Genomic DNA, 288,358 nt, shown 5'->3' with positions numbered 1-288,358 from the left:
TGTGTGTGATGATAAAGGAGTGCGTTATGTTTTCATTTACAAATTAAACTACATGAATGATTAATTCCTCAACAAAACACTAGTATTGATAATTATGGTCTATTAATTAGCCAAAATAAAATGAAATATATATTCAATTTAAACTGCATTACAGTAAAAATTCCAGTCAGCATAAGCTTTATTGGCATGTCCAACATTTACAGTAGGCTATTATTAATAAAAGTTTTCAGAAAATTAAATAAAAATATAAATAAAGAGATCAAAATGAAGGGAAAAATGAATATAAACTAATATAAAAATATAACCAATAATAATAATAATAATAATAATAATATACAAATATTATGGGGAAAATATGATCAGTTAATGCCCTTACAAGATGGGATGGATAAATGTTTTTCTTGTAGGCCTATTTTATATTATGCACTTTATGTCAAAATTTTTCATGATAAACTTCATTTGAATTATCGCACATAATACAGTCCAGTAGCCAAGGCATATGGTTAATATAATCATTTAATAATTTCTATAATAATCAATATAATATATATTTTTTTTAATTAAAAATAAAATATTAATGAATAAATGTCTGATTTTCCTGGGTTGCTATGGTCACACAGGTTTGTTTACGCATTAAACTCGTGGCCCCGAGAAAAATATGTCATTCTCTCAGCATAAGAAGTCGTGGCCCAGAGAAATGGATACCATTCCCCTCAACATAGCAACTTGTGACCACAACATTAGGATGATGTTACCTTGACAAAATGATCTCTTGGCCACGACATAATACCACATTCTCACAAGTTAACATGATGTTCCTGCCACCTCACGGGCACCGTAAAAATGTTCAGTTTAAGCTTTATGTTTACAATTTTTATAATGCTGGTATAAGGTGAATTTGATATTTGGTGCTGTAAATAGTGGAGCTGGGAAGGCCTTATATCTCTGTTCTGACAGACTCATGTCACAGCTATCAGCATGTGTCTGCCGTTAATCATAATGCAGGGATATGGGTCTTGGTTTTGGGATTTCAAGAACAATTTGTCCCACCTATCATGGCCATGTCTAAACCGTGAGCTCACTGAGTGATGAGAGCAAACAGCTCGAGAACATTCCAGCTCTGATGAAATATAGGTCAGGCCAGGTAAAACAAGCAGTCACACCTTGCAGCTTCTGCAACACTAATACAGTATTATGTTTTTAAACTTGCTTGTTATGAATTCAAGGTCATCATGTTGTGAATATCTTGGTATTGTTTACAGAGCACTATAACATTATATATGTTCACTTGACCTGAATAGCTTCTGCAAGGCAATTAGACAGGAATGAGCCAAAGAAAGAGCAGAACCAGATCTAAACAGGTGGTTAAAAAATAAAAGCCATTTTGATGAAATTTGTTGCAATACAGCAATTACTGTCTCACTACCACGTTTTTTCGATTTCTCCCTAGAATATCCTCTTTCTATCAGTGTGAGAGGGGTTTAGAGCATTTTCTCTGATCATGTTAAAGCAGACAGCATGTGACAGCAGGGGATGAAGATTCAATATGATCAGTGAGAAAACCAGTAGGAGAAACCAAGACAGTTGGATTCAACCCATGTGCATTAGAGAATATTTTTCTATAATTGTAAATAATTGGTAGCTTTGCAGAGAAGTGACACCGATGCCAAGTAATACCAGGCTACATGGTTGGATATTCTAACTAATTGGCTCTTTAAAACAGGCTAGGCATTTTTAAGGTCCTTAAATTGGTCCTCTTCCCTTCAGAGAGCAGTTTGAGTGCCAAAACTAATTAGACCATTGCTGATTGTTTAGAAACCCAGAGCACACTAAGGCAAACCAGACGTCAGAGAGAGAAGTGGAGCCAGGAGCTGACTTACCACAGCTCAGCTGGGGAGGGAAGCAAAATGTTGCTTATTAGGTACGAACTTAGAAAAGGATTCGCAGCGAGGCCCGAAGAGCTGTTACAACATGTGCTGGGTACAACTTAAAACCGAACACATAACTCTTTAATGTGTGCGTATGTGCCCTGCGTAGCCTTGATTTCTCTCTCTTGTCGTTCCACTCTCTTGTTTCAGATCCAGGCTGAGTAAATGTGGCCCTAACTCTGTAGAACATTAATGAGACATAGTTGGAGTGGTTACAGTTGCTTACGGTATCCACAATCTTTAGCTGTGTGTCTCTGTATACGTGTTTACCTGGCATTCTCACATTCAGCCTGGGCTTTAACAGTTTCCTGACCTCTGACCTCTGCTCTCATCAGGGATCAACAGTGTCTCTGTTTCCGTTTATTTCTAAAAAAGACCATACTTATTATTCACAACCTGATGTAGTTGGAGCGAGGAAATTTTCCAGTGTTGTTTTAACTAAATGTCTTTCCCCTCACTAATTCCTTGCAGATGCCGTTGTAGGCGGCACTCAGATGACAGAACATTGATTCATTCTGAAGATCATCTCATCTTAACTCTTGAGCCTAAAAACGCTGTCGATGAGCATTTTTGTTCTTACAGTCATAAAACTGTTTCTGCCCTCGTAATTGTAAGTAAATTTGCCATTGTTGGTTAGAATTACACAGTCGTTTTACCATTGCATTGTGAGTGAAAATCATGAGAACTAAAGTTGTAGTGCAATTATGAAATGATATGTGAATTTATTATTTAATTAGCTAAAATTATGTAAAACAAAGTCACAATTGTTAGAAATAAAGTCACCTTTACAAGAAATAAAGTCAAAATTACAACGAGTTAGATATTTAATATTGTTAGATATTAAGTCATATTGCAAAATGCAAAATTGCAGTTGTGAATGACTGTAAATTACAGGAGAAAAAGTCAAACTTAGGAGAAAGTGTCAATTGTCAGAAAAAGTCACTTTTAAATGAAATAGTCATAATTGCAAGATATAAAACTGCAATTATGAGAAATAAAAATGACATTAAAATAAATAGTTATATTGTGAAAGTTGAAGTCTTGATGGATGTTTTATTGTTTCTCATGGGGACAACAGGGGTTAGTCAGTGACTGTCCGAATCCAGAATGTCTGTGCTTTTCTCAATTAAAAATTCACTGTTTAAATCCATTTTGCCCACTGCCAAGCACCACGCAGTAAGTATCGCACTCTTGCTGTACTTTGCATGCATGTGCCAATATATATATATATTTCACCTGACAAAGTTGCTTTTATGAGATACAAATTCCCAATTATGAGATGAAAATTCTGAATTAGGAGTAAACTGGTAATTGTGACTTATAAAGTAACAATTATAATGTCATAATTAGGATACAATACAATTACAATCACAAGAAATAATGGTGAAATTACAATAAAATTTATATCGTGAGATATAAAGTCATATTATGATATATTATATATTTACGAAATTTGACATTATTTATTTGTTTATTTGTTTGTTCATTCATTCATGAATGACATATGGAAACAAGCTTCCATAAATATCAACACTAAACAATCAGTAAGCAGAAAAAACCAAGCATGAATTTCTATTAATCTGAATAGAAATTCATGCTGGCATAATCTGGTCTTTTCAGCAGGACAAGATTTTCCTTCATATATGTAATGCCATTTCTGTCTAGTCCCAAAATTTCCACAACAAAATCCTATTTCCTGGTATACAGTTGGTTCATGAGGGTCCGATTTGGTGCATTGTGGTGCAACCCAGACCACACGTGGCATTGAAAGGATCATTCTCAGGTACGGAGGAAGAGAGAGAGAGTAAGAGAAGGATCAAACAAGAGAACAAGCCAGTGTCCTAGTAGCCTCATTCTCCCTACTAGTAGAGCATGTCCCAACTGTTGTCAATTTATCAATGTAACGTGCACTAGTGGGCACAGTTTGAGCCTCCATTAGGGCAGGTGCCTCCATCCATCTTCGCCTCACTCTCTTACTCTACCCTGTCTAGGGAAACTAAATGGGGCTTTTGAAGAAATGTAAACAACCCTCAGTGGACGATCATTACGTCCAGCCCTCAGCAGATGGGAGAAGTTCCGTCTGGTTGTCTCAGGCTGCTGATGAAAGGATCTTTGTAGCCTACGTACTGTATATCTTTTGTCCTGTCAAACCATTTTTCTTGCTGAAATTTTTGCCATTTGTTTGCAACGTCATATTGCAAAGAAATGATATATGCATTTGAAGTATGTAATGACTTCTTTGAGCCACTTTGAATGCTCAGTGATTATCTAGGTTGCTTTTACCAGTTGGCTCTTCATACATGAAGTTGTAACATGCACATTAGATTACATTTTGTCCTCAGATGTCAAGACTGTTACCAGGAGGGCATAGCAGTTTTCAAGGAAGACTGAATCAACATCTTACATAGGCATGTTGAACAAAATCTAGTCCTTTTATTCCTTATTATTAAGTTTCTTCTGAGGATTTTTACCCTTGGGCTTTTCTCCATTCATTTTGCTACACTCAAAGCTGTGCAGTCAGGGGTAAATATAACAAGCTTTTAATTAAAACAGAAAGAAATTAAACTAGGATGAGGTAGATTAATTTGATTCTCTTGGATGACAATGATTAGACTCGTCACCAGCAGTGGGTCTTGTGAGGAGAACAAACCACATGTTTTGTTTTTATTTTGTTCTCCAAATTGACCCTTGTAGCAATGATGGGGTTTATGGTGAAAGAAATGGATGGCTATTTCACTCGACAATCCAACACGGTCCAGCTCACTAACTGCATGTGCGTCAACAGCCTGGAGAGGAAGTTGAGCTAATGATGATTTGAGGATCACAAAGTAAACCAACTGAAGGCGTCATCCCTCCCATACCACTGAGCATGGTTATTTCTATTTTTATATCATTCAGGCTTAAGTTCATGTTGTATTGATGTTGAACTGGGTTCATAGAGGGTTTAAAGTGTATTAAACTGTAACAGTTTCAGTTTGGTTCTGATTCTTGTTAAGAATTGACATTCCTGTAATTCCGATTCACCTATTTTCATGTTTTATTGAGAACAACCTGCCCATGCATTTTTTTTTTTTAGGTCATATTATTGAATCAAAATTTCATAAGCTCGATCTTCCAGTAAATGTGGAATTTTTCCAATCATTTAGTCAACTTTAACCCCACACATTTCTTAAAATCCGCCTCAATCTTGTATTCAGATATGCCTCCATGTAATAGTACCAAGTCCCCGATCTGCCTTTTTCCCCATTTCACTTGGATGTACATTACAATAAAAAAGCTGTTTATACTAATAATTAATTTAAAACACTTTATTTTAAAAGGTGTGTAAATACACTATATAAAAGGTGTGTAAGTACTCATAAATGCAATCCAGATTAACCCAATTAATTTGGTCCCACTTTATACTAGGTGGCCTTAACTATGTACTTAAATTGAATTTTTAATACGATGCACTTATTTTAACTTATTATGTTTTTACATTGCATTTATATATGTAATTACATGTGTATTTAATTTCTGTAATTACATGTTTAATTTTTCCGTTGATCCATCCCTCACAAAAACACAATCATGTACATACATGCTATTTGTATATTACTGTAGCCCAGTTTGAACTGAATACAGTGTTTTCAGACTTAAGCCAAATGGTTGAATATGTTTATGCAAATTAAAAAAAAAGCATAAAAGTCATGGCATGTCAAAACTTCTCCAGGCCCAAAAAAATCCCCTTAGATCTCAGAGGGTTAACCCAACCTTAAACCTACCCATACCACCAAGCCTGTCCCTATCCTTAACTGTATGCCCCCTCAATATCAGCAAGCGTGTTTTGGGTTACACTTTATTTTTAGGTGTCCTTGTTACAGTGTAATTGTGAATTTAAATACTGAGTAATATTAATTAACTATATGTATTTACTATGGTTAGGATTAGGCTTAGTGTTATTTGTATGTAATCATTATTCATCATGTTATTATAATAGTTTGTATATGTAACGTGTAACAAGGCCACCTTAAAATAAAGTGTTACCGTGTTTGGCAATACAATATAAACACAATAAGTACATTGTATGTATGTTTTGATGTACTGTAAGTAGTCAAGGCCACCTAATATAAATTGAAACCATTCATTTTATATTAAAACAGCTCCATAGAGTCATTCATTAAGGAATGTGTTTTAAGTTTTGGATTCACTGCAAAGAACTGCCTGGGAGTTGGACTCTGCAGTTTACCCAGTGTGTTTGTGAGTCAGTAAAAATAACTGTTTAATTTTCATTCCATATCTGGACTACACTATTTATTTATTTGTTTATTTATTATTATTATTATTATTATTATTATTATTATTATTATTATTATTATTATTATTATTATTATTATTATTATTATTATTATTCACTACAAAATAAATTACTCACAAATCGTTCATTTAGGAATCCGACTACAAGGTTAGGTCTGTAACATCACTAGCTGTGTTGTGGTGCTACTGAAGTAGTGCAGGATTGTTTTTCAGCATTTCTGAATGGCGTTCTGTCCTCATCAGCAGAAGAATGCACATTTTTAACCAAATGATTAGGTTCTCAACTATTAAAGAGGACTAATAAAAAAAGACAGTGAGGGGAAGGATATGAACTTTGTGTGTTTCAGTATTTTAATGTCCTCTTCCTGTCCCCTCGATCTTAAATTGGGAAAGTTTTGACAGTGAAGACTGTTTCAGCTTTATAACCTAAGGACATTCTGTGAGATGGAAATCTAATTATTCAGAACAAGGCCATTGACTAATTACTTTATCATGGTTTCGAAAGAAAGGTTATGTCTGTCTCTCTTAATATTCAAGTACATGTTCTCTGTGGTCATCATCCATTGAATCATGGCCTGGTGGCTCTGTACAGAATGCCTGTGATGTTGGATTGTCATCAATGGAGTTTATTGTTACCTGCTGTTCAAAACTGGTTTATCTTCAAGGAGTTCCATCAAGTTTCTTCATGTAGGAGTTGGATTGATTAAAAGAGATTTTGATAAGCATGCAGGTATCTGCATGAGCAAACAGGAACGACACACTTGCTGCTTCGCTGGGCAATGATGTGCGATGATTGATGCACCCTGCGTGCTGTAATTGGCAACAGGTGCAATTACAATAGTCATTTAAAAGTTTCTGATGTTATTCTCACTGTTTTGCAAACAGGGCACGCAAATAATGACATAATGAATTAATGACATTAACCTCCCCAAACTGCTGTGCCTGTCAAACAGCTAATTTCACAAGTCCTCGCTTGCCTGGTGCCGCTTGTTTATGGAGCCATGTTTATAGCAAAGACCTGGAAGTTTAAACTGACAGTTTGTTGATGAATCTGTGAAGTAAAGCTGTCCATACTGGACATTTGCATAGTTGAACACGTTCTGTGCTATATACTGGGGAAAATGATTCACCTGACATAAGACTTAGAGGTTAAAGGGACAATTTAATGAAGATTCTCTCATACTTTTTAATCATCTTAATGCTCCATGTCTTTATCCAACCTTTTTTTTTCTGAATATTCATTATTTCAATATCATGTTGCTTAATAATTCATGAGACCCAAATGCAAGTCAATTAGGTACTGCTGATTATGAGATTGATAATAGCACTTTTATTGGATAATTTATGGAAATATGAAAGGTAAGGTGGGCCAGGGATTATGACGATCTTTTTCGCTCGACTAATCCGTTTAACCTGAGTTCACTTTACAAAGCTTTTAAAAAGTGAGTCATAACTCCTTCTGTATTAAACTTCTATATAAAACAGGTGAAACGACTCGAGTATTGGTAGGTGAGGTGCTCCCTTTGAGTAAAATGAATGTAGTTGAGGTTTAAAAGTTTGTGGTCACTATTTTTTTTTATAGATATTATTATTATTATTATTATTATTATTATTATTATTATTATTATTATTATTATTATTATTATTATTGAAAATAAAATAAAAACAGTAAATGAAAACAGTAACACTTAAACGTTTTTACAATAAGTGTTTTCTATTTTTAAATATATTTAAAAATGCAATTTGTTCATGTGATGGCAAATCTGAATATGCAGCAGCCATTACTTCAGTGTCATATGTTCCTTAAGAAATATGTCTAATATGCCGATATATATATATATATATATATATATATATATATATATATATATATATATATATATATATATATATATATATATATATATATATATAAAATAAAATAAAAAAATAAAAAACTGACTGACCCCAACCTTTTCAATGGTAGTTTATGTGATCAAATGACCTGTAAAAAGATTACATGTCCAATATTAATCTACGTCAGGGAATCAAAAAGATCACGTCCTCCATTTACGGGAGTTTTTGACGTTAAAACGGCAGCATTCGCCCGACTACGGCAAAAACAAAGCTCTCTCCTAGATACAATAATAAGAGAATGGATGTTGCTTTATCCAGCGTTCCTTTTCAACACAGCGCTTTGAGATAAACTACATAAAGCTGATGCACTCTAATGTGCGCAGTCTGTAAATTAGCCTAATTTGGTCAAGCCCTGAAAAAAGGAAAGACTTGAAAGCACATGACTGTCATACTCATTTTAATCCAGATACATTTTATCTTCTCATTTAAATAATTTGCTCTGAAGTGAACTTGATTCAATATGAAAGTAATTACTATCTATTATATTCAAACAAGATGTTGTAAACCTTTGGTCATGCTAATCAAATATTCTTTTATTCCAAATTAAGATTCTAGTTTTCTCACTGTTCCCTCCTTTTCACATTTGATGCTTATTATCTAATTTTCTTTTTGAGGCCTTGATTACACTTCGTCTGAAAATGGACAGTAATTACTGCCTCGCTGCTTACAAAAGGTCTGAGGCAGAAAGAGGCCAAAATCATTCTTATTCAAGGAACAACAAAGCAGGCAAATGAGTCCCTTTCTGCCGTTTCTCGTTTCTGTGCTCCCAATACACATCTCTCCTCTGGATTAAACCCTTTTACCCTTTCCCTAACGCCGTGAATCATACATGCTCTATTCAGATACATAATACGCACAACAAGCATACAACAGAATTCAGAGGAGGCCTCGTGCTTTGAACAGGTTGGCCTGGAGCTCTGTTGCCGGAGTCACTTTGATGTGGATCTTAGCTCATGAAAGACGGGTCCACTCTGGCCCGCAGGTACTTGCTGATATTTACACATTTTAATCGCACGCTCGCCTGCTCCGCCAGGTGTGTGTCAAGCGCAAACCGCCCCGTTTAGTTTATCATTTCCAGGATGAGGAGTCTCCTAACTCGCTGCGACAGAATGGTGTGAAATGATTTCTTGCTCTAGAAAGGAGATTTCATTATCGCCGCGACACACCCTTCTCCCCCTCCGGTGCGGGTTTGTGCGTGCGCGAAGCGGAGAGATGAGCTGAAGGGGCTTTGTGGGGGAAAATCTGAAGCGGTTTGTTGTTTTAATGGTTTATTAAAGCCAAAGATGGCAGAACCCGATTACCATCAGCTTTAGAGAAGCAAAAGGTTAATGATGCCTCTTTTCTGATATAGTGAGAGTGAGGAGGAAGAAAAAGGAGAGGTAGAGAGTATTTATTTTGCACTGATAAGATTTCTGTTGGCCTCATACCACACCCAAAGCAATGCACAGTGGTTTGTTATGCTCTGCCCTCGGTAACTTCAGGCAGGTGAGACACTGTTTTTTTTCTGATGTATGAAACTGACTCTTGTTCATGTCAGTTAAAGCTGGCCACTTCTCTGAATTGCATAGATAAATCATTTCGAGAAGAGAGGATTGCGAAACAGTCTTGATGCCACAGGAACATGAGCTCTCTGAGCTTTAATGAAGCACTGTTAAAACATTTTCTTGTTTTAGAACAATCCCCCTTAAAATAGAAATTGATCATTCAGAATGACACTAAAGACTGGAGTAACAGCTGCTGAAAATCACCGGTATAAATTCCATGCTAAAATACTGTATACACAAAACTGTTATTTTAATAAAATAGAATCTTGCAGACCACAAACTTTTGAATGGTGCACACAATTCATTGTATATAATTATTATATTTCAGACACAACTTTCACTTAAGCCTTTCCATGGTACATGGATTTCACTTTTGACATCGCATCACATCTTGTGTATTTTAAAGCAGCTATTATTTGACTACTCAACATCATGGAACTAGACAGGATCAGAGAACCCACACTCCACATTCTTCATACAATTTTTAATTATTGTATTAAATTGTCACTTACTGTGAGATTAGACTGGTAACAAAACTTTTATTGAGAGTTGTATTGTGTTCAGATATTCTAAACAATATCACAAAGCTTGTTTCCAATATCAGAAATGATATGTTATGGTATTTGCTGCATTCTTTACAGAAAACAAGTCAAGAATGACCTGAAGACACACAAAATAAAAACCAAATGCTCATGCTGAGCTACGTATGGTTAATCAATAAACAAAAACCCTATTTATTTCAACCTCCTGGATTTCTCTTTACATTATCCGACAGCAAGTTGAAGGTGTGCTGATGCTCCTGAAACATATTGAGCAGCGCTATGCAGTCAGCATGCAGCGAGCACATGCTGCTCCTCTAATCTACCGAGAATTTGTTTTGGTCATATTACATTGTGGAGTCTCTCATTCGTCTGGCTGCATTGTGAAATCTTTCAACAGTTTCGCGCTATTCAAAGCGGTATTTCATTTATGGCCATAGTAGACGACACAGCACAGTGTGGCCTCACCTGACTATCATATTAACTCCGGCCACACTTTCCCAGTTTGAGTCATATTACAGTCAGAAGGAGGGAAGAGACGAATAGGGTATCAAGCTAGAAACACCGAGCATATTACTCTCTTATCCCTCACCCTCTGAATACAAAGGCTTTACCTCATGTGCTATCGCAAAGAAAACAGCTTAGCAGCGGGGCATTTGTTTTCCATTCAGCTAGAGGTACTTTGTCTTTCCAATCGTTACCTGTCTCGGAATCAGTTCCTCCATTAAAGCCGGACTAAAGAGGGGAGGTGCTGTCTGGGGCTAAATTGCAATTAGCGGTCTGGCGAGTGAGTCTGCCACCGGTTAACTTGGGATATTGGAGTGCAAGGGCCCAGTAATCAGCCTTCGGTCATGTAGAACAATGCATAAAATTAAATTGACATTAATGAATAATTGTGTAATGAAAATGGAGGAGGCGAGCTAATTGCATGTTACAGTGAGTGTAATGCCCAGATAACCTTGTGTCTAATGCTATTCTTAGGGGCCGAGAGCCGGAGCTGCTCGCCAGGGCCTCTCTCGGCGGGAAGTCATTAGAGCAGAGGCGAGGAGATAATGCCGTGGAGAGAGGGAGAGAGAGAGAGAGAGAGAGAGAGAGAAAGCGAGAGTGGAGTGGCAACAATCGACTAGGAGTATCTTCGCTTGTGCGTGCATGTTCTGAGTGGGCTTGACTGAAGTCATTAGTATACGGTCTGAGTGGAATTAAAGGTCAGCAAGCGGAGCTAAGAGCTAGTAGGGCCTGTTAGTGCGGGATACTTACCTGAAGAAATTTTAGCACCTCTTGAGGAGAACTGCAGTTAGTAGCACTGCAGCATCAAGTTTAATGTTTAACTGAACTACGAATTAGAACACTACAGGTATGATGTATTTTTGTTGGTCAAAACCCAGAAATTAGTTGCCATTTAGCACATCTGGATGGTTTTTGAAGCAGTTTTTGGTTAAATGCCTGAAATAAGCTCAAGATAATTTCAACTTTCACTTACATAAAAGAAAAAAAAAAGTTATAGATACATTTGGTGACACTTATTTTAAGACCTCTTTGTTTTACACATTATGTACTTATTATTATAATAGCAAATAAATTATGCATAATTATTTTCGAGTAACCCTAAACCAAACCCTAATTCTAATTCTAACCATATAGTAAGTAATTCATTTTACTCAGTACTTAAAAGTATAATTACACTGTAAAAAGGACACTTTAAAAAAAGTGTAACGCACAATTATATTATAGTAATGTTTATGGAACATTCTCATAATTTTTTATAACTAAAATTTGATATGCATTCTCAATCTTGAGAGAACATATTCTGAGATCAATTCTTTGAGTGTCCTTATATGATCATACTCCTGATGTTGAGAGAAAATAGTCTTAGAACAGCATGTTCTAAATGTCCTTATGATGTTATTTATGCTCAAACATTCAAAAAAAAAAAAAGAAAAAAGAAAAAAAAAAAGAAACATTCAAATTTTTATAATCACAAGAACACTGGATATTTTAAAGGTTATATTTTGGGTGAAAATAAATTTATTAGCACGTAAGAAATTTTTTGTAACCTTTAAACAACATTATAATTATTACAAGAACACTGAATGGTTTTTTTTACAATTTAGAAACATTTCAAAACAATGTTTTCATAACATTTTAGATCCTAATCTATTATCTGCCTTGTATAATTTAAACAATCCAAATAAACTGAAATCAGTCAAATGAAAAGTTCTTAGAAAACCAAGATGTTGTTTGTGAGTGGAACTTTTTGTCGAATCATGATTTTGTCCCCTTCCCTTTTTGAAATCTGCTTGCTTGCAGAACCCATACAAAACACAAAAATCATATCAAATTCCTCATTCTTCACAATTTATTTCATACATGTAACACAACATTTTCGGACTTCGGTGGCGAATGGTTGGTCAGTTTAAACAGAGCCGATGACACTCTAATACTCCTGCCACTTGTGTGTAAGAAGAGACACTTCTTTACACACATGAAGTCCTTTAAGTTTATAAGTATATATATATATATATATATATAATGTATGTATATATGCTTTGACACATTCACTCACACAATTAATAATGTGTTTATAAAATGTATGTTTTATTTTTTGTTGTTTATCTAAGCCGTTGTACTGTCAGACAAAGAGTGACTGCATCTAATAAATACTTTCTCTTTGTTTAAATCTGTTATTTACTTTAAAGTCATTTTCTAAGTATTCGGCCTCAGGCACATCCCATACTTCAGACAACATATTGCATATTTAGAAAAAAAAAAAATATATATATTTTTATAAAAAACATAACCATGCATTCAACACTTCATCCAGCTGAGCAACACTGACTTCCATACTTTACTTCAATCCTAATTCATTTATACTAAACAAATTCTGTCACCATGATGTGGCTGCATATTTACAGTAAATATGAAATATAAATCACCTCAGCAGTAAACATTGCCCATCTCAACAGATAATTCAAGTGCACAGCTCTTATATCGTACAGAGCATTCAACTCAAGTGCCATCCACTTAAAGTAACATGGGCTCAAATTACATGTAGAGGTTATCCAGCCCTGTTGATATTTCAAATCAATTACTCGCTCTGTCAGTTAGTCCATTACTCATATTATAAGGCCTGTCTCAGCATGTGTGAGCTTTTGAGTGTGAGTATGAATATACAAACTTTCCCAAACTGTTGAGGGGCAACAGTTGATTTCCCATGTGTCCTTTTTAATTGAAAAAATGAGAATGAGAAATTCAGCTGTAATTGTTCACAGACACATTAGGGATGGAAGATGGCATGAACCAAAGTTAAGTATTTGCAGCACAGATTGTCAGTCATTTCCACAGGAAACGGAAGAGACACTTTTATATTATGTAAACCTACATTAGCGTTGTATGGTAACATGTAATGGAGAAAATATTTTTATATGGCTTATCAGGTTGCTATGAGAGTGATATTGCATTTATACAACAGTTTGATGGCACAATTAAGTACATAAATGAAAAAACAACCGCTGGGTATCTAAAAAAAAAGAACTCTCAGCCAATCAGATTCGAGGACCAGAAAAAACTGTTGTATAATAATATAATATAATATAATATAATATAATATAATATAATATAATATAATAAATGGTCAGTTAATCCATTTGTAAGAACATAAACTTGTTCAAAACAATGGTGGTTTGCTGATTTTTACTCATGTCTAAAAGCCAGTGTAGTTAGTATCTTTCTTGACTTCCTGCTTCCTGCTGGAGGGCTGTCTTTTTGAAAGCGGCATGCACTGTTTCATCTTCCCCCATTAATGTGCTCTTGATCTAGCTAAACAAAGGGCTTCACAGCCAGGATGATGCGGTTTTATGCACTGCGCAGGGTCAGTGTGACCATTACAGAGGGATGGTGACCACCAATTACTGAAAAGAGGGGGCTCATCTGAGAGCCAGAGCAGTGTGGGAGGGGCTGCTTCCCCACACATTAACAAGAATGAATTAGTTTGGTGGAAGGTAACGTTTGCTCATTAGCGTTGGCTGTAGGTGAAACACTAGTCCTGTCCTTGGAGTAATTAGGCAGACAAATGAATTATGCTAAGGCTTTTTTCACACCTGCTCTGACTGTAAAGCAGTGTTTTCCTTTCATTCTGCTACTTTAAGTGCAGCAAAAGCCTGTTACAGGCCTAAATCAACAATGCCCATAGTCTCTTTTCTTTCAGTTTCTTCTTTCCTTTTTTTAAGCTTTCCAACCAATAACCACCATTGATTTTGCAGTGAGAAAATCACCCTCTGATAATGCATTTTAATTTAACATTTCAGGATCTTATGAAATTGCTTGATGGGCAAAGTTTTCTTTCTGTGCTTACTGAATTGAAACAGGAGGCTTGGGTCAACATTTTGAATTTCTTTCTTTCTTTCTTTCTTTCTTTCTTTCTTTCTTAGTTGTGTCACAGCAGCGAACAAGGATTTACTGTGGATGTACTGTCTAATTGTAGAGAGCATTTGATTGAAGAAGAAGAGAAAACAATTTAATGCATTAGTTATGAACCAAAAATAAAAAGCACTTTTAGTTGACCTAGGTTAATGTTATTCACAATGCATGAACTAAAGTTAATTTATACAGCTTTAAATGTTAAGATTTATTTGTGTATGAAAAATATATTTAACAAAGATTAGTATATTAAGTAAAACTGTTATTAATTTTTCATGATATTTCAGTGCAAACTAACAAATGTGAACAAATTAAAGTGAATTTGTTCATGTTCAGGCGCAAATCATGCTTTTAAGAGCGAGCGTTGTACACACTCCTTGTGCGATGCAAACCTATTGGACTCGTAACCTATTGTGTAATTCAGATGGGAACTGAAAGATTTAACTCTGTCCCGCTGGTCTGGTTTAAGTTGTAAGCTTCAGCTGTTATGCGCTCATCATATAAGGCTTGATAAAACTGGTGGGCTGCTCTGAGAGAGAGGATTACAGCAAGTAAAGGAGGGAAGATGGAGGCACTATTTTGATAGGAGTCATGGTGCTGCCGCTTTGGCATTTGGCCTGAATGATTTGGGGAAATGAATTTGGGCAGAAATGATATGGGGATTGAGATAAGGTTAGGATTTCTATTAGAACTTTGAATCAGACTTGATCATATGAGCGAAGTCACTGGCCTGAACACTTTATTAACATTTGAAGAACGGAAAAACACTCTCCTGTGGGTGGCATAAAATGACATCTGACAACAAAAGAGAGGGATGACGACAAGATGCGAACACTCCAAATGCCAAAATTCCACCTCCAAATCTCCTCTGCCTTGCTCCCTCGCCAGTCAAACTTCCATCTGATGTTCCTTCATTGGGTAGTGCTGGGTTATCTGACAGATACATCATAGAGCTGTGCAGAGGTGTGTGGACCGACTGCCTGCTGCTTCCCTTGTTGTTTTTAATGGGGTCTTCACAGCAGGCAGCCACCGAACCATTTGTGTTTCACCAGTCCCCCTTACTTCCCTTTATCCCGCCCCCTCTCTCTCCCTCTAGAATCATCTTTTGGCGCCCCCTTTTTCTGCTGCTGTCTTTACTTGGCACTTCAGTTCAAGCCTGGTTTTTCAAACAGACATCTGCAATGTAATATAAAAATATAAAACACATTAAAAGACTCTACATTTTGTGGATTTTAGTACGTGTGTGTTAGCGTGGAGGGCTAATCCGTATGTTAGCATACTTATAAACGCCAACTAAATTAGCTTTCAGAGTACATATATATATATATATATATATATATATATATATATATATATATATATATATATATATATATGTCATGGGGGTCTTTAAAAGTTAATGAAAAACAAACAAAAAGACTACCTTTCTTATACTGCCATTAACATGTTATTGTTTCAACTTGAGGCCCTCAAAACCCCCAGCACCTGTCTGAACTTTCCTTCTGTCCTTCTCTCTATTCGTCTGTTTTATTTGAACATGCTTCAGTAGAGGCCTGGAATTTTCTGGATGCTGGTGTGTGGAAAAGCTTCTCTGTTTATAGGGTGGAAAATGTTACTCATGAAGATGGTAACCTCACACCTCACTCAAGCATCTAGAGATGTTTCCTCGTTTACTCATTTTGTGGAAGAGCTGTGTGGTCAGTTCAGATCTGGAGAATTCTGCTGCCTTACCAACCAAGAAACAAACTTGCTGTGAAGTTTTCATGAAAATGTGACTGATTCGAACTGAAAGAAATAACATATACAAGAAAGAATGAAAAGCTCACAAATGAACAAACGTTTTATTAAACACATAGCTTTTTTTCAGTTTGATAAGGTGATTTTTAAAGAACATTTATTAGAGTAAGCAAAATGACCACTTTTTAACATATGATGAGAAATTACTTCTGGGTTGACAATAACAGGGTTGAAAATTTTACAGTTTAATTATACGCTACTCAATGCTGATATTTCTACAAAAATCTATACTTTTCAAATTTTATACATTTAATATGCAAAATCATGGTGATAAACCTTAAATTTTAGGAGTGTGACAAACATACACTACTTTTCAAAAGTTTGTGCTTGATATTATTATTAAGAGAGATTCATCAAGGCTGCATTTATTTAAATTTGCTTTTTATATGTTGAAAACAGTTGCACTGCTTAATATTTTTTTTTGTGAAACCAGGATAGAAAGTTTAAAAAAGAACAGCATTTATTAAAAAAAAGATTGTATTGTAATGTTGAAATATTTTAAATGTCTTCACTGTCACATTGATCTGTTTAACATGCCTTTGCTAAGTATCAATTTATTTTAAATCAATTTTACTATCCCCAAACTTTTTGAAAATAGTCAAGGCCACATAAAATAAAGTAAAAAAAAAAAATATATATATATATATATATATATATATATATATATATATATATATATATATATATATATATATGTTATGTTCACTTCTTGAGAGGATGATAAAAATGATAATATATTATTATAAGATAAGATTAAAGCAACATAAGATCATTTAGGAAACGGTTCATATGAATAATGACAGTAACAAGGTTTAAATTGAACAAAATATTTGCTAATATAGCAAGAAAAAGTTTAGAAACACAGAACTGGGGCCTCTTGAAGAAATAAAAAAAATAACAGCATAAGAAAAAAAAATACTGTCTGTATGTAGCTATTCAATGTTAAAATCATTTTACACATAGATGTATGTATTTGAAAGATCCTGAAAATATGTTGATACGCTTAGTTACGATCGTGCTAATAACAGTTATGTATGCTTTAATCATTGCACTTCTGACACCGATTCTTTTTTGACCTAAAAATAAGGTATCTTTGTTTGAAGTAAATTTAAAACTGCAGATGTGCACATGAAAGTGATGAGCAAGGGGGTGGGGGGGTGGGGGGGGGACTATAAAAGCCAAGCCCCAAGGTGTTCATAAGCTTCGCTGAAAACTTTGCAGAGTTCCTGTGCATATTGACGCTTGAGGGTATGCAGGCTTACCTGTCTAAAAAGAGCATTAGTGAATAATTTGAATGCATTTTTCATTTCACACGGTGTGCTGAACAAACAGGAATCTGTGATTAACAGTTTTAATTAGGATTTTAACGTGACGGATTCCGACAGCCTCGCAACATGCCTTAGCAGAATAAATCACGAGCCGGAGTTTGTCAAGCTGCCGCTGCTAATGGCCGAGGAGCACTCTTAAACCATGACAAGCTAAGACCTGTCAGGACACACACCCCCTCTCTCTTTCTCTGCTCTTTTCTCATTCACCCATATTCCACATTTATCTTTTTATTCTCTTCCATTCCTCAAGTCTCTCTAGCTCTCTCTCCCTACCTCCCTCTTCTTTTCTCCTTCATCCATCCTGCTGCTCAGAGTACATATGTTGAGGCATATGGCCCGTTGTATTGGTTCCACCTGCTCTCTCCAGCGCTCACCATTCGCTGTCTTTGAGTGGCCTGTGCTGATAGCGGATGCAAGCATTACGAGTCTCAACATGGACACAAAGTAAGACAGAAAGACACAAAAGAGCCAAACGATCAGCGAAATCAAACAAAAAAAAGATTTATTCGCAAAGTGAGATCTGTTTACTTTTCCGTCAGCTGATTAAAAGTTTGTGTTGATGAAGTGCATGGAGGAGTTTGCTTGTGGGGGACAAAGTGAGTCACAAAATAAATGAATAAATCACATGCTTATTGTGTGTGGTCATGATTTGCGCTGGCATTTTTCTGCTTTCAGCATAACAGTCTGCCCTGACATGGCAGAGCGAGAACTATGAAGTGGTCAGGGTGGTTTTTCCCCAAAGAGAGATGGAGAAATAAAAGGATTTTATCTGGAATGCTTTCTTTCGGACTGTCTTTTTTTTCTCCCGTTCCCGCTCTCTCTCTCCTCAAATAATGCTTTGGTGGCTTGCAGTGTTGACAAATATAAAAAGAAGGCCGCAGTGCCTCTTCAAGTTAGAATAAATAAGTTTGACATTTTGAATGGCTTGGGGAGAGTAAACAAGTTCTACAAAGGCACAGGCTCTGGGACAGCGCTCTATTTGATGTCCCTGCCTTTCACTCGCGTTCCCAGCCCTCCGCCTGCCGTTGATTAATTTTAGCAAAGGCAGATCTAATGAAGTGTTGTTCTGATAGTTGTCATATTCGTTTCTCCTTGTCAGGATATTTCAGCGATGGTAAAACAAGTCAGCCTTTACAAAGCAGTATGTTATCACAGGCTAAAGACTGTGCTTCTCACTTCTCCAAAACAGATGGGCTTGAATGCATGAGAAAGCTTACAGCGAAATCACTTCTGTAGGTACATATATAGCGTCTTCAGTTGTGGAGATATACGTTCCAGTTTGCCTGTGCATAGACAACATCTGGTTTTCTGGTAAATGTGCCACTTGTGTCCATTTCAGCTCAAATCAAATTTAACAGTTATATCACTGATATTGTAATCACAATTGGTCATTAATCGAGGTCCAGTAAGTCTTAGCGGGCACTTTTGAGTGCCAATGGTTGCTGTCTTACTGAAGAAAAGGAGACGAGGTCATTAGCTGGAATTCAGGGATCAGTTTTCTGTTACCCTAGAAGCGAACAAATTACCTTGCTATTTTGTCAAAAGGCACGGTAATGTTATGTTCTAATGAATATGTGGACCTCTGAAAGCGCACCACTTTACTGAGGAGAAGAGAATTCCTCTTTTCAGAATGTTAAAAGACATTTTTCTAGCTCGTTTAATGAAACTCCTCTCATTGCAAGAATAGGCTATTTAAATCCACAAAATCTCAAGGACGTTCCTCATCCACTTGAATGCAGAGATGTTTTCAGTCGGCATCTCCAGATACTGATTAAAACATTTTGTGTGTGTGTGTGTGTGTGTGCGCGTGTGTGTGTGTGTTTGATAACCGAACATGACTGGTTGTTTAAAAAGATGTCATATATTATGATAAGGGCCTTGCTAACTGCATATGTCTTGTTTCCAGAAGTATATATAATTAATAAAACAAACACAAAGCAAAGCCTTGACCATTTTATCTTTTAATATTTACATCTACTTGACAGCAATGAAACGTAATTATCTATCAATTAACTTTAAATTCAAAAATAAATTATAAATGCATTTTATACACACAACAGCTTGAATACTTCGATTCTATGATAGCATGTTTTTAATTTAAATAGGAATCAAAATTTAATCAACTATATATTATATTATATTATATTATATTATATTATATTATATTATATTATATTATATTATATTATACTATTTTTTTTTGTTCTCATACCACAGTGAATATAAAAGCAGACTTTATTAACTAGTTTAATCCTATTTTTATGCATTTGTTTTCATTTCAAATGAATAGTCCATGCTATGTGTAAATAAATTAATAAATAAATAAAATATATGTTCCTTGATATATATATATATATATATATATATATATATATATATATATATATATATATATATATATATATATATTTTTTTTTTTTTTTTTTTTTTTTTAGTATTGATTGAGATGTGTACATTCACATGATTTCAAGGTTTAAGAAAAAAAAATAGATAACTACTTTTTACTTTACTTTTTTTCCTCCATGCAGATGACGTTTGTTATAGTCACTACTCTGAAAAAAAGGGGGAGAAAGAAAACTACTTACAAATAATGCGTTTGTAAGCACAAGTTAGATGTTTTTTTTTTTTTTTTTTTATTATTACAACCATTCTTATTTGTCATTGACCATGGAGCAGCAATGAGGAATTGTAGAAGAGTGGGCAACAGTTTGTAATGAGCCCATTGAGAACAAGTGCTCCTGGATTCCTCTGAACCAGGCTGAAGAACTGCTTTTCTTCTTCTTGATTAGTTGGGTAAATGGGTTTATTAAGCTTGCAATTGTGCTGATATTTTGAGCTGAACAGATATGCTCTCAATGTGAGGGCTTGCTCTCGAGTTTATGGAAATGACACAACATCTCAGGCTACTTTTCACATTGACCTGTTGGCTTGAGAAAGAGGACCACTAGAGGAAATGCCACCCCACCCCCTACTTTTTTTATCCTGTCATTCTTGTGAGTAAATGAAGAAACATGCCATTTGCCTGGGTGAAGAGCAAAAGGCCCTTCACTGTTTGAAGTAAGCACAAGCTGGAATTATTTCATCAAAAAATGTTAATTAATTTGTTGAGTGGTACTTTCAAGAGCATGGGGGACGGATGACTGTTCTGCCCTAAAGCTTGTATGAACGTTCAAGACACACCCAACAAGAGAACCGTTAAAAGGTTCACTCAGAATTTACATTTTTCATGTGGGGGGTTGACAGTTTAACGGGTTCGAAGAAATTCAAAGGCTGAAATTAATTTTTGATTTTTCTTTAAAAAAAATCAATATAGCAAATCAATATTCTGCATTTTATCTTATAATCAATATTGCTGCACAGTGTAGAAAAGTAGCCCACCCAATTTGATTCATTTAACATTTTAGAAAAAAAAAAAAAAAAAAAACTAGGGCTTTAGTTTAAGTTTTCTTTTTGGGAAAGAAAAAAAATAAAAATAAAATAAAACTCCCCATGGCTTCCTTTGACAGAATTAATCAACCTACGTACAGCTTCTGAAGTGAGCAATGATTTTGCTGATTGAAACACCTTCAAGTCAACCGGAAAAGCCACTAATGACCAACAACCTGGGCTAAATTAAACGGGGGAATGTTGGATTAAAACTTTGATGATATGCATCATAAGCATTGTAATTATAGATCTTGGTTCATTCCTCCATTATTAATTGTCCAAAGCGTAATGATTCATTGTGGTGTTAGAAAATGATTATTAATTTTTCTGGATGATTATACTTATGGAAGACTAAAGCATGGCTCTGGTTTGAAGAGAATGTGTTAAGAGAGAGAGAGAGAGAACAGAAGAGGCTGCCTGGTTTGAAAACACATCCCTGAGGACAAAACAGTTCATTTTTACTTTAATCAACACATACTTAAAAGAGTTGATTACGCTCGCTGACAGTCTTTAGGGAAATTTGTGCTAAACATTATTTGCTTTGTTATTTATTAATGTGATCACTGATCTGTGTAGTCTGTGGTGAAGAATACACTGTGTTTAGAGCAATAACTATTATTATTAGCGGTGCTTAAGTATTGCTGAAATTAGGGCCCGAGCACTGCAGTGCAAAGACCCTATTGGAATTGCACGGTTTATTATTATTATTCTTGTATTTTAGTTCCAGGTTGGAAATTTCATTCTGAACTACACAAGTGATTATTATATGATTTATAAAATAAGGTTCCATTTGTTAACATGAACTAACAATGAAAAATGCTTCTGAAGCATTTATGCAAACACTTTAGATTAGGGAACACTATTCATTATTAACTAGTTGTCTATTAGCATGCAGGTTACTAGCATATTGCCTGTTTATTTGTACATCTAAAACACATTAATGCATGGCCATATTCTAGATCCCTTATCACTACCCAATGCCTAAGCTACAACAACTGACTTATATCAATAAGTAGCAAATCAGGAGTTTATAAAGGGAAAACTCATAGTTAATAGTAAATATGCATTCCCTAATCTAAAGTGTTACCATGCCTTTAAGATAAAATATCAAAATGGCCTGTTTAATATTAAAGGTCAGAGAGAGGGGTGGGCAGTAGTGAGGTGAAATATAAATTGCAATTGTTTTGTCAGACAAGAAACCATGACTAACATTATAAGTGTACCTAAAGGGGAAAAATTAAATGATTAAAAAACAGTAATGCAATAATGACTTTTTAGATCATGGCGCCAACCAATTCCTCCTTATTTGTATTAATCATTGAAATTACCATTCCATCATGAGTTATCTGCCTAATCATTTGCAAAATTACTGCCATAAGGTATTTTAAGGCACTCATCCAAAGCCAAACACAAGGGATTGGTTTAATTTTACATAATTGATGTCCCACTTACTTGTGTAAATGTCAGATGTAAGTTCTATTATACAAACGTGAATGAATTAATGTCTGGTAGGCTTCAAATTTTTGAAAAGTTTCTGGGCCCGAAGTGTAGACTATCCTGTCATGATGGGTATAGATGTTTAAATATCGTTCACTGATACTGTACAAAATATATATTCTACAATACTGCAGGGCTATGCTATAGAAATAGCACTACACAAATGCCTTTTGTTCTTTTGCTCTTGATTTATGAGTTAAACCCTTCCAAATTTATATACCCATTTCATTATACAAATTTGTGTCCTCATAAACCACATAAACACTCTTTCTATCTCTCTCTCTCTCTCTCTCTCTCACACACACACACACACACACACACACACACACACACAAACAAGTTTGTTTTTGTGAAAAGTGGGTACATCCCAATACGTAATGGTTTTTATACTGTACAAACTGTATATTCTGTCGCTCTACACCAACCCTACCCCTAAACCTAACCCTCACAGGAAACTTTGTGCAGTTTTACTTTCTCAAAAAAAAAATATATAATAATAATAATAATAATAATAATAATAATAATTACCTCATTCTTTATGATTTATAAGCATTTTGAAAAATGGGGACATGGGTTATGTCCTCATAAGTCACCCTCTCCTTGTAATACCTGTGTCATACCCATGTCATTATACAGAGTTGTGTCCTGATATGTCACAAAAACATGAGCACATACACACACACAAACACACACACACACACACACACACACACACACACATTAGTTTCTGTAAACTTGAATTCAAACCAAATCCTCTAGACCAACCCTAACCCTAAACCTACCCCTTACAGTAAAGCTGTTGGCATTGTTACACTTACAGATAAACATAATTCACTATTTACACTCACATATATATATATACAGAGTACATGTCTCTTTCACTCTGCACCTTTCATTTCACTAACTCTAATGTTTTTACCACAGCTTAAGGTTGTGTAATAGTTCTCATTTCACCACATTTGATAAGCTCAGTCTGTGCCAGACATACCATACTGACGCATATTAATTAATGGATCTCTGATGTGTCTGTCCTGTCCCATTTGTTATGAGGGCATTCATTTTTAATTAAAAAATATCAGCACTTACAATCTGACACAGGTGTCAGACTAACCTTGAGTAAATACTAGTCCTTTTCATCTTTGCGTATTTATGCATATCACTTCATCTGAGGTCAGTTGGCTTTTGAGTATAAAACTATAAAGCTTCCTTTGTATGCAAGCAGTACATTACCATGGATAATTTTTTTTTCATATTAATTAGCTTTTATAAGTCATTTGTGCTACGTTTTTGCCAAAGGGAGGAGCTTTCGGGTCCTTTTGGGTGGCTGCCACTTGGGGCCTATGAGTGCCCCCCTCTCCCTGATGCCACCTGCAAATGCAATTTGTGAAAGAATGTACAAGCAGTATAAAAATAGTGTTTCATAGTGTATTTTAAGGTCCAATTCTCGCTGTTAACAAATTATATACAACCTTTGCCTTTAATATATTTAAAGTCCTAATTGTTAAATTTAAGTATTCTGTAAGATAAGGGATGAAGAATAGGGTCATGCAGAATATGTGCTTTATCAGTACTAATAAACAGCCAATGTTAATAACGCAAGTAGTAAATGTCACCAATGTGTTACTAAAAAATCTTCCTTGCTTTGAAGATAAATTAAAGTGTAATGACTTTGGAATGACAAAAAGGTTAGCGATTAACCCTTTAATACCGCAAATCAATGTCTGTTATTAAATAAATGTTTTTCACATGACTTGGTGAGCCCCTTTGACAGCATTCCCAGTACATTGGTCAACATTTCAAACATCCATTTGTTTCCTCACATTATTATTATTATTGTTATTATTATTATTTTTCCATTTCGCTCCAGTCCATGATTTGGAGACACTCACATGACGAAAAACAGAGCTGAGTCACGGCAATCCAACACTTTCATCCTGTAAATGTGACACAGTCTGTGAATCTGCCTATCGATCATGACTATTGATTCTGTTTCCCAGGCTTAAAATAATAGTTTCTCTTTTGTTGCTGTATTAATGATTAGACAAAAGAAAACCTCTCAAGTGCTGCAGCTGCTCCTCGAACGATCACTGGAGATACCACTGTCCCCAAGACAAAGTTTCCCTCAGCCTTCATTATCTGAATTGAGTAACTTATCCGATTATGGAGGTTCACTTGATTGCGATGCACTATCTGTCATTAATTTAATAGGGAGCACGAGCAGATTGGAAGGGTTGAGATGGGGCTTTAGTAATAGGTCCCGCACTTCCACAAGCCTCCTGTTTCAGCTTCTGCTTGACATTTGGACGATATGCAATGAACAGATTTGTTTGGAGTGGCACTGTTGACCTCTGCAATTTGGTCACCTGGGCACAGACAGGAGAGGGGAGGGCTGGCTTGAATATTAATAGTTAAAAGGCAGAGACGGAAGGTTAGTGGCATTTTTTTTGAGCCATTTTGCCATTTTATCCTGAACGACCAGCCACTAAACCTGTGAGTGCGCTGAACAGACAGACTCATGTAGCCAATGAAGACAGGTGGCAATAATCCTGCTAAGAGACAGATCTGAAAGCGCTCATACAAAACCAATTTCGGCTGCTCTCCATTTGTCAAAAGCTCATCAGAGTGAGGGACGAGAGCACTGAGGCCGCGTGGCTGCAGAATCACTTCGCTCCTGATTGCCTTGTCAGGGCACCTTATCCTCCTGAGAATGACATAACCGCCCCTCTCGAAACACTCATACCAAGGTGCCTCCATCTCCATCTCGGACTGCTATTTCCAGAAATCTGTTGAGCACCTTATAAGATCTAAAAGTCAAGCCTTGTGGTCCAGGAACTCTGTCAACTCCAGTCCTGCTCATGAGAGAACCTGCACAAAGAGGACGATGACATATAGGTGGAGTTCTTTCATGTCAGAATAGATCACATCAGGTGGCAGAAATGACCCTTCGGTGCACGGAACCCTTATAGTGCTCATGCTAAAGTGCTGCCACTTATCTCCTCCAGACCTCTCCATCTGTTTACTTCCCTCTTCCCCCACTGAGACGGACAGAGGTATAGCGAAGCGGATGGAGGGATGGGTGGATGGAAAGAGGGAAAGAGGGAGGGAAACCTTAATGAAAGCGGAGATTCCAGGCAGCCTGCTGGTTCTCATCAATCAGCCGTGTGCTTTGGAAGTGTAATCCGAGGGAGGGGGAGAGGCATCAGGCTTTTAATCTCTATTAGTTAATGGACTCTACTCTCATGCTTCAGGAACGTTAGACTGTCAGTCTGCAAACAACACACAAGCTCATTTCAGAGGTTCTGTCGGAGCCCCTGTTCCTGAGCACAACTGAGGAAAATGCGCTAAAATCTTAAATTAGTAATGTGACTATAAAGCTTCCTTTCTACACAAGCAGTGCATTTTTTGGGGGATATTTTTGCATTCATTAGCTTTTATGGGTAATTTGTGGTAGGTTTTCGCCAAAGGGAGGAGCTTTCGGATGCTTTCGGGTTACTTAGCAAGGCGTTGCCAGTTTTTTAAATTAATTTGACTAAAGGTTTATTTTTATTTTTTTATGACAGCTTGTGAGTGAGCCAAAGAGGCAAAGATGTCATGAAAGTTGTCATTTCTGGTTCCCAGATGTATTTTACAGCACTCGGAAATGTTCCATTAGCGCTGTATGTTTTGCAGAACAACTTACGCTCGGAACAGCGCGGTGTGCTCTGGGGTTTTTCTATAGGCCCCTGGTGTTAATGAAACAGTTTGAATGTGCTCTCATCCTTTGGAGACAGGGAGTTAGACAGAGCCACAACCATCCGATTCAATTATAAATTAAATTGACTAACGAACCGTAAATCATTATGCAAAGCAATTGCTTGGAACAGTTTCTTTTTTATTTTAGTTTTTAAAGTGGAAAATAAAAACAAAGTTGACACTTCAGTGCTTCAATGGAAAGAATCTTTTAAAAATCCTTTTTTTTCCGCTCATTGAGCTCTATCTACATTTTCTGCCTTATTACTGTAGCATCATTTTTATTAAATCTGTCATTTAACGTTATTTGTATTACTACACTGCTGAATCAGATGTCAAGTGTATATTTGTGAAATAACTCTGATATAACGTTTTTAAAGATATAGTTATACAGAAACTGAAAATTCTGACATTATTTACCATCATGTCAATTTTGAAGAACATCCTAGTCATGCTTTTCAGTATAATGAAAGTAAATGAGAACTGGGGCTGTGAATCTAAAAAAAAAAAAAAAAAAAAAAAAAGTATATATATATATATATATATATATATATATATATATATATATATATATATATATATATATATATATATATATTTTTTTTTTTTTTTTTTTTTTTTTTTGACCATAAGATCGTTTCCCAATTCTTCTGAAGCCATACAATGTCTATGTTTGGGGAATAAAGTAAAATTATTATTCACTAAAAACCAGTGCTTGTGCATTTGTGTGAGTTTCATGAATGAATAGTTTATTTGAGATGGATATTTTCAGTGGAATGGTTGATCTACAGTAGCTGGATTTATTCGGTTACAATCTGACTGATCCAGTTCTTAAATTAAAATCACTGAAATCCAGTGGAATATTATCATTGAATAATGACTACAATTTGGATGTTTTTGTTATGCAAAGCTACCATTTGTCTTCAAAAGAATTGATTATATTTTTATGATAGTGTTCTGGTTCTTTCTGTCCACCACCAACTTTGTAAAACAGGTGAAAGCTCTCAGCAAGCTGTCAGTATTCACTTAGCTACAGGAAATGAGCATGAGTCTTTGATGCTGTAGTAAAGTTGTCTCTCTGCATCTCATAGCGGTCACAAAGTGTTCACTTCAGGGCCCATCCTCTTTCCTGTCAGATTCAGACAGACCCTCTGATCAACGTATGCTAATGCTGGTCTAACAGAGTCCTCCACTCCCACGCCAGCACAGCAATGTCTATGCAAAATAGCAGCCGGAGGGAGAGGACAAAATATATTCATGCCTTTTTTCCTCCACCCTTTATTCCCCCTCAACTCTGTCCTTTCTCTCCAGGGTGTTTTTTTTTTTTTTTTTAATCTTTCCTTTCCTTTGACCATTTGTGCGTTTTGTTTCCTTTCTTCGGCCAGTGTCATTTACATCATGTTAAAGATGAACTGTGCCCCTCTTGTAGATTTGATCAGTCATTATGGCTTCCCCTGATAGAAATGTTATTGTGATGGTTTCTGTAGACTCTGTATCCCAGTGTTCCTAGATTGCCAATGGATCTGTGCTGTTTGTACTACATCAGTGGCAAAGCTTGAGCGTAGTTTTATTTGTTTGCATGCCTGATTTTGTACGCACTAGTGCAAAGAGGTCGTCTTGTAAATATAGAAACAAATTTATAATAGATGTAGTTAGGCCCTCAGGTGAAATGCATTTCCAAAAATGATGTCATATATACATAATGCACAAATGTAGAAAATGTATTTGGGTTGCCTTATTAATATGGATTGTAGAAGAATGTGTAGTGTCCTACTTCCGAGATGTTGGCTTTTAAATAATCCCAACAGGCCTTGTGTCACCTAATTGATTGATTGGAATGGCTCCTAAAGGTCATTTTCATAAAACATTAGGAGGTGATGAACACAACGCTGTCTGTGATTGTTAACCAAGAGTTAATTTATTACAACAAGCATACCAACTATGTAGTTATACTGGATTACCTACTAAATATGTTTCAAATTTGCACCATTTGGGATAATATGATGTTTAATTATCCACCACTGTTTTGAATACCTAATTACATATAAAGCATTTCTTTTATCAAGACAGATGCCTGACCCAGTTCATTTGTCCTTTACATCCACTTTATTCCAAATATGCATTCTAAACATGTAAAGAGGTCATGTATCAAAAGCTGGGAGAACAATTTTCACCTTCATTACCCATTAAAGAGCTAATCTATATCAACTTATAGATGGTTTGAAATTGTACTATTTGGATATTAAACACATAGGCAGCTAAGTGCTTTATTAAGGTTAAGCATATATGAGGTCACAGCTGTTGTAACAACAGAAGGGGGATTTTTATTGTTGTGATGACTCTATATGGATGTCCCACTCGCAGTCAAATGTTTTATTTTTTTATTATAATTTTTTTTTTTTTTCATTTAATAAAAGTTAGTAAAATTCCCTTTTTATTATATGTCTAATAAGTGGCAGCAGTAGTTTTCCACAAAAAATAAATAAAATAAAAATAATATCCAATAGTTCTATTCTGGAAGGAACAGAAAAACATGGAAACCCACAAGCCCATTTTTTCCACTGCTTGTCTCAATAATGCTGCTTCTTTTCTTTGGCTCTTCCAGTGTAATCAAATTTTCCTGCTGTACTTTGTGACCCTTTTGTGGTGCTTTTAACCCAAACCACATCTCCTTAGCCTTGATAGAGGTATTGCTTAAATACAAATATGACAGAGTCCCAGGGGCATGTACTGAGAGGATAGAGATACAGTACAACGCTAACTTTTGCAAAGTAATGCTCCATTTCAGTGCTTACCCATTAAAAAACTTTTAACAGGCTCTGCCATCTTGTCTGTGATTATTTAAGACAAAGGGACTGACCAATTTTCTCTACCCTTATCTTTCTCTGTGCGTCCCTTTCCTTTTACTGTCCCTCCATTAAAAGTCTCACATTGTTCAACAACATATTAGCCCTCAAAAGCTTTTACCTTGGAAATTGTGTCCATTATCTTTAGATGATGGAAAACTATGTATCATTTTTAACAAAGTAGCATCTCGGCTCTTGGTATCTATTCAGCTCAAGCACAAAGGCAGAACGTTTCCCTCCGTAAGCTAGAGTTTATAAATAAAAGCAAGACTATTTTGGTCTATAATACTTTAGAATGACAATAACATCACACTAGTGCATTAGCAAAGTGGAACGTTTATCTTTTAATTTCCTTGAGAATTGTCAGAAAGTATGTCTCCATAGCTGAAATGTATTGGATGCTTCATGTTAGGGTTGGGTAATATAATGGTATGGCCTGCAAAATTAGAAAAATTTAAGTCACAATATGTACTTTATTTTATTTATTTATTTTTTTTTGAAGAGAAAAATATACTTATTTTATTCCGCAAAGATGTATTACTTTTATAAAACACAATCGTAAAGAAAATTATAATGACATTTAAAAGGCAACACAACTTTTAAAACATTCATAATAAGAAGAAATGTTTATTGTGCACCAAATAAGCATAATAGAATGATTTCTGAAGATTTGAACGCTTGTGTAAAGGCTCTATTAAAATAGTTCAGCACGGACCTCAAATATGGGACAGAGATGCTCAGACCCTAACCCGACTTTTTTCCATTCTCCCAAAACAGTATACTACTGTTTCAGATATTAAAATAGTTCAGTTTTGTATGTAATGGTAAAGTGATTATATTTAGTTAGTTTTATATTAACAGACAGTAAGTTGATCACCTAAGTTTTGATCAATTTAGCTTTCTCAAATCATCATGACTTGCCTAAAATAAAATCTATAGATATAAAACAGTTCAAGCATATCGCAATGATAGTTTAAATGTTAAACTATATAAATTTGTACTGTTAGACGTATATCCAATCGTTTGTGTGGAGAGGAGCTAAAGCGCATATTTGCTAGACATTGAGGTGCTGCCGTAATCACTTGGATTGAAATCAATTTAAAATCCGCAGTGGTGGAGGTAATGAATTACAACTACTCATGTTACTGTAATTAAGTCTTTTTTTTTCAGGTACTTGGACTTTTTGAGTAAAAAGCTGTACTTTTACTTGTATAAGTAAAATTTGTAAGTAAAAATTAAGCAACATGATCTACTTTGTTACTTTTAAATCATAGTTCGTTACTGAGGAAGGCTACAATTTGAATTGATATTCAAACCATTGATGGCGCTTCAGTAGCCAATAAAGATGTCCGATCGTAAACTGACCAATAACAGCCCTGATATCTGAACCAGGAAAAGCCGCCACTGCAGCGGGTTTGAAGAGCTGACCAGACAGTTAGGGAGCTCAGCGTTGTTTATGGACTATGCGTACGCGATGTAAATAATTTATAATATAATCAATACAACATTTAATACAGTAGCCTAGTATGTTCTGCGTGTATATGGGCACAATAAAATGAGCCAGAGTCCGACCCGAGCCTGATTTGTAAAAATAAATAAATAATAATTGCCCAAGCCCATTCCAAATGGCATGTAGACCTCTAAAAGGCTGCAGAAAATTAAGTTTTGCCATCACATACTAATTTATTCAATTTGAACCTAACCTTAAGGTTTCATGAGAATTTATTATGTTTTGAGGCTAAGAACCTTTTTTTTTTTTTTATATGTAACTGACATCAAACTTTTGAACAGTCCAGTATAATAAATATATTTTAGTTGTTATTTCATGTGAGACTAAACAAGAAATGTGAAATAAAGACTTGAAGGCAATTGTTTGACATTGAAAAAGGTGCTGTGAAAAACTAAAGACAAAAAATCCCTAAATGCTGTAAATACCAAAATAGAAACCACCAAAAAAAAAAAAAAAACATTTGGTTATGTCGTAGAAACCAAATCCAGGTTTGGCCTAGGGAAAGAAGTGAAGTACATGAGGGTGAAGGAAATCGGCTAAATTAAAACGCCAGAGCTTATTAGCAAGCATAACGGTCCACACAGGCCCTGTACTTTTCAATGCCCCCTATTCTTGGGTTATGTAAATACCCCCTTAAATGTACTCAAAACACACAGCCCCCATTAAAAACAGCAGCTTCAAACCATCATCAAGTCAAACCAAAATCCATTTAGCCATCAGTACTCTTGTGGGAATACTAGGCAATCATGCATCCACATATACAAACCCTGCTCTACTAATGCCACATGCCTTCCTTGACTAAACAAACCCTGATATTACACCTGGAGCACAGCAATGCAAAACAGCCAGAGGAGCAAAGGCCGCTCATGATGTACAGATAATCTAGTGTTTACATCCAGGTGAAGGAGGGCTGTTTGGATGGAGATTAGGCTGGCATGGGGGTTGTGTAGGTACACTATGTAGTTCGAACCGCAAGGAGTGAGAAAAGGCCATTCAGGAAGTTTCTGTGTGCTAGTGGGACAGCTTCTCCTCTCATGGCCCATATCTGTTTGCAGTAGGAATCTGGCCTGTTTATATTTTTTCAGACTTCGTTGTTGATTTTTATTTTTTTTTATCCTGAAAAGCTCCACATGTTGGTTTGTATCTGTTGTCGCATGTGCCTCAGATCATGGCAGCTCTCGTACACCTCCACAAGTGGGCACCCACTTTACCTTTGTAAATTAATTAGCTTTGGCTTGAAAATAAAAACAGGTGAAAGTTCAGGGTCTGCCTGGGATGAATCGTATCAGGTCCCTCTGAAGCTCTCTTTTCTTCTCTCCTATCTCTCTCTCTCTCTTTGTTTTTCTCCGTCTGGCTGAAGGGCAGAGTCAAACATAGAGGCTGAGAAATGAAGATGGATGAGTCCCACTATCAGGAAAGCACTTACTGCGGCGTGATGCAACCTTAAACATTGCAGATAGTTCAGTGGCACTTGCCACAAAGAATCTAATTAATGAATAGCTGTTCTAACACAAGTGAGGCGGCGGTATGCATTTGCAGATGAGGCAGGGACACTAATTAAATGCTGTTCCAGATATCACACCAGGAGTGGTTAGCTTGTCAGCCTTTTTCTTTTTTTTTTTTTTTTTTCAAGTTTCTTTTTTTCTAGGCAAATTTTTACTCTTCATCTGCAAAAGCAAAAGCACATGAGGGCTGAGATTTGAAGTTGTAGGGTGCATGAAGTGCTTATTCACAAAAAGAAAAAAAAAATCACTCAGAAATTGCAACTAAGTTAACCTTTTGCCTTCTGTCTGCGGTCCAGCTCACCCCTAAACTATCTGGATTGGGTTCAGGTCCGGTGACTGTGGAGGCCAGGTCATCTGGCGCAGCACCCCATCACTCTCCTTCTTGGTCAAATAGTCCTTGATGCCTTCAGTGTGACTCTACAATTTTCATAGTCATGAAAATAAAGAAAACTCTTTGAATGAGAAGGTGTGTCCAAACTTTTGGTCTGTACAGTATATAAATAAATATATATATATTATTAATATTTATTTATTTATTCATTATTTACTGTGTACTCTGTAGGTTAACATTCTGTGTGGCCTACAAAAATTCCACTGGAAAAATAATAGCTGTTTGGTTTATTTTCTGAGATGAATTGAGGATGTGGCGGTCTATTCATCTAGTTCCTCAGAGTAAATACTTTCCTGTATAATATTTTGTGGTTATTAAATTTCTCACCAACTCGGATATTAATTTGGTAAGTGGCAAGAATATTAATAAAACAGGCTATAAAACAAAATGTCAGCGACAAAGTGCCTGAGGGCGCGGGAGTGTACACACACATACACACACACACACACACAATGTGTGGCCGTGACAGAGTTCTCCATGCCTGAAGCCAAGGAGAGAGAGAGAGAACAGGTGTGAAGCCACAAGCTGTATTCAGGAGGGATGTTTAGCCTCACAAAGGCGGCTTGTTTGTTTTCTGTGAAACCCTAATGATTAGGCCTCAGGAAACAGAATGAACAGAACAGCATGCTTTATACAAGCTTTTCTGATATGCTATCAGAAATATTTTGATTTGCTAAAATGATTAGAATTTTTTGTTGTAACGAAGTTCGTAGTGGGAAGAAGGAAGTGTCCAGGGTTGGCGTTTGGAGACACGGTTAATATTTATTCAACTTCACACAAAAACAAAAATAGCGCATCCAGCACATTCACAAATGATAAAGGCATGCTTTCAATTTCTCCCAGGTTTCTCCAAGCAGACACTGAACACGCGCCTTGACACAGTTGTGTTACAATTACATGTAATTATTGTTTAAATAGCCATTGAATGTTTTGACAATTTTTTTTTTTTTTTTTTTTTGAATCAGGCAAAGGTTTACACTGTAAATGGTAAATATGTTTACTTGTTTACTTATGAGCCCCTTTCACACTGCCATTCTGGAAAATACACCTGTAATGTGTCCCAGAAATTGTTCCCGGGTCGCTAGATTTTGCACTTTCACAATGCCGGTGATTACCCGGAATATGTGTGTGCGTTCACACACAACCCGTAAAGGTCCCGTAATGACACATGACATCAGGATGTGACGTGTAATGTAGGAGTCGAAAACGCTAGGCACGTTAACTTTCACTTAAACTGAGGAACGATCTCAGCTTCAGTGCGGATAGTGAGGAGCTAACTGATCTGTGCTTCATTACAGTTTGCACATATTTTTTTTTATTGTTAACGTTGATCTGCTTTCAAAACACCTGGTAAAAGAGTCGCACAATAAAGTGCGTCATCACTACGACACAGCCTTTACACCATTAGTTCTGGCTTTTGTTCACACAGACCTCGTTCGGACTGAACCCGGAAATGTTTCTAGGTCCCCAATCCGGGATCAGTCCCGGAATCAATCCCGGGACGTGTTTGCATTCTCACAGAAGAATGCAAATTTTCTGGCAAATTTCCGGGCCAACAGGCAGTGTGAAAGGGGCTATGGATAAGGGCCATATCTGGCCCTTAACCAAGGAGATGTTTGACAGCACTACTTAAAACCTTCACTTTTGATTGTCACTTCTGATTGGTAAAAAGCTGCACAGTCAGTAGACAGGAGTAAACCATTGAAGTTTATATTATATGTTTTCATATCTAGCATGGGTAAAATTAAAAATATATATTTTTAAAATAAAATACATACAGCAATAACATTAATATTTTGAGTCGGTGCTGATGGCCTTGTGGGTAGCGCGCCAATATAAAGCTTCTACGGGCATCTTGAGTTTGAATTCTGTTTCGAGGACCTTTCTTGACACCCCTCTTTCTCCTACTTCGTTTCCTGTCTCATCTACACTGTCCTATAACAATAAAAGCAATAAAATAAAATAAAATAAATAAAAAAAAAAAAAAATATATATATATATATATATATATATATATATATATATATATATATATATATATATATATATATATATATATATATATATATATATTTTTTTTTTTTTTTATTTTTTTTTTTTTTTACAATTTAAAATAACTGATTAAAAAATTATTTTATTTCTGTATGGCAAAGCTTAATTGTCAGTGCCCATTACTATAGTCTTCAATGTCACATGATCCTTCAAATCACAATCATTCTAATATGCTGATTTAGTGTTTAGTGTAAATGTTTTTTATTTTATTTTATTTTTTACAGTTGTCATGCTTACTATTTTTGTGGAAACTATCATAGTTTATCTTTTATTTCAGCATCTTTTACTGAATGCAAAAATAAAAAATAAAAATGTTAATAAAAAAGAAATCTATTGTAACATTATATCTGGTATTAAACAGATTTCCTGAACACTTCACTTGTCCTGTTCCTTTTAGGCCAAGATACTCAAACTAGGAGTGAAACAATTCGAAAGTGTCCTAAAGTGTCAATATTTATAATTTCAAGGGGAATCAGCCTACATATATTAAGCTGGCATGGCAAAAATAAAAACATCTATAAATTACACGTTTATGATGAATCCACTCTCTGAACTAGATTAAGCATCCCCTCTTTTGATTGGCCCTTTCCTGTTTATACTTCATTGATGAATTTCCTCTCTGTGTCTCCCTCAGTATCAGCTGCAGAGATGTGCACCCTGGCGGATCCTGGCCTCTCAGTGGCAGACCTGGTCCGTTCTCGCCATCGCTGTTCTCCTGCTGGCTCTTGTGCCATTCGTGGTGTACCGGATGATGACTGCTTTTGACAGTCCCCCTCCACATTCACTCTTCAAATCGGCTGCAATCGGCTTTGGCCTGCTTAGCGAATCCCTGTTGCTCAAGTGAGTACCGCGTGGGATTTGTTGATACCTGTCTTGTGGCTAAACATCTGAGTGATAATGTTCTCAGGTAAAAAAAAAACAAAAAAAAAACACCCTCCCTATTCCAGTTCAATCTGTTTTAGAGATGAATAGGGACACTATAATTAATTTAGGAATTGAGGCTCAAAGTGCACATCTTTGGCTGTTAAATTATAGAAATAACAATAAACCATGTAACACCGTTTGCAAACTCTAACTAACTTGTGACATCAGAGAATGAGAAGGGGCGATTGAGACCACCGCTGTTTTATTTGTTCCAGCTAACACTTCTCAAACAATTCATATCTCTGTGTGTGTGTGTATGTGTTTCATATTTCATCATGACCAGATGGCTTCTCAAACTGTTAAATGTATGTGTGCATGTATACTTGCATGTGTGTGTGTCGTATCTGTTAACAGGCCACTGCAGCCTCAAGTCATTAATAATGCTTGATTAAAGTTGAGATCAATTTGATTAGATTTCAATCAGCCCTTTACTATCTCACTCTTAATTTATTTCTCTATGTTTACCATTATAATCAGTGAAGCAATAAGCCAACTGTAAGGGAAATGAGATCACAAGAGGTCCCTGAGTGTATTTTCGGCTGTTGTCTATTAGCCTTATAGAACCAAATTATTATTGCATGAGCATTGAGCGTACAATCTTTATTTCTTTTAACGGAGATATGCAATCTTGGATATGCATTCTCAGAGGTTATACACAGTCAGCTTGGAAATCTAGTCAGGAAAAAGTGAAGGTGTGTGAGATATTGACATGATCAATGAGGTGTAAAATTAAAAGCTATATTGATCGCATTTCGCCTTCATTCATTTGTTATACATATATATGACATCTCAGTGGCCAAGCTTAACTAATTTAGCATTTGAAGTTAATAGGTAACTCATTTAAATGTTATCAGTAATGACAAGCCATTAGATGAAGTACATGGCACATGCAGCTCACAAGGAATCTGAGCCATGTTCAATGAATGCTTTTTAAAAACTACAAAAAAAAAAAAAAACTAAAAAAAAAAAAAAAAAAAAAAAAAAAAAAATATATATATATATATATATATATATATATATATATATATATATATATATATATATAATTTTTATAACAATGCATTACAGTATTGTTTTCCATTATTTATATATATATATATATATATATATATATATATATATATATATATATATATATATATATATATATATATATATATATATATATATATATATATATATATATACAACAAATAGTTCCTCTTTACATGGGATGTGTCACATCTGGTGTGTTATAAACTGAAGTTATTAAAGGATCGGTCGGAAAATAATGAGGGGAAATGAATTTCTCCTTGCATAAGGTCTTTTGAAATCTTTTAGGAATGATTCACTTTGAACAAGGAGAATTTTTTGTTGCTCTCTGTTGAAAAACCCAGAGCTAGAGAGAAATGAAACCAATGTTTTTTTTTTTTTATTCTTTTGAAGAATAAAATGAGTAAAAAAAAGAACAATCTATACACTCAGTCAAACGTATGAAAGTAGCATCCATTACTATAAAAGCTGCAACGACAATAAAAATGCCTTTGTTATGTTTCAGCCAATTGGGCAGTGTGGCTGCAAGACTGTTCACATGCTTCCCCTCTGATTCCAAAAACATGTGACAAATCCATAATCCAATAATGGTGGATAGTTTTTTAGTCTGATTATCTGACTATCCACTGTTTGTATTTCTGTAATGTCTTTCATTTTTCCTGAAAAAAAAGAAAGAAAAATTGCTGTAATTTATATGTAAGCCCATTTTCAGATCGAACAGTAATAAGATGCTAGGCTCATCCTGTCAACAACTGACAAGAAAACAAATTTAATCTGAAGTGTTATTTTCCTCAGAGAACAGGTTCATAAAGTACATTCATTTCTAACTTATGACAACTGCTCTCTTGCCTGTTTCTGAATCGCTTTATAAAGATCTCAAATGAACAGGTCATAAAGAGAGGCCGGGTGTTTGTAAAAAGAATCAGCTTCATCCTGTTGCTCCTGAGCGTCACTGTTTATTTCACCTTTATTTGAAGACAAGCCTTCATTTATCACATTTTTGAATTCCTTCAGGTTTGTCTGTTTAATACAGCAAAACAATCTTTGAACTGTTTCAATTAACGCAAAAATCAGGATACACATGCTTTCTCTCCCTCTCTCTTTCTCTCTCTCTCTTTATCCTGCTAGGTTTTATAAGAGTGTTTTTCAGTTTTAATACAAGTAATTGGAAAAATGCTCCGGGTGCTTCAAGTCATTAGTAAATGAGCAGTCTGCTTTTATTAGCATCCAACTTGTAAATAATGCATTAAACTCCTGAAATAAACATGATCAACACTGCTCTGTACCCATAATGGAAAAAAATAATGTTGCTTGACTTCCACGATTGTGGAAACAAATGTGTACATTTAAGATGATATTTGTGGCAACAGTGATGCAAATACAAAATCACCTCAGGTCCTTTTTGGAATAATGAAATAAATTACATTTTGTGATATGTAAAATGATTGTTCCAACACACCCCCTCCCTCTTTATTGTAAGAAAAAGAACGTTCAGGGCTGTTTGTAATCAAGGAAATAGGCTCATAGGTTTTCTTATTAAACACTTTTTTCAGCGTGGAATGTGCCTTGTGAACTGGTAATTAATATTGTGGCTGGGCTGGTAATTTGCTCTTGCGCCATTATACTGTTGTTCCAACCGTTATCCACACTAGTAATGAGCTGTAATTTTACAACAGGAAATTGGTTTATGTTTAAACAACACATTAAATTGTTAAAGAGAAGCATCAGGCTGAAGTACGTCTCGGTTACGTATGTAACCCTCGTTCCCTGAAGGAGGGAACAGAGACGTCACGTCGGTGACTGATGAATTGGTATCTTGCTTAGAGAGACCAATGCACTTTGTGTAACTAAAGGAGCTCAGATCCTTCCGACTTCAAAGGAGGAGGTGATGGGCAAGTTGCAACATGCGACAGGAGCGTAGACCGCATTGTCGGTTGATGTATGCAACGGTCACAGTGTTGTCCATTCGGACCAGCACTTGCTTGCATCGTAAGCGCCATTTGAGACAGCAAGGCGCACCACTAACAACTCTAGGCAATTGATATTACAGTGCAGTTGGGGGCCTGTCCACACCCCCGACACTGTGTTCCCCTTGTACGTGGCTTCCCACCCGGTGGTGGAGGCTTCTGTGTTAACCACTGCATGCCTGGAGACCTGTTCTAGGGGCACTCCCACCAGGAGGAATGAAAGGTCTGACCATGGGGTGAAGGTTTGGTGACAGGTCGGTTTAACTTGGACCAGGTGAGTGCCGCACTGCTACGCCCACCTCAGTACTCGGCCATGTAGCCAGTGCTGAAGCAGTCTCTTATGAAGCAGCTCCAGCGGTGTAACTGCCATATGCCCCAGAAGCCTCTGAAATCAGTGGAACTGCCATCCTGCCATTGAATGAATTCAAGCAGTTCAGCACCGACTGTGCACATTCCTCTGTGAGGTGTGTTGTCTGTGTGACAAAATCCAACTCCATACAGAGAAAAGAGATCCTCTGCATTGGGGAGAATTTGCTCTTTTCCCAGTTGACCCAAAGACCCAATTGGCTGTAGTCCCAAAGCACCAGGTTCCTGTGCTCTAACAACTGAACCCATGACTGTCCTAGAACAAGCCAATCATCGAGATGAACACCCTGCTCTCTGAGGGGAACAAGAGCCCCTTCCGTGACTTTCATATAGGCCGTATAAGCATCGCCGGACAGGCCAGACGAATACCTACAGACCTGGGAGGGGAGGGTATTAGGACACAACTGCATCACAAATGGTGGTGAAAAAACTCTTTATTCATTTTTTTTTAAAATCTTTTTCACCAGCACTTGACCAACTAATACTAGCATTACCTTTATAGCTACGTGTTCGGTGCTAGACTAACTGAGACTTGTCATGGAACTTGTATACTGTTGTTGTTCTCTCGTTGGTCTGATTGCTTCTATTTGTTCTTATTTGTAAGTCGCTTTGGCACCCAGAGAAACCAATCATCCAACCTCGAGGGCTTGGGATGCAGTGGAGGTTTCCACTCGAGCACAACCCTCTCAGCAGCCCAGGAAAACATAGCCAACATGTCTGGATCTGATTCAGGCCTTGTCACTGCCCCGGAGGGTGGAAACGCGGCCAAACCTTCCTCTCTAGAGAGCTCTCCTTCAGATGCAGTGATCAATATTTGGTCATCGGGAGGAGCACCAAAGGATACAGTTGGTACACTCTTTGAAGAGGGCCCAGCAAATTCCTTTGGCCACACAATTGAATCAGAAGCGCTAGAGGAGTGGTGGGCCCCCAAAGGTTGATTCACCACTTGGTTTCCACTACTGTAACCCTCAGACACCCGTGCTATTGCTGGAAGTAGACCTCGCTTGGCAGCTGCCAGGACGAGCACTAGATCGCGGCAGAGGCAACGTAGCTCCGCCCACCTGGAGGTAACAAAGCCTGGTCCGCAGTTCCGCAATATGACTGCATCCATGAACGCCACCTCAGCATGTTTAATTCCCAGACACGTGAGACAGCGATCATGCCCATCACCCGGCGCCAGGTAAGTGGATTAGTCTCTCATAGAGAGACCCGATTTCGTCATTCACAGAAGTGATGTAGAGAGTGACTGACTGAAAGAGAACTGCATTGCTTTACACATAACCTTTTGTTTTGGCCCCGGAAAGCTTTTTAAAAATATATAATGATAGTGTTTTAAGTACAGTTTTGCCACAAGGTACAACATGTTGTATTTTTGTGCTATCAAACATTTGTCCTATTTATAAGTACACTTGTCACATATGTAGCTACCACTAGTTCAAGAAAAAGCAAGGCCGGCATAAACCTTTAGCAGAAATTACTGGTCATTTGTTCTACAGCATATATTTGCAAATAACCCATTTACATGATTTTATAGTGCCTCTACGTTCCCATTTTATGCATTAGTCATATAATAATAAAACAGATAGCTAAATCTAAACCTTAGAGATGTAGAATATTTCCCATCTACCAACAGCTTGACTAAAAATTACTAACAGTAGAATCAAACACTGAGAACAAAATAAATAATAAAGACCATGATGTGTGTGATGTGATCCTTTATCAATGAAAACACTTGCTTAATACTTTTTTTTATTATTATTATTATTTTAGATTTTTAAATATTTTCTAATATAAATATATATATTGTCTATTTTATAGTTATAGTTATACTACATGCATTTTCTTTTTACAAAAGCTGTCACTGGGTTGGTACCTTTTCAAAAAGTACACCTTTTTTACATTTACATTGGTTTCTTATATCTTTAATACATAGCCTTTAGGTACACAAGTGTACAGTTTAAAAGGTACCATCCCAATGAGAGCTTTTGTACCTTTTTTTTATTTAATATAGTGTATATATCTATAACTATAAAAGAGACAGTTAACACATTTATATTACAAAATAAAAAAAAGTATCAAGCAAGTGTTTTCATTGATAAATCATCACATCACACTGAAGGCCAGAACTTCAGCTTTGCCATCACAGGAAATAAATCACATTTTAAATATATATTAATACATAAAATATAAGTAAATGCAACCAAACTTTTTAAGTTGTCTAGACCATATCTGCTACAACCTTGAAAATACCTTCCTTCATCAAACATATCTGCCCAAGTTCATTAAGGCATTCCCAAACCGCATTTATCCTTTATGCATATCTCAAAATGTAATGTATAGATCTTCTCTATTGACATATGAATTCCTATTTTTTCAACACTCTCACTGTAGGTCTGTCATTCTTTCAAACTAGAATAATGCATTTTGCTTAATGTGTTTTCTATGTTTCAAAATAAAAAGAGATTTGATTTTAAAAGAAAGATTCAAAAGAAGTTGTATTCAAGAATGTGTCTGGTTTTATTATTTTAAAATGTCTTTTCACATTCCAGATAAAGCAGGATATCTTCTCATTACAGTGATATAGAGTCAAGTCAAATCAAGTCACCTTTATTGATATAGCACTTTAAACAAAATACATTGCATCAAAGCAACTGGACAACATTCTTTAGAAAAACAGTGTGTCACTAATGCAAAATGACAGTTAAAGGCAGTTCATCATTGAATTCAGTGACGTCACCTCTGTTCAGTTTAAATAGTGTCTGTGCATTTATTTGCAATCAAGTCAACGTTATCGCTGTAGATGGAGTGACCCCAACTAAGCAAGCCAGAGGCGACAGCGGCAAGGAACCGAAACTCCATCGTTGACAGAATGGAGAAAAAAAAACTTGTGAGAAACCAGGCTCAGTTGGTTGGCCAGTTCTCCTCTGACCAGACGAAACCAGAAGTTCAATTCCAGGCTGCAGCAAAGTCAGATTGTGCAGAAGAATAATCTGTTTCCTGTGGTCTTGTCCTGGTGGTCCTCTGAGACAGGGTCTTTACAGGGGATCTGTATCTGGGGCTCCAGTTGTCCTGTTCTCCGCTGTCTTTTAGGGATGCAGAGGTCCTTTCTAGGTGCTGATCCACCATCTGGTCTGGATCCGGGTGACTGCAGTGACCCTCTCATCAGGATACAGAGTAGATCTGGTAGCTATGGTGACCTCGGAATAAGAGAGAAACAGACTAATATTAGCGTAGATGCCATTCTTCTAATGATGTAGCAAGTACATTGGGTGTTATGGGAAGTGTTCCCGGTTCCGGTTTACATAATTAATGCAGCCTAAAAATAATTTAACAGATTTGGATATTAAAAGTATATTAGTATGTTATGTGTAAACCAAGTTAAAGAGATTGGTCTTTAATCTAAATTTAAACTGCAAGAGTGTGTCTGCCTCCCGAACAATGTTAGGTAGGTTATTTAGGTTACAGAGGCGCCAAATAGAAAAAGGATCTGCCGCTCTCAGTTGATTTTGATATTCTAGGTATTATCAAATTGCCTGAGTTTGGAGAACGCAGCGGACGTAGAGGATTATAATGTAAAAGGAGCTCATTCAAATACTGAGGTGCTAAACCATTCAGGGCTTTATAAGTAATAAGCAATATTTTAAAATCTATATGATGTTTGATAGGGAGCCAGTGCAGTGTTGACAGGACCGGGCTAATATGGTCATACTTCCTGGTTCTTGAAAGAACTCTTGCTGCTGCATTTTGGACTAGCTGTAGTTTGTTTACTAAGCGTGCAGAACAACCACCCAATAAAGCATTACAATAATATATCCTTGAGGTCATAAATGCATCGATTAACATTCCTGCATTTGACATTGAGAGCATAGGCCATAATTTAGATATATATTTTTTAGAGCACTATATTTATTACATTTAGAATATAAACTTGGAATTTTGTCAAAATATGTATTCTATAAAACCTTTTCCCTCAATTTCCTGTTATGTCAGCTTGGACATATTTCAAAAGGAAACCTGATTTGTGCCTTTGCACTTGTTTGAAAAACAAAACATACTTAAGTGTAGAATGTTTCTCTTGCGATCATATTTATATATGTGTGCACCAATATGCATGGGGCATATATATGTGGTTACCAGCAGGGCAGAAAGAGTGCCATTTTGATGCATTGCACCCCAGGTGCAATCTATGCAAATGAGCAGACAATTGTAGCGTGTTCGTATAACGAATTCCACCTCTTAATAATTGCATGGGAGTTATTTATTACCAAAAAGCTATCTGATATCTTGTGTAAGATCAGCCTTGTGTAACAAGTTGACATCCCATTTCATTAAGTGCAGCTTGCATAAAGAATGTTGTGTGGAGCAAGAGCCCCCTATTTTTGGAACCTGAAATGTCCACAAATATTTCTACTTGCTGAGCATGCAGTGTTTTCTAGATGCATATTATTCTTGCTTTTACTGTTATTGGCACAATAGTAAATTGGAACCAACCCAACACCACATATAAATAGCCTATATTTAATAAAATATGTTTGTTTGTTTGTTTGTTTGTTCATTCATTCCATAGTTTTGTTCATGGTTTTTGGAATGATGAGATCTCAAGCAACTTTTGGCATATTGCCTTACTCATAGATTTTCTCTGGGGTTCAGGTCTGGTGAGTTTGCTGGCCAGTCAAGCACACCAACACCATGGTCATTTAACCAACTTTTGGTGCTTTTGGCATGTGTGAGTAGGTGCCAAATCCTGCTGGAAAATTAAATCAGCATCTTCAAAAAACTGGTCAGCAGAAGGAAGCATGAAGTGCTCCAAAATTACTTGGTAAACGGGTCCAGTCAAAAACACAAAGTACCAACACCAGCGGATTACATTTTACCCCAAATGGAAACTTAACACTGCGCTTCAAGCAACTTGGGCTATGAGCTTCTCCACCCTTCCTCCAGTCTCTAGGACCTTGGTATCCAAATGAAATACAAAACTTGCTCTCATCTGAAAAGAGGACTTTGGACCACTGGGCAATAGTTCAGTTCTTCTACTCCTTAGCCCAGGTAAGATGCCTCTGATGTTGTCTGTGGTTCAGTGGTGGCTTAACAAGAGGAATACGACAACTGTAGCCAAATTTCTCGACACGTCTGTATGTCTTGACCCCAGGCTCAGTTCATTGCTTGTGAAGTTCACTCAAATTCTTGAATCAATTTTGCATTACAATCCTCATAAGGCTGCGGTTCTCTTGGTTGGTTGTGCATCTTTTTCTTCCACACTATTTCCTTGCACACAACTTTCAGTTAACATGCTTGGATACAGCACTCTGTGAACAGCCAGCTTCTTTGGCAATGAATGTTTGTTCCTTGTGAAGGGTCTTCCCCATGATTGTGTAGCCTAGTGAACCAAACTGAGAGACTATTTTGAAGGCTTGGGAAACCTTTGCAGGTGTTTTGAGTTGATTAGCTAATTAGCATGTCACCATATTCTAATTTGTTGAGATGGGATGGTTTTTGTTAAATAAAAAAATCATCACAATTAAATGAACCAAAGACTTAAACTACTTCAGTCTGTGTGCATTGAATTTATTTAATACACAAGTTTCACAATTTGAGTTGAATTACTGAAATAAACTTTTCCACAAGATTCTAATTTATTAAGCTGCACCTTTTTGGGAAGCCAAATGCACTGAAAGTGGGACGAAGCAGTAGTGTTGTTTTTATCGGCCTGGTTTAATTTTAGTTTTAGTCTATTCTTTGTGTGAAGCTGTCATTTTAGATTTTATTAGTTTTAGTCACGTTCATACTCTTTTTATTCTAGTCAAGTTTCGGTAAACTAAAAGTCTGAATATTGTAGTCTTATTTTAGTCAGAATTATCCATAATATCCATGATGTCGTCTTCTAAATAATGCCGCAAGTGGGGCTTGAGGAAGTGACATCGCTTGCCTCTGTGCAGTGCGACCTGATGAAGCCCCTGAAGTGAGACACAGGAAACAGAAATACTGCAAAATAATAGTAATAACGTGACTAAAAGAGACAAAATAACATTATAACATTTTGTTACGTCTCATTTTGGTCAACAAAAATGAAGAGACATTTTAGCATAGTTTTTATTTTCTAAACCACATTTAGTCTCGTTTTTATTCATCAACAATATTGCATTATACATTTAATTATAGTCATTGTCACATGACCAGCATTTATGCATAAAAAAGCATTCTTTTTTTTTTTTTTTTGCACTGCATGTCTTTCAAAGCAATTTGTTCTAAAAAAATACTAATAAAAGTACTTAATAATGCTTATTAATTGTTCGACATTTCTGTTACATTCTTTCGTAATTATAATATCAGGACACTTATATAACCTTAACATTTGAGTTTAATAATAAATATTAATTTAAAAGAAAAAAATGTAAACAAATTAATAGATTACAAACTTCAGCATCACATCATTGACCCAAACTGTAGAAGTGACAGATGCTCTGTAGATTTTTGTCAGACATATGGCCTTCAGTGTCAACAACAAAAGGTACCGGAAGCATTTTCTCATCCTTTTTAAAACCCCATAAGCCTGTCTTAATAATTATGGTTCGTTTTTTTTTTTTTTTTTCTATTATTCGCATTTATCAATGTTTTTTTGTTTTTTTTGCTGTCCTGCTACTAACTTTTGGATCACAGCACACTGATCTAGTGCAGTTCCATTTCTAAGAACCTCCACCAAGACTTTAAGCTCTCTCTTGCAGTATGAAAATGAAACTCCAGTCAGCTAATCATCATCAAACAGTCGAGTTATAGACATCAGAATGGGTGCTGCAAGCAGGAAGGCACTGGAACAGGCCTCATAATGTTCCTGGTGGCTGTGTAATGGCACTCTTTTATTGGGTTATGATACACTGTCACAATCTGTTTCTCTCCTTAACTTTCATTCATTGGGACTCTTCCTGTCTTGGTGATTTTGGATTTTTATGCAATTCCCCTACAATTATCCTCTAATTTTCAGTCTTGTTTTTCTGCGCTATGTCTACAGCTGGGAGATATGTTGTGCATGTGTGTGTGTATGCAAGAGAGTCACAAAGAAAGGGGATTTGCCCCATGGTGCCTTTGCTGCCCCCGGTGTGCTAGTGTCCTGCTGCCTGCTGTCAGGGTGCGTCTCAGTCAGTGAGGACCCTTGGGGTACTGGAGACCCCGCTTAGGGAGCAGCCCGTCCTACCCAACCTCATCAACTCATCTGAGCTTCTCTCATCTTAACCTTTGGAAAAGCACTCGGAGACAACCGTTTAGGAAACCGAAAAAAAAAAAAAAAAACCCTCTTCTCTGCATGTCTGTTGACCTTTCCCTGTTATGTTCATTTTATTTTAGGAAACTGCTTATTTATTTATCACAATAGCGTATAAATGTAGGGGGATGTAGTAGTAGGCTAATATACACATTTTGTCCCAAGGCAGAATTAAAGACATTAAAGACATATAGAAAGACATATTGGGTTATGACATGGATCAGGAATGTTTGTCCCTCATACTTATGTTCAGGTACTTCAGGTTGAAAGTAATGAATGATGTAATCTTGTCAAGGATCAATGGTGTCATGAGCTTTCTGAATAACAAAGGTTGTTTGGTTCTATTGTCCTAACTGATACAGAAACACCCCAGGCTTGAGGCCACTCTGTCTGTTTGATCCTCCAACAAGTAATAAAGACATTTGATAAAAGAAAATATCCAGAGATCTGGGTGATTAAATTCCACCTCATAAAACTGAACAATACAGGCTGCATTACACTTTATCTAAATGTTGTTTGAGTAAGGCCTGTAATTGTAATGCATTTGCTGATGGTCTTTTAGGATCAGGCATCACTGAGAGATAAACAATAAGGTTCTTCTGAGTCCCCAGGCTGTGAACAAGTAGAGTCAGATCTTTATCATGACCAATTACTCAGGGTTATGGTCAGGGTCCGGTTGAAGGGGCTGAGGATTTTCCAACCCTCTCTTCAATCTTTGAACCCACATCTATTTTTTTTTTTTTTTTTTTTTAAAGGCTGGTAACAATCAGTTACTGGCAAAAATAATTGTTTGCTTTTCAAAACCTTAGTTGAAGTGTGTAATCTGGATTTTTGTCACCTAATGGAACTGTTCATGTAGTGATGTTTTATTAAAACATTTCGGGAGAAGCACATGCAGATAATCAAACTGGACAATTTACTGTCTGTAATTACTGTACATAATTTATCCAACCACCACGAGAGAGAACCACTATAAATAAACATAGCAGACTTAATAATCATAAACTTTATTGTCTTGTTAATAATGCATCACTGTATAAAGGTCTGCTTTTATGTGTACTCTCAAAACATTGTGTTTTTGTAAAATAAAGAAAACAAATAGGATGTCGCTTTCTGCTATTTGAGTTTCCTTTCTTGTGAAGTTGACTCAAATTCTTGAATCGATTTTGCTTGACAATCCTCATAAAGCTGCGGTTCTCTCGAGTTGGTTGTACATCTTTTTCTTCCACCCTTTTACCTTCCACTCAACTTCTTTCCTTCCACTTTCTTCTTTAGCAATGGATGTTTGTTCCTTGTGAACGGTGTCAATGATTGTCAACTGTCAGATCAGCAGTCACTCCCATGATTGTGCAGCTTAGTGAACCATACTTTACTTTAATCTTAGTTTTTTTGTAAGCCTGTTACAAAAAAGAACTGAAACTCAGCATATAAAGTATATAAACTATGATACTTGTCGCACTGCCCCCCCAACCCTGTTTATCTGCAAATTAAATCAAATATATTTCAAAAATGTATTCCTTGTATGTCTGTATGTACTGGAGATTTTATATATAAAACATACTGTCATAATATGTAGTATTTTCCAATTTTTTTACTACTTTCTGTTCAGAATAGATAGTAGATTCGTTTTTATTTTTGTTTTGTTTTTTATTATCTGTTTCAAATGCATTTGTACAGAATGTTTGTTGACAGTTGTACATGTATGGGAGTGTTTCTGACATCTGTCAGTCCTCCACAGTGAAAAATATAGATAATTCAGCACAAACTCTTTAGATGAGCTCAAATACTATTAGACCAAGACAGAAATGATGGTGCTTGAGGTGTGGTGATGCAGGTTTTACTTCACATGAGGGAGGCCTCTGTGTCAGCCGTGATGAGTGAGGACAGTGTGCTGCCACAGGTTTCTCATCTTGCATAGACAGCAAGTCTGATGACACTGGCCTTGAGCTCTGCTCATGTGCCCCGCTCTCAGTCCCAATGTCTCACTGTCATGCAGGAAAATTCCCCCGACCGCTCCAAACTGGCGCTGCACATTTTCATACTAAGAGCCCGGAGGTTAAAATCGCTCATTACGCCGCCTGAGATTTATTAAAATAGATTATAGAAATGTTAATTAAGTCATTAATTACATTATTTAATCAGCATTGACAGATAATGCGGTGAGCATTTGTGGTTTGGAGGGGGGAGCTGACAAACTAGGGGGAGGGTTGGTGTCGGATCTGCGTGTGTGCAAGCATGTGTGCTGGGGGGGTGGGAATGGGGGGAATTAATGTGGTTTTACTTGAATAAATTACTCTTAAGGTATTATTTTTGACAGGATGGTGCTGATATACAGAATATACAGACATTTATTTTCAGTTTATTCCAAGTATACCACTATTGATCATGCAAGCCATGTGGACAGAAACATGCTAGGCATAGTTTATGTCTTCCCTAAAGCATGTGAATATTTTATATAATCATTTGACAATGCACAATATCACAGATTTACAGGAAAACATTATGTAAAAGGGATATTTTACCTAAAAATGAAAATTATGTCATTAAATACTCATCCTCATGTTGTTCCAAACCCGTAATACCTTTGTTCATCTTCAAAACACAAATTAAGATAATTTGGATGAAAACCCTGCATAGACAGCAATGGAACTGACACGTTTAAGGCCCAGAAAGGTAGTAAGGTCATTGTTAAAATAGTCCATATGACATGTTTCATTCGTTTTGTTACGAGAATTTTTTATTTTATTTTTTTTATGTGAAAAAACATAAAGAATGACTTTATTTAACATTTTTTTTCTGTTCTGTGTCAGTCTTCGATGCATGTTTAGGACCATGTGTGCATGTCGTGCTGCTGACGAAATAAAATTCATAATATTTAAAATATTCATTTTTGGGTAAACTATACCTTTAATGTTTAAAGTATCTTATTATCATCATACCTTGCAGTCAAATTTAGCAGAACAAAGCTGGGTGATACTATAGTTTACAGATTTTGCTACTGTATATAGTACAATATATATTTTTAAGAGTATACTACGCATATGTATTTGTATGTATTTATGATGAAGTTTGATGTACTATCTATCCAACTTTATAAACAGAGCTTTGTAATAATATTGTGTACATTTTCCAACAGCATAAACAATCACACAGCTGAAATTTGTTATAAAGCATGTTTATATGTGAGCATATGCAGATAAAGTTGCATGTACTATATACAGTATCTAACTTTATATATGCAGCAGTGCAATAATATAGTTTACATCTTGTGACGATATTAACAGTCATGTACTGTAGCTAAGATTTATTATATTGCATATATCTGTGTGTACTGTATGTAGATAAAGATATATATCCAACTTTATATAGAGAGCTGTGCAATAATATGGTTTACATTTTGCAATTCATATAAACAATTTATGCAATCTAAATCTTTCTTGATGTGGGTATACTGTATGCAGATAATGTTATATAGTCCTACAGACTTTATATATGTTGCTGGTTGATAATATAGTTTACATTTACATTCTGTGACTATATAAATAATCAAGCAGTTGGGATTATATATACAGTACGAGCAAGTTTGCTGGGAGCAGTTGAGATATTTTTGGGACAAATGTGACAACATGGGGATGGTAGCCATTAGCATGTAGTTACATTGTGTTCCTGTGCTCCTTCTGTGTGCTCTAGTTTTCATTCCACAATTTTAAATCTTTCATTGTGGGAGCATTTGGAGGAAGCATTTGGAGTGACATTTGGCAAAGGCCTCAAACCATATTTCCAAGCTGTTTAGAAAGAAAATACAAGGGGAGTGATCACGAGATGGATTACCAGGGAGGCGATACTGTGAACTTCCTTATCTGTTGACAGCTTAGTTACCGTTAAGAACAAGAAATGTGTTTTTCAATTCACTGAGAATGGAGCTCTTCTTTGTCCCCATAGACCTGCATTACGGGATTGTGCGATCGGACCTGATAACTCTCAAATAACTGGCCTTGAAAATGAGTTTGGAAGAACGCTTGATTTGGTCTGTGATTCGGATTATTTATTGGCTACAAAGTTTGCTGGGTACTTCTCAACAGAAATGTGCGAAACAATTAAAGTTCCCTTCCTGAGCTTCAATGTCCCTTTTTAAAGGACAAATATCCGCATACACAGATGGGTGTTCAAATGCAGCAACATATTGCTTCGTTTTTTATCTTATTTTGCCAGGGTGAATTAATGTGCTCTAATTATGATCTGACATCTGTAGATTCTATTCAAATGTGGTTTGCCGTTTGTGAATTTCCCTGTGAAATTCATTACTCAAGGGCCGGGTACGGAAAAAGAGACGTTCTAATGCACTGGCAATGTTTTTCAGGGTCGAGAGTGATCGAATAACAAATTGACACTCCATTAATTACCATTTCAGATGAAGTAAACACTTAATCAAAGCTTTTAAAGTGCATTGTAACCTGGGAGTGATCGTGTCTAAATGACTCTTCTCGAATTGTGACACTTTCACTCCTTCTTTGAGGTTGCCTGGCAACATGTGAGTGGCCCGGCTCTTCAGATGGAGAGGCCCTTGATTGTTGAGCTGAATGACTGTTGAAATGAATTTCTGAACGCTTCTCTGAATGTTTTTTACTTGTCACCACCCTTGAGGCCTTAGAGACTTCAAGGTGAGTTGTTTTATGACGATTCGTGACACGGCAATTCTATATGTTTACTGCTTTAGTTGTTATTTCACCAAAAAGTTAGCTTGATCAGATCACATTGAAAAAAAATACGAGAGTTATAACATGAAAGAAACAGCCTCGCACGTACCATTCCCTTATCGTACTTTCAAATATTTGAGTTTGCTGGGTAACTGAGGTCATCCAAGCATTGTAGTAATTGACACTTTGATAGCACTTCATAAATGTTCGTCTCACTTTGAAGGTGTTCGGAGCAGATTCTTTCAGCGTTGCTACCTTTCTCATTATCTCTCCTCAACACGTTCTAAACTGTTTCTGTAATTATACAGCTACTTAAATGTGGCAGAGTGACAGTTTTGGTGATATTTCACTTAAAGGTCTGTGATATGTCTTTTGAAGATGATTGCTTGCCTAAATCCAATATGCTACGTTCTGCCTGAGGTAAGAAAGTAGAGAATAAATTGTTGCAGAAAAGCGTATCTGGTCATTTGTGGATCTTAAGAGGATTTTTCAGGGCTCCCATGGGACCTGTAAGCGAGAGGGAAGGCAAATTGGGTAATAATGTGATTAAGGTTGTTCAAACATTCAAGACCCCACGTCCTTTCTGCATTATCACTAGTTTTTACTTCATGCAATCAGTATGAACATGTATTTCTGCATCTTCTACACGGCCCTAGTCGAGTCAAGTCAGACTTTTAACTAAACAAACAAATGCTCATTGCAACAAATTTGGTTTAGAACCGCTGGAGGAAGAGTGAGACCATCTTACTAACGTGTAAAGTAATCAACTAATTTTATTTTTATTTATTTGTACATGCCATTTTGCATTGCTTTATTATTAATAAATTAATACTTACATAAAGGATTACTTAAATTGAGCAAAATTGACAGTAAAGACATTTATAATGTTAAAAAATATTTATATTTCAAATAAATGCCTTTCTTCTGAACTTATATTATTTTCCACACAAAAATAAATAAATAAATAAATAAATAAATAAATCTGTATAATTGATGATAATAATTGTTTTGTTGTTGATGTTGTTGTCTGGTTTTTGAGAGCCAAGGATTTCTGAAGGATCATGTGACACTGGAGACTGAAATGTAAAAAAAAAAAAAAAAAAAAAAAAAAAATATATATATATATATATATATATATATATATATATATATATATATATATATATATATATATATATATATATATATATATATATATAATGAACAGTAGTGCCTAGAAATGTTCCGTTTGACTTTTGGATATCTAGTTAACTTGTTACCAAGTGATCTTCCACATGCTTCACTCTTGTTTTTCTTGTTTTTCCTAAGGTGCTTGTTCAGTTACTTCAGCCACCGACTCCAGCGAGCAGAGCAAAGCTCCTTTAGCCTCCAGCCTCGCAGATCTGAGGAGCATGAAGTCCAAACTAATCTGAGGCAGTGCGTCATGGCAGGGGTCAAAGGTTAGGACTCACAGACATTGGTGGGAGAGAAGAACCACTTGGTTGTACTGTAAGCTCTGAGAGGACAGGATAAGGGCTTCCACCATTAAATATGACCAGGGGGAATAAGACCTGTGGTGCAAGAAGAAGAATAAAAAAGTAAAAAGGCTGACTTATTTAAACGTCTGGAAAGATCCTGCTGCCGACAGTAAGGCAGAAAAACTGAAATGGATGGTGCCGGCGTTCAGTTTTTTTTGGGGTTGAAAATTAATAGATGCTCTATTGCTTTTGGATGGATTTTGATGTTAAGATCAAAACAGTGTTTAATCAGTACAGTTGAGTTGGTAAAAAAGCTTTATCAATTTACTTTATCAATATCTTAAAGCACCTTTCAATATAATAGTTTTATATAATTCATTGCACATGTCACTTTTTAATGGTCTGACTTTTTCAAAGGATTTTCAGAACTTCTGAGCCCATTTGTCAAGGACTTTCAGAAACAGTGCTGATACAATCTAAATATAAAAAATATTTTTATACTCAGCAAATATTTGTACACTTAAGTAATACAATTTTTTTTTTTTTTTTTTGTATTTCAAAATCTTTTTTACACCTTTCCAGAATCAAACTTAATGATCCCGTCAAAAATTCCTCATAAAAATTAATTTATGCTCATGATAAATTCGATTTTCTATGACATTTTTATGAAATGTATAAAGATTTTTTTTTTTCTTGTCTGTTCTTTTTATCTTTGCATTTTGCAAGGGTAACATTTTTTTTTTTTTTTAACTACGCTTGCAGCACTGAATAATGTAGCAATATTCTAATGACGTGACTAATGAGGATTGAGACCATGGTTACACAGGTGTTGAGCTTGTTCATAAAATGAAAGGTGGAGCACTGTACTTCACTTACTGTAATCCTGCATGTTAATAAAAGTGCTGAAAGCTGAGTGGGAGCTCTGTTCTGTATCTGTAGAGTGTGTACATGTATCACAGAGTGTGTCATTTAAATGGATGCTCTTTATTTGATATCTTTCAGTACGTCCCATATCACACAGGCCTTTTTCCTGTGCTTTGCCCAGAAAGACCAGTGTAATCTGACCTCCCAAAGTTCCAGCATGTGTTTCTGTACTTAGTGCTTTATTAGCATGACTGATATGCTACCGTTCAAAAGGTTGTGGTCAGTATGTTTTATTTTTCGAATCCTCACCATGAATGCATGTGTTTGATAAAAATTACAGTTATACTGTAAAAAATAATAATGATACAAATAATTACAGTTCAGTATATTTCAAAACATACTTTATACCTGTGATGCCAAAGCTGCATTTTCAGCAGACATTACTCCAGTCTACAGTGTCACATGATACTTTAGAAATCATTAATATATGACTCTGGACCCCAAAACCAGTCTTAAGTTGCATGGGTATATTTGCAATGCCAAAAAAAAAAAAATTTGGCATATTAAGTAAAGTTTGTAATCCATGAAGATATTCTGTAAATTTCCTACTCTAAATATAAAAAAATTAATTTTTGATTGGTAATATGCCTTGCTAAGGACTTAATTTTGGACAACTTTAAAGGTGATTTCCCAATTATTATCATTATTTTTCTCTTATAATTTATTTTTGCACCCTCAGATTCCAGATTTTAGTATCTCAGTCAAATATTGTCCTATCCTATACAAACCATACATCAATGGAAAGCTGACAATTTCCATAAAAAAAAAAAGCCCCTTATGTCTGATAATCCCAGGTTATGTGATCACGCAGGTTGTTTACGCATGATTAAACTTGTGGCAACAAGGAAAAAAAAAAAAAAATTGTTCCCTCAACATAAGAAGTCGTGGCAGTCCTTTTTTAATACAGTCTATAGTCCTGTCTGATAAACTCGCTCCCGAAGTAATTGACAGAATAATCGACCCATTATCTGACAGCAAGACTATAATTCCATACCCGAACCGAACCACACACGCATTCTCCTACATGAGGTAGACAAAACTCGCTTATTAAAACTTATGTTGAAATTGTGAAACTGCAGGAAAGTAGGTACTGGATATTTGAAGTCTAACAATTCAGAACAAAAACTCTGCTGTTTGAAAATACATGTCTGTAAAAAACTGCCATAAAAAAAAAATATATTGTGTTAAATTTCAAATGTTAAATATTTAAGTTAAGAATAATCAAGTTCAAAACTGTTTAAATGTCACATAAAATTCCATTTTGTTAAATGGCACTTTACACAATTTACACAATTCAAATTCAAATAGTATTGTCATATTATAAGCTCATGTTCCCTCCTATTTATCAGGTTTATCTAGACTCCTTAATTTCCCATAATAACAAACTTCAATTCTGCTGCAAACTGTAACGTTCTTAAAAATGTTGTGCTTTTAACTTTTAAGTTTGTGGCAACGTTTTCTCCTCGCGTTACTGCAGCTGGTGTGGGACTTGACCTAATGTAGATAAAGCCCAGACCTGAACACCTTTGGGATGAATTGGAATGCTGAATGCAAGCCAGACCCCATCGCCTGACCTCACTGATCTTTATGTCTGGAGCATTTCTCCGCATTAATATTCCAGCATCCAGTGAAAAGCTTTTCTAAAAGCATGGAATCTGCTAGGGAGGGGTCTACACATTTTTGGTCTTATTTTGTATGTAATAATGCACTTATGTATGTATGTGTCTTGTTGTATATGTAGACATGCATCCGAAAGTCATCTTCAGAGGTCAGTAAATGCCACAGGATACCCGCTAATATCATGGTGGTCTCCCGTCCGCCCATGCTTTGTGTGTGTGTACTCCCAGGGCTTAGTGTGCACGTACAGGGCCAGATGGGCACTTTCATGAGTGTGTGAGCGTGGATTACTCTGCCTGCTACATCTGGGTCTCCACATGGCACAGCAGACTACGGTGGGAGAGAGAGGCAGGCGGGCGGGCACTGTCACCCCCTCTTCAAGGATGCCTATGTGACAGCCGTGTTCTCCAGCAGGGCACTGGCACAAATGCCAAGTGAAAAGGTCACATGCCCCCACTACAGCCGCAGGACCGTTGCAAAGCACTCTGCCATTTATATAGAGGTAACCTAACTATTTTTGAGTTAATTTCATGTTTCTTTTTGAAGTGATGTATTCATTTCTGAGATTACGTGCACTTTCCTTTTTTAAATGCCCTAAAACTGTAAATTCTAATCAGGGTTATGTGTACTCCAGAGGATATTTGAAAAGATTTAGATTCTGTTTTGTGTAACAGAACTTAGAAACAGAAACTATGAGCTATCGTGGAAGAAATACATCCAAACATGCACAGTTATTTCTGGTACTTGAATTTGATTGTCTGAATTTGATATATATATATATATATATATATATATATATATATATATATATATATATATATATATATATATATATATATATATATATATATATATATCAAAACAATAAATATATCCCAACACCCTGTCTCTGGTGAAGTGTGTACTACAACAGATGATGTGATTTGTAAAAATCATAATTAAATAGAACATGTGCAGCATACAGCTTGTTTTTCAGGATAGAGCATGCATGATATTTATTGTCTCTTGGCCAATTCTGCGGGATGACCTGCATTGTCATTCCCATCCATTACTGGTGAGATAAACTGGTCATGTGGCTCAAGTGCTTTTCAATTTCCATGGAGTGCAGACTCTCCTCTTGGAAATGTAACAAAAATGCTCTCACCATTAAACTGCAGGTCAAATATGTAATCAGCTTGGATCTTGGATGGGCTTAGACATCATAACTAGCTGTTAACCCGCAGATGACAATCTCTTGTGTGACAAGAAGAGAACCTCTTGTTTTTCTTCCTCTCTTCCTCTCTTTATTTTCTTATCTTTTACGTCTCCCCAACTCAATCAAATTAAAAACGTAGTTATTATAAGAAAAATTCTGATTATAGGAATATTCCACTGACTCTTTCTCAAAAAGAAAATGTCATTATTTGGTCCACCATATTTCATCTAAAAAAATAAATAAATTAGTTTTTTCACAAAACACATAATAAGAATTCTTGATAAAATTACTGGTCACTATATTATATTAGAGCACGGCTATTATGATGGCTGTTGTTGTTGTTTATTATTCAATAAATAATATTTTTGACATTGTAGTATTTAGTATTGAGAAACAGTGTGTGTGTTTCTGATGGTGATTTTTGTGACACTGTTCCACCATTAGATTGTGACAAGACTTTTATATTGAAAGAGACTGAAACATAAGTTATTTTTAGTTTTAATAACAGCTTGTAAGAGTAGTTAAAGGAGTAGCTACTTCCTGAAAAAAAAAATGTACAGATAATGAACTCGCCCCATGTCATCCAAGATGTCCATGTCTTTCTTTCTTCAGTCGTGAAGAAATTAATTCTTTTGAGGAAAACATTTCAGGAATTGTCTCCATATAATGGACCTCTGTGATGCCAGCAAGTTTGAAATTCCAAAATTCCAAAAATCTAACCGATCCCAGCCAAGAAAGAAGGGTCTTATCTAGTGAAACGATTGGTCATTTTTTTATTTTTTTATTTTTTTATTTATTTATTTATTTACTTTTTAACTTCAAACACTCGTCTTGTCTAGCTCTGCATGAACTTTGTGCATATATGACTACCATTTCATTTCCTCCTCCAACTTCAGAATTGTCCTAAATCTTCCTACATTGTTGTTTTACCTTTTTATATATATATATATATATATATTAGGGCAGGGAATTTTAATGGTTAATTGAGATTAATTAATTACACAAAAAAATAACGCGTTAATTAAGATTAATTAATTACAGAAAAAAAAATTCCCGCATTTTTAATAACTTATTTTTGCACCGCGGAACGTTTCTCACTGGATGAGTTTCGGCGGACCGATTATACTGGAGCACCAACTAGTGTTCGCATATCACCGCAGCACATCCGAGTCTCAAGTATCACCTCAACGCAAAACATATAGCAGCTAGCGTGGACTTTACACTTTATGTTGAACTATGTATTATTTTGTTGGTGCAACTGACACTTTATGTTGAACTCTTTATTGTTTTGGCCAAGGTTATTGAGAGTTGGACCTAGTATGTTATGGCCTCTGAAGCAACAGAGAGAGGTTTTCTAATAGTCAGGGTTTCCAATGTTCTGAATGTACTTGACAGTTTTGTGTTTTATTTAAAAAACAGTTTACAGAAGGTTCCAGCACCTATAAGCTACCTGAATTTCTGAAATATACTATTTCTAAATTGTTTCTAAATATGCTATTACTACACTTAATGGCAAATTAAGCACTGGTCTGCTAGACTCGGTTGAACAAAAATAAACAATATTTTGTTGCTTAAGCTTATATATTCAGTCATTATTCAATGGTATAGCCTACTATAAATCCATGTGGAAAAAATTACTTCTCACTGTTCTCAGGTCAAATATTTATATGCGATTAAAATGCGATTAATTTCGATTAATTAATTCCAAAGCCTGTAATTAATTAGATATTTTTTTTTAATCGAGTCCCGGCCCTAATATATATATATATATATATATATATATATATATATATATATATATATATATATATATATATATATATGTATATATATGTATATATATATATATATATATATATATGTATATATATATATATATATATATAGGTTGTTTGACCTTCTTTGCACTCTGTAAACACTGTGTCTGTACTTCTGCAGTGATGTAAGACGATTTTGAAGTTGGATGAGAAAATGAGATTGGAGAATTTTAACATACCTTAACTGTATTGAACCAGAGTGTACACAGTACGCATGTGCATTGCAGACCTACACAAGATGAGCATTTGAAGTTAAAAAGTATATACATTTTTATTATTATCATTATTTTTAGAAAATGATTCGTTAGATAAGAAAATTTTGTTAGATAAGACTCTCGGCTGGAACCCTTTGAAGCTGCATTTAAACTGCATTTTGAAAGTTCAAATTCACTGGCACCATAGAAGCCCATAATATGGAAATAATTCTTGATATGTTTTCCTCAAACAAACATAATTTCTTTATGAATGAAGAAAGACATCAACATCTTGGATGACAAGGTGGTGAGTATATCTGTAAATTGTTGCTCCGGAAGTGAACTGTAACTCCTTTAACAAATGCACTGAGCAGCACTGCCATCAGGAAAAACCCTTAACAGATGAAAGGACAATACGACAAAGATATCGCTTTCCTTAGCGGACATTCAAACTAATGTTTTATTGTGAATATGACACCGAGCTGAAAAATGAATGCTGTATCTGATGCAGGTAATCACACTCACTCATTCCATCTCTCTATCACAATACTCTATTCTACATAATACAGTGAGGGGATTTACAGACACTCCATTGTTGTTTTTCCCGTCGAACCGTTGCATAAACACAATATCACTCGATATTTTTTTTTTTTTTATGAGCTTTTTATTTTATTTTATTTTTTTATTTCATTTCATGAACCATTTATTTATTTATTTATTTATTTATTTATTTATTTATTTTACACTATCCTGTTACACATTATTGAAGTAAAATAGCTTGTATGCACCATTTTAAGCTAACTTTTAGGATTCTGATGAGTCACTTACATCTATTTAATGTCTGGTGATAAAATATGGCAACAAAAAACTGAATCATCAACAATTACTGAAGCCTGATTTGTTATTTAAAAGAAGATCAGTGATATAGAAAAAGCTGAACTACTTAAAGTAACTTAGCTCTTAGCAGTGGACAAACTTTAGTCTTTTAAGACTAATTAGCTGGGTTTATCAGTGATAAACAGATAGGGCCACCTCGGCACAGCCTGTGAGGTCCAGGTGGACAAACACACTGTGTTTAAACCACAGGTGACATCTCAGGTCGCTTTGAAGCTCCAGTGCAGATTTGGCAGAGGGGTCCTTGGTGCCAAATGTCCAGGGCAGTGGGGGAGTTTTGATCTGCACTGTGCTCAGCCACCTGATGAGGCGGATTAAACAAAAGCCAGATAGCATTTGCATTTGATGTGTAAAACCCTGTGGCTATCTCAGTCAAATGACCTGCAGCTTGGCTTGACAGCAAAAATCTCCTCACAGCACTAAAATAAAGTGAGTGATTTTCTAAAGAGCATCCCATCATTCTGTTTGACATGTTTGAAGATCCTCTCAGACAAGCTCCCCAGATCTCCGGAAAAAAAGTAGGAACGATAAAAAGATCTGCTAAGGTATCCGTGAAACCCACACAATGGTTTATTTTTATTTTTTTAAAGAAAGTCTGTCTATGCCCTCTGTTTACAATGTCATTTGACAAAGGTTTGGATAATTAAGTTTCAAGAGGATGATGAATGATAGGGTTTTATTGACACATGACAAATGAACACACCTTTTCAATACAGTCCTTACGGAGAAGAACCAGGTCTAGTTCTGATTTTTTTTATTGTGATGAATATTTCTCAGCACAGATTTATTTTTGAAAGAAATATAATACTACTAATAACAATGATAATTTATAAACATATAATTTATTATATGTACTGTATTATATATGAACCATATCTTGCCTCAGTCAAAAATACTATAAAATTAGAAATGTTATTTAAAGCTTTAGAAGATGATTACAAAAAAATAAATAAATAAATAGGCCAAATATAATATAATATAATATAATATAATATAATATAATATAATATAATATAATATAATATAATATAATATAATATAATATAATATAATATAATATAATATAATATAATAAAGTTCTCTTTATAAAAAATTCTCCAGCACTACAAAGTTGATCGCTGTTATAACTGGGCTTGCCATCCAAAACTATTTACTGTAATAGAGTTAAATGTGTATCATTATCTCTGTTAATGTGTGCATGTATGAGTGGCCACAAAATCATCATTATTGACCTTTTACTGTGACGTGCATGGCATATTGTTGCGTGATATATGCAAATGGAAGACAACGTGATATTACCAGCATTCTGTTCTCGGCCCTCTGTCCAGTATGAGTAAATTAAACAAATTACCCAGTGTCTGTTTGAGTAGAGGCATATGAGGTTGTGTGGCCATGCTATTACTACAATGATAGCATGTCTGCACGGCCCAGAGTTAAAGGAATTACAGATTTTATCTGAGCACTATGAAATATGTGGTCAGATTAGCTTATTGGATTGACTTGCTGTAATATGAAAGCGAGAATGGCTGAGCACTGGGTTAGATAAGAGTGTAATGATCCACAATGGTGTTTAGCTTTTATATTTAAAAATAAAAAAGAATAAACATTACTTTCTACTATACATACATACATATATATATATATATATATATATATATATATATATATATATATATATATATATATATATATATATATAGATATATATAGATAGATAGATAGATAGATAGATTATGCTCTATTCTTTTTCTATTCTATCTGTTTTCTTTTTATTTATTATATTATTTAAAAGCCCTGGCTATGTGTACTGCGTTAAGCTAACTGAGACTTGTTATAGCACTTTTATATCATTGCTCTTTTGTTGATGTTGATGGCTTCCATTGTCCTCATTTGTAAGTCGCCTTGGATAAAAGCTTCTGCTGAATGACTAAATGTAAATGTAATGTAAATAATGTAGATGCGCCATTGTGATTTAAACGGCTCTAAAATGATGCGAGGCTTGCCCAGATACCATCAGGAGATCCACAGTAACAGGGGCTGAGAATGTCCATAGAGGTCATTTAAAGCAATATGACACTGAGGCCTGACGTTGCAGAAAGTCCTTGCAGCCTGTCCCCTTGGTTTTGTCTCTGAGTTTGATAAAAAAAAAACAAAAAAAAAAACAACAACAACAACAGATGAGGCTCAGAGGCAAGCATGTCATTGAATCATTGCAGGAGCACAAATCCTCCTCAGCTCAGCGCATTTTTATATATTTGTATCTAAATAAATAAAAACTTGATGGATTACAATTCAATACAGTTTTGCACTGCATATTTGTACGTTAAATATTACCAAGTCACCTCTTGGGTGTTGTGGGTTAGGCATGGCTGCATGAGCCAAAGAAGAGAACTTTGTCTTTCACCTGTAATCTGATGCAGAGAGCTGCAGTTGGCTGTGGCCCCTGCTAGTGATTTATGATTGAGGACACGTTAATAAAAGTATCAAAACAATCAGAGCTCTGCTGGGGGAAGATACGGCCATGTTACGTACATCATGCAGGACAGGCCTGGATGGGGAATCGCTATATGCTGGTAATGTGATGCTCTAAGATCGCTCCTTTATCCCATTTTAAAACCATGTGTGTTGTTTCTTTGGTTTACCCTCCATGGAAGGTGATGTCTTTAGCTCATAGCTGAAGCAGACTAACACCCACGGCTGGGCCATAATTATTCAGAACATTATAACCTAAGATTCATCCCTTAATACATAACACACATGCACATACACACAGACTGAAACATGAAATATGTGGAACTTTCTTTTGGGTCAGTTCCTCACACAAAGATATCGCTTCAGTCGACGTACACAAGTTTTTTTTTTTTTTCTAATAACTTTTTTTTTATATTATTGTGTTAATTATGATTTCATAGAGATTTTACATTGTGGCGATAGTTAATGTTACATAATTTCACCATCTGCAATCACCATTCATTCACTTAATAAAAGGAATGACTGCAAAATAAAATAAATTAAAATAAAATAAATGTGTGTGTGTGGGGGGGGGGGGGGGTTATGTGTGTGTGTGTGTGTGTGTGTAGTAGTAGTAGTAAAACCTGAAATTGCTAATGAATCATATATATGTCATATACACTGTAAAAAATGTACCGTAAAATTTACAGTAACTTACTGGCAACAATTAGCCAGTAAGTTACTGTGAATACGTTTTACAGTAAGGGTACTGTAATTCTATTTACAGTATTTTATGTATACACTGTGAAATCAAAAACAATTAAATACTGTGATTTTAGTTGTATTTACAGTAACTTACTGGCTAATTGTTGCCAGTAAGTTACTGTGAATATGTTTTACAGTAAGGGTACTGTACTTCCATTTACAGTATTTTATGTATACACTGTGAAATCAAAAACAATTAAATACTGTGATTTTAGTTGTATTTACAGTAACTTACTGGCTAATTGTTGCCAGTAAGTTACTGTGAATACGTTTTACAGTAAGGGTACTGTACTTCCATTTACAGTAGTTTGTGTATTCACTGTAAAATACAAAAAAAACAATGAAACACTGATTTTAGTTGTATTTACATACAAAAAAACAGTTAAGCACTGTTTTTATGTATTGTATGCAATACAGTACTATAAGCAGTAGATAACAGTTAATCATTGTAAATTCAGTTTCCCACTGTACAATTTAAATACTGTATCACTGTGATTTAATATTAGCCATCATTAAAAGAATCACCCATATTCTAAAACCCTGCAATCAACTGCAGACAATAAGAAAATTGTTAACAGTTGTTTATTTAAAAACATTTGGTGAACAGGAATGACAAAACAGGTACAACATAAAGGGATAATTGACATTGGACAACATGCCATTATGCCATCCAAAGTTAACGAACATTCTGTGTTTGTAATTTTTAATGGCGTGAAGTCTATTATCTGCGTATTCTACTGTTGCTAAATTTAATTACTGACTTAAGAAAATTTTACAAAACGAGGCTATTTCATTACAAGTTTTGTAAAGTTACAGAGCAAACTGTTACTAGTTCATTCACTAGTTCCACATGACTGGTTGCTATGGCAGAACAATAACGCAAATTGATACAACATGGTCAAAAAAATTTAACTACTTTGAAGCTGTGCAAATAACTGATTATTACCACATTCTAAAGAGTAATAAATAACACTATGGCAATACTGAAATAAAATAAAATATTGAACATTAAAAAAAAATTAAATATTTAACATTTGCATCAACATTTAAAACAGAAAGGAAAATAAACTTCCCCTGCCACTATGGCCTCTTGCATGCCCTGACCTTGGAGACCTAGAATCCTAGTTGGAGCCCTGAAATTAAAGAAGAAAACACATTAGATCAGCTGAATGGTTTCGAAAATGGTAAAACTCAACTGTTTAACTCTGGGGGAGTTGTAAAATGAGCCTATTTCCAAAAAAAGTAGAGTGCTCTTTTAACAAATACAACTTTTTATTTTAATAATGTAGGCTACTAGTAAATAGTGAAATGAACATTTAGAAAGATTTATAAATGCTGTAGAAGTGCAGTTTATTATTAGTTAATGTTAACTAATGTAGTTAACAAGTTTAATAAATGGAACCATATTGTAAAGTGTTACCAATTTGTTATACACCGATTCAGACGACTCGCGAGTTCAGTGTTGGACAGTTGTTTTAACTATTCATTAAATGTAATCGGTTCAAAAGAGTCATTAGTTCGAGAATCAGACGTGTCAGTAGCTGACTATGGCACGCGTTTTATCCCGGGAGTTTAGGACATTGCACAAGATTTTTGTCAACATTTCATCACTGGATAGTTTTTTGTTTGTTTATTGAAAGTGTTTTTATTTCAGCTGATGCGGAACAATTTTCAGAGTACATAAGGCAACGTTTTATTTAGCACAATTCACACCCAGCGGTAATTCAGGGGAAACAAAATCTCTGAATGCTCGACATGAACTTCGGTCTTCCGATCTTTTACCATCATGTCAATTCTCAATTGATTTTGATTAATATTTAGATTTACATTTATGCATTTAGCAGACGCTTTTATCCAAAGCGACTTGCAGTGCATTCAGGCTAACATTTATTTCCTAACATGTGTTCCCCTGGGAATTGAACCCATAACCTTTTGCACTGCTAATGCAATGCTCTACAACACTGAGCCACAGGAACATGCCTGAGGGAGCGAGAGAGAGCAAGACAGTTTGACGACTGTGAGAGTGCGTGCGCGGCCAGGGCTCTCTGCTCGTTCTATCAGTAACATGCGCCCTGTCACAAGTGCAGCAGTCATCTACATCACACCATTCAAATGGCTTTGGCGGGACAAAAATTCGTTTTGGCGGCTGAGAGAAATGGAGGGTGAGTTAATCATTTTCTTTCAACACTATTTTTTATTTTTTTTTAAATGAATAATGAAACGCAATGTGGCAGGCAGCCGTTGTTGATTCTGTGGCACACCACCACGAATTAGTCTATATGTGGGAAACACTGATTTTCAAGTTTTATGGCTTTATGTTAATAGGGCTGGGCAAAAAAATTTGATTATCGATTAATCGTTTTTTAAAATGTGGTCGATTCAAAATCGATTATTAGGGACCACGAATCGATTTTTTTCCATATTCAGGGCTCTAATTTCGGCGTGGTATTATGCGCATCATTTTAATCATTCCCGTTGGTCTCCCACTTATAATGCGGTAAATTCCTGCAAACACTGCTTCACTTTAGCCTGTAGGTTGAGTATATTAATCCACACAGATTCTAAAAAAAAAATATCACAGAAATTCAGGCCCTGATATTTATCTATCACCCAAAAGCCGGTATTAGTTTTCCTACACTGTTCATAGGCTTGCAGCCTCCATGTTACAGCTAATGCTGTGAGATTTTATGTATGTAAATGATGTTAGATCAAGGCAAGTGACTGTTCTGACTTGCATAAAAATCCTCTCTATTCATTTGAAATATAGAGTTGGGTTCTGTTTTAATGTACCCAAGTGTACCTAAAGTAAAAAGAGTTTAATATACAGGTTTGTGGCTCTTAATTTCTTATTATTAATTTAAAATCAAGAATCGAAAGCTTGCGAATCGAAATCGAATTGGAACATCTGAATCATTAAGGTTTTAATGGTATTACTACTCTTACCGATACGGCTTCGATCGATCGATCCGATACTTTAACGGTATTCTTGTCGGTACTCTTTGATATATATATATATATATATATATATATATATATATATATACACATATATATAACAAAAGATAAACAATTAACAAAGATACACATTATATAGGCCTACACAGTGCTTTAATTTCAGGAAGGTCTACTACTGTTCAGGTATGGTCTAAACAGAATTCTAGTAAAGCAATCAAATGTAAAATAACGCTGCATAGTTTATCATAGATAGATTAATGCTTATTAAAGCTGAAGTTATTCATTTAAGCCTTTTTTTTTGTTTAATTCACAGTAATGGTGCAATCGTCAGCATGTTTATTAGACACTGACCCTTTAAGACCGAGTGCAGATCTAATAGGTGACTGATGCGCTATATTTTCTGACAACTATTTCCATACCTATGTCCATTTTAGACATATTTTTGTGTACATTTGCTAGTTTAGACGTGCACATGAAACTGAAAGTATAATTTGCTCATCTCGTTGCGTGCGCCGCCTTGGGAACAGCATCTCATGAGCATATTTTTGTGCTATTAATAGCTCTTTTTATTATTAAAAGCGTCCCGCAATTTAGCAACAGTAGCTAGACTGCATTTTACAACAATCACTGAATGCTGAATCTGATTCTGTCGTTACGTTTAAGTTGTAGGGAAAAATGAGAGCGTAGCCTACTGCTGCAAAGGGAATTAAGTTGCGCTATACAGAATGCAGCTATAGTTTTTAATCGTTTTACCTCAAATATATTATTATTATTATAATCTTTGGAAGCCAAAATCTAAAATAAAATCAGAGTAATCAAAAATCTGAAGTGTAACCAGGCTATGTTTAAATGTTTAGTTCTGTCCTCCAACGTCACTCATTAGGGCTGTCATGTGCGCACTGTGGAGATCTCTCTCTCTCGGACTGCGAATAGCAAAAATGCATCACAGACAAACGGTTTAATATTATGGTATATAGAAAAGGTTGGCGAAATAAAACGTCTTTATAGCAATAATAACATTACGTGTATTTTTCCAAGTACCGACAGCAGAACCGATAACGTCCGAGCTTATCGATACAGCGGTCTTTCAAAATTCAGCCCCGGGGCCCGTTTAATACCAGCTTTCGGTACCCACCCCTACCCAGCCCTATATGTTAATGGAATATTTTATGAATGAAGGCGTGTATCACTGATATTAGTAATATAGCTACTGATGTCTCGATGAAAATGTTTAAGAATCAGTATCAGTTTTGCAAAAATGAGAATCAATTAAAATAAAATAAAAATCCATATTTTTTTACCCAGCCCTAATAAATAAGGTAACAGTTTATGTTTTACTTACATATATGATTTAGTCAATCAAGAGCAATCAACAAGTCTCTCTCTCTCATCAGTTAACGTTGATAAGCTACATTGTCTTGTTTGACTTTCTTTGCCATTTACATCTGACTGAACTACAAACTTTCCAATGACGTTTGGATAAATGGATGCGCTCGACTAGCTCACGCGTCTGTCCCGCTGCACGCTCAAGCCACAGCACGTTTTTCTCTTATCAGCTGGCGCACCAAAGCAATGTGTGTTACTATATTTCTTTTAATATTTCACTAGTAAGATAGATTTACTTCATATACTGCCTTTTTTATCCCCATTATACCCTCTGTTGTCAGTGTTTCTTTTTCTAAACACAAACACTATTTACACGCCTGGTATCGGTTGTTGGTATCGGAGTAAAAAAAAATAATTTTTACGAGTACGAGAACATTGAGCTTAGTATCGGCCCGATATCGATACCAGTATTGGTGCATTCCTAATAATTATTATTATTATTATCAAATTATGATTAATTATATTAAACCCACAGATACCTATATTATTAATTGTATTATAATTATTATTAAAGCTATTATCAGAACCTCACCTGTATCTAGTCAGTTAGCAAATAGAACTCCGTGAAGTCCCTGATGAAGGAGATGACATGGGGGTTCATGTATGAAGTCTTCCGCTTCACCACTCTCCCAGTCGTCTTGCTCATCTGCTCCTTGGCAGTGCACTTGTTGGAGTCAGGATTAATCCTGACTAAAAACCTATGAACATGAGTATAGGAATTAGGCGATGGGACAATATGCGCACATTAATGAATAACTGTAAGTGCAGTGAGCAATGTAGAATCATACATAAAGGCCAGCTGACAGAGGCATTTCACATCTCAACAGGAGTTAGTCAAGGCTGTCTACATTCTTGATTACCATTCCTCTTCGAAGTTTGACTACATCATGCGGTCGACTAGGTCATGCGGCAAGCCACTGACAACAGGCGCAATGGGATCCAATGGACCCCATTTACACAACTGGATGACCTAGACTTTGCAGATTATATCACATCACTGTCCCAAAAACACCAACAAATGTAAGAGAAACTGAGAGGGGTAGAACAGAAGTCAGCTGAAACAGGTCTCCATATTAGCACAACGACCAAAGTGCAAACAGAAAGACACTGGCCAGCTTGATGGTTAACCACAAGAATGGGCAAGGCAAGAGCTGCATTTGACACTCAAGACCAAACTACGGCTATTCGACTCAAGCATTAACACCATACTCCTTTAAAGATCTGAGACGTGGAAAACAACAAAGAACCTACTGAACAAGCTACAATTCTTCAACCAGAAGATATATTCTCAACATCAGATGGCCTGAAAAAAAATGAAGAATTAGGAGCTTAATTATTCCCAAAAGGTTTTATGTAAAAAATATAGTGTGTACATGCCCAACAGTCCTCCTAAAGCATTCAAGTTGTTAGGAGGCTTCAACCTACACTATTTAGATACTCAGATACTTTACATAATAGGGCTGGGCCATAAAACATTAACAATATGTATCGCGATAGACATGTAATCAATATCAATAAAAAATGCGTTCGATAAAACGTTCGATTTTGTTTTTTTCTTTGCATGAACAAAGGCACTCACTCTCTGGTAACCTAGCAACATAGGGAGTAACACACTACCAGCCAATCATGTAACAGTTTAGTTGCACCATATTGTTGTCTCGTGTTGGATTCTTCAATAACAGAACCGGCGTGGAGTGATAAGTGGAAAGCCTTGTTTGATCGGTGAGTGATGTAGATAAGATGACTGACTGCTGCGCCAATTCTGACAGGCAAGCGCATGTTACTGAGAGAACGAGCAGAGAGAGAAAGAGAGCCCCTCCTCCGGCATCGCGCGCACACTCTCACAGTCTTCAAACTGTCTTGCTATTTCTCCCTTCTTCGTGCATATTAATTAAAATTGATATTACCATCAAAATCAATTGAGAACTGACACAATGATAGGTCGGAAGACCGAAGTTTCACGTGAAGCATTCGGAGATTTTTTTCCCTGAATTATCGCTGGGTGTGAATTGTACTAAAATAACGTTGCCTCATCTTCTCTGAAAAGCGTTCAGCACATTCAGCTGACATAAACCACACTTTAAATAAACGACAAACACTATCCAGTGATGAAATGTGTTCTGTGTTAACACAAATCTTGTGCGATGTCCTAACTACTGGAATAATCACACGTGCTGTCACTGCGTCATGATAGGTGTGCATTATATTTTCCTGCTTTTTTGTCCTTTGCCAATCACACCTATGAATCAGGGGAAGGTTAAAGGATTAGTTCAACCCAAAATGAAAATTTCCTAATCATTTACTCACCCCAATGCCATCCAAGATATCCACGTCTTTCTTTCTTCAATAGAAAATAAGTTTTTTGAGGAAAACATTTCAGGATTTTTTTTTTCATATAATGGACTTCAATGGCAAATAACTCAGTTGGTTGCTATTGTTTCCTCAAAAAACTTAATTTCTTTTCCACTGAAGAAAGAAAGAAATTTTCATTTTGAGGTGAACTATTCCTTTAACTTTAAAATAATTTTTTTTAAATGTAATATATTTTTCTCCTGTTCCTTATTTTAAATAGGTCATAAAAATATCAATAATTATCGATATCGACCAATATGAAACACTTATATTGTGATACAATTTTCAGCCATATCGCCCAGCCCAATTCCATAACATTTTAAATAGGGGTGTCAAAATTTATCGTTTCTACGATGCAGATGAGGACGATACGGTATCGGCTCAGTAATAGACCATAATCGATTATAATGTACTGACACTTTTCTGACGTCATTTGTCGCGGTAGCATACAATGGCAGAAGGAGGCCAGACGCGAGTGCGAGTAATTAAAGATGCTCCAACTACTTTTAAAGCCTACATCTGGGCACATTTCAGCTTTTATGAACAACCTGGTAAGCACATCCTGCAGAAGATGCACTGTGTGCGCTCATGCCACGCACAAATAGAATATGCAGGAGGTAATACCACTAACTTGATAAACCACGTTAGGTGTTTTCACCCCGAGCTGTTAACGCCTGACAGAGTCTGACCCGATGTTCAAATTACTATTATTCTGTGTTGTTATGCGTGATTATAAATGGATGATCGTAACCTTCAACAGCGGACTCAGCGACGGTTGATGCGTGCATCTTTAATGGTAACATAATACACCGATTAATAAACGCTGCTTTTAAATGAATATTTCTTTAAAACAATTTATATGACAGATTTTTCTTTTCTTAATGGCATAAACAAGCTTTACTCCCAACTGGAATGTCACTGTTTGAACAGGCCAGCACACACACGTGCGCACACATCACTTTTGAAGAAAAATGTCAAATTGAGTATGCGGTGCATCGCGATGCATTGTGATATCGAATTGAACTGAATCGATGACATGATAATCGTAATCGAACCGAACCGTGAGACCAGTGTCAGTTCACAGCCCTAATTTTAAAGGGAGAAAATGATTTTGAACAGCTTTTCAATTGTCAATTTGCTTTTACACTGCAATCAAACTATTTAAGATAAAAAATACCTCTGAACAAACTCCAGTGTTGTGCTGGCTTCCACCTGATACTCTAGGTTGAATACATAGTAACAGGCGAAGAGAGCGGCCAAGGCAGTGGTGAAGTCTGCCATGTGAGCACCAGGTGGGATTACGACCTTCCCCTCGATCGACAGCATCCATTTTTTTGCAGTCAGTATTGTCTCTCCTTAGTAAAGACAAGAGTCATCACAAAAATTATATTTCATAGCAATACATTCTATAAAAGATTTTCTCCACATAAATTATTGTAAAAACAGGGCAGGGAGCATACATATCTTCGAAGCAGTGCATTAAAGGGTTAGTTCAGCCAAAAATGAAAATTATGTCATTAATGACTCACCCTCATGTCGTTCCAAACCCATAAGACCTCCTTTTATCTTCGGAACACAGTTTAAGATATTTTAGATTTAGTCCGAGAGCTCTCAGTCCCTCCATTGAAGCTGTGTGTACGGTCTACTGTCCATGTCCAGAAAGGTAATAAAAACATCATCAAAGTAGTCCATGTGACATCAGAGGGTCCGTTAGAATTTATTGAAACATCGAAAATACATTCTGCTCCAAAAATAAAAAAAATTACGACTTTATTCAGGATTGTCTTCTCTTCCGTGTCTGTTGTGAACGCGACGGTTGACGTACGACGCTGCTGACGTGTTTTCTGGTGCAACCAATAACAAAGAAAACACGTCAGCAGCATTGTATGTCAGGGGCGTCACTGCAGTGTTGTGAATGCGCTCACAACAGACCCGGAAGAGAAGAAAATGCTGAATAAAGTCGTAATTTTTGGAGCAAAATGTATATTCGATGCTTCAACAAATTCTAACTGACCCTCTGATGTCACATGGACTACTTTGATGTGTTTTTATTACCTTTCTGGACATGGACAGTATACCGTACACACAGCTTCAATGGAGGGTCAGAAAGCTCTCGGACTAAACCTAAAATATCTTTAATAGATAGATAAACGAAGATAAACGGAGGTCTCACGGGTTTGGAACAACATGAGGGTGAGTCATTAATGACATAATTTTTATTTCTGGCTGAACTAACCCTTTAAAGGATTAGTTCACCTCAAAATGAAAATTTCCTAATAATTTACTCACCCCAATGCCATCCAAGATATCCATGTCTTTCTTTCCTCAGTGGAAGAGAAATTAAGTCTGAGGAAAACATTTCTGGATTTTTCTTCAAATAATGGACTTCAATTGTAACCAACGTTTTGAAGTCTAAATCAATGCAGTTTCAAAGATCTTTGAAGTGCTTCAACGGGCTGTGCAGGATCCCAGCTGAGGATTAGGGTCTTATCTAGCAAAATGATTGGTCATTTTCTAAAAAAATATAATAATAATTTATATACTTTTTAACTACAATTGTTAGGATTGAGCTGGGAACTACATCAAGTCGAAAGGTTGCGCTCGATATCGCCGGTGGAAATACGCAAAGATGGCCGGTGAAATGGAGCGCGACCTTTCGATGTGAAGATTTAGTTCCCAACTCAATCCTAACAATTGAACTGCATTGATTTGGACTTCAAAACGTTGGTTACAATTGAAGTCCATTATTCAAAGAAAAATCCAGAAATGTTTTCCTCAGACTTAATTTCTCTTCCACTGAGGAAAGAAAGACATGGATATCTTGGATGGCATTGGGGTGAGAGTAAATTATTAGGAAATTTTCATTTTGAGGTGAACTAATCCTTTAAGCAGCAATAACTGGTTTGGTGATAGAAAAACAATGAGTGATACAGGCATAGCAAGCAATCTGAAATAGCAATCACGACATTATAGGTGGCTACTAAAGATAAGAGATTACTCCACATAACTTAAGTTTTGGAGTGACTGTGCTGTTACTGACTGGTGCAGAAGCAGAGAATGACACAACACACATTCACTAGTGTTTTCCAGAAACTTTGCTTTGCTTGTGCCCTATACATTCAAAGGATTCATTAACATTGAATGTGAAACTTACCGAGCATGATGATCCTTGGAGTGACTGGGAGAGACAGCTGGGCCTCTGCGTCTGCGGGAGTGGTAGTCTCCTATGCCAGCAAAGATAAGTGTTACTTGAAACAAGGTAGGCTGTATATTATCTCTAGGATAGAAAAAGCTTTTTGAAATTTGTTGATAAGGAAGCAATGAGCAATGGTCCTTTTTTTTGCTCTGAAGGTTTGTGAAAGGTTTACACAAAAAATTAACTAAGTACCACAATATCTTTATCAATTACAACACTACATCAATTTTCTCTTAATTAAAATATTAATTAAAATATCGTGCTCACAGTGGACAACAGTGACTTTACCCAGCATTTACCCAGGAATTGAGATAGAAGCTTGCACCAAGTGGGTTATATTGTGAGGTGAGGTCTATCAAGGAAAAAGTGCTCAACCACCAATAACATAAACCTGACACAAACCTGTATTTACTTGAAAAACTGGAGGTTCGTCAACCTGCATTAACAATTCTCACTCTAATCAGGGAAATGAGATACAATTGTGTACAGGTAAATGTGACAGTTAATTGTTGAAAACTCCAAATAAAAGATTTAAATAATTAAGGAACTTACATCAGCAATGAGAAAAATTGACTCCTCTTGCTCTTTGAAGTGTGCCAACATCACAAGCATCGCTGCTAGGCCATCAGATCCTTCTCGGTCCTTCTTTATGGCTTCCTTCAGAACAGCTCTTACTTCTTTCCTCCACTTTGTAATCTGACTACCGAAGAAATCCGGGAGTCTTTTACCCTTTTTGTCCATATCTTCATTCAGTCTTGTGTATAGTTCAACATTGGTGAGAGTGGTGAAGTGTGACAATAAAAACTTCTGTGAAAAGAGAAATGGCCACTCTTTACCCAGATCCAGAATGCTTGGGGAAGGCTTTGCGTTGATGTATTCCCGCTGTTTGGCATAAGTGATTGCCATTAGGTCTTCTACCCTTCCTCTCTCAGCGCCCTTTAGTCCCTCTCGGCTGAATATATCAATCATCTCAAGCTTCTTTTCCTCTAATGATGCTGATGTTTCCCCATCTGGATAGTCCGCTGGCTGCCAACGAACACACCCATAACTGTCGATTCTTGCACATGTAGCTACTGCTGGCTGGTCATCATCACCATCCTCATCATCTCTCTGGGTGCGTTTGTGCTTCCTCAGACGGGAAAGAGAGTTGCCTCGATTCAAATATTCTACTCTGGTTTTGAGCTGATTTATAATGCTGAAATACCCACATCCAATTAGCTCCCCCTCTTCATTTTTGTCTAAAAAGCTATTTGGATATTTTTGAGTTATAGCTTTAGCCACTACCACACACTCTCTGCGAGTAGGGTTCAAGGAACGCTCTCTCATCGCATCAACAGTGACTTTTATCAAGTGTCTGCGGTCATCCGGAGCTGGCCTCTCACCAGCATCTACTGCTCTTCTAAGAGTCAGCCTCACTTTGTTCCATGGCACCTCAAAACTGTTCACCCATGCAGAGATGGGACTTATAGATGATATGGGGCATGTGCTGGAATAGGCAACTGACAGTGGCTCAGACGATGAAGGGCTCAGCTGGGGATTTGAAGGACCTGCATTACACACTGTGAAAGCACAGAATAGTCAGGTGAAAATAAGGTTTGACCCTAAAAAAAAAAATCTAACAAAAGGTTTCTTAGTGGTTTACAATAGTATCAGATGTACTTAAACTAAAACTTAAAAAATAAAATAAAATCAAAATGGTGGCCGTCAAGTCCTTATAGGTAGGTCAATCAGGGTATATACAGCAATCCTTAAGTTAAATTTACTACTTTTTAATACCTTTTTCACTACCTTCAGAATATTTTTTAATACCATCACGACACTGAATTGCAAGTGTTAATCAGCGACCTTTCTATTATTTACACAGATTTTGACATATATAACATACAAAAAAATAATAGATTTAGAGACTGATGTTGACAGCATATTGCACATTTATTTCACTTAGTAAATAAAAATAAAACAAATACCATAAAATGTGCAATGGAGAAAATGGATAGACCGAACAATAAGCCTGCCTGTTAGTGTTGTCACGGTACCAATATTTCAGTATTCGGTACCGATACCAGTGAAAATCCACGGTTCTCGGTACCAATTTCGGTACCAAAGCAAAACACAAAAATTTGCTAATAAAAAAAAAATAACTTTTTAGCACTAAAAATAAAACCAATGCCATTCTTTATACTTTACTTCTTATACTATACTTCTTTATATTTTCTACAAGTTATATAATTATGAAAAACAGTAAACAAGTTTCACCCAAATTTAATTTGTCTTTTAATTTATCAAATTTAAACACATTTAATGTTTGGTAAATAAAGGGGATTTGCTATTAAAATTAAAACATGGGAGAAATATTGAGATTTATTTTTTTTTTAAATAAAGTTTTTTATTTTTTTGCAACAGTGGTAGCAGTATCACATACGTTTTACTAAATAATAGTAATATTTCTAGCACAATGCCCTTATGTAAAAATGTTCTTTTAGGCCTAATGAATGCATATTTGTCATTTTGAAATTTCTATTTGCGCATTAGCTCCGCCCACTACCGGAGAAACCGGTATGTCTTCTGCTTTTTCGAAAATGAATATGAATAATTCTAAATGAACTCCATTATTTTGACAGGAGAAGACAACAGATGCTGAAATTAATGCAAGCGTCATGCGCTTCAGTCTATGCAGTAAATAAACCAGCACGTCTCTGCCATTCATTAATTCACACAGAGACGCGCAGAACACGGATTCATATTTCAAACAACTTTTGCGGCTTAACATTTACAGATACTGGTCCATATGGAGATTTGATTTGATTAATTTATGCTTTCACAAATTCCATGACTGTCCATATTAAAATGTAAGTTTCATTTTCATGACTGGATTTTGAGATTCCGTACTCGTTTTCTGCTTCGCGGAAATCATAGCGCTGTATGCGTCAAGAACCGGGTTTGAACGGGACCTCGGTACTAGTACCGGTCGTTAACCCAGCTATTAGAAAACTTGCATTTGTCCATGAAGACGACGATGGTTGTCCAGTCGTTGAAGATATGCCTTGAAGCAAGTCTAAAATAAAACGTAAGCCAGCCACTTCTGTTGAGCGCGCAGTGTTCTGAGATGATGCCGAACGACCACTGAATATGACGTCAGCATCAAACATACAGTGAGACGGAGACGGAAGATCTTTGATTATGTGCCCAGATATGCTAAAGCCCATATAAACGAACTAACACGAACGCAGATAGAATTTCAATCAGAATAAGACACCTGATAGTCTGGAAAAAATAATACCTAATTTGGAAAAAAATAATACCTCTGAGACCACATTTAACACTTTTAATGGCCTTAAATTTGACCATTTTGATTTATCACTTTTTAATACTTTTTAAAACCCCGCGGACACCCTGTCAATATAGGGTTAAACCAACAAAATTTATATAAAATGTTTTTTTGTTTTGTTTTTTTGGATTCTGGTACAGTTCAAATAAACAAACTATAAAAAATACTAAATAACAGACTAAAATGTATTTAAATCTGATCTTGGGAAAAGGGTCATTTCAAAAATGGTTGTCATGGCTTCATCTCAATTACTAATCAGCCTAGATGGGTGATTTGAGGTCAACTGATGGCAAACAAGAAAATTATTTTACATGTTAACATTGAAATATTTTTGATGATGTGCTTTTTTTCAGCCGCATTGCAGGTGTATATTAAAATCAATGTGTTTAAAAAAAGAGCAAATGCAATGCATGACTATGTGATCTGCATGGATGGGGGAATATGGGCAATATCTTAAATGCTGTTTTCAATTGCAATGCGACCACTATCCTTCTGTACTGTATTGCACTATTCTTACATACTTGGGTCTATAATCAAGTGATTAGGCTCTTTGGAAAGCTGTGGGTCTGTAGTTTTGCATGGAATAACTGTATCTAGTGCAGAGACAGCATTGCAGAGGCAAGAATATAGTTTTTATTTTTCCCGTATATACCATCTTTCATTTTTTTTTATTTTTTTTTTTAAAGCAAATTTGGCTTTATATACTGCCATTAGCAAACAGCAAACTGCACATCCAGAAGGGCATTTATTGCCGTGGGGGATTTCAATAATTCTAACCTCAATCTGTACTCCTCAAGTTCTATCAACATGTCACCTGCCTGACCAAAGGGGACAGAATCTTGGACCAGGTATACACTAACATCCACATATAACCACTTTTTTTTTTTTTTTTTTTTTTTTTTTTACAAAATTATGATTGAATGATTGCGGATTTATTTAGTTATTAATTGTAGCGGATCAACTAATATATGTTAATTAAAAGAACTAATCTCACCTTTCAAGGAATGAATAATTTTTCTGCACTGAATGGGTGTGAGCAGATGTTTGATGTCATCTTCTTGAATAAACTGCAGATCATCTGGTCCTTCAACACCTACTTTCACCAACTCATTGACTAAAGTTTCAAGCTTTGCTTCATCTAACGTTAGCTGTGGTAGCACGGCCTGTATTGCTTTCTCAATGGAGTCCATTACTCATTCTTCTGAAACACAGAATGATGCAGAGCAACACGATTAAGACCAAATTGATTATATACAGAAAGAGGGTAATAATCTGCAAGGTTCTCTACAGGCTGTTGGCTTTCCACAGCCTGACAAGGGTGTGGCACTGAACTTTCTTTTTTTATTTCTTTTTTTTGCTCGAAGTAGTGATGGTAAAGTTACTTACTGATTTTCTGGAAGTCCCGATAAGCAGTCTGTGAAGGATCCGCGATTCCAAGATGGAAACTCCGGCAGAGGCCACGGGTGGGAAAAATACATTAACGTTAACGACTGCGAAGACTTCTCCGTCGGAGCTCTCACGGAAACGTTTTCGCTGAATTCCTCTCAGGCAAAAAGTGAAAGATATCAACACAAAGACGAAAACAAAATAAATAACTTTACAACCACAAGACAAATCCGTGTATAAAGAAACGTAAATTTGAGTAATAGTCTGTTATTAACGGAGCTTAACGTTAACGGCTGCGAAGACGTCTCCGTCGGAGCTCTGACGGAAACGTTGTCGCTGAATTCCTCTCAGGCAAAAAGTTAAAGAAATCAACACAAAGACGAAAACAAAATAAATACAAGACAAAGCCGTGTGTAAAGAAACTTAGATTTGAGAATTAACGGAACTTGTCTGTCACTGACGACGAGTCAGAAATTCAAGTGCTGCTGCCTCTTTCGCGCTTTTTTCCCCCACAGATACTAGATCGTTCTAGACTGGGTAAACTCCGCCCACTATGGCGCTTTGATTTCGCCAAACAGCTCTGGAAACTTGCACCTTTATCTCGCCTGCTTCCGAAGAAAAAAATATATATAACACTGATGTTTGTAAAATAAAAATCCCATGGTACATATTTATGAGTTAACCAGACAGCCCCAATTTTGGCAAGTAATGCACATGACATAGCCTACCCAAAATAAAAAGGCTGCTGCTCATAAGTCATTCTGAATAGACACATAACCAACATATATTTACAAAGCTTGAGAGTTTTGGCTCAAGTTCAAAACTCAAAATTAATCAGATGTTATTAATATTGAGAGATATATAAGCTCAAAAATAAAAACAACAAATATTAAGATTATATTTATTAAATGTATACAATATTTAAATATTAATATACATAATTATGTTAATATACTATTGCAACTTATAACCAATGGTCATGCTTCAGTTCAAATCTGAGGATGATATCTCAAAAAATTATGCGTTTATGAAGCCTATATTGTTAGACAATGTCAGCGGAGACTTTGGAGAAGTTTAAGATAAGGCTTATCAAATATTTTATTGCCCTGTTAACACCCATTTACACCCAAACACCCATTTACAGTCACAAAACAAACAAACAAACAAACAAACAAACAAAAAATATTCTTGGAATCTTATGTGAATTCTTTAAAAAATATATATTGTATGGAATAGAAACCTGCAGCAGGTGCATCAGAGTACAAGTTACATGACACATTTTAATTGATTAATATTACACTTTTACTTAAAGCTCACCATCGAGTATTTACATCATATTCCGGTGATGAATTATGAACAACAATAATCTGGAGCCGTCCATGTGAAATGGGGTACAAAGAAAGATATGATAAAAAAAAAAGGAAAATTACAGTAGTTTACTTTACTATTTACAGTACTATAGTGGCTAAATTGTGATTTTTTTACAGTAATGCATTGACTACTGTGATTTCAACTGTAATGCTTGGACTACTGTGATTTTTACAGTCTTACTGTAAACTTTACAATATTTTACTGTAAAAATCTTATACAGTAATGTTACTGTGAAATCGACAGTAAATAACTGTAGATTTCACAGCCATTTTTTACAGTGTATCATACATATGTTTAGATGTAAGGGATAGAGTATATCTCCTACAATATAAAAATCATTGTATATTTTACAATATTAAATATTTTACAACATTTTTGACAACATAAAAATCATTGTAGGTGTGTGGATGTGTGAAAAATAGTGTTAAAAAATTTAATGAATTAAGATAAAAATTGATATTATTGATTTTTAATGTGTCTTACAAAAGCTCTTCACATTTACAGTGGTCTTATGTATTCTTTTGTGCAATCATTTTTATACTTGTAGGGGGTCCTTTTTCATTTATAGGCATTTTTATTTAAATTTCCGGGGTTTCATTTAATTTCAGAGGGCTGGATTCGGAAGCACCTTAAAAGCATCCAGCCTGTTTTATTTGGATTTTTGTACCTTTAGCAGCATGGTCTAGTTTTTTAGGAGCTTCGCTGGGTGTGCCATCTGACAAAAACATGTGTCTCAGGGACTGAAACTAAATGTCACTCTCATTCCAGCATGGAGCTCAACTGCCCTTTCAAAACACATTAGAGGGAAAGAGGATCAGCCTATTGGTCCTACGGCTTCTACCCCTATATAGTCACTAACGCAGACACATGATGGGCTTAAACCCTGAAAAATGCTTTTACGCTGACTTTGAGTGGCGATATTTCTCATCTGCTATAATATCACATCTGAAACAACAATGAGTCGGACCACTGCAGGGTGCTGCACCTTCTGGATGAATCCTTTAAAAAGTGGAGGTGATTGTAAAATTGTGATTTCTTTGATTTTTTTTTTTTTTTTTTTATATATATATTTTTTATGTCTTCACAAACCCAGTGTCATTTTGCAGGCAGCTTTGATGGATTTAACAGAGCGGGTGGATGGATGAAGAGCAATTTATATGTTAAAAGTATCTCAAAGTGCTGGGATGTAGTCTCCAACACCCCTCACTTAATTCTGCTTCCATCATTATTATTCCCGAAATCTCAAAGATTTTCTGTCAAGTTGTCTCACCCGAACACAGAAATCATCTCCAAGTAACACGGTGTTCTTGCGAGACAAATTTCACCCGACATGAACGATTGCACGCCGACACCGGCAAATTTAGAGTTGTGTGAATGTCAAGAGAGATGTGTAGAGCTTTTGTTCATTGCTTGGGGGGAAAAAAAGGAAGAAAAGAGAAAAGAAAAATAGCTAGCAGCTCAATTCCTTTAGGAATGCTTTAACAAAGCAGTTAAAAAAAATCTAAAATTAATTTAAAAAACCAAATCACAATCCAGCAAGCTTCAAATTAATCTTAAGAGATTTTTCACCTCTTTTGTCAACTGAAGCAGAATGTTTCTCGGTTTTTTTTCTTCTTTCGAAATTCTTCCTCATTTAATCTCTTCAGTATTGGTCCAGCAATGGCTTTGGACTGTGTGTTTGTGGACATTCTGGACTGACAGAGATGCAGCTGGTCTCATTATGTCACCAATGTAATTCATAGTGCTGCAAATTAGACAGACTGTGTGTGCAAGATCTTAAGCTCAGTTAGTCAGCGCGTTTAGAAAAATAACAACCCTACCATGAGCTAAATAGTTGGACAGACAGAGGAACATTTGTTTGGCCATGCTTCAGGGTGTGAACAGAGTTGTATTATTTACTTTCAGGAAGTAATTGTTGCTAAGGGGGAAGGTGCTATGAGAAAGTGTGTCTTTGGTGTGATTTTAATTGGCTCTGGTGTAGACCAAATGCTGAGAGGTGAGGGAGGTCAAAGCAAATCTGCTCCTCTCCCTTAAAACAGTGATTCTCATTAGAGATTGAGAAGAATAAGATCCTTGAATTTGTTGTGTATTTGACCGAAATCTTCTTTTAATTATGTAGTCTTCTTGTGAAGATGGTTTTGTTTTTTTATGTGCATTTGATTATGGCAGAGCACTTCATTGTCTAGTCTGTAGCAATAATGCAACAGTACCTTTAAACATGTTTTCACTCATTGTTTTTAAAGGGATATTCCAGGGTTAAATACAAATTAAGCTTAATCAACGGGACTTATGGCATAATATTGTTTGCTACAAAATAATAATAATAATGATAATAATAATAATAATAATAATAATAATAATAATTATTATTATTATTATTATTATTATTATTATTTTTATTATTATTATTATTATGACTGTTCTCTCTTTTTCTTAAAAAAGCAAAGTCTAAAAGACAGTGAAGCAGTTATGGAAGCGGCCAGTCTATTAACATTCTTACTGTATCAAAAAGCCACAAGGTGCAAACAATGCATGTCAACAAAAAATTGCTAGCTAGCCTTTTCTGTATAAAGTTCTATCCAAATTTACTTAAAGGTACAGGTTGTAGGACCTGCCACTAGAAGGCGAACTATCAAAACAATAAAAATCACGTGGTTTGATTATGCTAAGAAGGAGTGTGGAATGATGGGATTTGTTGTCTTCTACCCAACCGCTGACGGCCATCAATGAGACGTAAAGATTAATCATGAATTTAACTCGAGTTCAACGATTTCCGCGAGTAGATTGCATACAAAGTCAATGCAAAGACGCGATCAGACTATGGATCAGATGCGTCCTTGCGTGGGTCTAGAGAAGCGATGCCCCGCATTTGGCGTGTATGCCCCATAATACTAAACTTCTTGATCGTTATAATAGCACAGATTTTCTGTAAAAGATACGAATCAAAACAACTCACTGTCGAGTAAAACACAAGCGAGATCGGCTATCTCTTTCTAGTTTAAGTTTTCGTGAAGCTACTTCCGCATTTGTCCATGACACTGTTGTCATGTGGTTTCTACGTCAGTAAAGGCGGTAACAAAGTGTAACTAACATCATTGACAGGCGACTGCACTGCCCCTTGTCACTGTCAGACAAAATTAAATCAAAATGCACATTTTGGCAAATATCCTAGTAAGCACAGTCAGTTAAACATATCTTACCGTTAACAGTTTAGAAAGAAAAGGCATGTGTATCAGTATATTAATACATTTGGTTTCATTTGTGAGTAAAAAAAATGAAGATGGTTGTTTAAAATAGATATATAATATCAAAATATCGATATATTGATTGATATACTCCTGTATCGGATCGAATCAAAATTGTATCACATAATTTTTTGAGGTATCAAGAAAAAAAATCCTGTATCGCTGGGTATAAGCATCAATATCATATTGTATCATGACGAACCATCTGATTTACACCCCTGGCTATTTCATGTATATTATATTTGCAGCAGCAATAATTCTTACATGCTCACAGTAGCATGTTGTGGATGTATTGGCATTAGGTACTTGACGGTACTCCGTCAAGACAAAATACAGTACATTAAAACTATCATACATTACCATGCCAATCCATCTGAGAGTTGACAGAAATATATTGCATATATGCAAGTTTCACTTTTCTGCATTTTCTGTCTTTTTATTCATTATTTTTTTTATAAGATAATGATATATATATATATATAATGATATATATATATATATATATATATATATATATATATATATATATATATATATATATATATATATATATATGTTTATTTTTAATAATCAATATTATTCCACAAATGCTTTTGACTGAGACGTTCAGTCTGGATAATTATTTTGGCTAAGGGGTTATCAGGGGTGTAACCTACCACAATGTGCACTACAATTCTCATTACCCCACAAAACATGGCACAGGCTGAACACTTTCTGAAGACTCTTAATGTTCAGTCACAGGACCCACACTATAAATACTCTAACTGGCCGGTTCTGTCTGTGGCGCACAGTTATTTGGCGGGTGATAAGGCGCTAATTAGTAGCTCTTAGCAGGAATACCACTTGCAAGGAACGCAACTCTCATTGGCGTTGTGTCCAAAAGTTCGAAGGACCAACGTACCCCGCCTCCTCCTAACCATTACCCTCATGAACCATCTCCAAGACTTAAAAGATTTCCCTATTAACACTGGCAACCAGTAACCTGTTTTTCTCTCCTCCTCAGCAAGTCCAGTCTGATGAATTATGCTAGTGGAGTCGGTAGATTACGATAAGAACTTATCTTCTGCTTTGAGAAAGACTTTTTTATATGGCATATATTTTCTCACACCACATTCTCGACCCATTTGTGCAGTCACTCCTTTAGTAATTATAGGGTGCGAAGTTGGAGTAGGAAGAGAGGCTTTTTAACCCTGTCATGTACTGACCTTTGCTGCCTGAGGGTGGGAAGGTTTCACCGAAAGACTAATGCTAATATTCATTTAGCCTACGCCCCGAAGAGCTGCATCAGGAACTTCTCTCCGATCAGGTATGTGCGATGACGGTTCTGGAGAATGATCGCTTTGTGCTATCCAAACTTATTAAAGCAAAAGGATGGTTTCACGGGGCTAGTGAGCAAGCGCTGATGTAGCTCTTCCATTTCCAAAAGCATCACTTAGAAATATTCAACAAGGCTTCACCACAGGAGAGCCCCAAGCCATTTTTAATGCCCTTTTAAAGTTCAACGCAAGCACATGCTCTATTGAACTGTCTTAAAAGGAATCGCTGGAGAAATGCACTGCCGTGATCCATTCCACCTGATCTTAGTCATACTTAAAAGTGTTAGGGCAGAGAACATCACAAAGGAACGGCACGATCAACCCTCAGATCTAAACATCAACACAGAAGACAGCCACACAAACAGTGCGTATGAATCAGGATTTTAATTTGGACTCCATAATTTCACGAGTTGTTTCTCGCCTTCCACCCCCTTTAACTTGAGCCAAGCTAAATATTTGATTGAACGAGCTGGACTGTGATGCCTCTAATCTATTTTTCTTTCTCTAACATTGCATTAATGTGCAAGTAGCCTCCGTTCACTCGCAGCAGGAATCCGCGTATACTGGCATTGGTTCTGATTAATCCTTTGTGCCTTTGTGGAGTTGACACAGATCTGCAGAGGCCTAAACATACCCTGAGTGATGACCAAAGATCACTGGAAATGTCACACTGTAAACAGAAACATAATCAAAAGCCTTTTTGCTTTTTCAAGGCTTTTGTCTGGAAGTCTGAAAAAACACCTTGTTGACATTCAGACCCCATTTGGCCCCGATAATTATGCTGGATACTCTTGTTCTATCAAGTAAAGTGAAGCTCTTGTTTACTGAGTTCTGAGACCAGCAAACCATCCCTCTCTGGTTTTAGTGTGCGAGTCTTTTAAATAATGAAAACTGAACAGAGAGGGCATCTAAACGATATTTTCCATTTTAATGGTTTTTAAGCAGGGAAAACTACATGAGAGTGAGCAGAGGAGATGTGAGAGGGACTGGCTCCCTGGGACCTAAATGGCTTTTGGGCATGCGATATGTCTTTGATGTGGGGCCTAACAAGCTTCAAACTCGCTTCCAATGGCACTTCACATGCAGCCTGATTGATGAAAGTATTCTATTTGTGTAGGGCACATGGCAAGTTGCGCCAGCTGTACCTTTAATTTGAAATTCACTAATGTCTCGAACTAGATAACATTAAGGGTGATCTTATTAGCTTGTTGTAAGTCTCATCCGATTTTTTTTTTTTTTTTTGCTCTCAAAGCATGTTCTTGGCTTCACAGTGCTCAGCGTGAACACAAGTTCTCAGATTGTCGCTACGCTTGTCAACACGCAGCAGAATGGTATTTGAAATTATTTGCGCAGCGGATCAAATTTTCCTACAGAATGCATTAAAAATTAAAAATCACCAAATCAAACAGCGGTCGCTCTTCAAAAATGTTTGATGTTTGTGTTGACTGAGCAGTGGTGGAAGATCCTGTAAACACAATTATTTCAATTTTGTAAATGTCTTGGGGTCAATGACGACTCATCCATAATAAAGAAAAGTAAACATCAAATTTGTTAAAAATCTAGTTAAAACATATGTGCCATGTACTCTTCATAATCATGTTGGTTTCGTACAGTTTTGAAAACTTCGACACTAAAATGTTCCAATGTAATGAATCTAAAAATGTGATGTGGTGTATTTTTCAAGTCAAAAGTGTTTATTTCCCACACCTTGAATATAATGTGTGTACACTTCTTATTCATTTTTTATGTTCCTTTTACAGTAATTAATTCATTAATATCAAAGTTTTTGAGGCGTCACACCTCATAAAAATGTCAAATGATTTGATATTTTAAGAGACTTATTGACACAAGTCATACGGATCTGCGGGGTTAATGTTGGTTCCAATATTAATAAGCCATTATACGGTTTACAGTTCATATTAATGTTCAAATGTTTTGCTGCTCTCATCACAGATATACATTTCACATTTTGTCAAATCAAAAAATATAAACAAAAAAAATAATCAAATAAATTAATAGATAGGATAAGAACATCTGTATCACGTCATTAACCCCTTAAAGGTCCATGAGCAAGAGATGGGGAAAATATTGTACCTTTCTGATATATATATATATTTTTAACACAAATACCAAATCATGTTTCTAAGTCATACAGTTCCTGTGGTCAGTAGGACTACAAAACAAGGTCTCCCAGTAGGTTGTCCCTAGATAACATTTCAAAGGATGGATAAGCAGGTCTCCATTATTTCGTGGCTGATTGCTTTGACAAAGCACATTAAGGGGGTCATGCTCTTTGTGTTGGGCACTGCAATTGTGTGTCTGCCACAGTGATGGATAACACCTAGATGAGCTGGCTCACAATTGGCCAAGAATGCAGACAATTATTAGACATAAGCTTAGGTGTAAAACACAAAGGCCTTTCATAAATCATACACAATCTCGGGTAAATATTGTCTTGTCATCTAGCTATTTGCTTAGCAGCTGGGTGTGTGCATTGTGTGGCTAAATTGATTCACGGTTCAACTGATGGCAAATGTAATAAAACAACACTCAAAAAAAGGGTGATAAATTCAAAGGAATCCTTGAGAGACATCCACTTTGTCCTCTCAGAGTCTCGGCGCAGAGATAAGCAATGCCAGATACAGTGACGGCTTTCCGGAATGAGTCTAAATTGTAATTTGAATCTGGAGATTGTATCTATGCAAATCTGTGGTCTGAAGCTGTGAAAGAGGCAAGAAACAGAGCAGCTGATGCCTTGCGCTGGAACATTGCGCCATCAAATAGTTTATTCATGCCCGCGCTTGTAAAAGTCACCCCTTCGCAAACAGGAGCATTTGCATTTGATGATGCCCTTCCAAAGGAGACGTCTCGAGCTTGATGGCTTATTCGCATGCTGCTTTTTTCTTTTCTTTTTTTAAGATATGAAGAGCCCAGAGTATAATGCATTGAGTTTAATTAGCTCCTTTATTGGTGAGCTAATGAAGTTTGTTTTACAGATATGCCCGAGTATATAAATTTAGCGCACGGAAACGACAGACAGATAAAGGAGATTTTATGAAACACCTTTTTATTGCCTTGTCGTGTGTGTTTCTTAGCATTCCGACGGGCCTCTCGTCTACACAGACGTGACACTGTAGCAAACTCATTGGTCCATCTGGTGCAAATGCACATTCACGACTCGAGAGGAAAGAGAAAAAGCTTTTTAAAAAAGCTATTTTAACGAACTGCTACCACCGCTCTGGCACAACACAAGGATGCCCTTGGCATAAATAGATCTACATGTTCATTTGGTATATTAAGAGAGGCACACAGTTAAAGAGTGTTCATTACAATTGTAAATTTCCGCCCTGGGGCCCGTAGCCCAGTACTTGATTACATGGGGTCTGCGCTCATGGACACAGCCTGAGTCGGATTGAAAGTCCAGTGCACCTAATTAATTTCATTAGAAAGTGAAGTCATCTTCTAGCAGGAATTAATATTTGGAGCGTCATGTTGCTAATTCATTTCCAGATTTAATTAGCTCAGAGAAGAAATGTTGCTTGGGCAAGAGGACTTTTTAATTATCAGCTTGGATAAATTTGAAAATGTTGATGCCTAAGGGTTGAGTTAATTAAAACCTGCATTATTTTAACTTTAATTAGCTCCCATCTTTGTTTTGCTCCACCATATGGCCATGTCCTGTAGTCAAATTTAGTTAATTAAGCTAATTAAGCTAATCATTTTAATTACTCAAGACAATGTGATTGGATAGAGGATGACTACAAGTTTATGGCCTAGTACTTGTTATTCATTAAGTTGAAGGGACAGAGTTATTTCTGATTGCAGTTGGCAAGCATTGCCGGGCGGTGACAAGCGCTGAGATATTAAGGCTGAAGTATAATTGCATTCCTTGATAAAAACAACATGTCACAAGCACAACTCTTTTAAAGAGGAAAATAATTTAGAGCTATGTCTATTAGCATTCAGTGGCCCTCTCGCCGATATCTGATTAAATGCTGCAGAATCGCTCAAGTGAGGGCAGCCCCTTTCTCTCCCCCCGACCCGCTGACCACACTCTCAAACCAGCGATCGGTCGCTCGGGTAATGACACACACGCAGTTTTGAGATTAAACGTTATTAAATTCAGTCATGTATGTCTGGGCGGCGCTCTCCGAAAGGTATGTTTACCCTCCTCCGTGCTTTCTCTCTTGGTCGTGCCGTATCACATGTCTCCTTAGCAGAAGAATCTCACGTTCTAATGTAGTAGACTGGCATTTTTCATCAATTTGTGTAATACGTCAACAGAGGAAAAGTTCAAGACTCGACCGCCCTGCTGGTTTCGAGCACTTTGGCATTTTTGGTGTCAGAGAACCAAGTGCCAGCAAATTCCTCAACAGAAGCTGCCAACAAACAGACGTCTGGAGTCCCTCAGGGGGGTCCGAATGTCCACCCTCACTCCCACCCCCCATCAGGACCCGGATCTGACTGGCTAATTGAGGATCTTCACAGGCCTGTTTGCTTCTGGGAAGAGCCATTTGTCCCTCTGGGCCAACAGCTGCATGTTGAGCTACACATCATGTCCGCTTGGTAACCGCCCAACAGATGCAGAGGCCAAGTGCGGTAATGAAATAATGCAGCCAGACATCATGTCCATGGTTTCCATTATTGTTAAAGATTTCGGTTGCCCAATAGCACCACTTAGGTAATTTGTTTCTGTGTATAATCCTGTTGGCTGCTATTAAATTAAACCAACTGGTCATTTGGGTTTGGGGGACTATAAATAAATCCTGTTGCCACGAGGCACGGGCAGTATGTGTTGTGTATCATTTGATTATGGGGAAAGCACTTTATAATTTCATCTAAAAAAAAAAAAGTGACCTCACTGGGTCGGCCACCATCAGATGATCCCAACTAATGGCTAAAGTAGTTAATTACTGTCACTAATGTAGTCACAGTCTCACTCGTATCCATAACCAGTGATTTTTTTTTTTTTTTTTCTCAACTGTAATACTAGAAAATCTAAATCACAATCAGGCACATTTTCAGATTTAATCACAAGTTTGGGACTATTATACCTGTGTGAGATATTTGGTAATCATTGTAATTGCCTCTCATCTGTGTGAGTGTTGGCTGTGTAGTTTGGTGTGAGTTGGGCAGGACGAGATTGAGTTGTGCTCTGGCATGAAGCCTGAGGGAAGAAGAAGGTCCAGCAGCGCTCAGAACTCTTTGTGATGGACGTATTAGGCAGTTAATGTTGAATTTACACCTGGGGGACTATGTACTGTATGTGTGCACACCATAGTATACATTACAGTATGCTTGAGAACTTATCCGTTGTTTTTTCAAGGTCACATTTTTGGGAGTTGCACGATCAAGGTGCAACTGAACACTGCATTATTAAAAAGTATTATTTTGCATATAAATATCTATGTAGGTGTTTCTGTAATATAGCACATATGTGTTTCCTCAAATCCAGGCACTTTAAGTCCCTTGGGTTAATTTTAATTAAAACGACCCAAAAAATAAAATTTATATATATTGGTTACATTAAGGTTATATTTACGCTCTGTTCGAAACTTTTTATTTCTATTAATTTTTCAATGCCTTCAGTGTATAGATTTTACTGATTTGCCCTTTTTGCAGCCAGATGTTCAACATCAAACCCATCAAAATTCCTTATATTACATTTAAAAGCTTTTATAATCTGAACTGATAAGAGTAAAATAATTGCTTTCAAATTAATTGTGAATATACACAAATCACATAACTGATAAGTGTGTGCATTTATATGTTACATAAAATGTTAGCTTTTAAATTGCCTTCATTTAACCTTATCCTTAAAGGGATAGTTCACCCAAAAATAAAAATCCTGTCATTAATTACACACCCTCATGTCATTCCAAACTTCGTTCATCTTTGGAACACAAATGCAGATATTTTTAATGAAATCCGAGAGCTCTCTGACCCTGCATTGACAGCAACACAACTTGCAGAAAGGCCAGGAAAGGTATTAAGGAAATCGCTAAAATATTCCAGGTGACATCAGCAGTGCAACCGTAATGTTATGAAGCTATGGGAATACTTTCTGTGTCCTTACTATGTTTCTGGGCCTTAAATCTGTCTGTTGTGTTGCTATCTATGCAGTGTCAGAAAGCTCTCGGATTTCATAAAAAAAATCTTAACTTGTTTTCCTAAGATGAACGAAGGTCTTACTGAGAAATTAGGGTGAGAAATTAATGACATAATTAATGACTAACCTAAGTTTTGCTGCCTCATTAATCATTTTTTTTTTTATTCAGTCAGCAAAAAATGGTGCATTGTTTTTTTCCATTGCTTTTTGATTGTTTATTGTCAAGAATGCAGTGATGTCTGAAGTACATTTTACAAATTTCACTTTTAAAGGTAAACAATTTTGATTTAGCAAATTCAATTTTGCGTGACCAAATTGAATTTACTAGATTTTGCCCATAAAAATTTGGAGAACAACAAAAAAAATATTTTTTTTTTTATTCCAAATATGTCATACCTATCATTACCTACTAATATTCTGCCAGAGAATGTTATCAAACAAATACATCAATAAAAGTAGTTAAGCAGTAGTAGATGACACTGTGGTAGAAATTATGTTAATAAGTTAGTGGACAATTTAATTAATATAAATAAATGAGAATGTGAAAATTGTACAGGGTTAAAAGCACAAAATATTTTCAAAAAACCCACACAATCCATTGTACTATGATTTAACTGTATAACAAAACAGCTCCCTTTTGACCCCAAAGATTTACCAGGGCTCAAAATAAGTTATATAAGTAATAAATGAATGCATTAATGTTCGTGTTAAATACAGTTCAAAAACAGATGGCTAATAATATCATGTCTCTGTGAAGTTTCCTAATTATTATTTTTTAGGACGATCCCATGCCCAGCAGTCCCCAGCAAGACAGGGCTTAATAGATTAACTAACAGAAGGCTGCCGATCAGGGCCCAGCCAGTTGACACCAGGAGTAGCATCTGCTCAAAGGCCATCTACCTCCACCCAGGGCCAGCGCTGCCTCACAAACCCCGGCATGGAAGCTCCATCCTGGGCCTCTTGCTAATTCTGCCTCCCCCTCCTCTCCTCCCACCACCGGCGGCATCGCCAGCCCCTCTATGACATAGTGGCTAATTAGAGGCATGCATATATTTATGACTGCGTTCATTACAAGAGAGAGGCTGCAGTCTGCCTTTGTGCACCTAAACAAACCTGCTTCCAGCTCACACTCTGCCGTTCTGACTCGTCTGCAAAATATACTGCGGCTTGCAAACTCTCACAGAAGAAAATAAATATATAAGCGTGAGCTCTAAGGGGATAAGCCACAGGCAAAAGAGAAACCTCTTTGGGGCCCATTTGAGGCTGCTTGAACTACATGTTTAATTATATGTAAAGGTCAGGAGGAGTGAAAGGGAAGAAATGCCAGACAGAGGGCTGTGGTTAAGGCTCTGTTTTCCGCCTAATGATGGTCTCTTCTTTTAGTGCACACTCAGCTAACATCCATCACCCACAGCTGCATCCCACAGAATTAAAAGCACTTGGTAACTCAGACAGACAATCAACTCGAGAAAGCACCTTGTGCATTTAGAGCCTGAAAGTCCTTAAAAGTACTGTGTTATTTTTTTTTTTTTCTTTTAAAATACTTTCCCTTATCCATCTTTAATATGCAGAGATGCCTATAAGCCATTTTCCCTTACAATTGTGAACAATGTGGCTCCGTGTCCCAGGGCACTGCAGTGATGATGTATTTTTGTAGGCCAACCCGGAAGTAAGCATAAGCTTGGTTCCCTCAACAAAACATAAAGTAAAAAGACATACATAGGCATAACAAGCTATGAACCACATAGTCTATTACACCGTGCTCAGGTGATTTCAAAGTCACCATCCCTAAAGTTTCAACAACTCAGTATTTATTAAAAAATAAGTTAAGTTTAAGTTAAGCGAATAGTTTTCAAGAGTGTGATTAGAAACAATGTGGCTATAAAAGTGGACTAGTGAGTCCCATTTTTGTAAAAACATATAAAAGCTCAGTCTCAAGACAGTATTACTAATGTACAGTAATAAAGCATAAGCATATATTGGGCTTATGATAACCACTGACTTTTTGGCGGGCATTTCAACAAAAACCTATTGACTTATAAAAGATATAGCTGGAATGCTAACTCGTTTTCAGGTTTTGGCCTGAAGAAAAAAAAATCATCCCTGCAGCACTCTATTGTATTACTATCTTGACCAGTGCAACATAGCAACATTGGTCTGTCTGGTGATGCTAGTAGTGCTGAAATGACACTCAACTCAACTGATAAGAAACATTCAGACACGGACAGCTGTGCTTATGAATATGACAAATATTTTATAAGATCACCCTTCATTTAAGGTTTCTCCTCAGTAAGAGACTCTTGGGTAGACTAGATCCACTCTTTCCTTAGGCTCTGTTGAAGGAAATTATGAATATTTGCTGCACAGATGCACCTTAAAATTAGGTCATGTCTTAACCTGTGACTTGTACTGACGTACAATAACTCCACATTTTAAACTCCTAAAACACATAAACATACATCAGAAACAAAGGTCTGGAAATACTTCACTTTATTCATGTTTCTAACGATCACAACCTTTTGATATAAAGACTTCTGCCTAAAAGTTAGTAATTTGTTATGCAGAAATGTTGATGATGACAATCATTACAATTTTGTTAATTTTTTTTTTTTTTTTTTTGCAAACCGACAAAGGACAAGCAGTCTGAGTAATGGATTTTGTTTGGTTTGGTTTAGTTTAGTTTAGTTTATTTTTGCTTTGTTTTGTTTTGTTTTGTTCTGTTCTGTTCTGTTCTGTTCTGTTCTGTTCTGTTCTGTTCTGTTCTGTTCTGTTCTGTTTGGTTTGTTTGGTTTTGTTTTGTGTTTTGAAAAACCTGTAGGTGTGTCGAGACATTTGACAGGCACCATAAATATCTCAGGAAACAATAACTTATGTTTATATAGTCTCTTAGACCAAACAGAAAAATATGGCAGTTTCCAGGGCATTATATGCTCCACTATGTTATCACTAATCACTAGGTAAAACCATTATGGGTTAAGGAATTCAGGCAGGGTCAAGTTCTGGCATCCAAAGAGAAATGAATATAAGTTACAGGTCGGTAGGTGTGTGTGGGATGAGATGGGAATGGACAGATAGATCCTAAGCAGATCCCACTCCCCTTCATGTAATTGCAGAGATAAGGAAACTCATGCAGCCTCTTGGGCAGACAGTTTGGTGATTTACAGCTCTTTAATGGTCTCAACTTCAAAGCCTTCTAGAAAAAAATCATTAATAGATATATTTAACAATGTGAAGCATTAGTCATTGCTAACACATTCTCTCAGCTGCAGTGTTTCAGAAAGAAACCCAAAAGAACTGATTTCAAATGCTTTATTAATAGATAAAGAGATAATTATTCTTTTTTTCTCTCCTTTTATCTCTCCTTTCCTCCACTCTTTCTTTTTATACAAGCTTGAAAAAGCTGGCTAAAATAATACCTTGTGAGGCGCAGCATTAATTTGCCTGTTGAAGCAGAGAATTAATTTACTATATGATCTCCCATTCTCTTTCCCATTTTTCACTCACTTTAGCTCTTCCTTACACTTTCTGCGTACTTAAAGCCAGCCCATCCGGAAGCTGTACTGTAGCATCTATTTCCTATGCTGTGGTGATCATATGAGTAATGCATGTTCAGAGTCCATTTCCCCTTTCTTACTCCCCAAAAACAACCTGTTTCCACACACTCAGTTTGTAACTAGTTTATGTTTTGGTGAATTAGTGGCTAATTTGTATAAATTCACATTTTTACATTTATACTCTCTGCTTGTAGCCCAGATAGATTAAAGGGTGGACCTTCTTATTTATTCATTGGCTTATTTATCTGAATTACCTTGTCTACATGTACAACACCTACATGTAAATACCTCTGATTCAACACTTTTTGGCATATTGATATGGATATTTACATTCATGGAACACTGCCCTTTCACAAAAGGTTCTTTAAAATGTTCTTCACAGGTTTTTTGGGGAACCAAAAATAATTATCCTACGGCATTACTGCAAAAATCCTTTCGGAACATTTTATAAAGAGTGTACCGTACATTCAGATCAAATAAAACAGTCACGAGACATTCAGAAAGAACTGTACATTTATAGCCCATTTGCTCTTAATGTGGACCCTATAGCATTAGCCCTGAACTGGGAGTGGAATCACTGTAAGAAACTTCTCTGGTGCCCTCAGAGAGTCAAGAAGACTTACAGAATTTCTAATGATGGGTGTTTTCGACATCTAGGCTGACTCTGGGTGATTAATGAAAGCATTTGGTGACCTTTTGCTGTTCTTATGGAAGGTTCAGCCCTCTGTTCAGGGGTTCTGGCCCCGTCCCTCCTCTCTTAGCTCAGAAGAGAGACCTCCATCTTGGTCAGCCACAATAAGACTCAGAGTAATTTTATTTTCACTTTACTTCCTCTAAACATTGTTTATTGAATGTTCTTCACAATATATGTTCCCTGTTCCATAACGAGTTTAAAACTATTAAAAAACAAGAAACATTCTGTTGCACTGTGCTTAAATGAGTTCCTCTAATGCTAATACAACTGCTATGTGATCCTGCAGATGCTTGATATTTTAATTTTCTGGGTGGTGTTTGCTAATTGGTGGAATTAGCAGCAGATGAAAATATCCTGGGTGAATGTGTTGCCTGTCAGCCCTGCCGCTAAGGTTTTCAGATTGGGCCTCTCAGCCTGGGCCTTTCTTGCACTTCATCAGGGAGACATACACATGCAGTTACCCACCGAAGCGCAGTGAAAAATCTATCAGAAACACCAGTGTATTTATTTCCCTCAGTGGGGATCTGATTGATGAACACACCCACATACACACACAAATACACACACACACACACAAAAAAAAAAAAAAAAACACCCAGAGGAAGTTTAAACTTCAAATGTTCCCACTTTACACTGGCATTTTCGGTTTAGTCCCCGCATAGCGATGGTGGTTATGAAACCTTTTCATTGTGAACGTATTGTGAGTGTGTCTTTGGTCTCGCTGTAGGAGTCTGTCTGCAGTCGGCCATGCTTTCAGGGGCTGACCGACCAGCCCAGCACTTAAGAGATGGCGCACTGAGTGTTGTCGCGAGCCACGACTGGCTTAATGCATTATTATTGTTACCACATTCCCTCACTGAATGCTCCAAAGGGAGTGAAGGCTCAAAAAGGCTTTTCAGAAGCCCAGTCTGAGAAAACACACTGCCATAAATAGCTGAATTGGGCCTGGGTATGGATTGGTCATGGTTTTCTTTTTTTTTTTTTTTTTGGAGCTAATTCCCCCCTGAAGTGGGAAAGAGGTGGAGATCTATATATATATATATATATATATATATATATATATATATATATATATATATACAGATACAGAATTAAGACAGTAATATACAACAAAATAATTGTTTTCTATTTAATATATAAAATATAATTTGTGATGGCATGTCTCAATTTTAGCCACGATTACTCCAGTCTTTAGTGTCAAATGATGATTTGATGCTCAAAAAACACTTTTTATTATTATCAGTGTTGCCTTTTGAGCTTCAACAAGGATGCAAATTGACATAAGAAGTATCATAATTCATAATTTCAGGAAACAGTTCAAAACTTAAGGCAAAATAAATAATGACCATTCCCTCCAGTGAACTATTAACCACTGTGACCAGATCATTGAATCAGTGAGTTGATCTAAAAAAAAAAAGGTCAATTTCAATCAGACACTTTAAACAAATTTCGGTTACACTTTATTTTAAGGTATCCTTACACATGTGACATACTTTTATGTACTATTATAACAACAATAAATTATTCATAATTAAATGCAAGTAATCCTAAACCAAACCCTAATCCTAACCCAAACCATACATAGTAAGTACATGTAGTTAATTAATATTACTCAGTACTTAAATGTATAATTACTCTACAACAAGGACACCTTAAAATAAAGTGCAACCCAAATTTCACATAATTGCTTAATTATTTTCTTAATTTCTTCAGTAAGCATCAATTCATTTGTAGTTACATGTAAATAAGCGATGAGTACATTATTCAAATGTTCCCCTTGGAAGCACAATTGAGTAAACATTGAGAGTATTTCAGAGTGAACTTCTAAAAGAACGAGAAACCGCACAAAGCTGAAGCAGATGGGAAATTCAAAAATATATGGTTGAATCATTTTCAGATGACACCATTAACCTTTTGGTTAAATGCTTTTGCACTTTGGAAGATAAAACCTAATAGCGTGTATATGTGTGTGCTTGTTTGTGCGCAGCTCCGCGTGTTCAGTGCAGCCCTCGCCAAGGTGAGTAGAGAGTAAAAGGGAGCAGAGTTACTAATGGAGGCAAGTCTCATCTTTTTGTGTAGCGGAAAAATGAAGTATCCTTTAAATGTGCTTCTCCAGGAGTCCATTGTCTGCCCCTGGGGGATAGGCGGACAGAGCGAAAGGGTGGTGCTTTCAATCTCATCGCATTACATGAGCATTTACATGACGGACAGGAAGGCCGTTTACGAAAAGTGAGCCCTCTCGTCATCAGGAGCTAACCCTTTTAGCTGAGAGAAGCCATGCCCTTCTGGAGCCGTTCACAAGTGCGTTAGCAGCACACCCATAATGGCTGGGATTGGGTTACCCCTTTACTTTAGGGCAAACAAGACTAGCCTTAATTGCCTTACCAATATTTGCATGTCCCTCTTCATGTTATCGAACACCCCGCTAAGTAACTGAGCACCTCCGCCCCTGCTCTATTTTAAGTTGTTTGCAGATGCCACGGAAAGGCCGTTGAAACAGTACAATTACTAACCAGATTTCACACGTCCTGCAGATGTCTCGGTTTCACACGCAGGTCCCGCATGTCTACCTGATACAATATTTCACAAGGTGGCATCCTTGATTAGTGTTGACCTTTTGACAGGCCGGACATCGATACCTTGCGGAGGGTTACGTGTTTAAACACGGTCGAAAGAGAAGACAATGTTCACGCGTGTTTAATTATTGAACCTACGGGTTAATTATTCATGTCCATAATATAAGTATGTGGCTGGAGTGGAAGAGATAATATTTTCCAGAGAATGTCTTTAAAAGGACATAGCGGAGTATTGCAGCCAGCTGGCTGGAGCTGTATTAATGACTGAGAGAGCTCGGTTGTATGAGGATGGGCATAATGGTAAATGCATGTACGATTCACAAAGAGCTCCGGCCCAGAGAGTGACTGGGGGAAAAAAAAAGAGAGGCCTTTTAGAGCAATATGGGCTGTTTTAACACAGCTCCACTCAAGTACCATGATGCTCTTCTACGCCTAATGAGAAACTTGGATCCCAGCCGTCTGAACTATTGCATACTTTAGCTATTTGAGGACTTTTTTTTTTTTTTTTTCGCTGGCTCTCTTATTACTGGAAAGTTTTCAATTATTGTGTTACCATTTTAGATTGGTTTTGCTCTTATGTGTATTTTGTCAAACCGAGGAGGCGCAGTCTTGTCAGTTCAAGACACCGCAGGAAAAGACCCTCTGCGTGATCGTAAAGACGTTGAGTGCATCATTGAAATGGGCTAGAAATGTGCCACATTCCTTCCTGATGAGTGCACTGATAGCGCTGAAATGTTGACTTACATAATGACAGAGCTAAGTGCACATAGTTTACACCCATCCTGACACATTTACACATCAGCCTCGGCACCTGACCAAACATCCCATATGGCAAAAGGCTGTATTTTTTTCCACTTTGGTAATCTTTACAAGTGTCTTTAATTACCAACTATTATACAAATCAATCCTTTCTGTATAGACGCTCATGTTGTGAGTCTCTTTTTTTATTTATATATATATATATATATATATATATATATATATATATATATATATATATATATATATATATATATATATATATATATATATATATACAGTACATACATACATACATACATACATACATACACACACACACACACACACACACACACACACACACACACACACACATATATATATATATATATAATTTTAAAGGGTATTTGCATGATCGGTGAAATAAAATATGTGTATAGGTGTAAACGCTCTGTCTGCTGTTTATGTAAACTGTAAGCTTACTGATTAAAAAATATTTTCTGAACAGTTTTCTATAAAAGTCTTTTATATGACCATGCAGCGGGTACAAAAAGGACGCACAACACAGACGTTCCGTTTCCAAACCACTACACACCTCTATTCACAGAACAATATATCACACTCCCAGCACCTATCAGAGGAAAGGCCTGCTGTGATTTTTTTTAACTTCCTGCACTTAATCCTTTCTCTTTTATTCTGTATGCACCCTGTCTTCAGCTAGCAAGCTGTGACCTGTTCAAATATCACAGCATTACAGGCCCAAACATGCCAAAGCCTATTCATTCGCTGCTAAGAGATTCTCTTCCTATCACTTTCTCTCATTCATACATCTTTTCAACAAGAAAATAATGTATTTTATTGTCTCCAACTATACCGTTCTTCAAACATCTACATATATGAAACAATCTTTTCCTGTCCAAAAACGTGACTTTATATGCTTATTAAGTTCTTTAGCTCTTTACTAACCTTCAGTTTTTTCAGAACACACATTTTGAATCAAAGAGAAGCTTTCAATGACCTGTTTCTCCCTGAGCAGCATGCCATTTGTGTGGCTCCATTGTGGTGGCTTAGCTCCATTAACTCGCCGCCTTCTGCCCCACATCAAAGCCACTTCTGACATATGGATTATGAGTGTAAAAATGACATTTTTGAAATATGTCACTCACTATCTATCATTCACTGAGTTTTGCTCTGGGAGTGGACAATGTCAATGTTTCATGTTAACATTCTACATTCATACCACATTGTAAGTATAGCAATTGATGCAGAGCTAAAAATCTAATAAACCATACTGCATAAAACAAAAAAGCCCTTTTATATGAGAATATTTTTATTAGAAAAACATGAATGCTGAAGAAATCTTGAATTCATTTCCGTTTATTAGGATCAATTTACTCCGGTAATTGCTTTAACATTAGCAGATAATTGTCACATACATGGCCCTGGTGTTTGCAGTTAAAACCCTAAATTGCTTCAACAGATGTGAGCCTGACCTTTGTTCCACTGAAACAAGCTAGCTGCTTTTAAGTATCTAAGCAATGTAATGCACACTGCACTGACATGTCTAAATTTAACTTAAAAATAATGGCAAAATGTTATAATCATTATAACTGTTCCTATAACTGCTGATATTGGGAGAGCTGTTGTCCAACACCAGCTGTTGTTGGACTACAATCACCTGTTGCTCATAAAAGTATTTTGGAGATCCTGTATCCGTTACACATTATACCGGCAGCACGTGGTAAAAATAACTAAGAGGACACTTTTAAGCTTTGTACCGATCAGCAACTGTTACTCTTTCACAACAGGACCGCATGGCTTTTAACTCGCACAGAAAAAGACCATTGGAGCTCTATGATATTTCTCTGGAATCACTTTGTTGAGAGTTATTTAAATGTACTTTAGCTCAATTCTCTCTACAAAAGAGACCAAAAGACATTCCTTGAGTTTTACAACTGAGGCAAACTCTGCTAAAGCACTTAGGAGATGGCTGTGTATTTAGACTGGCTAATTTGAATTCCTGATGCACTGAGGGAAAAAAAAGCAAACCCTTGCACCTGTTATGACTACACTTTCCATGTTGCTTTAATAAAGGCATTCAAAGTGTATTTCCAGATAAAAACTGTACATGATGCATTGGGATGTGCTCTCACACTGTAGCTCTGGTGTTCTTAAACATCTCCCTCAACATGTTCTGAGCAACAGATGGCAGAAAATTGGCAGAAATATATATAAAAGTGCCTCTCAGCATGAACATACTATATATGAACACCCAGCTGAATATTTAACCTAAATATGCAAAAAATATATATATAAAAAAAAAAAATCTCTCTCTCTCTCTCTCTCTCTCTCTATATATATATATATATAGGTCAGTAAGTAAAAAAAAAAAAAAGTGCATTGTTAACATATTATCTGTTTATTAGTACTTAATCTGCATGACCATATTCATAATCCTACCCAATACCTCAACTTAACAACTACCTTGCTATTAATAAGCAGCAAAATAATGAGTTTATTGAGGCAAAAGTAATACTTAATGAGAATTGGACCTTAAAATAAAGTGTAAGTGAATTTTTCTTTTGCATGAATGGCTATTTAGATTATAGAATAATCTCCACATTGCCAATAAATAAAAAAGTATTTATTAAGGCTGAAGTGGTAGAGCATTGGGTTAGCAGCACAAGGTTGTGGGTTCGATTCCCTGTTAAATGCATAAATGTTAAATGCATAAATTTATATATATATATATATATATATATATATATATATATATATATATATATACATATATATATATATGAGAATAGCGCTTATAGCGTATAGCGCTATAGTAGCGTATATCGCTTTTTACAATACAAATTTCTAGTTTCTACAATATTTAGTAGTAGCTTCTAAGTGGTGACTGTCAGTTTGTGCGCGTATGACAGGATTTTTCAGAAAAAAATTAATACAAGACGTAGTCAGCTAGACGATGAACACTATTAACAGCAATTATTATATGATGCAATCACACTTGTACACAATATATATGTATATATATATATATATATATATATATATATATATATATATACAAAAATGGCATTACTACCAAATATATATATATATATATATATATATATATATATATATATATATATATATATATATATATATATATATATATATATATATATATATATTAGGAGTGTGTGAGCTAAATACAATTGAACAGAGATGTAGTTTAGAGCTTACCACAGGCTTTAATAAAATGCTATAAAAAATGATGGATATGATGAAAGATTGTCTCCATGCTCCCTGTCCACCTGTCTGACATCTGAGTGAGGATTATAGCAGAGCATTCTGGGAATGCAAATCAGGCCCACTTCATACCCATTAAGTCGAGCAACAGCTTCAAACGCCGATTTGTTCTGCAAATAGCCCATTCAGTGCGGGCCCAAAAAGCTGCAACACCTTTCTCTCCCCCTGCGGTAATTGAATCTTCAAAGGGGCATTTCCACCCCATCTTTGTCCGCTACAAGGACCCTGGAATGAATAGCACGTTCATATGAAAAGAGAAGAAAGTATACATGTTTATCCATGTTCAATTAGCCACCATCCGCATTCATAATTACGGCATAAGACAGAGATGGCATCGCATTTAGGAAGGTTCATAAAAAAAAAGCTGAGTTTTGCTAATGAGCTCCGTTCTCAAGAGAAACTCAACGAGATGAATTACTGAGATCATACAAATCCTTTGGTCTCCTGATGGAAAATCAGTTCTTTCAGATACTGTACATAATTCATATTGAGTGATTTCAGAGGAGAACACCTGCGAGAGATTTAGGACTAACCCAAGGTAAATTCATGGCGCTTGAAACACAGTCCACATACTTCATTGAGCATAAAAACATACTTTCAATTCAGCTGCCAGCCAAATTTCATATTGACACAAAAATGCATTGAAAGACTTCGGTTGGATTAAAAAAAGGGATGTTTTTAATCTCATTTTTTATTAATTAAATACACCATATTGGAGCAAACGTCTCTGAAAATATCACAAATAGAATTCTCTCTCATTCTGCATTTATAGGTCGACAGCTATGAGCTTCATTTTTTGTTTGTTGCGTGATTTCAGGTTGGAGGGAAAAGGGAACAGGGTTAGCTGCGGTGTGTAGTATGTACGGTAGCCACAATGGGACAAAAACATTTACATGCATACATACTGTACATGGTAGTTTTACAAATACACCAAGAGTGTTCATGATTCGATTTCCACAAAAAAGCCACGGATACTTCTTTGAACCCAGTCTTGGGGATCTTTATATCATCCGAAATGAAACACATTCCCTTTACAACATCTAAAATATAGAAAGAGAAGATACCATGTTGTGAAGAAAAGGAGAATAGACAAGGTAGGACAAAAATATAAAGGAAAAAAGAAAGTCAGTATTCCCCCACTACATTTTCAAACAAGTGTTATGAAAAGCAGATTCAAAAATCGCTGCAGTTGATCAGCTTCATTTGTCATTTTAATTTCACCCTTTCTGTCTGTTTTGTTGTTTTTCTACCGCAAAACAACGTCCTCCAGCTGGTCTCTCTCTGTGTCAGTCTTTGAGTCCCTCTGGATCAGAGGTCTCACCTGGGTCAGACCATAGAGTCCTCAGTATTCCCCCTCCAGGGCCTCATGGGTATTTTCCATCCATGATTCAGGAGTTTGGAGTGAAGGGCGGGAAAGGGGGGGCTCTGGCTATTGCAGGTCAAGGTGGAGCTCAAGCCTGAGATTGGCGCTCTGGTTCGGGGAGAGTGGAACTTCGAGAAAAGGAGTGGGATGGGGTCCGATCTGAAAAGGTTTTCGGTGACAATGAGCGAGGGGCTGAAATGAAGGCACACATCCTGTTTTGAGCAACACCGGCATCCTAACACACCTGGAGGGCAAAGAGAGAAAACCGGTTAGACACACTTAAACAGAAAAAGAGAAATACATCCAAAATTGACAAAGCTGGAAATTTTTAAAATATTTTACAAATATACTTTAAAACATAAAAAAGTTGATTATATTATATAGGAGTATGAAATGGCTTTTAAAACATTGATACACTATTTAAAGAAAAAACATTTATTGACTACAATTATTGAAAAAGTCATCTGGTATAACTATCAAACCTAAACTAAAAAAAATATTTACGAATATAAATATAATACAATGTATATTCTTACTTGCCCTGTCTTGAAAATGTCTAATTATCTGATATTTTCAGAGACGTATTGACCTTTTTGGTTCCGTCTATGGTTTCATATCAGTTTTTTTTTTTTTTTTTTTTTGTACAAATATAAATATAATTCAATATATATTCTCACTTGCCCTGTCTTGAAAAGGTCTAATTATCTGATATTCTAAGAGACTTATTGACCTTTTTTGTTCCGTCTATGGTTTCATATCCAATTTTTTTTCATTGGGATTTAGTTTTTTTGCACTCTGGTCACACGACGAGTATTAATACATAGATAAATGAATCTAATTAGACCTTAATCATGTTCAGCTTCTACAGAGGTGTGTTCAAATAACTGGAAGTATGAATGTCATTGACCCAAATTAACTAAATGTCCATTTTGCTATAAACTACAGTCGGCTAGTTTTGAAAATGTAATTTTTAAAAATAAAAGCGATTAAAATAAACTGTAGTAGTAGTAACTCTAACAACTTGTCATTTAATATAGTAACGTCTTCCAATGGGAGTCATAAAAATTGCATGTTCTCTTAAATAAAATACTCTGTTTCTATTGTCAAATGAAGACCGCCAGCTCTGCTAAAGCCCCCTGCTTAACTTATTGATCAGTAAAGCTTTCGAATCCATCTGCCGCCCTATTTCCTCTGCATTTTAAGTGCATGTTGTAAAGTTAGTCTCTTTTTGTCTCATTTTTAACAATGATGTGCCACAGTCCCCAGGGAGCTAAGTTCTTGCGCAGCCGAGACAATTATCCCAATATCCAAGCGCGGCATTCCGCTTTCACAGACAGTCACGGCAAACTTTTTACCCCCTAACATTCTCCTTCCTTTTGTTTTTTAAACATTCTAGGGGGCAATTTGCTTTTCCCGTCTTAGCACAAGTTACTAAGGGGTTTCAGGCTACTGTAATAGTAATTGCGAGCCCCCCACGCCACCCCACATTGGAGGGCTAATTAAAGAGATGGAGGCTGTGAAGGTTTGGATCCCCTGGGTTCAGGCTCAGCATGAGAAAGGTAATTTGTCTGTCCTGAACAAAGAGATTAGGGAGAAGCCGGGGAGCTACTTAATAAATGAGCATCAAATGTCCTCAGCCGTGGACACGGACAGCACCAATTATGTCACCATGAAATTGCACATAATAAAAACAATGGCTGCTGGACGAGGCCTCCTATCTGTCTAGGGAAGCGCTCAGTCTGTTCTCTCTCTCTCTAGCTCATTTCTCCTTTCTGTACTAGCTTGTTTCAGCTCCCAGCTTGTTTCTAACGGTTCAGAATAACAGCAAACTTCCAAATTTGAGCGAAGAAAATGCACCGCAATCTCGTAAATTACGGAGTTTCTTTAATAATCTGATTTGATCTGAATCTCTCTGTACCAAGCGAAAACATGACTGTTTAAGTATCTCCTGAGGGCACGTGGACCTTCTCTGTTCCTGCTGGTGGAGAGGGGTCTCTGGGTGTATTTAAGAACTCTCTCCGCTATAATTAAAGCAGCGAGGCCAATATTCAGATTGCATTTTAGCATTAATAATTCAGCTGTTTTCACTACAATTGATGTCGGCATATAAATAAACAATGAGGCCTCATATTTACACAGCGGCAGCCGCCGAGCGAGAGCAGGGGAGAGGAAGGAGGAGGAATGGAAGGACGGGGGCTTAAACAGACATTTAAAATTAAGCTTGATAATGCAAAGGCTTTCAATTTGAAACGCAACATGCTCTTGGAGCTAATTTGTAAAAGTGACGATGCCTTAAAAGGCCTCTAACGGAGCACCGAGCTTAATGGAGCTGTTTCCCCGCTCACTACGTCTCTCCTCCAACTATTTTTTCCCATTGAAGGCGAAATAAATGTTCAACTAGGAAACTCAACAACTGTCCGATCTCTCTCGTATACGCTCTCACGTCCCCCTTGTCTCCATATCAATACTGATTATGTGTCACTGAGCTGTTATTTCCAGTGCTGCCGAGTGATACAATCGGCTGGAGGCTGACTACACAATGAAGTCTTATTGCAGACGGTCCCAAAGGCGAGAAGGGGAATTAGGTAAATAATTTGCCTGCTTGGCGTCTGGTTTTGTTTATTTAAAGCTCGCTGCGCAGCGTCGGAGGAGCAAACAGTCAGACAGAACTGTGGCAGTGAAAACAGAGATGAAAATGGGACAGAATGCTTGACGCATTTTATAAAAAACTAAAAATAAAACATTAAACCAAACCAGACTAAGAAATGAAAACATGCCGTTTGTTGTTGAGCAAAGTGGGTGCCAGGGTTTCCTGTTTTGTAATCTTATGGATGGCGAATGAACTATACATAATCAGTATTGAATGTGAATGTGTCAGGGTTTGGAAGAAGGAAATCATTTTCACGTTCCTTACCCATCCTGTAACTTAAAAAGCTTGCGATAGTTGTGATCTCATTTCAGCAAGTTAAGATTAATTCTGATATATTAGCTTCCAGCCAGGAAGAATTACACTTGTCCTCTACACCATGTTATGGGTTAGGAACAATGAATGGTGTTTTTTGCTTAAATAAATAATTAAGTTGGAAATAAGAAGATACATAAGTGATCCTGAACCTATAGTAGAGTATTTTAAGTGTGATGTTTTGATAGCAGACAGACAGCGGCTCTCACTTTCTGGTCAGGCAGTAGAGGGTTGGTCTGCAGTGAACTCAAATGGCCGTTGATGAGTGCTGTGGGTCTGTCGTGTTCGCAGAACAAGCTGCCGTTGATGTAGTGAAACCTGTCACCAGGGACCAGCCGGTTCCGGCAGGTAGAACATGTGAAACACTGCAGGAGACAATGAAAAGGACTCAATTACCCACAGTTCTCAGCACATTACATCTCATGTCGGATCAATCTCTGGACAAGTTCAATCATTAATATCTTTATTTCCTACAGAGAATCTACATGGGCATTTAACACAGATGAAAAGACTAAATGAAATAGAAATGAAACGCAATATTTCTGGTACTGAATTTGGTATCAATAATAGACTATTTTTATAGAGAACCCCATCAAACAATCATTGAAAAGCAGACTCTTTGGAGTGTGAAAGGATTCTGTAGTGCAACGAAGCATTTAATTCTAGAGCAGCCGTGGTCACTTAAAGATTAAAGGTTACCTTGAGATGGTACACGTTTCCCTGTGCCCTCATAACCAGTTCACTGGCTGGGATGGACTGACCACATGCGCTGCACGCCCCACTGTTCCCAAATAACCTGTGGAAAGAAACAGAGGCATGTTAGGATTGTCAAAATAAGAGATAAAATGTGAGAGCTGAATCTAAGACAGAGCCTAAATCAAAACTTTGTGAATGCCACAGCATGACAGAAATTACCAGCAGTGAAAAGCGGCCGAAAATATCATGAACATTTTTTTTTACTTTTTAGCACTTTCTGGAGCTTGACAGTCATGGTCACCATCCATCCACTCTCATTGTATGAAAGAGAGCAGCCTTAACATTTTTTTTTTAAACTTCTAACTCAATTTGTGTTTCAAGTTTGAAAGTAAAGGTTTAGAACTAGGGGCGAGTAAATGCCAGTAAATGAGTTTGAGACATTTATAACACCAGGTCCGTATTAACACTGACACTAACGAATACTTCTGTGTGCATTAAAAAGGTTTGTTAACCTGTTTGGCCTTGTTTTACTGTAACAATGAAATCCTTGCAAGGACAGGTTAAATCATTTCAATCCCATGCCCGGGACTCCTTTTCTCCCTCTCGCAGTCTCTCTCTCTCTCTCTCTCTCTCTCTCTCTCTCTCTCTCTTTCTCTCAAGTGCACACATGCAGAACAAATTACATCTTCAATATTCTGATGTAGGAAAAATAAATCACAGTAATATCGGCAAACCAAAATGAAAAAATCCCGCATCCTGTCCTCCAAAAGCCTCTACCACTGGGACTAAGTATTACCTTTGGTGTTCATTTTTTGCAACCTAATAATAACCTAGAACATAAGCAATCAGAGCCTAAGAATATTTGATTGTACATCTAGGCGGAGACACAGCGCTTTTGCCATTAGGACTCAAGCGAGTGCTCAGTCACTGCCGCCTTTCCATTAGAAACCCCTGGCTACCCGGGTTGATATATAATGTGCATGGGTTAACCTTTTCAATCATGGTGTCAACATTTTAGATTTGCTTCTGCTCATCTCTTTCGTCTCTAACCTTCCCTCTCTCTCCCTCGCTCTCTCAGTCTCTTGATAATGAAATGCTTGCTCCTGCTTCCTTTCTATCTGCCTTCTGAGTCCACAATTTAGATTACTTCATCTTGCCGAGCAACAAACTGAATGAAATTTCGATTTGAGCAGAAAGTAATTTACTGGGATCTGGACCCATTTGTCATCATATCTCACTGGCTGTTTGCTCTATCACTGCACTTTTCCTATGCAATCAAATAAGACCACAGCATCTGACAAGCTCCAGAGAGAGAGAGGGAAGGAGAGAGAGAGGGAAGGAGAGAGAGAGAGAGAGAAATATTAGAAAGGGAGCAAGAAAGAAAGAGACCGTCAGAAGGATAGAGGGAGGGAAATGGGGAATGACCACAAAAGGATATAGAGGAAAGTGATGAAGGAAGCGTTGGGTGTTCCTCGTGTACACAGTAACGGATTAACTCCAGAGTTCACGGATGATTTCGTCCACCAAGATACTTCCAACTCGTAAAACGCTAAACGCGCATTGTGCGGATTCTGGGATAACATCATGGGATGCATGTGAAGGTGTGCGTTCTGACATCGAAACAGCTGTCACCTGCGACATTTTGCATACACGTGGGGTGTTTATAGAGGGAGCTACACGACGAGCGAGCGAAGCTTTAGAGTTTCTCTTCAGCGGCGGCTGCAGGGGGAGGTGGGGGGAGGAGGGGAAAACAAATTTGGCTGTGGCATCGATTGGAGCAGCTCAATCAAAACTCAATTTCAAACGTAATTAGCTGTAGGCTTGTGACAACAGTGCAGCTTCAATGGCGTCGATGGGCCAGTCATGCTAGGCAAATGTCAGGGGGGAAGGTCTTTAAACGCTGCGGTTTGATTCACCTGTAAAATGACATCTTGCCCCGGCCTTGAGAAAGCAATCTGCCTCGCCACGACATGCGCTTGATTCGACAATCCCTGAGCACTCACACCTAAATTCGCTTACAAATGCACATTATTTTGGATCCGGGCTCAGAGTGCGCTCCCCTTTTAATTGTCCCGTTGTCTTTCAGAGGAAAAGCGTGAAGAATCTCCAGGCAAAATCTTTTTATTTTCTTGCCTCTCTATACGAAGCATAGCAGGTTAATTATTTGAGCAGGGCATGGCTGCTGATAGAATTTGATTTAAAGGCCTGAAGACTTTAGGTGCTCAATTAAGTTGCTATCAGTCTTCTCCCTTACCTTTAATGGTCTCTCTCGCCATTGAACTTCTGTTCTGACGAGGGGAGCGTAGAGGAGCGATATCACGGGTCACCATAATTAAGGCCAAGGGACTCTTAAATTGAAATGACACCACCAGTTTTGGCTTCCTTCTGCTCAAATCAGCCCTCTCTATTGTTGTTTTCTCACTTTCTAGGTATTCAGCCCTTTGATCAATCAGAGGAGGAGGATTTTGTCAGCGGAAACTTCGCGGAATGCTGATTTATTGACTTGCTCCATTTTGGAATGGGCGGAATAAAGAGGGGCTACAATCTACGGCTGTCTTTCATTACGAAAGTAAGACAAGAAATCTGTCTGCACTCCATAGGCGATGTCTAGAGGATTTAATTTGGATACCGGCTGTGAGGTAAAATACAACCTAGCAGGGCTGTTTTAGGCCATCTGGCAGAAGCTCGGCCTCTTAAGCGGAACCTTTTGAGTGGAGTGATGTAAGTTGGTACAACAATGAATTCTGCAACACAGTCCATTATAAAAATGCCTCTCAACATTAGCAGCCAAAGCACCTTAAAAGCACCGAGCCATATTGATACTTAAGCAGGGCTTTGCATAATGGCAATGTTACATTAGGGAGAGAGAGAGAGGGAGAGAGAGAAGGTGGGTGGGGTGGGGTGGAAGGCAAGAGTAGGGGGAGATTTCACGGGAAAGAGAGCGGCGGGAGAGCGGGCGGAGGGGGCTGAGAGCAGCCAAATGACACTCGGTTAATTCAGAGTAACAGATCTAGTCCCAAGTGGATTGAAGGCCTTGAATTAATTCTGTTATGACAAATCAAGATAAACGTTTCCCCTAAATTGCATGCGATTTAATTAATTTCTGAGATCTAAGTATTTCCTGGCTTAATAGTTCACATGCTCCCGCGCTGTCATAGTGCTTGAGTGGGCAGACTTCAAAGTGATATTAAATAACCAACTATTAGATTTACCTAGCACATTCTATTGGAAAAGTGCCATTTAATTACCTGGCTCTATTCAATTAAAATGACAGTGTTTTTTCCCCCGACCTAATGGTCACATGATTGCTCTCTCCCCAAATTAATTCCCCGTCTCTCTCTCTCGGTCTCGGTTCTCTCCGGCTCACACAAATATCAGCAATTGCTTAGGGACACCATTATTTCCAATGAGTCCCTCCATCTACAACTCGGGGCGGTCGCCCTCGGCGCTGGTGGCCTCGAGCAGAGTGGTATCAGAAGCCTATCATCCCATGTCATTTCCCCCATCTGCCATTAGGGAAAATGGGATGCGTTTTCGCTCGCGCCATCCCAATCAATCGCTAAGCCTTTTTGCATCAGTGGTATTAATATAATTCTGGATATGTAACTTCATTATTTACACAGCAAGGGCAATTTAATAATCCATTACAAAAATAAGGGAGGCCCCTTTAAAATCCCCTAAGGGGACTGGCCTTCGCAATAATCCCCTCTTCTCTCTCTCTCTCTCTCCCTTGCTCTCCCGCTCTCTCAAAAGCCAATTTGGTTAATTAAATGTTTTGTTTGCAATGTGGCTCTCATTCATTTCGGACACGTCATTGGAAGCGGATAGGAGCCAGCCACTAGATCTCATTAGATAAAACCCATCAGGACTAAAGGAAAATGGAGGGGGACTCTAATTAAAGCTTTTAATTGTGTGGACTCACTGTCAGATGTTATTTTTCCCCTCTCTCTTATCTCTCCTCAGATCACAGGCTCGCGCGAGCTGTGTTTTAGCTCCGTTCTCCAGCACGACGTGCTCTCATTACATGGAGAAAGGTGTAGCTACTTTTCCCTCCCCGCTCGTTTTAATTAGGCTTGCGGGCCCGATTCTAGAGGCCAGTCTTGTAGACTTGATCCCTTCAGATCAGGTGGAGTGGAAAGAGTGAAGGCACTCTTCACATTTGGACTGGTCGTCTCAGGTTTGCTCTGGTTGACACCTGTTGATCCAGCCTGCCAGCAGCAGTGTCAGTGCGAGGCTTTGCTGAATTATCCAGGGCGAAGCACATGCCAAGGTAAATGCTCACTAACGACTGCACTTCTGCCAAAAAAACATCGTCAGGAAGAGCTGAATATATCATGGATACTTCATTTTATGAATTAATATTTAAATTGCTCTGCCTGTTTTAATAAGACAAATACAGGTGTTCCGTTATCGATGGCACTCACACAGTGTTTTTCCATTCCTCGAAACCAAAGAAATAACGCAAGAAAACTGCAAACTTCTCAATGCAAGAAGTTCTGGAGGTCTTTCTGTTTGCCCTCGCAGAGGTCAAGGCATTGAAAGATCAGCCTGTCAAATCAGGCCATCCACATCAGCTGAGTGAGACTGCCGTGCCGTCACCCCGCCACCGCTTTGGGTGTCAGACTTACTTGCATAAATATTTAAAAAGGGTCTTTTTGCTAATTAAATGGTCTCTTTGTGATAAACAAAACATGTTGGAGAGGATGTGAAAACTCTTTTAAATTCCTGCCGAGTCGAAGGTCAGCTCTGCCTCACCAATCGAGTTTTCTAGCATCTCGTAAAGAAAACACACACACAGTCCTCGCAGCGCGGCTTCTTTTGCTTAAGGATGAAATATGGCGAGAGCCACAGACTTGCAGATGTTCTGAAGAAAGAATCTCCTTCCTCTTCTGCTCTGTCAACATGTCAGTGGCTTGACCTCTTTTTTAAGAGTGTCCCGTTGAGGGTTTAACCAGCGCGCTTTAACGAGGGCCCGCTGACGGTACAATCTGAGACACATGTTCTCAATGGAAAATACGCTCCGCTCCGTGAGAAGCTTGATGGCTTGTAACTTTTTCCTTAATATCTTTTTATTTTTTCTTGACAACCATCACTTCATCTAATCATTACATGCCTAATGTCATTTCATGTGGTCTTCGGACTGTCATAATATCCAGATGTATGAACCATCTGAAGTTTGGCTTCAAAGACCGTGAAAAAGGAGCTGAGCAAAACTTCACTGTCCTCAAAACACATTACTGAAGACCCCTTTTAAAATGAATTTAACAAGCGCAACAGAAATCAAACAGAAACGTCAAAGAATGTCTTTATAATCACAAAAAGACATCCCTTAAACATGTCAATGTGGTTCTGATTGTGACTTTCAAATTCATAAATGCAGCTAACCTGATGTAGTCGTTTCTACATAGGATCATGCCACTCTTGGTGTAGCAGGATGTGCCGATCTCTCCGAGCTGGGCCTGGCAGCAGGAACATTTCAGACAGCGGCTGTGCCAATAGCTGTCCATGGCATACAGGAGAAAACGGTCGGCGATCTTTCCCCCACATCCCGCGCAGCGCTTCCACGACAGAGATCCCGCTCCAACAGGTGGGGGCTGGGCACTTCCTCCAGGGTTCACCATTGTGTCTGCAGAAACATAAAGAGACAGCCAGGATACACGGTTAGAGCTGGTGGTCAATCGGGAGTTAAGGAGTTTTTTCTTTTTTTTTTTTTGCTTAACACATTCTTTGGAAAAACCTCTTCATAAATAAATGATATAACTATAAACTGCATATACAAAATGAAAACAAATAAGAACAGTGTTCCTAAAAGTATTCAGATACTATCAGCATTACATTACAATTTCTCTGACAGGAGTTTTGCCCTTGCAATATCTAAAACACCTGGAGCTTGCACAGTGACCCAAAACATTGAATGTTTTCAGAGGCACGCTTCCTAAAAGCTCTTTTGAAATAATTGAAATGCATATAATGCCTCCAAGCAAGTCTGAGAATTGTTTTAAGTGGCAGGCTGTCCTTGATCTTAATCTAAGTGCTGCAGTCAGCTCCTTTGGTCCATTTGTGATAAATGGCTGTTCGCTGATAACATTAGAGTCTCTGGAACAATTAAAGAGGTGCTGGCTTTTGTTAGGTTGTCTACATTGCTTTTAAACTATATTTACCTCAACCTTCATGATGGCTAACATGAGAAGCCCAAGCGCTACTGTGGCCAGAACTGGGGCAGTTAATTGGGGAACCTTGAAGTTGTGAGAACCATTCAAAGGTCGACATATTCCACTCGCTTTCACTAAGGTTATCAGATGACGGATTTCCAGCCAACATCATGGAGAACATTCAGCAGCGTTTTCTTTGGAGACTGGTCACTGCCGCGTGAAATTACCCCGGGTACGCTGGATCATTCAGCATATGCGAGAATCAGTTAATGCCGCCCAACAGAAATATCTGCTTCCGACAGAAATCACATTAACCACGAACCCTCATTTACGGCTGTAGTTCTGTACTTTGGTCTGTTGATCCATCAGTACCGCATGCGTGCACTTCTGCTCCATCCTTCTACTAATACATCTTAAATTGTAATCTTTCCCAGGTTTCATAAGGAGGATTGCTGGACCGAAGTGGGAAAGATTAAAATTTAAGATATATTCGTGGAAGGCTGTAAGCCAAATCTTTGTTGAAAGGTAATTAGAGGAGAAGATGGAGGCGGGGGGGGGGGGGGGGGGGGGGCAGAAAACATTGCATTGAGAGAGAGAGAGAGGCATTCAGTAACCCCATTAGTGGAGGCTCTTAGGGACAAGCAATACCTTAGTGCTGATTAAATCTAAAGGGAGATGAATCAGAGACTGAAAGTGACTCCCCCAGATAAATAAGATCGGACCATCGTCAAGTTTCATTCCCAGTAAGAGGGAAGAGGGGAGATTTGAAGAGAGGGAGGGGGTGGCTTTTAAGTCAAATGGGCAAAGTCAAGTAATTACACGGACAAGCAATTTAAGCGAGGGGATGTGCAGAAATATAAAACAGATCAGCAGCCCATGGCCAGTAATACAGTTTGCAGTCCTGGAGCCTAAATACAGCTGCTCCCACTACAATAAACAAGGCACAGAAAAAAGATACAGAATAGCACTTATATTATGGTGTGTTGATCATCTGTACAGCACGCGAGCACTTCTGCTACACGATTTTGATACTATAAACTCAAAACGCCTGCTATTTCAATCGAGCCTCTATTTTTTTGGTCTTGATGCGAGTAAACACACAAGCAAATACACGACATTACGATCTCTGGTTATTATGTTATTTATTACGCTCGTGACATGCAACACAAATCACATTTAGAATAAAAACTTCTGCAAAATAATAACTGACATATTTATGCATGCATCTCACTAATCTGGAACATAGTGTCGATCCGTCACAAATGCGTCTCCTTCTCGCGACATGAAACTACTATTACTCATAAAGTAAAAAGTGTTGTTGAGAAATGTACTCACCTATTTGAAATGCAATGGTTGAAAGGTTAATGAAAAATTTATAGCAGTCTGTTTTGTCAGTAGACAATAAAAAAAAATCGCGCACAGTCCAACAAACTCACAGACGGAGCGCGTGCGTTACTTCTCACTGCTGCGAAAGAGTGGAGCAAATGGAGTTTTCAGATTGTATTTCCACGTTTGCCGTCACCTTTTCAGATGCTCTGGTTTTCACTGGAAAGATGGGCAGCGGTTTTGTTACACGAGCGTTCGGGAATGTCTTCCGTAATTTCCATAGATGAAGAGAGCGCCTCTGTTCGTAACCGTCCTCCGCGCTGATGTCTCGCCGTCGCTCGTCGCTTGTGCTCTACATGTGTCGGTGACAGAAAAAGCCCAGAGTAAACCTCCTCTCACAGGATGACGTCAATCAGGCTGCGGCCAATCACGAAGCAGCCCATTCAAGCGGAATGACAACTCCAGCCAATCAGAAAAAGGTGAGATTGACTTAGACACACACTGTTCAAAGGAAGAAAGATTGAGGTTGAGTGGGCTTTTTTTTTTTTTTTTTTTTTTTTTTTGGTTAGACAGGACCGTGGTTCTCAACCCGGAGGGTCGGGACCAACTAGGGGGCCTCAGTAAACTTTCAAAAGATCACTATATGCCTTTATTACTACAAAGAAAAATAACGCAATTAAACACAAAATCTGCTAGAAATATATGTTCGTCATATTTCTCACTTTGGATACAAAGCAACTTTAAACTGTAAGCTATTTGAGCAGATAATGAAGAATTTCTGCAGAAACTAATTCTGCATCTGGAGATTTTCTGTAGTATCTAAAAAACAGATTTGTTACTTACATTGTTGTCTCATATTACAGGGAAATCTTGAGAGTAAATACGATTTGTATGTCCCACTTTATATTGTCCCTAGTACCTGTGTACTTACATATTAACTTGATGTGTACATAGTATGCAACCACAGTGTAAGTACACATTGTTACATAGTATCAACAGCATTATAATGTCTGTGTAACTACACATATGTTACAACCCACTGAATGGTATGTGTAAGTACAAATGTGTAACAGGACATTGGTGACAACACTTTTTGGTTATGAAATACAAATGTGTAACAGGACTAACACTTTTTTTGGTATAGAAAGTGTTACACTTTATATTAGATTTATCATGTAATTACTCTGATGTTATACAGCAGCGGCCAGTAAGTTAGGCTTTACATATAAATTGTGGTTGGTGTCCAGAATAACACTTTATATTAAGTGGACAGGTCCCGAGGGGTTATCTTTTTGTTTTATTTATTTATTTATTTTTATGTACTGATAGTCCTTGGCTCTGTTAATACAAGTATGAAAACAAGCTTTTGGTTTTTATTATCATAACAGCAGATGTACAGGAGGGAAAAAAACAACACTGTGTATGTGTAAAGGTCGGGGGCCACAGAATTATTGAAATATGGAAATGGCACAAACTGTTTACGTATTACAAGTAAGCAGCATTCTGTAAATTTGTCTGAAAATGGCAAATATTTTCTATATGAAAATACTACTAATAATAATAATAATAATAATTATAACCCTCTATATTTACTATGGTGCAAAAACTATACTACTGACTACAGTGCACTAACTGTACTGGTTTCATAGACAAGGTAACATTTCCGTATACCAAGTCAAGCTTATGTTCCTTATTACAGTGGCGCCATCCACTGGTAGAAAGATGAATTACAATAGTAGATTTTGTTGGTACAACTAATAGATTTTTCTCCTGCACTGAGATTTGATGCACATAACCGGAATAAATTCTGAAAATAATCTACAAGAATGTCATTAATTTAACTGATTGCTAAGACATCGCAATATGTCACAATATTTTTAAACACAAAAGAGATATTCTGTTTGGGCTACTACAGTTTTCCTGAATTCACCAACATCCACAGATTTACCATAAAATAAATAAATATTTTCAACTAGGGCATATAACAGAAATGACTGTTTGTATATTTCGGTGGGGACAGATACCCAGAGATTAATTGATTTCTAAGGCAATTTCTCATCTATGGCTGAATATTGCTCTTGTTCCTGCATAGAAGTGATTAAATATTTATCCTTTCACCATTAAAGAACCTGAAACCACCTAACAGCCTTTTATTATTATTATTATTATTATTATTATTTTTTATTTTTGCAAAATGGCCTGTTCATCTCAGCGAGACTAAATTTATTTAATATTTACTTACTTAAGTTCACAGTAACTCTCAGTGTCTAAAGGCAATGTGTCATTGTTTTCTGTCATGAAATGAACACATTTAACAATTTAAGAAAATAACTGCTCTGCCATTCTTTTTTTTTTTTATGATATCTTCATAATAGCTTCCAATTGGTTTTCGTTTGTCACTCTTAAAATTCATTCAACGTCCCAGCCAGAAGGAGCAAGAAGTGAAACGTTATTTGATGTTCTACTGAGTTTCAGTGGGCAGCTAATCTTTACGAGACAAAACTGTGTAATTATGAGTTGCCTCTGGATTCATTAGTAAGATGTACATTGTGTAAAGAGTCTCCTATACCGGATACTAATGGTTTAATTGTCGTTGGTCCTGGCTGATTGCAGCGAGCAGTTTGATTTCCCTGCAGGAAAGGCAACTCTATTTCTCCCAGGATTGGGCTCAATTCTCTCCAACAAGAACAATGAGCCAAAGATGGCAAAGAATGTATTTTCCACGAAGGAATAATTAATTTATCTCAACTATTAAAACTAGTGGGAAATTATGGGATGACTCTGAATGGGGGCCTCGGAGGAAAAGCTTTGTTTGTTCTTGGGTGGTTTTAATGAGCTTTTCACAAATGGCCAAGAAAAAATACTTCTTTCTCGTCTCCTTTTGCAATATGATAGTCACGCACAATAATGAGGAGGGGGTGATTAGGGGATCCCATGGAAAAGAAGCAACACCAAGCCCCTTTTTTCTGAACTCCTGATGTCCTGTCGCGAATCCTCCGCATCTATGTTGTGATTACAAACAGCACAAATAGAATAGAGGAACAGCACTGTTTAAACAGCGGCAAGAGAGAGGAAGCGATGGTATAAAGTACTGATACCCCCATAGAGGAAGAGAAAAGAGCTCATAATGAAGTTTGTGTCCTCTGGGGGAAACCAATTGAAGCCGGTAAGAGATATAGAGTATTCACCATGATGCTTCATTTCAAATAAGAAATTTACTCCTCGAGATATTACATTATTATGCTGTTAAACCGAGTGGCTCTCTATCATGCAGCAATGGGAAAAGGCTAAAAAAGGCCTTTAAGAAATTTTAGATCCATAAAACACAACATGACATGATTCAGATATGAAACAGGAACTGGAATAGGACAAAACACTGTGTAATCCCCGTTCTAAGACAACATTCCCACACATGCGGCTGTTACAATATAGCCGTGTTCGTGTCAAGGCCTTGCATTAATACAGAGATAATGGATTATTGATTGGTTAATACAAATGTCTTTTATAAAATGTTGGAAGGTAGCGGCTGAACACTGATACTTTTCAGTGAATTCAGCCTTGCAGCACTGAGTTCCTGAGGGCTGATCTACGGCCAAATGAAATGAAAAGTCAACTGGTTTTTTAAAATGTGAATTCGGTGGTGCCTGAGGTCTTTGCTCTCATATCTTCTATGTGAGGATATGTTGCTAACCCTTCTCCGTTTTCCATTATGTGTACTTTACCCAGGTGAGTGTAGCATGCCTGCAGCACCTAAATGGGTGGCGTGACACTGAGAAATATTGAATTGCATATTTCCAAGACAGATTGTTTGCTCTATACGCTCATAAAGACGGAGAAAAAAAAACCTCAAAGTCATTTCTTTAATATGCTGTTATTGACTGCTTTGATCAATCTTGTGTCAGCAGCGAGCAAGTAAGTGAGCTTAATTAAATACAAATCGATAATTCCTTAACAAATGGCATGGACTTGAGAAACAGACCCAGCTGAATTAATTGGGGAGCATTTGTGTAGCTAAACGTTTGGGAAACTTCATCAAGAATTCAGCTCTCCATCTTTGGCGAACATTTATACATTATGCATGTCATTTAAATGCAATTAGAGGTCCTAATATGTTAATCTCTTTAATTTATTTGGCAAAGCTTTTTTTGTAATTACATTGTTGTAAACAATGATAAAACTGTGTCCTCATGCATGCAATTGGATAATTGGCTACTCACAACACATTTAGTAGATTAGACTAAAACTATTATACAATCATATCTGGGAAACTGGCTGTAAGATGCCCACTGTGTCTTAATTTCCAGTCATTGGTAGCTGATGTAATGGAGAAACACATACTTATGGGTGATTTATAATGTAGTGTGTGTGTGGGTTTTAATTGTATTCTTTTTTATTTATACAGACAGGAAATTCTGGGGCGCCAGACTCAAACTCCCGTATAAGCACAACAGCTTTACTAGTGTCGCTAACTGCTAGGCCACAGCAGGGTTGCCAGGTTTTCATAACATAACCCACCCAATTGCTACTCAAAACTATCCCAATCATGTTTCAAGGGAGGTCCTCCTGTAAAATGGAGGGTGGGATGATTAAAATACAATTTTTTTTTTTGTTTTTTTTTTGGGGGGGGGGTTCCACTGGTAAAATTAGCATTTCAGGGGTTAAATATCACATTATTGGGGTTGCTTCAACCCATGGACATGAAAAACAACCCACGGTACCAGTAGGCATGTTTCCATTACCCTTTACCTACCTAAATTGAAATTGCTAACAGAAAATATGCCTAATGGAAACGGGTCAATTTCGCAGAAATGCCCATATATTGCATGAGGTGGTTTTTCAGGCAATGCGAAAAATAAATAATTTTCAGAGACTTTTTTTTTCGCATTTACAGGTCACATAGCATATGTAAAAAAACATATGATCATTCTTCAATGTACTATATCTCCAAGAAACACTTCATACATGGCTGCTCTCCAGTATAAGGGGCTTTCCCTGCCATAAATGCTTAGACAATTTGCACTGCAAACGTCTGCGGTGCAGTGTGGCTCTGATACGGCCACTGAGGCTGATTGCGGCCACTCTAGTCAATGTTTGTGTTTATTCCAGAATCTAGGCGCACCACGCAAGTTTCTGAAGTGGCTTTCTGTGCTGCTTCTGTGAAGATACACGCAATACGCCTCCTTTCAATAAATACAGCCAAAATCCGTTGCCATGACTTATCGCGAGAGGCAAAAGGTTACGTTTTAGTCACATAACATTGGTTAATGGAAACGCCATAATTTCGCAATTGTTTTTTTTATCTACATTTATAAGATTTTGCCAAAGTTTTGTGAAAATCTGTAATGGAAATGTGCTCATTATTAGCCCAATTTTCAGCAGAAAAACCACAGATTTCGCAACACTGGGACACAGATCTACCATATTTTCATTGTTTTAAATGGTATAAATAGGTGTGTAATTTGCTATGACATAGTATGTCTATACAAAAGGTTGATTGATAAGAGTACCATTGCCATTGTAAATCTAAAGTAACATTTTCCCACATATCTATAACACATTTCTATTAACCAAAATATATATTAAAGGGGGGGTGAAATGCTCGTTTTCACTCAATATCCTGTTAATCTTGAGTACCTATAGAGTAGTACTGCATCCTTCATAACTCCAAAAAGTCTTTATTTTTATTATATTTATAAGAGAAAGATAGTCTGTACCGATTTTTCCCGGAAAAACACGAGCGCCTAGAGGCGTGACGTGTGGGCGGAGCTAAAGAATCACGAGCGCCAGTAGGCTTTTGAGTTGAGAGCATGTGGAAGCTGTGACACAGATCCAGAGGCTGAAATTTAACAAGAGCAGCATCAGCAAAGGCGGTATGCTATGTGGTATGTACTGAAACTGTATATATTTGCTTAGCGGTTTTGGAAAATGACTAAGTTCCACTTTATGTCGTCTTTTTTTTTTTTTTTTTTTTTTTAAGCTGTACATGTGGAAAGTGCAGTTTGATGACAACATCGCATGTTGTTTACTTGATGTGCTTACGCACTGATAGCTAAGTTAACAACACAGAGATATTTGAAGCAGTTTTACTCACCGCATGTGGTTCCAACACACAATCGTGACCCTTTTCCGTTGGGACTGCATTATCCTTAAGAAAAAACGATGTGCAATCCGAAATGCAGGGAACAAACTAAAACACTTGCACAACTCCGTTGATGCTCTGTAAAAATAAACTGCATCCACTCGTCCCTTAATGCTGTTTCTCTTTTGGTAATCTGTGCAGGGTTGTCTTGCCCTGGCAACCAAAAACACACTTCTTTTGTGACTTTTCGCGACGCTCTCGCTCTGATCAGGCTGTGCTCAGCCTCTCAGTGCTGTGCTATATGGGAGCGCGCGCTCTTCCGGCAGAAGAGCGCGCACTTAGGACCCATATAAGGAAATTCCGCTCCATCTAACGTCACACAGGGCCATACTCGAAAAAAACTTTCCGAAACTTGTGACAAACCGGAAGAGCTTTTTTTGGAACAAAAATACTCCTTCAAACGTACAACTTAATTTTTGAAACTTTGTCCATGTTTAGCATGGGAATCCAACTCTTTAACAGTGTAAAAAACTCAGTATGCATGAAATAGCATTTCACCCCCCCCCCCCCCCCCCCCCCCCTTTAAATATATATTGAGGTAAATTACAGTAAAAAAAAATTTTTTCTATATTACAGATTTCTGTATTTGTACTGTACCAATCATATGTTTCATGCGTTGTTTTCATGAAGCAGAAGTGAGCACATGCATCGCGATACTCTTTCCGACGGGATGAGGAATAAGGTCGTTATTCCTGTTTTTTTTTTTGTTTGTTTGTTTGTTTGTTTTTTTGCACACAAAAAAAGTATTCTCATAGCTTTGTAAAATTACAGTTGAACCCCTGATGTGACATGGACAGTTTTACCAATGTCCTTATTGTGTTATGTTTCTGGACCTGCGAACATTGCAGTTGTGTTCTTGTCAATGGAGGGTCTGGGAGCTCTCGGATTTCATCAAAAATATCTTAATTTGTGTTCTGAAGATGAACAAAGGCCTTAAGGTTTGGAACAATAAAGGTAAGTAACTAATGGCTGATTTTTCATTTTTGGGTGAACTATCCCTTTAAGACATAACAGATCATCTTTGCTTGAATACTTAAAACTGTAATTCTGTGTACAGTATATGTACAGTATATATTTACCAGGATCATGTAATGCAAAATGCTTTATGAGTGTGCTTTGGATGACAGACATCATGAAGAGTGAGCAGAGAAAAGGTACTCCTCTCACAAAATTTTTTTTAGGATGTTTAATTACTATTTGGAACATATTTTATTATGAGCCATACAGTGTAGTATAGGTGCAGCTTTTTTCACGTCCTCTTGACCACACACACAAAAACACATTGCCTGGCCCTCCCTCTGTAGGACCCATAATTATGCTGATCAGAACAGCCACGGCCCTCAAACAACATCACTCTAATGAAAGCTCGCTAATCCTTAATGAGTCGCTATGTCTTGTGATAAATTTCATAATTATTCAACCCAGCACGACGGGAGACGAAAATTCATCAGTCAAAGCAAATTAGCCCGGCTCCATTATAGTGCAGCGTCTTGTAGAGACGTTCACTTTATTAGGCCTCTACAGCCATCGCAGTAATTGGGAGCATATTTCACTTGGCTGTAGCCCCACTTCATTCAAGGACTGCTTTTATCCTTTTATTTACGCGGACTCCCTTTCTAAAATGTTTTGCAGCTCATACCTGCAAGAATCTGAGTATTTCACAGTTTTTGAGAAGAGAAAGGCAGTCAAAGCTTGTATATCAGCAGGGGTACCTGGGTTTGAAGCCTTACTTGGTTATCACATTTTGGTCATGTTCCCATCGTACTTATAGGCTGGCATAGAAAGACCCAAATCAAGCGTTCAAAATGTATATATTAAAAAACAATAAAATTCAGGTCAGTATAATGTTTTCTGATTTGTACTGTACAGTTTTTTTTTTTTTTTTTTCATGGGTTTCAAATGCAAGGTAAATAAAATGATTTAAAATCAACAATACAATTCTAATAAGAAATTAATTATAAAGTAAATAAAATAAAATTATTATATAATTTTCCTTTGTTTGGGGTTGAGTGGCCCAAAGATAAATAAATAAATAAATAGTACTCATTTATAAACAAAAATGGTGTGTCATTAAAGTATAAGGTTGCATTATGAATTATGAATAAAATCATTAAAATGATACAATTGAACAAATATTAATATTTATGTTGTTTTTACATTAATCTGAAGATTGAATTTGAAATTATTGCAATATAAAAGTATATTTAAAAACATGACTGTATGGTGGGATTAATTGCAATTAATCATAATTAATTTCATTAATTAAATTTTTTAATCGATTGAAAACACTAATATTGTTTTTGGAGGCATGCTTTACAAATTATAACACTATTAATTTTAATATTTTAATTGAAAAGATCAAACAAAAAAAGTGGATTAAAGTAAATTCATTCTCAAAAGTCACGGTCAATCACAACAGAACATTAGGGTGATTAAAAAATAATAATCATCTAAAACAAGCTCATAGTATCAAGTAACATTCATGACTATTCTCTTCCTTTTCATGTAAGACATCTTCAACAGGCTTCACCTCTCATCCACTCTAATTACCATTCTTTCTGTCATTAGGAGCTTCTACCTCAGGAAAAGATGAGAAAATGTGATTTCCCCAGTTCTCTAATGCTGATTAAAATGAGGACAGTATGAAAGAGGGTATTGTCTCATTGTGTGCGTGTGGGGTGGGGGGGGGGGGGGTTAGCTGCAAGCGCATGTGTCTGTAGATCAGTGGCTGCAACAGGAGGGATAATTTTGCCAGGATGATGGACATTAGGGCGCCCCTCACACACACCAGCCTTGTTTGTTCTTTGACTGCCTAAGGGCGCGTGCTCGGCGGGATTCCTCTCCCACTCATGCACACAACCTGCAGACATGTCAAATGAACAGAACCCGACTTACTGAGTCACTCACACATTAGTCCATAAACCACTAGAGCTCATATAAAAAAAAAAAAAAAAAGGGCCTTTCAGAATCAGCACTACCATGTTGTTTATTCAGGTATGAAAAAATACTTTTGGTAAATATGATTAACATGATGTGCACTCGAATGAGATGAAGACTCTAGAGGTCTTGAAAATGCTGTTTTAGTGTACACTAAGCGTCTATGGTGATATCACATGAAATTGTGACGCAACTGACACACCTACTTATTGTAATAATGAAAACAAGTTTACATATTTTTAAATGCTTAAGGTGCTTAACAACTTTTTTTTTTTTTTTTTTTGAAAGGAATCTCTTATGCTCACCAAGACTGCATTTATTTGAAGAAAAAAAAAAACAGTAAAAATATTATTATAATTTAAAAATAAACCATTTATATATGTTACAAATACATATATTATGCTTATATACAGCTTCTCAATAAATTAGAATGTTGTGGAAATTTATTACATTTATTACATTTATTTCAGTAATTCAACTCAAATTGTGAAAATAGTGTATTAAATAAATTTAATGCACACAGACTGAAGTAGTTTAAGTCTTTGGTATTTTTAAATGTGATGTTTTGTGGCTCTAACGTCTATCGTCATGAAGTCGTTTGAAAAACTGGCTTATCTGAAGGACATCACTGGACCCTAATGGACCCCCTGCAGGTTGCTTACCGAGCAAATAGGTCCATGGAGGATGCAATCAATATGGGATTGCACTTCATCCTGCAACATCTGGACAAAACAGGGACTTATGTGAGGACCCTATTTGTGGACTTTAGTTCGGCTTTCAACACCATCATCCCAACAGCCCTGCAGACCAAACTGACCCAGCTCTCTGTTCCTAGCTCTATCTGTCAGTGGATCACCAGCTTTCTGACAGATAGGCAACAGTTAGTGAGACTGGGGAAATTCATGTCAAACAGCTACTCCACCAACACTGGTGCCCCTCAGGGATGTGTTCTCTCCCCACTGCTCTTCTCCCTGTACACCAACGACTGCACCTCTAAAGACCCTTCTGTCAAGCTCCTGAAGTTTGCAGACGACACTACAGTCATCGGCCTCATCCAGGATGGTGACAAGTCTGCTTACAGACAGGAGGTTGAGCAGCTGGCTGTCTGGTGCAGTCTTAAAAACCTGGAGCTGAACACGCTCAAAACAGTGGAAATGATCGTGGACTTTAGAAGAAACCCCCCAGCACTCCCCCCACTCACCATCATGAACAGCACTGTGACTGCAGTGGAGTCATTCAGATTCCTGGGAACTAACATCTCTCAGGACCTGAAGTTTGACAATCACATTGACTCCATTGTGAAAAAGGCCCAACAAAGGTTGTACTTCCTTTGCCAGCTGAGGAAGTTTAACCTGCCACAGGAGCTGCTAAAACAGTTCTACTCAGCCGTCCTTGAGTCTGTACTGTGCACTTCAATGACTGTCTGGTTTGGTTCAGCTACAAAATCAGACATCACAAGACTACAGAGAAAAGTTCAGACTGCTGAAATGATTATTGGTGCTCCCCTGCCCACCCTTCAAGAACTGTATACATCCAGAGTGAGGAAAAGGGCTCAGAAAATTACTCTGGATCCCTCACATCCAAGTTACCCCATCTTTGAACTATTGCCATCTGGCCGGCGCTTCAGAGCTGCAAATACCAGAACAGCAAGGCACAAGAACAGTTTCTTCCCACAGGCAATCTACTTCTTGAACAGTTAAATGTTCCCCACCTATGCAATAAAAATGTGCAATATCCTTATATCCCTGCATCTTACTTAATCCTATTCCATTATCATTTATAGCACAATTGTTTATACACTTATTTATTTGCAAGTGCTTTTGTGTGTGTGTGTGTGTGTGTGTGTGTGTGTATGTGTGTGTGCGTGTGTGTGTGTGTGTGTGTGTGTGTGCGTGTGTGTGTGTGTGTGTCTGTCTGTGTTGTTGTCTCTCTGTACTGGAAGCTTATGTCACTAAAACAAATTCCTTGTATGCGCAAGCATACTTGGCAATAAAGCTCTTTCTGATTCTCATTCTGATTCTGATTTAGGCTCACATTTAACAAAAATCCACCAATTCACTAACTCAACAAATTAGAATACTTCATAAGAGCAATAAAAAAATAAAAAAAATAAAAAAAAATTAGTGAATTGCTGGCCTTCTCAAAAGTATGTTTATTTACTGTACATGTACTCAATGAAGTCAGCATTTTTAAAAAGCTGGCCAGCAGAAGAAAGCATGAAGTGCTCCATAATTTCTTGGTAAATGGGTGCAGTGACTTTGGTTTTCAAAAAACACAAAGAACCAACACCAGCATATGACATTGCACCCCAAATCATCACAGACTGTGGAAACGTAATACTGGACTTCAAGAAACTAGGACAATGAGCTTCTCCACCCTTCCTCCAGACTCTAGAACCTTGGTTTCCAAATGAAATACAAAACTTGCTTTCATCTGAAAAGAGGACTTTGGACCAACGGGCAACAGTCCAGTTCTTCTTCTCCTTAACCCAGGTAAGACACCTCTGACGTTGTCTGTGGTTCAACAAATTCCTTGACACGTCTGTGTGTGGTGGCTATTGATGCCTTGACCCCAGCCTCAGTCCATTCCTTGTGAAGTTCACTCAAATTCTTGAATCAATTTTGCTTGACAATCCTCATTAGGCTGTGGTTCTATCGGTTGGTTGTGCATCTTTTTCTTCCACACTTTTCCCTTCCACTCATCTTTCTGTTAACATGCTTGATACAGCACTCTGTGAACAGCCAGTTTCTTTGGCAATAAATGTTTGTGGCTTACCCTCCTTGTGAAGGGTGACAATAATCGTCTTGTGGACAACTGTCAGATCAGCAGTCTTCCCCATGATTGACCAAACTAAAAAAGACCATTTTGAAGGATCGGAAAAATTTGCAGGTGTCTTGAGTTGACTAGATGATTGGCATGTCACCATATTCTAATTTGTTGAGATTGAATTGGTGGGTTTTTGTTAAATGTGAGCCAAAATCCTCTCAATTTAAAGAATCAAAGACTTAAACTACTTCAGTCTATGTGCATTAAATTTATTTAATACAAAAGTTTCACAATTTGAGTTGAATTACTGAAATAAATTAACTTTTCCAAAACATTCTAATTTATTGAGATGCAACTGTACATTACAAAAACGAACAGATTGTGTCATGTGGCAGCATGAACTAACTTAATATATCCACACCAGTAGGTGTCAGCATAAAGTCCAAATGATTGGCATAAGGAACGACAGGGAAACATAAATAAAAACTTGTTGACTGTACTTTTAAAAAGTAAAAAGTATAATGTGTATATTACATTTTGTGCATGAACAACAGAGAAAAAGAGAAATGAAATGAATGCTTTGAAAAAATGTATTCATGAGAAACAATGCAGTCAGAGCTCAAAGGACTCCAGTTACAAGGTCGCTCTGTCAAGGCCGGGCTAGGGATGAGTCCACGAAACTGATACTGCTGTTTGCCTACAGTAAAGGCAATGATTAGTAACTACACAAATGATGAGCAAAACTACAAATTTTAACGGTTTAAATTCAGTTTCATTTTTACTTTTGTCTTATTTTTTTTTTCTTCTCAATACTCATTTGCCATCCCCAACAACACTATTCAGTGAAGCAAACATTTGAAAGGTTATATTTTCATATATCCCAAAGTTTTCCTGTGTACCAGTATGAAATGTGCAGTTAATGTGGTAAAGGTCTAGTAGAAGAGTTGGATTTCAGAGGATGTGGTGCGTTTGGTGTGTTTTTGAGTGAAATCCCTTCAGTCAGACCGTATCATTTGACCAGGCTAATCTCCTCTTCTTACAGCTCATTACAACTATGTTTGTTCAAAACAATGGCCCAAAGTAATGAAAAAAGCCACTGCGAGGCTGAGCTGATTGGAAGGTAATAAAAGTGAAAAAGGACAAAGTGAAAAGGCAATGCACACACTCGCTCTCACAAACACAGACTGAAAATAGCATCCTTATCATCCCTGTTTCATTTAGATTTGATTACTGTCGGATTATAATGCAATCACAACACTGTTTGAGAGGTAGCTATGGGAACCGTGTATCTCGCCGCAGATCTTAATTTAGGTTTGAACACTCCAGATCACTTAGATACAAGAAACGAGGGGGATGGACAGAAAGGAACAAGGGCACGAGAGGAGGTGAGAGGTATACTGGGAATGAGGCATGGGGGGACGGGGGGACAGGACGTGGAGACAGGCACTTTCTTGTTCTTTCTGTTGAATTTCATATACGATTCAATTTGTCTTTCAGGACGAAAATCAATTTCTGATGACAATCCTGTGTGCTGCACTGAAAGGCAGAGAGTTCCTGAGTCCTGGGAAAGTTGCTGTTGGAGACAGAGGCTAATCTCGGCAGAATGAATCATTCACGCTCTTATTTGGACATCTGTGTTAACATTTCCCCCCCGATTCCTCCCCTCCCTCATAAACTCTGCCAGACTGGCGATGGTTTCATTAGAAGTTTTTGCAGGTGGTTGAAAGTTTGGTGGGACAGGAATATGATGACGCCAACTGGCCTGAATTTCCTCATTCGTGGTCAACAGATTTGATTAAAGATGCATACAACTTTATTCTTACAACAATAAAAATGATTTCATTTAAAACATTTTATATATGTATACTACCTTATATGTTATACATCAATTGCATGATTCAAATGTCAGTTGTGAATTGGTGAATGCATTCATGTCCATATAGTGCTGTAACCATAGTGATGCTGAACTTGACCGTGGCAAAGGAAAGACACTGCAAACAGTGTGCGTAAAAACAATGACTTGAAAGCACAGAATGCCAGATCAATGGAAAGTTAATTAATGAAGTGAGCAGAACTACCAGATGCTCTTGATTCCTATGGAGCACATGTTGTTCATACTGCTGCAAGACACAACGAGAGGCTTCTTTTCACAATTCTCTATAGCTTGCACCTCTTTTAATATCATGTTTTTATTCATTTAAAAAATAACAGCGGAAAAAAAAATAAGTCTCTCGACCAGTAGATAAAAGGTGTTGCAGCTACAGTATAATAAAATGAAATGTGTAGCCTTAAAGGGATAGTTCACCCAAAAATGAAAATTACCCCATGATTTACTCACCCTCAAGCCATCCTAGGTGTATGTGACTTTCTTTTTTCAGGTGAATACAATTGGAGTTATATATAAAAAATGTCCTGGCTCTTCCAATCTTTATAATGGCAGTGAATGGGGGCAGAGATTTTGAAGCCCTCAAGTGAATTGTTTCAGCTATAAACTAAGTTTTATTAGCCTTAAAACTGTGGATTCATGTGTATATCCGGGATGCTTCAACATGCCTAAAGGGACGTTTGTCACTTCTCACCTGAGCTTACGCTGTGCCTACATCGGACGTTGGAACGTGACTCTCAGCTCAAATTTTGTCATCAATTTCTCACCCCCATGTTGTTCCAAACCCATATGACTTTTGCCTTTACAACACAGATAAAGATATTTGTAATGAAACCTAAGAGATGTCCAACCCAGGCTAATTGAGAAACTTGCAGGGGGCAAGGAAGTCGACCGGAAGTTGAAGTCGGGTGGGGGCTGCCATCTTTTAGCAGAACTTCACTTGCGTTAGCATCCCATTGACTCCCATTCATTTTGGCGTCACTTTGACAGCGAATAACTTTACATCTGAGGCGTTTAAAGACTCCGTTTGTCCATTATTTATTTCTAAAGATACACGACAATGTATAAAGGGCTCCATTACCTTCCATGTTATATTATGGCCCCGTATAAACAGTTTTTGTAAAAAATAGGCTAACGATTGTGTCATAACCACTCGTCTCTCTGTCGCATTACCGTACAGACAGGAGGAGAAGCTCGCAGGCAATTAACTTAATATGGCGTACTGGCGTTACATTTTAAAATACTATACAAAATAATTAATCAGAATACTTACTCCTGCTCACTCACGCCAAAGAACTCCCCGCTCAAGATCACCGTCTCTGCAAGATTAACGATGGCAGTTTGCACGCACAGCTACTAGAAGATCTACATCTGTCAGACAGGTTGCTGACGTTGTCAAGCTTCGTTTGAGTCTGCGCGTCAGAAACGGAAGTGCTAAAAAACGCTAAAAATGGGCTTCACTTGTCTCAATTGAGTTCCAATGGGGTCGCTGTGTCCATTTCTTTTACTGTCTATGGAAACTTGCCTGTAGTGACATTTCTGTCGATTCAATTCTATAACATTGCTTCTTGCATGTTTCGTGACAATGAAATGTCCAGTGAGAACATGTTCAATTTCATCCAAAAAAAGACGAATGCCAATCTGGTAATGTTTTATATGTTGCTCAATGTACATGTTTTGGCAGGTAAATAAAATGAAATTGCGTTAAAATATTAAAGCTATCATGTTTGAAAAAAAATGCATCACCTAAATCCTATACTTTAAACCTAACCGATGGTAATAATAAAAACTAATATGAGATCATTTTTTTATTATTTATATTGACTGCCCATGTGATAATGAATAAATGTTATTACAAAATGTAGGTAAAGACCCATTTTTTTAATGAGTTTTGTTTCTATGTATTTATTTATAATTTGTTATTTTATTTATAATTTATTAGAATTTAAAAAAACTTCAATAATTATGGTGGAATGAACTACAATGGAGGCACATAATTCACTTGTTTCATCTTTTTTAAGATGTCCAAATGAGTAGGAAGAGGAGAAATGGGACTGCTCATAACATTTGTGATCATTTGTGAACATTTGTGAAATTAGAAGAGGGTTTTAAATCAAGCATACACCAAATAAAAGGACACTTTTTCAATTTTCAGATAGTTCTTTTACTAAGCATTAGCTACATTAAAGTCAATTAAGGGGTATTATATTCCATGTATAAAAGAGCCAGAGCTTGTTCAATCATTTTTACTGGCTCAGCCAAGACCAAAAATAATTTATACATTTATACATAAAACAGTTTTTGATAAAAACCACCCACATCCGACCAATGAACACTGCTGAATAACGACTCGTCACTCAAATGTCAGACACAAAAGGCGCAGGATTTGGACAATCTCTTGTATTTGCCATGGCTGCCTGATTTTAAAAGGACTGAACTGGCTTGATTAGACATTGAGGTAATAGATCTGAAGTATCAGCTGGACTCATGATTAATAAAAGCGTATTGTACAAGGCTGTGACCCTCATGGCTAAATTCCTTTCTATGTTCTTCCAGGCAGAAAGGGTTTAGACCTCATATTAGTTCTTTAAAGGGCACATAATTAACAAGGGTCTAATGCCATTGTCATACTGTTAAGGCTCAAAAGTTTGCACAGCAAGGAAGTTGGGTTTTAAAATAGACCGCTCAGTGAACATGGGCTCTGATTACAATTATGCGCTACACTTTGCTGATTTGAAATCAATGAGGCCAAATTTCATAGGGGCCCTGTCAAATGGTAGCAACGAGCATCCCAGATCCATTCCCCAATCAAAAGTTTTTGCTCTGTATAATTTCACGCAATCAGATTTCTCCACAGTCATCCAGTGCAATCAGGTAATCAGTGGGGCCCATTAACAAGACAAATGGGGTTTAAAAAGTGGGTGCACTCTGTTTGCAGGAACTTCCTGTGGAGAAGGCCCCCCTGCCTCTGCCATCTTTGATACGCTGCTGAACGGCTCCAGAGACGCTGTAATTTGGGTTTAGGAAAGGAACTCGCGATTTCATGAGATTTCGATCATTTAACATGGTATCAGCTAATGAAGTGATATAGTTAACTGGTAAAGGAATGTTTAAATTGGCTGGATATCAGCTGGATAAAGGTGTTTTCTTTATTAAATTCAAATGGTTTCATTAATGCAGTGCACTGTGGGCTTGCAAAACAGTGTTTGGCATCGTCCACATTAGGAAAAGGCTTTCTATAGAATTTTTCCTTTAATTGCTTTCAGCATGAATTAAAAAAATGAAGAAAAGGTGTCTTTCATTTGCCCTTTTTAAACTGAGAGGATGATATGTTGGCCTAAACTATCGTTTCCCTCAGTGGACACAAACTGTCATTACCACAAATTTAAATGCCTGTGGAAATAATGAACAGAGACAATGTGAACATAACAAAGACAACAACAAAAAAGAAAAAAGAAAAAAAGAAAAAAGAAAAGGAATAGGCTCTAATTTTGTCCCTTAGGGAAACATGGAGCGATTCTAATTAAGCTCATCCTGAAATGAAACACCCAGGTCACGCCGGTTTCTCATCTCGGTCCCTTAACTGGCGGCTTTTGTTTGAGGCATACAGTTAATAACAATGTCCAACCTCAGAGAGAGGAAGTCATGCTTCGTAAAGACCCCCTGGCCATTAGGAACCTCACATGCTGTATAGATATTAGATTAGATGCAGCTTTAACTGCCAGACGGCAGTCAAACATGGCTGAATTGCAGAAGCCGTCCCTCAAGTAGTCCTGATTAAACAGGCAAGGAGCAGTGCTGATTCTACCCAAGGTGATTTGAAGTGCTTAATTAAACATAGACTATACCGAGATAGCTCAATCTAAGAGCTGTCAAGCCTTAAACCAGGACGAATATCGTACCTCATGCATCATATTTGCAGACAGATCTATCTCGACTGGTAATATCTGATCTGCTCACGCTTATCTACACTTTGGCAGACCTCAGATTGTTGAGCTATCTTTCATTTTGTTCATTGTCTATGGGGCGGTAATTGGCCACAGATAAGTGTTCTCCCTCCCTCCTAGGCTGTGTCTGAGCATTCTGAAAGCAATCTTCTTGGACACGGGCACTATCCTGGGTCAATTGGCTGACCAGGGATGTCTAAAGACTTTGTATGCCTGGATTCAGATGAGTCCGATCAGCTCTGGCCGGCCACTCCCAGCCAGATGCACCCATCTTCAGACAACCTGAGAGTATGCCCTGCATCGCTCACTGACAGCAATGGTGCGACTATCAACTGCTGCTGAAGATATCCTCCGCATTGGAACTAATAACTCACGTTGCTCTGGAAGAGTGAAAGGAGCGCGTCAGGGTCAAGCATGTTGATGCAAACATTCGGTTAAAAAGCATTGTGGTTTTGTCAGGAAGGCTGAATCTGATCCATCAAACACTCAACTGAAAATGAAACAGTGTTGCATTTTTATTCTGGACATTGATGTATCAACATTAACCAATCAGAATAAGGGAATCAAGGTTTCCATGGCAACACCAGATAGGAATAAAAACAGGGAATAATTGTCAATCATTTGTCACCGCCAGTCTAAATTGTTTTGATATTAGGCTGATATCTAATTTGCATTTTTAATTTTTCCGCAGATGATACTCTCCCTGCATGGTTAATGAGCAATTAATTGGTGACAAATTCAAATTAATATAAAATATGGAAAATGCCATGGCTTGACAGAGAACAAACAAAACATTTGCTGGTTCTTTCCTTCGCAGAATATAAAAGATTAAACTCAGTTTCAGAGGTTGGCAGAGTAGTTCTCCAAAACAAAGGCACTAAGTGCAAACGTTATTGTGCTGCATCATTGGGCTTCTTGACATTGAGTCACTCAAAGGTGAAAAACCTGTTGAAGCATTTTTGAGACTTACACATAACAAATGAGCAGTTTCTGTGGCTTATTGCGCCTAATTCCAGGTGCACAATCGCACGGCACAATGAACAGCATAAAATTGTAACAATTACATTTCAATCATGTGCCATGATTTCAAACTTTTTAAAAGCTTCTCAGACATACAGTTCTTTCCTTTTGTCCCCTTTTAAAATGTCTCCTTATTTCCATGAGTTCCTTTTCCTGGGTCCAATTGGATAATGGATGTAAATAGGCCTTATACATCTAATATGACTAGGGACTGAAAATAGAGAGTAAGTGCCTTTTTATAAAGGCTTATATTGAGGGAGAGCTTTTGATTGCGGGAAATGGAGATCTTATCTCTTGTGTTTGCCTGGCAAACGCCTGCACACAGTAATCTGGATTATTTAACTAAAAAGCCTATATGTTCCCTTTTAGACAAAATGGATTAATCTTTGCATGCATGTGAAGTATTTCCATTATACGCATTCAGACTCTCACAGACATGTTTTAGCTTGATGTTGCTAGAGTCTGTTCACTGTCTGCCATTGTAAAGAAACAACATCACTCAGAACATTTCGGTAACACTTTAGAATAAGGTTCCATTAGTTAATGTTAGTTAATGTATTAATTAACATGAACAAACAATGAATAATACATTTATTACTGTATTTATTCATCTTTGTTAATGTTAGTTAATGAAAATACAGTTATTCATTGTTAGTTCATGGTAATTCACAGTGCATTAACTAATGTTAACAAGCACAACTTTTGATTTAAATAATGCATTAGTAAATGTTGAAATTAACATGAACTAAGACTTATAAATGCTGTAGAAGGATTGTTCTTGCTTAGTTCATGTTAACGAAAGTAGTTAACTAACATTAACTAATGGAACCTTATTCTAAAGTGTTACCAACATTTCTTTTAAAATCACCTATTTCTTTCTACATCTACCCATCCACCTACGTATCTATCCATTGATCTATCATAAAATCTCTGTCCATATTTTTTTTTTTTGTAAACAATGATTGAACTAACTTTCATTTCAAATGTTTTATTAGAAACAGTCCTCTTGCAACATTATTAAACATTACTATCTGCACATACAGAGTTATTGCCGTGCTAGAACGATAATGAACTCTTTTGCGCTATTAAAAACACATTGGCAAAACCCAGACCTGTGAAGTCACCATGTAACGCTGCATGAACACGGTCCTCCTACATTCTCCCTCTTACTTGACCTCTCAGGTTAATGGCTACATGGAATACACCCGTGTGACGTGCTGTTTAGAATTCCTGGTGCATTACAATTGTTGGAACGGTACCCTAAACACTTTATTTCACCTCCATTCATGTGCAGTTTTCTCTTTTGCATCCAACTGTTGCAAAAAGGGAGGCCTTAGAGCAAGTAAACCATTGATTGGGATGGTTACACATGTTAAAAAATATGTTTTACGTCATGTTTTTTTTTGCGATGTAAAGCTCAAAGAAAGAATTTAGGCCTTTCTACTATCTCTTGCTTCTGCTTCAGGGCATGTTCCCCCCTCGCAGAGTCCTCCTCTGATCAATCCTCTTGTGTCGACTTTTGGCTGTTTAGGAGACAAAGAAGTCTTGTGCTGCTCTTCGTGCTGACAACCTCACTTGCTTCATTCTGAATCGCCTTAGAATTCGGTGACCTTTTCATTTTGGGCCGTTTTTGTGAGCATCCATCTCTTGGGATTATCTCTATACAGATTGTTTGTGCGCGAGTGTTTGTACGTACGTGCCGGGAGGGAGGTGGGACAGGAGAATTATTTTAGGCTGTTATCATTCTAATGGTATCGGAGGGGAAGTGCCTAAGTTCACAACAAGATCGATGTGAATTAACGTCCCCTTGGAGATCTGAGGACAACAACAGCACCGAAATCATTTTGTCCTTTTCACATGTTTTCACTCAGAGGGAATGAAAAATGTTCTCCTTTCGTACATCGCAATGAAACACGAGACAGTAGATAATCTCATAAATATGTGTTGCATTTCATGCCCAATTCTCAGGCTTATAGAGAGCGAGCGAGAGAGGAGGAGCGGAAACGGAGTTAGAGAGAGAAGGTCTTTGTTTCAGGCTTGGCTGACAGGAAGTGGTGGCAGAGGGACAGTCAGGGACACTCATCCCCACGAATAAGGAATGCTGGGAGACACGTATCCCTTTTTGATCAGACCTCGCTGATGGATCGGTCGGAGAAAGGCAAATAGGGATAAGACAGACCCTTGATGACAGCAGAGCAATTTTGATGTCCTTTTAACTCTCATTGCGGTGTGTTTCATTTGAGCTGACGTTTTTGAGCAGCATGGGAAAATGGCCTTTAACCTGAGTGCAGAATCAGTGAAGGCACAAAACAGACAGGCTGCGAAAAAGACAGGGTGGGCCGACGTAGAATATTCATGCAAGTTCTACAAGACATTACAGCTATCAGGGGCCAAAGAGGAGCCGATCGACTCGGAGGCTTGTTTTGCCGGTGCTTTAACAAGATAAAGCTTTCATTAAGACTGCTGCACAGGGCAAAGGCGACTGTCTTGTTGCCGTGGTCGAAGAGTGAGTTTCCTTGTTTGTCTGCAGTCGTGGCTATGATTAATGCTCCTGCTGTCCACTTTAAGCAGGGCCTTCGAGAAAAACACTGAGAGAAACAGATTGGGGGAAAAGACGAAGAAAGGGAAGAATTTATGTTCCTGTCAAATTTCCTTTCTCCTCCTGTTTCCGAAAAACAGTGAGGTTCTGAAACGAGTTGACAGCTTTCTCTCTGCTCAGCGCAAAAATAAAGAACAAGGACAGTGGGTTTTCAATGTAAAATGATTAATTCCAAAACGCCAAACCATGTGCAAAGTGTTGCATTAGCGCAGCGTCCGGTTCCATATTGAATGTAACCCTAAACTCAAAGGCCCCGAGCCCTCCTCTGTGTTTATAATGCATTAGTGGAACAAACTCTTCACTGTACTCTATTTACAAATCCCAGCAGGTCACGGATTAGTTGCAGATGTGGCTATGAAACAGCTCCAACCAAATTCATACCATAGAAATAAATGTTATGTTGGTCTGAGGCCTTTTTTGCATATTTTTGTTTGAACTCGTTTTGATGGGGTGCAGGAAATAAAAAGAATCCAGCTCACCGTTTGGAACAAGAGGTGTGGTACAACATTTATATTCTACAGATTAGCTCTGCACTCATCTACATGTAAAACAAAGGTTATTAACTTGTTAGGCTAAAAGCTCTAACAAACATTTATTTATCTTGTGAGAGCAGATTCAGTAATTTGTCTTTGAATGCGACAATTATTGCTTTTTACTTTGGCACACACCAAGACACCCTCACAGTCTCTCTTCATTTAACTGATTTGGATGAGCACTCAAGAACTCTTAGACAGAGCAACCTGAATTGATTTTCTCAACTAACACCTTGTAGTGAGGGAGATGTTTTAACAAACAAATGTACTGCTCTTGTCAGAGTCACATCCTAGCAAACGCATCTTCATTTGCTGTGATGTAAGAAAAAAAAAGCCCTGCTTTCAAATGTAAGCACAACGGAAGTGGAATAGCTAAACAAGAGATCAAATCTGACAGTCTACATACACGACTGGACTCTGGTGTTTTATTGTCACTCTCCAACCTCTTACACATGATCAGAGAGACAAGGGGCCTGCCGCTGGCAGGTTAATGGACAAAGGAGACTGTGTCTGGGGTGTAGGAAGACCTTCTGCCGGAGCTATCAGCCGGCCCATTGTTGGGCTCTCAGGTGCATTAGGATCATCGTAGCCCTCACTTTGTGTGAGAGGAGAGAACAGTAAATGCATTTAACTTCCAACAGAACACTGGACATGTCAGTCAAGCACCCCCGGAACGCCACTTACTTCCTGCATCCTTTTCCAGACAAATAAATAAACTATGGCAATGCCCGAAACCTACAAAAATGCTTCTTAGGTGTTATACGAAGGATTGGAAGGCACTAAAACACACTCTGATTCCTAAATCCATGTTAAAGGGGTCATGACATAAGAAACCAAATTTCCCTTGTTCTTTTGCCATAGAAGAGCAAGACATCTACGAATAGTCTTCTTTTTACCATAGGCTCCTCCCACTGGTGCTCAGTCACTTAACGGTGGACACTTAATTATAATTATGCTGAATGCGAGTGTCGCATCGTGTCAAAAGCAAATAGGATCTGACAACCCGCATGAGCGGAAGAAACAAGATTTAGAATTTAGTTCAACCACTACCCAGTTCAACACTAGCTTTCATTATTACATACTGCACCTTAAAAGTTACCCCACCTTGATTTCTGTGTTTCCAGTGATTTCTGGTAGCCAATGTTGACATTTGAAATCACCAAAATAAACACGCCCCTACCCCAAAAGGTCTTTAGCTGTTGCGGTGCAGACATGGTGTTACTCACCTATCAAGAAGAAACAAGTACCCTCGGCGTCCGATCGCAGGCCTTCCGCTCCCTGAGTTCTCTCCAGCGCTGGAAAGCTGATCCGATATTTTTACGGGTCCTACTGTACTTCTTTCCTCATTGCCTTAAGCCTGCTTTTGTTTCGCAGACGTTTTCCTCTTTTGTTTTTTATCCGCCATCTCTATCTTTCGGTCGCTCGGCTAGGCTAATGTCCGTCCTGTGCACTGAATGCTCTCTCCTCCACATCATGAGTAAAAACGCCTTTACTACTGACTGGCTTCAAGATTGTTTTGCTACTCGGCCCGAATCAGTTTTCGAAAGCATTTTTTTTTTTTATCACTTACCCCACCTTTAATAAACTGCCATTTATACAATGATGGAGTCACATGCATTTTTGATTGTACCTCTGAATGTGTTTTACACCTCAACTGACCTCGGATCACCTGAGTTGGATCTTAATAGCAGATATAAATGAGGTCTATCCATGATATTTAGTAACTTTTTATCAACTGCTGGAGTATTAAATCAACAAAGCTACATTGTTTTCTCAAGATAAAACTTTTCTGGTATTTATGCAACAGACTGACTGAGTATTTCAACACTGCCACAGTAGAAGGCCAAGACTCAAGTAAACCTGAGAGGGAAGTTTGGCTGGAAGCGCGCTGAGCCCTAATCCCACACTGACCCAACCTCTACCTCCTCATCCCCTTCCTCCAGGGACCCAAACTCAGACCTGCATTCCTCTCTCTAAAGCTATACTTAATCAGTTGTGTGCAAAATATGAAATGGAGGCCTACAGTATACTGGATTTGGCCCAACGCTGATGAGAACATAAGTCATGTTCTGCTGGACCCAAGCAAAAGGCAGAGGTTTACACTAATGCGTGATTTACAATGACTTCACTGTCCAGTTTCAGATGGTAGACAAGCATGATCCTCAGAAAGAGCTCAGGGGAAATGTCAGCCCACGCTGATAAAAACAAAGTCGCATTTGAGTTTGGCCGGTCGGCAGCTCCTTGTGGTTTGTATCCACATCCTGAAGCGGAGACAGTGATTTACACAGTGTGTCTATCAGTCGTTTGGGACCGGCGGTTAGTCGGCGGTGTACTGATGACAGGCATGCTGTGTGCGACATTACGTTATAAATAGATCTTTAAAGCAAAGTGGCCAAGCTGGAGCTCATATGTATCTGTCTCTTGTTAAACGGCCACAAAATGACCTGCCACCAAAATGGAAATACGCTCCACTTCACCAAACCGTAAGGTCAAGTTATAGCCTTGTTTTCCAAAATCTGAAAGTGATTTTGAGGTGTGCTACAGATACTCTCTCCCAGCCATAATGCATTATGTTTCTGAGCACCTCAGATTTGCAGAAGATTTATCGTTACGGATTTGGCCATTTGCCTCTGCATCAGATTCCTGCTGTCAAATAGAGCAGGACAATGCTTGGAAATCAAATGCTGTGGCATAAATAAGGCTCCAAATTTATATCCTCTGCTTCTAAAAAGCAGGCTGGTCTCATAGTGAGATCAGTACACTATAGTGAAAAAGTCTCCATCGAATCTCATCTTCGCAAACTTTTCTTTATTCTGTTTGGAAGACAAATCACCCAACTGGCCGGTCAGATTAAACAGTGCTTTTCAAAGGGCTCGGAAGCTGCTCCTCAGAAAGAAAGCAGCTTTGATTCGAGACACCTGTCTGCGCTCCAAGCTGTTCTGATTTGGTTGCTTTTCAGGTTTTAGTGAATGACACACAGGTTTTGATGTCTCCACCCTACCCTTATTGTTCCTGCTGCTGACATCAGTTATGTTATCTTATCAGTCAAGGCAGTTTGCAGTTACAGAATACAGGGGGTGGCCCACAGAATGAACCTGACACCCAAAAGCATTGTCTCTCAGGGTAAGACACACCTCTTTATTGTACGGGAAAGATGGGAAGATGTTGACGGCATCTCTTCTTTCTCCAGCTGGAGGATCACCTCAGGCTCTTGAGACACAAGCTCAGTGACTCATGGACTCTTAATGCAGTCGTCCAGGCTGAGTGTGAGTGAGTGATCACCTTGAGTGTTTACATCTGTCTGAGAGCAAAAGTTCAAGGGTCATACAGATATATCATGGTTGAACACATCTAAAAGCATCAGAGCCATTAACTTGCGGGTAAATTTTCAGTGGAAGTTCGAAAAATAAATTAGATTTTCATCATTGATCATTAAGTAACACAAATAGTGTGAGTAAAAATTTAAGTTGGTCTAAAAATCATTTACATAAATATGGCAATTTGCACCTTCCTACAGAATATATAGTTTTGCTCAGTTGCATTTTTTTTTCTTGGTTCATTATATTTTATTATAATGAATTTTGTATTCTGTAACTGGTTTATTCTACACCTATTCAGTGCATTTATACCTATAATTATTATATTATATATTTCTTTCAGATAAAAAAAAAGAAAGAAATCTAAGTACTGTTTTTTATGTATTGCTTTCAAATATGTACTGAAAAGCATTTGCAAACATAAAAAGCACCATCAAAATGGTATGTAAAATTTACTATAAACATTATTATTCATCTAAAGTCCCATTTATCATGTTTCAATTTTTTTATTATTATAAAAAAAAAAAAAATCATATTTTCGTGAAACCTTGGCATTAACAAACCCTTGACCTACACCACACGAGCCAGGACTGTCAAAAAAATAAATAAATGACCTAGACGCTCCTGTTTTTTTTTTTTTTTTTGCCTTGGAAAGTTGCTCTCAGTTCCATTTCATATTTTTGAGTATTTTTAATGAACAACTAATATGGAAAACATGGCAAGCACGTGGATATTCCAAGCTAAACTTTCATGGCGAGGCTCTTTTATGCCCAGCCGTCCTGTTCTACATATTTGACTTTTCTGACACAGGTCAAGACTTTGAAAAGAGAGAAACTAAAGCGGGTTAATTAAACTTGGCAACAGGTTAAATCAAGCTATTCAATAACAGCCAACTTCACGTTGGTGAGCAGGCCAGCCAGCAGTGTCATGGAATGTTTTTAAGTGGCCAGCTTTGATGTCTGGTGTGCGGGAGAGACTGCGCCCTCTATGTGCCCTAACATTTGTGCTTCGAACTCCCTCGCTCTGAGGCCTCTGTGATAGTCATCGTATGAAAGGGAGAGCGATAAATACAAAGAGAAAGGAATAGAGAGTGAGTGAGAAGGAAAGAGAAAGGACTGTAGAGCATTGTAATTAGTTGCACCTGTTTCCTTTAACGCAGCTCCGGTTTCTCTGTACAAACGCATGTAGATTAGGCATCAAAGTGCCTCTCTTCAATGCCCCCTTTGTTGGCAGTTGTCAGGGAAGCAGCCTCCAGAAATGTGTGACCCGAGCAAAGCTCTGGAACTCAAGCACGGAGAACCCGCAGCCATGTGTCCTCTCCACAGCAGGAGAGCGAGCTTCTGCTGGGTCAGCGTTAGACTTCGCTCACTTCTCTAATGACATGTGGAAACAGTCCTGCTTTGTTGGAGATCCGAGTGAGTGAAATTTTAATAAGTTGTCCTGAGGGCCCGAACTTACTAGTAGTTACTTTCTGGTTAAAAAAAGGGTAAAAAATAAGGGTTTCATGGGACAGTATAGTAAAATTGCAGTATTTGCACAATTTGTACATTAATATATGTACATGTTCATCTATTTTTCTTTTTAATTGCTCTATTTACGAGTGAGTTCTAATTTCTTTGGAGCTTGCAGAAAGAATATGCCATTGCCAGCAATTACTGCGGCATACTGTATTGTTTTGCATTTGATAAATAAACTTTGGATGCGTCCCAGTTCATATACTATCCATCTTCTATCATGGAAGATTATAATTAGTGGGTCTCCAATTATAGCATGTTGAAAATAGTACTCTAAAGCTGTCCAAATGGTATACTATTTTCATTGCATTTTTCAACTAGAAGTGCAGATTGTGACGCTTCCATTTATCCATTTCCATATATTTCCATATATTATATATAAAATAAATAAAATAAAAGTAAGTAACAGTAGGCTATATTTTAGTAGCACCCAGCCACCAACGGAAGGGATCTGTTTATTCGCTCATTTTAATTTTCAAATTATAAATAATAAAGCAATGTGTAAAGAATTAGAAAAATACTATCCACTCAACAAACACGTGAGATGTTTCGAGTTACAAATCTTGCAGATTCAAGAAGGAAGCAGTGACACCTAGCGGCTGACGAACGCAAGTACTTCAGAAGCTCATTATTCAGCTTCCAAGGAGATCATGCCATACTTTCAACTTTAAAAAGTAAGATTGTGAGGGAGGATTTAGAGATTCAGATTTTGTCTTAATGAATATACAGTCTATCGTGGTAAAAAAAAAAAAAAAAAAAAAAAAAAAAAAACCTCCTTGGCTTAACATGCAAGTTTAATCAGCATGATTAGGTCTAATTTCTCCCCCTAGTTGTCATTGATTAAGAGAAGCCATAATTTGTATGGGTCATAGATTAGTTGATGGCTGATTGTGTTCTTAACACACATGCAGTGTGAACAAATCCACCTTTAATTCTTAAGAAACAAGTATGTGGTCAATATAAAGTAGGCTACACATTTTTCATTTGGTAATTTCACAGGAGACCATTTGCAAATATTCAACTACCAAAAAGCATGGGAGATCATGTGACTTTCGACAGGGATTTGAAATAGTCATCATTCCTTATGTTGTAGTGTGAAGTTGCAAAAGCATGAAAATATTTTGTGGCAGCAGAAGAACTGTTTCTTGGTCAGCATGAGGGTTTGTGGAACTGAATAGTAGAAAAGGGGAATAATAGTGACTCAAAGCAGATAAATGAAATGATGTAGAAGAGGGGCTAAGGGCTAATGAATCCAATTTGCATGAAGGTTATTTACCTCTAACCGAGGCAGACTGGGAAAAAGTACTGTGTGTCCAGCAGAGACTGTAATGGCCAACAGTGACCAAAATAGTGACTGTCTTGTGATCTACATTTCTGTTTTTTTCACTCATCTGAAAATAGCTACACAGGTCACTCACTTCTCATTTTGAAACCCTTTGTAAATGCAATGAAATATTACATTTGGAAGTACAAATGGTCTCTCAGTACTTGTGCGGAAGGCCTGTTCCATCTGACACAAAAGGGTTAATCTCTGAAACCTATAAGCGCTTTACCACAACCCAGCCTGAATGTTTTTTCGTGCCCAGCTATGCTCCTGGAACGCACGTGCGGTGATTGTTTTAAAGTGTAATATTTCTCTACACTAGCTACTTTTCATCAGCATTAAGCTAACTAGCTCATTAAAACTCATATAATATAGGCCTATCAATATTAGTTATGTATTACGAATAGTCATATATCACGTTTATATCAGAAGCCAGCTATCTGGACACTTTTACCAAATTGTATAATATATTTATTTATACCTTTTGATAGCTAACATTCATCATAATCTTCCATCATGGTATGCTTGTTCCAATGTTTAGCCAAAATATCATGCTGTGGCCAGCTGCGTCCCCGAGGTGATGTAGGTATACGTTCCAAAATCCTGATTTTGTAGCATCACAGTGGAAAAAGAAACAGTAGGAGCCGTTTGCAAAGAACACGTTTTTCCACTGAGCTACTTGTTTTTCACACATGAGCTATGTGGACTATGTTTGACTTATCATTCACCCTTCGAGTTTTAGTTAGTGCCTCGCGCATGACACTGTGTTCGGAAAACAGGATGCTTAGTTAATTAAAAACAAATAGAATAAAAGTGCCGTTTGAAATTTTCTTCTAAAATTAGCTTTTTTTTTTTTTCTCAGGCTCATATGTTTATGTTCAGTTAATTCACTTTAATGGCAATGAAAAGAACATCATTGCCATTAGAGTGAAATTACATAACCTATACACGGGAGCTTGATAAAAATGCTCATTTTACTTAAACTATCCCGTGTGTAGATGCTAAAGCCTTCAAGTGCCGTTGGAAATCTTCTTCTAAATAAAATTTTAAATGGCACTTGGAGGCCTTTGCATCTGAACTCTTAAATTCAATTTTACAAATAAATGTCTCTCCCAGAGTCTCTTCCATGCCCAAAAACATGTTTTTTGTGAATGACACCTGAACGGGGTGGACAAAAGTCTACGACACCCTGAATGAAAACCCCTCTATGAAATAGGTACTTTCTTTTAAAAATGTGATTTTAAGCTCCATTTTTTAAAGGGGGGGTGAAATGCTATTTCATGCATACTGAGTTTTTTACACTGTTAAAGAGTTGGATTCCCATGCTAAATATGGACAAAGTTTCTCAAAATACTCCTTCCGGTTTGTCACAAGTTTCGGAAAGTTTTTTCCGAGTATGGCTCTGTGTGACGTTAGATGGAGCGGAATTTCCTTATATGGGTCCTGACGCACTTCTGCCGGAAGAGTGCGCGCTCACGTATAGCGAGGCTGAGCAGCACAGACTTTTCACCGATCAGAGCGAGAGCGTCGCGAAAAGTCACAAAAGGAGTGTGTTTTTGGTTGCCAGGGCAAGACAACCCTGCACAGATTACCAAAAAAAAAAACAGCATTAAGGGACCAGTGGATGGAGTTTATTTTTACAGAGCATCAACGGAGTTGTGCAAGTGTTTTTGTTTGTTCCTTGCATTTCGAAGATGCTTGTTCACAAGGCCCAGTTTGACGACGGATTTGCATGTCGTTTATTTCTTAAGGATGATGCAATCCCAAGGAAAAAGGGTCACGATCGTGTGTTGGAACCGCAGGCGGTGAGTAAAACTGCTTCAAATATCTCTGCCTCCTTGTTAGTGCGTCCCCTCCCATGCCAGAGACCCGGGTTCGAGCCCCGCTCGGAGCGAGTCGTTGCTGCTGCTGCTCTCATTCAGTTTCAGCCTCTGGATCTGATTCTGGATCATAAATAAACGGCTGAATCTGACTGTAAGCCATGGTTTGTTTTGGATGATGGTTTTTCCCTCATGGTAATGTCACAGCTTCCACATGCTCTCAACGCAAAAGCCTATTCGCGCTCGTGATTCTTTAGCTCCGCCCACACGTCACGCCTCCAGTCGGTCGTGTTTTTCCGGAAAAAATCGGTACAGACTATCTTTCTCTTATGAATATAATAAAACTAAAGACTTTTTGGATTTATGAAGGATGCAGTACTACTCTATAGGTACTCAAGATTAACAGGATATTGAGTGAAAACAAGCATTTCACCCCCCCTTTAAGGACTTTTTAGTATGAGCAGACCAGTAATAATTGATGGAAACAAGCTTGACATAATCTGGATACAATTCTTGGAGTGTGTATATATAAATCAAAATGTGCAGCTCGTACAGTAGATTTTTTATGTCTATTAAACAAGTAATAAACAAGTGTCAAGTAAGCAGCTATTTATTGTTAAACACATGTATGCCCATGCAGCGGGATCCAAATGGCATCTGTTTTAGAAAGACCCTTAAGAACAGAAAAGGAGATAAGAAGACAAAAGAAAAAGCCAAAAACCATTTGAAACATGCTGACAGTTGAGCAGGATCTGATACAGGCCTTCAACCTGTGACCATACAGCTCTGCGGAGGTATACTGCCAGCACCGACTACAATAAGGAGTCACGAAAGAAGAGAGAGCAGAGAGGTAAATAATTTACTCCATTATCTGCGCTGCAAAGCTCATCAGTAGCCTGAACAATAGGCACGATTGAATTGCTGATTGCATCTCTCTCTCTTTGCCTGCTAGGTCCTTTACCTTCCCGAATTCTGCATTAAAGAGAAAGAGGGGCACAGAGAAACAATCTTTTCCTATGTCATACAGCCATAATGTACAGGTACCAATCTAATTAGGAGTCAAAGGTCACATCCAGCATCAGACTTCAGGCTTTTTCTGCAGATGGATACTGGAGATGGTTATGGACAATTTTTCTGAAGGACTTTATTTCCATGTATTAGTAGAAGTGACCAAATACCAGAAAGCAATTGGATGAAAACAAATTGGTAAGACCAAAGCCTTAATCACAGACATCGAACAAAATACACATCATGAAGTTTATATTGAAATGTCTCTATGCGGCATACTTCAATTTCTTTCCAATCAGATTTCTCCAGCACCTGTGTCACTAGAATCAAATAGTAAATTCAAACCACATCCTGCATGTTTAGCTTTTCCGAATGATCTTTCCACATCATGCGAACAGCTCCCTCAAATACTATTTTTAGCTTGCATATAGTATAGTCAAGGAAGCCTAAATGGCCCAAGATCGGAAATAATGTGCTAGTTTCCTTGGTTCTCCATTGACTTGAACTTTTTTGAACGTTTTATCCCCCCACCTTCCAATTTAGATCCCCGTGTTTCCATCAGATGAAGGCGTTTTTGTAGCAAGCATAATAAATCCCTTTATCCAAGTGCTCAGAGGTCCTGCCTTCTGTCCTGGAGAGCAGGGGGTCAGCATCTCTCCTCCTCTCTGCTCTGTTTGTTTTATGGAGCACCATTTTCAAACACTGCGGCCAGTTTTACTCCAAACGAACTCCTCTGATCTAACCAGAACAAAAAAAAACAAAGCAAAAAACCCCAGCCATTTTGTCAGATGTCCAGAGGGTTATGGTTGTCAAACCCAGCCAGCCTTCATTAGTTGAATGAGGTCATTATTTTGACTCTGATTTAGAGGTTATTTCGGCACAGAGACTCACAGTACTCGTCTAATGGTAGTGCGCTTTACTTTTTGACCTTAAGCAGGCCTGAATCATATCCTTCAAATATAAAGAGAGCAGACACGTTCTTCCCATTATTAAAAATACAGCCAATCATGTCACACTCATCTCCCTGTCATTTCACAAATAGGGAAGTTAAATACAGCAGTTAGTGTATTTAGACCTGTAAATCGCTCATTTTGCTAAAAGCTTCTTGAAGACATCATGACAAAAAGTCTTCCCAGAAACGCTAAACTTCTTCTCTGGAAAGGTTTGCATCACTAGCGCACCATTTGCACACAGTGACTTAAACCTTAGTGTGTCATTTATGCAAGAGAACAGAGAGAGGGACACAAATTGCTGGGTCTAAAGTAAAGAGCTTTATTTATAGCTACCACCTAAGCTGAAAGGCAGTGTAGCTCTAATAGAGCAATCTGTATTCTTAATGGTAATGCCCCATTCGTTTGGTCCATTTGGCTCAGTACAGGTGTACTAATGGAGCTTGTTGAACAGATCCAGCTGAGCTGATTCGAGGAAAAGGACGGATCGGTGAACGCAATACTCCCTCTGGTGGAAGATCAAAGAATTAAGCAGATTCTGCATTTAATACAAGACGGTATATATTAGATCAAAAGTGACGGCAAGCAAGAAAGAAAAAAAAAAATCCTTTATAATTCATTTAGATATGACAGTATATTTTCATGGCTTAAAGTAAATGCAAGTATCACACATATCTGGATCATTATTTAGAATGGATGTCTTTTCCAGTTTCATATCAGTAAATATTACAATTGTGGTAAGCTTTTAAACATTCTTTAATACAACAGAATTGTTAAACTGAAGTGTTAATAAATTATACTGGGTCAAGTTAAATTGATAAATGTATTATTATTTTTATTTTATTTTTTTGGCTGTAATTATACCTTATTAAAGGTTGAGATAAGTGCTTAATTATTTTCCCTTGAAGAATTAGCTTTCTGAAATATCATGATAAAATTGTTTATTGCAAAGAATGCTGGCTGGGACAGGACATGCTCTGATCACTTAGTTTTGTTCTGGCCACAGCATAGAAACCTGTGGGTCATATTTTGTAGCTACATCAATGACTTACACACGCACAGTCTTTGTCTTTCTTAATTCAAAATAAATTAAGCAGAATGGGAACAGGGTTGATCCGTAATCTGAACACACAAGGACAAAGTGTTTGTCAAAACCTAGAACAATATAAAAACAAGGACAAAATTAAAATATATTATAATATAATATAATAATGTAATGTAATATGTCACACTTTATTTTGAGTCCAATTTAGACATTTTACTGATCATAAGTAAGTTTGCAGAAATAGTTAGTAGAATGTCTAAAGTGGGTTATCAACACACACACACACACACACACACACATATGTGGAAATAAATCTAATATTTTATCTTTCTTTATATATTTTTAAGTTGCATTTGCTAACACAGCAAAGGCAAGTTAGATAAAACTGATTGGGTACAGGCCGAAGAAAGCATCTTCATGTAAAAGGAATACAATTTACTGTAAATAGTAGCTACTATTAAAGTTATTGATTTTACATTAATAACATTATTTATTTATTTTGATGTAAAAGGCACACAAAGGCCATTTAAATACTTAGAAAGAGCCAGCTGGTCATGTTCAAAAAGATGCAATAATTTTAAGCTCCCAGACTATTACATCTCCAGTGCATGATTATTTACCCCTCAGTGATCCTTCAAGAGATACTGCCAATAAACGTAAAAAGTATTCTAAACAAACAATCAAAGACTCAGATAAAATCATGTTTCATACTAAGATACTCGCTGACATGGAAACAAACAAATGAAAGCAACGCTACATCAACAGAACAGAGAACTTCAGTGCTCCTAATTAACCTTCTCCCTTGTAAATCAATACATGGAACAGACTCTTTTTAATTGAGGAGTAATTATCAGCTTGTATGCATCTGTCTAATGAAACAATGCTTTGTTATGCCTGCAGCGAAAAAGTTAATTGAGTTCTCTTTTGTGAAGCAGACGTTCTCTTCTGGTCATGTGACATGTCTGGATGTGGTCCGTCTGTCTGTGGAGATGAACTCAGAATTAAATGAGATTTTTCCTTATAGTCACCATGACAGCTTTCCCCTGTTTTATGTTGAAACTAAAAATGAGACCGAACAACTGATAAGAAATGAATGACCCTTACCAAAACTATATGACCAAAAACACTGTTGTCGAGAAGTTTTTAGCTATCATAAAGCTTAGCTCATTTAGTTGTGTTTGATTCGGATTGGAGCTCAAATCTGCAGCATAGTGACCTTTTAAAGTTGTACACCCTTGCTGTACGCCATTTACCATAATGTGACATTTTTGAGTGAAATAAATGAACTGTCAAGAAAATGTTGGAAGATGAATAAGATGGAAGGAATAAGAACTGCATAATAACAGTTTGGGATCAGTAAAATCAGTATTTTTTTTTTTTTTAAAGAAATCTTTTGTTCAAGAGGGACGCGTTAAGCTGATCGATCACAAGTAACAGTACAGACACGTCATACTATTATTGCTCTGTGTATTTATGAACAAATGCAGCCTTGATGGGCATAGTACTATGCTTTTGTACTATATATATGATCAATTAATAAGATCACTGATAAATTAAGTGAACAATTTACATATTTAATTGACGTCTTCATTTAACAAGTCAACTTTGACAGTCCTAAAAACTCTCCTCTCAAAATGTGCAAATATCCACAAACCCCCGTTTGAAGAAAAACTAAGCATACTGGAAATAATAAATAAATAAATCCTGGTCTCACTGACAGTAAAGTTTATTTGAAATGCTTTGAGACAATTTACACAAACAAAAAAAAAAAAAAAAAAAAAAAAAAAAAGAAGAAAGAAAGAAAGGCTGGCAGTTTAAACACAATTTAATACACAGACATTGTTTAAATGATCTGAACAACTGCTGAAACCAGGGTGGAGTGAATGATTTATGAAGGCACTACTGAGTGAACAACTAATGTTGGTTTAAGCCTCTTTCTTTCTTTTTTCATCCTCTGGTAAAAGGCAATATTACGACTTCCGAGAGGGTAGTAGTCTGTTGAGATCAAGTTACCTTAAACCAGTACAGACTGCTACAAGATGCATGATGATATTTGCAGTTATCGTTCAAGGAACCTTTTCTGGACAGATAAGGCCTCACACAGAAGCAGGTAGAAACAGGAACACGGAGGCCAGATCTAATGATCTTTAACCAGTCAATGAAAGATGAAAGTTCGTCTCAGAGGTCAGTTTCTGTTCCGTTTCATTATTTTAGCGTCTTCAGGAGATGCAATGATAAAAAAAAGAGTGTAAAGAAAAAGCAAGCACCAGTGGGGTCCCCAAAAAAGATGTCTATTTTCTAAATGACTAGTTTTAAATTCTACAACTTTGAATTTCTTACAACCATTTGGTCCAATTACATAAAATATACAATGTAAATACAATTTGTACAGATGTGAAATCTGTTTTTACCACATTCTAAACTCTGGCTACAATACCTTGACTAAAGTCTGTAAACACTGTTCATGGCATTCTATTAAAAATGAATACACACAATGCAAGAAAGTGTTAAGAATTCACAAAACCACAGTTAGTAGTAAAATAAGGAGGTGCTCTAATATACCATACATCTGGTACAAAAAGCAGTACCCTTTTGACCCTGTTCAAATATGTTTTTTTTTTTTTTTTCACAACAATGAGTGATGGCCAAAGAGGTTCTGTCATGAGGCATGATGAATTATGTGAAAATTTGATGGTGGTGTCACAAGTGTTTTCACTGCTGTAAAAGTCCATAAAAAGATACTGGGCTCAAAGTGGCTAGAGAACGAGCGTCAGAGTCAGGACTGAGTGAAGTCTCTCAAAAAACACACTCTTTAAGTCCTTCGACCCCCTCTAGTCTAGGACTTCCGGGTATTCACATGTCCACACTGCAGAAGTCCTTTTCTTCTCTTCCCAGTGAATGTGACAGAACAGTTCATGAACGGGCCAAATGACACTTGGACCATGCTAATGTCAACTCTAGTTTACTTTTGGATAGATTTTCTCGTAAAAGAAGTTCTGAGCCAGCAGGTAAAGCTCTCCGTCTTTTTCCCTGACGCTGTGAGCGCGCACAAACTGAAACTGCTCCAGCGCAAACTCGTAGAACTCGTTCTCCATCTTCCATATGTTGGACTGCTGCAGCTTTGAGATGGACTCTTTAGTGGGAGGTTTCTTCTCGCTCGTTTTCCTCAGGTGAGACTTCTTGCCTGCAGTTCGAGTCAAAGACAGAATAAAATGCAAGTCACTCAGGAGGTTTCACTGGCTTGTGTACTTGAAAAATTATTCAATGCTCAATGCTGAAAACACGTTAGGGTTTTTTTTCAAAGCTTGGCTAAATATGAGTTAAAAAATAATAATTACAATTTGATGTGAAAAAAAAAAAAATGTATATTTCTTTTTCATTTCCAGAATAAAACGTGAATATTTTGTATTAGTTGAATATTAAACATTTATCATGATACAAACTAAATGTTTCAATCATTTCTGAGAGGTCATGTGACACTGAAGACTAAAAATGGCTACAATATACTAGCAACAGCCAGCAGAATACAAATAATGCTGAAAATTCAGCTTTGACATGAAAGGCATAACACTTTAAAATAAAATCCACTGCTTAAATACAATCAATTCTAACATGGAGGAAGCAACACTTACAGTACTGGGCCCTTATGAATATCTTTCTTCCATTGAACACAAAAGGAGAATTATGTTTTTAATAATGTTCTAATCATTCTCTTCCATGCAGTTATAATGAATAGGGAGTCAAGCTTCCAAGCTTCATAAAGGATAAGAACCATAAGTAAAGTATATCAAAAGAAGCCCGTATGACTACTTCTGAACCTTTACAATACCTTTGTGTGACAAACAGACCGAATCCAGGAGCTGCAACTGAACTACTGAATTATATTGGTCTGGTTCATGAACAAAATATTCAAAAGGTTTTCCGAATGATTTCATTTCGACCAATGAATTGAAAAAGAATCTACAAAACACACATTTGTTAAGGTACTTCTTCCACGGGCTGTCAAAAAAGTGCCATGAATTTGACCTTGAGGCTGTTTCTCACACAAAGCTATTGTATTTAGCTTTCGTGTTACATGAACAAAAGCTTGGGTTTGGAACGATGAAGGCAAGTAGAGAACAGAACTCTCTTTTTCTTAAATATCGACAAAGTACCTGTGCGGTAGAGCTCAGTCGCTCCTCTGAAGAAGCGTGGCAGCGCGGCCTCGAGCATCATGATAAAATCCTCCAGCTCCTCAGTCACTCCCACGAGCAGATACTCATTCACCAAATTATACTTGGCCTGTTCGAGAGCCCACCTACTGCCAACATTCCTGCGCAAACGAGACACACAAGATCATTTCCAGCTCCTACACAGTTTCGAGAACAAATCAGTAAAGAGTGAATCAATCAATTTGTCTAATGCGAAAGAGCATTTAGTGAAAAACAAGAGTAACAGGCTGCTCATGTTACCCACCAGCACTCAGAGTAATGACCACAGAAGAAGGGGATCTGTAACCAAAGCTTCTCAGGAGCGCAATCAGAACCTCCTGAAGACATGCACTCATCAAAGGTCTGAAACACAGTCACACATATAGCATCTTAGCTTCCGCATGGGGAGAAAATTAATAGTTACTTCAAATTAATTGTTTAAAAAGAATACCTTTTTGTCCCCCTGCTTTCTCCGTCTGAGACCTGGCCGATAATCATCTCCAAATCGGAGAAAATAGTAGTACGACACCAACCTCTCGATGGGGTCCCGTACAATGTTGATGTATACCGGCTTTCCCTTGACTCCAAACCTATTTAGAGGAATATTATATTGTATTATACTGTTATACCATGTTATATTCAGTGCTGTCAAACAATTGATTATTACTGTTTACTCTGTATATTTATATATAAATAAACACACGCATGTATACTTTTTTCTCAAATATGTTTTTTTTATATTATATATTATATATATTATATAACATCATATATTAAATATATTTATATATAATAAAATATAACAACAAAAATATATAAATGTATAAAAATGTAAATATTTTCAAAATATACAATGTATGTGTATTTATATATACATAATAAACAAAAACAGAACACATATATTATGTAAACAAAAACTTTTATTTTGGATGCGATTGATCATGTGACCGCACTAGTTATATTATTATATGCAGTCGAAAATCAGGAAACACCTGTCAAAAATTGTTTGTTAGTTTTTGTTTTTGCATTTTTTCTACATTCTTCTACTACAATTTTGTAATACACATTTCTTGTTTACAATTATATTATCACCAGAACAATGTGAAGAGTTAAACATTTAATACAATTTCAGAATTTCAATGGTATGTATTCCTTTTGCTTTAATAACAGCAGCATACAAACCACAGATCTATATATGACTATTATAAATCAGTGGTACAAACCACACACACACACACACACACACACACACACAAAACTAAACCACTGATAAAAAAAAACAAACAAACAAAAAAATAAAAACATGTTCCACTTTCAACCACTAGAGTGCAGCATTTAAATGTATCTTCTCACATCAGTGAATTAAATAGCTGGCTGATGGATGTCCCATTTTTCAGGAACAGACATCTACTAAATCTACTAGATACGGTCTTGGATGCTTTAAGAAAACATACCCATTTTAACTACAGTGAACTGTAGAGCAATTGCTTCCAGTGATTGTTATTATGGTTTAATATTAATACAGCAAAACTCACTTTGTGAAGTCCAGATAGGCGACATGGCCATGGTAGAAACCTGGTTTCATTTCTCGCCAGGATGTCACATTCCTTACAAACCTCATCTGTAAGCACAAGATAACACATTCGATTTGTCCCTGTGCACAGTTTATAAACCTCTAATATGTTTTTACTGCATGTGTGATATGCCCCCATCATTCAAGCATCAGTAATATCCAAATCTCAAATAACAATCTCGCACTGACGCACTGCATCTGTCACGGGCTGCTAAACAAACCAGCCAAGTGACTACTTAATGCAACACATTTCAGCAATGTTTTCTCCAAACATCCTCCCCGTAGTCCCACAGCTGTACTCCGCTGGGAGGGAAAGGTTGTACAATCTGTACCGTCGAAAGGCTTTGTTGAAAGCTAGACTGGATATTACCTTGGCAAAAATCACCCACAAATAACACCTTCCCTCCCCCCTGCTCCAAGGCATATTATTTTGCGGATGACAATGATGTGAATACAAATGTAAACATACGCTCATGATCGCAGACCGACAGAGCCACATGCTGTGTTGAATAACGCTGACACATGTGAGGTCAAAATGATTTTTTACCCCCTTCAACTCCGCAAATAAAACTCGTCAAAGATAGATTTCTGTGAGCTGACATGTAACAATACATAAAATGAATAGAGAATTGTCTGTCTTCGCAGCTGTCAACATAATCTGCACTTTATTCTTTTTCCCCCTTGTTCTTTTTATCTATCGGTTCGGCTTGTTCAGTGCTGCTTGTCACACAAAGGCACAGCAGCAGTGTGGATATTGACAGTAGGAATATTATGTATAATATTATAAGGCTGCTTGTTAGAGGCAGCGTGCGGCAGAAACACAGGGCCTCTGGGCTAACATCACCTGGACTGTCAGAGTGACAATTGAGCAAAAGACCAATCACAATGTCATCAGTATAAGCACACTACACCTCTGCACTTGGACCGAACTGCATAAGTTGAGAGTGTCTGTAAAATGTGCCCAATATCAGGCATACTTATATACAATGTCTAGCTACTAATTATTATTTTGTGTAAGAATTTTTGGTAGCACTTTATTTTACAGTCCTGTTCCATATTTACATACTGTGTAATTATTATAGTAATTACAATAACTATGTAATAACTATGTACTAACCCTGAACCTACTCCTAAACCTACCCCTACCCCATGTAGTTACCTTGTATTACCAGAACTTTCTTAGATAAATACACTGTAAGTACACTAAGTACACGTACTGTAAAATAAAGTGCAACCTAATTTTTTATAAGCATGTTTTAAAACTCTGGGCCTGTATTTTATTTTACCACTAAGAGTTCTCCTGAATAGCAATGAAAGTTTTTAGCTAAGAGTTTTCTCTTAAAACCTATTCATTAAGCTGCTGAGTCAAACTTTTAGTAAGGATTAGACAGAAATCTTAAACTAAGAGTAACCCCTCTTTCACACCGCAAGCGTGAACGGCGTGCAAGCAGCGCATATTTTTTTCGGCGTCCATGTTAATAAGTGAGTGCATTCACACCGGGACCAGGAGCAGCACGTGAGCGTCAAGCAGGAGCGTCGCGTTAACAGCAGTGTAGCGGGGGTTTCGGCATCCGTTCTATTTTTGCTGTACTGCTCACGCTCAATTAAAGTGAAAGCACACTTTTGATGGACAAAATAAATGTGATTTAACACAAAACGTGCTCAAAATGCACAGAATAAGCATGTCAAGAGTTTTAACAACAATGCCAATGTCTAGTGTTTTAACAATTATGCCAGAGAAGAAAATTAAGTATAACAAATATGTATTTACCCATTTAAACTTTTTAAGTAATCGGTTTGGGTGAAAGTGTGGTGTATTATTATAAAAACAAATGTTGAAAGAATTATACACATTGTTTGAAATGGTTATATTGTCTGCCGAACACGCTTTGCAGCCGCTGCTGTACTACTGTACTTACACGCTTCCAGTGTGAATACTGCTACAGTGACGATGTCGTTGCGCGGACGCGCTGCTCGCACACCGATCACGCTTGCGGTGTAAAAGAGGGGTAAGTGCGGGGTTGACCTCGTTGCTATGATTTGACATTCATAGCAACGAGGTCAACCCCGCACTTACCCCTCTTTTACACCGCAAGCGTGATCGGTGTGCGAGCAGCGCGTCCGCGCAACAACATCATTCTTACCAAATACGCACCCAGGGATTGGCTGATGTTCTCTGTCAGAGATTTATTCATAGAAATATTGTAGAGCGCAGTATTATGTTGCCATTTTCAAATTAAGGTTTTAAAATAAAATGTTAATTGAAACATTCGAATAAAGATTCAAATGCAGGCTAAGTGTTACTTTATTGAATAAGTAGGCTATATATTCAGCTAATTGTCAGCCTCTTATGCTTCTCGAAAAAAGACTGTCATTATGCATTAGGGCTGCCCTTGACTAAGGATTTTTCTGGTCGACAAGTAGTCGTTCATTTTAAGCATCATTCGACTATTAGTCACACTTTTATTAATAAACCATAAACTCATAATTATGAGCCTTTAATTGCCTACATAGCCTAACAAGCTCTCAAGCGCACGCAAAAAAGGCTTGCCACAGTGCATCGGCAAATATAATAATTATGAATGTGTTGGGAAAAAACAGCAGCTACATTGTATGTATCAACATTTTAATAATTTATTGTTACACTAGTGCTTTTTGTTTTAAATGATAAAGTCGGCAACATTGACACATCTCCGCAATATGCATCTGTAGGCATATATTACATAATCTGAGAATATTTGAATTGGTTCATTTAAAGTTTCACTCTCTATAAGACAAACACAGACATGCTCAAGTTAACAGTCCGAGATTGCAGAAAGTGCATCCTGTTTGCTTTCATTATTTTACAAAAGCGCAATATTTCATTGTTATTCTGGGTGTACACAAATAAACGTAGTGTCTTTACAGATAGAAAAGATTCATTACTCTTATCTGTATGACCAAAAATTATGAATTCTTTTAAGAGCAAATGATCGCAGCGGTGCCTCAATCTGTCATGCAGTAGTGTGCTACGGTTCAGTTTCCACGCTCCACACAAACAAAAGAACTGCAAATTTCTTTCTAGGCCAACATTAGATTGAGCAGCCATGTAAAGTTGCTCCTACATACATATTTTAGATGATAAGCCATATTTGAGGATGATGAATGTTAGGTGAGCATATAATGTCCCGATGTAGGAAAGGCTGTCTTCAAAGTATTTCATGACTGCGTGCCCAAACAGCAGGCATCGACCTCTAAAAACAATGACCGCATTATTGTGTTACACCTGCTCTCTCTGAATCGCAAGTAATTTATTACATATGAAAATTATTATGCAGTGGCTTCTCCTAGTTTTCTTAGAGATATATATAGTGCCATTTTATCAGAAAGTGACATTTTTGTTCTCTTTGACTCATTGGATGAAAACTGTGCTTTATTCACAAACATTTTATGCGATATTCAAGTTTTGCGCGTAAGTAATGGAAACATAGCTATAGAGAAATTTTAACTGAAGTAGGTTACAGACTTTTCAGTAAGACCCTAAAGAAACATATAAACGTGGAAAATTGGCATCCGATGACCCCTTTAAATTAACAAAAAAACTTATGGTTAATGATTCAAAAAGGAACTCAGCTGAACCACAAAAGGACACTGGTTCCTTTTAGAGTGGTCTGAGTTCATCTGAGGTGTTCACATACAGTTACAGTATATTTGGAGTGCTCAAAGGAACTAGAGAGAAAATGACCTTAATCTCTGGACTTGCAAAGCTTAAAGGGATAGTTCACCCATTGTTCATCCCATCATGTTGTTCCAAACCCTTAATACCTTCATTCATCTTCAGAACACATATTAAGATTCGAGAGCTTTCTGACCCTGGATAGACAGCAAGGATCCTACCATGGTCAAGGCCCAGAAAGGTAGTAAGGACATAGTTAAAATGGTCCATGTAACAGTGGTTAAACTGTAATGTTATGAAACTATGAGAATACTTTTGTGTGCGAAGAATACTTTATTTAACAATTCTTCTCCTCCGCATCACCATAGGCGCCATTAATGAGAGTACCACAATCATAGAATGTAAAAAACATGGATGTAGTGTTTATGAAGCTCAATGTCACTGCGCGTCTCCCCTATATAAATAGAAAATGGACAAAGAGGCAGGACGTTTGTGGAGCTGGTTGCTGAAACCACACCCACTTAGCTTGACTGTGGCAACAACAGCGGCAATCCACCATCAACCCATGCCTTTAATTATGCAGAACTTCAAGGCTTAATATACATTTAGGAAATTCACTCCCCTTACAGTTGTCATGAAGGTCAAAATGAGCTATATAGACCAAAACCACTTTTTGTACCTGGCTTTAAACACATATTTTTTTCTACTGTGAAGTTGGGCATTTTGACATGTGGAATCTATGGGACTGACTGACTTTTTCGAACCAGCCTACAGCAGACAGTCGATGTATTTGATCACGGCGTATGTGTGTGTGTTCCTCCGCTCATAAACAAGGCACAGTGCATACATGTTCTACATCAGCAGCACCACAAGCATGCATCATGGTACTCTCAATAATGGCAGAAGACAGTAACTTGGGGGAGAGAAACTGTTATTTTATCATTATTTTTTAATAAAGCCGTTACAATTTTCTTTGTGCACAAAAAGTATTCTTGTAGCTTCAAAAAATTAAGGTTGAACCACTGATGTCACATGGAATAACGATGTCCTTCCATCCTTCCTGTGTCTTGACCGTGGTAGGACCCTTACTGTCTATAGAGGGCTCTCAGATTTCATTACAAATATCTTCATTTTTGTGTTATGAAGATGAACGAAGAATGACAATTTTCATTTTTGGATGATCTATCCCTTTAAGAACTATGTGTACATAATTGTACTAAAATGTTAAATAATCTCATACATGAATGTATTGTAAGTTGAATCTAATGTAATGGACATGTTACCTGGTCCTGCAGAGACATGACCGGATTATTCTTGGTGGTGTTGATGTGGAGGACATGGAAGCGGTTCTTTCCACACAGGTCATATGCAATGTTGGTGAAGGAAGTGCTGGCAGTCTTGGGCACACGGTTATAGATGATAATCAGATCCTCAATCTCAGGCAATGCCGGGGAGTCCCGAACGCCGTCCCGTGTCTGTCTCTGCTCCACGCCTCGCACCTCGTGTCTGGCCATAGTGCGCTCTGCGGGAGAGAGGACATGATCATGTTTACATCTACATCTAAAATGCATTTTATCTTTTATTTACATAAACCCTAAAATTATATAAATACTACTGTATAATTTCTACAGATTTAAAGGGGAAATCCACCCAAAACAAAATAATTATGTCACCTACTCACTCTCATGTCGTTACAAACCTTGTGGTTCTATGTTGCTAAACAAACAGTTTCACTGTTTTGACTTAAAATATGGTTACCAACATTCTAAAATATCGATCTAAAACAAAATGATGGCAATTTTCATTTTTGGGTGGACTATACCTTTAAAACTGTTTAACTTAAGTGATCTATTGTACATTACATGCACACAGATCTTAAATATATGTCATGACAGACAAAACCACAATATTGTTTTATTCATCCGTGCATAAATATAATCAAATAAATAAATAAAAACACACACAACATCTCATTATGCCATGTTACGCCTGACATTTAGAAATAAATTGAGTTCATTTGACCTTAGATTGTAATAAACATGGCATTATAACTGCAGAATGTATTTTATAGTGTAAAATACACATATAATCATGATGATCAATGTTTAATTGCAGGGAGAACTTTCGGCAATTCCAAAGTACAGTACATGAAGAATTTAAGATTATCTAAATCCATACATCCATCTTCAAATTTAATGCAAGTAGCTGGTGGGAAATGTAGTTGTAGAGCAAAGTTTGAGTATTTTCAGAGAGAAAGAGAGAGGGCAATAAATCTAGGGCATCTAAAGATCTGTAAAGCTTCCCAACAGGCCCTTCAGCCACCTGTTGATTTAGGCGACAGAAAACAGAAGCAGGATGAAAAAGCCTGAATAATGGAGCAAGAGGAGAAAACAAAGCAAGCAGTTTCAGCAGCATTGTGTGCTGCTTTATGTACACACACACACACACTTGACACAATAACTTCACTGTCAGTAGTGAGATGTCAAGAGTATTCTGCACCATAAAATCCCCCAGTTTTCAGTTTCAATGTACAAATAATAGTACATTTATATTGCTAAAGAATTTGCAGCTCAGCTGCTTACAAAGAAACTGGTGCAAAGATGTCTAAAGTAACACACACACCAGGGTTTCATTCTTCGTATGTGTCTTCACATCCAAGATGATATAATCGTGCTAATCAGGATTGGCTAATTCGGTAAGCAGTGTGTGTTTTGAGTGAAGAACAGTGGGTCACCAATGAGATTTAATATGTACCGTCATTTAGACCTATCAAAATGTTCCTTTCTGACCAAACTGTTAGCAGATCACACTGGTGGTCACCCTTTGCTGTCTAAGCAAATACTGCTTACAATTTGTCAGTGTCTTCAAGGTGCTTTTAAAAGACTCCAGTGTCTCATGAGCGACCAACACTGAACAAAACAAGATTTCCCTTGGGGTTCATGTGGAATCAAGAGAGTTCAGGATGAAAACACCAAACAGTACAGATAAATCACAACAATAAAAACAGTACTGGTAACTTATTTCTTTACAATTTCCAATTTTAAGAAAAAAAAAAATACCACAATATTAGTATCTTATGCATCACTGTACTGTGTCATATTATACCACAGTAGTTTTTATTAAAGAATACTTAAATTTTACACAATGATAAACAACAGACTTTTATTACACAAAAACACTTTAATTTGGCCAAAATAGTATAATCTCTTCTGAAGTGTAAACAAACTATTACACAGTGTGGAATTTTACGCTCTGTGCACTGAAAAAGGAAATGCACAGTGGTCCTGAAAACAAAAGCCACACTAAAAAATAATGAAATCTCTCTCCAGTCATCATGCTGTATATCATATGCTCATTTTCCACACAGCAATTACACAAAACTCAGCTTGCTAATAGACTCATCAGTCTTCAACAGTGCACGCCTACCCATGCATAAAATAAGCTACTTAAAATGTTGATCAACTCTTATCAAGCTTCCATGCATCAGCTGTACTTCTCTAAAACGTCCTCCACCACAGAGGACCCTAACCACACTCAGCCTGACATCTCATCTACTCAGTCTGACATCCCATTTAACTAGATCACTATCCCAAATCAACATAGCTGTCTACACTGTGATTGACACAAATCACCCCAAAACTAGAACGCTCCCCTAACATTTCCTCACCAGCAATGACACTACATTTTGTCAGTGGCTTGCTAGGTTTGTATTTCTCAGCGTTACACCACAGCTCTGCCCACACTGAAAGCAACGAATAACATTTAAAAATGTAAAAACAATGAAAATAATATACCTTAAATAGATTTACTTCTAAAGTTATATGCAAGTTAAAGGGCTATAGTAACATTCAAAAGTCTGAGGTCATTAAGATGTTTGCTGAAATAAATTAAAGGTGCATTAGGTGATTGTCTTCAGAAGCATTTGTTGTACTGCTGGTTGAATGTCTCTTCACATCCCGATAGCAATCAGTAAGTTAAGTGGTTAAAATGTATTTATCTCGATTTACCGTATTTTTTGGACTATAAGTCACACTTTTTTTCATAGTTTGGCTGGTCCTGCGACTTATAGTCAGGTGCTACTTATTTATAAAAATTAATTTGACATGAACCAAGAGAAAACATTACCGTCTACAGCCGCGAGAGGGCGCTCTATGCTGCTCAGTGCTCCTGTAGTCTACACTGAGCAGCGTAGAGTGCCCTCTCGCGGCTGGAGATGGTAATGTTTTCTCTTAGTTCTTGGTTCTAAATAAATGAGACTTATAGTCCAGTGCGACTTATATATGTTTTTTTCCTCATCATGACGTTTTTTTGGACTGATGCGACTTATACTCAGGTGCGACTTATAGTCCAAAAATATGGTATATATTATATTTATTCCAAGTGTTTTAACTGACTTTCCTACCTGCCTTTCAACATGTGTTTGCATAACTCTTCGCACCCAGTTTGCACAGACAGGATACATCATTAGCGCGTTCACGTACGCTATGCAGACTAATTAAATGGCAGGCAAACCTGATCTTCATTCCTGGTATTGTAGTACTTTTAGTAACTGTACTATAAAGTTTTCTCAGCGGTGAATGACACATTATGTATTGTAGTAATGTTGTCTCAGGTCTTCTGATCTGTTCACGTTCATGCATTCAAGGGGCGTGGCTTTAGACTGCGTTTTGCAGGAACGGTGGGACATTCGCATTCAGTGCTATCAGGTTAAAGTTAACATTTTCCAAGATCTCCTACTGCACCTTTACTTATATATATATATATATATATATATATATATATATATATATATATATATGAAGAGTTCAGATGCAAAAGCCTCTAAATGCCATCTGAAATTTGCATCTTAAATTAGGATTTTTATCAAGCTCCTATGCTTAGGTTGAGTCATTTTACTTTTAATGGCAATGTGCAGGTCCTTTTCCAGGCTATTAAAGTGAAATAACTGAACATAAATATAGGAGCCTGATAAAAATCCTAATTTCAGATGAAAATTTCAGATGGCATTTAGAGGCTTTTGCATCTGAACTCTTCATATATATATATATATATATATATATATATATATATATATATATATATATATATATATATATATATATATATATATATATATATATATTATAAAGAATGCATTGATTTGATTAACAATAACAGTAAAATAAATTTATAATTTTACATAAAATTCTTTTTTCAGTGAAAACTAATAGAGAAACTTTTTTATTTTATTTTTATTTGTCACAGCAGAGCTTTCTCAGAGAGCTTTCTGATCCTGCATAGACAGCAACATAATTAACACGTTAAAGGCCCAGAAAGGTAGTAATGACATTGTTAAAATAGTCCATGTGACAAAGTTTCAAAAATTAAGTTGTACGTTTGTCACAAGTTTCGGAAAGTTTTTTTCAAGTATGGGTCTGTGTGACGTTAGATGGAGCGGAATTTCCTTATATGGGTCCTAAGGGCACTTCTGCCGGAAGAGCGCGCACTCCCGTATAGCAGAGCAGAGACATTCACTGATCAGAGCGAGAGACCGAAATGTCACAAAAGAAGTGTGTTTTTGGTTGCCAGGGCAAGACAACCCAGCACAGATAAAAAAAAAAAAAATAAATACACTGCATTAAGGGACCAGTGGATGGAGTTTATTTTTTTTTGTTTGTTCCCTGCATTTCGAAGATGCTTGTTTTACAAACAAGGCCCAGTTTGACGACAGATTTGCACATCGTTTATTTCTTAAGGATAATGCAGTCCCAACGAAATAGGGTAACGATTGTGTGTTGGAACCGTAAGGGGGGGAGTGAAACTGCTTCAAATATCTCTGTGTTGTTAACTTAGCTATCGGCGCGTAATCACATCAAGTAAACAACATGCGATGTTGTCATCAAACTGCACTTTCCACATGTACACCTTAAAAAAAAAAAAAAAAAAAAAAAAAAAAAAAAAAGATGACATAAAGTGGAACTTCCAAAACCGCTAAGCAAATATATACAGTTTCAGTACATACCACATAGAGACTGATTGCTGATGCTGCTCTTGTTCAATTTCAGCCTCTGGATCTGATTCTGGATCATAAATATACGGCTGAATCTGACTGTTAGCCATGGTTTGTTTTGGATGATGTTTTTTTCCTCACGGTAATGTCACAGTTTCCAGATGGTCTCAACGCAAAAGCTTACTCGCGCTCGTGATTCTTTAGCTCCGCCCACACGTCACGCCTCCAGCCGCTCTTGTTTTTCCGGGAAAAAAAAAACAGTACAGACTATAAATATAATAAAACTAAAGACTTTTTAGGAGTTATGAAGGATGCAGTACTACTCTATAGGTACTCAAGATTAACAGGATATTGAGTGAAAACGAGCATTTCACCCCCCCTTTAATGATGTCCTTACTGCCTTTCTAGGCCTTGAACGTGTCGGTTGCGTTGCTGTCTATGCAGGGTCAGAAAGCTCTTGGATTTCATTAAATATATTCACTTGTGTTTTGAAAATGAACACAAAAGAAAGGTTTTTACTGGTATGGAATGAAATGAGGGAGAGTAATTTATGACAGATTTTTTTTTTTTTTTTTGGGTGAACTATCGTTTTAACAACTTACTTTAGGGGAAGTTACACATTATACATCATTTCCATTATTACTGTATTAAGTACGTGTTATGAGTAACAGGGACGCTAAAATAAAGTGTTACCCCCCCAAAAGACAATAATTCTTATATTTTGTAATATCGGCAGGATGTCCAACAAAAATATTGTCTACTGCACGAAACAACAGCTTACAATAAGAATAAAAGTATAGTTAACAAGATTATAATAGAAACGTTCAGATGTGTTCAGTAATACAGCAGTGAAAAAGGCATCATAGATAAAGGTTGGGAGTGTAATAGGCAAGAAGTGATGATGCCTGAAACCCGAGCTGTGGTGTTTGTCCTCTGCAGGCTGGCACTAACAGAAGGCTGAAACTGCACATAATGGAGAGGGATAGGGATGGCTCAGTTGTGTCATTGCACAGAGCGTCCATTACAGCCTTCAAACTCCCTCCGGCTTCTTTACATGATCACAACAGGAATGCATTTCTCACACTCATGCATCTTTGTTTTTATCTATCTGATGGAGAGGAAATGCTCAACACTTCTTCCAACAATAGAAGAAAGGGAGAGGCCACCAGGAATGATTGCATTGCTCATCTTAATTAGTAAAACAACCTGCTCTTTCCTGACACACAAACGCCTTTCCAGGCGATTAAGCCTTTGATGATGTTAAGAGGAGGATGCATAATTACAAGGAAGGCTGTTTGAGGCGTTTTTATTTTTATAATGAAAGCAAGGTCTGATGGGAGCTCATTAAAGTCTACAAGCATCTCTTATTCTCTCTGGTTTCTGTTCTGCACAGTAGAGGGCAGCATCCTGCTGCCAGGTAGCCAAACTGCCAGGGGTTCTGGGAGGGGTTTCCCTCAAGGGAAGGCTCAGCATGTTTTCCTGAAGGTGTTTCATCCACAAATTAGATGTTACGCAGAACTGATTGACTGTCAGAATTGATCAGCCACTGTCCACATCTCTATATCAGTACATCATCTGATGGGAAGACAGAAACAAACTGGAATTTTGTATGAAATCACGTTTTACTGATCATGTGATGAGTGTAAATTATTAATGTAAACTGTAAACCACAGCTAGTGTAATTAATTTTAAGAGGAAGTGTGGCCTAGTGGTTAAAGATTAAGACAAGAACCCAACCCTGCAAGCTTCAAGATACATAAACAATTATAAAGTGCTTTTGTGCAACACTTAAAATGAAAGGTCACACACAAACACACACACACACACACACACACACACACACACACACACACACACACACACACACACACACAATAGCATGCTGTTCCATTCCTATGTTTTTTTTTTCTTTAGGTGTTTTGAATACAGATACATTTTAATACATTTTAGAATATAAATTTTACATACATTTTAGAACAACGTGACTGTGACTATGCCAGAACTTTTGGACAAACTACTCTTTTAGCATATAACTAGCCTTTATGCTCTTGTAATAACTGTATAAAAATATAAATATCAATATAAATGTATTCTATATATTTGGAAAAAATAAATTCTTAAGAAAAATCGGGAATAAAATATAGAACACAAAATTACACATTTAGAAAAATGTCCAAGCTGCTCTTTATAACTCTTTACAAGTTATAATTAAGTTTTAATATGCTGATATGTACGGAAGTTCTAAGCGGCCATGCATTATAATTTTTTTTTCCTTTTTGTTTTCTCGTTATAACGACTTAATTTTCTCGTTATCTCGACATAACGAAAGTCGTTTTCTCGTTATAACGACTTATTTTTCTCGTTATCTCGACATAACGAAGTTTGTTTTCTCGTTATAGCGACTTATTTTTCTCGTTATCTCGACATAACGAAAGTTTGTTTTCTCGTTATAACGACATGACAGTTTTACTGTTGCTATAGTAATGAACACAACTTTGACAGGCATCTGATGGACAACCATGCAGGCGCTCTTACTGTAGCCTATATTTCAGCAAATTTAGCTTCGCCTAGGTAATAACGTCTACAATACTGTATATAAATAAAGGCTGATCAATCACTGTTGATTTTTCCAGAGACAGTAGAACGAATGTTTTGTTTTTGTAATTAACATGTTTAAATGGCAACACCGCGAAATTAGAGCTGCTTGGATTAAACTCACTTTTCATTTTCCCTTTATTTGAAATAAAATTATATATAATTTGTAATTTGTAGTAGTCATTATATGATGTAGCAGATATCATGTGTGTTACAAGCTTCTGTTTGAAAAGAGCGTCCCTGTGTGTGTGTGTGTGTGTGTGTAGAAAAAAACGATTACATTATAGAACAAAACTGAATTAAATTAGCCTATCGATTTTACATATACATCACATTTCGCATCAATATGGTTAACAACAAAGATTAGTAATAAGGAAAAGAAGCACATCAGCCTACATCGTTAAATCCCGTCCTACTGTAACGTTAAATAAACAGAATACAGTGATGTCAACCTTGGTTTTGATAAGCAGTTATTTTATGACACAGAACGCGTTGGTGAAACTCATGCATCTAGCAGGATCTTAATACACAAAATATTCATATTGATTCAAGCATTTAACATTTATGAATTAATTAAATGTCAGTAATGAAGACTGCACAAATTATAGTGATCACGAGGAAGGTCCGCGTACAGTAAAGTGGATAGTGTACAACACCGCATCAGTTATATTCAGGTTTATAGTGCCACCTGCTGGCACAGTTTTGTAACTTCTTAGAGAAAATGAAGTCGTTATAACGAGAAAACAAACTTCGTTATGTCGAGAAAATGATAAAATGAAGTCGTTATAACGAGAAAACGAACTTTGTTATGTCGAGATAACGATAAAATGAAGTCGTTATAACGAGAAAACAACAAGAAAAAAATATTATAATGCATGGCCGCTTAGAACTTCCGTAGATATGATAAATAGATATGGCAAGCCTAACAGTAAATAATAATAAAAAAGTGTTTTCCATACAAGATGTTATTGATCGAGAAGCGTCAGAATATAATATTATGTAGAAACGTTATTATTGTACTCAAAGAAAAGACTTGAAAGAGTAAGTTAAGACTCTTTAGACTTTAGAGAAAGATTTTCTTTTTCAGTTTTTAAATAAACAGACGAGCATTGATGGGACCAGAGCCATAGAGAGAGAGAGAGAGAGAGAGAGAGAGAGAGAGAGAGAGAGAGAGAGAGAGAGAGAGAGAGAGAGAGAGAGAGAGAGAGATGCAACAACTGCATTCAATCCAATGGAGCAGGTTTTTTTTTTTTTTTTTTTACAGCAATGGCGGATCGTGGAGCCGCTCAATAGTTCCCTGAAGTTAGTGCTAATACTATCAGCACCATAGAGATGCAGCAGAAGAAAACCACGGTGATGAACTTTTTAAAGGTAAGACATTTATGGAACAATATTGTATATTATCAGCACAGCTAATCAAATTATGCATTAAAACAAGATTATTAGTAGATTATTCCTCTCTCAATTAGTAGATTTGCAGGATGTTATTTATTTTCTTTATGCAGTATTATCCATCGCTGTGTACTTAAGGCTATTAAAAGTGATTTGCTGCTGGGGAGTTATTTAATAAACTTGGATTCATTGCAAAGGATGGGGAGTAGTTTTCATTTCAGAATCATGCTAGGCTGAATTTCCAAAAATGTATTATATACCACTACTATATTATAGAATTATATATCACAATCTTAGCTACTAAAGAAGTTTTTCTCATTCGCTATCTTGCTTCCAGAACAAGAAGCACCTGCAGACTCCCTGTAAAGAGACATCACCCTCACAATGAGTCTCTATTCACTGGGCTTTGGAAAGTCTTTCCCTGCTCTTTGTGTCTTCGTGGAAAAAAGTGCCAGTTACCTAGTATGATTACATCGCATTTTGTTGGAGAAATCTATAGATTGCTCCTGCTGACTATATCCAGCCTCTTATGAAGACTTCAGATATCCCAACACCTGTGAAGAGATAATGCCAACCCTTGAGAGGACTTCAGATGAAGCTGACTGATTAAACATACAAAACCTTGCATTGTAATCAACATGATCACATCATGTAACCATTGCTCTAATTTGTTCATTGTTTCGGTATTTCGTACATTACTTTGGCACAGTTACACCTGTTAACAGAACTCTTATTTGTAATGTAGAAACTTTCTGTAAACAATTTTCTGTAAAGCTGTTTTGAAACAATGTGTATATTAAGTGCTATATGTGTATGTGTATATTAAGTTATAAGTGCTATACAAATAAATGTCACCATGGACCACAAAACCAGTCTTAAGTCGCTTGGGTATGTTCTTAGCAATAGGCAAAAAAAAAAAAAAAAAAAAAACTTGAATGGATCAAAATGATAGAGTTTTCTTTTATGCCAAAAATCATTAGGATATTAAGTAAATATCATGTTCCATTTATATTTATTGTACATTTCCTACTGTAAATATATCAAAACCTATTTTTTGATTAGTAATATGCATTGCGTTGATGCAATTCTCTCTTTCTATGGCTCTGTAATGGACTAAAGGAGGCGTTATGGTTACTTTATTTACAAGTTCATGATCTCCAGCAGGTGGCGCTTATCTTAAATGAACCTGCAGTTAGAGATTCAATGTTGTGTGGGTATTTTATGTATGTTCAGATACAGCAGACATATCACTACAGCATCTAATCTTCAAGGAAAGAAGAGATGTTACAAGCTAAGAAAGGGGTCAGAGCGCTCATGCTCTGTAAAGGACAGGAAGAGAGATTTGTCAACTTAATTCGATATCTACCCTTTCTCCAATACCTGTTTGCCCTTTCACTCCAATAGTGGCTGAAGTTATTTTCCATTTGTCTTCCAGCTATGCCTCATTCCGTAGCTTTATTTATTATGCTAATCCAGTGCTTTTCCTCTGAAGAAAAAGCTCCAGAGGAGTCATATAATGGTATGTAGCTAAAAGGTGCAGTTGAAAAAAGTATCAGGAGTTTAGCTGCTGGAATTCAAGCCTTTGTTGTTATTCTCGTGAGGCAGTGCCGAACCGCAGCGCTGAAGTTCATCTCAGTACCACAAGCAGCAGGAAGAGTACTCATGTGTGCTTGGAATAAGAGGTACGTGATCAGCAGAGCACATCTCTCATCTCTGAACGATGACAGCAGTCTTTAAATGTGTATAAGCATGTCTGCACATGTGAGGATAGTCTCTCTATCGGGTTCCCGCTTGCAGCTGGAAAACAAGCGTATATTATTTTACTGTGCTAAATCAGCTCTTCTTCATTTGCTGGCTTCCATGGCTGCAATACACTGTTTTCTCTGCTACAGTAAATAGCAACCCTGACAGTCAAAATATTATTGGGTAAATTGGCATTGAGCAAAATCACACAGACCAAAACTAATAGACATTCCGACACGGAACGAATTTCATTTCATAAAATAGTTGTATGTTTTTTGGGGGGCATCAAGTGTTTCCTAAATAACTCCAAACATGTGGTATTTTTATGCTTTAGTACAGTCAAAAAATTATACAGCAGCACCTTTAAAGATAAAATGATGAAACCAATTAATTCATTAACATTAACATGTCGGGTCCATTTTAACCTGGAAGAGATCCATAAAGTAAATCCTAAAACAAAAAAATGTTTACCATGTAAATCTAAAAACCGTTTTAAGACCCTCAAAACTACTTAATATTTCTTAAATATTTTTTAAGAGATATAACCATTTGAAACGATGTTACATTTTCAGGTTTGAGTCCTTTTGCAACGGCATTTGTTTGGAGTACCATTTAGTGTCAAAAATACTTTTTGTACTTTTTGCAGCGTGAAAAACTGATAACTTTTTTCATCTGAAAGTTAAAGTTTTTAAAAGTAAAAATAAGTATAGTTATAAAATTCATTCAATGATAGTTAAATTCTCATCAATACTGAAAAATAAATGATTTAATTAGTTAAAATAATAGTTGAAAGTAACAAAAATATAACAAAGTTTGCCTGTGTGCAATTTTTTCTTGTTTGGCAAATCAATTGAAAACTAAAAAGCAACTGATAATTGAAAATTATTTAAATACTACATTTAAAATGATTAGTATATGCATGGTTCCATAAAAAAAAAAAAAAAAAAAAAAAAAAAAAAAAGAAACATGTTTTAAATGTCTATATATTTGTCAACTTGAAAAGTAATGCATTTACATTTTATTTTTTATTAAATACTGATTATTGGTTCCTTCATTTTATTTTTTAGGTGCACTCGACCTCCATAAAGAGAAAATATGTGACATGTATGTTTATACAGTGTCAAGCAGATTGTATTCGCCTACTACTGATAAATTAAAGATCAGATTAATTTGACCAATTTATGCAGTATATGTAGGAACTATTTTTGCTTTGTAAAAGGTTCAAACATATATTATCTTACTTTCAGATACTTATATGACCCATAGCTTAATTTTGCAATCAGACCCTGGAAATGAAAGAAATGTAGTTTGTAGTCTGATGCCTATGGCACAGAAAGTAGGAGGTATAAAATTAATTTTGAAGGCGCATTCCTGATCGATTGCAATCAGTTTAGATGAAACCTGCTAAACATGCAGGGAAGGGTTCTTGAAGTTTGCTACACAAACTGTACCAGAGACATCTATTGATTTGGCTTGAGTTGAGCAACACATGATGCAACTACAAACAGGAATCTGGAAACCCTGCAGTGGCGCCCACCGATGTATACCTCCACCAAAAGGTGTCCCAGCTAATCTAACTACCTCAAAACCTGGAGAAGCAGAGCATTTCGCAGGAAGTCATCAGAGTCAAACAGAGCAGAAGTTTTACAGGAAACATATGTCGCAGGTCAAACCTTCACAGGCTCATTTTTTAACCTTTTAACCAACCAAACAACAGGGTGCCAGCTGGTAGTATCTCAGTGGTAATCAAGCTGATGTAATTCAAGGCAGGCAGCGTCCACATTATCGGAACATAAAACAAAGCTGAGATTAATGGCTGATAGGGCGCTAGGACGGGGGCAGATGGGGAGATGAAGGTGAGATGGATTGATCCCAATAACCTCTGCTGATTTAATTAGATACAAGCACATTTATCACCCATCTGTCATAAAGGTGGTGCATGGAGGACAGGAGCCAGGAGGCAGTACATTATCTCAGCGCACCTGGCTCTGTAAACACTCGCCTGTCTCACGGGCCAATATCATTGACAGGAGGCTCACCCTCTCCTGATTAAAGCTCCAAATTTATTGTACAACACTTCACCGTCTCAACATGCAGTCCTCGCACTGTCTTTGTTTTTCCCTACCTCCAACAGCTTTTTAGTGGATGCTGAAAAATAAACGAACATTCCAACTAGTGGGTTTTTATTTAAGCAGGCAGCATTTTACAGCTAGTCTAAAAAAATTTTTTTTTAGCTCTCTTAAGCTTTAAGCAAGAAGACAGTTAAGAAGACAATGCACATTGGGTTAGAACTGTAAAATATTGAGTGCAAAAAAACAATATGGATGCAGGGTGGATTTTTGATACCAAAATTTTGACTTTGGTACAATATCAGTCTCTGGTACACTTCAGGCAACAAATAAAGGATAAAAATAGCCCACAATAAGCTACAGCTTCCCAGTAGTGCAAAACACAACAAAATTTTAAAAACACAACAGAAACGAGCCGCAACGCAACAAAATTAGCACAACACAACGGAAACAAGTATGTGAACTTGGAGAGTTCCCTAAATATCCAACATAGGGTATTTTTATGCTTTAGTACAGTCAAAAAATGACACACAGCACCTTTAAAGACAAAATGAAGAAAACAATGAATTCATTAATATAACCTCTTTATGTATTCAGGTCCATTTTAACCCAGAAGAGATCCATAAAGTAAAACAAAAACTTTATCAATTACACCTAAAAGATGTTTTAAGGCCCTCAAAACAACTTAAGATTTCTTTACAGATTTTTGTATATCTTTAAGAGATATAACCATTTCAAACGATGTTACATGTTTTGGGTTTGGGTCCTTTTGCACCAGTCCATGTATGGAGTACCATTAGGTGTAAAAAAATAGTTTTGTGAAATTATCTATAATTAAGTAATGTTAGTCTTAAAAAAAATAATAATAAAAAAAATAAAAAATAATAAAATAAAATAAAATGCATATTAGAAAACTTTTGTAAAATAAGTGTTAGACCTATATTGTGGGACTGAATTTTGCTGATAAAAATTTTGACGAATCAGTGCAGCATGAACAACTGATCACTTTTTTTCATCTGAAAGTGAAAATTTTTGAAAGTAAAAAATAATTATTGTCTAATTATTTTATAGTGATATATGAGGAAATAAGCCGCAATGCAACAAAATTAGCACAACTGCACAGAAATTCACCGCATCCCTTTGTATGTAAGCCAATGATTAGCATAGAAAACAAATTAACATTTATGGTTATTTATTTCACATATTTCTGATAACAAGATATTTTTTCCTTTCTGCATGCTGAAGAGATCTACACTAAATTTGAAAATTATTATTGGCTCTTCATGGCAGTTAAATTTCCATCATTCCATTAGAGTAATGACCTGAAACCATGGTTTGGCTCAGACAAAAGTCCTTGAACTCTTAAGTTTTGGCCTACAATCTTCAATACGCCACATTCCCTTTCTCTTGTCCAAGGTGAGCTTTAACTTGCGTTTTCATAAACCTATCCGTAACTGTAACTGCAGCAGAGCTTGATGGCATCATTTAATCTTGGGACTGACTAATAATCAAGATGTGATTGAAAACCATGACAAAATTCTTTAAAACGCCCATTAAACAAGGAACGAGCACTCGCCAATGCCTCTCTTTCATTACAGCCCAATTCCTTTACAACTATTCCCTAAGTACAGATGATAAACATTGCAGATGACACCCGTAATGACAGACACTGCCCGCACAGGACACTTTACATCCACGGCAGATGACATAAAGAGAGAAACAAGGCCGTTATCTGAGGGATGAGAGAGTCTGTGAAGGTCAGAGTCAGTTGAGTGGTGTTAAACTGACTGGAGACCAGTTCTGACATCATGACAGCTAAGCTTAGCTGACAAAAAAAAAAAAAAAAAGGTGCCTGTGGACCCTTAACTGTGCAACCTTTGATTCCTTGTGGCACGAGGGCAAAACATGGCATATTTTTAGCACTGACTCAGAGCTTTTAAAAATATAACTTTGACCTTAAACTTCACACAAGTACATGGAGCTGCAGTGATCCCAAGATGTGTATTTTGTAAGGCAATTAGAGTATGTCTCATACATAGAAAATATCTGCCTGTCATGTCACTTTATAGCAGTGAACAAAGCATTTATTTGTAAAAAAAAAAAAAAAAAAGAAATAAAAATCTAAATATAGTAACTGATAAATAGAAATGTAACTTAAATTTACAAAATTTTAATACATTTTGATTTGCCGTGGAAATTTGCAAATTAAAAAACAAAACAAAAAAACAAACACAAATTTGCATATTTTCCTGTTATTACTATGTGGACCAACATAGATAACGTTATAAATTATTCATCTTCCATTCCATTAAAAAAAATATAAATTTCATAAAATATATAAACCAAGCTATTTTTGCATAGTGCATATGAGGACACAGAGTATAACATAGGTGGGAATTCACAAAGAAACAGACATCAAGTTAAGCAATACAATAGGGATCAAAAACAGTCAAGAAGTGCTCCTCAGATACCTAGTTCAAAATACATTGTGGAAAATTCATGACTGAATGGGACGAAGACATTTACACACAATAAAAAAAAAAAAAAAAAGATAAAAAACCCTATAATAATCTGACATTGATTTCAATATTGATTTAAATGGCAAAATATATTATGCGCGTTATGTTGTTACTGACAATCCTAGATAGTTGAAATCAATTTGATTCAAACAATGGAGGCATAGCCATGTTTCTACAGTTTTGAGAAACAGTCACAACTAGCTAGTTAATTTCTCCAGTTACAAATAATATCACAGTAGTTATAAATTAGCTGTTGAAAGGTGTATTGCTTGCCATTATTATGGCATGCTCATGATTTGGGGAAAATATAATTCCTTCTCCCATGTCCCTGTTTTCAGCAGCTCTGAGTGGCAGCAAACAGTGTCACTGTGACCAAAGATCATTAAACATTAAATGTAGAAATGTGCTAGAACAACCTCAGCATTGAGGCAGTGAGTTTTGCATGGACAAGCACACAATCATATATTCTTAAACCTAGTTTAAGATTACTTAGTGTAAGCTTCCCTTTAAAACTCTTTGAAAGGTAAAAATATGCAAAGCTTTGTTTAAGGAGTGGGAGGTATAATAAGGTTGCATCCTCATTTCATCATTCAGTCAAAAGAAGAAGATTTAACAGAGCAAAAAAGATGGCATAGCGAGAAGATCGAAGCCTCAAGACACCATAAAAAGAAAAAAACCTGAAGCTTTCAGCAAGTGAACTGCTGTTGAACCTGTTTAATGTTAATGCAATACCGTTTCTCTGTCTTTATGAAAACTGTTTATTTATTCAAGATGGAACACTGGAAAAGTTTGACCCACAACTAAACTGAAAAGCTTTTTCATTTCTGAGTTTTCCCCTGATGTTTCGCGGACAAACAAATGGCAGACATCACAAAGTAGAACTTATCCTCCGTGAAATTCTGCTACCTTATAATAGGAATTTAAAGCCCATTTCTTTCATTTTGCCTCTGGAAACAGAATGAAGTGAACGGTCATAACACTAAGAGCAGTGAATATTTGCATGATGCATGTGAAAAGTAAGATAAGAAGCTTTATTGTGTTGGCTTATTAAAAACCAGCTACTGTACAAACTCAGGTTCAATGTTTCTTCAAAATCACTAACCACTATTTAACTCTACTGCATGTGTATTGTGTGTACCACTCACTCCTCCAACCAAGCATCTCTAACAATTAAAAAAACAACAACAAAAAAACTTCAGTTAATGCATCAATGCTTGTCATATACATGTCATACATGCAAGCATAAACTAAGATAATAATAATAATAACAATAACTAAGAAAATAACAATTGTACTAATAACTAGGGATGGGCGTATTACGCAAATATCACATTAGAATATTTGGGCTCACAAAAAACGAATATTCGAATATTCGTTTATTTAAATTAAGTTTAATGAGACAGACGTTATTTTTCAGCAACATTTATTGTTTCCGTCATTTTGAACAAGCTAACACACAATAAGTTTGAACATTACACATCGTGTTTTGTAGCTGAAAACCTTTAACAATGCATGCAAAAAAACAAAAGTAGGCTACAGATTAAAAGCAAAAAAAAAAAAAGTGAACAGAAAAAACGTAAAGCAGCCTGCAGCAATTAGGCTATTGTAGAACGTAGCCTACACTTAACTGTGAAACTTTTAAACTGTCAGCAAATCTTTTTTGCTTTTCTTTCTATTGCTTTACATCTTCTTGTTAAAAAATACGAGCATGTAAACATGATCGGGGGAAAGTTGGCTCCTTAGTCTGTTAACAATAAGGCCGGCCGCTGTGAAAACGCGCTCAGATGGCACAGACGTTGTCGGGACTCATAAAAAACGGTGTGCTAAGAGACTAAGTTTGTGAAGCGCTTCGTGCTTTCGTTTCACCGCGTCCACACCGCATCGAGTTAAAAACATCTCAACTTTCAGAATGCCGCAAGCGCACCGCAGGTCATGTGACAAGAACTAACCAATCAGATTCATTCTTTCCCATAACAACGTTGAAAGCTCAGCCAAGATGAAGGAACAGCTGATCATAGCTGTATATGGATTGCCATTTTGGAATAAATTTAATAGCAGAGCTACTGAAAATGATTTTTTTGTGCTGCAAATCCATTTATCCTTTGCTGAAATTTCCCTGTATTCAAGGTGAGAGCGCGTCATTGTTGCTTAGCAATGGCAGACGCCTCAGGTGCGCAACTGCCCGAGCGCTTTGGAAAGGAGAAAGTGGCGCGCATAACGCGATATGTGAACGGCCCCTTATTCATTCATTAATTATTTTTGCTTGCATACATCTTCAAATATTGCCGTGGAGAATCACAGAAAGTGCTTCAGAGACCTACGCAACCCACCTGCTTCAGAGACCTCGCAAAGTCTTTCAGACAGAACAAGCTGAAAGTTTTTTGTGAGTGGTTACAGAAAAAAAAAAAAAAAAACTATTTTGCAAATGCTGCATGAAATTTCCGACATTTGTTTGATGCCGAAAATGAAATTGTTGCTCATCCTGACAGCCAATCAAAATACACAGTTATATTACAGTTCTGAGAAACAGGGTTGTAGACCAATGAGAGTGTACTAAGGGCAGGCATACCTGGTTTCACAGCACAGAAATAGAAACCAAGTGATCTGTGAAATGTCCCACCACAGTCATTTAAGGTTGGAACATTTTCTAAACGGTTTCAAGAAATGAAACCATTTAATTTTCCTGGTTTTACACTGGCATCCATTTCATGTTTTGAGCGGCATTTTTCCCTAATGTGTCAAGAAAATCTGACGAAATGTGCTCATTTGTGATTGGCCTGCAGGCATGCCTTAAAGCTGTTGTAAGCAATCTCTCCCATCATCTGACTCATCATGCTAGAAGCTGGCTTCAGTAAATCCTCTTGTCCCAATTAAGGCACACTCAGTGCTTTGATGCCACTTGATCTCACTGCCCCCTTAACCCCAGGGGTTTTCAGCACTAGGGGGCGAACACTGTCTCTTCCCTTTCAAATCAGCAGACTAGACGAGCTTTGGCTAATGCTTGTTCCCAATTAGCAAGTGTTACACTTCCCAATGTATGGTGAGGGCTCAGAGTTTAATGAAATTACAGCAGTCAGATGAGACTCTGCGGGGAGTGGAGTGAGACAGTGAGGCAGACCAGCCAAATCCTCAGCTCATTGTGCAGTGGCCTAGATTTTACCTCCCTCGAACCATCTTTCAAAACCCCAACCATGAAACCATTGTGATTCCTGCAAATGAATCACACCATGCATTAATGTTATCTGCCACTAACCATACTGCTTTTTGCGTGAAATTAAATTTCTGCAGTACAACAGCAGAGTATTATTCTGGCCAAAAACCACCTACTTATGCAGGAAGTGTCCTGTAAACTGACCAACTGCAGATTTTCATTTTAATGCACATTTTAGTGGCAGGTCTAGCTGAATTACAGTGCCGTTCAAAGATAAAAAAAATAAAAAATAAAATAAAATAAAATAATAATAATAATTTAAAACATTCAACCTGTGATACTTATAAAAAAATAAAAATAAAAAAAATAAATAAAAAAAAAGATTATTAGAGGATTAAAAAATGCATTTAAATTAAAATTCTTTTGTAATAACACTACAGTATATTACACAAGGAAATATATTTATATAAGCTATTGGATATTAGTTGACCAATATATCACAAGATCTGTGTCCATTATGCATCAGTTGTTGAGTGAATGGACTGTAGGTGGTCCATTTGAGGCTGGGACTACCAAAATATCAACTTAACCTTAACTAAGCAGCAGTGTTGAAGCTCCAATACCACCTGTACTTTGAGCACACATCAGGAGTGCTGCAGGGCATTGTACTCGGCCCGGTTTGCTTCACTCTGTCCCCTTCTGCTGTCAGCGCTGGCCGTGGGCGTGTGGCTACCTCAGAAGAGGACAAAAACTCCATCAGCTGCCCATTCAGTGACACTCAGTTGCTGACAGCTACTTCAGCCATGCGGACAGGTGAGCAGGAAGAGCGCTCTTATAAAGGATTTCCATCTGACTGAGCAGAGAGATGGATGAAGCTTCAGAAGAAAAAAAGCAAGAGTTAAGAAAAGGATGGTTGGTAGAGGTGGAAGATAAATGGGCGTCTCTTATAATAATATATCTAAAAAGTAATTTGCGAATGATAATAACAGCTTCTGATATAAACTGCTGCTTGCTGCTTTGATACCACTTTAACAGCCCAAACAAAAGTCACCATTTAACTACTACTATTAAGTAAATATAGACAAAAGCATTTAAATTGTTTCTGTGTTGGTTATTATTTATAAAATATTAAAATTAAAAGATTAATTTATGAAATAAATATTTTTGTTATTTTTGTTTTCTTCGCTTACAAAAACTCCCTTCATATAGCCCAGATTGCACGTCTGATGGAAAAGTATTCTGATGAAATCGTTTCATACCTTTTATGGACCTTGACGCTGTTATTTACTTGGCAGTCTATGTATGGGACAGTCTCAAGCCTCCAGGTTTTCATCCAAATTATCCTAAATTGTCATCCGAAGACGAACTGAGCTTTTACAGGTTTGGAACGACATGGGGGTAAGTGATAAATGACAAAATTTTCATTATGGAGTGGAGTAACCCTTTCAGTTTAAATAATGCACTTCCATGTTTAATGAAAAGAAATCATACCAGACAATTTATTTTGCAAACATATAGTTTTATATAGGACATATTTGAAATAAACACTATTCTTATGCTGATATTTCCTCTGTATGCCTGTGTAACATGCTGCTACATTTATTTTTCTTTTAAACAAATAAACCTCTATTTAACACTTCCTGAACTCTGCAGAGTAAAGACACCTAAGACAACACAAAATAAATATCTAATAAATGTTTTTGCAAATGCTTTCTGCATAGGGGTCGGCTAAGAGTTTTAAGGCTAAGACTGAGCGGCTGCAGTCCTGGCCTGGCTTACGCTGCTGACTCAGGGAATCAGTGAGTCTCTATGGGCCTCCAAACTGCTGACAGCACATTGGCCTAATTCTCTGTCTCACAGTAACGTTGTGTGTGTGAGGACATGAAGTATTACCCTCTTCAGAGATTATTCATTCCTTTCATGAGCATGAGGTGGGTGAAGATAATACTGCAACTTTTATATCAACACAGAGCAACACCTAAATAATTGAAGCAGAGGTTTATTTTATTGGATGCCTTTCTCTTATTTTCAAGAGTTACACATTAATACCAATGTTTTCAATCAAGGGAGGTCTTGAATCAGTGAGTCGACAGCAAGGTTGAAAATTAACAGGGGCTAGTGGCAAAAAGCCCACTAAAATGAACCAAAAATGCATCACAAATTCAAGATAAGGGTGCAAAAACTCACCCTGCACAATTAAATAATTGTTTATAGCTGTTGCGATTAAAAAGAAATGTGAAAATTAAAAGCTTTTATTAAAAGCTTTACATTCAGCTTCACATGGAACATAATATCTATAGCGAGTTCAACGCATCGGCGTGTTCGCATTAGGTAAAATGAAGAGAGACGTGAAAGACAGACACTGTGTTGTTTTCATATGGATTACTTTATCACAGAATATTTGTTTTCGGCAGCACTTGCTTAGTTTAAAGGTAGACATGTCAAGCTTTCTATAGATATCTCTCTCATGTCTTTGTTGAGAATTTGCTGAGTTACAATTCATTTTAATGACACGTTTCCAAATGAAGATCACCGCAGACCGAGGCTGCAGACAGCGAACCCTGTTTTCTTTATTTTGTAAATGCACAAAGTTTTGATGTTATTATGTGTGTATACAAATAAAAGTAGATCCTTTACAATTAGATTGATGTTTTGCTCTTATCCGTATGATCAAAACTGAAAGTGTAATTTAAGTAATTTTTGGGGTGATCAGGAGAAGATACCTCAAAACACGTATACGCATGAATCGACTCCAGAGGCTTAATCTGTACCTCAGATTGAACAATGGAACAGCTTCAGAACACTTGAAATATGTCAGCAAGAAAGTGTTGGTGCTTTATAATGTATTTGTGCCTTTTGTGGGGCTCAACAATAACAGAATAGTACACACACAATATCGAATTTGGATATCAATTAAAGAATTTGAGTGAACTTCACAAGAAATGGACTGAGGCTGTGGTAAAGGCATCAAGATCTACCACACACAGACGTGTCAAGGAATTTGCTGAACCACAGACAATGTCAGGTGTGTCTAACCTGGGCTAAGGAGAAGAAGAACTGGACTGTTGCCCAGTGGTCCAAACCCCTCTTTTCAGATGAGAGCAAGTTTTGTATTTCATTTGGAAACCAAGGTCTGGAGGAAGGGTGGAGACGCACGCAGCCCAAGTTTCTTGAAGTCCAGTGTTAAGTTTCCACAGTCTGTGATGATTTGTCATCATTATCAATGTCATTAGCTGGTGTTGGTTCAATGTTTTTATTTTTTTTTTTTTATTTTTTTTTTTTTTTAAGTCACTGCACCTGTTTACCAAGAAATTTTGGAGAACTTTATGCTTCCTTCTGCTGGCCAGCTTTTTTAAGATGCTGATTTCCTTTTCCAGCAGGATTTGGCACCTGCTCACACTGCCAAAAGCTCCAAAAGTGGGTTAAATGACCATGGTGTTGGTGTTCTTGACTGGCCAGCAAACTCACCAGACCTGAACCCCATAGAGAATCTATGGGGTATTGTCAAGAGAAAAATGAGAAAAAGAGAACAAAAAATGCAGATGAGCTGAAGGCCACTGTCCAAGAAACCTGGGCTTCCACACCACCTCAGCAATGCCACAAACTGGATCACCTCCATGCCACGCCGAATTGAGGCAGTAATTAAAGCAAAAAGAGCTCCTACCAAGTATTGAGTACATGTACAGTAAATGAACATACTTTCCAGAAGGCCAACAAATCACTAAAAAGTGTTTTTTTTTTGTTTTTTTTTTGGTCTTATAAAGTATTCTAATTTGAGATGGTGAATTGGTGGGTTTTTGTTAAATGTGAGTCAAAATCATCACACTTACAAGAATCAAGACAAACTACTTCAGTCTTTGTACAATTTGAGTTGAATTACTGATTTTTTTTCCCCACAACATTCTAAGTTATTGAGATGCACATGTATGTATATATATATTAGAGCTGCAACTAACGATTATTTTTTCTGTCGACTAATCTAACGATAATTTTTTAGGTTAGTCGACTACTCTAACGATAATTTCTATTACAATAAATAATTAATCTAATGTTCTTTTTTTTGATTAGGTAATGAATCCTTTGGATAACTTTACAAAAAAAGTTATAAACTTCTAATATAATATTTCAACCATTACTCATTTTCAACCAATGTGGTTGAAGTTTTTACAGTATACAAAAATAAAGAGGTAAAGACAATTATTTTACTATGGTAAATATAAGTTTATGATAGAGTTTATAATTAAACCACAGTATGCGCGCTCATAATGGAAGCGATGCGGTCGCGATGCGCATGCGCATGCGAAAACAGGCACGTCCGCACCGCATCGAGTTAAAAACATCTAAACTTTTCAGAATGCCGCAAGCGCACTGCGGGTCATGTAACAAGAAATAACCGATCAGCTTCATCCTTTCCCGTAACAACTTTGAAAGCTCAGCTAAGACGAGGGAACAGCTGATCATAGCTGTATATGGATTGACATTTTGAAATAAATGTAGTAGCAGAGCTACTGCAAGCGATTTTTAGAGCTGCAAATCCATTTATCCTTTGCTGAAACTGCAACTGCCCGAACGTTTTGGAAAGGAGAAAGCGGTGCGACTAGCGTTTTAGCCGTGATATGTGAACGTCCCCAATGCGTGTTCGAAACCAGCGCCAACAAAGACTTACTTTATTTTTTATTTTATCCTTACTTCAGCCGCTACGGGTGATCATACCAATAACTTGTAATCTTTACAAGAATATCAGAATCATGCAATGAGCAAGTGTGCGTTTATTAGACTTAATAATATCACATCAGTTTGTGCTTTTAGAATCACAGAGGGCGAACAGTTGCATGTTTAAGCGACTCTAGAAAAGTACCTGTTTTTAAACAGCGATTTATCAAAGAAAGAAGATTTTGAACAACCACATCTATAACTTGCTTAAAGAAGAGAGGGGGGAATTACATCAGTTGGGGAACCAGATGCTTTCAGGTGATCACTATTTTGAAATGAAAAAAAAAATGGGCTGTAAAATAATATAACTAATACATGACTAATTTTAATATTTGTTTTATCTGAAGAATTCGTAACAAAATACATACGCTGCTTATAGTAAAAAAAAAAAAAAAAAAATTGCTGTACTTTGGATCAAATAAATGCAGGTTTGGTGAGGAGAAGAGAATTAAAAAAACATTACACATCTTATGGTTCAAAAACTTTTGACTGGTAGTGTATATATAATATATTTAAATCCCCAGATTTTGTATATTAGAATGATAAAAAAAAAGTTGTTTAAATCACTGATTCAACGACTCACTCATAAACCTACTTCCCTTGTTTTATTACTGGATGAATCAGCGTTTTTGAAAGATTCTCTTGAATGAAAAATTCATTAATTGACAAATACATTTTTAAGACACTTGTCGCCACCTAGTGGCAAAACAATGCAATCGACACAAACGTTATTTGAAGCGCAGTACTTTCAAAAGGGGATACCTTATATTTTGATCGCTGCCATATAGACATCAGTGTTTATATTTGAATTATACACTTTATCCCAGTATTTCTGTGATAATATAAATGACTGTAAGACAGAAATATTACTGTGTAGTTGAAAACAAAGTTTGGGAAGATGTTTCTTAACCAAACAAAAGACTTTGTCAAAGGTTTAATAGACTCGGGGAATTGTTGTCATTTATAAATGAGATCGAGAGGGTGTCTGAATCGAGATTGCGATCTTTTAACGATTAATCGTGCAGCTCTAGTGTATACACACACACACACACACACACACACACACATACATACACACACACACACACACACACACACACACACATATATAATTTTTCCACGACTTGCTTGAAGTCCAATGTGAAGTCTACCAAGTCAGTGTTTATTTGGGGTGCCATGATGTCTGCTGGTGTTGGTACATTGCGTTTTATCAAGTCCAAAGTTAATACTGCCATCTACCAGGAGATTTTGGAGCACTTTATGCTTCCATCTGCTGAAAAGCTTTATGGAAATGCTTAGCACCTGCCTACAGTGCAAAAACCACTTCCAAGTGGTTTACTGACCATGATATTACGGTGCTTGATTGGTCAGGCACCCCATATGGAATCTATGGGATATTTTCAAGATAAAGATGAGAAGCAGTCAATCCAACAATACAGATGAGCTGAAGACTCAATAGTGCCTCAGCAGTGGCACAGGCTGATCGCTTCCATGCCCAACACTCACTCTCACACACACACACACACAGTGATTTGTGTTTAAAATATATATACATTAAAGGAATACCAAAAAAAGTAAATTTACTCTAATGTCAAGTTTCAATAATCCCTTTAACCGTCTGTTCAGAATTAAAGATGTTAATAAAGTTTGTTAATGTATCACAGCTCCGTTTAAGATGAGAATCTAGATGTGGGTCCCTAGATTGGTCTGTCCTAGAGGTTTTTGAAACTCAGAAGAGAAAAATTAGGCTGGGCTCAGTACATCAGCCATCTCAAGAAATCTCCAGAGACGTCCTTTTAATTACCAGACAGAAGCCAAATCAATGACAATTATTCACTTGATCCACTAAAGCAGAAAAGAGGATTTCAATTTATTTCTTTAGCACTTCAATAAGAACATTAGAGAACGCATTTCTCACAATCATAATAATGATTATTATTATTATTATTGTTGTTGATATTGTAATCCTTAAAATAATAGTAAAAATGTTTTATTATTATTATTATTATTATTATTATTATTATTATTATTATTGATAATTTAGGTTGGGGTCATTTTATGCTATTTTAAATATCATTATTTTGTGTATTTGGTGTAATAGGTTGACCTGCAAAATATGTTGACCTGCTTTAATGTTCAAAAAAACACATTTTGCAAATACTGAATATTATTGTAGGTCATCTATGCCCAACCAAGCACAAGCACAAGCACAGTCTGCTCTGATTGCCCAGGTGACCTATAACATAGTGATTGGCCAAACACCGCAAGCGCATGTCAGAAATGCAATGGCCCTTTCCATAATCGCGAGCTTCATCTTTCAAAATAAATATTAAGACTGTTAAAAATGTCCTTAGTTTTACCATCAGTTCAATGCGCAAATGGCAATTTCATTGGCTGGCGCTGAATAGTAGCGTCCCCGTTATGAATACAGCAAGTCAGTTTGACCGAACGCAGACAACGTGATTAATATTCATGAACCTCATCAATTCATAGTGCATTGTATATACATTAGTATGATAGCAAAATTAGTAGTAGTATTATCTTTTAATAATAATTAATTTGATCTATTACTATTTTTGTTACAGAAACCCACAATGACCAAAAATATCTTAAGCATCACCACCAGTCTTAAGTTCAGTTAAAATGTCAAATATGCATTCATTAGGCCTAAAAGTTAATTTTTACATAAAGGCATTGTGCTAGAAATATTACTATTAGTATTTAGTAAAATCTATGTGATACTGCTACTACTGTTGAAATTTTTTTGATAGAAATAAATCACAATATTTCTTCCATGTTTTAATTTTAATAGCAAATCTCCTTTATTTACCAAAAATAAAATGTGTTTAAATTTCATAAATCAAAAGACAAATTAAATTTGAGTGAAACTTGTTTACTGTTTTTCATAATTATATAACTTAGCATTTTTTGTGTTTTGCTTTGGTACCGAAATTGGTACCGAGAACCGTGGATTTTCACTGGTATCGGTACCGAATACTGAAATTTTGGTACCAAGACAACACTAGAATTCACACATGCAATCACTCGTACTGGTACTGTACTAATTTATCATTATCTGATACCAAGCAATAATTTGTAAGAAATGTTACGAACGTAGATAAAATAACTGCTGATAGTTAGCTATGATGTCAGATCGCTCTTTCAATAGGAAAAAAATATCCCACCTTTAATAGTCAATCATATTCACAGTACAAACCTTGTCAGTGAACTATGAGGGCAAACAAAAAAAACAGAAACAAATTATCATTCATTAATCATAATCAAGGTAAAATGTTCAATTAATCAAGGTTTTCATTTTAGGCCGTAATCGTCCAACCCTATTCAGAAGTGCCAGATTGTCATAGCAAAGTCAGAATTAGGGACTCTATTCCAACGTAAGTGCCCTGCAAAGTGCACATCGGATTGGTATCTGTATCGGCCAATACTGAACCCTAGGTATCGGAATCAGTATCAGAGGTAAAAAAAAGGCAGATCGGAGTATCCCTAGTCAGAATGACCTCCTCACCTAGGTTCACAAAACAGTTGTCCATAAAATGTGTTGCTGTTCTGTTGTAACTTCTAAATAAGCTTAAAGTTTCCTAAATGCATCTACTTTCGGAAGGCCAAATAAAGTGCTTTTGCTTTCACCTAGAAACACACAGCATCTCCCTAACATGGCTGCTTCAACACTAACTGCGGTACTGAAACCACACATTCTTTCTTTGGGGAAACATTTGGCTCATTACGCAAATATTTCATGGCAGTCTTAGCTTTGATAAAGAATATCTCTTTGGTTTTGAGACTTTAGTCTTTGCAACTTCAGGGATCTTATATATGCAAAATCAGCTTGGAACACTCCAAAGAGAAAGGAAAACTTAAAATCACATTACATGACCCCCTTTAAGGTGCTTCTGCTAAAAAACAAAAAACAAAAAAACAATTCGACCGAAAGGGAATTTAAAGATATAGCTGACAAAGCCATCCTAGTAGTTCAATGTGGTTCTTGGATGTCCTTGAAACATATTTAACATATTTAACAAAGAGCCTCCTGTGTTTCAATCAGATTTCGAGAACACTCAAGTGTCACTTATTGTTGGCCCATTATAGAGATCACAGAAATGCTCTAAACACTCCATTAGTCTGCTGAGTGAGGATGAGCACTGGCTCATGAAATAAAATGTGTCAGTGTGCTGATATAACAGGGCTAAAGAGGCCCAGCTCACGACTTTCTCAGATGGTTCTCATCCCAGACTGGCCCTGACACACATGATTGAGAGATCAATGAAGGGTGAAGGTGAGAAGAGGCTGTCCATAGTAAAGATGGAGACATGTATCTCTTCAGGCAAACAGGTTGCAGGGACTCCTGGGACTAATTAGGAAGGTGGCTTTTAGGAATTTAGCTCCTATGGCTATGGATGACCTGACATCCACTCCAAGTTTATAGCGTAAAAGCCATCCTCCATTCCTTTTTCAACTCAGTCTCTTGTTTATGTTTTTCAATGGCATTAACACAGAGACAATATGAAGATGTTTCACTTCTTGCATTGGTCACACTGTAACCGTTACATTCTCATGTCAAATGCTGTTCACATGGGTAGCGATTTCCTTGAACATCACATCATCTCGAAGCACTGATAGCTAATAGAGAGGAAAAGCATCTCATTGAATATCTAGTTAAAACCATCCTCTATGATAATGCCTGAAGCTCTTCAATTGCAGCCCTCCACTGAGATAACAAAACTCTTGCCCTGATTAATAAATAGGAACATGAGATCTTCAGCTCTGCCTATTTTCCACCCTTCTTTCTAAAAACTAGAGATTTCTAATACTTCCCAAATAAAGGCTGTATTCACACAAGGAAAGTCCACTAGTTCACTTGCTTGGGTCCGGTCCAAATAAAAATGTTTTTGTTTGTTTGTTTTTTTGTTGGGTGCGGTTCGCTTTCACACTGCCCTTTTTGCAAGTGAACCAAAAATGTTAAACAAAAACACACGTGTGCTAAGGTCATCCTTTCATTGGATAGAAATTCTCAAGCAGGGAAAAATCGGAAGCGCAATAATAAGCTTATCATGGAGATCTTTCGTAGCCAATTTTTGGTGTTAAAGCAATATAAATAAACTTAACATTGATAATGTCAATGTTGTAATTATGACTTTCTGAAAATAAAATCTACAGATATAAAATATTAAAGGATATATCACAATAGATGGGTTTCCATTACCCTGTTTTTAAGCACATTTTGAAATATCGCATCAGAATCGAGTGATGGAAACGCTAAATTTCTAATAAATTAATTTGCAAAAAAGGTTTTACGCTCGCTTGAACAGGTTTTTGACTTGTAAAAGGGTTGATGTGAATAATGGGAGATGGGAATTACTTTTGTGAATAAATTCCTCAAAGCGCATCAAAAAAGTAATGTGACTTTGCGAATGACTATGGAATGGCAAAACCTGACTAACCAGTGGACCGATCTCATTCCACAGCACCTTAAATTAGGGCTGGGCGATATGGAGCAAAAAATATATCTCGATATATTTTGCTATATCTCGATATGCGATATATATCTCGATATCTTTACAGGAAAAATAACCCCCCTAAAACTACTGCAAAAACAAATATGCCAAATATTACATGTTTAGGGCCCTATGAAACATCTTATTTTTTTCTTCACCATATGCTTTATTGTTACCTAATTCTGTGTTTTAGCATGTGTAATTATTTAAATGCATAAAAACAACTTAATTAGTTTTAAAAAAAATTAAAATAGCCTTAAGTAAAATTTTTTCCCTTCAGAAATTCTGTGTATTTACATTTTTCTGGTTGTCAAATGAAGGCATAAAACATTTATTTAATTTATCTTTTAATTATTTAAAATTAAGCAAACTTTATTTTTTGGTAAACAAAGGGGATTTACTATTAAAAATAAAACATGGAAGAAATGTTGTGTGATTATTCCTTAAAAAAATATGTTCATTTCATTTTAATAATAGTAGTAGTGGGCTATGTACATTCTGCTGAACAATAGTAAAATATTTCTGCCAAATACTTTTATTTTGACGGGTTTACCTTTACAGTTCTGTGTATGTGATACTACAGTCTATGATGTGATATGAGCTAGTTTTACTGAAATCAAACGGTCAGATGCTCATGAAGTGACTCTCGGTGCAGTTCTGGAGATGTTCCTCATGTGTTCACATCTTTATCAGTGATAGGAAAGACGCTGAAATCAGCGCGAGCATCACGCGCTTCCGTGTGTTTAATGAATGAAGACGCGCTTCTGCGCCATTTGTTAACACAGACACGCAGAACATGCAGGATTCATATTTAAATAGACTTTTCCGGGTTAATATTTGCAGATATTAGTCTATATCGCGATTTGATTTAAGTGCATGACCTACTTTTGATAATTCATTCAAAATTTAACCAATTCCGTGACATTCCGCGTTAAACTGTAAATACCGTTTTTATGACTGGATTCCGTCCGCGTTTTCTGCATCGCGGAAATCATTGGGCCCTACGTTAGACATCTGCCTTCTGTTCGTCCTACGCCTTAAAACCAAAGTATCTCCATATAATGGAGCCAGTTGTCCTTTTGTTTTTAGACTTTGTTTTTTAGACCAGTTCTATACACGCGAAGGGAGTGGGGACAAAAGCAAGGAGGCGGGGGCGAGCGAGCGGGGGCGAGCACAGCACAGAGAAGGCAAAGAAGCAAAGTGGCGGAATCAGAATTAAATATAAACAACATATCGATATATACGATATGTCAAAATCCATATCGTGTTTAAAAAATATCTCGATATATTTTAAATATAGAGATATCGCCCACCCCTACCTTAAATGTTGATTTGGTCATTTGGAAATGCAGGAACAAAGTTTGTCAAAGTATTTCTGTATAATTGCCTCCCAAAGGTGTCTTAAATGACTGCATCCCCTAACATCAGCATCCACCTCTGAAAGCAATTAACACTTTCATTGTGTTTTGTCTGCTCACTCTGAGGCACAAGTAATTTATTATATCTGAAAATTATATTCTCCTACTTGGTGATTTATAGTGCCAGTTTATCAGGAAGTGAAATTTTGTTCTCTTTAATTTGATGGATGGAAACGATGCTTGTTCACAAATGTTTTATGCGATATTCCAGTTTTGCACATAAGTTCGCAACTTTGTATGGAAACCCGGCTAATGTTAGTTATTAATGTTACTAATGTTAGTAGTTAAATTTTTAACTAAATACATAAGCGCTATTAGGCGCATATCCAATCATTTGTGCACTGAGTGGAAGCTAAAGTGCACTCCAGGACTTCAGGTAAATTGAATGAAAACTGTGCAATGTCCGAACTGATTACACTATATTTTATGCATGATCATTTTCTACTCTTAACGGTTTTAAAGAAAGAAAACTAAGAAAACAAATAGGATGCGCTTCCTACCATCATGGTCTTAAACAGGAACTCAGCAAATATTTTCCTCACAGACATAATGAATATATCTATAGAAAGCTTTAAATGACAACAAAACGAAATATTCAAATCCAAAACAAAAAACCTTTTCATTATGTAACCCATAAATATGCCTTTCTTTCTAAAGTCACATCTAATGAGATGATGGCAGGTCAGTATTGTCAACTTCATTTTTGCGACACTGACTCAGAAAACACTAGTCTGTTAATAAATACTTAAAATATCTCCTTACTATTTCCCCCGACACATTCATTGTGGGGTTTTGCAGCAAGCTTTAGCCTGTTTTTCATGCTCGCGTCATGTTACAGTTTGGCATGGTCACGAAAACAAATTTGCATGCATTTTTAAGCACTTTTTAAAGCACATTTTTAAGCACCACTGATCTGGTATGGTTGTTTGGTCCACAATATAGTGTGCTTGCTGTATTCAGACCTGCCAAAAAGATCTGCACCAAGGGGGGAAACAAAGTTTAGTTTGATTCCATCAAACCAAACAAGACAGGTTCAAATACACCCTAAGATTTCTCCATATTCTGAAGAAATTAATTTTAAATAATAAATATTAACAATTAAAATAATCAGAATGTATTCACTCACACATATTCAAGGTATAAAGGGAAAAATATATTCTATATTTGAGATATGTTGAGCCAAAAATGAATCTAGTGTACAGTAGTAATAACTGAAGTAGTATTGCTACATAAAGGACTGGATGGATAATATGGTCATGTTGAACAATGAAGACCCTTTCAAAGCATGCTGTGGTCTTTCAATATGTGTAAGGGCACAGGAGATGTTCTACAGCATTTAAAGGCCAATGTGCTTTCTAATCTACCAGCACAGGCACTTCCAGATCTCTCAATGAAGTAATTAAAAAGGCCAGTCTGTTATCAGACTCACACAGGACTCACTGGAGGCAGTGGTAAAAAGAGAACTGGAGTCTACTATTAATAATTCTGCACATCTTTCCATAATACCACTGTCTCATACCACTGTCCTAAGAAATGCTACTGATTGGGGATCTATTTTGACTGCCACCATTAAACAGTACAACCACCTCCAATCACATAAACAATACTGCATACTGCAAGTTTATTTATTTATTTATTTTTTGGAGCAGCAATTTACCAACCAGTGCTCTTATGATTTGGGCCAGAAAACTTGATTTGAACTCAAAGGACTATAATTTGAAGTCTTTAGGTGTGTGTGTGTGTGGGGGTGTCCTCATATAGTGACACACAGGAGAGACTACAAAACTGGGAGCTCCCGCGCATCTGCGCCCGTCACCCAGAGAGATGTGGAATTTGCAGGAGTAATATTTAAATAGTATTTTGCAATTTAATATTCACAGACACTAGTATATTCAGCTACTGTCTGGACCCCTGCGCTTTGACTAACACGGAAGCGACTGAACGCAGCTGCGGGTACCGAATATACTCGGGAGTCGGTAACTACCGGTAACATTATTACAGAGACATACTGCTAACCACCTATCTATAATATAGAAGCGGCTTCACTGTCTGTTGGCAGTTTAGAACGCGATGAGCGATCCAGTCATATATAGATCAGTGCTGCTAACGCGTTTTCATTTCTTCTATGCTGCTCTAAACGGGTTGCTTGTGGCAACACAGCACAACTTCCTGTGTTTGCAATGCATTCTGAGCAGCGAAGAAGAACCGTGCAGCGGTTAGGAAATGCTAGCGGTCATAACTAGGTCTTGTTTAAGAAAATGGTATCGGATCGGTTTATGGGTTCATGTACTCGCCGATGCCAGAATTTGTTGTGGTATCAGAGATATTTCCGATACTAGTATCGGAATCAGAACAACTCTAGTAATAGGACCAGCTGGATGGTACAAACAGTGCTAGTAGTACCTCAAAAGTATTTGGAATCAAATAATAATTATTGACCATGCCAAAAGAGTTGAAAAGAAAAGCTGAATGAGCAAAAGGGTTCAATTCTGGCTTTACTGGCAAAGCGATACATTAAGCATCAGGCTACTTCCATTTTCCATTTTTAATTTTTAGTAAACTTTTCATTTTAAGAACAAGGTCAAGGCAAAGTTGTGCACAGCTAAAAAATGCCCTTCATCAATGAGAAGCAAAGAAGAGCAAGAATGAGGTTTAAAAAGAGAGCATAAGGATTGGACCATCTCTGAGGTCTCCAATTTTCAGCTTTACCCAACACCTAGATCGTCTAATGGTTAGATAGTGACCAGGTAAGGCCTACAAGACAGAGTGTCTCGCACCCACTGTGAAATTTGGTGAAAGATTGTTGATGACCTCAGGTTGCTTCAGCAAAGCTGGAATGGGACACATTAATCTTTGTTAAGGGCACATGAATCAAGCCATGTACTGGAAGAAAATTGGCTTCCTTATGTGCTTACAATGTTCTTCAACTCTGAAGAGAGTTCAGAGAGATCACTTTTTTCTTCTTCTTCTTTCAGCAGGACAATTCTATATGCTACACAGCCTAGTCAATCAAGGTGTGCATGGAGGACCACCAGATCAAGACCCTGTCAAGGCAAGCCCAATCTCCATACCTGTACCAAATTGGAAACCTCTAGATGTGATAAGAAAAAGATGCATGGTCACAAGCCATCAAACAAAGCTGAACTGCTTGGATTTTTACATCAGGAGTGGCATAAAGTCACCCAAAAGTGACATGAAAGGCATGTAGAGAGTAGGGGTGTCACGATTCTCCAAATCCTCGATTCGATTGCATTTTCGATTCTAAGGTCACGGTTCGATTCGATTCTCGATTTTTACATTTATTCTCTTTAAAGCACAGATTGTAATTTTTCAAAATAGACTTTTATGTAATATAATATCTGACCTTTGTTTGCAATGTACCACATTACACTGTCAAATTTAAAACTTTTATTAACAACATAATGTAACAATAACGTATATCTTTAGTCAATTGAAAACTTAAAATAAACTGCCATCCAGTTTCTCTTTTGTAAGTGTAGTCTTCTTCACAAAAGATGACATTCAAGTTCATAACAAAACAAACAAAAACAATAAAAAATGACTAAACTAACCTTCAAATATTACGATGTGTCTATTTAAAAGATTAAAGATAAAACACTTGTTAAACACTTCACTGTAATTCATTTAGATTTATTTATATATATATATTATGTATGTATGTACAGTATGTGTGTGTGTGTGTGTGCATCATTACAGTCTGTAAAATATGTGTATCTCTTATTACAAGACTGCAATCACTAGCAATCAGAAGAATTCCAGTTAATCAAGTATCTACAAAAGATCTACTCTATAAACAATGCATTAAATTACATTAAAGACAAAAATAAATTAAACAAGCAAAAGAAATGATTACTCACATGTATCTGGTCCACTGATGGGTCAAGTCAAGTGAATTATTACTCATTTTCTAACAGGCGTCGAATACTGACTTTAGGAAAAGGGGAATAACCAATGACATTTGAGATAACAACTAAAACAGCAAAGAGTAAAACGCGCGAGAGAGAGTTTGAAATGAAGTCGCGGGCTCCCGTTTCTTCGCATCCGATTCAGTTTTCCTCTCGCGGAAGCAATATAGAGCGCCCCCCAGCATCAGTTGTATGCTCGGTTATTTTTGTCATTGATTTGCCGTCATACAACATGGGGGCGTGGCAGCATCGACGATTCCATTTTTTAATTCGAAGTTCGAGACTGTGACTTAATTTCGATCGATTTCGATTTAAAATCGAAATCGTGACAACCCTAGTAGAGAGCATACCAAGATGCATGAAAGGTATGATTGAAAAATTAGGGTTATTCCACCAAATATTGCTTTCCAAGATCCCAAGTTAAAACATTTGTATTGTGGTGTTAAAATGAATACAAGCTGTTTTTCTTTGCATTACTCGAGGTATAAAATCTCAGTAAAATCAGTAGCTTATAGAGTAAAACAAAAATGTTCCTCAAACACATATTCTGCCTAGTAAAACCAGAGAAACTGGTTACATTTTGCAGTAGTCTCTTGTTTTTTTGTTTTGTTTTTTTTTGTTTTCCAGAGCACCTTATGCATATTAACAAGAACACTCTTCACACCATGAGATTTGAAGTTTGAGTGATTCTACTGAAATTTGTTGTTGACGGAAGTGAATGTGTTACACAAACACATATCTAGAGACAGTCATGCTGACAGAATGCTATAAAAACACCACACTGTCAGCCAAAATCCTTTCAAAGACCCTTTAAGCCAGTGACACTTAAAATATTTTAATATTAACAAAAATCTAGATAAAATATTTAATTAAAGATTAGTCCATCAACAACCATCCTGTCCATCCCTACTCCAGATTTGTGTCCCAGTAGGTAACAGCTTCCCACCCCCACCACCTCATCTCGTTTCTGTTTCTGTCTGTCTGCCAATGATAAGGATGCTAGTGGTGCCAAAAGTGTTGGAGGCATGGATTTTATGTTAATAGCATTGCACAGGATAGGTCAAGTTAATCAAGTCAGAGAAATAACTAAATAAAACGCAGCCAACTACATTCTCACCATTTATTTTATATATATTTTTCTTCCTGAAAATGTAAAACAAATTCAGGCAAGATTTGAACTTAGTATGACAGTATGAAGTATGACATCTCATACTTATGGTAGTAAATATTGATACCCAATAAGAAGTAACCAATGCATTATTATTTATTTGTTTATTTATTAAATCAAAGATGCATTAAATTGGTAAAAAAAAAAAAAAAAAAAAAAAAAAAAAAACGGACGTTAAAGATATGTACAATAATTGAATGCTGTTCTTTTGAACTTTCCATTCGTCAGAAAATCCTTATTAAAAATGTATAATGGTTTGCACAAAAACACGGTTTTCAACATTGATAATATTATTCATATTAAGATTAATAATACTAATCATTGTAATTAGATTACAATTATTCCAGAATTATTATCTGACACCGAGGACTATAATAACTGGTTGAGAATTCTGATTCAACCATCACAGTTACTTTTTTTTTTTAATATATTAAAATAGAACCGTTATTTGTAATTGTAATAATATTTCAGAATATTATCGTTTTTACTGTATATTTGATAAAATAAATGGAGTCGTGTTTAGAGCCTCGTTTACCTCATTTTTGGCTTTTTTTCACTTAATTACACTTAATTATATTAAATAGAAGAAAAAGCGCAGCCACTTGTCTATAACACTTTGTACAAAACATAAAACTATGTAAATATTTTCTTAGTAGGGCTGGGACAACGTGTCGAGGTCATCGATGACGTCGACGCAAAAAATAAGCCGACGCAAAATATGCGCATCGATTCGTCAACCTGTTTTTATTTCTCTAAAGAACATTTGCAAAACGTTTACCTTATGTGTGCTGAATATACGCGATGGCCGGATCAACATTCTGTCCAACGTTATATAACCAATCCAGGGGGTTTTCTGCATTGATCTTTTTTTTGGCGGCTGTCAAAGCCTTATTTGATCGGTGAGTAGAATAGAATGACTGCTGCACCTGACAGGGCGCGTACGAGAGAGAGCCCCGGCTGCGCGCGCATTCAGTCTTCAAACAACACGAGCGCTTCTTGCTCGCTCTCTCCCTTCTGCATATTATTCAAAATCATTAAACACGATAGAAAAAGGCCGAAACACCAAAGTTCCACGCGCGCTCGTGCACTCACAGTCTTCAAACTACACGAGCGCTATCTTGCTCTCTCTCACTCTCTCTCTCTCTCTCTCTCTCTCTCTCTCCCTCGTGCATATTAACCAAAATCATTAGACACGATAGAAAAATTGGTTACTGTATTCTTTCAATTGCTCTAAACAAGTATTTTGGGTGACCTTTTTTATTGAATGCTAGACATCAAGTTGTGTTTATTTTCATCTGAAAGAATAACTTTTTTTTCAGTAAGCTAGGCCCTATGGGTTCAATAAGCTTGTTTCAGTAAGCTATGTGTTTTTAAGGCTTCAAGGTTTTATTGAATGCTATCTCTATACAAGTGCAAAGTAATGCATTCTTAGTCGGTCTTTTATTTTGTAATTTTAAGAGCAATAAACATATATTGCAATGTTCAGGAATTCATTCAGATATGTAAATCAACATGTATAAATTCTTAGTAGTCAATTAATGGGGAGATAATCGAAATCGAATAGGTCTGGAAAAATTAATCGTTAGATTAATCGATGCATCGAAAAAATAATCGCTAGATTAATCGTTTAAAAAATAATCATTTATCCCAGCCCTAATTCTTAGTGATCACTGAAGTTCTATCAGCTAGGCTGTGAATATTTAATGCAAACAGCATCTCTGTGTTACACATCCATGCACCTCTTTTTCTAGGCCACCGCAATCAATCCTAAGTCATGTACCATTGTCTGACCAGATACTGTAGCACAATTCAGAATTACCCCAGGACATCAGCTGATTGGAACGGTGTTCCTGTCTAGACAGGAAATCACCAAATCTATTAGACAGTAAACAGCCCAAATTAAACACCATCACCTCAGCATTAACTCCCAGCAAAACACAAACAGTGCTTCAAACCCAGTCAAACTGGCAAAGACCCAGTCTGGATCGGTGGAGCACAGCCCCTCTGTCTGACTAGGGCAGCACTGGCTAATTGGCCTATTGATTTCTTGACAGGCAACGAGTTTCCTGGCACTGCTGCCAGCTCATGCATCATCTGAAGTGGACAGAAAAAGGCATGATGGAACACTACAGCTGGAATCTTCATCCCAACTCATGACAAAACATCAGCCCTATGGGAGCTAATTCACAATTTACTGAAATAGAAGACATTAAAGGAATAGTTCATTCAGAAAATCTGTCATAATTTACTCAACCTGTTGTCCAAACCAGTCACTTTCCAGGTTTGTTTCTTCGATGAAACAGAAAAGAATATATTAGATTTGCATTTCCTTGCAATTACACTGAATAGGGAAAAATGCACAATTAAAGTCTCATAAAAATTATGCATATGACTTGTTCAGGCCTTTATGAAATCCCATTTTATATTTGATTAATTTTCCTGATTTTTCCATCTAACTTGTCCATGATTCCATTTGAATGGTTTAATTACATTTTAATAATCAAAAATGATTTTTAATCAACTGAATTTGTAAACTTTATCAGGATTAATAATTTAATAATAGTGCCTCATGGAAAAAGGTGTTTTTGTTTATTTAAAAAAGTGTATGGTGTAAAGTGCACGGTGCATGTGCACTCAGGACATGTCCGAATCCACTTTTGCTAGTTTAACGACAGGGAAACAGTCAACGCGCCCGGGCGCATGGTCTAAATGAGTTGTCCCTATTATTTTAATGAGTAATGGGGTTTTTTGGGCATAGAGTGCAATAAACCAATCAGAGTCTCATCTCCCAACCCCTTTGAAAGTTTTTAAAAAATGTGTGTGCTGCTGCACGTCCTTGTGTGTGTTATAAGCAAAGTGTACATGCATTTTGCACCCGCCTTTAGGCGCATATTACTAACGCGCTCTTTAAATAAAAAATACAAATATTTAGCCAGACTTTAGACCAGGTTTGATTTGGTCTATGGCGCAGTCTATTTTAAGTTTCTCAAAATAGCAATGCGCCAACAATGTGCCAGAACACACCTCTTTTTTAGACCAGCACACCCATGGGCGCACAAATGGACACAAATGTATTTGCAATTTAAACAACATGGCGCAGGAAAATGAGAACTGCGTCCGACTGAAAGTAGCAAAAAAAACTGTATGGTGTATGATAGGGCCCTGTGTATTTTATGATTTAATGCATTATTTATGTATTTATTTATTTTTATCTAAAAATGGTAATCAAATGAATGGATAAACAATTAAATTAATATTTAAACTTTAAATCAAATAACATTGACAAACAGTGCTGTACAACAGATGCTTACTATTTAAATTATAATATTGAAAAATTGTGATATTGTTTTAACAAACCATGTTATTTTTGTTTTTACTTTGAGAAGTACATTGAGCAATAGTAATATATTTTTGCCATTATTATTTTTTCAGGTAGGTAGGTGGTAGTGAAAAACTTTGATTTTCTGTGTGCATCCTATAACAGTTTTATCATTAGGGCACATGTCTAGAATTTCTGGGAATACCATATTTTGTCAATTTTACAAAGTAAAAAGCTGATGTATAACATGCAGAGTACAAGCCATTTGGATCACTTGTGACAGTTTTTAAATGCTTCTGCCCCCATTCTGGAGCTTGAAAGCTATATTACTGTAATTGCATGGGAAAATGTGAACTCAATGCAAGTCATACAGGTTTGAAGGGATGAGAGAAAGGGATAAAGGGAAAAAAAAATGACCAGAGACGTTTACCCTGTACTGACATAACCAGAAAGATATTCTTAGACTGTGAAGATGTCCAAAATGGAATGCATTGTAGATTTTTTAAGAACTTGAGACTCTGAAGGGTGAGAATTCACACAGGGTGAAATGGATCTCTCAATCTGACAGAATGACTGAATGCCGTGGTCAACCGTAGTGTTGAAAAGACCTTTTTTTTTTTTTTTTTTTTAAATCAGAGGCACATAACACAAACCCCTCTCAACAAAGATTACTACATCAACCTTGCATAATTATGTTCAGCTCCAATAAAACACATTTCAGTGTCTGCAGTCAATTTCACTTTTCCTCATAAATCATGCATGAGGGTCGATTTTAATGTTCTGCACATCATCCAACTCTATTTCTGTGGAAATTGCAGTTCCAAGCATCAAAAGTTTCGGCACTTCATTGTGGGCCCCTGCGTGCAATAAATGATTAATATTGAGGCAAATCCAACTGACACCTAAGATTAATCTCACCATGACAGGACAGAAAATGTATGTGCCTCTGCCATTTCTTTCTGACTGTCCATACACTACTGCCAACATAGTGGGCTGCTCACTTGCTCTCTCTCTCTTTTCCATCTCTTTCCCTTCCCTTAAGGAATATGGGAAACCAATCTCTTTTCCCTCGTCTTTTTCCATTCTTGCTCTCTTTGATTGTGACCAATGTGCAGCTTTGCGAAGGAAATCGAATACTGCAGTTGTTAAAAAGGAAGCTACTTGCTGGATCTTTGCTTTATGATTCAGTATCAGTGGTAATCTGACATAGCCTCACTGTGACTACAACAGGAAAATGGTCACATTTGTCTGAAATATTCTTCATTACGACCTACAAATCTAAAGCTTGAGTGTATTAAGTCAGCTCTGGTGTGAATCTCAGCATTAGATGGATGCTCCTCAGAGACATCTCTGCATCACAGGCTATTTTCAGCTCTCTGTCACTCTTACTTCCTCTCTATTCACCTTTTCACTTTCTGCATTGAGATTTGTCATGTTAGATATGCCACAGGCAGTGCAAAGCAAATATATGTAGATACATATAGATACATTTTCAATGGACGACTTAAAAAGTCATATTATATGACTTAAAGGGATAGTTCACTTTGAAATTAAATTTTGGTATGTTTTAGCTTACCTCAAGGTCATCCAAGATGTAGGTGTCTGTTTCCGCAGTAGTTTCAATTTTGATTATTTTTAAGTCAAGCCATTCCTGTCTCTCACTCATATAATGCAGGTCTATGCCATCAATGTGTACTTATGATGGGGAATTGTTTCATTTGGACTTCTCTGTGCATGCTCTTTGAGATGGTGACCACAGACCTGCATTATATGATTATATGAATTTCAAAGTGAACTATCCCTTTAAGGAGAATTGTAAAATAGTGCATGAATCATGAATAGTACTTTCAAAGCAAAAGCCAGTCATACAGTTTTGGGGGGGGGGGTCAAATAATTTTTCATTTTCAGTTTTCATTTCTGGGTTAACAATTCCAGTTTGACCCTGGATGAACCATCCCAGCTCAGTGTATCAAGTATCATTCTTTGTTGTACACCAGAAAGTACAAAAGTGAATTTGCATGTTGTGTGATCATTAACCAACAACAGAGAAGAGTGAACATACAAATGCATTTATAAATTATTTATATATTAACTTAAAGGTTTAGGAATGATTGAGCAATCATTTTAAATAGGGTGTCTGTGTACAACATGAGTACAGAATAATGTACTAAAACAGGACGAGTAACCCTAGGGTTCACATTAGATGAATCAGCCACCACACACATCATTAGTGTAAAAGGGTCTTTAGGACAGCTCTCATTACACAGAAACACTAACACAATGAAAGCCGACTGTTGTTCTCTCTCTCTCTCTCTCTCTCTCTCTCTCTCTCTCTCTCTCTCTCTCTCTCTCTATTTTTAAAGCTCAGAACATAATTTAGAGCAAAACACAGACAACTCTGTCTGGTTGCATTCCATATCCTATATAATATATACAGAGGACTAAATCAAGCTACATCTGTATAGCGAACAGAGAAAAAGAACTGAGCTGTTGTTTTCACATTCAGAACCTCAATGCCCTATGACAATTCCACCAAATTACTCATCTTGAGTATTACAGAGATCCATTCATGACTAATTCATTAACATCCCCAAAATTCCACATTCCAAGAGCCACTAATGATTAATGAAGGTCTTATTTCAAACCAATGTGGAAAACACAATGTGCACTGATGAACATAAGATGGGATAAATATTCTTAAGCAAGAGAGAAAGCTACAGCTTGTATTTATTTTATTCAAATGTGCTGTGTGTGGGCAACATTAAAAAGGAATGGCATTCAAAAAAAAAAAAAAAAAAAACCTTATTACCTGACAGATCTCACTGAATTAGGTTTCCTGACAGCCCAAGTCTTCATTAAAAAAGGGGGATGGGGGGCACCATGGTCATATTCTTTGTTTAGCCAATCAGAAGACTTGGATGCACTATCCATTGCATGTTTACAGGGCAGCACAGAAAACAAGACTTTTAGAGTGGGTTAGTTGGAGTGGATCATTCAAGTTGGGCATCAAAAGGCCAGCTTTTTGGAAAGAGGAACATCTTTCAGTTTCCAACTCAGTCTGTGCTTCAAAAAAAACATCTAAAATGGCATTCTGTTCAACTGTAAGGACCCTGTTGAAGGGATAGTTCAATCGAAATGGAAATTCTTCCATTATGAAGTTAAAAAACTTCTATTGTAAAAAAAAACAAAAAAATATATATATGTTCACTAAAGAGAAAAAAAAAGTCAAACAGGATTGGAGTGACATGAAGGTGAATAATAATGACAGCTTTTATTTTGGGGTGAACAGAAATAAAGGAAGGAACAAAGGAAACTGGACGGAGGAAGGGAGGAAGAGGGAAAATGTCAATGATTCATAGAGGTTTTGAACAATATGAGGGTAAGTATGGAACAATATGAGTGTCTGAATCAGAGATCAGGGAGACATGTGAACTTGACGAAGAGGTTTACAAACAGTTCAATTCTTGTAGCTAACAGTAGACTATTCAAGAGCTACAATCCTGGAGATGAGTCCAATCAAGCTGTTCACCATTATGGAACAATCATATCCTGGACCACAGCAGTCGAATGAACAGAGACCGTGGAACAGTTGATTTTGCCTTTTCTAAATTATGCTGCAGCAATTCCAGCAAACAGATTCAGTTCTTTTGAAATGTATCATGGTTCCCACAATTATTAGTCAGCACAACATTTTTCAACACTGATAATAACAATAGCACCAAATCAGCATATTATAATTATTTCTGAAGCACAATGTGACACTGAAGACTGAAGTAATGGCTGATTAATGAAATAGAATACATTTTAAAATAACGAGTTATTAATTTAGCATTACTGTTAACATTATTCTTGATCAAACAAATGAGCATAAGTTACTTCCTTCAAAAATCTTAAAAAAGAATAATAAATAGAATACAGCATAGGAGGCAAATGGCCATGTATCTCATTAAAAATAACATCTGTAGACATTTTCCCCCTCACGTGTCACTCAAAGATCTGCTTGGGGGCAATATGTTCTGATGGATGTGATTAACAGCACAAAACTAAAGCTACTGGCAGTTCCTGTGTGGTAGCAGTCCGATGGACCATTGGCTCATAGGAGACTGTGGGAACAAACAACAGCAGGAAAGAAATCAAAATCAAAAGAAAAAAAAGAAAATAAATAGAAATTTACCTCACAAATGTACACTATGGACTCCACGGGACAAAGCATTCCCATGGACATTTCCAATTTCCATAAAACCTATTCACTTAAATTCTCCCCCTGAAACAACACACGCAACACTAATAGCGAGGTAATCATCTAGTAACTGCTGTAAGGGGTTTTACTTCCTACATGCAAAGAGGAAAACAAATGAAGAATGTAAGTGTCAGGTAATTATTTAAGACTAAAGCCTGAAGGAAAAGGTACTCTTGGGACAGGCCCACTGACACCGAAGCTCTTATATAAAATATGCCAACCATGCAGATTTTTCAGCTCATGTCCATTCTTGCTCTGTGAGCAACTTTACAACCCCTAGTTCATGAAGAACTACACCTTCTCTCAAGGAAGCTGGGAATTCAGCGCCACCACAGAACAATACATTTTAATTACTCACATTTATGTTACTGTCATACAATAAAAAAAATAAAAAATAAAAAAAAGAGCTAGATAATTTTTCCGATAATTTCTTTTTTACATTTTTATAAAAAAAAAAATATTTACGTCATGATGTGGGGTTAGTCTGGAGCGCAACTAAATATGCTCAGCTAAATATGTCTGTAGGCGTACATATGTATGTACGTATGTATGTATGTATATATATATATATATTTAACTGATAGTATTAATCGGTCAAAATGTTTACTTTCAGTTAATGAATAAACGGTCAATATAAGAAAACTGGCATATAAACATAATATAACATACAAACATGCAAAAAAAAAAATATTTTAAGCCACACAAAGTCAACATGTTGGTATTTCTGGCTCAGAATCTGCCATAAAATATTTTTTGCATATGGCTTGTTGAGGCTTGGTTATTTGTTTGTTTGTTTACAAAGGTCCTAACTGGCACTGTCTGAGCCTAATGTTTAATATTTTTTGAAAGTGCAATTAAGTTTATATACATTCAATTTATTGTTTTTGGTTGTTTTTGGTATTTGTTCAAGTGATTATTTTTTAACAGAGAGAGTGTCCATTGCTTTTTATTGTTTTTGGTTGTTTTGTTCATTTAGTGTGGATATTTAAAATGTTTTCCGTTTTCAGTGTTAAATATTCTTTAGAAATAAAAGTTTATTGATATTTGAAAAGGTGTACCTGCATTATTATTCCATTATCATTATATTAGTTGAAACTGGTCTAAGAACGACAATATTATCGTTTATCGCAATCATTTCTTGGACAATTTATCGTCCAGCAAAATTTGTTATCGTGACAGACCTATTCATGAACAGTTAATACTTAAATATCTCAACTGAATCTCAAATCTTTCAAAAATAGACAAAATCAATTAAGACAAATAACTGATAAAATCAAACAATTAATATCCATTCTAGAAATACATAGCTTGCTTTTCTGTGCAAATGTCTTAGGCCATTTGTATTAGTATTAGGCCATTTGTTTTAAGACTTACATACTAATAAGAAACAACTTATATTTTATTCTAAACCATACAATTCCCTAAGTTAAGTATTCCCTCAAGTGCTGTGCAAAAGGCTTTCAGTGTGAATACGAAGCTTTCCTGTTTCTTTTATTAAATAAATATAAAACTGTTCCTATTTCAGCAAAGAGATCTACTATTATAAAGAAGATTCTAGGCACTGGCATTGACTTCATTTCAAGTCCAACCCATTACCCTGTATCACATTCATGCCAAAATCAATAACACAACAAATGATTTGTCCTAATTACAAATGATGCTAGTTGAAAAACAAAGGTGCTATAATTCATTTCAGTGCTTCTGAGTAAACATGCCTTAGAAGAAATAGTGAGCGCAGATGCACGTAGAACTGCTTTGACGTTCCTTTCATCACATCTCAATGCGGCCCACCAGCTATAGCTAACTGTCCTCTTACCTTGACGCTGACTGTAAGTGAATACAAGGGAATGTCCACACAGTATTAGCAGACAAGCAGAGCAGGCGGGAAGATACAGAGGTCACACAAACTCTGTCAGAAACCATAAATCACAGAAGAGCCATCACACTTCATAATTCTGGTTTGTTAAAGCCTCCTTTCCCATTTACCAACAAATCTACCTACACAGCACTGCAGTCTCTCAATGAGCTTTCAAAAGGCTCAAATCTGTGGACAAAGCTCAGGTCAAGATTCGGTGGCTGAACCTACATTTCAGAACACTTAAACCAAAGATCGTTGGCATGGAAACCACTTAAAAGTTCATCTTTATTGGCTCAATAACTCTGCTCTTGAGTCGAGGTCTACAAAATAACATTACTTAGCAATTTTAGCTTTCAAAACTATTTGCAAGGAAGATGTTTTGATTTTCCAAATTTTGGTGAAGGATTTTTTTTCTTGGGCTCTTAAAGGCTTAGTTCACCTAACGAAATCACCCAAATTTCCCACCATGTTTGAAAAATAAAAAGATATTTTGGTAACACTTAGAATAAGGTTCCATTAGTTAAGATAGGGATATTTTAACGTTACATCCAGCCGGTTGTTCTAGCAGAATAAACCCCTCTTGTATCACCCTGAAGGGGTTTATTCTGCGAGAACAACCGGCTGGATGTACATTATCCCACATATTACATGGCTACCTGCCACATAAGTACATAATTAGCCGAAAAATATTAATGAGTTGAAATATTTGAACACAAAGCTTCCGTGAAGACAGCAGTTGCAAGCAACTATATATATATATACACACACACACACACACACACACACACACACTAGTATATATACATACACTGTAATAAATGTATTGTTCACTGTTTGTTCATGTTAATTAATACATTAACTAACATTAATTAATGGAACATTATTTTAAAGTGTTACCGATATTTTAAATGAAACCTTAGATATTGCTTTCCTTCCACTAAAAGTTCATTCCAACAAAATGTCCATGTTCCAAAAAAATTTGTAAAGAGATTGTGAAAGAAAGAAATATGAATTGACCAATTTAATCAAGTGTTTTAAAGACTTTATATGATGAACCATTTCATTTAGGCTCAGCCATGATCACTAGATGCATGAGAACCAATATATCTGCAACAAGCACATGCAGATGAGTTAAAAGAGAGAGCAAGAAATAGGACCAGACCTGATGAAGAGAGTAGGGGAGCAGGATCAATAAATGTCACAAGCCGGACTCATACTCATTAACAGCATGAGCATCTGTTAAAGCTCTGGCACGTGTCAGACATTTGGTGACATCAAAGTATTTAAAAATAAGACTTGGTTATATCAATAAGTCACTAGAGCAAAAGTATAACAGATGGTTAAAGACCCTTACACTAGAGCTTATGTCAAACTTCACTCCGGACCTGCAGAGAGCAGCTCCAACCAGCTTCAAAACACCTGCCCGTAAGTTTCTAGTAATCCTGAAGACCTTGATTAGATGTGTGTGTGCATGAGGTGTGTTTAATTACAGTTGGAGATAAACTCTTGAGGACACTGGTTCGCCAGGACTGAAGTTTGACACCTTCAGTACCTTGTTGATAACATACTTGTCTCAAATGCTTGTAGATGGATGAGATGATCGAAAAACAAACAAGGCAACATGCATGTTCTTATAACAGTGACTTATTTGAGGAACAGCATGACCTGAGCTGGTTATTATTTCTATCCATTATCAGACACTGACACAGGCTGTACAGTGTGACACCTAGGCAGTGTTGCAGACCTTACTGAAGTTGTGTGAAAAACTAATTGCACAGGTCTCTCATGAAGGAAGATGCTGCAGGGTTTAGACTTTGCAGGAAGACTTTCCAGTCCAACACTGGTGAATCTACTCATTATTTCCAGTTTGGATAAAAATATCTGTATCACTTAAGTGTGTTCTAAATGACGCACTACACATTGCGTACTACATACGGTCATACTACACAATACACACTCTACTGTCTAGCTCAGGGTCTCCAACCCTCACCTGAACCATCTAATCAAGGTTTTCAGAGTTTCATGAAAAGAACTGACAGATGTGAGCCACAGACTGAGGGGGCTGGACGTACCATCTTCATAAAAATGAAACCTTGCATTACCAATATTAAAATTATTAAAGTTTATACAATGAATAAGAACGGCCCCAACACCGATCCTTGTTGAACTCCCCTAACAACCTCCAGAGGATCAGGCTGAACACCTATCTATTCTATCTGTACACATTGGTTTCTTCCCTTTAAATACGCAATGATTTCAAATAGAAAAAAAATTAAAATGGTTTACTAACTGCCAAGAGTGTGTGTTAGAACACACACACACACACACACATTTGAGGTGCTCCGATCACTATCGGCCGATCGTTAATGCGCATCTCGTCAGTAAAGCCGGTTCTCTAATAAGCGGTAAATTCCATCAGGTGCGTGATTACACATTGAGCAGCTGTCACTACACAGAGCCGTTGTTAACTGAGAAGATGCGCAAATAAACACTTAAAATTAATGTGGATTTGCGCAGCTTCTCAGCGCAGCTGCTCTATGTGACATCACGCACCTGATGGAATTTACCGCTGATTAGAGAACCAACTTTACTGATGAGATCAATAATTGCAGCCATTTTCAATTCAATTCAAGTTTATTTGTAAAGTGCTTTTTATTATAAAAATCATTGCAAAGCAGCTTTACAGAAAATTCAGTTTCTACAATATTTAGTAGTAGCTTATCAGTGGTAACTGTCAGTTGATGTGCATATGGCAGAAATTTTCTGAAAAAAATTAAAGAGGTGGTCAAACAGATGATGAACACTATTAACAACAATCACACTTTTAGAAAAATTTGGTAGTTCTGTATTTTGTTTCAGGGTTAGCATAATCTCTTCTCAGGTGTTCTGGATCCAAACTGAAGCTTGTGTAAATCCTGGTTACCGTGGCAAAACAGAAAAACAAATAGAGACATAATTAGAGTAGCTGCTGTTCCGACAAAGTAAATTAATATTAGTATTAATTTGTTTAACCCAAGCTAAAGAAAAATAATGCACATTTGATCAGATATAACTGCAATCCAAAATTATAAGATGCATTATTTGAATTCTTGGCCTAAGACATGTGTTTTTAATCTACATTTAAACAGAGAGAGTGTGTCTGAACCCCGAACATTATCAGGAAGGCTATTCCAGAGTTTGGGAGCCAAATGCGAAAAAGCTCTACCTCCTTTAGTGGACTTTGTTAGGTACTACCAAAAGTCCCGAGTTTTGTGACCTTAGGGAGCATGATGGATTGTAGCATGGAAGAAGGCTAGTTAAGTACGCAGGAGCTAAACCATTAAGGGCCTTATAGGTAAGTAATAATATTTTGTAACTGCTACTGAACTTAATAGGTAGCCAGTACAGAGACTGCAGAATTGGGGTAATATGATCATATTTTCTTGACCTGGTAAGGACTTTAGCCACTTCATTTTGGACTACCTGTAGCTTGTTTATTGAGGATGCAGGACAACAACCTAGCAGTGCATTACAATAGTCCAGTCAAGAGGTCATGAATGCATGAACTAGCTTTTCTGCATCAGTAACAGGTAGCGTTTCTTAACTTGGCAATGTTTCTAAGATGGAAGAATGCTATTTTTGTAAAATGGGAAATATGGTTACCAAAAGACAAGTTGCTGTCTAATATAACACCCAGATTATTGACTGTAGAGGAAGTAACAGTACATCCGTCTAGTTGCAAACTGTAATTTCAAGCGCATAACAGTTTAAGACATGCTTTTTGGGGTGATAATGGTAAATGCCAGGAATTTGAAGAGTGCAAACATTAGTAAAACCAGTTGCGTGCTTTATTTGAATACTCTCTTCCCACTAGGCCTGGGCGAAAAATCGATTGAATGAATTAATTCAATTTTTTTGTTACATGCGATTTAAAAAATAAGTAAATCAAGTTTTTGTGTAATAGCGCATTTTTGGCTCCCCGGAGCTTCCGTAGCATTAGTTTCACATGGCAGTATGACAAGCGACAACAACAACATCATAGCACACACGAAACAGCAAGCGACAACATGGCTACCGGTGAGAGTTGGAAGTTTGTTCCCAGGAAAGGAATAAAATCATCTGTTGTTTGGAACTGGTATGGGTTTGCTGCGACAGACGTGGAGCAAGAAACCCCACACTGCCTAAAGCCCATCGCAGTCAAAAGCACCAGCACCAGCCGAATATGAAAATGGGGGTTACATTTGTCTTGCTTTTGATTATGGCTGCTCCGATCACGATCGGCCGATCGTTAATGCGCATATCGTCAGTAAAGCCGGTTTTCTAATCAGCGGTAAATTCCATCAGGTGCGTGATTTCACATAGAGCAGCTGTTACTACAAGGAGCCATAACTGAGAAGATGCGCAAATCCACTTCATTTTCAGTGTTTATTTGCACATCTTCTCAGTTAACAAACGGCTCTGTGTAGTAACAGCTGCTCGATGTGAAATCACGCACCTGAGGGAATTTACCGCTGATTAGAGAACTGTCTTTACTGACAAGATGCGCATTAACGATCGGCCGATCGTGATCAGAGCACCCCTACTTTTGATTAAATAAAAGCAAAATTTGCTTTAAGTTGTCTGCTGTTTGTACTTATTGCTTTCCTTAAGTAGGGGGGGAAATCGGAAAAAAATCGGAAATCCAAAAAAAAAAAAAAAAATCGGAGATTTTACTACTTCCCACTTTTGCGTCTGATAGGGAAACTCCATGGGTTCATGCCTTTTTTTTTTAGCACTAATTCATCACAGTGTGTCTTTAGTAAAACCTGACAGTACAATTTTAACAACAAAAGTAGTTTGTGTGCTGGTGCAAGCTGTAAGTAAAACTGGCACTAAAAGTATAGCAAAATCAGGCCGTCTGGACCAATTATCTGCGTGTTGTACCACAGAAACAGCAGTTCTGACTAGCTGGATAAAAATACATTTTTACATATACAACAGAATTATGATTAAATTCATGCATCTGAACTACTGTACGTGTGTGTCTGTTTTTATCATTACTTCTAATCAATTGTTGTATTTTAATAATGAGTGGTCCTGCAGTCAATCCTGATTGACAAATGTCACCTTGACCCATGTGTGACCTCGATATTAAGCAGAAAAGTGAAAATGTGGATCCAGGTGTTATTCATAGGACAGAGTTTAAAGATGAAGAGCATGGGGCTCTCACTTTGATCTCAGCAGGTAGAGCTGAAGCCGTCCACATGAGCTGGAGGAGACGAAAGTCACATCAAAGTCACAAGACTCATCATCAGGTTTCCCTAATGCAATCCTTCAGAATATGAACCTTTCACAGTTACTATTGATAGATAAAAAAATAAAATAAAATAAAAACTGTCAAAAAGCCATCAATAGTTTTACTTGGATTACACAAACACTTGAGAAGAGGCAAGATAGTGGCCATACTTTCCTTTCTGTGCCAAGGCGGCATTCAGGTGTGAGAGTCTGATGAATAATTTATGACAATCCTTTTGCTGTAATGATTCAGCACAACAACTTTCACCCTCTCCTCGCTGCCAATAGAAGTTACAGCAAGCTGCACAAGCCAAAGTGAGAAATTCTTTACAGACTGGCTCTGGGAAAGGGTTTATGTTATCTATAGGATCTCTGTTCAGTCTTTATCTTTGAGATCATCTCTCTCACCGCCAGATCAATACCTTCACAGCATGCAAGGACGCCTCTCACAACAGACAGTTGTTACACAGTGGCTGTCATATCGGCTTTTCTGTGGGATTGCAAATATGATATGTTTGTTAAAATGGCTGAGCTTTATAGTCAAGTCCTAGCAGTGTTTAAGAAGCAAGAAGTCAGAATTGAACACCACTAACAATTCACAAAAGTGGCTTCTTTTTGCAGAGACTCGAATTGTTTACTGCTGCTTGTACATGATACAGTGCAAATAACCATATAAATGACCAATGTTAGGTAAGCAAAATGAACAGGCCTATCAGCTTAAAAAAAAGAGAGGAGAGACTTTCATTAAATATGTATCATTTAAGACTTGTGCATATCAACACCAAAGTTCAGCGCAAAAATTTAATGAGACTTTCACAAGCTTCCAAAAACAAGTTAGAGGGACTGAATGAAAAAGAAGTAGGTGTCACTTTTAGACAAGCAGACATACTTCAGTTATCTGCTACACAAAGAGTTTCTGTTTCTGACACCCTTTTTGTCATTTAGAAGGAAGGATATCAAACAGTTTGTTTCCTGCTCAGATATTTGCATTCATTATGTTTAATCAGGAAAAAAAGAGCCTATTCTGGATTCTTCCTTTGTTATACAGAGGAAATCAAAATTGGAGAACAATCTATGGACGGTTTCATCGGGCGCACGCGCCTGGACCTAAGTTAACTTCCGGTCTGTGTTGAGTATATCGGTCTGGCTGCGGTGCCTTCTACAAACGCAGTTAAAGGCAAGGTGATGAGTAGACTGAAGTTGGGCTCAGGTGGTTGTGCTGCGGGATGTGTTTCCCATACATTTATTTATTTTTGGAGACTCGCCACAATTTTAAAACTGATCTTTTTTCAAAAAGGCATCATTGAATAAACATGAGTAACGTTACTTACTGCACGTTTAATAATAATAATTCCTTACATTTATATTTTTAAATATCAAAACGAGGCACAGGTGTTTTTATATCACTGTATTTCTGAAGGAAGACTTGCATGTTATATGCCTGATAGCAGCGTATGAGCGTACCAGCTCTGCTTCGTTTACAGCTGTTACTGGGGAAACCTCTATTTCTCGCGCTTTATGTCTATGCTTTAAAACATCTCCTGTTGGCAAATAATGAATTTGCATTTTCATTAAGTCCGCCTGATCCACGCAGCAAACATTTTGTTTGTTATCAAAAAATATATACTCTAGAGGGACTTGGCTGTTGTTATTGATTCTATTTGGAAGTCTACAGGAAGTTAAGTTAGGTCCACAAAAGCGCTCATGCACAGTAACGTTTGTTTATGTTGTTGCCGTTAAAACCGTCTATAGGCCTATATGATTTTTTTTTTTATCTTCATCACTCAAAATTTTAAGGTATATAGGTATACCACTGTTCTACTAACATGTTTGACAAAATATCCAAGGCATTTAAACAAAAAACATTTATTTTTGAAAGGGTCATCCCTCTAGTGTTCATCTGGATTTGCCACCTGTCATAGGGTTTCAGTCACCTTAGACTATAACGTCTACATTAATCCGGATACATTTGAAAACGGTGTTTATGTTTTAAAAACGCTCTCAATCCACACGTTTTCCAAAATTTCTCAAAAGACTCCATTTGTCCATTAATTATTTGTAAAGAAACACTAAAATGTATAAAAGGCCCCATTACCTTGTATCTTACGTTGTGGCCCCGTAGAAGCAGTTTTTGTAAAAATTGGCTAACGACCCTCTGTCGCACAGTAGAGAAATTACCGTATGGACAGGAGTAGAAGCTGACAGGCAACCTTTTACGGTCTATGGTCGCGGCAAGTGGCGGAACAGAGGCTGCAGTTTCTCTCATTTTAGGGGTGTTTTATGCATTTGGTGCGGTGCTTGCATCATGGTTTTCGACGGTGGTAAAGTTAGTATGTTTTGAGCCCAAACTAACTCAGATAGTCATAAATATATGCGCTTTACGTTGCACAAGGATTAATTTCTAGGGGGGAGTTAACAATGAACTATTTAAATTAAGCAATTTAACTACGTGACATAATAATATAAAACCAATTTTACAACTTTTAATGTATGCAATAATATAAATCCATTAAACGACAACACCATTTGATCTAAAAGGTATCAAACTAACTTTAAAATATACAAATATATAGAATATTATTCAGTATTGCACAAGGCATAGTATTTCAGATTATGCCTTTATTGTTTTTATATACATTATTGAATCCATATTTTTCAACTGTTTTATATACTGTGCCCACTTAAATTAATTAAACTGTCACAACGTTTGAGAGAAAGGTATCAAACCAACTGTATTATATTCGTTATAATGCACAAGGCTTGGTTTTTTAGATTATGCTTTTATTGTTTTTATATTGTTTTATTTTATTAAGGGATCCTGAAAGAACTTTAATTTATCCCCTTTACTCATACAAGCACACAAAGTGGTTTGATAACATTTAATGTTATACGGACTGATAATTACAAATACAGATCCCACTGTGTTCTGTGTTTTTTTTTTTTATGCTAAGGTTTGCATATGGTGGTGTGTTCTTACTGACAGCTTTTCTTACAATATATACTATTCCTAAAATAAAAAAAATTACCCCATATATATATATATATATATATATATATATATATATTGCAACCCCTATATAGTGATACGTATCATATCGCCAGATTCTTGGCATTTTCTTTACAGGACTGTCATATGAAGAGTGTACAAAGTAACACATCTGTAGCAAGTGTGAAAGTGAATGGCACATAACGGACAGTATAAACATACAGTAGTATCTATTGGTACAATGTGTCACATGCTTCATCTTCAAAATGATTTGAAAATTATGGCACGTGACGTTTCCAGAGTCCACAATACAATGTGGAAATGGCATCTTCAAATTTATCCACTTTGGAGACCGCTTAAAAAAAACATACATATACATACTGTTTTTGAGAATATAATAAATTTATGCAATATGCTTACAAAACTGCCCTTCTACTCCTATTAGGATAACTGCAAACAGGACTAAATTGTTCTCCAATTTTGATCTCCACTGTACAATGGTGCTTAGCAAAAAAATATTTAATGTGTGAGTGTCACCCATTCTCATTTTGTATAATAGCAGCAACTCTGATCGGAGCTAATCGGTTGGCCAGTTTTCTTCACAGGACAATGGAGATAGGGTCAAAATAGAATTAAAAATAGTTTAAACCGCTTTCAAACTGATTTCAGAAGGACCCTAGTGTCAGGAGCAAGCGGATTATTTATTTTCAATCACGTCTAGGGTCAGAGGTTCATATGTTTGTTCAGAGATTCTGATTGACTACATACTGTTTTGTAAATGAAGGAGAGTTTTAGGAATAAGCAAACCATAAACAAATTTCAGAATGCTTCATCTATAAAAAATGATTTTATATGAATGTGTTTTCAAAAAATTATTCTGGGCAACTGCGAAGTTTGTTAATACAATGTTTTTATAATAAATAGATATTTGTTGTGGACTAAACAGCCCTTAAAACAGCTAATTCATCCATCACTTAACAAGCTGTGCGCCCATTTATGTTTAATTTACACACAAAAAAGATCAGACTGTCTCAAAAGCAATTTGCAAAAAAGCCCTGTTTGTTCAAAACAACAAAATCATGACTTCCTGGAAAACTAGCACAAAATGGAAATGGAAGGTGTTGCCACTGGCTAAGCAACTGTGGCTCTTATATAAATATAATAAATTACTTGTGGTTTAAAGCATGCAAACAAAACGCTCTGATGAACTTTCATATTTGCTAGCGATCGGCAGCAGATGCCTTCTGTCCCAGAGCAAAGCATCTGAGAGTTCTGGAAGGTAACAATCAATCATCTGAGTAAATTATTCAGGTCACATCATCCTTTGATGTTGTTCATAAATTTAGCACGAGAAATAATTATACAAATATTTACACAGTATATGTAAGATTTATAAAAACTGCATCTTGGTCTTTTCATCAAGCATTTAAACAATATTGGCATAAAAATAAGTGGACTGAAAAGCTTCAAGATTTCACTTTGGTTAAGTTCTTCTCTAAAGGAACTTTTCGGTCAAATTATTCACATTAAATTGTTTATTTACTCTACAAAATTCTGCAATCAATCATCTTACATTATATCATTTAAAACATGTTTAAAATACAAACTGTAAATTTTCCTATTCAGCCCATGTTGGGCCTAAAAACCACCATCCAGATGCAAACCCAACTGAGAGGTTCAGCTTTGCTACTAAAAACCTCCAATTGTCCATTACTACCAGTGTGTATGGTCCACTTGCTCTCCTCCGTGTGATCAGTGGAGCGTGTGAGGCTGCAGACGTGATGGAAAAGTGGATGTTTGCAAGAACATACTCACAGATTAGAAAAGCCTCTGGCACGGGGCACCAGGAAGACTGAGAGATGAGAATGGAAATGAGTGATCTTAGACGAGCTCTATTCTTGGGTCAGCCCTGCTGCTATTAATTCAGCTATTCTCATTTAGCAATATTAAGGATAATTAATTTTAGCCCTGAAAGAGATTTAGAATTTCCTTATGGGAGCCACTGATAAGTGGATTGCAGCTGTGAAAAGCTTTAAAAGGTTGCATTAATGAAATTGTGTGCAGCAGGAAAACATACGTAGTGCAAGAATGAAAGAAACAATCTTTAGGTTGCAAGTGAAACCCCTGGTGTTGTGAAGCAGTGCTCTATGATTCTACATCTAAGGGAGCCTGGATTATCTGTCACTTGATTAATCTAAAAGCAAGACTTCAAAGGGAAAGATTAATTGAAAAACACAGAGGGAGAGATAATTAAACAGAGGCACACAAAGGGAGTAAATATATTCCATTCAAGTCATTAAGAAAAAATTAACAATACATATTTTCATACATTTATTCTTTTTTTCAGACCCTATTTTTGCATTTGCACTCAAGTTTTTTCAAAGTCTGAATAAATGCGAAGCAAAACAAGCACCTAACTTAAGTATTGAGTCAGCAGTGTTAATATTGACAGCAAATTTAAATTTAGTTTGAGTCATAGTAATTAAGTTTTAGTAATCTGAATGGTAGTCTTGTTTAAGTTGACTAAAATATAAGATTTTAGTAGTTTTTTTATTTTATTTTTTATACCGGTTTCACTGTATATTAGGTTTTTCATGCATGACCGTGTATTAACCACATTTTCTACTGATTGAGAGAGGAAACACAGCAGTAGATTAACTTAAAATTAAAAACTAAGGGTGCTTTCACACTTGGTTCACTTGCCTGGTCCAAACCCAAGTTTATTTGGTATTTAATAGGCCAAACTGGCTTTTGGCTATTGAAAACAATAAGCTTAACCATCTGAAATTAACGACAGTAACTGCACAGTAAGTAGCCTACATGCAGTACAAACATTGATGGAACATACATCAGCATTTAGCTTTTGTTTTTGAATTGGGTTGAAACTGCATAGAACTGGCCTTAAATGAAAACATTAACTGTAACCATGTGAAATTAAAGGCAATAACTGCATAGTTCTACAATCCAACCAACACACATTCAATAAGATTTTTCTTAATCAGCATTCAGTATTTGTTTTAGTTTTTTAACTTGGTTTTAAATTAAATAAAAAAAAGGGTCTTTACCAGTGATTTAATGGTAAAGATACCAGTGATTTAATGGTGATTTATAACTGTATAATCTCAAAAATGCACTCTCAAAAAATAAAAATCTGAGACTGTGTAATGCTGAACAACCAAACGTTTTATTAAGATAAATTATTATGTACATTAGTATTTACACTAACAAAAAATACTCTGCCACAAGGAAACAAATCTAAATAAATAAATATATTAACCTTTTTCTATTATAAACACTATTTACCCTCCAGTACACTCACGTTTATGTTGACTGCAAGATTCTAAGTTAAGGTAACTTACAGGCTAATTGACATTCAGTTACTTGCTAACGTAGCATTCTATCATCATGGGTAATACTATCACCAGTTAATACTATTTTCCACAGAATATGCATTTGAAAGCCTGGTCAGTCACTACTGCAAGTTTATTTTTGTGGCTAGCTAGTTATTTTGCCTACTTACACTCTGACTCTGCTTTATGAAAAAGCTTCTTTTGTCCCCTTTCTTCTTCTTGGGTGGCATCTACAAAGTACAAAAAGGGGCAAAAAAAAAAAAAAAAACCCGGAATATTAAAATGTTTTTACTCTGGCCTTTGTATGTGGCAGAGAGACAACCCTTGTAACTTACCATCGGCATCTTCAACATGTGCGCGTACACAAACCAACCGCTCGCTGCTAGTGCAAGCACAAAAGTAGTCCCAGTCCGCGCGTGTAGCCTGTCAGATACCCCGCCGCCAATCAAATTATGGCGTTTCTTGTACTGTCGTCGTCCTGGCCATTAGAATCGATCCAAATAGCAGTGCAAAGATACAAATAGCAGTTCAAAGGAGCTTGCTAAATATTGGTGGGGACAAATTTGTCATCTCAAAATATTGATAGGGACTAGTACCTAGCGTCCCCCCTAAACCTACGCCCAAGGATTAGTCGACAGAAAAAATAATCATTAGTTGCAGCTCTAATATGCACTGCAGACAGAGTATGTGTGAAACAGGCGTTACAGGGAAGATGGATGCTGCAGAACTAGTAGAACATGACACAGAAGAACTTGTGCCAAAAAGAGGAGCCTGGTCTGGTGTTTGGAGAGTTTTTGGTTTCCAAAAATCAGACGTTGATCAAACAACCATTTTATGCAAGAGCTGTCGGGCTAAAAGCACGTCTTGGAATATCAACCAGTAAAAAATGCATTGTACACCCGATTATGCATTAAAAAAAACGTCATAAACCAGAAATGTTTATATTTGCTTAAGACGTAACCAAGTGCGTTTATGTGAATACTCACCAAAACTGACAATTTGACATCTTTTTGTGTGTATTCAAAAGAGAATGAGGCACTTTTTGTGTGCACTTGTAATACCAGACCAAGCTGACTTTCACGTTGTCACACTTTTCTAATTTATCATATGTCTGATGAGTGCAATCAGTTGGAGCTAGGCAAAATGAATCACAGAACATTACTGAAAGCTTAAATAAAAGCAGCTTATGGACTTTTGTGTTTGAGTTACATATGATCATTTGGATATCATTACATTTATCAAAGGCATTTTTCAATATGGATCCAATTTAACCACACAACTGCATCTATACAGATTATAAAATGTCAGTAGAGATTCAGATCATCCTCACAATGGCACTTAAGCACAAATGTATTTGTTTCACCGTAATATTTTGCACCGTAGCTGTAGAACCATTTACATAACATAGCAGACATGGGCCAACCAGTAGAAACCACAGTACTGCAAAAAAAATTGATAGGCAAGAAATCTGTAGTGTACTCTGCAAAATGTCAGAGATGTGCACTTCCAGTGTAGACAGCTCAGTTGAATATAATGAGAGCCATTAAGTTCTGAAGAGCCAAGTGAAAACACATGGTGACTGTACGTGGTTTACAGTTGCCAAGCAACTTTGCAATTTGATGCATTATTAAAGAACTCAACACATCTTTTGATTTTACCCCAAGTTTCATAATGTAAAAAATCTGTTTTTAAAAAGAAACAACAAAAAGAAATCTCACTGTTGTGCTCAAATATGAAAAATCAAGTACACTGGAAGCACGATACCAATTCCAAAAAAAAGGTATTTTCCCTTGGAATGGCCCAGACAAGTTTTTCCTCAAAGCTGCAGTCTTTGTGATAAGGCTGAGGGGAAGTCTCTGTGGAACAACAGACTGGAGTTCACAGTAAAATGAGAGGCAGCTGTCAATCATCCATTCCCTTTTTAGCTCTCTAGCCTCAGTAAACACAGCTTTGCCAAGGAGACCCGCAGGTTGAGCAGGGAATCCACTACAGAACAAGAGGCATTCCGCTCTTTGGATAAAGGGGAGGAGCGGAGAGGGAAGTGAGTTGGAAAATCTATTCAGCTGTTCCCACACTGGGCTCTATGGGTTTCCTGCTTTCAGATTTGGTCTCTGAGTGGCTACAACCCATTTCTTTCAAAAGGGATTTCTATTCAGAAAGAGGTGGGGGCCTGTGGCAGCCACATATTGGCAAACCACAAAATAGGAAAATTAAAAGTGACCTTATATTCTACATGTTCCGTCCATGACAAAAATTGCTTAACTGAATATCCATTCTATGCGATCTACTCTTCCAAGGCCTCAGAAGAGACTGAAGGCCTTTTAATGTATGCCTGCGACCACTGTTCTATAAACAGAGGACACTGAAAGGGTTAGTTCCCCCAAAAATCCAATTACTCCGTCTTAATATTGATCCAAACCCATAAGACCTTCATTCATCTTTGAAACACAAATGAAGATATTTTCTTAATTAAACCAGAGAGACTTCTGTTCGGTCCCTCCGCTGGAAGTCTGAACAACTAAAACTTTGATGCTACAAAAAGAACACTGGTTCTTATAGAAGCTGTTCAAGAAAAACCCAATGCTAATTAGCCATCCGCATTCAGTTTTTAACATGAGGTTTAGCAGTGGGTAAATATAAAATTGATACCACATTAAAAGACATCAGTGCAATACAGTTCAAACAACAGGAACTAAATGGAACAAAGTTGTTCTCAAGAATCTTGTTTAATTTCTACTAATTGCCAAAAACAAAAGGATGCACCAATATAATACTGACAATCCATAACTATGTTGTGAAAGATGCCCAATAAATGGCTAATATAAAAATTATATACTATTACAAATAAAACAGGAATTAATTTGCATTATTTTAAAAGGGGTCATATGATGCTTTTTAAAGATCATTATTTTGTGTATTTGTTGTAACAGAATATGTTGACATGATTTAATGTTCAAAATACACATTATTTTTTAAATACTGTACATTATTGTACCGTATTTTCCGCACTATAAGGCGCACCTTCAATGAATGGCCTATTTTAGAACTGTTTTCATATATAGGGCGCACCAGATTATAAAGCGCATAGAATAGAAGATATTGCAGTCAAATGTTTGACTGGGTTTGCGTTATGCATTAACTAGATGGAGCTGTGCTAAAGGGAATGTCAACATTTTGACAGAGCGCCTTGATCCATATATAAGGCACTCCGGATTATAAGGCGCACTATCATTTTTTGAAAAAAAATAAAAGTGCGCCTTATAGTGCGGAAAATAAGGTAGGTCCTCTATGCCCCATCTCTCTCAAACGCGTCATTTTCTACAAAGTCACTCCTTCCGACAAGCAAAAAGTGCAGTCTGCTCTGATTGGCCAATTGACTCAGTGCGTTGTGATTGGCCGAACACTGCAAGCATTGTTGGAAATGTAACGCCCCTTTTCATAATCATGAGCTTCTTCTTTCAAAAATAAATGTAAAGTTAGTTTTACCATCAGTTCAAGCCCGAAAGGGGAACAGAGTGGCATGACAGACAGTGATGGTTAAGACTGCTGACTCCACTATGTGACCCTGTCTCTCTCTCTCTCTCTCTCTCTCTCTCACACACACACACACACACACACTTGAACATTCAATAGCAAATACTTCAACTAAAATTTCAAAACATATTTACAGTAGCTGATTCAGAAGCGCCAGATTGTCATAGCAAAGTCAGAATTACCTACTCTCCTAGGTTCACGAAATGGTTCTCCATAAAATGTGTTGCTGCTCTGTTCTGTCTTTAAAAAAGAAAAAAAAGAAAAAAAAAAGGGGAAATCGTGGCCAAGTGGTTAGAGAGTTTGAATCTCGGGCCAGCAATACCATGACTTAGGAGCCCTTGAGCAAGGCACCGAACCCCCAACTGCTCCCCGGGTGCAGCAGTATAAAATGGCTGCCCACTGCTCCGGGTGTGTGTTCACTGCTGTGTGTGTGCACTTTGGATGGGTTAAATGCAGATCACGAATTCTGAGTATGGGTCACCATACTTGGCTGAATGTCACGTCACTTTCACTTTTTCACTTAAGTAATCTTAAAGATTCCTAAATGCATCTACTTTCGTAAGGCCAAATAAGGTGCTTCTGCTTTTGCCTAGAAACATACATCATCTCCCTGACATGGCTGCTTTCAACACTAGGGTTGGGAACAGAGAACTGGTTCTTATTTTACGATTATGTTTTTTTTTTAAATGTCCATAAAAAAATATGAATGTCTACTTTCAAGCATTTCATACAGCCCTTTTAAAGCAGCTTTAGTTCACAAACAACGGACACTCATGACCTAAATATTTTATTTACAATAATAAATGCTAAAGTAGAGTATTAGTGGCTTACTTTCAGTTGCATGTGCACTCAAGCTCCAAGGATCTCCAGCTTTTGCGTCATTTTGAGACTTTTGAATTTAGTGAATTGTTAACTGGAGACTCGGATCATTAGAATCAGTGAGTTGTTAACTGGAGAACAGCTGCAATCTGCTCAATCCAATTCATGAATGAATCATTCAGTGTGATTTGCGAACTGAGTTAACGGAATCATTGAAAATAACTAAACGCTATCATATCTCGTAGTGCATGATGATTTCTCCAGAACAAAATGTTTTTATGAAATGTAGTGGAGTAAAAAGTACAATATTGTGCTTTGGAATGTAGTAAACCCCCCCCCCCCCCCCAAAAAATACTGCTTAAATTTTTTTTTATTAAAAATAGTAACTAAGTAAAGAAATACAAAAAAACTTATTAACTGTCCACCAATGCCCATCATATTTGTCATATCAGCCATAACAGCAAAATAATAATGGTACTGGCCAAAACATACAGCTCTAAAAGACAGAAAAACTAAACTTATAAGAGAGAAATGTGCCAAGGAAAGTAGGTCATAACTAAAGGCAGAATCAATAAACTAAAACTTGTTCAATCTATGTCTATAAACTCCAAAAAGTTATTCCATCATAAACACATTTTCAGTGTAACTAGTTCTAGATCCAGAGATGCATTAAAAAAGGCAGGGAGGGGTGGGGGGTTGTTGCGGTCTTACTTACAAACTTGCCATACTGGCCAGTTTATACATAATACCTTCAGATTATACATATAGAGTATACATTATTAAGGCCCAAACACAAAAAGAAAATAACTATAAAGATGATGATTTCAATTTTAATACCAGTGTACACAAACTAACAGAAAATAACTCATTTCGATGGATTCTGATAAGCTGTCAAAGTTTTTTTTTTTTTCCTCTCTCTCTCTCTTTCTCTTCCTGCAGACTCTGCCATTGTCTGAAATTTAGGAAGTGCGTGTTAGCATTTTTAAACAGGTTTGTAATGATCCTCTTCCTTTGCAATTACATGGCCAAATAGCAAAATTATTTTTGAGATGTCCCTAATTAAAATAAGAGACATTTAGGTCACGTCAAATCGACTCTTTTAAAGCAGCACTTCACCTTTTTTGTGTTTGGGTAAAAGGGGTCGATTACCAGTTCGGTGACTGTAAAGACAAACTGCATCCCAACAGAGGAATACATTTAGAAACTAATGTGACAAAGAGATATACACCCTCTCACTGGCAGGATCTCGACCAATTTAGCAGTTCCCATGACAATGGAGTGCCAGCGGGTTGCAGGATAATCTCTAGGAAATGGAGTCGACCTCTGTATGTATTATATTTCTTGGAAGATGCCTGTAAGCAATATGTGAAAAGCTGTATATAACAGATTTCCTGTGCTAGAACACACAAAAACCTTACATCCAAATTGTTGTGTAGAGATTCTGCCATGGTGGTTTACTGGGCAGTGCGTAAAGAGAAACTTTCAAGTATCTAGGCCCTTTTACAGAAAGAATAGCCAACAAATTGTATATATACACCAAGAGCAAAATTAATGTGTGATGGGCTATGGGAAAACAAAGCAAGTTTCCACAGACAATAGCATAATAAAAGCCTACATAACTGAACATTTAAGAAGCAATTGCAACTAATGGATCATTTCCAATAACATCAAAGAATCACACCTCTTGAATCCAAAGACAAAGGCATTGCAAGAGTCTATACACATGACAGAAAAATAGAAAATTGCACTGTCATCACTTAGACTTGTTCTGCATCAGTCAGACAAATACAAGGGCCATTTTCAATTCTCAGAGCATGACATGAATGCCGGGAAAACAGCTGAGAGGTGCTGCCGTGATGACAAACAGAATAAATCACTCCATTTAAAAGTCGTCAGAGCAAGGTCTCCAATTTAGAAAGCTCTGCTATCAGCCACTCATCCCTGAGCACATGGACAGCAAGTTTGCCCACCTGAGTCCTGAAAGAGATTCCAGTAGCTGACATGGGAATGAATCACCTGCTAACAAGGACATCCAATCTTTGTGTCTGTTAAAGTTAACAACCATCACTGCAGAAAGAGACCTTTTGATAAAATGCCAGTTGTGAACTTGTGATAAGTGAAAAGGGCTTTCTATCAGCAATACAAAGTGTCTTGATAAAAGGAACAAAGAAAATAGTCTTAAAAGGTCAAGTGAGCATATTCTGCACCACCATCACCAAACATAACTGCAAAAGTAAGGAAAAATAACTAGTTCTGAAATTACTCATCATAACTGCATTTATTAAAGGGATAGTTCACCCAAAAAAAATTATTTACTTTCCCCTTAAGCCATCCTACATCATCTGCTGGAACGGCAATCTCTTGTGAACGTTTATAAAGTTTTAAATAGAGTTGTTCCAGTATCGGAAATATCTCTGATACCACAACAAATTCTGGCATCGGCATCTGCGAGTACATGAACCCATATACCGATACGATACCATTTTCTTAAACAAGACCTAGTTATGACCGCTAGCTTTGCCTAACCGCTGCACGGTTCTTCTTCGCTGGTCAGAATGCATTGCAAACAAAGGAAGTTGTGCAGTGTTGCCACAAGCAACCCGTTTAGAGCAGCATAGAAGAAATGAAAACGTGTTAGCAGCACTGATCTATACATGACTGGATCGCTCATTGCGTTCTAAACTGCCAACAGACAGTGAAGCCGCTTCTATATTATAGATCAGTGGTTAGCAGTATGTCTCTGTAGTAACGGTAGTTACCGACTCCTGAGTATATTCGGTAGCTACCCGCAGCTGCGTTCAGTCGCTTCCGTGTTAGTAAAAGCGCAGGGCTCCAGACAGTAGCCGAATATATACTAGTGTCTGTGAATTTTAAACTGCAAAATACTATTTAAATATTACTCCTGAAAATTCTACATCTCTGTGGGTGACGGGCGCAGATGCGCGGGAGCTCCCAGTTTTGTAGTCTCTGTGTCACTATATGAGGACAAAAACGCATAAACAGTCACTTCATGAGAATTTACCGCTTCATTTGAGAAAACTGTCATATCATAAACACAGACACTCAAAGATCTTCTATTAAAATAAATGTTTGGTTTAACATGAGTAAATTGACAATATATTAAGCTACTGTTGTAGCCTACAGTAGATTTAGCTATGTCTCTATGTAGAAATAATAATATGTCTCTATTATTAATAATAATTATGCCTAGACGGTTGCTTGTTTTTTACTTGTTTTGTTGTAAAGAGATTGTCTGATTAATATTTAATTTTTTTTTATATTCCTAGACTTATTTGCTGCAGTTTTTATACAGTTATATTGTAAAACTAAAATACCTTTTTTAGTTGGCGGTGTTAGATTTTTGGCTGCATTTGAAGTCCTTTTTGCTTAAGAAAATAAATAATACAGTCAAATTCATGTCAGATAATAAAAATACTGAATTACAGTAGTTCACCATGTATTTATTAATGTTTTATTAAGGGATCCGTCTGAAGCACACCATAAAATAATTCTAGCAATTTACACAGGGCTAGTAGTATATACAGCTGTATTTACAGATACACACCCAGGTATCGGATCAGTACTCGGTATCGGCCGATACCCTGAGCCCAGGTATCGGAATCAGTATCGGGAAGAGAAAAAGGGTATCGGAACATCTCTAGTTTTAAATATGGATTTTTTTTATCATAAATGCATCAGTTCACTTCAGAAGGCCTTTATTAACCCCCAGAAGCCACGTGAAGCACTTTTTATGATGGATGGATGGACTTTACTGGACTTAAAAATCTTAAGAGCCATTCACAGCCATTATAAAGTTTGGAAGAGCCAGGACATGTTTTAATACAACTCTAATTGTATTTGTCTGAAAGAAGGAAGTCATATACTGTACACCTCGGATTGCTTGAGGGGGAGCAATCCTGGGGTGATTAAAATTTTTGGGTGACATAATATATGCCTTCAAAGCAAATCAGCTCGTAATAATGCATATCTGGTCTAGTATGTTGTTTTGTGTTTTTAAAGCAACCAGAAAATACAAAACTTTATCTTGCACTGCAAATTCAATAATAGTGGAATATTTTTGAATATTTTAAATGGCACACTTGACCTTTAGTTTATCTAAAGCTGTAAAATAAGCAGTAAAGCATTTATTAACATAAAAAAATTTTCTAACATAACTATTTTAAAAGTTGGGATCTCGTCCAATTAACACTACCTTTCAAAAATATGCAGTCAGTAAGATTTTTTAATACTTTTAAATGGAAGTCTGTTACAGTATGCTTACCAAGGCTTTATCAATTTGATGATCAAAAAATATAAGCAAGGCTTGACCGAATGGACAGCAATATTGTAAAATAATTCTTTTTTGACTATTACATTTCATGCAGTATGTCATGTAGCTGTATGTGAGGATAAAATATCTGCAAAGTTGTGAATCTAACAGTGCATGATAAATAAAATAATAAAATAATAAATAATAAATAATAAAAAAATAAATTAAAAAGAGTCGACTCGTCTAAACGTGTAGTCAGAAATTTGAATCTTGTTCGGTTATGGCTCTACGTCACAAATGTAACACATTTGCATAATGTCTGCACATGTTCTACGTCACCAACCTGCCCACCCACAAACACAGTAAAATTTCCATGTGATTAACATCACGTTGAGAAGACGCTTTATCCTATGATGTGAGAGTAAATTTGTTTTATCACTTTTAATTACCAGAAACCTGTTAACAGTTGACACTTACCATTGAAACGTCCTGCTCAAGTCGCGATTCAGTCTCTTGTCAATCAGCCATTTCAACCGATTCATTGTCAGACATACAATCGATACGATGAGGTACAATCGCTACTATCTTTTCTATGTATTGACAAGTCTCCAGGGCTGTCATTCCATTATGGCAATGGGCGTTTCATCTCCAACATGCGCTTTATGCGTTAGACCAATCCAGATCCAATCTCTATGGCTCTGGACTAATCTCAAAGGACTGCGTCGTCTCACCAATCACAGCAGTGAGGGCTCACGGAAAGGAGGGGTTTAGAGACACTGATTCTTTGAACTGCTTCACAAAAGTTGTCTATGAATCATTTACAAATTAGGTGAAAGTGGTGTTAGTGAAAATGAGGTGTTTTTTTTGAATTTGCATGCATGTAAACCTGTTTTAAGAGATTGATAAAATAATATTAGCAACCTTAAAATGGTATAAAAGTGCACTTTAACTGCTACTATGTAAAAGTACTACTGCCGTGAAAAGCATCTTATTTGTTTAAAGTGTTTGCAAACCACATGGTATTACACTTTTGTTCATATAGCAGTAAGCGACAATACACTTCTTTTGAAAGTATTATTAGTTTTGTTCATAATGAGATTAATAGCAGACAATAATATATTTATTTTTTATATATAATTTTGGGGAAAAAATACAGCATAAACCAGGAGCAGATTACCAATTTAACTTGATAAAAAAATGACATTACCTTTCATGAACAATAACAAAATTCATCATCAGCTGAAGATATTTAGACTTATGAATTGCATTTGGAGGTTACAGGCAGCAGCTGTGGTTTTTCTCCCCACTTTAAGAAAAGTCCAAATTAAGTTTCCCACTCTAAATCTTCAATAATTTCCACAGACCTGTAACTCAACTTCCATCCATCTTTTTTAGTTTCAGACTAAATTAATGGACTCATTTCAGCTGTTTTGCTGCACGAATGTATGGATGCACCTGGACTGCAGAAAACATGTCATGGGTCACTGGAGGATGTGTGTGAAAACACACCAGCTTCATCCAGTTCACTAGGAACATCAGCTGCAGGTGTGTGGCTTATACAGTAAATCAATTATTTTACACTATTTAGAACAAAAACAGAAGGTTTTGGATATTAAAACACTCCATGCAAGAAACAGTTGCACAGTGAAATAGAAATAGTGGTATGACTCACGCATTTAGGACCACTGAACGAATGGTATAGCTTCCTAAAGATGGCATCTAGATAGTCCTATATTTCGACTATATATTTTAGTTTGCCTCTACTGCAGTTGGTAGAACTTGGTACACAATTTCTTCTGTACATTTTAAGCTACAAAGCATGGTTTCACTTGCCTTCTACTGTATTTTCTAGAAGTCAAAAGCCACACCAACAGAATGGCAAATCTGGGTCATCTCAGATGCGAACCAAACACAAATTTGCTTTACAAAGATAAAGCATAAGGTTGATGGAACTCCGACTGCATGTCCATGATGCAAATCATGTAGACTCCATATTGAGCATTTCAAAAACCAACTTTGGAATCTGGACCAACTAGAGGCAATCTTTAGTATGCTATAACATTCATAAACTCAAGACAGGAAAGACAAAATGGAGCACCAATCATCATTTATAGAATTTTCTTCAGCTAAAGTCTGTTATTTGTTTAATAATATCTTACCTGCGTTACACACAAAGCATTATGGTGAGTAGGTGAGTATAAATGTGCAAGCTGATTATAAATGAAAGCAGATCGTTGAGTAAAATCAGATCAGTGTAAGAGTTTGATCAAATGTAATAAATACCCTGCTGAGTGCTGAGTTACTGTATCTCTAGTGTATCTCTGCCAATAAAATAAATTTGATACAGGTTTTCATTATAGTCTAAATAAAGGGACAGTTCACACAAAAATAATAAATGCCATTAATTATCCCCATGTCATTATGCATTTTGAAGAACGTCATTTCTGATCAGTTGTGAAAACTTTCCTCAAGATGTCAAGCCTCAACAGAATGCATTAAAAAGTCTAAAAGTTCCCCTCAAGACTCATGCACTAGGCTATATTCCAAGTCTCCTGGAGACAAAACTCAATTTAAATCATGATTTACTGAAAATCTAGCCATCCACCATTGCTCCAGTACCGATGTCCAACTGCACAAACAAATCACTGAGACCGATGTTCCTAATCAACCAGACAGCAGGGTAGCCAAATGCACAAAATGAATTAAAATTAAACTAAATATGTTGTCTATACATCATCAACATCTTTCAAACAATAGCTTGATTTATACTCTCAAAATACTCTTTTATTATTATTATTATTATTAAATAAATGTTTGTAATATTGTGACTCACCTAGCAGCTATTTGGAATTGTTCATGGTATATATAACTGTTTAACAAATTTCTAAAGAACCAAGGACATTGGGTATTGCTGCACTCTATTATGGTTTGACTCTAGTATAGAGGTGAAGATTACAAATAAAATATCAGTCTGTCCCACACAGACCTATCATATGGCTTGAGATGACATGAAGAATAGTGCATGAGGAGGAATCCTTCTTTTTTATAGTAATTTCATTGGTGATTCAGCATTCATTTGAGGTTTGACATCTTCACTTGCTATTCAGTGAAAATGCACCACAACAGCATTCTTCAAAATTTCTCCTTTGTTTTATTTTGCAGAAGAGCCAGATGACAAGTCAATCAAGACTACAAAATCAAATTTTCATTTGTGGGTGAGCTATTACTTCAAATAAGTTTAATGCAAATTCAGATATCTTATAGCACTCTCATTCCTAATGTCTTGTGTTGTGTTGTAAAGAAGACAAGAGCAGCAGCAGCAGACTGTCTCAAACCCTATGAGCTGCCTACAGCATTCTGTCAATAGACGCGTTCCAATCGATTCTATTAAGAACCGAACGTGCATGAGGTCCAAAAAGGCTTTGTAGGGTAGATAGGCAGCTATCTGATGTGTGAGACAGAACCGCAGTCTTACCCAGCTTTGCCCGAGACTCTTCCAGCTTCTGAATCTGGTTCTCAATAAACAGCATCGCCACTCCAAACGCCATAACAGCCAGCAGCTGGAACTTGGGTGGCATCATGATCCTCAGGAGCCCCATCAAAGTATCGGATGATTATCTACATGTCATGCCGTAAAACGTGAATGAGAAGCTCGGATCAATCCGTTACTGGAGCAGTAATATCGACTCCGGACAGATGATCTCGATTATGCGCAGAGAACACAATAAAGTTACGGATGTAGTAACTGAATACATCAGTGCAAGCAAGGGCACTTCAGACGCTCATCTGTCTGCAGAACATGGTATTCTGTTAAAACCGGGGACAACGGACTCTTGGGCTTAGTTGTTGCACATCATCTCAGCTCTGACCATCCACTGCCCTCCTGCGTCACTCAACACTGGGATTTTATTCCTCCGCGGACTCCAATGAAGCGAGTGGAACGGCACGGCGCTTTAAGCGCCATCTATCGGGTCGGAGATTGACACGAGCCGAGTCTCTCCTCTTTGCTCGGCTCAGTGAAAGGCTTGGCTCTTGAATATTAATGAGTTTACGTTACTGGATCTCCTTAGGATTACCACAAGTACAACTTGCCTTATTACTATCCATGAGCTAAATACTGGGCCGAGTATCTGGCTTAATGTAAAAGAGTCTTAATGTAAAAAAAAAAGGGGGAAAAAACTTCCAGATACCTTTTTCCACCTTACAAAGGCAAAACCTATTCAAATCAAATTATAATTTACAGTGAAAACTGTAAATTGATATTCCTAGAATTTCCAATGGGACACATTACAATTGAAATATATATATTAAAGAATTATTCTGGCAACCACAGCTGGCAGGAAATTTATTTTTTAACAGAGTCATTTCAAGCTTTTGGGGCATACATTCCTGTAAAACTCATTGACGATTTATAAATTTTGATAAATATTTTCACAAATTATAAAACAAAGATTATACAATTTAAAGAGTACTTTATCAGATGCATTGTTTCTTCTGTTTCTTAGTGGTTCCTATGAATTTATGCTTGACACTTCAAATAACATGTCTTGTGTTTTACATCTGATTGATTGATTGATTGATTGATTGATTGATTGATTGATTGATTGATTGATTGATTGATTGATTGATTGATTGATCTATATCCCCCCACCCTAGATTTTATAAATACACTCTCAAAACTGCATGCCCTGTAAGTAGCTTCCATCTGAAACAAAAGTAGGTCTGTATGATTACTGCAGTTAAATTCAAACTGAAAATCAAAGTGAGAGCTTCGAGAGAAAACAAAACAACATTCATAATATATGAAGAATGAAATACTCTTGCTAAATAAACCCCTGTAACATACCCAACTGAAAACTGTAACTATAAAAAACCAATTCTGGAGAACTCAACCAAATATTTTAGGCATCTGACTCATATTTGCACTTGCAATTGCAGAGGGTCCATGGGAATTATGTATAGATGACCACCTGTAGTTTGTATCTGTGCCAAGTGTTGCCAACACACAGCATGCATAGAGGCATGGAGGAAATTGACACCAATCAAATCATCTGGATTTGGCTTCTGCTTAAAATAACACATCAGGTGTAGAGCCATATCACTTACTGTATGTACAGTATGACTGTCACCTTCCTGTGGCCATATAGTATATACTACACAAACTGCAGTATATCATGCATATCGGCGGACACATTGAAGCAGATTGCTGCACCTGTATGTCCAGACTGTGTTGTAGAAAAAAAACAAAAAAACATATAAAGTTCCATATAAAGGTGCGTATAAGCTATGATTCTCAAAAGTAACTAGCAGTTAAACAGTGTTCAGTGAATCTGTCAAGTTCATTGGACCATGCTTTCATAAACTGAAGGCTCATTCAGTGCATCATTCAAGTGCTCTGCATCCTTTGTGTCTTAGATCAATGTTAGAAGATAACAAAGAGAGCCAGTATGTCTCAAACAGAAAGAAGTGTTTGTCACATCTTCAGACTTTCCAGTGACGCAATCAGATGAATATAGATTTTTCTTCTATGCGGCTTCATTCAGGGGTAAATGATCGGTCTCTGTTGAAAGAAGCATTTTTGAGCATTACTTACTGTGTGAAACTATGAAAAGCGGGCAGCTCCTTGAACCTCTCTTAATCCACCACAACCCGCTGTTTCCAAAAAATCAATAGCGCTTCCCTCAGTGCTCAGAGCTGATAAGAACAGCTTCTGAATTACTGAAAGTTATTTAAAAATGGCATTTGTAATTCATTTTCATTGGACAATGAAAGGCAAATGTTTTCTCATTTATACAAAAAAGTTTATTATGGTTTTATTTTAGCCATGTCTGGTTTATATTGCATTTTTCTTTTTCATTAAAATCTGCTTAGTGGTCCTATAAGCAGTTGTATAGTTTTTCCAATTTTTCTTTTTACCTGCTTACAGATTAACTGAAAAGCTAAGACTCTTGGCCTTCAAGACGACAGAGTTTGCTAAAATTCTTAACAATCCCATTTGTTGCACTTCAGCCATTGATTTATTTGTATAAGCAATTATTAAACAGATTCATTTAAAACATTAAAACAGATTTACTTAACAAAAAGTATGAGCACTTATTGTATTCTTATAATTTAGCTCATTTGTTTTCTGTTCGTGTTAAATGTTTTTGTTTTTAAGATTAAAATAAACGTTCAACAAATTGTTCATAATGTAGACACTTAGGGGTTGATTATCAGTTGATAAAAATAAAAAAAAATGTTAACCAAGCAATATAGAAAACAAAGTTTGCAAAATTTGCACATTTTACCAACCTACATAGACTTTTTTGCTAATTGTTTTATTTGTTTTTAAAAATAGTTTTAGTGCATTCAAAGGTCTCATTATAAAGAATTACTTCTACAGCAGTGGAGAAAAATGCTATTTCAATTTTAAAGGTTTAATTAACTTCAGCATTCAGAAATAACCAGTGAAGGGTGAAACTTCCTTTCATCCAGGTAATGTCTCCCGAAAGTAAATAATTTTTTTTTTTTTTTTATTTTTTTATCTGTGGATTAGTTGCTTTTGATAAAGAAGACACTGCACACTGAGTGTGAGCTGTTTTTTAGACGATCATATTCTGTACATTCAAGGGTTTCTTCAGTAGTCTTTAACTGTGCACTGGAAGTATCAGCCAATACAATACAAGGTCAATACATTCTCATGAGATTATTTGTAATGGTTCACTGTCATGTTATATTGTTAAGCTGCTATGTAACCGACTTAAAGTATTATGTGCTATTTTTTTTTAAATATATATATATATATATTCTTCTTTTGTGAGATAAATTATATTGTCTCTCATTCACTATGGGAAATTGCATGTCTGCAGTAAAATAAGCAGTAAAAAGACATTACTCACGGAGAATGGAGTAAAACTATAGGCACAAAGGAGGCAACCTTAAAAGGATTACAACACTAATCAGCAGTAAGGCATCTGTTAAGGCAGTAAGAATACTCGTATTAGCAGCTAATTAGCAATGCATTAATCATGCCCAGACATCCATTATTAACCTCTTGTACTATAACTCAAACCTAGTAATTAATAATAAATGCTTTGGCCTAAATGCTGATTTATTAATAGCAGAGAAGTTCAGTATATGGCCTTTTCTATTAAAAGTGTTTTACATAACTAAGAGAGAGCCTGTGGGAAATATGGAGTTTATTTTATTTCAGTTCCATAAGTGATTGGAATCACATGACCTCAAGTTCATGCATTACTAATGTTGACTTGATGTATTATAAGCCTTTTTTTAATGCATTGCAATTACCAGTTACCATTTTTTTTTTACCCAACATTTATTGCTTGAATCTGAATCTTTGTTTTGGTGATAGAATTCACAAAAACTAAATGTGACAGCCAGTCACTGCTCAAGAAAATAAGCATCCATGCATTGGACAAAAAAACTAAAAAACAAACTATAACCAGTAACTGAAATAAAGCCCCTTGACAACTTCACCATGTGACAGCTAGCCCTTTTCTCCCCTTGTATGTGTGCCATCCCTAGTATATTTAACTCTGTGGTCATAGAAAATAAGATCCCAGTCTGATGTGTTGTTGTGAAAAGAAGCCACTACTGTCAGAGAAGCTGTTAGGACTGTGTGAGAACAGAGCTGGGGAGAGAGTCACTTCAGGCAAGTCAAGCACCTCATTAAACAGACAGTGAAGGATGAACTTGCTCCTCAGAAGTGGCCAAAGCAGCCAGGCAGAGAGCATTCAATTAGATTTAAACATCCCTTAAAGTAAATCTGCAAAATACACAGAAATTCAAGCTAAGCTAAATTGATTAAGAAAACCTATCAAGCAATGTTTTCCTTTGTCCATTCTTGCACATTCATGAATTTCTGTTTATGACTGTTTTGCTACTTTCCTCTTGTTTTAAAACCATTAAATTAACAGTATTATACAGTATTTTAAATATCAGTTTATTGCATATTTTGGGAAAGCATGCTGAGACTTAAAATTGTGAAACAGGAAATTGTTGTCATTTTAATTAAAGATAAGTAGTTCGACTAATATATATATATATATTGGCGCCATCATGTGTTCAGTTGCATTGTTGCATGGCAGTTTCCGTATTTGTGGGTTCAACTTTACAATTCAATCTCGATTCGTATTTAATTGAAATAAATTCAATATAGCCTAATGTAATTTATTTTTCATTTATTTTATAGGGAACAAGGGATACAAAAAAATGTTTTACTCTGTACACTGTTTACTATCGCGATATATATAAAGGACGCTGAACATACAGAAGCAATCTACACTCTTCCTGAAAACTGCCTCTTTGTCTTCTCTGCTTATCTTTAGTTGTGGCACCTGAGGTCATGAGTCAGTAGTCACTATGGCAGGGGTTTTCAAAGTCTAAGACAGAGGGCCTCCCTTTTGACACATCTTACCCAGTGGCGCCCCCCCCCCCCCACCCAAAACACACACACACACACACACACACACACACACAAAGATAAACACACAATGACAGACTGTTTACTCGCTTTTATTATTATTTGTGTTAAAATTGCACATGTGCAGTTATTTTTAGAGTAATAACAAGTAGGTTAATATAACGTTTTTAAAACTAGGATACGAAACAAAAACCACGATGGATATTTTTTTAGCAATTTAAAATTGCAATAACTGTCCACCCCAGTCAAAACAGTCAGATTACCTGTAACAGAGTGTGGAAAGAACTTTAAACAACGCCAAAATGTAAACATCTCTACTACTGATGAATGTGCTTACATAATTATATCCCTACCTTAGTGAGCGGTATGCATTTGTTTCCTTGCTGCCCAGAGAAGACTAATTCAGACGTCGTTGCAGAGACGTCAGAAACAGACCAAGGTCATCCTCCACTTGAAGACGTGAACGATATTTATTCTTGATGAATGTCAGAACAGAAAATCCTGATTCGCACAAATACGTTGAAACGAATGGTAAAATTTTCCTCAGTGCCCTTTGTGTAAGTTCAGGATATTCATTTTGAATAGAGAGCCAGAAATGTCCAATCATTTGCTCCAGTAATGATTACTAGTCAGATCAATCAAAGCCTCTTCATCTTGTATAGACAGTGCGTCACTTTCTGCTGGCTTGAATTTGAATGGATCGCGAATCCACTCGTGCTGGATTGTCTCGTTGGAAAAATAGTGTATGAATTGCAAATTCTAAGCTACGGCCTTCTGGGTGAAAAATGTTTATCATATTTTTTATTTTTTTAGTATCATTTAAGTAAAAACATTCAAATATAATAAAAAATACTTATAATAATTAAACTCAATTATATTTTTAATTTATTATAATTTTTCCCGCGCCTCCCCTGACATGCTCTGGCGCCCCCCAGGGGAGGCGCGCCCCACACTTTGAAAACCCCTGCACTATGGCAACAAGAAACGCTTCTCTCTTAGCCCCGCCCAGCAGCAACAGTTGCCAGCTGTTAACTTCTCCTTTCAGTTTGTAGCTTAAAGCTGTTAACTTATTATTATTTTTATTTTTGTAATCAAGACAAGGGTAAGTGTCTGAAATCTCTTTTTTATTTTAACTTTTATGTAGACTACTAGACGTTACTTTTGTGTACAGTATGTCGCTGTTGTCAACCGCTGATCGCAAAAAATAATTGCTTACATAGGTTACTTTTTAATGTAACATACTGGTATCATTTTCCCCCCCGAGGTACTGTTATTAACAAGGCTACAGATGGGTCAGTGACGACATTAGACATTATAAATGGGAGCAATCTTTTAAAAATCAGGTTTAAATCAAATCTCAAGTTAGTGCGTGTAATTAGTTACAACGTCTAACCCATTTTCAGATAGAGATTTAATAACTCTAACGTTAAATAGGCTATGTTAAGCGAAGTAAAAAAAAAAAAAAGTGCTTTACTTGGTGATTTACTTTTTATGTAATTTTATTTTCATTAATATCATAAAAGTTTATTTTGACATTAATTTATACATTTTAAACGTTGAAGAAAACGTTAATATATATATATATATATATATATATATATATATATATATATATATATATATATATATATATATATATATATATATATAATATTCGTGTGAAGTGAGGTGACATCCAAAGTGGTCCTCTGTGTTTTTGTTTGTTTGTTTGTTTTAATCAGTCAATAGACTGCATCTTGCACCTTGGTTATACCAAAGTCCTTTAAAGGGTATTCCATATTCTTTGGTTATACATGCTGAGACTACATTTGTAACCAAAATATTGCTCAAACATTAGGCCTACATACACACATCCATAATAATTAGACACAATAAGGAAAAAAAATACTTTAATTCCTACTATTAAGAGAAGTGGATGCTGATTCTGGTGGGAATCAGATAATTTAGTTACAGGTCCTTCTCAAATAATTAGCATATTGTGAAAAAGTTCATTATTTTCCATAATGTAATGATAAAAATTTAACTTTCATATATTTTAGATTCATTGCACACCAACTGAAATATTTCAGGTCTTTTATTGTTTTAATACTGATGATTTTGGCATACAGCTCATGAAAACCCAAAATTCCTATCTCAAAAAATTTGCATATCATGATAAGGTTCTCTAAACGAGCTATTAACCTAATCATCTGAATCAACTAATTAACTCTAAACACCTGCAAAAGATTCCTGAGGCATTTAAAAACTCCCAGCCTGGTTCATTACTCAAAACCGCAATCATGGGTAAGACTGCCGACCTGACTGCTGTCCAGAAGGACATCATTGACACCCTCAAGCGAGAGGGTAAGACACAGAAATAAATTTCTGAACGAATAGGCTGCTCCCAGAGTGCTGTATCAAGGCACCTCAGTGGGAAGTCTGTGGGAAGGAAAAAATTTGGCAAAAAAAGTTTTTTTTTCGGATGAAAGCAAATTTTGCATGTCATTCGGAAATCAAGGTGCCAGAGTCTGGAGGAAGACTAGGGAGAAGGAAATGCCAAAATGCCTGAAGTCCAGTGTCAAGTACCCACAGTCAGTGATGGTCTGGGGTGCCATGTCAGCTGCTGGTGTTGGTCCACTGTGTTTTATCAAGGGCAGGGTCAATGCAGCAGGTTATCACTAGATTTTGGAGCACTTCATGCTTCCATCTGCTGAAAAGCTTTATGGAGATGAAGATTTTGTTTTTCAGCACGACCTGGCACCTGCTCACAGTGCCGAAACCACTGGTAAATGGTTTACTGACCATGGTATTACTGTGCTCAATTGGCCTGCCAACTCTCCTGACCTGAACCCCATAGAGAATCTGTGGGATATTGTGAAGAGAAAGTTGAGAGACGCAAGACCCAAACCTCTGGATGAGCTTAAGGCCGCTATCGAAGCATCCTGGGCTTCCATAACACCTCAGCAGTGCCACAGGCTGATTGCCTCGTTGCCATGCCGCATTGAAGCAGTAATTTCTGCAAAAGGATTCCCGACCAAGTATTGAGTGAATAACTGAACATAATTATTTGAAGGTTGACTTTTTTTGTATTAAAAAATTCTTTTTATTGGTCGGATGAAATATGCTAATTTTTTGAGATTTTGAATTTTGGGTTTTCATGAGCTGTATGCCAAAATCATCAGTATTAAAACAATAAAAGACCTGAAATATTTCAGTTGGTGTGCAATGAATCTTAAATATATGAAAGTTTAATTTTTATCATTACATTATGGAAAATAATGAACTTTATCACAATATGCTAATTTTTTGAGAAGGACCTGTATTTGGTCTCTCAGTCATTAAGACTCTGAGAAAATGTTTATATTATGATGCACAAACTTTGCCTGGTATACTATTGAGATTGTGCAGTCAGATTTACAGGTGTGGTTAGTTGTCTAGAAACATGAGAAGTGTGAAAATAGCCAGATAGTGTGACGGGTTTAGTTTGAGTTGCAGAGAGACCGTTTACTGTTGATATGTAAACTCAGTTCAGAGCCCATGGCACTGATTCATATCAGAACAAGATGAACCCTTACCAAGCGCATTTTCAGGTAAAAATATTAGTTTTTGACTGCTATATAAAACAAAAAAAATCTTTAAGAAACATGAGATCTCGTTAATATTCAAGATTTCCTTAACAGATTAAAATTTGGGTCTGTTCTTATGGCTAATGTGAATGCTGGTGTATATTATAGTCTAGCAATGCACAGAAAATAAGATAAGAAATGCAGCTCTTGCTCTCTTTCACACACATTTTATTGTTGACAATTGAGCTTTTCATTGAAATTACAGTCCTAAAAACAAGAGTGCAAGAGTGGCCGCTGACAATGGTTTTTAGTTGCTGTCATAGAGATGGACTCTTTGACTTTCACTATATGTTATCTGCCATCTAATTCACGTGAATATATTTCCTGCACTTAGCAATTCATTTGGAATGGGGCAACAACAATACACACTATAGTAAATAATAATACTAAATGTAAAAAAATAAAACTAAATTGTCTGAATTTTTTTATTTAAAATTGGATACATTGATATGCATTGTTGGTAGGATATTTTTAAAAGAAGTATTTTGGGCTGACCAAGGCTGCAAAACGAATTTAATCAAAAACACAATAAAACAGTAATACTGTGAAACAGTTTTACAGTTTAAAATACATTTTTCTGGTTTAACATGTTTTAAAATGTAATTAATTCCTGGATGGCATTGCTGAATTTTCAGAAACAACGTCTTTAGTCACATTTTAGCTATCAAAGCTAAACTTTGATATTAAATTGTGTTTTCTCTCCACACTCAGCCTCTGTTTAGGAATCACCACATCCATTCACCTCTCTTTCTCAAACCTGTCACCATGTTGGGCCAGTTCTCCCCTGGTGAGCCCTACAGTGCTCTCTCCACACCACCCTGGAACCCAGCACACCAGCTTCAGCCCTTCCGCTTCCGCTCACGAACTGAGCCCGTAGACTGGAGGCGTCTCTCAGCCCTTGATGTGGAACGTGTTGAGCGAGACATGGATGTTGATATGCTTCAGAATTTCATTACGACCGTAACGTTCTGTGCCGTGGAGGGCGAGAGGTGCCCAAACTGTCGAGGACCTGCTGACCCTTCTTTGATCAAACTGCTTCGTATGTCTCAGCTGAGCACTGAGTACCTGCTGCACTGCCAGGACTTGCTGAGCTCTCAGCTGTCAGGACTGGAGGAGCGTCTGCAGGCGGCACTCTCTCTGGTCCAGCGAGGAGAAGAACAACGAGCAGAACTTGAAAAAAATGTGCAAGAGGCCAAACAGGAGAATCGACGGAGAAAAAAAATGATCGCCACTCAACAGCTCCTCCTGCAGGCCAGTGCTAATAATTATCACAAGGTGCTTTTCTTACAAATGAAGAACTGTTGAAACTCTTTTAAAACCTTACACTCCTAATCATACTGTTCAAACATTTTGAATCTGTATGTTCTGTGTGTTTGTGTGTGTGTGTGTGTGTGTGTGTGTTTGTGTGTGTGTGTGTGTGTGTGTGTGTGTGTGTGTTTGGAGCCTCTTATCCTCACCAAGGCTGGATTTATTTGATCAAATCTATATTAAAAACAGGAATATATATATATATATATATATATATATATATATATATATATATATATATATATATATATATATATATATATATATATATATATATATATATATATATATATATATAATGAATAGAGTTCAGTAAAACAGCATTTATTTTAAATATAAATATTTTAACATTGTACATTTCTTTACTGTCACTATTCATAATTTAATGAGTCTGTGCTTACTGAAAGCCTTAATCCTTTTTTTAAAATAAATAAATAAATGGAAAAAGTACTGATCCCAAACAATTTAAAATAACTGTTTTCTATTTTTTATTTATTTTAAAATGTTATTTATTCCTTCGACGGCAAAGCTAAATTATTCTAGTCTTCAGGTCACGTGATATGATCAATGTTTAAATAATAATAATAATAGAAACTGTGACATTTTGAAGGATTCTTTAATTAATAGAGTTCAATAGAACACCATTTCTGTGAAATAGAAATATTTTAACATTGTAAATTTCTTCACTGCCACTTTTCATCAAATTAATGTATCTGTGCATAATGCAAGCATTGATCTTTAAAAAATAAAATAAATGAAAAATCCTACTGACCCCAAACTTTTGGATTGGTAGGATTTTGAATCTGTAGGCTAATAAATGTTATTTTTTTTGTTTGTTTGTTTTTTAGAGTGGGTTGCCAAATTCAATACTTTAAAAATGTGTGACATAGATAATAAAAATAACTATAGGCTAAGCTGGTATTTTGCTAACCAAAGCTAACTGGAAAGATAAAGAATTGGAAATGTGTAATGTGAGCTTTTTGAGTCTGGTAACATAATGTTACATGTACTATTTAATTTAAGAAACATTACTAAATTTCATGATTAAGTATATTGTAAATTCGGCACAGAATGAACTACTGGCTGCTGGGTGACCTTTAGATATCATAAAACCAGTTCTAATATTTTGATGCCTTTTTATTCTTGACAGTGCCAGTTCTGTGAAAAATCATTTGTGAACTACTCTTACTTACAAGCACATGTTCAGAGACGACATCCTGAAGTTACAGATGCAGGTTGGTGGAAAAAAAATGTGTTTGTTTAATACAAGTTTAATACAATTTCAGGTTAGGCAGGTGAGCTAGCAGTTCATTTGAATTTCAGTGATGATGTGGTTGGAAATAATTAACAATATCTGAATATCACTGCTTGTGCATGTATATGTTTCAGAGAGACAAAAGAAGCGGAAGGTTGAAGAGATGGAAGATAGGATAGAAGAGCTGAAGGAGAAGCTGAGATTGACTCAAATGGAGCTACAAGCAGAGAGAGAAACAGAAAGTTTGAGGCGACAGCAGGTGAGTTTGTTTAATCAAGATCCAGCATCCTATACAGCTTTACGATTCTTAAATAACCCTGTTTTCTTCTGTATCTATTTCCAGTATTTGATACATAAGGGACAACCAACGGCTAGCTGTGCATTATACAATTTGAATGCACGAAGTGGAGGCAAAGAACCATCAAATCGTTTAATGCACAGTTAGCCGTTGATTATCCCGCTTATGCCATGGTCATTTCCGGCATTCACATATTAAAGATGTTAATAAAATTTTAGCTGCAATATTTGACCCGAACGTTAAAAATAACGGTTATTTTCGTCAGTTAGGCTACAACCAGCGATGCGCAGGTTCATCCAAAATGAGCGGGTGCCTGTGGTCACCCGCGGTTACAAGTCATCCAAAAAGATTTTTTATGATATTTGGGCCGCGGTCGGTCGGGTCGTTTGAAATAAAGATGCCAATTAAACCTTTGTAATTTATATAGTACTAGACACAATTTTTGAATACATAGGCCTACACTTTACGGCTTTACGTTGTACTGTACAGCAATTTGACCCTTTTTCCCGCCTCACGCAAAGTGAGCATCTGTCCCACTTTTTCATTCGACCCTGCCTAATAAAAACACGGATACGTCCATAGGCGTACTGTTAACTTGTGTCCAATAGTTCAGAGGAGAGCAATAAAATTGTTAGTCGATAGGCTGAGTTGTACATCAATCAAACTGTTGACTGGTGCACGAAAGCCTCCTCAGCCTTGTCAGCAATCTCAAATTGGAGAGCGGGCACGCTGCTCGGTCAGGTTAAGCAGCCATGGCCAGTGTGGCCACGAAAAAGAGAAGATGCACTTTTAATAGCGAATGGACCACAACATACTTTTGGTTAAGACCTGTAGATGGCGAAGCAGAGAGAGCTTTTTGCATTTTATGCAAAAGCAGTTTTTCTGTGGGACATGGTGGAGAATACGTAGTGAACTCACATGGTGCATGTGAGTACCACAGAAAAAAAGCACACCATCAAGAAACATGCAAATCAGTGCAATTGTTTTTCAATAAACCAAATGACCCAAGGGCTGACAAAGTTTCGGCAGCAGAAGTGACGAGCATTTATCACACACATTCATATCATATGTATGTCACACACATTCATATCTCTCTACCGACTGTAGTAACAAGTTTGCCCCAGTCAATTTTCCAGATTCTGAAACAGCCAAGAAAAAAACTGTAGAAACTTTGGGTGATATTTTGGGTCAGGAAGTGTCTTAAAGGTACAATTTGTAAGATATTTGCAGTAAAATATCCAAAAACCACTAGGCTAGTGCTATATATTTTGTCCAGCTGATTACTAACAATATCTCTAATGTTTTCAACCACTTGTAAATCATTTTAAAAAATCGCATTCTAAACAGTGACACGGGGCAGTGCAGTCGCCTGTCAATGACGTTAGTTATCCTTTGTTACCGCCTTTACTGACGTAGAAACCACATGATAACAGTGTCGAGGACAAATGCGGAAGTACTGTCTTGTGTCCAGCAGTCCACTAGGTTGCTTCAAGCAGTTCCTTATTTATTTCTTCTTGCACGTTTTATGGTGAATTGTGTTACTTATTTATGGAACATAATTACTGTTTACCATCTGCCGCTGGTTCTGTCGACAAGGACAGCTCCCATGTATGCTATTATAAAGATCAACAAGATTAGTATTATGGGGCATACAAGCCAAATGCGGGGCATTGCGTCTCTAGACCCGCGCGAGGACGTGTGTGATCCATAGTCTGATCGCGTCTTTGCATTGACTTTGTATGTAATCTACTCGCGCAAATCGTTGAACTCGCGTTTGCTGTTTGAATGACTAAAGTTTATGTAGGTGCAGTGTTATTGCATTTGGTTATTTACCACTTTATTTACCCTTGCTTATTTCACCTCACAAGTTAAACGGTGTAAATAAAAACAGTTTCGATTTACAGAAATATGAATCAATCATTATTGCAAATGATATTGGTAAGTTCAAAATAACATTTATTATTATTGATTTGAATACTTGAAACTGTGCTGTTATCACACCATCAAATTGGACAAATATTCTAACATCTATGACTAAAAATTTAGTTGTAAACCTTCCATTATTCGGGTCTAATTCAATATAATAAAATGATGAAATCAAACACAACATTTATAAAACATCCGTTGAATCCATTATTTATCTTTCCGTCTGGTTGATGGCCATTAGCGGTTGGGTAGAAGACAACAAGTCCCATCATTTCATGCTTCTTAGCGTCATCAAACCACGCGATTGTTATTGTTTTGATAGTGTGCCCTCTTGTGGCAGGTCCTACAACCTGTACCTTTAATATTTTAGTCGGTGGGTTTAAAAAAATATATAGGCAATATATTACAGAAAGCTTGAAATGTCTGCTTTTAAATGAAAATATTCAAACCAAAATAAATAGGCTACTCTCTGATTATGTAATCCATATGAAATGTGCATTTCTCTCTGGCGTTCATGGCGAGTCCGCATCGTCAACTTCATCTTAGCAGTTACACAGAAAACACCAGTTTATTAATAAACAATTAAATGTCTCCTTGCTAATTTAGACACATTCATAATCATTACTTTAACAATTTCTTTGTGGCAAGCCTTATGTGTGCGGTCATAACGTTTATTATCCTGTAGGCTATAGCCTATTTATGTAATTAAATTAATATAAAGGGGTGACGCATTTACTACTTTTAGAAAATGCGGGTCAGGTAGGGTGACCATATGAGCCATTTTCCCAGGACGCGTCCTTGTCAGAAATTCTATATTGCCTTAAACATCCAAAGTATTTTGACCAATAACATGCAAGTATGGTACATAATCAACCAATCGTGGCGTGTGAGAAGGTGAGATCTACAGAAAATGATCAAAGCAATGCAAATACACATACATGTTAGGTGTTTGTTCGTTTTATTCAACTTGAAGCGTCACTGCACACCGTTCATTGTATGACACCAAAGTACCAAGAGAGTGATTTTAATGCATAAGGAAGCCGTCTGCTCTGCTCTCTATAGCTCTTATATGAATGTCATACAATGATTTATCTGCACAGCACAAACACCCAAGATCTGGATATTTTAGGCAATATAAAAATCCTGGCAAGGACGCGTCCTGGGAAAATTGCTCATATGGTCACCCTAGGTCAGGAAGCAGATCGAGTACAATATTTTCTTTTTCTTTTTTGCGGTCCAAATAGCGGGTGGGTTAGTTGAAAACATCGGTCAGGTGCGGGTTGTTTATACACTGACCCACGCATCACTGGCTACAACTTGTTAAATGTAGCATTCTACTTATGGAATTACATTTGCTTCAATATTCAAATTCAGAAACTATCAAAAATATGACATTACAAAAGAAGAAAAACACAATGAAAATGAAAAAAAAATTAACACAGTTGCACAAATGTAACAGGCTCTTCAAATATGCTTCATTTTTCGTTAATGTTTTTCAAAGATTAGTTTTCGCTGATCGTGGATTCTGAATGCATTGCCACAGATTACGCTTTTGCTTCACAGTTTTTCATTTAGAGTTTTGACACAAACCTCTCGTGGGGGCGGGTTTAACGGTGATCTACTCTTGAAGTAAGCCTGTGTTACTGAATGAAAATAATTACCTGCAACAACTGTTGCACACTGTAACATTAAAAACTTGTATCGATGTAATCGGTCACTTCAGTAACACAAGTTTACTTCAAGCTGCCTTGAAGAACAAGCGGAGGAGGAAGATGATGCTGCTCCATATCTCCTCCTGAGAGCTCATCTTTACAGACTGAGATGATCGAAGGTCAAATATTATTTGCATATTTAGTAATACAAACTATTTAGTAATACAAGGCAAGACGTATTGCATACAAATCACTGTAAGAGCTTTTTTTTCTATTTCTTTTTTTTTTCATAGAACAAAAACACACAAAAGTATAAACATACATCACATAATATCAACCACAAAAAAAAAAAAAAAAAAAAAAAAAAAAACAATAAAGAATAAAATAGAACTAAAGGAAAGAGGGCCAAAATCTAAAGAAAATTACACATGATCAAAGGCGTAACAAATTCTAACAGTCCTTATAGCTTTCTTATTAGTAGATACTGAGATTAAATTCAAATAATTTTCCATTTCTTTTAGAAAAACAGAGAAGACAGGTTTACAGTTGGACAATTTGCATTTGTGAATGTGAAATTTGTTCAGGAAAAATTTTTACATTTATAACAAAACTGATATTTTCGTTTGTGGGGTCAGAGTCATAATTCTCAAATATAATGTTTTTCATATGTACTGAGAAGCCTGGCAGACTCTTACACTTGTCAAACACAACAATGTCATCCCAAAGTTTCTGAGTGCAGTGACATGACCAAAATAAGTGTACAGGTTAAAATAAATGTCTTTCACTTTGTCTGTGAAAAATAATTTTTGGTGTAGCAGATTTAATCACCGCGAGAGTGGTTTTTTCATTTTCATTGTGTTTTTCTTCTTATGTAATGGCATCTGTTTGATAGTTTCTGAAAAAGTTACGTTAAGTTTTATAAAGTTTTATTCATTATTATTGAACTAAATATAATTCCAGAGCAGGAAAATATTATTAAGTGCAGTAAGATTACATTTGTTTGAATTAATTATAGCATTTAATTTAGCGAGCGAACTTGAGTGAGAATGAGATGCGTGTGTGTAGTAGCCTACCTGCGCCATGGTTTTACTTTTTCTGATGAGAAATATAATGAAGCCTAAAGTTCGCAATTTAAGCTTAGGTATTTTATACAGGTGCAGTACACTGTTGACAATATAGCTTATGTACGGAGCCCCTCTGGTCCCACTTTGTCAAAAAAAAAAAATTAAGATACTAACTCTTGGCCTCAAGATACTAACTCTTGGCCTCAAGATACTAATTCATGGCCTCAAGATACTAACTTCTGGCCTCAAGATAAGTAACTCATGGCCTCAAGATACTAACTCGTGGCCTCAAGATAGTAACTCGTGGCCTCAAGATAGTAACTCGTGGCCTCAAGATACTAACTCTTGGCCTCAAGATAAGTAACTCGTGGCCTCAAGATACTAACTCGTGGCCTCAAGATAAGTAACTAATGGCCTCAAGATACTAACTCGTGGCCTCAAGATAAGTAACTAATGGCCTCAAGATACTATCTCGTGGCCTCAAGATACTAACTCGTGGCCTCAAGATAAGTAACTCATGGCCTCAAGATACTAACTCGTGGCCTCAAGATAAGTAACTAATGGCCTCAAGATACTAACTCGTGGCCTCAAGATACTAACTCGTGGCCTCAAGATAAGTAACTCATGACCTCAAGATACTAACTCGTGGCCTCAAGATACTAACTCGTGGCCTCAAGATAGTAACTCGAGGCCTCAAGATACTAACTTGTGGCCTCAAGATAGTAACTCGTGTCCTCAAGATAGTAACTTGTGGCCTCAAGATACTAACTTGTGGCCTCAAGATAGTAACTCGTGTCCTCAAGATAAGTAACTGGTAGCCTCAAGATACTAACTAGTGACCTCAAGATACTAACTCGTGGCCTCAAGATTAGTAACTGGTAGCCTCAAGATACTAACTAGTGGCCTCAAGATACTAACTCGTGGCCTCAAGATACTAACTCGTGGCCTCAAGATACTAACTCATGGCCTCAAGATACTATCTCTATCTATCTATCTATCTATCTATCTATCTATCTATCTATCTATCTATCTATCTATCTATCTATCTATCATCTATCTATCTATCTATCTATCTCTCTCTCTCTCTCTCTCTCTCTTTCTCTGTGTGTCTCTGTCTCGCTCTCTTTCTAATTACTTTATTAACAACTGCATTAGTATGCAATCAACGGCTCAAGCTTCCATTACCAACTTTAAAATTATGTTTTAGATCTAGCAAAAGAGGTGTTAGATGAGATGTGGAAGAGTGATTTAAGTACCAAAACCAGACGGATCCCTTTAAATATATCTGGTCGATGTCTTGAGATGTGGTAACTTTAGTGTAAGTGCAATAGTTGACTCAGGATCATTGAATTATTAGAAAAATAATGCACATTTTTCTAATAATTCAATGGCCCGTGGTCAATTATTCCTTACTTAATCAACACCTGCCAGCCAATCAGAATCAAGTATTCAGACAGACCATGGCATAGTATTGGGCGAACACAAAAGTTTTGCGAGTGAAACCAAAATAAATTCAAATCACTGAATCATTGTAAATCGTTTGAAAATAATTTTTCCTTCACCATCTCTAATAATTCTAAGCCCTTAAAGGAATATGTTGATAGGAAAATGAGACGAGAGGAATAATACTATTTCAGTGCTTTTGTGTTCCCTTGAGAAACTTGGATTCAGTTAAGTTGTATCAAAAAAGTTTTGCATTCTCCTTGAAACTTTTTGGCTTGCTTGTAAATCTTTTAAATGCAATCACAAAACTGTTGATCAAAATAATTAGAAATGAAAAAAAAAAAAAAAAAAAAAAAAACAAGAAGAAGAACAAAAAAATCAATTTCAATGTTTTTCCAAGCAAATATACCATTTATTGCAGAAATAAAATACTTTTATAAAAGAACCCAAATGCAAAGTTTCTTTTCTCTCGAAAGTTGTGTGAGCAAGTGTAAAAGTATTTAAAGATCTCTTTTTTACATCACAGTTTCCCCTTAGATGATGAAGACTCCTTAAACTCCATATGAAATACCAGTTTAAGAGAACATATGTCACTTAACTCAGATGTGTTCCAGGAACAAGAGGAGCAGCGAAGGAGAGAACAGTCAGAGAAGGAAGCACTGGAGAGATGGAAAGAAGAGGAGAGAAGAAAATCTCAGCAGGAAATTGGAGAGCTGAGACAGTTATTTCTCCAGGAGTCTAAAGACATGGCAAGCAAGAGCTCATCCATAGAGGCTGTGAGTATAATGATTTAAAATTAAAAGCCTACTTTAAACTGTCACCAGTAGATGGAGACAGATCCTCTGGTATGGATGTCTGCCAGGAAGCCATACATACAGACATACATTGTTGATGTTTTCTTTTTTTTTCTTTTTTTTTTCATCTATAGAAACTGCTAGTGTTGCAGAACAAAGAGGTGGGTGTACCTAATAATGTCACTTTACAAGAAGAGAGTGACCCTGAGAAAGAACTGAGAGAAAACAGAGAGAAAGAGCTAAAAGAGAAAATGGCCAGGAAGGTGAGAGTCGTTTGCTTGTTCACTGAGTAATGCATGAGTCATTAATACAATGCCCAATGAAAATGAATGGTTATTATTTTTATAGAAGTGAAAAAAAAGGATTATTCATCAGCATAAATTTATTTATATTATAATAGCATACTGAACAACTCTTATGCAAGTTATTTATATTTAGGAATGCCTAGTATAGACTTTGAGATGAAATAAAATACTTTTTTATTTTTATTTTTGTGACTTAAATGCAAATTAGGTATATTTTCTGAAGCTGAAATATAGGCTAATTAAAATCTGCAGTTATAATTGGCTAGGTGCACAAGATGGCATCTGTGATCTTTGGAGACATGAGTGTGGGCATGCTTATGGTCTTTGCAATGTTTACATTTACTGTATGGGGTAGAAACTTGGCTAGATATAATAAATGTTTTTCAAGTTCAATGGGGCTAGTGGTAAATCAGAGACAAGAGAAAACATCCTCCCTACATTATTGCGTACCTCTCTGTGGTAAATCATCAAAATACAGCACATAGATTCCTTCATTTTTTCTTGTGTCGATTATGCAGTCAAGAATCTGTCCAGGGATCTCTTTATTCAAAAACAAAACAAATAAGTGTGAAATATACATTTTCGGAGAGTTGATTTTGTTCTGACTGCTGGGGGATATCAGCTGTCCATTCTCTTTCTGTGTGGAACAGCTCAATATATAAGATCATAATGTTTGCGACTGTTAAACAAGATTTCAACATCCATTACGGACTCAATGTATGTTTTAGTAGCTACATTTGGAAACAACCCTCTACAATGTGAGTAAATCACTCGCAATGTTGCACTATTTGTCACTGAAAACTGATGTAAGGTCAAACTACATTATAATTTTTGGTTGTAAATTTGGTTCTGGGTTCTTAAAGGAATTTATATATATATATATATATATATATATATATATATATATATATATATATATATATATATATATATATATATATATATATATTATGCATATATGATACTTTTTAGTTCACAGAGTGCATGCATTACCAGTTTCTCAATATATTATTCATGTCCATTTAGAAAAGTGAATGGAAGGAGAAATTTCAGGAAGCACAGAACAGACACCGACAGGAGAAGGAAGAGGCAAGTCTTTTTATAGTATTGCACTGTCTGGGCATTATGAGTATATTTAACATTAAGTTTTTGTTCAGGTTAAAAGATGTTTAAAGAAATGTTTGAATTCTAATAAAACAATTATATGATTTAATGATTTCCTGAATTTATTCGATGCATATATAAATAATTTTAAGATTGCTGCAGATACAGATATTGGCTTTGCTGCACACCCCTACTGGGCAACATGCTGAAACACTCTTATCTTGTCTGTGATTTGTATGTGTGTGTTACAGCTGAAGAGTGAGAATGCCAGGCTTGTGAAGGCCTTGTCTGTGGAGAAGAACTCTGGCTCCAGTCTGCAGAAACTTCAGCGGCAGGTTGTCTCTCTCTCTTCTCAGCTGAGCCAGAAGGACAGATTAATCAAATCTCAGGAGGAGAAGGTTGGTTATTTACTCCACAGTAACAAACAGTGGATACAAAATAGCTATAAAACCATGCTCTTGTCAGAAAATGGTATCCTTGATAGTGAAGTGCCACTAGAGGCATTAAAAAGACTTGCAAAAATAATGTTTACAGAATCCCCATCTCATCTGCTTTGTTTGGACAACCAAGTTACGCTAAAGAGTTTATTGCGAGCCATTCTGTAAAAATAAGCACCCGTGTTAACACTCTTTGGAGAACATATTAACCTATAGTTATCTTATTAAAGGGGGGGGTGAAATGCTATTTCGTGCATACTGAGTTTTTTACACTATTAAAGAGTTGGATTCCCATGCTAAACATGGACAAAGTTTCAAAAATTAAGTTGTACGTTTGAAGGAGTATTTTTGTTCCAAAAAAACCTCTTCCGGTTTGTCACAAGTTTCGGAAAGTTTTTTTCGAGTATGGCTCTGTGTGACGTTAGATGGAGCGGAATTTCCTTATATGGAGCGCGCGCTCTTCTGCCGGAAGAGCGCGCACTCCCGTATAGCACAGCACTGAGAGGCTGAGCACAGCCTGATCAGAGCGAGAGCGTCGCGAAAAGTCACAAAAGAAGTGTGTTTTTGGTTGCCAGGACAAGACAACCCTGCACAGATTACCAAAAGAGAAACAGAATTAAGGGACCAGTGGATGGAGTTTATTTTTACAGAGCATCAACGGAGTTGTGCAAGTGTTTTTGTTTGTTCCCTGCATTTCGGATTGCACATCGTTTATTTCTTAAGGATAATGCAGTCCCAACGGAAAAGGGTCACGATTGTGTGTTGGAACCACATGTCTCTGTGTTGTTAACTTAGCTATCAGCGCGTAAGCACATCAAGTAAACAACATGCGATGTTGCCATCAAACTGCACTTTCCACATGTACAGTTTAAAAAAAAAAAAAAAAAAGAAAAAGAGACGACATAAAGTGGAACTTAGTCATATTCCAAAACCGCTAAGCAAATATATACAGTTTCAGTACATACCACATAGCATACCGCCTTTGCTGATGCTGCTCTTGTTAAATTTCAGCCTCTGGATCTGTGTCACAGCTTCCACATGCTTTCAACTCAAAAGCCTACTCGCGCTCGTGATTCTTTAGCTCCGCCCACACGTCATGCCTCTAGACGCTCGTGTTTTTCCGGGAAAAATCGGTACAGACTATCTTTCTCTTATAAATATAATAAAAATAAAGACTTTTTGGAGTTATGAAGGATGCAGTACTACTCTATAGGTACTCAAGATTAACAGGATATTGAGTGAAAACGAGCATTTCACCCACCCTTTAAGATGTGATGCTATTTTTTAAGTATTTTAAAATGGCACACTTCACCTTTAACTCATATAATAACACATAATTAGATTAACGTGATTGTAGTTACTGCTAAATTATCTGCTGATGTCTTGATACTTGAATACTAATCATATTTCTTATTAATGCTTCACCACAGATTAAAAAGCTGTCAGTCTCAGGTAATGAATTATAGCTGCCATTTATGGATTTACTCAATGCATAATCACATAAAAATATTGTTGCTTTGATTCTAATTTAATGTGTATTGACACATTTTTGTCTCTCATTTGGTAGCTCCAGTGGTTTTGCAAAAAGCCCAAGATTCTCCTGAAGAACCAGTGGAGGAAGATGAAGAGAGTGTGTGGTTAATTAGTTTCTAACCGCAGTACATACTGTACATACACACACCAATCATGCCATGATGTACATTATTAAAACAAAATTTGTATGCACCTTCAGGCATGGAGGAATCAGATGAACCCCAGTGGAAGGTTCTAAAGTTACGTAAAGGAAAGTCAGAGCTGATGAAAGCGTCTAGACCCATTCTAGAAGAATCACTGGAGGAGAAACTGGAGAATATGGGACTGCGGAAGGTACAGACTGACCCAAACAAGCATCAATATCAACATTTAAGGCATAAAATACTAAATGAGACAGTATTTTAGGAAACCTGGCATGATTTCAGTTAATCTGTAGGAATGATAGCCTGATCACTGACATACTGTACAATCCAAGCACTAAACACCGTGGATGCATGGATATATGATGTCATTCAACAAGCATTGCTCTGATGTTGAAGGTGATGATGTTTTGGCAGGGTACCAAGGGTATCTCTAAGCAAACTTTTAAGAGTCTGAGTGCTCTGTTGACTGGTCAGCGGCTGCAGAAATACAGACAGCAGCCAGACCTTCAGAACCAAAGAGACAACCTGGCACGGGAGGTCATCAGGCAAGTGAAAAGCCTACAGAATATCCAGGGGAAATTAACACCCAGCACTTTTAAACAAGGTAAGAAAATGTGTTATTTATCATGCCACCACACTACCCATACTCGCACGTCTAACTTATCTGCTTTCGACTCAGTTCCATTTGGTGCCACTATTCTGAACCAAGATCAGTCATTCTCATATATTTGTTTTAGGGGGAAAGAAAAAATCAACACTAGTGAAGGAAAAAAGCATCCGATCCACGGAGGGCCCAAAGTCATCCGGTCGGAGGGCCAAGAGCCAGCAGCCACCAGCACTTATTCCAACACCCACCCCACGCTCCAATGCACCTCAGAAACAGACTCCAAAAACACAACAAAAAAAGAAGGGGTATACTTTTTTTAATTCAGACTATTTAGAGACATACGTGTTAATATGAAATAGAAAGTTGAGATATCAAGTTTTTTTAACTATACTTAACATTACCTTATCAGTATGTTTTTAAATGTATATTTTTCTTATTAGCACACCACCTTTCAGTTCAGATGAGGATGAGTCAGTTGAGGACAATGCCTATATCACCAGCTCACGGGGCAAGCCTTCCCCTTCCGTGCGCCTTGTCCAGTCAGGATCACTGCTGAACCCAACAGCTGAACCTGATTGGACAGACAGTGAACTGTCAGAGGCTTCTGACACACCCAAACTCCCCAAAAGTCCCAATTCACATGGTGAGCAAATGCCAAAGTCCCACATGTTTATTTATTTGCATTTCTCCATTTGGAATTATTCTGAATACCAAATATATTTAATATAGAACCATTAACAGCCCTCTGTCATCTATATAATTTTGCCAAAATAGACTGCTGCAGTAAGGACACATTTTTTGTAAGTGAAAAAAACCTGGAAGTTATCATCACCCAGGTGACTGCATTATTGCAGATTATTGCAGACAATAAGCTCTGTGACCAACAAAAGTTTATGATTCTTACAAGATTTGTTAATCATGATAATCTTAACAAAGGAACAACTTATTAGAATTTTGAACCCTAAATATAATCATCAGTCATGAAAAGCTAAACCTAGACTAGCTTGACTTCAATAACGAAGTCAACTTTTTCCAACAACTCGATCTTTCAGTCTTTATTTAAAGTGCAGTCTGTAAGTCTGACCTCTTTGTCGCCAATGGCGACTCGCCATCTCTGTTTGAAAACCTGCAATTGCAGTTGATTGTGGAATTATCTTCCTCGCATGGGTTGTGCACCGGCACGGCTCCAGCGCGGATGAATGTAATGTTTTGAGGAGTATGTGTGGCAGTCATTCACCGCGCCGGTGTGGATATTTACTGTACTTCGCAATCACAGATTTTAGCCGACTTCTTGGAATATAAGAATTTTCACTATAAATTGTCGTCTGAACAAGTAACAAGTCAATACCATCGTCTGAACAAACCCACCCATACCACTCAATTTAGAAAACAACTAACTGTTGTGAATTGTGCTAAAGTAAGGGGATCGTTTTGAACACTTGCTGGTTATGTACTTGCTCAAATATTGATTTCGGATCATTTTTAAACCCAGCTTATTTTAGACCATTTTCATATTTTCCATTAATGTTTTAGTTAGAATAGTTTGCAAACTCAAACTATTCTAGAATGCTAACTTGTTTCTGGGTGTTGGTCAAAAGTTCATCACCCCTGCAGCACAGAAAAAGAAAAAAAAAAAAAGATTAGACAAATATTTTTGAAATGCCAGCTTTAGAGCTTACAAACTTCATGTGGGATGTTGACTTTTTAAACATGAATGTTTTTTGATTGCAGGTTCTGTTGTCCAAACACTGACAAGAAGTTTGGAAAGACAGCTAAGCACACCAATCAAAAAGCCTGTGGGTGGGACTAGAGTTCTGCCCCCATCCAGCCCCTCCCCTCGCCCTGCCATTGTAAAACAGAGAGCGGTAAAAAAACAACAAACAACCACATATTCTCTCATAGCTCATATATTCTCAAGTCATTTCCATTGCTGTTAAAATCTTGCAGCAGAAATATAATTCGTTTTTGAACATTGCCTTCAGTATTAGACTGAAAAGCTTTGTAATATACCTGTCTTCCAGCTGTCTGATGAGGACAGCGACCTGGAGCTGTCCTCCATTGCAGAGCTAACAGGCAACCGTACAGGAGTACGCAGAAGTTCAGAGGTCGGCGGGACCTCAGGGACCAGTGCATGGAGTTCTGTGGCCAGTAGACCAGGAGCATGGTGAAGTGTGATGTGACTGTCAAATAAAGACATGTTTTCATTCCAAACCCAGAATTTGCATGTGCAGGTACCAAGGAATCATTATTAAAAGCCTTTTTTTATGCTTTAGGAAATTAGTGAACCCAAAAATTGTACCCTAGAGAATAAGCCATTACTTGTTTGTGTGCTGTAATATAACCTTCAGGTGTGCCAAACATACTGTAGTCCAGGATACATTTACTTTTAGCAGCCAAAGAAGAAGCACTAATATTTAATGAGCTGTGAGATTTTTATATACAATGATTAAGTAATCATTGGGACAAGTTTGTGATATTTAGAGTATAATTGATATTTGAAATAAATATGAATTTGATATTGAAGACTATGAATTAATCATGAACATATGAGAGAAATTTGGGGAAATAAATATATACAGTAGGAAGTTAAATGTGCGAGAATTGTGAACAGAATTGTGATTTTTGGTTACAAATTAATAATGTGTACTTTTTTTCTGCCTGATCATGGGCAGAGCCTTATCATATTTTTCACATTAAACAGTTGTAAATTCGACAATTCATTTTCATGAGTTTAGATACATTCATGTTTGTTTCAGCTATAATAATGCCATTAAGCATTATTACTAGCTGACACAAGCATGTACTGATTCTGCACTCGTGAAAATTAATTGTCAAGTAATTTCGTATATATATTTTTTTCTCAACATAGTGTTATATAAATAATATAATAATGTAATTTTACAAAATATTTAATATCTTTAGTTGTTAAGGAAGCTCTACATGAATGGAGGAAGCAGGCTACTAAATGTTAGACAATCACAACAAAAACGATAACTTAAAAGACAACTATAATGATAGCCATATTATAATCCACACTAATAGACAATAATGTTCTGTTTATTTTCATAAGCATTCTGCAGTTATGCTCAAGCTCTTTAAAGTCACATGGATTCTGATTGGCTGTCATGCCTTTATTTTTCATCAGCTGGGAAAACAGTGATTTCAACAATATCAGTGTCATTATCATTAATGGCTTTGGTGTGTACTTCCCTATTCTCATATAAGTTGAACGATTATTAAAACTATAGTTAGTAGTAACCTTTATAGATTTAATTTGTTTTAAAGCAAGTCATAATCATGCTTATAGCAGTGGTAGAAATAAATTCAGTAAAATCAAACAGTAGCTAATGAGAAAGTATTGAGAAAAAGTTTGCTAAACTGTAAATAAAAAGATTATTGAATTACATTTGACAATAAGATAATATTTTGTTTTTAACTTTAAATGTTCACGCTAATTGCCATTTCTGTAATTGCTTGTGTAATTCATGAGCAAATTCTAAGTGTGCATTTTTTTTCAAAGTAAATCCTACACCAATTTTTTTATTAATCACTTTTTAGTAGTTTGCAACAAGTGAGGTAGCTGTAAGTTCTGACCAAAAATTAAAAGCGACCACGCAGGTTACATTCCCCACAATATCCTGGCTGCATGTTCTTATCTCTCAGTCGACAGAGTTGGGTTCCTTGCCATTCTTATCAGCACACATTCATCTCAGAATGAGATTAAATGTTGAATAACACCCCTCTCCGTTTCTCACCCGGCAACGAACAACCTGCCTTCCTACCACTCTTTCAGCAGCGGCCTGACGATTGTTTGTCCTATTTTACACCATGACCTAGAATGGCTTGCATCCTCATAAAGAGACATAAAGGTCCCTGGCCTTTAAATTCTGTCTGTGCATCTGAGCTCTGATAGCCTGAGTAGCTGCAATCATTGTGGACCCTCCATTAGCAAAGTCTCGGAGAAAAGAACAGAGCCGCGCAGTGTTGGCCAAGATGAAAGACTCTCCAGGGAAAATGGTGACAAATAGGGTGCCATTTACAGCCTTTTACCCATGGTTACTTGGCTTACTTCCACTGCAACTCTTCCTCACTAACCACTAGATTGATGCCTAATTGCTATTACAGCTCAGCTGCCACTAGAGGGCGCAGTGTGTTGAGAATAAGTCGCTTGTATCACAGCAGGAAACAAATTTGCAGAGCACTTGATAAGAGTGTTTCTTTTCATTCTCTTTTCATTCTCCGAAGCCCCAAGCGGAAACAGTTTGTTTGTACTTCTCAACAAGCCTTGAGGATTTCACACTGAATGTGGGCCAGTCAAGAAGAGGACAATTAGGATTTTTACCCACATTTCACACTCGAAATAAGTGTTGAAACACTCAATCCATAGTTCCTCACAATCTTCTGTGTCCTTGTTCTTTATCTTCTGTCCATCCCGAAGCTCCATAATGCCAGCGTTGCCGCTTTCAGCCGACAGACGGAGGATTTCAAATCCTTCAAGATGAACGCCTGGGGGCCCCGGCTTCAATGAGCAGCATCCACTAATACACAACACCAAGCAGACGATACAACATCCAGCGCGGCTCTCGCAGAAAGACCAGCGAATTCAAGGGACATTGAAATAGTTTTTTGTTCTAACAGAGAGGGAACACAGATGCTAGAAACTGATATGGTCCCATCGGTGCTGGATACGGCAGGCTCAAGTTCTCCGAAAAAGGCTTCAGGATGCTGGATGAAAATAAAGACCTTTTCTATATTACTGTACCAAAAGCTGGACTTGAAGGAACACTCCACTATTTTTGAAAATAAGTTCATTTTCCAACTCCACTAGAGTTAAACAATTGTGTTTTTCCATTTTTTAATCCATTCAGCCAATCTTTGGGTCTGGCGGTAGCAGTTTAGCTGTAGCTTAGCATAGATCATTGAATCTGATTAGACCATCAGCATCTCGCTCAAAAATGGCCAAAGAGTTCCTATTTATTTCCTTTTTAAAACTTGACTCTTCTGTGGTGACATTTTGTACTAAGAAAATGACGGAAAATGAAAATTTGCGATTTTCTAGGCAAATATGGCTAGGAACTATATTCTCTTTCTAGCATAATAATCAAGGAACTTTGCTGCCGTACCATGGGTGCTTTTCATTTTCTGTTAAGTACACGATGTAACCACAGAAGAGTCAAGTTTTAAACAGGAAAAAGTTTTCTGCGAGATGCTAACGATCTAATCGGATTCATTGATCTATGCTAAGCTAAGCTAAAAGTGCTATCGCCAGACCCGGAGATCGGCTCAGTGGATTCGAAAAACAGTCAAACACAACTGTTTTACATCTATAGGGGAGTTGGAAAATGAGACTATTTTCAAAAACAGTGGAGTGTTCATTTAATGCGTTAGACCTCCGGGTCAGACCCTCGCAGATAGTGGGGTCACAGGGTGAATTTATTAAGACGCATGGCTCTTCATCCTTACCGGGAAACATAAACTCACTCTAGGGATCAGCAACATTGTTTCGTCAAAATAACTTGCAAGCACAGTCATGAGTAGGTCTGAAGCTGCTTTCCATTACACAGGAATGAAGAATCACTTGACAAGTGAGTTGAGGGTGGAGATTCCTCCAGGAAGAACGAGGTCCCCTGCAATTGAAGGATGGGCCCAAACTTTCCAGATTCCAGAGCCATTAACCAATCAGGTCTGGCAATATGGTGTGACAGAGTGAGCCCATCATGGGCCGCTGCGACTCACATCCGTTATGCATTGAGACTGGCCAGATCTAAATTAGAGAGCCAATTAACTCTGCTAATAGCCCTCTCCAATTTAATCTGGGAGACAATGGGGGATTGAAGACGATGCTTTATTAAAGACGGGAGCTCACACAATATCCTCTTTCTGCTACGATTCGGAGGGCCTCCACTCGCTGCCTTGTTTTTGCTTCAATTAGCCCACCGCCTCCCATGATTAAGTGCCTATAATTATTTTTCAATTAAGGCTTTGATCTGCAGTGTACTGTATACAGCTTCTTGGCACGCCAGAAAGAATGAGGATGAGACAGTGAATTTGTTCCCTTTCTGTTTGGCGTTGATGGGGGTGTGCAAGAGATTATGTTTGCAGCGAGGACCCTCTGGGACGGACACTTCCTCTGTGCAAAAGCTGATGAAAGCGCAGCTCGGATTTAGTACAGGCTTTAAAGTTAGCGTTTCCTGAAATTTCCAGGTTTGAGTTTGTTCGGGAATATGAATCATGCTAATAAGAGGATATAGCTCGGTGGTCGTATAGCACATATGCCTCGCAAATTTCAGGTCCTGGTTCAGTCCCTGGCGTCTCTATGACAATACTCACGACCTGCAGTAAATTGGACTATCCCGATTAGCAACTAATCCTGAATACACAGCACTTGCAAACTGCAGCAGTGAAGGTGATGTAACTCACTGGAAAGGTTGATGCTTTGAACTGTAAATTGCTTCGGATAAAATGTCTTAAATGTTAAATGAAAAGTGACCAATAAATATGTGCAGATTTTTAGCCAAGCTTCTGGTCTATGAATGATACAAAAAGGCTTCAGGAAAATCTTTTTTATATGATTTATATGTTAATTACATAAATGGATACATTACACATATTGCATATAAATGAAATAACCTCAACAACAGACAAACGCATAACATGGTATCATAACATGGTATCATAATTAAGCAAGTGTGTAATTTATAGTAATGTTAAAAATCACCAAGCACAAATGTGTAAAATAATTTGTTTATTATTTAGATTATTATTTTACGTGACTTCAAGTCAACTGTCAAATGCTCTTCTGGTTATTTTGTGTAAGTTTTAATAAATGTAATATTACAAATTGGTTTCTAATGCCTGATGAGAACTATTATATTGTTTTCAAATATGCCAATATAAATGTATAAAATAAAATAAAAATCAAACAATCAATAAATCATAGCACAAGAACCCAAGACCATTTGTAGTGTTGGGTTGATGCATGTACTGTATATTATAAACCACTGCACAGAGGTGGATTTATATAAAAGTGCTCCTCATCGCACCAAAAATACTAAAATATCCATACCACAATGAAATGCAAACATGTACTGAAATCCTTACAAATCTGCAACAGTATTTAAAAAAATAAAATAATAATAAATACACACACACCTTCCCCACACTTCAGTGATAATCTTAGCTCTTTATCAAGATGTTTTTGTTACTGCCTGCCTCAACTGTTTTCCAATGAATTCCCTTCAGGTTTTCTACAAACTGCTGTGTTTTTTACAAGCGGTTATGTGGGTGAGATTTACAGGGTGGCACTGAAGGGGTACTTAAGCTTTTGTGGGGCGACATACGACATAAAAAAAAAGTTGTGAAACACTGAGTTAAGCGTGTGTCCTCTTTACCTCAACACTGAATCATCCTTCCTCTCCTGCGTTACCTGTGCTGGAGGTGATCAAAGAGAGGAGGCTGTGCCGAGCTGGATGACAGGCCGGGCTAATTATCAGTATAGCTGCAGGGATTAGAAGCGATCAGTGAGGAGGGACGGCATTCATGGGGCGGTGTGGTAGTGACAGCTTCCTTTGTGTGAGAAGCTTTAACTATAGGCCTCACCACACCCTCCAGGCCCATTCTGACATCATGGTGCAGATTCATGAAGAAGAGCAGAAGGGAAATACTGGCCATTGACAGGGGACGGTTTCAACATCGCCAAATGTTCTGTGAGAGAGAGAACAGCCATATATTTAAGTTACAGAGACAGATAAGCAGTGACACAATGGGTGGGGTTTAGTTAGAGTAGTTATGTGGTTTCAGATATGGGAGTTAAGACCTCAGGTAACAGTGAAGAAAAGAAAAGGAGAGATTAAAAAAAAAGAAACGTTCAAAGCCTCTGGTTTTAACACAAAGCCAGAAACAGGGTGCGTCAGCATTCCAGTACCTGCCTTCATTCAGAAAATAATTACTGCCGCCTGCAGAGGTGAACAGGTTTCTGGTTGATGGTGGTTGATATTTGTAAGGCCCAACACTCCAAATCCTCTTGTCAGTGTGCTATTGAGAACTTTGTATCTTTAAACTGAATTTTTCCTCAAGGCATTGCAAAGAAACCCCGAGCTGGTGTTTCAGCTAGAGATTTAGTCAAATCCAAATGATTAGATGAAGGCCTGCTTAAGGAACTATGTTTTAATAAAAAGGTATACACACAATACTGATTTTAAAGACAGGTTACATCAAGAGAAGCTATTACATATAATGACAGTATAATAATAGTATTCATAATAATAAATCTTCTGCTGAATAGAATACTATTAGACTATTATATATATATATATATATATATATATATATATATATATATATATATATATATATATATATATATATATATATATATATATATATATATACATAAGTTTTATATGACAGTAAAATAGAGCCTGTGACAAAAGATGTCTATTTAAAATAAATGCTGTTCTTTTGAACTTCCATTAAGCAAAAAAAATAAAATGAAATAAAGAATAAAGATAAATATTTTTTGCTAAAAAATGTATTGAATTATTTAAAATTGTAACTATTCTTCACAATATTGCTGTTTTGATTGTATTTTTTATTGATTCAGTGCAGCCTTTTTGTGCACTTCTTTCCAATAAATCAAGCATTCTTGCCGACCTCAGACTTTTAAACACTTGTATATATGTCATGATTATGACTAAATTCAAGGCTTTGGTGAGCGTAAGAAACTTTGGTAACACTTTAGAATTGTGGACCAATTCTCAAAATGAACTAGTTGCTTATTAGCATGCATTTTACCAGCATATTAGCATTTTGATTACTTATAAATAATAATGCCTTATTCTGCATGACCATATTTTAGGTTTTTGTCTCTTAACTTAAGAATTACCTGCTATTAATAAGCAGCAAATCAGGAATTTATTGAGGCATGTTAAGTTAATAGTTAGTGAGAACTGAAAGTGTGACTGAAACGTCTATCAAAAATATAAAAAAATGCATCACCCACAAAATGTTATTGCATTTATATTTTAAATGGCATATGTATATACAATACTATAAAATTAAAAATATGTTTTTGAAGGCAAACTTGCCATGTCACTAAGGAATGTCAGACATCTTTTCAAACGAAAGCTGAATTTATGTAGGTTAGACAAATACAAATCAGCTTACTTTGTACATTCCCTTTCATGTCTTAAAATGAAATAGCTTTGGTCTTATCAATTGCACTCCTTAGCACAAGGATACAAACATCTAGCCATGCATCTAATGTGCTATTTTCTACACAAATAAAGCAGAAGACTTCTAAAATAAGAGAGAACATGAAACATGATGAAATATATTTCAACAGCACCCCTATTAGACGCCCTTTAGAAATGACAGTATAAAGCCTTATTTATAACATTTGGAAACTGAATGAAGAGAGAATTTCTCACCAACCAGCCTTTTCTATGGAACTGATGAAAAGAAGCCACTTAACACCATCAGTGAATTGCCAAATGCAGACAATGCTTTAATGGGATGGCATCATCTAACATGAATATAGCCAATACACTGTATATAATACAACACACTGCGGTTTGTTTATATCACAACCATATTGTGACATCAAGGCCTTGAGGTATTATTTTAATCAAAAAGAAAGTAATTGTGAACTAAAAGCTGGAAGAGGTAAGCAAGCATAAGGAAGTAAAAGTGGATCCAAGTGAAGTAAAGTATAAGGAAGTGAGGGAGAGCGAGAGATCGGAGAGCTATAATGTAATATCAGGCAAAGAGAGGCTCTTTAAAGGAGAAGTAGGGATATTGGCGGCGCTTGTGCCGAGGTGAGGGGAGGGGAACGGGGTTTGGATTGTGTCTGAAACATTTTGTATGACCTCCTCTCTCGGCCATCCATCAGAACGGCTGGCTCATTATTCTAACTAGCCAGCTCTTTTCTTCTGTTGCAGGACGCCATCAGTAGCAATCTGCATGCCAATTATCGGCCAGACCCCCTGATACCCCCGCATGAAAATGATCTGTCAAAGAAAAAAAAGAAGGAGAAAAAAGGAAAGCGAAAAGGCTTTTGCACCATAGCCCCAATCTCTCCCCTCCCCTGATTTTCTACTCTCTTTTTCTCCTTCTCTCTCTCTCTCCCTCACCCTCCCCGTATGGGCAGTGACAGGGCTTCCTGGAAAATTAATCTATGGAGAGTGAGGAGTGAGAGGGAGTAAAAAAAATTATAAATGTAGCTATTCTTCGTCTTCAACCGGCTCAGCTCTCAGGCTCCGCAGGGCAGGGGGAAGTGGAGAGGGTGATAATTGCAAGAGAGAGAAGGATGATAACAAAGGGATACTCTTCTCCCCTTGAATGTTATACTAAGGGCAAGGGCAAGTGGGCCAGCTCCAGCCATCTTTAAACGCTTTGTGCCCTTCCAGGTATACTCCTTTCATTCGGCTATCAAATTACAGATGGGAATCCAACATTATGGGGTGGGTTGAACCAACAAGGATTAATTTGAGCAAAGTTTAGAGTTAATCAAGGATTTGTTGATCTGGGTTTTATTTTAAAACCAAGTTGTGTTGCACCACTTAATTTTAAACTTAGATTAACAAATCAAATTCTAACCTATGATTAAAACCTTCATCTACAATTAATTTTCTCCACCATGAACGATTCGTCATATAATTAAACAGCAACAGCTGGGTTTCCGTCAGAAGTCGGGATTTTAACTTATGATCAAATTTGGAATACCGCGCAAAATATTTTTGAACAAACACTGTTTCAATGCTAGGAGGAATTTATTTGCAAAATGCATTTCCATCTCCCATTATTCACGTTAACACTTTTTCACACAAGTCAAAAAACAGTGTTTCTTCACTCGATTATGATGCGATTCTTGTAGGCGAACTGTAGGTGCACTTTATTTTATTTAGACCTCCTCATCTGGACATTTAGAGTTAATATCTAATTCAGACCCATGTTAATTTTCTGATTGAGTAAAACTTCCTTCCGACCTGCGTGTGCCAAAATGTGGTAGGACAAAATCATGGGCGTAGGTTTAGGGGGGGACGCTAGGTACTAGTCCCTATCAATATTTTGGGATGACAAATTTGTCCCCTCCAATATTTAGCAAGCTCCTTTGAACTGCTATTTGTATCTTTGCACTGCTATTTGGATCGATTCTACCGGCCACAATGACAGTACAAGAAACGCTGTAATTTGATTGGCGCCGGGGTATCTGACAGGCTACACGCGAGGGCCGGGACTACTTTTGTGCTTGCACTACCAGCGAGCAGGTGGTGTGTGTGCACGCGCGCACATGTTGACGACTGCCGACGGTAAGTTACCAGGGCTGTCTCTGGGCCACATACAAAGGCCAGTAAAACATTTTAATATTCAGTTTTATTCTACTGTGGAAAATAGTATTAACTGGTGATAGTATGTGTTACCCAGGATGATAGAATGCTACGTTAGCAAGTAACTGAATGTCAATGAGCCTGTGTACCTTAACTTGGAATCTTGCAGTCAACATAAACGTGAGTGTACTGGGGGGTAAATAGTGTTTTTAATAGAAAAGGGTTATTATATTTATTTATTTATTTAGGTGTCCCGAGGTGTCCCGGGGTGTCCCCACCAAAGCTGACACCAAACCTACGCCCATGGACAAAATACATAATAAAGATGTCAAATAGTGATTATCTCTGTAAGAAATCAGTAATAAAGATCAAGAGGAAAAGGTTATGGACAATGGAAAGACCAGTTTAGCTATTTTAACAGTGATGAAAAACAAAATGACCAACTTTAATGTTCACAGCAGAGGTATTCAAATTAAGATCCAAAAAGTCAAATATTATTTTTCAAAAATAATCACGACTCACAATGTTTCAGCCTGTATATTTTTTTGGAGATTTATGAAAAGAGGGTCTAAAATAGCCTGTGATTCATTGTCAATTTTAGGTTGCCACCAACAATATCACAGTGTAAAAAACATTGGTAACACTTTGGATTAGAGAACAGTATTACTATTAAGTAGTTTAGAATTAATAGAATTTAAAAGCATTGATTCATGGTCCAGTGGGCTCATCTGATCTCAAAAGATAAGCAAGGTTTGGCTTGGTTATAGTATATGGATGGATCATGGGAGATCACCTTGGATTACCATGGTGCTGTAAGCATATGTATTTCCTGGGGATAAAAACCCATGACCTTGGAATTGCTAATGTAATGCTAATCAACTATGTCACAGTTGATTTTAAGGTCTAGTCCTTGCTATTAACAAACTGTTAACTACGACTTTTGACCCCTAAACTCCTAATGTACTGCAGTGAGTAAGGTTGTTGTTAAGTTTAGGTATAAGATAAGATTAGGGATGTAGAATATGGTCATGTGGAATATGTGTTATAAGCACTAATACAGCCAAAATGTTAATAATTGGCATGCTAAGCAACTATTTAATTAGTGAGAAATGGTCCCTATACTAAAGTTTTACCTAATGCTCTATACTGCTTGACTACAGAATTGTTTTCCAAGCCAGTTCCTGGAGACACACCAACAGTAAAAACGCTGTAATCTAATCAAAATGCACCTGAATCAAACTCATTAGCTTGTTAGTAGAGAATATAAGAAATGGATGGGTCAGAAAAGGCAGACTTCTATAATTTGTTCTGTTGATGGGCCTTCAGGAGGAGGATTGGGACAAACTGTTTTCAGCCTACTGTACAGGGTGTTTTCCTGTCTACGGCCTGAGATACTAGATTCCCCATGACCCCAGATAGGTCGCCCACTGCTCCACGTGTGTGTTCATGGTTTGTGTGTGTTCACTGCTGTGTGTGTGCACTTTGGATGGATTAAATGCAGAGCACAAATTCTGAGTATGGGTAACTATACTTGGCTGTATGTCATGTCACTTTAATCATTGCAATACTCAGTAGGTTTCAGCACATATACAATTTTTGTCAAAATATAACCATGTTCATTTGGCCTAAAATAGTGGGCAAGATGGTTTTGTTGTTTTTGTGCATTGAGATAACTTGTACCACTTCTAAGTGGCTCTCCTAATCCATCAACACTCCAGTGATACACCTGCTAAGACCAGATATTTTGTACCAGACTCCATGTTGAGTGAACATGGTCAGAGTCTTGCTGTGGTTAAGAGAGTTTAAAAATGAAAGAGGCCATTGAAATCCTGTGTGTCAACTCATTTTTTTTTTTTAGCATAGGGGACAGCCAGTGAAGCTAAGCCAGAGAACAGTGGCTACGGAGCTCCAGTGGAGAATCACGTTTTCTCTGTTTCCCTTTGTGCTGCATGTGTGTGCTTTGATTAAAGAAAGAAGAGGCTCTAAGCGTGTTAAGGCCATTTTGTCAGATTGTTTTCACACCCCCGTCCATATCCTCCTGCAAAGAAAGCTTGATATAGATGCTACAGTGGAGCAAAAGCAGTGTCTCTCTAACCAGGCTGATCTACCCAATCTCACAGAACAGAGCCAAAACAAGTTAACCAGACAAAGCCAGAAAGGGTTTTGTAAAAAAAAAAAAAAAAAAAAAAAAAATCTATTTCATCACGGTGTCGCTGTGTTTTGTAGGAGATGAACAAACTGCAGTAGGTTTCCTGAGGCAATTGCGAAGCAGCACCTGCTCGAGACACAAAACAGTTATCTTATGGGGACCAGGGTTTGGATCGGACTTGGCTTATGACCCATTCTCCCACTTTCTTGTCTGCTTCTGCTGTCCTGTAAATAAGTTTTCAGACAGACCTTGCAACTGTGTATTTCAGACAAGCCTCTGAGGTTATTATGTCACATTAGCCTGTCTGACTGACCCAGCATGCTGTGCTATTGCCATCAGTTTGCACTCATTTAGATGCAAAGCACTGCTTGGAAATCTCTCACTATATATGACATGCTATGGCATTCCACAAGGTCTAATGACTTAAGGTATATTCTCATTTACCTTTTTAAGGTAATTCCACAGGTGTTCAATCATCTGAACAGTCAATCTGAACAATTTAAAATTCCACTTGAGAGATGCCTGAGGTGATTCAAGGATACAAGATAGTTCAACTTTGAACACAAAGTTTGCCACATTGACCAGTATAGACCCGCTTAGTTCAGGAATAATGTCTGAGTACGTGGGTTTCAATCACCATGCTTTTATGTGCATTTTGAAGTATCGCATCAGAATCGAGTGACGGAAATGCTGAATTTCGATTCACAAAAAAGTTTTTTCTGCTCGCTTGAAGTGGTTTTTGATCTGTGCGAAAAAGTTTTAATGCGAATAATGGCAGATGGAAATGCATATTGCAAATAAATTCCTCCAAGTGCATTAAAAAAAGTCATGTGACTTTGGGCTATGGGATGGTAAATTCTGACTAACCTGGAGACCAATCTCTTTCCACAGCATCTAAAATGTTGTTATGGTCATTCGGAAATGCATGAGCAAAGTCAAAGTATTTCTGTATTATTGCTTCCAGAACTGTTAAATGACTGTGTTCCCAAACAGCAGCATCCACCTAAGAAAGCAATAACCATATTCAATCTGTTTCATCTGTTTGTTGTAAGCAATTTATTATAAAGGAAAATTATTATTTTCAGTAGCTTCTCCTACTTTTCTTAGTGATTGTATAGTGCCAGTTTATTAGGATGTGACAATTTTGTTCTCTTTGACTCGTGGATGGAAACCGTGCTTGTTCTCAAATGTTTTGTGCGATATTTGAAATTTTGTGCATAAGTTAAATTCGCAACTTTGGATGGAAACTCAGGCTGGTAAGTGGTGTTTCATGAATTAGATCAAAATTTAGATAATGTGACCACACCTTAGACCATGCAAAAATCACTCACGGATACACATAATCGCTTGAGGTGGAGATACTGTGTAGATGAGCAACTCTGGCCCTCGAGATCCACTTTCCTGCAGAGTTTACTGTAGCTCTAATCCTAAAGCATGCATGCACTCAGGTTTGATCAGAGTTGGAATTAATTCTGCAGAAAAATGGATGCCTCAAGGGACAGATTTTCCCATCCCTGGGCTGCATCTAAAATAGCATTCTCTCTGAGTAGGTACTGTACCTCTTTTTCATAACTAATTACTTTGCAATCATTAAAAAAAGTATGTTCTTTATACAGTAGTATGAATCAAGGCCTTAAGCACCCTAGACACTGAGGGGGACAATAATTAGAAATGGCCAAACTGTACCCCCAATATTTGAAATTCTTTCACTTGTTTGCTGCACTCCATTACACAGATTACTCTTATTGTTAGAAAGACAAAAATATTTAAAAGCTAAATTTTCAGCCTGGTCTGTCTCAGTAGTCTAACAGCACTCATCAATGTAAAAATAATTAAGATGGCCAATTAAATTAAAGTAGGCAGGGTTTGCTGTTCACAGAAGCATAGCACAAATTCCAAGCGCTAGTTTAAAGTTGAAAGATATCTAAAAGCTATGAATATCAGTTAACTGTTTTATAATAGAAATGTTAAATGACCAACAGCTATATCCACTGATGCAAAATGCTCAACATTTTTTTTTTTTTTTTAAATATAGACATTTTGATAGCGAGGCAGAGTAGGTCAGTACATTATAAGGGTAGTTGTGAAGCTTGGTAGTTTAGGGAGTTGTCAGTCAAAGATTGTGATATAAAATGAGCAGTTAATCATATTATATAATTATTAATCCATTAGCATGGTTCATTATTCTATCAGCTAGCGACTGCTCTGACTGGATTGGTCTTTACCATTAGCAGCTAATGTTTCAAATACTTGGTGATTCCAAACTGAAAGACTAAGTAGTCATTCTTCATCTGGACAATATTGCATTGTACTTTCACTCCATATTTCTGAAGCTCCTCTTTCTCTATCACAGTGAGAGGTTTGACACCAAACAGCACAGAGCGGGATGCATTTGAATATGGTAAGTGCAGTAGTCACGGCTGTTTAAGTGCTCTGAGTGGAAGAGCTGAACTCTCCCCCGGTCGCTGTTCCCTGAGGTAATAATTAACAATCCTGTCGCCAAGTCGTCAGCAGTCAATTACACCTCCTGCTCCCGCGATACATACGCAATGACTGCGAGCAAACACCACGGAGTGAGAGAGAGGGAGACAAATGCTGGAAATTGAGATTATTGCAAACGGGGGGATTTTTGTATGGAGTTGAAGAGCCCAATGTCAGGAGGTGAACGATGAACACGGGCAACCCGCCGTCCCCCAAAACATGGAGCTATTATAGTGGATTACACAGAACAGGGGACTTTTGGTGGGAGCGTTAATTGGAGCTCTGGATGGCGTCAGTTTCCAATTACTTTTAAGCTAGCCTACGGTTAATACAGTGACAATGGGCAATGGGTATGACATTCAGAGGAATTGAGCGATGGGGAGAGGGAGTGGAGGAAGTGGGGCTGTTCTCATTGATTTGCTTAGAGGAAGATGACAATGGTGGCCAATGCTGTGGTGACAGGCCGCATCTCATACTTACATACTGCAAAGAAAAAAAGTAAACAAGAAGAATAATAAGTGAAATGTATAAGATAGGACTGGTTTCAAGCAAGTTTATTTTCTGCACACAGTGTTCCATCAAAATTCAAAGACAATTGGTTTGCCTTTTTTTCACAAACAGGCTGGCAAAGACACAAAGTGCTATTAGATGACACAATTAGATCTTCTTGGCAAACAACAAAAGAATCAGATTTAAATGGGCCCATTGATGGCTATTTTAAACCATTAATAAAATATTTTTTTTTGCATATTGCATATTACTGATTATATTATTATTCAAATCTATTGCATCACCAGAAGTAATGTATACAATTTATAATGTAAACACTACAATAAAAATATAACTTATATGAAATACATTTTATTCTCTTAATTTCTTATATTTTTAAAAAGCGTCCTATACAGCAAACATAATCAGTGGGTGAACATGAAGTATTTTAAAACACACTTTTTTACACTATAGTTTTACACACACTAGTTGAATTTGTCCACTAACAAAGTATATTTACAAATTACATGAAAACTCCGAAAGCCTTTTTTCTGGAAGTAATGAAAATCCAACCACATCTCATATTGTGTGTTGTATTTAACATGATTCTGTTGGATACTTGTGGAAAGGACGTTAGAAATTACATCTGAAACATTTTAGGAATTTTTGTCTCATTCACAGACACATTTTTTTTGACACATTTGCATTTATTTATCCTAGATACACATAATATTTTCATATTTGCCAAAATGACTAGCAATTAAATATTCTCTTTGCATTGATATTCACCTTGATTTTTGTTTATTTTCTTTTATTATTCAATCAGAAAAACCATTTGTGGCAGAATAGTAAAGTATGGTGAAACTAATGCCAGTATTGAAAACTTAAAATCTAAATAATTTATACACAATGCATATTTGATAAATAAATTATTTATTATTATTATTATTATTTATTCTGATTTGTTGAGATTTTCATAGTTTTAAACAGTACGTTGTAATGGATATTCATTTGATTGAAAGGCTGGTACAAGTGTAAAACTTCTAGAATATGTATGCATAAAATACATTTGAAGACAGAGTAAATAGTTTCTACATTTGCTTTAAAGTGATCTTTAAAAAAAATCCAATTTCAGTTTGTAGGTGTTTTGTTGCTCATTAGCAGACGTATATAAAACTTCATACTTTTCTGGATTTTATGTACTGTGTTGGAAAGTTTTGTTAATGATATAATTTGTAAATTGTGTTATTTTTCATTTGAATCTACTAATGGTTTTTGTTTGTTTGGTTTTTAATCTTCTAATTTTATACAACATTATAGCAAGCAAAAACATCAGATCAAGCGAGATTTTACCTTAACATTAACGTGGACATTCACTGAAGCTTTGCCACTTAACACCATATTAAAGACTACTTTCTCTACTGACTAATGTACTTCTATTAGCAGAATCTTCAGTAATATGCCAAAAATGCAGTACTGACTGCTGATCATCTCCTCATCTCTGAATGTACCTCTTAAAACACATTCCATTAAACTGCATAACATGGTTGATTTACCCACTAATTAGCCATGTAACATGAGTTAGCGAAGAGGTAGACTGTGAAACAGAACAGAGCTAAAGAGCTGGAGCCGAAAGCCAGGAATCTCACAACCCTCTCCTCTCTCGCACCATTCTCTTTTCCTCTTCCTCAAAACTCCAGCATCAGTCATCCACTCCAGTCATCCCTCATCCCTTATTACCCCACTCTGTATGAAGGGCCTTGCTCAGGTTCTCACTTAAGTTTAAGTAGCTATTAGATTTGAATTATGAGCAGCATTGATGCACTCAAGCATATGGTCCTATCACATCTGCTCATTCGGCCTGTATAAATTACAGCTGTATGTGGAAGATGAATGGCAGCAGGCCAATGCCAGCTAATCCACACTGTGCTAGCAGCTTGATGTACATACGCTAACTTTCTCATAGTTTGTTCGTGAGCTCAGCCGTGTATCGCTTTGGCATGGAAGCTTGTAGTTGATCACCTAGTATTGTATTTTTAAAAGGGACATTAAACTTGATAGATCCGTATTTCCTGAACTTTTTAAAGTGCTATTTAATGATTTTTCCAACTTAAGTCGAATTAAATTATTAGTAAATGTTTGTGCCTCAACAGAACCATTTTTCTCTATTTTTGATTATTTTGTAGTTTTAAGACTTCTGCCTTCTTGTCTTTACTCCTATTGGTTACCGCTGCTAAAAGCCTTTATTTAAATGCTTCAAGTTAATATAGTAAATACAGAAGTTTACGAATTATGGACTACCGTAAACGTGTTTTAAAGTAATGTAAACATATGTGCCCTTATGTGGATTCAGAAATTTTGTAATTATAAGATATGAAAGTTGTATTTACTGTTAGGAAACTTATGAAGGTGAATCTAGGATGAAACTAGGATGAATTATGTCAGAAAATCGTTCATGCGGTCAGAACGAGATGTTTTGGAACGGAGGACGTTTTTTGAATTGAGTCAGAACTTTATACGTTTCACAATTAACACTTTTAAAACTCTCTTTTTTAAATCAAATATTGCAACAAGTACACAACGTTCTCTATGGCAAATAAATGATGGCAAGACCATCACCTTTCGACGACTTCCTGATGATATGCTTTCATTTAATCTTGATGAAAAAAACAGTGTCATTCTCCCCTACCTGATGAACATCATAACCTCTAGAGACTCACAGAGGTGACTAATTTGTTTCTTTTCTCTATTTTAGTAAAACTGTGTAATCATTCAATACAACTCCTTTACAGAGAGCAGTAGAATGGAGTCGTTTTTGGCAAAGGATAGCAGAGTCTCTCGGTTTCCTAGGTATCACGTCAGCCTGCTTTTTGATCCAGCTTACGCCTATTGAGCACTACAGAGAGAGTAATTACTGCCTCCATTGAGTGTCTCATTTCATCCGCTATAATCTTTTTCTCCATTAATGTATTATTAGTTGGATTTGGTACAAACAGATTAAGCAGGGGGCGAGAAAGGCAGAAGTCATTTGTTAATTGCACAGGCACCTTTTATTTGGCTTCTTTCCCCACTCAAAGTAAGTAAGGCGTGAAGAATTCCACCGCTGAGTTTGTACTGTAGATTAGGGCATGGGGTTAGGCGAGAAGAAATGAAAGAGAGAGAGAGACTAGCTGAATGGCAGAATATTGCTCCAGTCTACCATGCCTTAGTTTCATTGACATTCAGATTTTTATCAAATAATGAATTAAACCTTGATTTTCTGTCTACTCAGCATGAGAAACCCAGCAGTCTGTGGCATCATTATTTTTTATGGTATTTCAAGGTCTGCTGAGAAATTTCTAAAGGTATTCAAATATATATGCTAGAGTACACACATGTACCTTTTTTCCATTCTTTATTTATTTCATTTCACGAGGGCCCGGAATTGGCTTTAGAATGCATTTGACATCGGTGTGCATTCCTTTAATAATTCATTTCCGACCCCTCCTCTTAAGATCATACGTGTTTAGGCATGGTCTCTGTGGATACCTGGCTATCAAAGAGAAGGAGAGAGCGGGAAATAGCAAATTAAACTCCATCAGCTAATGTGTTGTCAGGTAATGAAATAACAATCTGACACCCACTCGCATTGAAATGCAAAAGAGGGGTCTCACCATTACCCTGGCAATTTATCATAAAAGGCGGTGAATTTCTACTTAATATACATGAGGTCTGCGAGTTATTATAGAACTCCACAGTCTAACAAACTTCTCAAAGTGTGTGCACAAAAGGGTCAAGCATATTATTTTCACTTGCATCATATGTGGACGACAAAATGGCTTTCTGGAGAACTGAAAATCGAGTCTCACTTTGAACATGCTACAGTCTATTCTTCCTCCATACAATGCTCTCTCTCCTTCTCTGTCTTTTTGTGGATGTTTGGAATGAGAAGCAAGAGAGATAGATGTGTGTGCGAGTGTGTGTTAACTGGCGGTATCAGTGGGAAGGTGGAAAAGGCTATTTCCAGTGCTCTAATTCATCTCTGCCAACAAAGTCTCCAGGCTTTGCCTCTCTCAGCTCTCCACCTTTCTCAAATGTGGCTTAGTACTTGTCGTACCCTGTTCACCTTGTTTTTCTGCTCCTTTGGGTATTGGGTCATTTCCCTGTGCCATTCTACATTTCTCTCTCTTTTTTTCTTATTCCTTTTCTCTTTTTTTCTCTTTTGTGTGTGTGCGTGTGTGTGTGTGTGTGTGTGTGTGTGTGTGTGTGTGTATACTGATCTCTGAAGCAGAGGAGAAATGCCCTCAACCATTAATGTCAATTGGATAAGTAGCACTATTAGAGATGGTTTCACCATCTATGGACAAAACAACCTTAATAATAACTTTTCACTTCAGGAGTGACACGAGGGAAGAGGAATATGTAGGGTAACATGTTCTATGACACATTTATGTGGCCCTGTAACAATATATAGGACATATTGTGGATTTTTTTTTTCTTTTTTTACAGTTAATCTAAAACCTTTTGAATATCCCCTGATTTTAATATGTCTTCAGTGACAACCGAACAGCTGTGGAAAAAAAATGAGAAAAATAAATTATACTTATTATTATAATAATATTACAATATTTATATAATTTGTTTCACAATTTAAAATGTATATATATATATATATATATATATATATATATATATATATATATATATATATATATATATATATATATATATATACACTGTAAAAAATTTCTTGTTGTTTTTACAAAAACTTTTTGGCAGCTGTGGTTGCCAGAATAATTTTGTAAAAATACAGAAAACTGTAAACACATTTACGTCAAAAACTGTTAATTTTACAATATAAAGCTGTAATTTACAAACAAGAAAATGTGAATATAAACCAGTAAATTCAACAACACACAAAATTAAATCTGTTTTGTACCTTGAAAATACTGACAACCACCATAATAATAAAGATGGTACTGTATAAGAGAAAGCCACATGAAGTATCAAAGCTCATCACAAGTAGCTTCACCACAAGCAGAAGTATATATTAACATATAGAAGGTGCACATTTATGGAAACACAAAACACCATCATGGTAACACACGTGATACTAAAATAATGCAAAAAACTTTCATTAAGCAACAGAAGATGTAACCTAAAGCTCAAATGTACATAACTGATAACAAGAACTATTTAAAAACATGATTATTTAAACAAAATACTTTCAAACGTGGAGTGTCACGCAGGGAATTCTGGGAATATCAGTTTACAGTTTTAGACTGTAAATTATACATTGATTTGTTCTTTTTTTACTTCTAAAAGCTGTATAATTAACAGAATTTTACTGTAAATTTACATTAAATGCTTTGTTAGATCTTTTACAGTTTTTCCCTGTATATAGTACGGGAACTTACTGTTAACCTATTATCAGTTTTTTTCCGTAGCGTTTTTACAAAATTTTACAGTTAAAATTACACTTATTTTTTACAGTGTATATATATTTATATATATATATATTATTATTTTTTTTTTTTTTTCATTTGTTAGATGAGAGTAAAATTACAAATTACTTACATAAAAGCCATTTTATGAAATTATAAATTATGAGATATATCATAAAAGCATAAGACAGATTTAATGTGATGAAATAATGTTTAATCATAAAAACAAAATAAGTCCTTCATTTTAATGAATAACACCAAGACGTAAAGAAAAAGTAAATCCATATGTGTCTAGTAGGAATATCCTGTGACTAGGCACAATGAAGCAGCATTTCATCCTTATTCTCTAGAAATATATTCACATTTACCAGACTCAGTGGGGTCACACTCAGGGTTGAGTGTCTAAAAGAAAAATGGTGGACAAAGCAAATGCAACATAATACAGCTTAAGCTGTTCTTAATGTCTTTCTGTTCCCGTCACAGTAGGAGGGTGTTTAGTCCTGCATTGTTTACCATCAAACAAACTCTAATGAAACAGCCCACTTCAGTATTACTGAAAGCCGCTATATGAGGCCTTAAGGGAGGGAGGGGGGATTTTTCGTTTTCATAGTCCAGACTGAATTTCACTGTAGACTGAGAGCTGTCATATCAATCTGTGGGGCATACCACTCTATGCTAATGTATAATTTATATGACACATTTTTACTGCAGCTGGCCATAATGCCATTATATTATTTGAATGTTTTGGGCTTCCCTCTGGAGACCCCCTATACAAATCAGGCCTGTCTCTCACCAAGCAGGGCCAAAGATTAATGACAAACGTGGCAAGGACAAATGAGAGCGCCTGACAATATCTTGCAAAGTTTTGCATATGAACTGCCTCAGCAAATATCCTGAAGCCCAGAAACAAAAGCACATGTTTCTTGAATGGCCAGGGATGATACCCAATCCAAAAATATATATAATAATAATAATAATAAAAGCCACAAGGATAACATGCTTCTTCAGTGTTCTTTTTCTTTTCAGTTTCTCCGTGCCTTTGCATGAAATTCCCCATTTGCCCCTGAAATTCCCCAGGTCTATAATACCTGGAGAGAGTGATCTATTAACATTCCCATTCTTCTCAATGACAGTTGCTTGGCTGTCACAGGAAGTATGCTGTTTGGAATCTACTCATCTTTGGATGCTCTGCAGCCAGTTTAACTAATAACTCTGGAACCACAGGTAAAGGATGTCATAAAACAGTAGTTTGCTGGTACCAGAATAAATCATGCACTTATAGAACTAGATCGACAATAACATAAATCATTCGGTATTTAAATTTAGCCAAATTCAATTACAGTATATCGCAATATGGGAGTAATTTTAATGGCCGTCCACAAACAAAGATGTTTTTTTTGCAGCCAGATTGTATAGTTACATCATCTTCCAGCAGAGGGCCGTGATAATCAGCCAAACCTTTACTCACTGATCATGACAGCTCTTAAAAGAAACAGGAAATAGTCATTACATACACAATCACACCCCCTCCAAAATCAAAACCAATGTAAACTGTAAGGCATCATATCAATGCCAATGTTTACTCTGCAGCCATCTTTGGAACGCACCAGGGTGGATATTTTGGTAATGCTAATTAAATGCTAACTAATTATATTAATTCAACATATCAATTTCTCAAAAATGGGTTGCCAAATTCACATTTCAATAACATTTTATTGAAAACAAATCTGACATGAATATCATCACAAACTTGTTTTAACAACAAGAACTAGCCGATTAGCAACCGGCTCTTTTTCTGTTGTTGTTGTTGTTGTTTTTAAAAGCCAGGATTTCCTGTACTGGAGCTGACATAATGGGTGTTCCAGTTTCTCCTGTTCATAGTACTACAAGTGTTTAGACTGGTCAACAGTAACAGCTTTAGTGCCTCATGGCAAGTGGCATGTGTCTTTTTTAACAACAGGGAAATATGTGGAAGGGGTGCGTGGATGACAGAGGAATGGCAAAAAGAGGAATGATTGTCACCTACAGCCAGTGGCTCTTAAGATTGATGGCTGCGCTGCAGTGCTGGCGAGAAGCTGTTCACTTTCATTTCCATCCTGCTGAAGAGTCACAGCTGATTAAAATATCCACACTGCTCATTCCCATTAACCATCCACTCATTTTCCACCCAACCTCAGCCCTGCTCTCTCAATTAAAGAGCCCCCTGCCTATATTAATGGACCCAGTAGAACGACAGCACATGAATTACAAAATCCACTGTTTTAAGCAATTTGTTTCATGTTTACAGGTCCAGGCTGAGACCCGGCTATAGCTGCGTTCAACGGCAGCTCTTCACAACAGTTTGCTCTTGTTTGGTTACACATCTTTACTCACACAGGATCTAAAACCATCAGACATCTGTGTATATTCGCAGCCTGCATTTTTAGTTTGACATAAAAGGCAGGCCTTGATCATCTGCTCTCCTTAGAGAAAAAAATAAATAAATAAAAAATCCCTGAAGATTGTAAAACCGAGCTGCTGTCCACACTGATTAAACACTGTTAGGTTATGACACAATAACACAATCTTCTCTTGAGTCATAAGACACCAAGATAAACTGCTGCCCTTATGTTATCCATACCGTAAATATAAGAGCATTTTGCATATGCAACAGACCCTTTCCTGTGCTACAGAATGGCTATAAACAGAAAGCAGCAGGCCTTTCAAAGAGCCAATGTCCTATTCTATACGCTGAGCTCAAGCATAGCTGGAGCGAAACCACTAAACTCTTATGGTGTATTCTATTGTGCTTTGAAAAAAGCCCTTTGAAATGAATTAGCATTAGACACTATCTAAAGAAAGACCAAGTACGGATTTGAGACACAGCAAGCAAGCACAAAGAAATGGGACACTGAGAAATGTATTTATATATATATTTATTTATTTATTTTTAAAAACCCAGATCCTCCCAACCCTATTGGAGGCTTTTCTTTATTGTTTGGTAACAATTTGATACCTCAGAGTTCTATCTGTATTTTTCTTAGCTCTCAAATCACTTTTTTCTCTTCTCCTCTCAACCGCAGCAAATTTGTTTTCAGTTTCCATAAAATAGCCTTTTCTTATTTCTGAGCAGCGCTGTATACTGTGGAAAATCTTTCACATAATGTATCCTTAAAAGCACATTACTCTGTCTCATACACCGTTACGAGTTAAGAACGTGGTTAATATTTACAGTCGTGAAGACAGAGCTATAGCAAGAACTAGGGAAAAAAAAGAAGAAAAAGGAATAGAAAAAAATGGGGAGGAAAAAGAGAGAGGATTTTGCCGTGGAATAAAATTCCCCCACCCACGTATACACACTCGCTCTCTCTTTGCAGCAGTCAAACAATTGCTATTCACAATCCTACCCTTAATGCCTAAGACCCGCATAAAAGCGGAGAGTTTAAGAATATAGGGATAAGCTCTTTCAGCTTTTCTAAGTCTTAAGGCTGGTTTATGCTCTGTGAATACTGAGCATCAGCCGCCACTGCTGTTGCCACTCTAAATAGATATTACAATGATTTGGGAACAATGGATTCTTCCAGACACAAAAATACATATATGTGTATATATACTGAATAGGAGGCAAACATTAGCAGTGCTCTGACAATGTGAGCTCATGAGAGATGGAGAAGAAGAGAGAAAGATTACTGTCTGTGAGAGAGAAAAGGCGAGATGACAGTCGGGGTGTTTGTGAAGAAAGCCGGGGCTGGGAGATGCTTTGAGAAGCTAAATCTCCCCCAGAGCACAATGCTGCTCCGCTGATACAAGCAGCAGACATGGGGTCACCTCCCCTCCGGGAGACAAAGGAGCCGCGCCGCTTGCAGACGAGAGATGAGCTCCAGCACCTCTGCACCACCGGCTCAGCGATGAAAACTTTTGCTTTATTCGCTCGTATTGTTGCGTTTGTTTTGCAATCACTGCTGCTGGTAATTGAGTGTTTCTCTGAGCACTTTCACTCCTGAGGACTTTTAGGAAATAAACTCCCACTAGTTTATACAATTTAGCTACTAACTTCTATGGGTCTTGTTCTGTCTCGCTAAAGCTAATTTCACAGTTAACATTTTATCCATTGTAAGTTATTATTAAACAGTATTTTCAGCCCTTTTGCAAAAATTGTTACATTATTTACATGTACATTATTTAACTGGGATTTATTCTTTATATTTATATTTACATACAAGTTTATGGTATTGATGTCAGTTGTAAGATTTGGTGACACTGCAGGATACAGTGACTTGCAAAAGTATTCATACCACTTCATTTTAATGTTTTGATATGTTGCTGCCTTATATTAAACTGCTTTAAAACACTTTTTCCACACCAATCTACCCTGCATACACAAAAACAGTAAAGCAAAAAACAGGTTTTTAACATCTTTGCAAATTTTTAAAAACATATAAATGTATATATATATATGATTTGATTGCATAAGTATCTGGGACAGTTGAAATTTAGCTCAGGAGCAATCATATTGCTTGTAGATTTGTAGATGTTACTACATTTCAGGTTAAGTTAGCCTGTGGCAAATTCAGTTGAATTGGTATGATATGGTAAGGCACACACATCTTAATAAACGGTCTAACAACTGAAAACGCATATCAGAGCAAAAACCAAGCCCTGTGGTCAAAAGAACTGGCTGTAGAGCTCAGAAACTGGTTTGAATCAAGCCACACATCTGGGGAAGAGTTCAGAAAAGAGTTCTTCGTACTCTTAATGGAAGAAGTTTGAAACTGAGCAATTGATGGAGAAGGGCTTTGGTTAGTGTGGTGACCAAGAATCTGATGGTCACTCAAGCTCCATATGTGGAGATAGGAGAAACCTACAGAAGAAAAAACATCACTCCACCGATCTGGGCTTCATGGTGGTGTGGCAAGACTCAATCCTCTCCTCAGTGAAGACACCTGGAGGACCCTCAGACTGTGAGAAATAATCTTCTCTGGTCTGATGAAGCTCAATTCCAAGCATCATGTTTGAAGGAAAGCAGGAACTGTTTATCACCTGTAGAGTACCATCCCAAAAGTATAATGTGCTGGGAGCAGCCTCATGCTGTGGGGCTTGTTTTTCAGAGGCAGGGAAATATTCAGATAGCCTTAATGAAAACCAGTCCAGAGCATTCAGAACCTCAGACATGGCAGAAGGTTTACCTTCCAACAGGACAATGAACCTGACTAAACACACAGCAAGAGTGGCTTATAGACAACCTTGTGGATGTCCTTAAGTGGCCTGGCCAGAGCCTGAGCTTAAACCCAATCAAATATTTCTGGTGAAACCTGAAATTGTGCATCTACCCCATCCAACCTGACAGAGTCTGAGAGGTGAAGAGGTGAGGAGAAGGATGGCATGTAATCGCCAAATCCTGTTGAGCAACGCTTGTCGCATCAAACAAAAAAACAAAAAAACAACTTGAGGCTGTAAAGGTGCTTCAGCTAAATATTTAGTCATTAGGGTATGAATACTTATGCAATGTTAGCCTATTTCAGTTTTTTTATTTGTAATACATATACGAAGTGACAGTTCTGTTTTTGCTTTGTTAATATGGTGGTTGGAGTGTAGACTGATGTGGGGAAAAAAAGTACATTTAAGCAGTGTAACATAAGGCAGCGACATAAACTGTAAAAAAAATAAAATAATGTGTGTGAATACTTTCGTAAGGCACTATACCCTTGTGGCTGTTATTCTTCCTTCTCATTCAAAAAGCCTGAAGGGCAGTAGCTAACATCTCTCTCTCTCTCTCTCTCTCTCTCTCTCTCTCTCTCTTTCCTTGTCTTAATCCATTGCAATCACCGCTCTCGGACTTTGCCACCTCTCACAATTATAGCAGTCCATAATCCGAGCGACTTCCATTTTCCTGTGAGGTTTAAGAGGAGCAGAGATCAGGGGGGATCACTGACCACCCACACGCAGTCCTCTCCATAGCTCCCCGTCAACCCTGTCACCACAAATCATATGGCGATGGCTCTGATAGATTCTAATGCTGCCTTCTGCTCATGGTCAGTGCTTAAATACAGTTTAGTGGCTTAGGGGGGATTTGCTTGTATCAGAGGTGCTTGGTGTTTAGGAGAAGCTTTCTCAAGCGTATTGCGCTTGTTCACATGTGTTATGTTGGCAGGATGGCCTTTTGAAGGGGCTCAAGAATTCACCAAGTTTGAAGTGTGGTCAATGAGATACTTGACTTAGAGGCAAAGTCTCTCTCGCTGGCACTGCTCGTGGAGTTTAAGCTGTTTTTAAGGGAGACATTCCTAATTCAGCTCAAACAGATATGACTACCATGTCCATTTGGATGGTGATCCATTTTGTAACTTCTCAGCGACACTATGTGAACTGCAACCAAGCCGGAAATCACAATTGACTTTTTAAGCAAACACTTCAGGAAGGGTTTATAGTGGCTTTGTATTTTTCTGAAAGAAAATAGACTTGACTGTGCATTAAAGTGTGATTAAATCACCGATTTCCTTGTATACCTTTTATAAAAATGTTAATAAACCATTAAAGGTGAATTCAGTAGTGTCATGCTAATAGAGTGCTGTGGTGATGACATATTTTTGTAGACAAACTCCTAAGTTTAAAAAAGCAATTTTTGGGGGGATTTTATTGGATATATTTTTTTTATGAACAGATTCAAATATAAGCCTTTAATCAATTTTGTTTTTTTATATATTGATCAACGGACACATGACTACATTGAATATGGTAACACAAACCTCAAAAGTCAACCTCACACAAGCTTATCAGCTTGATGTAAGCTGGCAGTGACCCAATACCTTCATCTTTGATGAAACTTGTAAGTTTTGGACCACTCTGACTTTCATAATATGGCCAGGAGCAGCAGAAATATCGTATTTTGTGTTCGGGAGAAGAAAGAAAGCCACACAAGTAAATTATGATGTTATATCTTTAACACACTGAATAACAATGAGACACTTTTGAAGAAATAGACTGGATTTGTCTTAATGATGTTTGAATGTATACAGCAGGAAGAAGTAAATACATTGTACTGTCTGTCAAGTGCATCTTTCTGGAGCTTTCTGCTCTTTGTGCAGAAGGCTGGATTCACTGTTCAGTTGTAAGAAGAGTGCTTCAAAGTCACACTAGAAGGAGAGAAGCAGGGAGATTGAAAGTGAGACAGAATGAGAGAGAGTCCGTAGCTACTGCAGAAATACACATAGTGCTTAAGGAGATGACAGAAGCGGTTAAATGAATCATCCATTTGGCTTTAACTGAGCTTGGCTGCTTCTGTCCTCCCAGCATCTTTAATGTGTTTGTTTGCCTGCAGGGCCTACGATTTTTTCCCCTTCTTGTCTCTGCATCCCTCTCAGAATTGGAAGATACAGATTTATTTCAAAACCTTTAAATGGACTTGAATCGATCAATACCTTTTTGTGTGTGTGACGAAAGCCATACAGGAGGTGGAAGAACACCCCAATGCAGCAGATGCTACAATTCCGATTTGCCTTTCATTCTTTTTTTCAAACGCGCACAATAGCATAACGAAAGGAATTTCAAAGGCCGATTTAAATTGATTTAAGTTTGAGCTCTTGTCATAAAAGTGTGTGTTTGCAAGTATCACAAAGATGACTAGAATGAGGAGAGAGACAGCAATAAAAGCAACCCATGGCATTGTACTTTCTTTGCAAACGCCTTAAGATTTAAAAAAAAAATATCCAGGCTTGGAATGATTTGCTCCAAAGTGTGTTCAGATTTTGTATATACATTTTTACAGTGCAAGAGATAGTTATCAAGAAGAATAAACAACTTGAATATGCCGGAAGGACAGGATATGAAAGGCATGCTGAAAAAGAACACCCCGCTGCCAAGAAAAATTGGAAATGGAAGGCTTCCTTTACTTTCTAAGCAGCCTTTTCATAGAAATAGCACAAAATATAGTGAACAAAGAGATATTAGTTCTTAAAAAAAATGTTAGTGGCAGTTTTTTATAAGATCAAGGAGATTTTTTACTCAAGTGAATATTTCTCAGAGTAGACAATCCATACACTGACAAACAGCTGTTGAACAGAAACACCTCAAATACACCTTTTGTGACACTAAAAACATTTCTTTTTTTTTAGTGTGACAAAAGGTGTATTTGAGGTTTTTTTTTCTACTTTTTCTGTAAAATAAATAAATACAATTCATGTGGTTAGTTATCACAACTTAAAATTCAACACTGGCGAATAGAAAGTTCATGTACTGATATTTCATGGGGAAAAGGCTCTTGTTCTGTGAGCACAAGTCATTTTTGTACTTTTTATATAGCTGACAATTGCCTTAACATGCCAATGTCATTGTACTCAACAGCTATAGCAAAAATATGAACTATTGAATTTGCATTTCACAGTTTTGAACTAACCCACACAGAAAACCAGTGAAACACCTATTTATTTCATTGGACTTTTGACTTTATAGTTTCAGATATGAACCCTGCGTGACAACTATCACTGTTTTGCCATATGCAGATAAAATTATACCCTAAAATCACTTCGGTGATATTTTATTTTGACAATATACTGGCTAGGTGTCTAAAGATATACAACTGAATGATAGTTTGCAACCCAGTGACTGTGTTGCTCTACAGTCTGCATCCTGCAAATCTGTTTGGACAGCTTGGGTCTTCTTTTAGCTACTTTTGATGGATTTGTGGCATCCTCCAAGCAAATGGGTTCAATTAAGACTGGGCAGCCATATTGGCAAAGTCCCTAAAAATGTATATCGGCACTAAATCAAGCTGCCTAGGAGAGACAAAGATAATTAAAGGGTGCAAACAGTGAATGATGATGAAGAAAGTGAGGGAAGAGCCACAGTCTGTCTGAACTCTCGACAAAATGTGTTAGTGCTACTAATGAGTGCACTATCTAGGCCCAGGTTTAAGCGCCTGCTAACGAGGGCTTGTTCATCATGACCAAACACAAGTCACTGCATAATCTTATCACCGGAGCTATGCTCTCCTCAACAGGAGGAGAAGCCTCATGGAGCCTTGCTTGAACAAAACCAAGAGAAACCCAGTCACTCATTCCCTGACACACTCACACGCATTTGTTTGTGTATCATGGTAGGGTCTTTCCATTCAATTCTGATTTACCCCTCCATTACCCCTTACATTTAACCCTTAGAAACCTTTCTGCTCTTTAGGTTTTAATTAAGACAGTAAATGCAGACCTTTTCTATCCTTGCAAGGATTTTAAACCTACAGGGACATACACTCTTCATAAGCAATTTTTTTATGCAAAGGCCTTTTACCTTTGATAACATTATGATTATGTGAAGGGCAAAAATAGTACTATCTCGTCTGGCCTCAGATGGACATCCACCACTAGAGGGCAGTGCAGCCCAGTCCTTGTACACAGTCAACAGACCATGTGCATGGAAATGCTGCCAAAGGACTGATAAAGACAAGAACCTGATGGTTCATGCTGATTGTACGAGGGGAACGTAGTCCATAGGGTGCACAGATTCCAAAACATGTATTATCTCCTTTGATTCATTCCTGATCAGCGAATATTTTCATCAGCAAATCCTCCCACTGGGCCCACAGACTATTGGCTCTCCGTAGTATTTGTTTTTCTTGTGTTTCTTTGTACTGTTGCTGAAAAGGCCGGAGAAGGAAGGGTAGAGATGGAAGAGAAGAAAAACGTTTAGTGACACTACTTAACATGAATTAGCAACGAACAATACTTTTACAGCATTTATTAGGCTAATCTTGATTAATGTTCGTTTCTAGATGGGAGAGTGGCAGGAGGGAATGTGGAATAAAGAAGTTTAATGCGATCAAATATAACATTTTTTTTTCTTTCTCTTTTTTTGTCAACAATTATCTCTTTGCTATGAGGGACTTTGTCAATGTGTTGATAAATTGTTCAAATCAAATTTAATAATTTGAGTGGGCCTGCTGTTTTCAGTACCTTTTCATTTGCATTATATAAAAAGTCAATTTCAGCTAAAGTGGAACATTCTTTAAAATAGTTTTGATTTATTAGTATACTTTGGAGTATGTCATGTACCATGTCATAAGAAAGTTTGCATTAAACAATCATTTAATGTCTATATAATTAATTTACACTGTGTGTGTGCGACAGAGTGAGTGTTTGTGTACTGTCCTTTACATGAGTGTGTGTGAGAGAGTCTGTTTCAACATTGGATGATTTAGTCTCAACCGATACACACACACACACACACACACACACACACACACACGCACACATACAATCAATACAAAATGAAGATATTTGTTATGCACATATATATGTGTGTATATATATAATAAATAATATTGTTTTGATACATTTACTTTTAGGAATAAACTCAAGGCTGACAGTAAAACGTTTTATGATCACACATTTTTAATGATTTTGTTTCACTAGGAACTAACATGAACATAACTAACACTAACACTGAGCACTAGTTTACTTATAATTAACCAAAATTAAGAAATACTATAAAAATATTGTTTATTTTTAGTTCCATTAACAAATGTTTGGTTTTAAAACCATATTGTTACCTAAACTAAAACCTATAACTTTTTGAATGCCTAATATGTGACAGATGTTCACATTCAGTGCCTTTTTAAATACAAAAGATCAGAGCTGGTTTAAAAAGTCAAATGTTTTGAGGTGAGTGACACACAAAATGGGGAAGAATGGAAAGATGGAAAGAATGGAAAGAGAAGAGTGTGGATTTAACTCTCTGTATCCGTTGGCTTGTTTTTCTTTTTCTTTTCTTCACGGGGCAAAGCTCTGGCAGTCACAATTGGTTGAACAAGTTTGTCTTTCCTATTTACATGTCTCTCACAGCTATGACTCATTTCATACCCTGCAATTATGTGTCTTTGAAAAAAGTAAATCTTCTTTTAATGCACTGTAATTTTGTGTGAGTGTGTGAGTGTGAAATGAGGTTTGGATGGAAAGTCTGATGGAATTTAATCCTGTCAGTACGAATTTATCTGATTGCCTCAAACCTGTTGAGCTAAAACTCATTAAAAATGTTCAAGAAATTATTTAAACACATTTACTACTATGTGAATATCAACATTTTAAAATGTAACCAAATTTCACAGTATATACAGAATAGAGCATGTATTATTATACCAAACAAATCATTTATTTAATCTTTTTTTTTCATTCAAAATATTTGTTTTAAATGTGTCTTGTCCTTTTCAAATCAAGCAATCTCTGAGCTAGGCCACCCAGTTTGGTGTGCATATACGTGTGAAACATATTCAGAAATAAATAAATAAATCATTCATCAAGTCCATTTGTGTGTGTATTTGTAAATGCTGACACTTCCTCTTCACAAATACCTGTGCTTGGCCTCAAGGCATCAATAAATGACTGTGAGCGATCCAACAAATCACAAACTGCACTTACTTTACACAGATATGCCTACCAAAGTACCTTCCTTGGGCAGGGAAAAGAGCCAAGAGCAGCAGCCGTAATATCGTGTCAATTTTGCTATAGTGAAACAACAACCAAAGAGAAGGCATTACAGGATTCACCTCAGGGAGATAATAATTGAATGCAATGAGACCACAGAAGAGGATGTTTCCTGTTTTTACTCGCCTTAAATGATCCAAAGGGAGTTGACTAAAGCTTAACAGCTGCAAGTTTAAAAGGCCATGGAGTGCACAAATAGCTCTATGTGTTCTCACTGCAAACCGCAACAATATTATGCAATTTCTTTCAGCACCATTGATTCTCAGATGTGAAAACCTGTTGTCAAGTGGCATTATCAGAATGTAATGAACCAAATTAAACCGCATTTTAATCATTTTTCACTAAAAGTGTATTACAGAACCGGAAGAAAAGCATTTGTTGTACAGTTACACAGACTCACTAAGCTTGTCTTTGAGTCCCAGTTCATGAGCGAAGGCTGTTCCTCCAGCTATGGAGGGCTCCTGTGCTAGCATGTGGCCCCTGAGGGAGCTCTCGAGTGTAAGATAAAGCCTGTTTAGAGTATGACATGCTTTCAGGCTTGAAAGAAGACACCCGAGTATATACTTAGGTCTGGACATGTTTGATCAACACCTCTATCAGATAAATAATCTTTCACCATAAAGTCTAGTGAAAGCTTAGAAGAGCACACAAAGACGCACACAGATGAGAACAATGAAATATAACGGGTCTTAAGTGCTATGTCCGCTTCATATCAAGGTTAATTTATTTAACATTGTTTTAATTCAGATAGAAATACCATGGCCCTTAACTTAGTAGCGTACTAAACCGTTAGCTTACCATATTCATGAACCATAGTAGCCTATTAAAATGGTACTCCAGGGTAGTTTCAACACACACACACACACACACACACGTTTGTTTTTGTGAAAAGTGGGTCCATTCCATAGGCGTAATGGTTTTTATACTGTACAAACTGTATATTCTATGGCCCTACACCAACCCTACCCCTAACCCTAACCCTCACAGGAAACAGTGCGTTTTTACTTTCTTTAAAAAAAAATTAAAAACTCATTCTGTATGGTTTATAAGCATTTTGAATAATGGGGACATGGGTTATGTCCTCATAAGTCACCCTCTCCTTGTAATACCTGTGTATATACATGTCATTATACAGAGTTGTTTCCTGATATGTCACAAAAAACAAGAGCAGACACACACACACACACATTTGTTTTTGTGAAAAGTGAGGACATCCCATAGGTGTAATGGTTTTATACTGTACAAACTGTATATTTTATTGCCCTTTACCAACCCTACACTTAACCCTAACCCTCACAGGAAACTTTGTGCATTTTTATTTTTCTCAAAAATGTCCTCATAAGTCACCCTCTCCTTTTAATACCTGTGTCATACCCATGTCATTATACAGAGTTGTGTCCTGATGTGTCACAAAAACAAGAGCACACACACACAAACACACACACAAACAGACAAAAACTGTTAGTAGTTTTCAGGTGACACAGCAGAATCATCAAGAATCATCCAGTACATTACATCAAAAGACCATCCTATTCTACAATTTAGGGTATACATTTCATGTCCATTGATAATAATTATATTTTTTTCTAACAATTTTCTCAATCCATTAATGTTCTCTATCTCAAACAAATAGTTTGTGCATCCTGTATATTAGTTTGCTTGAAATTGATGTGATATGCTTTTAATTTTTAGTGGGTCCAAAATAATGAATTAAAATGGTTAGTCAGCATTATATTCCATAAAGAAAATTTTATTATTTCACAAAACGTAATTTCCCTTATAATATCAAAATGTAGTTTAAATGTAGTTTGGCTTGGCAACTAGCAAACTATGCTATAAAGTGAATCCAAAATTAATTTTAGCGTGAGCCATTTCTTAACGCCAGTCTTCAAGAATGGTTTTTGTGTATGACTCACTTCAATGCTTTTTTGGGGCATCGTATCAATTAAACCAGACAGAGCACTTCAAGCACTTCTAAACAGACAGAAAAAGATGGAATGACTACAAATTCATATTGGATTTGGTGAGTTTAGATTGCATTTTAATATTTATCTTTTTTTATGTAATTTGCAAACCTATTCAACTATACAAAACTTCTAAATGTTAAAATAGTGATTTATTTGTGTTTTTTGACTCTGCTGTCAACTCTTCCATAGTACTATGATATTAATGGAAATCCAGTATATACTGCTAAATGTTTACTTGTTAAGTGTTGACAGTGTTTTGAAGGTGGTACTCAGGCTGAAAAGTCTGGGAACCACAAATCTAGGGATCTGTTGGACATCTGAGGTTGAGCATGGGAATGTTTTGCAACTTGTAAATGTGAAATTTGGGCCACATTCTGTTGATTTTTTTGCATTTTCTGCATGTACCTAAAAAGAAAAATTCCCATCAAACTGACATGAAAATCGCCTTCTGGCCCATTCCAGCACATTTCGACCATTCAGATCACACAACCTACATAGTGTGCTTCTTCGTTTTTGATCTCTCATCAATTATAGATTCCGTCCTCTGGGGCTGTAGGACGGCTGTGTTTTTCGAGGTGACTGACGCAGAGGGACATCTCTAACTCATAGCCGTCTTTGACCACACCGTTTCTCCATTATTAATCAGAGCCTCTCCAGATCCTAACAGAGGGCTCGGAGAGGTCAGCTCACATTAGCGCCAGCGCAGAGACGGGCCTGAGATCCTCAGATTGGGCATTTCGCGCTACGCTGCTCCCACTCCTCAACTCCTGATTTGATATTAATATCCATTTAAGGTTTCTTCTCTCATCTCATTGAGATTATCAGATCTTCTTTGGCCTCTGACACTCATTAAAATCTCTTGTGCTTTGTTTGAACTGTTGTGTAACGGCTAAGCAGTTTCGGCTTTAAATTACTCATAATGCTAGATGAGGATCTATCTGCGTGAACTTGAACGGTCATAATTTGATTCTTGAATATATGCGAGGACGGAAGCCTCAAATGGGAAACGCACACACACGCTCACACACACATAGGCAATCTTGTCTATGACATACTTCATCCAGCAATCATTTTCAGGATGGCGATGAGATCTGATATTGGAGGCATGTTTTTATTTGCCGAACAATGTCTGTTGGTCTTTCCAATAAGCGAGGAGCACAAACCACTCTAACGTGACAGTTCCAACAAAGATGGTGGTGACATCTCGTTGGTGGTGGAGAATGATTTCTCCACCCACTTCTGCACTTGCAGCAGTTATCTGATGGTATCAGATCTTGTTGGTAGCACAGGCAGGAGATTGAGGTTTTGGAGAAGGAGGGGGGCAGGAGACACAGTTGAGTGATTTGGATTTACCCCACTAAGGTGATGGGTGGGAGGGGGTTAGCGCATGGTGTCTGCGCCCGAAGGCCCGCGTTCCAGGCCTGTCGTCTTCCTCCCATTGTCCAGCGTGACAACTGCAGCCCAACCAAACACATCAGGGGTCGGGTGTCGGGTCAAAGGTGATGGGGCGGACAGCACTTCAGACACTCACACAAGGCTTTAGCGCATCTGATCTGCACAGCCTGAAGAGTTTGTTATTGGTAGACTGTGGGAGTCATAACAAACCAATGCTATCTCACGACCAATTTGTACGTATTTTACGAGTTGGCTAAATCGTACGAATTCATACAACCTCATTCGTATTATTTGTATGATTTGTCTAGACCCCAGTGAAGGGTAGTTTTAGGGGCGGGGTTAGGTGTAGGTAATTCGTACAAATTCATACGAATTGTGCAACTCGTAAAATTCATACGATTTAGCACCAATCATATGAATTTGTACGAATGAGGTCGTACAAACTCATACAAATTAGCCACCTCGTAAAATATGTACAAATTGCTGTGAGATCAGGCAGAACAAACATAGCAGACCTTGTGGTTCAACCTACCAGACGCTACTTGTGACGAGAAAAGAAAGGCATGTTTCACACCATTTTATTTGAGTGTCACTGCCCACATTAGCTGTACAGTACCACATAGCAGAAGTATAGCTGCGAGCAAAGTTTCAGCACTGAGCCTCTTTGCTGCACGTCACATGCTGCTCAGATGAAAAATGTGGATAATGTGCATATTTCTTGCAATCTAGGCTCTGAAACAATGTTCGCCCATTGTTTGACGATGATGAATGTCAGGCTGATGAGAGTTACATAAGTGGTGACGAGTGAAGATCTGTAAATTCAGTAAATGTGACAGAATGCAGACATTTTTTGTTGTTGTTGTTGTTTGTTTGATTGCACAAACTACCTAAAGTAGAAGTATAAATAAATGTTTTTGATGTAAATATTTTCGATGTAAAATTTTGATGATGTACAATTTTACTGTGAATTATAACAAAAATGTTTTAATATGTGTCAAATATTCAAATTAGTCAAATTATTTAATAATATTAATAATAAGTATGACCCTATTGTGGTTCTTTACAGGTCCCTGGACCAGACATAATTAGCAGCTTATAGCTACAGTTATATTCTTTTCCATGCAGATTAATTTAAATTTGGATATGAATACTTTTAAATAAATAAAAAATATTCAATCTAATAACCCATTTTATTTTCTATATCAAACCACAGCCTTGCAGCTGCGCTCATATGCTGCTTATGTAAACATTATGAAGCAGGCCTAATGCTAACACTCCAAACTCTTCTCCCTTCTCTAAAATTCATCCTGTTAATCTGTCCTCTCTGCATGTGCGGAAGGGGTGGAGATACATTAATTAGCGTTGTGGTTTACAGAACCGTGGCCCGGCTCAAACCCTGACTGCTTCTGTGACTGAGGTTCGGAGACTGTGGGAGGGAGAGCTTTCTGCCTGGGCCTCTTTTCACACAGTCCTGTCTGCTCATATTTAACATGCCTAATGGAAGAGCCTGTCTACAGCCTGCAGCCATTCCTACTCCTACAAGAGCTTTTCATCATCCAGCACCGAGAGGAGGCGGAGGGGCAAGAGAGAGAGAGAGACAGATGCTGCTTTACTGAAGAGAATTTAGAGAGAATTCACAAAGAAGAGAATTAATTATGTGGAAACATATTACATTTAGAAGTGGAAGGGCTTCATTCCTAGGAGCGGAAGACAGAGGCATAAGAGTAGACCAAAAAAAAAAAAAAATTGTCACAGACAGAGGTATATCTGATCTTCATCTTTACCTTTATATCTTCCCGTCTATCTGCGTGTGATGGGACAGAGGTCACAGGTGTGTATGTATCTGAGGTCACCTTGAGCCCAAACTATGTGCCTCTGTGTGTCTCCTCTCTCCTGCGTGCTTCACTGAACACTCCTCCAAGCACAAAACCTCCTCCCTTGCAGGGCTTTCTATACTTTAGCCATTTACCAGGGATTAGTGAGAAAAGAGAGAGGCAGAAAGAAAGAGAGACAGAACCTGGGAAATTTTATAGTAGCACAGACGTATTTTGAGAAGATGACATGGTTGCTGATTTATTTTCTTCATTCAACAGAATGATAATTTGTAAGACCTGTAATGCTTATATGCAATTGCCATATATTAAAAGTTAAATTTTCAATGTAGTATCAGTTCATTTACACATTAATTAACTGTAGAGTTATTGCTATAAAGTTAATGTTGATTTTTTTTCTATTATTAATTTAGTTATTTTATTAGAAATAACATTAATGAAATTATAAAATATATGCTGTTGTTTGAAACTTTGGAGCTAGTAATATGTTTTTATTTTACTTTTATTAATGCAAGGACTCATTAAATTTGTCAAAAGGGAAAAACTTATAATGTTACAAAAATAAAAGTTAAAGTAAACGCTGTTATTTTGAAATTCTTATTCATCAAAGAATGGCAAAAAAAAAAAAAAAAAAATATATATATATATATATATATATCAGTGATCAGTTGTAAGAAATGTTACCTTGTCACACCATCATCATACTGTGAATGATCATGTGACGCTAATGAATGAAAAATTCAGCTTTGCCATCACAAGGATTTATTATAGTTAAAACTGACATCTGAAGAATATATATATATATACAGTACAGACCAAAAGTCTGGACACACCTTCTCATTCATTTGTAGATGAATGAGAAGGTCTACTCATTTGTAGATTCACACTGAAGGCATCAAAACTATGAATTAACAAATGTGGAATTATATATGGAATTATATACATAACAAAAAAAGTGTGAAACAACTGAAAATATATCATATTCTCGATTCTTCAAAGTAGCCACCTTTTGCTTTGATTTCTTCGTTGCACACTCTTGGCATTCTCTTGATGAGCTTCAAGAGGGAGTCACCTGAAATGGTCTTCCAACAGTCTTGAAGGAGTTCCCCGAGAGATGCTTAGCACTTGTTGGCCCTTTTGCCTTCAGTCTGCGGTCCAGCTCACCCCTAAACTATCTGGATTGGGTTCAGGTCCGGTGACTGTGGAGGCCAGGTCATCTGGCGCAGCACCCCATCACTCTCCTTCTTGGTCAAATAGCCCTTGATGCCTTCAGTGTGACTTTACAATTTTCATAGTCATAAAAATAAAGACAACTCTTTGAATGAGAAGGTGTGTCCAAACTTACACACACACACACACACACACACACACACACACACACACACACACACACACACACACACACACACACACACACACATTAATAAGGTCCCAGCACTTACAAAAGCATACAAAAGTATGCAGTTACTATAGGCTTATAGTTTTACTAACTGTTTCTGATGTTGTTGTTCTGTCATAATTTACTTACCTTCTTGTTGTTCATTAAATGGACATGCACACATACACACAGCACAACTCAAGAATTTTATTTTATTGAATAAAAAAAAAAAAAAAAAGAATTTTGTGAGAATGTTAAACAAAATAATATTACTCTCTAGTCGACATTTTTTAAGATTGTAAAAAATGTTTAAAGGTTTTTATTTATTTTTTTATTTTTTTTTAGTGTATAGTGTGATCATTCTAAAATGTGCAGTCATTTGAGTAACTTGTCGTGCTGTGTGATCTTTTGAGAGCACAATAATATCCAGCAGCACCCCTGTCACCTGTAGGACTGCATTTGAGGTGTACCAACATTCCAGTGCATCCCTGCCAGTGGATCAGTCAGACACACAATGGCTCTATGGGTGGGTAAGGCCATTCCTCCTATCTTCTTCACTGGCACAGACCGTCCTCACACTGGCATCGCTGAACGCCAGAATCTCTGACACAGCTGGCAGATGTGCAGAGAAGACCTGGTGAATGCCAGGAGTAAAACTGCTGGTGCAAATCCATTCTGGACCACAGTTAATAATTGCTTAACTTGTTAGATGACATTCTCATTCAGAGTTTTGTATTCCCAATGCCTTTGTTCGTTTCTTTCTTTTATGCATTGTGTTGTGGCCAAGAAAGTTCTTTCAAAGTAATAAAAGATCCAATTCATCTTCTGTTTTCTTTTGTGCCACAAAAGCATGATTTAAAAGTAAACAGAAGTTTCAGATACTATATGTAAGGAAATTCCCATAGCGCAGAATCACAATACAACACAAAAAAAAAAAAAAAAGCAGAGTGGGGGAATATTGTTCTATCTCTAAATCTAGCCAGTGTTGACATTCCAGTCCGTCAATTCACAAAACAGAGTTTGACATTCAAATCGTTGAGGGAAAAAAGAAAACAATGTCTCCTTATTCTTCTCACTCATTACCTGTCAAACAGCAAGTGGATAATGCACTCCCTTCTGTCATCAAAACAGAACAATTAAAACACTTCAAATACAGAAGCCGTCTATTTTACGTTGCCGCTCGCTCGAGTGGGTGTCATGTCACAACAAGCAGAGCCGTTTCACCGCTCCTAATATTTTTTTTGTTTCATGTCGGGGTGCCTGCCAGTACTTTGACACATTAATTGCCTTCGAGTCAAGTAACCTCAGACAGATTTTGACGATTACACTTGATCTCACGTTTGCGGAAAGCAGTTAATTTAAAAAACGGCATTGTGGGGGGGTTTTAAACTGGCAGTGTTTTACAGGTCGCCCAATGAGCTCCACATGTTTTCCCATGGGCAGTGCCATGAGTTGAGTCCCACCCACAGATCGGCCGGGCTATTGAAACTCAAGCTACGTAATCCAAATGCATGGGTCACCACTCCTCGTCGAGACAAAGACCAGGTTTTGGCAGCTGGGTTACACTCGCAACGAGAATAAAGGAATTGGCCCAGCAGGTAAATAGGAAGTTATTGTGCAATAACAAAGACGTTGGGTTAACCTGTTGTCCCCATGCCTCCATTTCTATACCCTGCCCTGAGCGAAAGTGGAAGAGAGAGATTTGCTAAGGTTTACAGCAGGAAGGTTTTAAAGACATGAGCCGAAACTGTGGCAGAAACGTCCACGGTTCAAACTACAGCTCACCCTCATTTCAATGTAATTACCAACAGGTCACCTTATGTGAACTCCCTTGGAAACGTAACATTCTGAAAAACAAAAAATAGCATTTTTAGCTGATAGAACGTGGTTTTGTGTGTTCCGTTGCGTGGTTTTACCACATCACTGTACTTCACCTTCACCTCATCTGTCTTTCTACAAGGAGGATGCATGGAGGGAGAGCAGCCAATGACAAGACCTACAAGGTCTGGGAGCGAGTGCCGAAACATCTCGGATAAACAAATATATAAATAATTCACAATGAAAGAGCAAGTGAATAGGTTTTGTTCTATGATGAAATATGAATGCGGTGCACACTCTTCAAACACACCAACACACACTCACTAAAGAGAGCCATGACTCTTTTCTGATCTCAATTATTTCTCTCTCTTTCAGCTAAAGATGTGCAGTTATTCAGATGCCACTACATTCTTGATTACGGTTTCTTATTTTGCATAGTTGCAAAA

At 36.8% G+C, this 288,358-nt stretch overlaps 4 protein-coding genes across 5 annotated transcripts; 1 reads left to right on the top strand and 3 right to left on the bottom strand.

Moving 5' to 3' along the window:
• Positions 1 to 63,163: 63,163 nt before the first annotated feature.
• Positions 63,164 to 76,662, bottom strand: LOC127959056 (uncharacterized). Its single transcript, XM_052558050.1, has 5 exons — positions 76,467 to 76,662; positions 73,527 to 73,703; positions 70,126 to 70,303; positions 67,129 to 67,294; positions 63,164 to 63,388 (listed from the first exon to the last, which is right to left on the bottom strand). Exons 1-4 carry the CDS (start codon positions 76,660 to 76,662, stop codon positions 67,135 to 67,137), a joined length of 711 nt encoding a protein of 236 aa, XP_052414010.1. The 3' UTR covers positions 63,164 to 63,388; positions 67,129 to 67,134.
• Positions 76,663 to 100,422: 23,760 nt separating this feature from the next.
• On the bottom strand, positions 100,423 to 112,631 carry lmo4b (LIM domain only 4b). 2 transcript variants are annotated; one of them, XM_052557978.1, is made up of 5 exons: positions 112,463 to 112,631; positions 110,174 to 110,414; positions 104,792 to 104,888; positions 104,302 to 104,457; positions 100,423 to 101,374 (listed from the first exon to the last, which is right to left on the bottom strand). In XM_052557978.1, the coding sequence occupies exons 2-5, from the start codon at positions 110,407 to 110,409 to the stop codon at positions 101,366 to 101,368; spliced, it is 498 nt and encodes a 165-aa protein (XP_052413938.1). In that variant the 5' UTR covers positions 110,410 to 110,414; positions 112,463 to 112,631; the 3' UTR covers positions 100,423 to 101,365. The 2 variants fall into 2 exon arrangements, with proteins under 2 accessions (XP_052413938.1, XP_052413937.1); XM_052557977.1 differs by having other exon boundaries at positions 112,276 to 112,630.
• Positions 112,632 to 146,780: 34,149 nt separating this feature from the next.
• Positions 146,781 to 224,223, bottom strand: hs2st1b (heparan sulfate 2-O-sulfotransferase 1b). The gene is made up of 7 exons (XM_052559551.1): positions 223,789 to 224,223; positions 155,772 to 156,010; positions 150,796 to 150,881; positions 149,712 to 149,850; positions 149,526 to 149,623; positions 149,225 to 149,382; positions 146,781 to 148,254 (listed from the first exon to the last, which is right to left on the bottom strand). The coding sequence occupies exons 1-7, from the start codon at positions 223,910 to 223,912 to the stop codon at positions 148,028 to 148,030; spliced, it is 1,071 nt and encodes a 356-aa protein (XP_052415511.1). The 5' UTR covers positions 223,913 to 224,223; the 3' UTR covers positions 146,781 to 148,027.
• An 8,847-nt stretch (positions 224,224 to 233,070) lies between these two features.
• Positions 233,071 to 248,765, top strand: dzip1l (DAZ interacting zinc finger protein 1-like). The gene is made up of 15 exons (XM_052559736.1): positions 233,071 to 233,615; positions 234,799 to 234,883; positions 235,038 to 235,162; positions 241,901 to 242,062; positions 242,215 to 242,343; positions 243,412 to 243,474; positions 243,741 to 243,887; positions 245,357 to 245,378; positions 245,494 to 245,556; positions 245,659 to 245,792; positions 246,017 to 246,206; positions 246,340 to 246,514; positions 246,650 to 246,852; positions 247,941 to 248,074; positions 248,231 to 248,765. Exons 1-15 carry the CDS (start codon positions 233,106 to 233,108, stop codon positions 248,375 to 248,377), a joined length of 2,289 nt encoding a protein of 762 aa, XP_052415696.1. The 5' UTR covers positions 233,071 to 233,105; the 3' UTR covers positions 248,378 to 248,765.
• Positions 248,766 to 288,358: the final 39,593 nt, after the last annotated feature.

Source organism: Carassius gibelio, chromosome B6 (genome assembly GCF_023724105.1).
Source record: "Carassius gibelio isolate Cgi1373 ecotype wild population from Czech Republic chromosome B6, carGib1.2-hapl.c, whole genome shotgun sequence".
Lineage (NCBI taxonomy): Eukaryota > Metazoa > Chordata > Actinopteri > Cypriniformes > Cyprinidae > Carassius > Carassius gibelio.
This window is presented reverse-complemented; position numbering and strand designations above follow the sequence as displayed.

Bases quoted from the DNA above. Each gene is read 5' to 3' on its own strand.
- hs2st1b (XM_052559551.1), bottom strand. From the start codon at position 223,912: ATGGGGCTCCTGAGGATCATGATGCCACCCAAGTTCCAGCTGCTGGCT. The intron at 150,882-155,771 runs GTAACATGTCCA...TTGTGCTTACAG, and splicing joins TCATGTCTCTGCAGGACCAG to ATGAGGTTTGTAAGGAATGT. The intron at 148,255-149,224 runs GTACTTTGTCGA...CTCGAACTGCAG, and splicing joins GACTGAGCTCTACCGCACAG to GCAAGAAGTCTCACCTGAGG.
- lmo4b (XM_052557978.1), bottom strand. From the start codon at position 110,409: ATGGTGAACCCTGGAGGAAGTGCCCAGCCCCCACCTGTTGGAGCGGGA. The intron at 104,889-110,173 runs GTTAGCTGCATT...TTCTTTCCACAG, and splicing joins TGTAGAAACGACTACATCAG to GTTATTTGGGAACAGTGGGG. The intron at 104,458-104,791 runs GTAACCTTTAAT...TGTCTCCTGCAG, and splicing joins GAAACGTGTACCATCTCAAG to TGTTTCACATGTTCTACCTG.
- dzip1l (XM_052559736.1), top strand. From the start codon at position 233,106: ATGTTGGGCCAGTTCTCCCCTGGTGAGCCCTACAGTGCTCTCTCCACA. The intron at 235,163-241,900 runs GTGAGTTTGTTT...GATGTGTTCCAG, and splicing joins AAAGTTTGAGGCGACAGCAG to GAACAAGAGGAGCAGCGAAG. The intron at 245,793-246,016 runs GTACAGACTGAC...ATGTTTTGGCAG, and splicing joins AGAATATGGGACTGCGGAAG to GGTACCAAGGGTATCTCTAA.
- LOC127959056 (XM_052558050.1), bottom strand. From the start codon at position 76,662: ATGGACTCCATTGAGAAAGCAATACAGGCCGTGCTACCACAGCTAACG. The intron at 73,704-76,466 runs GTGAGATTAGTT...GTGCTTTCACAG, and splicing joins AATTATTCATTCCTTGAAAG to TGTGTAATGCAGGTCCTTCA. The intron at 70,304-73,526 runs GTGAGAGGCCAG...GTCTTTACTAAG, and splicing joins TAGAAGAGCAGTAGATGCTG to GAGAGACAATACTGACTGCA.